Below are 288,358 nucleotides of genomic sequence, written 5' to 3'. Positions count from 1 at the left end.
TGCCGCACATACGAGTAACACCCCCCCCCCCGCGTCACACATACTTACCCGTCCATACGACCTCGATGTGGGCGGCAAACATCCACTTCCTGGAGTGGGAGGTACGTTCGACGTCATGCGGCAGCCGGCCGATAGAAGCGGATGGGCGAAGATGAGCGGGACGTAAACATCCCGCCCACCTCCTTCCTTCCGCATTGCCGGCGGGGGCCGCAGGACGTAGGTAAGATCTGTTCATCGTTCCCGGTGTGTCTCACACTGCGATGTCTGCTACCCCAGATACCATGAACAACCTGACGTTCAATTTTTAGGAAAGAACAACGTGCATGCAATGAACGTTTTACCGTTCAATCGCACGTAGCTGTTACACGCTACAATGTACCTTACGATGCCGGATGTGCGTCACTTACGACGTGACCCCGCAGACACATCGTAAGATATATTGTAGCATGTAAAGCGCCCTTTTCTCCCAGATATCTTACAATCATCGGGTAATAGTAATAAAATAATCGACTGTTCCTTCTGAAATCAGTGACTCTAATTTGCATGGGCATCTAGGCATATATCTGCTTCTGGAATGAGTTGTGTGGCTACTCCACCGGCTAAATAATCAGGAACTGGTGACCCAATGGGCCCTGTTCCTAGAAGCAGTAACTGATCACACCTGATTTATCTTTTTTTCTGTTAGAATCCTAGAACGCTTTCTGACAGCCAAGTATTTTTATAGTATATTGGCATCAGGACCATAACACATGTTATGTTAAGGTGAGCAAAGGCAGTATTTTGCCAGCTACAGAGCTTGTGCCAACTATGATTTATTTATTTTTCTTTCTTTCTCTCTCCAAAAAAGATCCAAACTTCTGTAAACTATAAGGCCACTTTCACGGTTTCTCTCCCCGTTCAATGGTCCTGTCGGGCCTTCTGTACGAACCCCCCTCAAAACAGGTTTCGGATGTATGTGCCAACGGGGCCACAGACTAGAATGGTGTAGACGAAGTCTCCGTATGCTCTGTTATGTACCATTTTTGGGAGTAAATGCCTATTGGGTGCTGACACCCAGACTTAAGCGGGCCTAACACGCTGCGACATCGCTAGCGATGTTGCGAGCGATAGCACCCGCCCCCGTCAGTTCTGAGTCACTGGCAAATCACTGCCCATGGCGCACAACATCACTAACACTCGTCACATATACTTACCTTCCTAGCGACATCAATGTGGCCAGCGAGCCGCCTCCTTTCTAAGTGGCCACCCAATAGAAGCGGAGGGGTGGAGATGAGCGGCCGGAATATCCCGCCCATCTCCTTCATTCCTCATTGCCGGCGGCCACAGGTACGATGTAGTTCCTCGTTCCTGCGGTGTCACACGTAGCGATGTGTGCTGCTGCAGGAACGACGAACAACCTGCGTCCTGCAACAGCAACGATATTCGGGAAAGGAACGACGTGTCAACGATTAGGTGAGTAAGTTTGATCATAACGGTCGTTCCTGTGTTTCACACGCAACGACATCGCTAACAAGGCCGGATGTGAGTCACGAATTCCGTGACCCCCAACGACATCTCGTTAGTGATGTCATTGCGTGTAAAGCCCCCTTTTAGACTGTCTGGGTATCCGCCTCCAGTAAGCGTATACTCCTGAAAATGGTGCACAATAGAGAACACTGTGACTCCGTCTGATCCATTATAGTCTGTGTCCCCCCGTTGGTGTATACATGCGAAACCTATTTTGCGGGAGGTTTGGATGGAAGCCCGATGGGACCACTGAAGAGGGAGAGGAACACAGTGTGACAGCGGCCTTAGAATAAAAGTATTCTCTGCCAATCCTCTTCCATTACTGCCCGATCCACAGTCGCCCTGCTGAATCGTGATAGTACAGTGTGCATACGCTTCCCCATGTGCGTGGATGGTGACATTACTGCACGTATGTGATTTGTATACTTGCGATCACATGCCAGCTAGACTTGTGCTTCTCTCAATTCTCTTCTATTAAGAGAAGTTGGGTGACACTGGTTGACACGTGACTGCCTTCTTGCATAGGGAATACAGGAAAACCATGTCGGTGTGCACATCTTTACAGAGAATTACTGCAGACATCTCTTCTGAGATCAGACAATACAGTTAATTATAAAAACAGAGTACAGTAGGTCGGCTTGCATTGCCGGTGCGGTCCTCTGAAGTTAAGAAATTAAAAGTAGTTACTTTGGCACTCAAAGAATTAAAGTCCACTTTAATAATGATCCGATTTCATACATGGAAAGACACCAAAAAAAAAAAAAAAAAGTTTCAGCTTAATTCAGCCTTTATCAAGGTTTGTCTCATAGATGTATGAATGTAGGTGAAGATAAGTTGAGTGGCGAAGAAATTTCTCTTGTATGTACATGTTCTGAGTCATGTGGATTCCCAAAGTCACTTAATTTTCGGGGGTGAATTTCGCAATGTGGCTGGTTATGTGGACTCACGGTGTTGAGTAGAGTCCTGTAATGAGGATAGATGGAGATATAGCTCACATGGATTGGGAGAAGGACTCCCCTGTGTTAACAGTTTAATAAAGAATCTCTTGGATTTGAGGGGTAAATTCCACACCTTGAAACGTTCTGTGAACTTATAACACTGAGGTGTGTGTGGAGGCAGGCAGGGCGGACTCCTTATGTGCGGTGTCTCTCGAAACTGAGACGCCACTTCTACACCGTCATAAGGAGTCACATAGTAAAATTCACCACTGAAATTTCAGGGACTTCTCTTTTGGGGGATCCACAATGCTAAGAACAGTACATGCAAGATAAATTTCTTCTCCACTCTGGTGATATTCACCTATAATCATACATCTGAGACAAACCTTTTATAAGGTTTATAAAGCAGGGCTGTGGAGTCTGTAAACCAAACCTTCGACTCCGACTCCTCAATTTCTCTTGCACCGACTCTGACTCCTACATATATTGCTTATAGTTAGGTGAAAAATTTATTGTAATACATGGACATGTGTATGTGAACATCAGACATTTTAATAATTTTTATGATACAATAATCAAGATATTTGGCTAGAACATAAAATATATTTATTGGAATACAACTATAGAACACAAAAAATAAATTGCAAATATGCAATACACTATGTAATATACAGTAGATTACATATATATCTTGTGTGTGTATGTATGTCTGTGTGTGTGTGTGTATGTGTATATATATATATAATATATATATATATATATATATATATATATAATTTTACAATTTATTAGTTTTTTTGTGTTCTAAAGTTGTATTCCAATAAATATATTTTATGCTCTATCTAAATATCTTGATTATTGTATCATAAAAATAAAATGTCTAATGTTCACATTGTACTACAATACATTTTTCACTTAAATATAAGCATTATACTAAATGTTATTATTTAGTAAAATATTCAGCACATTCTGCATTGCACTACTGTCCCCAATTTATTATATATTTTAGGAGTCAGTCGGTGCATTTTATACCGACTCCACCAAAATGAGCTCCGACTCCGACTCCACAGCCCTGTTATAAAGGCTGAATTAAGACGACACTTTTTTCTTTGTCGCTCCATTGGGAGACCCAGACAATTGGGTGTATAGCTTCTGCCTCCGGAGGCCACACAAAGTATTACACTTTAAAAAGTGTAACCCCTCCCCTCTGCCTATACACCCTCCCGTGCATCACGGGCCCATCAGTTTTTTGCTTTGTGTTGAAGGAGGCACACATGCACGCAAGCTCCACATTTTAGTCAGCAGCAGCTGCTGACTTTATCGGATGGAAGAAAAGAGGGCCCCTAACAGGGCTCCCGGCATGCTCCCTTCTCACCCCACTCTGGTCGGCGGTGCTGTTAAGGTTGAGGTACCCATTGCGGGTACAAAGGCTGGAGCCACATGCCGTTATCCTTCCCCATCCCTTAGGGGCTCTGGGAGAAGTGGGATCCTAACCGGTCACCATGCACTGGGAACGGGCTCCCTCCGCAGCCCCTGGGGGAATCTGACGGACAGGAGATCGGGTATCATCAGGGACAGGCCCTGCTTCTATGAGGTACTCTGTGTCCCCTTGGGGACGGCGCATAGAGCGCCTGTGTAACAGACGCTGCAGCGGCTGCTGTGTGTTTTGACACCTCCAGCTCCACCGCCGGGACTACCGCGCCGACCGCGCTTGTTTGCCGGCCGGGTTACTAACTTTAGTCCCCGGCTTCTGCGGCCTAGTACCGCATACTCCCGCCCCCGGGCCTGCCAGTCAGGGGTAAGGGCGGGACGCTAGACTGGACGTCAGCGATGAGGGCTGGAGCATACTAGGTATCCTCCTCCCCCCTCACTGAGCACTGTGGGGCACCAGATTCCCGCACTTTCTGAGGCACGCCCACGGCTCCCTCCTCCTTTGAGAACGCTGGCAGCCATTGCTATCTGCACTTCTGCCGGTGGAGAACTTCAGACCGAGCTCCACAGCTCTGGGAGGCCCAGGCAGGGAATCTGGTGGACACACAACCGCTGAGGACGGTCGGTAAGCCGCACCGGTTACCTGGTGCTGGCCCCCCCGGGTGCCGAAGAGTGTGTATATATATATATATATATATATATATATATATATATATATATATATATATATATATATATATATATATATATATATATATATATATATATATATATATATATATATATATATATATATCTCCATATACTGTATACATTTGCTCTGTTCGGCCGCATTATTTGCTTTTGGCTATATACCCTCACTGATTGCTCTAAGAGGAGACAACAGCATGTCGTCCGCAAAAAGCAAGGGTGCCAAGGCACAGGCTTATTTTGCAACCTGTACCTCTTGTGCGGCTATGTTACCTGCAGGTTCCACCTACCCTCATTGTGTGCAATGCTCGGCCCCTGTGACACTCACTCAGCCGGAGCCTCAGCCACGGGTGGGACCCCCGGCCCAGGTAGAACCACCGGCTACCACTGTCCAGGTGGCAGGGACAGAGTTTGCAGTGTTGGCTGACAAACTTTCTGAGTCACTTTCACAATCCATGGCTCAGTCTATGGATAGATGGTCTGCTAAGATACTAGAAGCTTTGCAGTCCAGACCTGTAACACAGGCCCCGGGCACTGTTGAATCATTGCCCCCAGGCCCCCCTCGGTCGGAGCAGCAAAGTGCTCCTGGGGTGACTTCTAGGTCCCACGGTGAGGACTCCGACACGGACCGCAGTCCCAGACCGGCTAAGCGGGCTCGCTGGGAGCTTCCCTCGACTTCTTCACACTGCTCAGGGTCTCAGCATGAGGACTCTCTGGAGGATGAAGCGGAGGTGGCAGATCAGGGCTCTGATCCTGACGCTGCTCTCAATCTTTATACACCTGAAGGGGACGCCATAGTAAATGACCTTATAGCGTCCATCAACCAGGTGCTAGAACTTTCTCCTCCACCTCCACCGATTGAGGAGTCAGCTTCTCAGCAGGAGAAATTCCAATTTAGGTTTCCCAAACGTATACGGAGTGCGTTTTTAGATCACTCCAACTTCAGAGATACAGTCCAGAAACACCGAGCATTTCCGGACAAGCGCTTTACTAAGCGCCTTAATGACACACGTTACCCCTTCCCCACTGACGTAGTTAAGGGTTGGGCTCAGTGTCCCAAGGTGGATCCTCCGGTCTCTAGACTGGCGGCTAGATCCATAGTAGCAGTGGCAGATGGTTCATCGCTCAAAGATGCCACTGACAGGCAAATAGAGCTCCTGATGAAATCCATCTATGAAGCCATAGGCGCGTCTTTTGCTCCGGCATTCGCAGCCGTATGGGCACTCCAATCTATCTCAGCTTGTCTGTCTGAGATTAATGCAGTCACACGTGCCTCTACTCCGCAGGTTGTGTCTTTAACCTCTCAGGCGTCGGCTTTTTCGTCCTACGCCATGAACGCCGTCCTGGACTCTGCGGGCCGTACAGCGGTAGCATCCGCCAATTCAGTGGCAGTTCGCAGGGCCATGTGGCTACGCGAATGGAAGGCAGACTCTGCTTCCAAGAAGTTCTTAACCGGTTTGCCATTTTCTGGCGACCGTCTGTTTGGCGAGCAATTGGATGAAATTATTAAACAATCCAAGGGAAAGGACTCCTCATTACCCCAGTCCAAACCAAACAGACCTCAGCAACGGAGGATACAACCGAGGTTTCGGTCCTTTTGGCCCTCAGCCACGTCTCAATTCTCCACGTCCAACAGGCCACAGAAGGGCCAGAGGAACTCTGCTTCATGGAGGTCTAAGTCACGTCCTAAAAAGACCGCCGGAGGAACCGCCCCCAAGGCGGCCTCCTCATGACTTTCGGCCTCCCCAGACCGCATCCTCGGTCGGTGGCAGGCTCTCCCGCTTTTGCGACGCCTGGTTGCCACATGTCCAAGACCGATGGGTGAGAGACATTCTGTCTCACGGTTACAGGATAGAGCTCAGCTCTCGTCCTCCGACTCGTTTCTTCAGAACATCTCCGCCCCCAGAGCGAGTCGATGCTCTTTTTCAGGCGGTGAACACTCTGAAGGCAGAAGGAGTGGTGATTCCTGTTCCCCTTCAAGAATGTGGTCGCGGTTTTTACTCCAACTTGTTTGTGGTGCCAAAAAAGGACGGATCATTCCGTCCCGTTCTGGACCTCAAACTGCTCAACAGACACGTGAAAACCAGACGGTTCCGGATGGAATCTCTCCGCTCCGTCATCGCCTCGATGTCCCAAGGAGACTTCCTAGCATCAATCGACATCAGGGATGCTTATCTCCACGTGCCGATTGCACCAGAGCATCAACGCTTCCTGCGTTTCGCCATCGGAGACGAACACCTTCAGTTCGTGGCACTGCCTTTCGGCCTGGCGACAGCCCCACAGGTCTTCACCAAGGTCATGGCAGCAGTGGTGGCAGTCCTGCACTCTCAGGGACACTCAGTGATCCCTTACTTAGACGATCTTCTAGTCAAAGCACCCTCCCGGGTGGCATGCCAACACAGCCTGAACACTGCTCTGGAGACTCTCCAGAGGTTCGGGTGGATCATCAATTTCCCAAAGTCAAATTTGACACCGACCCAATCGCTAACTTACCTCGGGATGGAGTTTCATACTCTCTCAGCGATAGTGAAGCTCCCGCTGGACAAACAGCGTTCACTACAGACAGGGGTGCAATCTCTCCTTCGAGCCCAGTCTCACCCCTTGAGGCGGCTCATGCACTTCCTAGGGAAGATGGTGGCAGCAATGGAGGCAGTTCCATTTGCGCAGTTTCATCTGCGTCCACTCCAATGGGACATTCTCCGCAAATGGGACAGGAGGTCGACGTCCCTCGACAGGAACGTCTCTCTTTCTCGGGCAACCAAAGCCTCTCTTCAGTGGTGGCTTCTTCCCACTTCCCTGTCGAAAGGGAAATCCTTCCTGCCCCCATCCTGGGCTGTGGTCACGACGGACGCGAGTCTGTCAGGGTGGGGAGCGGTCTTCCTCCACCACAGGGCTCAGGGAACCTGGACTCCGACAGAGTCCTCCCTTCAGATCAATGTTCTGGAGATAAGGGCAGTGTATCTAGCCTTAAAGGCGTTCCAGCTGTGGCTGGAAGGCAGGCAGATCCGAATTCAGTCGGACAACGCCACGGCGGTGGCGTACATCAACCACCAAGGCGGCACACGCAGTCGTCAAGCCTTCCAGGGAGTTCGGCGGATTCTGCTGTGGGTGGAAGCCACAGCCTCCACCATCTCCGCAGTTCACATCCCGGGCGTAGAAAACTGGGAAGCAGACTTTCTCAGTCGCCAGGGCATGGACGCAGGGGAATGGTCTCTTCACCCGGACGTGTTTCAAGAGATCTGTTGCCGCTGGGGAACGCCAGACGTCGACCTAATGGCATCCCGGCACAACAACAAGGTCCCGGCATTCATGGCACGGTCTCAAGATCACAGAGCTCTGGCGGCAGACGCATTAGTTCAGGATTGGTCGCAGTTTCGACTGCCCTATGTATTTCCCCCTCTGGCACTGCTGCCCAGAGTGTTACGCAAGATCAGGTCCGACTGCCGCCGCGCCATCCTCATCGCCCCAGACTGGCCGAGGAGGTCGTGGTACCCGGATCTGTGGCATCTCACGGTGGGTCAACCGTGGGCACTACCAGACCGACCAGACTTGCTGTCTCAAGGGCCTTTTTTCCATCTGAATTCTGCGGCCCTCAACCTGACTGTGTGGCCATTGAGTCCTGGATCCTAGCGTCTTCAGGGTTATCTCAAGAGGTCATTGCCACTATAAGACAGGCCAGGAAACCAACGTCCGCCAAGATCTACCACAGGACGTGGAGGATCTTCTTATCCTGGTGCTCTGATCAGGGTTTTACTCCCTGGCCGTTTGCATTGCCCACTTTTCTGTCTTTCCTTCAATCCGGATTAGACAAGGGTTTGTCTCTCGGCTCTCTCAAGGGACAGGTATCGGCGCTTTCCGTGTTTTTTCAAAAGCGTCTAGCCAGGCTTCCGCAGGTACGCACGTTCCTGCAGGGGGTTTGCCACATAGTACCACCTTACAAGCGTCCGCTAGAACCCTGGGATCTTAACAGGGTGCTAACGGCTCTTCAGAAACCACCTTTCGAGCCGATGAGGGATGTTTCTCTTTCACGCCTTTCGCAGAAGGTGGTCTTCCTAGTGGCAGTCACATCACTTCGGAGAGTGTCTGAGCTAGCAGCGCTGTCATGCAAAGCCCCCTTCCTGGTGTTTCACCAGGATAAGGTGGTTCTGCGTCCGGTCCCGGAGTTTCTCCCGAAGGTGGTATCCCCTTTTCATCTCAATCAGGATATCTCCTTACCTTCTTTTTGTCCCAATCCAGTTCACCAATGTGAAAAGGATTTGCACTTGTTAGATCTCGTGAGAGCTCTCCGACTCTACATTTCTCGTACGGCGCCCCTGCGCCGTTCTGATGCGCTCTTTGTCCTTGTCGCTGGCCAGCGTAAAGGGTCGCAGGCTTCCAAGTCAACCTTGGCTCGGTGGATCAAGGAACCGATTCTTGAGGCCTACCGTTCTTCTGGGCTTCCGGTTCCTTCAGGGCTGAAAGCCCATTCTACCAGAGCCGTGGGTGCGTCCTGGGCATTGCGGCACCAGGCTACGGCTCAGCAGGTGTGTCAGGCGGCTACCTGGTCGAGTCTGCACACTTTCACAAAACACTATCAGGTGCATGCCTATGCTTCGGCAGATGCCAGCCTAGGTAGGCGAGTCCTTCAGGCGGCAGTTGCCCACCTGTAGGAGGGGGCCGTTTTACGGCTCTTTTTATCGAGGTATTCTTTTACCCACCCAGGGACTGCTTTTGGACGTCCCAATTGTCTGGGTCTCCCAATGGAGCGATAAAGAAGGGAATTTTGTTTACTTACCGTAAATTCCTTTTCTTCTAGCTCCTATTGGGAGACCCAGCACCCGCCCCTGTTCCCGTCGGGCTGTTGTTCTTTTGTGTACACATGTTGTTCATGTTGAATTGTTCTTTGGTTCATGGTTCAGTTCTCCGAACATCCTTTGGATTGAGTTTACCTTAGACCAATTTATAAGTTTCCTCCTTCCTGCTTTGGCACCAAAACTGATGGGCCCGTGATGCACGGGAGGGTGTATAGGCAGAGGGGAGGGGTTACACTTTTTAAAGTGTAATACTTTGTGTGGCCTCCGGAGGCAGAAGCTATACACCCAATTGTCTGGGTCTCCCAATAGGAGCTAGAAGAAAAGGAATTTACAATAAGTAAACAAAATTCCCTTCTTTTTTTTTTTGTTTATTTGTTTTTATCAATGTATGAATCAAATCATTATTAAAGTGGCCTTTTCTTTGCAACCTTTGAGTGCTGAATTTACTACTTTTTAATCCATTTAATTATCCATGGACAAAACAAAATTGCTTGTTAAATAACAGGTTGGCTAACTACTGTCAGAGACAGAAGATTGAATAGGATGGAACAACATGTAGCAACAAACTGAAAAGCATCTAACAACGTAAATCTCATAATGACCGCCTAAAGAGAATGAGTTGTTGTTCTGTCTGGTTAGTTTTCTAAGAATTGTGTAACCAGGGTGGATCGTCATTCCACAGCTGTAATCTACACACCCTAGTCTTTAGGACACTGTTTCTATATATTATTTTCTTCACTTTTGATTTTGAGAACACTCCAGCTCAACTACTTTTTTGTGTTTTTTTTTTTATCTGTAGTCCGTTATGACCCTTGGGATTATTGTTGAAAATGAAAGTGACAAAAATAAACAAGATCTTTATGGATTTACATCTAATTCCTATTTGAGCCCTGGGGGGTTTCTAGGTTTGGAAATTTTAGGGATTTTTAGGTTTTGGGCCAATCTTCAAAAACGACTTGGCACTATGCAAAAAGTTACTACGTCATACTTTTATCCATGACTTATGTTTGTCTATGCTATTCTTATTTTACATATTTTTCTGTAATATTGCAGTTTTCAATCTGGAAGCTGGCACTAGTCTACAGAGACCTTTTTACGTAGTTCTCGTAACTAAGCCCTGGTGGACCTATCTAGGCTTGCACAAAATGGATATTCTTACAGAGTATTCATCCATCAAGTTACCATGGCTCGACATCGAGCTGAAGGACATTAAATGAAGGAAAACCAACTAGCCTTTCTAAACCCTTTTAATTCAAAACCATGAAACTGTTTAGGCTACGCAACGTAGGAACCACTTAAATCTACATTGTCAGGTAGAGCATCCATAGAAGTGTGGTTTGGAGATTGGAGCTAAGCAGGAACCGCTCCATGGAAAGATACCTTTATCAAGATGTCTGAACAACTTTTGCTTAGTGCATAGACACCAGTTATCTATTATTTCATTTCAAGGCTGCATAAGCAATGGGTTGAAAGTGACATAAGTTGAAGGAGCACAGTGCCCAGCTGAATACTTGTCCCATTTGTTCTGTAGGCCATCAGGAAGGGAGTTAGGTAACTTGGTACTCGGACCACCACTGATCAAAACTCCTTATACATACCGTATTTTTCGGACTATAAGACGCACCGGACTATAAGACGCACCCTGGTTTTAGAGGAGGAAAATGGGAAAATAAAAAACTTTAAGCAAAAAATGTGGTCATGACACACTGTTATAGGGCGAGGATCTGCTGCTGACACTGTTATGGGGGTAATGTCCCCAAATTCTCTACTAAGGTACCCCATCCTGGTAATGATCTTCCTGCCTTGTATATGATCCTGCTATAAACCCCCCCATCCATCCTGTTCACATACCCCCCCCCCCATCCAGCCTGTTCACATGCCCCCCCCATCCAGCCTGTTCACATGCCCCCCCCATCCAGCCTGTTCACATGCCCCCCCCATCCAGCCTGTTCACATGCCCCCCCCATCCAGCCTGTTCACATGCCCCCCCCATCCAGCCTGTTCACATGCCCCCCCCATCCAGCCTGTTCACATGCCCCCCCCATCCAGCCTGTTCACATGCCCCCCCCATCCAGCCTGTTCACATGCCCCCCCCCCCATCCAGCCTGTTCACATGCCCCCCCCCCATCCAGCCTGTTCACATGCCCCCCCCATCCAGCCTGTTCACATGCCCCCCCCCCATCCAGCCTGTTCACATGCCCCCCCCCCCATCCAGCCTGTTCACATGCCCCCCCCATCCAGCCTGTTCACATGCCCCCCCCATCCAGCCTGTTCACATGCCCCCCCCCCATCCAGCCTGTTCACATGCCCCCCCCCATCCAGCCTGTTCACATGCGCCCCCCCCCCATCCAGCCTGTTCACATGCCCCCCCCCCATCCAGCCTGTTCACATGCCCCCCCCCCATCCAGCCTGTTCACATGCCCCCCCCCCATCCAGCCTGTTCACATGCCCCCCCCCATCCAGCCTGTTCACATGCCCCCCCCCCATCCAGCCTGTTCACATGCCCCCCCCCCATCCAGCCTGTTCACATGCCCCCCCCCCATCCAGCCTGTTCACATGCCCCCCCCCCATCCAGCCTGTTCACATGCCCCCCCCCCATCCAGCCTGTTCACATGCCCCCCCCCCATCCAGCCTGTTCACATGCCCCCCCCCCATCCAGCCTGTTCACATGCCCCCCCCCATCCAGCCTGTTCACATGCCCCCCCCCATCCAGCCTGTTCATATACTCCCATCGTGCTCATATACCATCCTGGTATATGGCCTGTATCCTATAGCACAGAGAAAAAAATAAACGTTTATACTCACCTTTTCCTCACTCCCTGCAGCACCGATCACATCTTCCTCTCTGGCACGCTGATCTGTGTGTGTGGAGCCGTTCCCCTGCAACATCGCGATGTCTTCCTGTCTGTGCCGATCAGCTGACCAGCTCGGCACAGATCAGCTGACCGGCACAGATCGGCTGACCGGCACAGACAGGAAGTCATCGCGTGCAGCAGGGGGACGGCTCCACACACGGGGATGGGTGAGTGTACTGATTCACTGCACTCCGCGCTGATAATGACGCGCGGGGGGCAGGGAATACAGCCGCACATGATCACTCCAGGCTGTAATTGCCAGGGGTGATCATGCCGGCTCTTTACTATGCGCGCGTCCCCGCTCATCCTCCCGCCCACCTGTCAGTGCCGGCTTCTGCGCTGAGAGATGGGCGGGAGGATGGGCGTGCATATGTAATGAGCGGGCCCACGTGGTCACGAGCAGGCGCTGCTGCTGCCTGCTCATGCCCCCGATGACCCGCAGCACCCTCATTCCCAGCCGCAGCCCTATAGTCAGACCATAAGACGCACCCCCAACTTTCCCCCAACATTTGGGGGAAAAAAAGTGCGTCTTATGGTCCGAAAAATACGGTATTTAGGACAAGTTCAAAGTTTCCTGAAATTACACTTAAAAATAGAATACATATATTTTTAGAGTACGCTCACACGTATGTAGCATCTGATGATTTTCATACTAGAAAATTCAATGCTATATGCAAACGACACTGCTGGGAGCGTGAGCTGAGTGCCATTCCCTGTGATCAGATTCCCTTGAATGTAAGAATCGGAGGGCAGGTGCGGAGAAAATGGAGAGTTTATATGGATTGTCCCATAAAATTCAATTTAAATAGATCTTGGAATAATTGTTTCCACAATTGAATGAATGTGTTTTAAAAAAAAAAAAATCCCGAGCTGAGAAGCTTATAAATGTGCCTCTTCTATTTACTGTGTAATGGCTGTGTCTGACCATACATGGACTGATCATACCGCATCTCAGCATGTGATCGCAAGTAATTCTTTGTGAGATAAAACCTTTTTAAAAACAGGCAAATGCTTTACCACAGAAAAAGAATCATCTGTGATCCTGTGCTGTAATATCTGTATATTTTTTTTTTTTTTTTTTTGCCTTTCTTCCCTGCCCAGGAGATGTGGTATGATCAGACCATTGCCTTGTACAGTCAGACATGCCCATTACACAGTACATAGCAGGGATACATATATAATATTATCTCAGTACAGGAACCATTTTATTTATTTTCTTTTACACATCCAATTGTGGAAATTGTTATTCTTCCAGGATCTATTGATTTAAATTAATTTTAAAATGTTTTTGTTTGTGGGGAAAACCTATTTAATTTCTCCATTGTCTGTCTCTACATATAACTTACTGCACTCGGATGTCATTGGAGTGCAGTCCGCTGTTTTGCACACACCCATTTATATCAATGAGTGTGCATTGTCTGAAATACGCTGCCAATCGCAGCATTCTTTTAAAAAAAAAATTTTCTTCTCTCAGCGAATCGGCATGAGAAAAAAAAATAAAACCTTGGACAGCTCTCATCTGAGATATACACCCCAAATTATTTACATGCACATGTGACTTTGTCAAACACAAGTTCAGCAATACCTTTACATGGCCAGTCTGTTTTTCAGTTACTGAGAAATAAGCTGTTAAATTGATTTGCAAATAAAGTTGTAGATCTGAAGCCTCAGGCACTCCAGCTCTATTTTCCACCCTGCGCTGCCTCCTTCTGTTTGCTCCTTTGCCTGAATTCGCACAGGTGAGAAGCTGGTAGTCAAACAGGAGGTGGCACTGGGCAAGAAATAGATCTGGAGTGACAGATGCTTCAGGTATATGTTCTTCAGTCTCATTTGCATATCAATTGAAATGCTGATTTCTTAGTAACTGAGGCTATGTAAAGGTATTACTGGACTTGTATGTGAAATGGCTATATGCATGTATAACTAGTTTGGGAGGAGAAGTCCCTGCTCTATCCTTTTTAAGATGACCAGTACATGCCCTTTCTTTCGTTCGATTCCAATAATTAGCTCCAGTAACTTTTTACCCCTGTGTACATATAAATTACTTATTAAGTTTTGCAATAAAAATATATTCTATAAACTTATGTCTGTGTAACCCACACTTTGTTAAAAGGGGTTCTTCAGCGCTGTATATTTAGAAATAAATATATAATGCTCACCTACCTAATCCCTGTAGCTTCTCTCCTAACTCTAGGTGGATCACTAGATGAATTTTTAATTTTTACACCATTATTATTAGCCTTTTTGTATAGGGAGTACCAATAGTTTGGGCCCCATTTCTGTATTTAAAGAGAATCTGTTTTCCTCCCATTTTTTTTTTTTTTTTTTTTTTTTTTTTTTATGAGTTCATCTCTAAGATCTAAAGGCCCCGTTACACGCAACGACGGATCTAACGATCTATCGCCAGGGTCACAGATTCCGTGACGCACATCCTGCATCGTTAGCGACGTCGTTGCGTGGGACAGCAAGGAGCGACCGTTAACGATGGAAAATACTCACCTTATCGTCCATCGTTGACACGTCGTTCCTTTTCAAAAAATCGTTGATTGTAGAGGACGCAGGTTGTACTTCGTTCCCGAGGCAGCACACATCGCTACGTGTAACACCTCGGGAAAGACGACCTACAGCTTACCTGCGGCCACCGGCAATGCGGAAGGAAGGAGGTGGGCGGGATGTTACATCCTGCTAATCTCCGCCCCTCCGCTTCTATTGGGCGGCTGCTTAGTGACGCCACATGAACCGCCCCCTTAGAAAGGAGGCGGTTCGCCAGCAACAGCGACGTTGCTAGGCAGGTAGGTTCGTGTGACGGCTCCTAACGATTTTGTGCGCCACGGGCAGCAATTTGCCAGTGACTCACAAACGGTGGGGGCGGGTACTTACACCATCTATATCGCTAACGATATCGCTGCGTGTAAAGGGTGTTTAAGACTTTTTCTATGTATACAAAAGCCGCTTTTCTCTCAAATGTTCACAATTTGTCTAAATCTGTATTGAGCACTTTTTTACTGAGATGATCCATTCACCTCACAGGTGTGGTATATCAAGATGCTGATTGGACAACATGATTATTGTAACACATCTCCTTCGCATAGAGTTGATCAGGTTGTTGGTTGTGGCATGTGGTGTGTTAGTCCACTCCTCTTCAATGGCTGTGCGAAGTTGCTGGATATTGTCAGGAACTTGAACACGCTGTCACATACGCCATTCCAAAGCATCCTAAACATCCTCAGTGGGTGAGATGTCCAGTGAGTATGCGGCCATGCAAGAACTTTGATGCTTTCAGCTTCCAGGAATTGTGTACAGTTCCTTGCAACATGAGGCTGTGCATTACGCTTCAACATGAGGTGATGGTCGTGGATGAATGACACAACAATGGACCCCAGGATCTCATCACTGTATCTCTGTGCATTCAAAATGACATTAATAAAATGCACCTCTGTCCGTTGTCCATAACATATACCTGTCCATACCATAACCCCGCCACCACCAGCATGGGCCACCAGATTCACAACGTTTACAGACTATCTTTGAGGTGAACTATGCTGGATGTTGAGGTCCTGGGCCGGTGTGGTTACATGTGGTCTGCGGTTGTGAGGGTGGTTGCATGTACTGTAAAATTTTCTGAAATTCCTTTGGAGACGGCTTATGGTAGAGAAATGAACATTCAATTAATGGACAACAGCTCTGGTGGACATTCCTGCAGTCAGCATGGTATATGCACACTACCTGAAAACCTGCAACACATTGTGGAATTGTGTTGTGATAAAGCTGCACATTTTAGATTGACCTTTTATTGTAGCCAGCCTAAGGCGGGCTTTGCACATTACGACATTGGTAGCCGATGCTGCGATGTCGAGTGAGATAGTCCCCGCCCCCGTCGCAGGTACGATATCTTGTGATAGCTGGCGTACCGAACATTGTCGCTACGCCAGCTTCATATGCACTCACCTGCCCTGCGACCGTCGCTCTGGCCGGCGACCCGCCTCCTTCCTAAGGGGGCGGGTCGTGCGGCGTCATAGCGACGGGAGGGGCGGAGATGAGCAGGGCGTAAACATCCCGCCCACCTCCTTCCTTCTCATTGCAGCCGGGAGGCCGGTAGGAGATGTTCCTCGCTCCTGCGGCTTTACAGTGCCTACAAGTAGTATTCAACCCCCTGCAGATTTAGCAGGTTTACACATTCGGAATTAACTTGGCATTGTGACATTTGGACTGTAGATCAGCCTGAAAGTGTGAAATGCACTGCAGCAAAAAAGAATGTTATTTCATTTTTTTTTTTTTTTTTTAAAAATTGTGAAAAGTTTATTCAGAGGGTCATTTATTATTCAACCCCTCAAACCACCAGAATTCTGTTTGGTTCCCCTAAAGTATTAAGAAGTATTTCAGGCACAAAGAACAATGAGCTTCACATGTTTGGATTAATTATCTCTTTTTCCAGCCTTTTCTGACTAATTAAGACCCTCCCCAAACTTGTGAACAGCACTCATACTTGGTCAACATGGGAAAGACAAAGGAGCATTCCAAGGCCATCAGAGACAAGATCGTGGAGGGTCACAAGGCTGGCAAGGGGTACAAAACCCTTTCCAAGGAGTTGGGCCTACTTGTCTCCACTGTTGGGAGCATCATCCTGAAGTGGAAGGCTTATGGAACTACTGTTAGCCTAACACGGCCTGGACAGCCTTTGAAAGTTTCCACCCGTGCCAAGGCCAGGCTTGTCCGAAGAATGAAGGCTAACCCAAGGAAGGAGCTCCGGGAAGATCTCATGGCAGTGGGGACATTGGTTTCAGTCAATACCATAAGTAACGTACTCCACCGCAATGGTCTCCGTTCCAGACGAGCCCGTAAGGTACCTTTTACTTTCAAAGCGTCATGTCAAGGCTCGTCTACAGTTTGCTCATGATCACTTGGAGGACTCTGGGACAGACTGGTTCAAGGTCCTCTGATCTGATGAGACCAAGATCGAGATCTTTGGTGCCAACCACACACGTGAAGTTTGGAGACTGGATGGCACTGCATACGACCCCAAGAATACCATCCCTACAGTCAAACATGGTGGTGGCAGCATCATGCTGTGGGGCTGTTTTTCAGCCAAGGGGCCTGGCCATCTGGTCCGCATCCATGGGAAGATGGATAGCACGGCCTACCTGGAGATTTTGGCCAAGAACCTCCGCTCCTCCATTAACGATCTTAAGATGGGTCGTCATTTCATCTTCCAACAAGACAACGACCCAAAGCACACAGCCAAGAAAACCAAGGCCTGGTTCAAGAGGGAAAAAATCAAGGTGTTGCAGTGGCCTAGTCAGTCTCCTGACCTTAACCCAATTGAAAACTTGTGGAAGGAGCTCAAGATTAAAATCCACATGAGACACCCAAAGAACCTAGATAACTTGGAGAAGATCTGCATGGAGGAGTGGGCCAAGATAACTCCAGAGACCTGTGCCGGCCTGATCAGGTCTTATAAAAGACGATTATTAGCTGTAATTGCAAACAAGGGTTATTCCACAAAATATTAAACCTAGGGGTTGAATAATAATTGACCCACACTTTTATGTTGAAAATTTATTAAAATTTAACTGAGCAACATAACTTGTTGGTTTGTAAGATTTATGCATCTGTTAATAAATCCTGCTCTTGTTTGAAGTTTGCAGGCTCTAACTTATTTGCATCTTATCAAACCTGCTAAATCTGCAGGGGGTTGAATACTACTTGTAGGCACTGTACACACAGCGATGTGTGCTGCTGCAGGAACGAGGAACAACATCGGACCTGTCGCTGCACCGGCATTATGGAAATGTCGGAGAATACACTGATGATACGATAACGACGCTTTTGCGCTCGTTTATTGTATCAAAAAGGTTTTACACACTACGACATCGCAAGTGACGCCGGATTTGCGTCACTTTCAATTTGACCCCACCGACATCGCACCTGTGATGTCGTAGTGTGCAAAGCCGCCCTAAGGCACACCTGTGCAATCATCATGCTGCCTAATCAGCATCTTGATATGCCACACCTGTGAGGTGGCTGTATTATCTCTGTCAAAGAAGTGCTCACTTAGATTATGTGCGCACACACCGGGGTTTTTTTGTTTGTTTTTGATGCTGCGTGTTTTTGGCCGCAAAAAACTGCACCCGCGGCAAAAACGCATCGGTAAATGCATGCGTTTTTACCGCGTTTCGGTGTTTTTGGCTGCGTTTTGCTGCGTTTTTCCAATGCATTGCATGGGTGAAAAACGCAGGAAAGAATTGACATGTCCATTTTTTTATTTTTTTTTTTAAGCTCAAAAACGCAGCTAATAAAAAAAAGTTGTGTGCGGTCAGCAAAAATGAAAAGTCATAGACTTTGCTGGGGAAGCAAAGTCATGCAGTTTTGAGCCCAAAAAAGCACCCGAAAAACACGCAAAAACGCTCAGTGCGCACATAGCCTAATAGAGATAAACTAAACCAATGTTCGGAGTTCGTACTGAACACTGACATTTTAAAGAAAAAAACGATTTTGGGTTTGGACTTTGGGTGATTTACATGTGCAAACCACTCAAGTGAGCAGTGCTGTGCTCGTGTATGCTTAAGGCTGGAAACACATCTATGCGAGTAAAATCGGTCCGACTGGGCTGAAAAAAACTTGGCTGATTTTAGTTCACGTTAGGTCCGAGTGCAATGCAAGTGCGATGCTTTTTCTGAATAAATTAATGATTTTACTAGCGTGTGTAATGCGTGTGTAATGCGTATTTTTTTACTATGTCATCTGCCATTCAGCTCTGCTACATGGCCGCTGACAGCAAACACAGACAGCTATACAGCAGAGCTGAATGGCAGATGACAGCAAACACAGACAGCCGCACTGTCAGAATGAACTCTGGTGAACTTCACCCGACTTCATTGTCATGCTGCGGCTCTGTCTGTGCCGCGTCCTGATTAGCGGTCACCTGTGAAGGGCTCACCGGTGACCGCTAATCCCCTGAGTGACTGAAGTTAGCAGCCCTCTCTCATACTCACCGATCCCCGATCCCCGGCGCTGCACGGCATTCACACAGCTCCGGCGGCTTTTACTATTTTGAAAAAGCCGGCCGCTCATTAAACAATCTCGTATTCCCTGCTTTCCCCGCCCACAGGCGCCTATGATTGGTTGCAGTGAGACACGCCCCCACGCTGAGTGACAGGTGTCTCACTGCACCCAATCACAGTAGCCGGTGGGCGTGTCTATACTGTGCAGTGAAATAAATAATTAATTTAAAAAAAGGCGTGCGGTCCTCCAATTTTAATACCAGCCAGATAAAGCCATACAGCTGAAGGCTGGTATTCTCAGGATGGGGAGCTCCACGTTATGGGGAGCCCCCCAGCCTAACAATATCAGTCAGCAGCCGCCCAGAATTGCCGCATACATTAGATGCGACAGTTCTGGAACTGTACCCGGCTTTTCCCGATTTGCCCTGGTACGTTGGCAAATCGGGGTAATAAGGAGTTAATGTCAGCCCATAGCTGCCACTAAATCCTAGATTAATCATTGCAGGCGTCTCCCTGAGATACCTTCCATGATTAATCTGTAAGTTACAGTAAATAAACTCACACACACCTGAAAAATCATTTATTAGAAATAAAAAACACTAACAAATTCCCTGGTTCACCAATTTAATAAGCCCCAAATAGCCCTCCATGTCCGGCGTAATCCAGGATGGTCCAGCGTCGATTCCAGCTCTGCTGCATGAAGGTGACCGGAGCAGCAGAAGACACCGCCGCTCCTGATAGCTCCACGCAGCAACTGAGGTGAGTAGCGCGATCAGCTGAGCTTTCACTGAGGTTACCTGGATCCAGCGGTGGCCGCGGGTAACCTCAGTGAAAGCTCAGCTGATAGCGCGGCTGTCTTCAGTTGCTGCATGGAGCTGTCAGGAGCGGCGGTGTCTTCTGCTGCTCCGGTCACCTTCATGCAGCAGAGCTGGAAGCGACGTCACTAGGATGTCGTGAGTGCCGTCCCGTGACATCCGATTCTTTACACTCTCCCATTGGAGAGACTCGCAGTAGAAACTCGCAAAAAAGCAGCATGCTGCGATAATTTTTTTTTTTTTTTTTTTCTTCTCAGTCCAACTTGGACTGAGAAAAAAAATCGCAGATGAGGGCTGAATCATTCACTAACATGTGTCCGATTCCAATGCGAGATTTTCTCGCATTGCACTACTGCGAGAAACTCGCAAGTGAGAAGCAGCCCTAATGCTCAGCCGTGTGCTTGGAGAAAAACTAGCATGATCAGATGTAGTGTGCGCGCACACTACACACTACACACACACACACACACACACACACACACACACACATCATGAAAAAACCCTGACCACCCTCCCCCCAAAGTGATCGGTTTATGGCTGGCTGCATGTGGGCGAAGACCCAAACTTCCCCTCTGTGACTTCAAATGAAGTTCAGGCGAAGTCCTGGTCCACAGCAGAACTTTATAAAAGTTTGTCTGAACCCGAATTTCCATGGATCCGCTCATCTCTAATCACGAGCACAGATTTAGACAAACTTGTGAACACTATTTTTGAGAGAAAAAGGCCTTTGATGTACACAGTCTTAGATCTTTGAGTTAAAAAGGGAGCAAAAGCAAGTGTTTATATTTCAAGTGTATAAATATATATATTACATTTATTTAATAGTACAGCAATCTGTCAGCCAGTGCTGATCGGGACATGGAAAGTGCTGTCCTCACAAGCTATAGCTGAACTCATGTGACATAACTTGCGTTCATTCGGCAGGGAGGAGAAGAGAAAGCCGCTCCCTGGCACCTGACAGCGGTTTATATTCACTGGAAACATGAGGACCATCTGAAGAAATTCCAAAGGGCAGGAGGCCACTATACATATATGTTGGCTGGCTTGTCCTGCTAAATTCTGCTGGTTCAGAACACTTTCATCTAATATGTATAGAGGCCTTGTGTCTCTGGGGCAGCCAAGCAGAGTGCTAGGGGACTTGACAGATGAATAGTTTTTTGCTTTTTCTTTTCTGCCCACTTTCTTAACATTCCTGTAAAGTTTCTAGTCCTCTATGCCATTACCCTTCATTTCTATTATCTCAGTACTTCCTTACACAACACACTAATAAAAGAAGAGATAAGATTACATCTCTGTGTGTAAAATAAGGGCTAATGTCGCTAATCGCTTACACTAAATTTTCGATACTTTCTAAAAGATAAACAGAATTGCCTCCAGGTGGTATTAAGAATATCTTTATGATCTGTATCGGCATTGTTATATTGTTTTGTTTTTTTCTTTTCTTTTTTTTTTTTTTTTTTTTTTAAATCTTGCTTTATAGTGAATAGATAAATATGGACGCAGGTGAAAGTCAGACATTGCAAGATATGCACTTACTGTTGTAAATCTGTGAATGTTACAGAAAACGTCTGTTTCAAGAATTCCGCAACCACAAGCGGATTCCAGTGTATCCTGCTATTCAGATGCCTGGTGAACGGCTGCAATCATGTAGCAGGTATATTTTACCACTACAATTTATGGGACAAGTGTTGGTCTCCTGGCCCTTATTTACAGTATCATATGCCTGTAAGGGTGTTAGTTCAGGCCAGGAGATCCTGTGATCAGGATGGAAATTATGGCTGTTCCACCAATCATAAAATTCAGCCACTAAACGGTCATGTGGCAGGGCGGCACGGTGGCTCAGTGGTTAGCACTGCAGCCTTGCAGTGCTGGGGTCCTGGGTTCCAAGGATACCATCTGCAGGGAGTTTGTATGTTCTCCCCGTGTTTGCGTGGGTTTTCTCCAGGTACTCCGGTTTCCTCCCACACTCCAAAAACCTACAGATAGGGACCTTAGATTGTGAGCCCCTTCTTGAGTCCAGTGGAACCCTCGGTGTATTTCTGTTTCTAGATGCGGAAAAAGCGTTTGACAGGGTACACTGGGGCAATGTGGACGCCGTTTTGGACACATTTGGTTTCTCTGGTAATATAAAGAATGCTATTATGGCCTTATACAAAAAAAACAAATGCTTCGGTCTGTGCAGCAGGCTTCTATTCTCATAGATTTGACCTGACTAATGGGACCCGCCAGGGTTGCCCCCTTTCTCCTATAATTTTTGCTTTAGTCATGGAGCCCCTGGCGGAGTCCATTAAGGGCGCTTTACACGCTACAATATATCTTCCGATATGTCGTCGGGGTCACGTTGTAAGTGACGCACATCTGGCATCGTAAGTTACATTGTAGCATGTAACAGCTACGTGCGATTGCAATTGAACGGTAAAACGTTCATCGCATGCACGTCGTTCAATTCCTAAAAATTGAACGTCAGGTTGTTCATCGTACCCGGGGTAGCACACATCGCAGTGTATGACACCCCGTGAACGATGAACAGATCTTACCTACGTCCTGCGGCTCCCACCGGCAGTGCGGAAGGAAGGAGGTGGGCGGGATGTTTACGTCCCGCTCATCTCCGTACCTCCACTTCTATGGGCCGGCTGCCGCGTGACATCGATGTGACGTCGAACGTCCCTCCCACTCCAGGAAGTGGATGTTCGCCGCCCACATCGAGGTTGTATGGACGGGTAAGTACGTGTGACGTGGGGTTATTCGTTTGTGCGACACATTCAACAAACTGAACGTGCCGCAGATACAATGGCGGGTACGATCGCATATGATATCATATGCTGGATTGTATGGTGTAAAGCAGGCTTTAGGCTCAACCCGGAAGTCTCTGGAGTTAATATAGGCCTTGTAGAACATAAGATCGGTCTATATGCAGACGATGTAATACTCTCTTGCACTGATAGTGAAAGATCATTGATAGGGATCAAAAATGCTCTCAATGAATCTTCTAAGATTTCATATTACAAGCTAAACGAAGGAAAATCGGTTCTCTTCTCAGTTAATGTTCCACCATCTGTTTAGAAATAGAATCTCCTCACTTGTCCCATATATTTGGGCCCAGGACGGCTTTTCGTACCTAGGGCTAAGGATTTGTAAACTTTCCAATATTGTCAAACAGAATTTTAATACTCTGCTTCCATTTGAAATGACATAGATAATCAAATACATTTACCCCTTTCCTGGATTGCGCGCATTCAGATAGTTAAGATGATGTTCCTACCAAAAATTATTTATTTATTCCGCTGTCTTCCCTTGAGGTTCCCCAAGAGGGTTCTCTCTCTCTCCTGCAGGCAGTTGTGAGCAGATTTATTTGGGCATGAAAGAAACCTAGGGTTGGTATGTCTAACTTATTTTATAGTTATTCACATGGTGGTCTGGGGGTCCCGAATTTTTATTTGTACCATAAAGCAGCGGTTCTATTATGCTGATTCTAGTACTCACAAATGGGTGCTTGTGGAGAAATACTTGGCCCCGCGTGGGACTTTGAGATTTCTACTGGAGGCGCGAGTACTTAGTTCCTTTGCTCCCTCTCTTCCCCTGCAGACAATGAAAGTGGCATTTTCTTACTGGTCTGATCTGGTCTCTACTCGTCAGGTGATTAAATTTGAGTCTATCTCTATTAGAGCGTTGGAGCTTCCTGTGGATGGCCTCACGTTAGGCAATTGGGTGAGAAATAGTATTATGTTCATGAAAGATTTCCTCTTAATTCAGCAGTTGAAACCTTTCTCTGTCCTAATGGATGAATTTGGCCTTCACAGAAATAACTTCTACCAGTATCTGCAAATTCGGCATTTTTTAAATTCATGTGTATTTCCCTAATCCTGTCATAATGCTGTTTACTCGCCAATACAGCAGTTTTTTTAGTTCCTCCTCCTCTCAAAAACACGGCCTCTCGGTAGTATATAAAGTGTTTAATTCCCCCGGTAATGGTCCTAAAGAAGCGTATATGAGGCGCTGGGAAGGGGCTCTTCCTTTCTCCTCAACCCCAGACCAATGGTGGTCCGCTTCTGGCGACCTGCAGAAATATTCCTCCTGTATCAATCATCTTGAGCAGCTTAAGAAAGGTCACTTTGACTGGTACTACACCCCGCTGAAGATTTCCAAATTCCCTGGTTCCTATCCCCAATCCTGCTGAAAGGGCTGCCCGGGTGTTGGTTCCCTAGGGCACGTGTGGTGGGATTGCCCGCTCATCCGGCCTTTTTGGGAAGAAGTGTCTAACATTATTACCTCAGTTACAGGCCTGGCTGGAAGTTTGAGCGGTCCGCTAGCGGTTTTGGGGATCGGTTTACATATATTCCCTGGCGATTCTAGACCAATTGTATCACACATTCTATTAGCAGCACGTAGGTGTCTGGCAGACCACTGGAGAGAAATAACTATCCCCTCTAAATTGGAAATTATCCAAAAAATCAATAAACCTTACCAATACGAGTTCCTTCTGACCTCAGATCTGTTTACCAAAAATAAAATAAGGAATCGTTGGTCCCCCTGGGTGGTGTCCAAATTCTCGTCCTTCCAGTCCTGATTGGTGGACCTGTTATCTTATTACCTATCATCCCTACCCTTCTTCCTATGTTGCAATTTGTAAGCCCTAACCCTACTATGCAGAATTTTCAGCTGTTATCTGTTTCTACTTTGAATTTTATTGTCCTGCTGTTATAGGACAAATTTTTCAACTGTCCGCATGTTTGTTGCGGTGTATAACCTGTATTATGTAAAATCTTAAGAAAAATTTATTGAAATAAAAAAAAAAAGGATTGTGAGCCCCAATGGGGACAGTGTTGCCAATGTATGTAAAGTGCTATGGAATTAGTAGCGCTATATAAATGAATAAATATTATATTATATATTTAATGCCGAATTGGAGGCAATTGTTTGCTTTCTCTACGATGCGACTTCAGTTGAAGAGGTTACCTCCTCTTTCCCCAAGAACATAATTTATTACCCACGTATTAGATTGCTAGTGGTCACTGGTTCCACACCCAAGTGTGAATGAATGCATGACCATTGCTCCCACAGATGCTACTTATAGTGATGTAGAGTGAGCACCACTATTTACACCTTAAACACAGGACATTTTTGTGAGTCGGATTTCGAGAAATAATACACTACAGTTCAAAAGTTTAGGGTCACTTAGATATTTCCTTATTTTTTAAAGGAAAGCACTTTTTTTTTTCCCAATGAAGCTAACATTAAATTAAACAGATGCACTCTATAAATTGTTAATGTGGTAAATGACTATTCTTGCTTCAATTGTCTGTTTTTTTTAATGCAACATCTGCATAGGTGTATAAAGGCCCAGTTCCAAAAACCACCATTCCAGTGTTCTAATGGTACAGTGTGTTTGCTATCTGTGTTAGAAGGCCATTGAATGTTTAGAAATCCCTTAAACCCTTGTGCAAGTATGAGAGCACAGCTGAAAAAAGTTTTGCTAATTAGAGAAGCTATAAAACTGACCTTCCTTTTGAGCTAGTTGAGAATCTGGAGCATTACATTTGTTGGTTCCATTAAACTATCAATATGGCCAGAAAAAAAGAACTTTCATGTGAAACTCAACAGTCTATTCTTGTTCTTAGAAATTAAGGATATTGCATGCGAGAAATTGCCAAGAAACTGAAGATTTTTTTTTTTTTTTTACAACTGTGTGTACTACTCCCTTCAGAGAAGAGCACAAACAGGCTCTAACCAGAGTAGAAAGAGAAGTGGGAGGTCCCGCTGTACAACTGAGCAACAAGACAAGTGCATTAGAGTCTCTAGTTTGAAAAATCAACGCCGCATGGGTCCTCAACAGGCAGCTTCATTAAATAGTACCCGCAAAACGCCAGTGTCAACATCTACAGTGAAGAGGCGACTCCAGGATGCTGGTCTTCAGGGCAGAGTGGCAAAGAAAAAGTCATATCGGAGACTGGCTAATAAAAAAAAAAGATTAATATGGGCAAAAAAACAGACACTGGACAGAGGAAGATTGGAAAAAAGTGTTATGGACAGACGAATCGAAGTTTGAGGCGTTTGGATCACACAGAAGAATTTGTGAGATGCAGAACAACTGAAAAGATGCTGGAAGAGTGCCTGATGCCGTCTGTCAAGCATGGTGGAGGTAATGTGATGGTGTGGGGTTTCTTTGGTGCTGGTAAAGTGGGAGATTTGTACAATGTAGAAGGGATTTTGAATAAGGAAGGCTATCCCTTCATTTTGCAATGCCATGCCATTCCCTGTGGACAGCTCTTGATTGGAGCCAATTTCATTCTACAACAGGAGAATGACCCAAAGCACACCTCCAAATAATGCATGAACTATTTAGGGAAGAAGCAGGCAGCTGGTATTCTATGTGTAATGGAGTGGCCAGCCCAGTCACCAGATTTCAACCCTATTGAGCTGTTGTTGAAGCAGCTTGACCGTATGGTATGCAAAAAGTGCCCATCAAGCCAATCCAACTTGTGGGAGAGGCTTCTGGAAGCATGGGGTGAAATATCTCCAGATTACCTCATCAAATTAACAGCTAGAAAGCCAAAGGTCTGCAAAGCTGGAATTGCTGCAAAGGAGCATTCTGTGATGAAAGCAAAGTTTGAAGGAGAAAATTATTTCAAGTAAAAATCATTATTTCTAACATCGTCAATGTCTGGACGATATTTTCTGTTCATTATGCAACTGATTTGATAAATAAAAGTATGATTTTTCATGGAAAAAACAAAATTGTCTGGGTGACCCCAAACTTTTGAACGGTAGTGTACATTTATTAATATACTGCGCAGCAGATGCAGATTGTGGGGCAATGCCTCTTTCCATTCATAAAATCCTCCTGACATGTTTCCTTTTAAAAAATCATTGAAACACTGTAGACATACATTGCATTATTTCCTTCGTGTTTTATGAGGCTAGGAAAACCTGTTTAACCACGTTGAGTATTTGGCTGCAGAAATGTCTGCACCATTTCTTTTGGCAGGGAAAATACAAAGCAAAAAATGTGTGGGGGTTTTTTTAATGCGTTTTTCAAATTGAAGTCAGTAGGTGAAAAAAAAAACAAACAAAAAAGCTGAAAGAATTGACTTGCTGCCGATTTTCTGCACAAAATATGGAAGGAGAACATATTCATTGTGTACAAGATTTCAGGATTCTCATTGACTTTGCTGGCAAGGATTTGCTTACAGTTTTGAGACCAACCTGCACTCAAAAATGTGATTTAAAAAAAAAAAAACCTGCACTGTGTGCACACAGCCAAAGGGAACATGCCTGAGCCCTTTGGTGAGTCTCTAAATTTCAGTGATTATGTTTAGTGTTTGAGCGAGATAGTTAACTATTCATACTTGCTATGCTGTTAGTGAGTACTGTCCGCTACTCGCATATTCGTTACAAGTATTGGGCGCAATGTATGTCAATGGGAAATACTCGCTAAGTAGCGAATATTTCCCATTGACTTACATTGCGCCCGCTACTCAGAACGAATATGTGAGTAGCAGACAGTACTCACTAACAGCATAGCGAGTATGAATAGTTAACTACTCGCTCAACACTAAATATGTTCATATGACTGAACTACCATCATCTTGTGGATATGTAACAGAGATTTTCAGCCACAAATATCCAAGTCTGGGACTTGACCCCTAAATCTGCTTAATATTTTTATGATGATCCTGGCATTGTGAAGATGGGACACCCAAAATGGGCCATACATATGTCATGTGACTGTGGGCACCTTTTAGGTAATTAATATAAATTGTGAAGTCTAACTTTGTTGACTCATAAAACGGGTTGTCCCCCTACCCATTAGTGGCCAGTGATTGGCTGCAGGGCTCACGTGACAAAATTATGTTATAGGAAACCCGGTTGGAAACATGTCGGCTTCGGAGGGGGGTATCGTGCTGTTTTTGTTTTACACCGGGGAGTGTAGTAATTGAGCGGGGGTTGTCCGAGTAGTGGGCAACACCTTTTTAAATTACATAATGAGATAGGTTCCCTTTAAGCAACCTGTCAGGTCCAATATGCATCCAGAACCACGAGCAGTTCTGGGTGCATATTAGTAATCCCTGTCTAACTGTCCCTGTATACACTAGCATAGATAAGGGGATCTTTAGAAAAGTATTTCTAAAGATTGTTTCTTATATGCTAATGAGGCCTGCAAGGGCGTGAGTTCCCTTGGATAGTCGGCCCACATAGCATGTTAGTACGACCACAGGGGCATGCTAACATGCTAATGAATGCGCAGCTTTGCTGCACATACCTCACCCTTCGTGGCGGCCGGCGGAGGATGGATGCGCACTGCACATGATCCGGAGTCCCAGTTACTTCCGATCCTGCGCACTAAACTGATGTCGGGTGTAAGCTTCCCAGCTTCAGCGAGGTACAGTGCACATGACCGGAAGTGCTGAGGACTCCAGATCATGCCCAGTGCTCATCCATCCTCCGCCGGTCGCCATAAAGAGTGAGGTTTGTGCGGCGTCGCTGCGTATTCATTAGCATGTTAGTACGCCCCTGTGGGCGTACTATCATAAGGGGGCCGACTAGCCAAGGGAACTCACGCCCTTGCGATAAGTCGTGGACCTCATTAGCATATAAGAAACGATCTTTAGAAATACTTTTTCTAAAGATCTCTATCTATGTTAGTGTATACAGGGACGTTAGCCGGGAATTAGCAGTATGTACCCAGAACTGCTTGTGGTTCTGGGTGCATATTGCACCTGACAGGTTCCCTTTTTAAACAGAAATACTTTAATTAGTTACAACATGATTTAAATAATTATCCTTTTGGCTGTGGTTTGAAATTTTTTTAAATTTTATCAAAGGGACAGCCCATCAGCAATATTTATCATTTATTCATAGCACAGGTATTAAATATACGATTGACGGGGGTCCGACACCTGGGACCTTGGAGGTCTCATATTCTGCATTAAAGGATCTGTACGGTGCATGCCTCGCACATGCCCATTTTACTACTCCGATAGAATTGAATTAATTGGAGGCCACATGTGCATTAATGCTTTTTTCATATGTGGACAAGACGCAGGTTCTCATGAGCATATCCCAGTAATTTGGCCATGAAAACAGCTCGAAAACTCTTGACAGATAAAGTGATTGTTAAGCTTGCTTAAAAATCATTGTTCTCGGCAGCAGATCCTCCTGTAGAAGCAGAACAATCGGCGATAGATTTGGGCAGTGTGGGTCTCCAGTCACAACTACCGCCGGTCAATAACAATGTAGCCGATCTTTGGTCGTTTTAAATGGCTGTTATCAGCTAAAACGTTATTTTGTTGATAGGCTGCATGGTACCGTTATATCGTTGCCACCTTAGGGACCTGCCTACCTTGGCATACTCCTGATAATACTGCCACTGAACGGCAGCGTTAGACTAGCTTTAGTTTCTGTGTGAATTGAATATATTTTTATCTTTGCTTTCTTGTTTGCATGAACTGTGCCCCACCTCATTCTTGAGGCATCAGCAGATTTCCTGCGCTTGTTTTCCTGTAGCTCAATGATCCTACAGATTTGACATACAGAAAAGAGATGTCCTATACTTGGCTTTAAAACCCATGTGAGATGTATACCCACGGATTAGGCAGACGTGGCAATAATCCTTTAAATAGAAAGATTGCTGTCAGAACGTATTATGAAACAACCCTGCCTTGTTGTGTAAATCTTTTATGTGCTGAATTCCAGGAGTTGTGACCTTCGCGAACCTGCTCCACCCTCCTTGTTATCTCTAACGTAAGGTTATGAAAGATGAAGATTATATGGCTTCCTTTAAGGTTTCATAAGACATCAATCTGCCCTGAAGCTCCCATTACACGTCAGCTGAACGATCATTCGCTGCTTCACCTGAGCCCCCCGCACATGGGAACATTCGTGTTCTCTGAGAAAGCCGCCACCAGACTCTATAAAGAGCCTGGAGGTCCCTACACATATAAGGCTACTTTCACACATCCGGTTTTTGCTCTGCGGCACAATACGGCGCTCTGCAGAAAAACCACAACCGTTTTTTTTGCCGCCGGTTGCGTTTTTTTTTTTGCATAGACTTACATTAGTGCCGTATTGTGCCGCATGGGCTTGCGTTCAGTCCGGTTTTTGCCGCATGCGGCAGATTTAGCCGATGCCGCGGCCGGCTGGAACGTTGCCTGCAACGTTTTTTGCTCCGGCAAAAAAACCGCATCCGGCCGCTGCTGCACATTTTTCAATGCATGCCTATGGACGCCGGATGCGGCGCGATGCGGAAAAAAACGCATCCAGCCGCCGCATGCGGTTTCTTCCACTGCGCATGCTCAGTAGCGTGCCGCAACCGGAAAAAAAAACGGACGGGCCGCATGTAAAACCTTATGCAAAGGATGCGGTGTTTTCGCCGCATCCGTTGCATAGGTTTCACAGCCGGATTGAGCCGCACAGCTCAAACCGGATGTGTGAAAGTAGCCCTAGACTGTTGGCCAATTAAGCCGATGTTACCGGGTTTAGCTAACTTTAGTGTTTAATGTGTATGAGGGCATGTACATTAACACCAGTGACAGATGATGACTAGATCACTGGGTCAGAGCATCTTCAACAGGACAAGTCTTGTGTGGGGTGTTCCTGTTCTGCGGTGGTTACCACCCACCAAAACTGTCTATTTAAAGAAAAGTCAACCAGTATGCCAGCAACAGTCATGAATGCCTAAAGCGGGCTTTACACGCTGCGGCATCGCCCGAGCGATCTCGTTCGGGTCACGGAATTTGTGACGCACATCCGGTCGCTTTAGCGATGTCTTTGCGTGTGACACCTAAGAGCTATTTTGAATCGTCGCAAAAACGTTCAAAATTGCTCATCGGTGACACTGGGGTCCATTCTCAAATAGCGCTGCTGATCGGTGTGCGAAGTAGTTCGTCGCTCCTGCGGCAGCACACATCGCTATGTGTGACACCGCAGGAACGAGGAACCTCACCTTACATGCGGCCGCCGGCAATGAGGAAGGAAGGAGGTTGGCGGGATGTTACGTCCCGCTCATCTCCGCCCATCCGCTTCTATTGGGCAGCAGTTCAGTGACGCTGCTGTGACGCTGAACGAACCGCCCTCTTAGAAAGGAGGCAGTTCGCCGGTCACAGCGACGTCGGTAGGCAGGTAAGTAGTGTGACGGGTCCGCGCGATGTTGTGCGCCACGGGCAGCGATTTGCCCGTGTCGCACAACCGATGGGGGCGGGTACGCACGCTAGCGATATCGGTGACTATATCGCAGCATGTAAAGTGGCCTTAAGGCTCATTTATGTGCATTTGGAGAGAAGGCTAACTTGTCTGGTTGAATGCCACAGAAGAGCTGCCATAACACAAGTTGCTAAAGGAAAAGTTTGTTCTGTCTATGAAGGCCAGGTCTCTGACCACACAAGACATTGTCAGCCACTGATGCATTCTAGCCATGCTGGTGTGCACGTGGTTGTAAGTTATTAGATCAGAGTGCTGTTCATTGTAAACACAGAACATCAACAGAAAAAATATGGGAATCTGCATGTATGGACTCTGTCAAGATCAACCTTCCTAAGCCATCTATATGCGCATGTAGGTCACAGGAAGCTGAATAAAATGATAACCTGATATCTTGGGCTATATGTGCACTGTGCAGTTTTAACTACATCTTGTCACAGAGAGCCTGGAAATGTAAAAAAGAAACGCTTGTAATGATGGTGCGTTTTTGCCACATTTTTATTAATGAGTTTTTTTTGGGGTGTTTTTTGTTTTGTTTTTTTAAAGGAGAAACAAAATATGATAGGATAATTGATTAGAATATATAGAATAGGTAATAAGAAAGCAGATAAAAAGAAATATCAGAATGGCTTGAGATAGTGATAGCTATCTGGGCCAGCTGTGTTTTTGGTTTTTTTTTTTTGTTTTTTATCTACTTATTTTGGTTTTTATTTTACTTTTTTCTTTTGTAAAAAAAAAAAAAAATGGCGTGGGGTCCCCCGCACGTTTCATATCCAGCATAGGAACAGCAACAGCTGCAGACTGCAACCCTAAGCTGGCTGGTTATGAAAGAGGGGACCCCATGCTTCTTCTTTTTTTTTTTTTTTTTTTTTTTTTTTGACATGGTGTCTACACCCATTTTTCTTAAACCAGGCAAGGTACAGCAGACAACTAGGGGCTGATATTATTAGGGTGGAAAGGGCCATGGTTATTTTGCCCTTTCCAGCCTAACAATAACAGCCCACAGCCGCCCCAGAAGTGGCACATGAATAAGATGCACCAATTCTGGCACTGGACCCGGCTCTTCCCGTTGCCCCGGTACGGTGACAATCTGGGTGATAAGGAGTTAATAGCCCACATAAGATGCCCCTCATCATTAATCTGTAAGTGAAATGAAATAAACATAGACGCCCCAAAAATCCTTTATTTGAAATAAGACAAAGCATCCTCTTAAACCTCTTTATTAACCCCCAAAACACCCCTGCAGGTCCAGCGTAATCCACATGAGGTCCCACGACGCTTCCAGCACTGCAACATCTGACTCTCACAGCGAGAATCATAGAACATGACTGCCTGTCAGCTCCACGTAGCAACTGAGGTGAGCCGCGCAGTCAGCGGTAACGTTACTCAGGTTAGCTGTGATCACAGCTGGAGTCTTCCACCTGTGATCGCAAATTGGTCAGCAGCTGAAGTGAGCCGCAGGTGAAGGACTCTTCTGGGTGACACCACCAATGATTGTATCTCACAGCAGGCAGTCATATTCTATGGAAGCGTTGTGGGACATTGTGTGGAGTATGTCGGACCTGGTACGAGAGAGATTTATCCTGGGACAATGTGCGTAATCTGCGTTTTTGGTGACAAGGACAATGCATGCAAAAGGCACCAAATTGGTACCATACCTTTTTCATCCCCTCATTGATTTCAATAGGTGACAAAATGTGACAAAAAGGCAAGAAGAATGAACATGCTGCTTTTGTCAGCTGGTTTTGACAAATAAACTGCAGACAAAAAAACAGCAATGTGCGTACAGCAAACATGAATTCTCATACACTTTGCTAGGATGTCAGAACTTGCTGACAACAAAACTGCACCAAAAAAAAACAAAAAACGCATCGTGTGCATATAGCCTTAAGGGGGCTTTACACGCTGCGACATCGCTAACGATATATCGTCGGGGTTACGTCGTTAGTGACGCACATGCGGCGCAGTTAGCGACATCGCAGCGTGTGACACCAAGGAGCGACGATCAACAAGCGTAAAAACGTGAAAAATCATTGCTCGTTGACACGTCGCTCCTTTTCCAAATATTGTTGCTGCTGCAGGTACGATGTGGTGTTCGTCGTTCCTGCGGCAGCACACATCGCTATGTGTGACACCGCAGGAACGACTAACATCTCCTTACCTGCGTCCACCGGCAATGAGGAAGGAAGGAGGTGGGCAGGATGTTTCGGCCGTTCATCTCCGCCCCTCCTCTGCTATTGGATGGCTGCCATGTGACGTCTCTGTGACGCCGCAAGAACCGCCCCCTTAGAAAGGAGGCGGTCCACCGGCCAGAGCGACGTCGCAGGGAAGGTAAGTTCGTGTGACTGGTGTTAGCGATGTTGTGCGCCACGGGCAGCAATTTGCCCGTGACGCACAACCGACAGGGGCGGGTACGCTCGCTAGAGGTACCGGTACCGATATTGCAGTGTGTAAAGTACCCTTTAGACTGAAGTCTTATAAGAAAAGTGTTGATCCATCTGGAATATATGAAATAACTGTTCCAGGCTATGGACAGGACACTGATCTCCCTAAAAGACTCCAGAGCTTATTTTAAATAAAAAGGGCCGCTACCAGTGTGAGACATGTAACGACACAGTACAGGAGAACTTGTCTTCTTACAAAAAACGTTAGCAGCTACACCTCCCTGAGCACTTAAATATTGCAACAATGTTGAAGCCCTGGTTGCCTGTGAGATGGAGGCTGAAGCTGAGAGGAGCCTGCAGATGTCAGTCATAATCACACACAGCTCTGCAGTGAGATCCAGAGAGCGGTCATCACACTGTTAACATTGCCTTTTATTAAAAAAAAAAATCCTGGAGACAGATTCTCATGCAGACCATTCTCTGGCCTACAGCCTGGAAAGGCTCAATTGGATGTGGATTTATCCGAAATAAGACCACCTCTGATTTGAGATAGTAGTGGTTTTTTTTTTGTTTTTTTTTTTTTATTTCATATGTGTCGCTCATCACAAGAACTGTTATCATCCCGGTGCTGCGCTTAGTATTGCAGCTGATTCCTCTTTTTGTGATCAGTGGTGTTCACAACAGTTGAATGAATCGAACATTATTAGTATAGGAAAGCCCCATCGTTTGAACCTCCTGAAAGAAAGACAGTATAACGAGATCTAATTTTAGAAAACCCAATTTGTGTAAATCTCCTTGTATTAAATTGGTTATAGGCAATGAACGTCTTTCTTTGTTAGCTACATTAAGTATCTGTAATTTTGGTATGGATTCATACTGTTCTAATTGGTTAAAGATAATTTAATTCTGGATGAATCCATTGATTTCAGATGCTGCCTTTTATACTAGGCATCATTACAACATATGCGGAGATGCACCATTTCCCCTTGTCCACATGTTCCCACTTTATTTTCCTAAATATACAGGAGACATCAGGATAAATCCCTGACTTGCATAATGTTATTAGCCGATCAGCGCCGCTGTCTTACATCAGGTTCAGATGGTCACACAGAACTAAAACTTGGGCCAGTCACATCCGCAAATATGCAGCATAGAGGAGGAACGCAGGAGCTGACTATTATTAACAGACCAAACTGGTGCATTTATTTTTCCATATGAACAATTAGTCCATGTGAAATTCCTTAATGTGTATGAGCACAATGGTTATTATTGGGTCACTGTGGTCTATTGGGCACAAGGACATCACACAACCAAAAAATACAGCCATCTGAACCCAACCATAATTTGTAGAACACTGCCCCTTGTCCACTACTTTTTGCAGCACAGACTGCACCGTGCTCCTCTCCTAATTATATCCAAAAATTCTGGGATGTGTTTTTATAAATAAAGGCTGCTAACGGATATCTCGGATCACGTGCCCCACTGTTCACGGCTACGATGAGGACCGGGTGACCATGCAGTCTGCCGAGAAAACTGTGGGAACCGGCCACTGGGTTAGTGTTTTTAAAGCAAACTGTTCCCACCATGCTGCATGCTTTTAAAAAAAATCTCACTCAAAATCTTTTATTGCTCCACAGTATGGTATATAGGTAGAAAAATGTATTTTATTTTATTTTATTTTTTATTGGTCATGGCTCAACTCCGGGTGTGGTCGGTTTCCCTCTCTGTTTGAACCACGGCATGTTTTGTTTCTGTCGAACTGCTGCAAGTTCTCTTGTCTTTCTTTTGCCATGCCTTTCTGCTTTATTTCCACTCAGGTGTGTTCTCTTCCTTGATTTGTGTGCCCTATCCAATCTTGGGAGGGGCTATTTATACTCACCATGCACATGCCTGAGTGTTGGCTACATTCTAAGGTTGATGGATGTTGGGAGTGCCAGCTCAATTCAGGATAATCTTGCTGCGTTATTGCTTTTCCCTGCGGTTTGTGTGTGTTTCCCTTTCCAGCATTCTCCCACTCTTTCATTTGGAATTTGGAGGGATTACACTTAATGCATAATTCTTTTTGTGTTTCTTAAGTCATCTCTGTACGACTGTGTGAACGTGTCTTTAGCCCTTTGTCTCACTCTCAGACTGTGTGCATTTCTTTTATGTTTATTGGTGTTTTGTGTTACACTAGGTTTAGTTTAGGGCACAGTTAATGATACTCAGTGTCAGCCGCCATTGAGTGGGGGTGCCAATACATAGGTTTAGGGTGCCATCCTGAGGCAGGGACAAAACACGGTCAGGTTTAGGGTACTACTAATTTGTATAGGGACCTGGGGTTAACATCTCCCCATGATGTCCCCATGTTAGTGGGAAGGGTTCATCTGGAACAGTGTAACCTTTGTGCTTCATACCAATTGGCTCACAACAGTCCCCTGGGCATGTCCAGATTATGCAATCCACACTAAACCAGCCCCCTTCCTTTAAACTGATATTTGGACGACATATCCTACTTCATGCAGATGCGGGTCATAATCGTCTTGTCATAGGATGGTCTAATGAGCAGATTCTTTTTCCTTTGTTCAGGGCAGAGGATTTCACTTTTTCTTTGATTTAATTTGTGTCATCGGCTTGGATGCTCACCGTGCAAAATCTACGGGATGACGTTGATAACCAAGAAATTGTATCAGGATGGTCATATGCGCAAACAATTGATTCCTTTGTCTAGAACAGTGCAAAGCAAACTGCATGTGCTTTCCTATCCTGTACAGTGTGCAAGACAGATTCCAAGCAGTGCGATCTCGCTGTTTGCGGTGATTATTTACAAGCTGCAGTATTGACCGCTGCAATCAATCACTGGGCCTAACTGCATGTAGACGGCTCAAGCTGCAGAGCCCGTGTGCTGTTGTCTGCTTTCCAAAAGTAGTTATTAGTGATGAGCGAGTACGCTTGTCACTACTCGGTACTCGCACGAGTATCACTGTACTCGGGATACTCGGCGGGTACCGAGTAATCTCGCGATACTCGTGCTGTACTCGTGGTCTTCATCCCTGCATGTTGGCGCTCTTTTGAGAGCCAGCCCTCATGCAGGGATTGGCTGGCAGACCACTGCAATGCCACAGCCCTGTTAGTTGTGGAATTGCAGTGATTGGCCGGCCCGCACAACGTGACCGAGCCTTTATACCGGCGGGCGCGCTGTGCTCTGCACAGAGCCATCCAGACAGTCAGTGCAGGGAGAGTGTTGCTGCTTCAGGGAAAGGTTTGCGGCCCTTTATAGTTATTTCCGTAGCAGGGCTGCAAACAGTGTGACCAGAAGTCCTCCCCAGGACTATTGTAGTTGTATACAGGCAGGCAGGGTATAGCCAGGTCGGAGTACAGGAGAAGAGTCCTTCTCAGGACTATTGTTGCTGTATACAGGCAGGGCATAGCCAGGTCGGAATACAGGCTAGTGACCAGAAGAGTCCTTCTCAGGACTATTGTAGCTGTATACAGGCAGGCAGGGTATATAGCCATTCCTAGTGGTGACCGTATATCAGCGTTCATCATATCTGGGGCTGGTGTACACAGTCTAAAACAGTCCTGATAGTGTCAGACTTCTCATTAATTGTCGCTCCTAAAAAGCTGTTAGGTTCTTAGTGTGTCCGTGCGTGCATTTAAAAACCGCACGTGTGTGCCTGTCGGTGGCAGCGTACAGGTGCACTTGTGTGCGTTTTGCACAAACTAGTATATAACGCACAAGTCTAGTGAATAATACACGTCAGCAGTGTCTGATAGTGTCAAACTTCTCAGTAATTGTCGCTCCTAAAAACCTGTTAGGTTCTTAGTGCGTCCGTGCTTGCATTTAAAAACCGCACGTGTGTGGCAGTCGGTGGCAGCGTCAGGCTCCACATTGTCCCTGGATAGAGACGTGCATGATGGCCTGTAAACCTGAAGTGCCCATTGTAAGGAAGTGGGTCTTTTGTAGTATAGCCCTTAGGCAGGGCAGCCAAAAATTGGGAAGCTCCACATTGTCCCTGGATAGAGATGTGCATGAGGGCCTCAAAACATTGTTCCCATTGCAAAGGAGCGGGTCTCCTGTCGTTGTAATGCCCATTCTGAAAGAATGGGCGAAAAAATTTACCACTGGGGGTATACCTGAAACAACAGCCTAACTATTGTAACGGTCATCATGGTGGCACATGAGGAGAAGGAGGAGCAGTCCAGCGATTAGCCAAACTCCAGAAGTGTGTACCCATGGGTGAGTGGAGGTACATGACAAATTCCCGTTACAAACTTTAAATTCCGCTCTCATTTGCTGGTGGTGTGGTGAACTCTGGCCCAATCCAACCCTTGTTCATCTTGATCAGAGTCAGCCTGTCAGCATTTTCAGTTGACAGGCGGGTGCGTTTATCTGTAATGATTCCACCTGCGGCACTAAACACACGCTCTGACAAAACTCTAGCGGCAGGGCAGGCCAGGACTTCCAAGGCGTAGAGAGCCAATTCATGCCACGTGTCCAGCTTGGATACCCAATAATTGTAAGGCACAGAGGAATGTTGGAGCACAGTTGTTTGATCTGCAAGGTACTCCTTGAGCATCTGGGCAAACTTAGGATTTCTTGTGGCACTACCCCGCACCTCATGGGCTGTGGTACGTGAGGGGCCGAGAAAACTGTCCCACATCTTAAAGACTGTTCCCCTACCTCTGGCGGATTGGACTTGTGCCCCTCTCGGCTGTATGCCTTGGTTGTCCACTGATTCCTGACCTATGCCGCTAGCGTTTTGTGATGGGAATGCTTTTGCCTACTTCCGTGACTATGGCCTTGCGGACCTGCTGCATTTTGGCTGACCTCTCCGCCTCGGGAATAAGAGACATAAAGTTCTCCTTGTAGCGTGGGTCTAACAGTGTTACCAACCAGTAATGATTGTCGGCCAAGATGCTCTTAACGCGAGGGTCACGAGACAGGCAGCTTACCATAAAGTCAGCCATGTGCGCCAGACTCTTAACAGCCAGTACTTCAGTATCCTGACCAACACGATGACTGAACATGCTCTCCTCCGACTCCATGACTGGTGTGCATGTCATATCCTCAATTTGGCCGGAGAGTTGCTCCATGTCTTCATCCTCCTCCTCGTCATAGTCCTCCACTGCACGTTGTGATGAGACGAGGCTGGGCTGTGTTATCACCCACACCCACTACTGTTTCTTGCTCCAACTCATTGCGCTCTGCCTACAATGCATCATGTTTCTTTTTGAGCAGAGACCGTTTTAGAAGGCAGAGAAACGGTATGGTGACGCTAATAATGGCGTCATCGCCGCTCACCATCTTGGTGGAGTCCTCAAAGTTTTGGAGGATGGTACATAGGTCGGACATCCACCTCCACTCCTCAGGTGTTATGTTTTGGAGTTTGACCCATTTCCCGACGGCTTAGGTGATGCAGTTACTCAACAACTGCCCTCTTCTGCTCACATATCCTGACCAACATGTACAGAGTTGAATTCCAATGCGTGGGGACATCACACACCAGTCTGTGAGCCGGAAGATGCAAACTGCGCTGAAAGCCGGCAAGGCCGGCTGAAGCAGTAGGTGACTTTCGAAAATGTGCAGACAGGCGGCGAACTTTTACCAGCAGATCAGACAGCTCTGGGTATGACTTTAGAAACCGCTGAACCACGAGGTTGAGCACATGGGCCACGCATGGAACATTTGTCAGCTGGCCTCGCCTCAAAGCCGCCACCAGGTTCCGGCCATTGTCACACACGACCTTTCCTGGCTTTAGGTTCAGAGGTGTGAGCCAGTGATCTGCCTGCTGTTTCAGAGCTGTCCACACCTCTTCTGCATTGTGGGGTTTGTCACCTATGCAGATTAGCTTCAGCACAGCCTGTTGCCGCTTCGCCAAGGCAGTGCTGCAGTGCTTCCAGCTTGGGACTGGTGTGGAGGGTAAAGTGGATGAGGATGCGCAGGAGGAGGAGGAGGCTGAGGAGCATGACATTCCGGAGCTGTAGAGTGTGGGTGAAACCCTGACTGAGGTAGGGCCTGCAAACCTTGGTATGGGATGGACGTGTTCCGTCCCTCGCTCAGACTGGGTCCCAGCTTCCACAATATTAACCCAGTGTGCCGTCAACGAGATGTAGCGGCCTTGCCCACAAGCACTTGTCCACGTGTCTGTGGTTAGGTGGACTTTGGCTGAAACAGCGTTGTTCAGGGCACGTGTGATGTTTTGTGACACGTGATTATGCAATGCGGGGACGACACACCGGGAGAAATAGTGCCGACTGGAGACCGAGTAACGTGGGACAGCTGCCACCATCAGGTCGCGGAATGCTTCTGTCTCCACCAGCCTAAAAGGCAACATTTCCAGCGCAAGCAGTCGCGAAATGTTAGCATTTAGAACTATGGCATGTGGGGTGTTGGCAGTGTATTTGCGCCTGCGTTCAAAGGTTTGCTGAATGGATAACTGAACGCTGCGCTGGGACAAGGACGTGCTTGGTGTTATTTCTGCGTGGGCAACTGCAGGTGCAGGCCGAAGGAGGCTTGTTCGCGGGCAGCATGGACAGGGGATTGGCTCGCATGCACAACAAGCGAAGACGTAGCAGTGACATCAGCAAGCACTGCTCCTCGACTCTGTTGTACATCCCACAAAGTCGGGTGCTTGGCTGACATGTGCCTGATCATGCTGGTGGTGGTCAGGCTGCTAGTTTTTGTACCCCTGCTGATGCTGGCATGGCAGGTGTTGCAAATGGCCTTTTTAGAATCATCTGGAGCCAACTTAAAAAACTGTCAGACTCGGGAAGACCTAACATTTGTTCAGGCACCTTGTGTCGTGTTGTTGTTCCGGGGAACAGTTGCCTGAATTCTGCCTGGGGCCACCACCCTGCTTCTTACTGCCTGTTGGGATGCTACGCCTCCCTCCCCCTGTGCACTGCTGTCCTCGCTCTGCATATCCTCCTGCCAGGTTGGGTCAGTTACTGGATCATCCACCACGTCGTCTTTCTCTTCCGCACCCTGCTCCTCCTCCTGACTTCCTGACAATTGTGTCTCATCATCGTCCACCTCTTGTTGAGACACGTTGCCAACTTCGTGAGAACGTGGCTGCTCAAATATTTGGGCATCTGTACATACGATCTCGTCATGACCCACTTCAACAGGAACTGGCGAGAGGCCAGAATGTGCGAATGGAAACGTGAACAGCTCTTCCGAGTGTCCAAGTGTGGGATCAGTAATGTCCGTGGACGTGTACTCGGGCTGGTGGTAGGAAGGAGGATCAGGTTCTGAAATGTGCGGTGCAGTATCACGGCTACTGACACTTGACCGTGTGGAAGACAGAGTGTTTGTGGTGGTGCCAATATGACTGGAAGCATTATCCGCTATCCAACTAACAACCTGTTGACACTGGTCTTAGTTCAAGAGCGGTGTACTGCTGCGGTCCCCAAGAATTTGGGACAGGACGTGCGAGCGAGTAGATGTGGCCCTTTGTTGTGGCGAAATTAGAGCTTGCCCACGACCTCGGCCTCTGCCTGCACCACCATCACGTCCACTTCCTTGTTCGTTGCCAACGCCCTTGCGCATTTTGCAATGCTGTGCTGATGTGTATTCACTAGACTTGTGCGTTATATCCAAGTTTGTGCAAAACGCACACAAGTGCACCTGAACGCTGCCACCAACAGGCACACACGTGCGGTTTTTAAATGCAAGCACGGACGCACTAAGAACCTAACAGGTCTCTATCCAGGGACAATGTGGAGCCTCCCAATTTTTGGCTGCCCTGACTAAGGGCTATACTACAATAGACCCACTTCCTTACAATGGGCACTTCAGGCTTACAGGCCATCATGCACGTCTCTATCCAGGGACAATGTGGAGCCTCCCAATTTTTGGCTGCCCTGCCAAAGGGCTATACTACAATAGACCCACTTCCTTACAATGGGCACTTCAGGTTTACAGGCCCTCATGCACGTCTGTATGCAGGGGCATTGGTGAACCTCACAATTTTGGACTGCCCTGCCAAAGGAAAATACTACAAAGACTCACTTCCTCAAAATGGGCACATTAGACTCAAGAGGCCTTCATGTACGTCTCTTCTCAGGGACATCGGAGTGCCACACAATGTTTTCACGTAAAATCTTTCATGTAACATACACCAGCTCTATCTCACTATTGGGTATGTGCCCTTAATATTTCCGCCATGAAAATTCATTTTGGTGTCATTTTGGAAGGTTTTCTGGTGAGTCCGTAAAAATGGCGTAAAACTTGGACAAAATTGTTCACAGCTGTGACTTTTGAGTGATAAATGCTTCAAGGGGTCTTCCCCATGCTGTTGCCATGTCATTTGAGCACTCTTCTGAGACTTGTGTGACATTTTTAGGGTTTCTACATGCTGCCGGGGGGTCATTTCATTAAAATACTCGGGTCTCCCATAGGATAACATTGGGCTCGGTGCTCGGGCCGAGTACACGAGTATCTTGGGATGCTCGGCCCGAGCCTCGAGCACCCGAGCTTTTTGGTACTCGCTCATCACTAGTAGTTATACTATAGTAAATGTTGTAAGATAAAGTACTAGCGATCACTTACCTATTGAGTTTACTGTCGCTCTGTGGTCCCCGGCGGTACTGCAGTGATAAGATCACATACGTGAAGGCCTCAAATCTGAGGCCAGTGACTACACTGCTCCTGTGAATGATGCACATCATGTACTGCCAGACTGGTTGCAAAGACTGGAGTAGTGGGATATCCAACAGATAAGTATTGGTTGACTATTTAATAGTTTAATATTTTCAACTATTGGGCAACTTTTGTGAAATAACCCCTTTTTTATAGTAAAGGTATTTCATCTGTAGTTAACCTGCTTGTTGTCGGGCTGCAGCAGCAGATTCTTGTTCACTTCAGTGTTGGGGTGCAGTCAGACAACCGTATAAATTGGAGTGTGACCGCCCTCCCGACCCGAGTGTGACAGCTTTATATAATTTTTATGCACCCTAATGCAAACGGAGGTAAAACCACAAAAGATTGGAGCTCTTCATTGGCAATGACAGTGATGGGTAGATTACAATTTAAAGAAACACAAACTCCACAAAAAATGTACAATATTTTCTAGCAATTCTTCTATCATTTTTATCCCATCTTGTATGATATTAGTTACTGTGTGTGTCACGGTTGGCAGACAGTCCTGTGGTGTCCGGCCGTAGAAGGATGCAGGCTTTGGCTACACAAACTGCTCACTGACTTTCTATTCTTCCTGCTGTGGTGTAAATGGTATCCAATGTATGATCTCTGCTTAGGGCTAATCCCTTTCCTTTTAGGACTTTGGGGGATATCCTCACCTTTCAGCTGTTAATCATCATAATTTCTCCATGTGTCCTTAAAGGCAACCTGTCAGATGCAATATTCACCCAGAACCACGAACTGTTCTGGGTCCATATTGATAATCCCTGCCGCACCGTCCCTGTATCTAGTAGCATAGATAAAGAGATCTTTAGAAAAAGTATTCCTAAAGATCGTTTCTTATATGCTAATGAGAGCGGGAACTAGTCACCTGAGCTTTAGTTCCCTTGGCTAGTCGGCCCCATTAGCATGTTAGTACACCTCTGTGGGTGTGCTAACATGCTAATGAATGCGCAGTCTCGGAGGATGATCTCACTCACTTCTCCGCTGCCATCGCCGCCTGACACTTGATTTTGTCTCAGTGCGCTTGATCGCACTGAAGTCATGGGCACTTCTTCAGTTTGAAGACGGGACGCGTACCCCCGACTTCATACTGCACATGACCCAAACTCCGGGGTCATGCGCACTGAGCCAAAATCCAGAGTCTGGTGGCGATAGCAGCGGAGAGTTGAGTGAAATCCTCCTCTGACACTGCGCATTCATTTGCATGATAAAACACCCACAGGGGCGTACTAACATGCTAATGAGGCCGACTAGCAAGGAAAGCTCTTGGGACTAGTCCCCAAGCTCATTAGCATATGATAAAAGATCTTGTGTAATACTTTTTCTAAAGATCTCTTTATCTATGCTACCAGAAGCAGGGACTGCTATGCAGGAATTGGCAATATGCACCCAGAACTCCTCGTGGTACTGGGTGCATATTGGACCTGACAGGTTCCCTTTAAAGGGAACCTGTCGCCATATTTGGTGACTAAGCTGCGGCCAGCACCACTGGGCAATTATATGCAGCATTCTATCATGCTATATATAAGAGCCCAGGTCGCTGTGTAGAACATATAAATGACTTTATAATACTCACCTAAACAGTCGGTACTGTGCAGACGGGTCAGATGGGTGTCTCCGTTCTCTGGGTGCGGCACCTCCCTCTTTCGGCCATCTTTGTCCTCCTTCTTCTGAAGCCGGGGTGCATGACGCGTCTTACGTCATGCACACAGGCCAGCATTGAGGCACATGTGCACTACAATACTTTTGATTTTTTTATTTTTCTAAAAATCCCGTCCACTAGGCTTGTACTGTACAACACAGCATTTTGGACGCCGCAAAAACACATTGCATCCAAAACGCTGCAAACACTGATCGTGGGCACACACCCTACGAGTTGTTTTACAAGGTGGAAACGTATGATTTGAGAACTATGCACAGTGTACACAACGCTATTAATCGGTGGTGGGGCGAGGTTATACAGAGCTCCTGAATATTGAGGACTACATAGCAGCAGGTTTACTAGTCCTCTAGTGATATTTTCCTGCTGACTAAATTGAGATTTCATCAAAACTACAGCAAGCAATCCAGTAAGTGACCCATCGCTGAAATAAGTGTATCTGCCCCTACATTGTGCAGTGGGCAGATTAAGTGGCAAAGTATCTTTAAAAGATCATTAAGCTATGCCCTTTCGCTAGACCCCACCTCATTTTTGCCAGTGAAAGAGGGAAACAGATCAGCAAGCAAAACACCCTCTGTACTCTCCTTGGGATTTCTGCAATGAGGACTGTCTGGGTCACACAGAGAATGCTGCAGACTATGATGCAAAAAAGGACAAAAATATTCCTTATAACATTTATTTATTTCTAGGTTTGGAATTCCTTTAAAATGTAAAGATCACTTTTTGTTAAAAAGAAAATATTTTATGTATAAGCTAATATAAAACTGATATTTGAACTTTTTCTTACTATGTCCTCTTCCCTTTCAGGTTATCACTTGCTTTGGTATATCTATGCTCCTCCATTGCTACGTGGGATTTGCGGTGGTGGCTCTGCTAGTGGAAATTAACTCCATATTCCTGCATCTAAGGCAAGTTCTGCTCATGGCCAACCTAGTAAAAACCACAGTCTATCGGCTGAACAGCCTACTGAACTTGGGGACATATGTCATCTTCCGGATCAGCACGTTGGCTTGGATGACCAGGTGGTTGGTGATAAACCGAGAGAACATTCCTCTGCTCACCTATACCATCGGCAGTGTTGGGATGGCTATTATGACTGTGATGAATATAGTCCTTTTCTACCGTCTCTTAAGAAGTGATTTCCTTAAGTCAGCCCGTGACACACCAAGTGAGAAGGACAAATAAGAAGAGAGCTTTCTGAAGATTCAGGAAGACCTCGGGCCATAATATTGTGCACATTCTATGGCCTTCTATAATCTCTAAGCTGCTTGTGACTACACAAAAATCCAGCACTGGAGAACTATTGTTTTTCTGAATGTTTCAGGTAACATCATTGCACTACTGCTCTACAGACGAGACCAAAAGAAAGATTATCTGGTGCTTTTTACATTTACGGACAGCCTGGTCTGAAGAGGAGGCATTTTATGGTCTAGGTTCATCCTCCCTCTCAGTCCATGCCTCTAAATGCTCATGCAATTAGGTATCCGCTCTAGCTACAATTATCAGACTTCCTTATTTTTGCAAGACACTCATAAAAAATTAACGCAATTGATGGGAAACGTGACTTAGAAGCCTTTTGGTATACATATTTAAGTAGAAGGGAATGTAGATTTTAGCCGATTATATTTCTTCTGTAATGGAGACATGAAATGTACCAGAAAACAGCACTGGTGAATATATTCATAAGAATCCCAATAAGCTAACGGGTCAGGGGAAAATAACTGATTAAACTAGATAAAAACTAATGATATCTACCTATAGTATATAGGATAGAGACCCAAATGTCTCAGTATTGGAACTAGTATACATATAAAAGAGGACCAACCACCATAGGCAAGTAAAGTGTGTGGAATACGCTGTTACTTGATTGATAGGTGCTGCAGAATAAGGTGGGTGGGATTTTGCTAGTTATTCCTGCCCCTGTCTACCTTCCTAGCACGGGCGGGAATAACTGGCAAAACCCCACCCACCTATTAGATATTCTGTATCATCTATCAATCAAATAACAGTGCATTTCACAAACTTTACTGCCTATATTTCAGATAGTATACATCCGATCTAACAACTAAAGGTATGCTTAGAATCAGACTGATAGTGCCAGTATAGCAATGGCTTTAGTTTATATAGGAAAATGCTGGTGGTGGGTCGTCTTTAGGGGCTTGTCTGAAATTAGAAAAATAGGTACCTTTTTGGATTTGTGAAATGTCACTTTTGTTCACGGTTTAATTTCAATGTTGCCGTACCCATGTACAAAAGAGGCGCTGTTTCTGGAGATGGAACATCGGCCTATTATTCTAATCAAGGACATCAAGTTTAAAGGGCACATTCCCATCTCAATAAGTGATGGCATGTAAATAATATAGTATGACTAAATGTTTACTGGGGGTCAGACCCCTTGGATTACTAAGGATCCTTAAACTTAAGGAGGCAACTGCAGCTAGCCAAATCAATCTAAAAGCAGCAGCATTGCAGCAAGTGTTGATGTGTTGGCTAGAAGCTCAATATGTAATTGGGATTAGATAGATAAGATATCTGTATCTCTGGGCATATACTGTATATGCGCGCATATATTCAGCAGTGGCTCTGTCCACCCAAAGGTTGACCACCATCATTAGCTCTGTTGAAGAATGTATATTATTCTAGGTTTTCTGCATCTCCACTATACACAGTTGTGACTACACCGTACATAGAATCTACCTCTCATTGGTGCTATGGATTTAAACCTCCACCAGAAAGCAGAATCTTCCATAACGTAGATTTTAGAGATAGCAGTATTTGCACTTGTATGTGCCAAAGGTATGTTCTTCCCTCTCATACAGCTACCTCACTAGTTTTTCCTTGGCATCTGTTCTGCTTTTAGCTTCCTTTAAAAGATTTTCCAGTGACATGGAAAATAAGGCAGCCAAGACCTGCTGGCTTCATTTAGTAGATGCTTTCTTGTAGGCGAGGGGTTTTATGCCTGGAATAGAAGAAGCTGAAGTTCTAACTTTAGAATATCCTATACGGATACACTCCATTTTCATCTTTGCCTATTTTTGTAGAGGATAAGTTATTTATTTGCAGAATTGGTCAGATCATCATAAAAAAAGCAAACTGCTCTAAATAAGCCATGCAGTCACCAGAATAGGTAAGGTACATATGCTGAAGCCGCTTGGTGATATCAAAATCTATATTGGTGTCTGTAAACCCCACTGAGCTATAGGCATTGCTGGTAGGGGCTCTCCAGCTTCGCTATAATGTCCATATTCTCTAATTGGTATAGATCGAAAAAATTGGTCTGCACTCAGACAAGTGGGTGGTGGTGCAAGTGAAAAATGGGTCCAATCCAAGATAATAAATAAATTCACTGCACTCATAGATTGTGATGCAAAAAGTCTTTCAAATTTATTGAGGCGAGTATGAAGTCATTCCGACGTTTCGACCCCCGCCTGGGTTTTATACCATATCACCAGCCACAACGCTACTGCACTGGCTAAACCCAGGACCTTTATCCTCAAGGTATTCTCTACCAAACGCTATTAATCAACTCAAATTTCCATATCCCATATTCCATCTTGAAGCGACTCTTGACTAAGACCCAGGCGGGGTCAAAACGTCGGAATGACTTCAGTCGCCTCAATAAATTTGAAAAACTTTTGGCATCACAATCTGAGTGCAGTGAATTTATTTATTATCTCACATTCTCTAATTGGACATATGGACGGGGGGTGGGTGGTCTTTGTGGGATTGTGCCTTCAAAACACAAATAAAATTATTAAAAGCTTGAAGGGTTAAGAGAACCAGAAGTAACCATTTTCTCACACATACATAAACTTCCAGGAGGATTTGTCTCCTCATATGTATGTTTTAGTCATTTTCCTTCTGGATCATTTTTCTTATAACTTTGTATTGTGTATTCCCCCATTTTTCCCCCCTGAATACTTTAAAGGGTTATTCCCATCTCCAAAATCCTATCTCAATATGTAGTAGGTGTAATAACATTAGCAAATACATCCAATTAGAAATTTTGCATAGTTCTTCTGATCTAACCATGTCTCTTACCTCATGTGCAGGGCATTGCAGCTTGGGTATCCATGTTAACATCCACTCCTATGGTGACCATTAGTGTTGCTTGTGGTCATAACCATGCATGCCTGAGCTGCAATGCCCTGCACATGAGGTAAGAGATATAGCTATATTTCAGAAGATCCATACTACATTTCTAATTTGACATCATTATTATTATTATTACTACACCTACTATATGTTGGGATAGGATCTTGGAGATGGAATACCCCTTTAAGTATAAACTGACAACTGGGTGTTAAGGGGGCTTTACACGCTACGATATCGTTAATGTTTTATCGTCGGGGTCACGTCGTTAGTGACGCACATCTGGCGTCATTAACGGTATCGCAGCGTGTAACACTTACCAGCGATCTTAAACGTCCTCCAAAGTGGTGAAACTCGTTCACCATGGAGAGGTCATCCTAAAACCAAAAATTGTTAATGGTTGTTTATAGATGTAGTTCGTCACTCCTGCGGCAGCACACATCGCTGTGTGTGACACCGCAGGAACGAGGAACGTCTCCTTACCTGCGTCCCGCCCGCAATGAGGAAGGAAGGAGGTGGGCGGGATGATCGTCCCGCTCATCTCCGCCCCTCCGCTTTGATTGGCTTGCCGCTTAGTGACGTCGCTGTGATGCCGAACTCACCTCCCCCTTGAGGGAGGGATTGTTCGCCAGTCACAGCGACGACGCCGAGCAGGTAAGTGCGTGTGACGCTGTCGTAGCGATAATGTTCGCTGCGGCAGCGATCACACGATATCGCATGCACGACGGGGGGCGGGTGCTTTTGCGTACGATATCGCTAGCAATTGCTAGAAATATCGTAGCGTGTAAAGCCCGCTTTACTGTTAGACATTTCAAAGGGCTCTGCCACTACACCAGGGATCCCACAACTGTGTCTCAGGAGCCAAATGTGGCTCTCGGGCTCATTATGTGTGGCTTGCGACTGTCTGCCAGTTTGGTGCATAAGCACCAGGGCTAGAAAACTGCACTGAAGATGAGGTCTCCAGATGGTGACTTTTGTGAGTAGCCCCGCACAGAAGAGCAGTTCTGGATGAATATATATCGGTCTTGTGGGGTGGAGAGAGAAATTAAGTACTAATCTGTAGACCGGATGATACTACCAAATAGAGGAGGTGATTAAAGCTGCATGTGATAGTGTGGTAGTGGTACCTGATGCCAGAATACCCAATGGTGCTAAGATGGGAACCGCTGGATGAAAGTATACTGCCTCAGTGTGATTTTTGTGGGGATACGGTCTGTCATTTTACTGATAATGGGAACTTTGGATGACACAGCTATGAGGGGAAGCAGGAGCTGTATGTGGCTATTTTGGTGAGGGTGGTTTTGTATGTGGCTTGCAACCCTAACTCAGAGCTGGATGTGGCTCTCAAGCTATGAAAGTTTAGGGACAACTGCTCTGAGTGTAACTGTCAGCACTGATTGGTAATGTGAGACTGTAGGGACTTGCCTCCATATGGGAACACCCATAACATACTGCCATTCACAAAGTACACAGCTCCTTACTAAACTAGGCAAAAAAGTGGGCAGGTCGTCTATAGCAAGAGCCTGAATCTAGTATTCTAAAATGTAATATCTTGGCATTTGCTGTAGGCGCATACCACCAGTCAGTCATGTTGGTATTTGTTTTTTGCCCCTAGTACATTTCAAGATTGGCATTTTTCATCAATTACCGAAGTTTTTTGGTAGTCAGATCTGTAGGGGATAGTACTACATACACGTGCTATGCAGTTCTACATAGTTTAATCTCTTGACAATTACCTGCCTACTAACTGGTAGCAGAAGATAGATTACTGGTATATGCACTAGTTGGGTTTTTTTGTTTGTGTTTTGTTTGTTTTTTTATTTCTGGCAAAACATATTTCAGGGTGCAGAATAAGTATAAATTTATACAGTGAGTACCAACTATTTCCTACTTAGAACATTTTATATTAAGATGCAAAGAACATTGCCTCCTTTTTATGTACTGGGAATGCGTTGATCAGACTTTTTTGGCTTTCTAAGAAGCCGCACAAAACAGGGCCTCCGATGAGCTGTCCACTTATATCAATGGAAATGTCAGGTTAGGGTTAAGCGGGCTTTACACACTGCGATATCGCCCGAATTTTGTCGTTGGGGTCACGGTTTTGGTGACGCACTTCCGCAATCGTTAGCGATATAGCTTTGTGTAACAGCGTTCAGCGATGTAAAATCGTCGCAAAAGCGTGATTTATCGCTAATCGGCTACACGGGTCCTAATTCCCAAAAATCGTTACTTCAGCAGTAACGAGGTTGTTCCTCGTTCCTGCGGCATCACACATCGCTGCGTGTGACGCCGCAGGAGCGAGGAACGTCTCCCTACCTGCCTCCCGGCCGCTATGCGGAAGGAAGGAGGTGGGCGAGATGTTACGTCCCGCTCATCTCCGCCCCTCCGCTGCGATTGGGCGGCGGTTCAGTGACGTCGCTGTGACGCCGCACGGACCACCCCCTTAGAAAGGAGGCGGTTCGCCGGTCACAGCGACGTCGCCGGACAGGTAAGTATGTGTGACGGCTCTGGGCGATGTTGTGCGGCACGGGCAGCGATATGCCCATGTCGCGCAACAGATGGGGGCGGGTACGCACACTAGCGATATCGGGACCGATATCGCAGTGTGTAAAGTAGCCTTTAGGGTCCTCCAAAGGCAGAGTCCATCCATTCTGATAGAGAGGGTCACATAATTGAAGCCCCTTTTATATTACTTCAAAATTAGGTTGTCTAAGCAGACTATTACTTTTTTACATAGTATGTAGAGCAAATAAAGAAACTCTCTTCAAAATGCTTATTGAGGATCATGATTGCTTGTGGCAGGGTACAAAACTTTTGTCCATTGGACATTGTAAGGCTCTAAGAAACCAACAGTGGGTGTATGGATAAAGGTTTTGTTTTACCTTGATGGCATTTTGGGAAATTTTTGAATTTTTAGGGATACTGCAAAATAAAAAAATAAAATCATATGTTTACTGTTGTTGGTAAATTTATCTATAATCATGTTCCTAAATCACATTGAAGAATGGAAGTGTAATCGTCCTCCCCCTTAGATGTAACATGATTTCTGCATTGTTTAATGGCATGCAAAATCAGTATGAGATGAAAATATAGATGATGGGACTATTAAATAACACAAATATCTCTGATTGACCTAAGGAACAGCCTTTGTTTTAGCTCAGAGCTGAGCTCATTTTTAAATGAACCATTACACTCTTAAAGTGCCATTCCAGCACTTTCTTTTGTTACCGCTGGTGTGGTGCTGCTAATCGAAGGTCCTTTCCCCCAGTCTTATACTTACCTGCGGCCGTCTTCCCCTTCTATTGCCATCAGTCTCCAGCAGTTTGTGACCTGTCTGTCTCCAGTGGAGTGAACCGAAGATCACTTTTCCATTCAAGTCTATGAGAGCCTCTTTCTGGCTGTCCTGGACTTACATTGAGTGCCTGCAACCTTTTTACCTGTGACTTCCGGCAGTCAGAAGTTGCGGTCACAAAATTGCACCGTGGGACCTGCGCCAATAAAAGGTGAAGATGCTGGCAGGTGAGTATACACTACAATCAGGGACTTTAGTTTAGCAGCACCACTCCAGTGCTGAAAACCAAAACGCTGGAGTGGTGCTTTTAATAGATGTTGGGTTTGCAGTGAGTGCTGTGGTTTTAGCTCAGAATCTAAAATATGCTGTAAAGTTGTGAGTCTGGATCAGTTTAAAAAAATAGGACTTCATGCACACAGCCGCATTATTTTATCATTTCATATTAAGAGCCATTGCAGGGCTGTGGGAAGCTAATCCTCGGACTATGGTTCCTGTTAGATGCTGGGGTGGCAGGCCATACAGAAGGTAGGAGCAACTTTCTATAAGCTTTGATGAAGGGAAGCCATTGATCTCTGATCCTTTTGGAACCTTCTGACTCAAATAAGGGCGAGACTAATTGTGATGTGCACAAAATGTGCAGCACGCCAAGTGGTGGTTTGTTTTTGTTATTTTTAAATGTCCATGTCAATTATGAAGTCTAGATAAAGGATGTAGCTAGTGAAGGGCATAAAGGGAACCTGTCGCCACTTTTTTGGCCTATAAGCTGCGGCCACCACCACCACCACCGGGCTCTTATATACAGCATTCTAACATGCTGTATATAAGAGCCCAGGCCGCTGTGAGAAAATAAAAAACACTTTATAATACTTACCGAACGGTCGCGCGGTGGGCCTAATGGGCGTCTCCGTTGTCTGGCGACAGCGACGCCTCTTTCGGCCATCTTCGTCCTCCTTCTTCTCTAGTCGCATTGCATGATGGGTCCGACGTCATCCACACTCGCCGGCATTCAGGTCCTGAGCAGGGCAGATCAAAGTATTGTAGTGCACTTGCGCAGGATCGGTGAGTGTGTATGACGTAGACGCGTCATGCACACAGGCTTCAGAAGAAGGACGAAGATGGCCGAAAGAAGCGGCGCTGGCACCGGAGACGCCCATTAGGCCCACCGAGCGACCATTAGGTAAGCATTATAAAGTGTTTTTTATGTTCTCACAGCGGCCTGGGCTCTTATATACAGCATGTTAGAATGCTGTATATAAGAGCCCAGTGGTGGTGGCTGCAGCTTATAGGGCAAAAACGTTGTGACAGGTTCCCTTTATCCGTCATGAGGAGGACGTAGTTGCTTCTAGAGGAAAAATCTGCCTCCTTTGCAATTTCTGTTCTGATCCCTGTTCCGTGTTTTGGAAACACTCCTAGTTTTGGGAAATACTATTCAAAATTACTAATGTGTGAATGAGGTTTAAGGAGCCAGAAGTCACACACAGCTGTCCCAAACACATCCCCCCCTCTTTTAGGCCCCCTTCACACATCAGTGATTCCAGTACATATGACGTCTATTTTCATACGTACCGGAGACGCTGACATACGCAGACCCATTAAAATCAATGGGTCTGCGCGCACATCAGTGTTTTCACAAGGAACATGCATCCGTATGGAGCACACAAGTGTCTGTGTGTTCCGCACGGAGACAAGTCAATTTTTCTCCAGCAGCACACATGTTACACGGACCACACAGTAATGTGATTTGCGTGACACGTACCGGAGAAAACACGCGTCGTTGAAATACAATGAATTTCTATACTCTCCTGTCTCCAGCGCTGCTGTCTTCGGTGCTGCTATCTCTTGCATCAGGGCCTGCTCATTATGCTCATGCATATTCACTGCACCACGGACCCGGAAGTAGCAGTGCCAGAGACAGCAGCGCCGAAGACCGCATCCCCGGGCCCAGAAGAGTAAAAAGTTCCTGATCTCCGTGTACTATCACGGCTAGCACACGGAGAACACACGTGTACCAAAATCACAGCACATGGAGGGCCATACTCTCCTTCAACATATATATATATATATATATATATATATATATATATATAATATATATATACATACATACATACATATACATATATATATATATATATATATATATATATATATATATATATATATATATATATATATATATATATTATACACAGATTGAGGGAAGTGTATATATGTTGGTCTCCTTTTACTACATGAAGTTTTCCAGGAGGGTATAGGTCCTCTTTAAGACTATGCTTTGCCAATTTTAGTTTTGTTTTTAATATAATTACTATTTGCTTTGCTGATTGCACTATAGATTTGAGCTTATTTCTCGGCCTGCCAGTGTTTTAAATGAGATTTATTGGATTAGGCACACACAGGAGCCTGAGTGAGGCAAAAACAGCCCCGTGACTCCACGGTTTGGAGCTGTACAGGAGCCCGAAGGTTAGATTTGAACGCATTTAATTTTGTATTGTTTTTTCACTGCTGACACTATCAATTGTGGTTATGAACAGTAACTGCACAAACTCTTGCAGGCAGCTAACATTTGTTTCCTAATCTGACAGATGAGCAGTGTTCTGTATGTGGATTAAGAAAATATTAATTCTGCTGTAATTTTTTTTTAAATGTTGCAATTTTTATTTTCTTAAATGGCTTGTGTTTTATTTTTGCACTGTAATATATTAAAAATTTGATTTTAAAAATTGTATACTTTTTTTTTCTTTTATGCACAATATAGAAAAGTTTAATTAAATACAGGAAATGATATTCATTGTAAATATTACTTATTATATGTGGTCAGAACTGAGGTTCCTTCCGTTCTTTTAGAGAAAAGAAAAATTTTCCACTAGTTTTTCTGGAGTATAACGCCTTGAAATATCAGAAAGTGTTCATGCAACTTGGCTTTTACTCCAGCTCTAACCTCTTTTGTAAAGTTTGTGGAGCGTAGTGACGATGGACATTGCCTAGTGTGGTCCATCAGAATGTATGGAACAAAAGTGTAAGGCTGTGTGCGCACGTTGCGTAATTTCATGCGTTTACGCTGCGTATTGCACTACAACGTAATCGCATGCGTCCTGCGTCCCCAGCACAATCTATAAAGATTGTGCATAATCCATCTGTGACGCCCTGGTGCCGCCGGGTGGTCACAGAAAAACACACACCCCACACAACACAATCCCACATCAGGTTCCATCTGCCACAAAATCCTAGACACCCCCCTCAGGGTAAGAAGGACACACCAGTGGGTGGGACCAGGCGGATTGGGAGCGCCCACCTAGGGGTCTTGAGGATCCGGGGGAGGGAACCAGTTGGTTGAAGTTGGAGTTAAAGTGAAGTGAAGTGGAGTGGAGTCAAGCTTGAGCCTAGTGAAGGGTAGCCAGGGTAGTGGCCCTGGTCTACTGGCTAGGTGGCAAGCAGTGGACCGTGTCCAAAGGCGACGGGAGTCCGGTCGCGGGAGATCGAGTGGACCGGGACAGGGTTGGAGCCCGCTGGTACCGACAGCGGAGATCAAGTCCGGAAACCGTTCACAGGCGGGGTACCTGGACCCTAGTTAGAAGACGGTTGCAAGCCCCTTCTCTAATTAACCAGGCCGGGAGCAAGGTTCCAGACGTTCCAGTGTGTTAGAGTGAAACGGCAGCCCACCGCGGGGGATAGGGTATCCGCAACAACCCACTGAGCTACCAAGGGTCAGTTTTCGCGGGCGCATCTCCCAACCAAAACCAAACCGGGAGTGGACTTCCCCGTTCCATACGAGGTTGTCTAAAATAGAAGGAAAATGCAAAGTGCCAGAGGAAGGGACATTGGTACACCAGCTGGGTGTGGGAACCGTATACTCCCTGAAGCGGCAGCCGGCCATGGACACCTTGGTTTACCAACAGACTTGTGTTCCTTTATTCAATTGTGAGTATACTAACACCCTCTGGTCCGGCCCGGTGCATCACCACCAACAACCATCACCTCCCGTGTTCTGGACACTGAGCCCCGGGGCATCCACCCCTACCCACGGAGGGGTTAACATCCAGCTGCCACTCTATCGCCCCCAGGTGCTCCCCAACAGCAGCGGTGGTACTCCACCTTACCACACACCATGGGTGGTGTCACAAACTGTCTACAACAATCCCCTGTACATGTTACATCCCCTTTTTATTTGAGTGTCCGCATGACCCCCGGGTCCGGAGATCCCTCGAGACACTCTGGATCCGAGCAGCCCGGCTGCTGAACGTGGGGGCGGCACACACCCGCACGTTGCATTTGAGAGTGCAGTGACTTGAATGCTGAAATTTTGATCCAAATCGCTGCGCTCAAAAAAGCAACATGTCAATTATTTTGTGCGCTGTGGATACTGCTCCCACTCTGTCTATGGGAGAGGCAGCATCCAGAGCGCATGAAATCAGCATCTATTCTGCAGAAACAGTGCATCCATTACGCAGTGTTTCTGCAGCGATTTGAAGCGCACATGCACTGCCAAATCACTGCAGAATATTTGTCACGGCAATACGCAACGTGCGCACATAGCCTAATACATCTATTATGCTGGTGCACACCTCTTAAAGCACCATTACAGCATTTTGTTTTTTGTTTGTGTTTTTTTTTTTGTTTTGTTTTTTTAATTAATCATTAATGTAATGGCGTAGTAAACGTAAGCCCCTTCTTCGTGTCTTATACTCACCTTCCAGTGTTTTTTATACTTTACCGACGCCGCTCTGATCCCGTGGTGCCATTTTGTGGCCGTAGGTTCTTACTGGTCAGAAAGCAGAAGTTATGTCACAGACACTCAATGCAAGTCTATGAGAGCCAGAATGAGGCTCCCATAGAGATGCATTGAAGAGTTACCTCTGGCGCTCTCCATAAAACACTGAAGTTGCTGGCTAGTCCCTTTTTCAGTGGAGACCAAGCGAAGCAACCCTGGAAAAGCATGAAGATGGTGGAAGGCGTGTATAGGACAGGGCTAAGTGGATTTGGAATTAAAGCTCAACTGCAGCAATGCAATAACAAAAAACACTGTAGTGGTGTGTTAATGATTTTGGTGCATCTCACTCTAGTGCACCCTTTTAGCAAGACTGAAATGCAGAGTCAAGGGTGCTTTACACGCTGCAACATCGGTAACGATATATCGTCGGGGCCACGTAGTTAGTGACACACTTCCGGCGTTGTTACCGACATCGCAGCGTGTGACATCAGTGAGCGACGATCAACGAGCACAAAAACCTGAAAAATCGTTGCTTGTTGACACGTCTCTCATTTCCTTAATATCGTTGCTGCTGCCGGTACGATGTTGTTCGTCGTTCCTGCGGCAGCACACATCGCTGTGTGTGACACCGCAGGAGCGACGAACATCTCCTTACCTGCGTCCACCGGCAATGCGGAAGGAAGGAGGTGCGTGGGATGTTACGTCCCGCTCATCTCCGCCCCTCCTCTTCTATTGGCCGGCCGCTTAGTGACGCCGCAGTGTCATCGCTATGACGCCGAACGCACCTCCCCCTTGAAGGAGGGATTGTTCGGCGGTCATAGCGACGTTGCTGACAAGGTATGTGCGTGTGAGGCTGCCGTAGCGATCACCAAAATTCGCACATACGACGGGGGCAGGTGCTATCGCGCTCGACATCGTTAGCAATTGCTAGCGATGTCGCAGCGTGTAAAGCACCCTTTAGTCTTGATGAATCTTTACCTCTATTATAGAGATCTGAGTAGGGGTAAGGGAAGAGATGGAGAACAACATAAGCTTTGATGTCATCTTTGAGATGAAAGAACCCCAAAATATAGAGTGTGTCCACCGATATCCTGTCAACCGCCATTAACTTTAGAACGGCGGCAGCTATAGACATAGAAGTGGTGTCTAGGTATAGTAAAGTAGCCATACGCTACGCAATTAAACCACCTATTGCGCCACCTGGTGGAAAGCAACGGACTTAGCATTTTTATCTCAAACGGAACGAGATAGAGAAAAAAAGTGAATTACAAAGTTGTAGGGCATCATCAATTCAATACAAATCGACACCTTGCATATGGGTGGACACACTGTATAACCCTAGCACCAACTGACTGAAACAAGGCTGATATAAATTAATGTATTCAGACAAACCAACGGGCGCTGTGTGAGAGCCTGTGAACAAACTGAAACCAATAAAATACATTAAGCGGGTAATTCGTCACTAATAATGTTACAGCAGACAGGTAAATTAGAACACTAAACCAAATTGTATACACAATGTATAAATACTGGGTGGATAACACTGGGACAAAAGCATCACTAGAATAAATATAGATATAACTGTAGTGCCAAAACGATATAAGCTCAGATGATGAATCTACAACATAAAGCCAATAAAAAACAAACTTGGCTTGTTTCAGGTAGGATATGCCAAAGGACAACCGTAATAATAATATCAGTAAATGGATGCTGTCTCATTCCCTTGCAACATAATGAAGGTCCTATGCGCAACGATGCGCAGCGCTTCTGAGGTTTTTGCAAAATATATGAGAATCCCCAAGGTCAAGTGCACTGTGTATGAGCAGATAGTGAAGCTCCTCCAATGTCACGATATTGGCGTATGTCATGCACGCGGGTGCAGAGATCAGGCTTCTCTAGTGGGGTATGACTTAGTGCCTACTGGGATTTCACCAGCGCCTGTGATGATGAGGATGGACTTGACTGCCGGTAGACACCAGGTACCATTCCAGGGCAGTCCCAAGGGTCAGGGATTTGGGTATGAGACTCCGAATTACAGGCAGGACGGGTTCCGGATCACATGACTGGTTCTGGAGTGAAAGGTATAGAGACCCAGGTTCAGGTACAAGGTCACGGAACGGGTTGAGAAACAGGATCCTGACACTTCTATCAGGAAATGAACTGACTAGGTTCTAAAGTTACTCAGGCACCTACCTACAGGGGTTGAATGCCTTAAATATCTAGTGCCTCCCGGCCATAGGCTGGGGACATTTCCAGAGTGTGCATGCTACCTCTTTAAGGGGCAGGGAGCGTGCGTGGTCTAAGGCCATGTGCTCATGGGCGTTCGTACCTGTGGATATATTCGCAGGTACGGCCGCATGTTTCCCGCAGCTGCCCGCCAGCATCCGCAGCTATTTTTAGCTGCCAGTTTCCAGAGGAATAGCTGCGGGAAACATGCAGACTTTCACGCGATTTACCTGCGGACGTCCCGGCCTCTATCTCCATAGCGGAGGGCCGGGATCTCCGCAAGTAAATCCGCATGAATAATTGACATGCAGTTAGGTGCGGCTGAGGGATCTCCGCAGGAGATTCCGCAGACGCACTTTCCGCAGCGTGGACACACACTCCCCATGTCCCATAGGGTAACATGGGGAGTGCCTGTACATGCTAGAACCTGCGGATTTATCTGGAAAATCCAGAAAAATCCGCAGGTTTTCCGCGGCAAACTCCGCAGCAAAAAGCTCCCGTGGGAACATGGCCCAAGTGTGTTGCCAGGAGATTTGTATAACATGTGCAGGCCCTGGGAGCCGGAACAGAAGGAACCCGTGGATGGCCACCATGGTGAGTGCCTTGGCACCTCTGCCAGGAAAACAGAGCAGTGCAGTGCAGGGATGCTGGCATTACAGCATTGGTGATGAAGACTGGGTAACCTCTCCGATAACCACATGACATGACAACGGCTGATCATTACGGAGTCCAGAGAACGTCAAAACCTACGTGTTTAAAGAAATCCCAGTTCCTCATTGTCAAGGTCTGACTGCAAGTGCTCACAGACTCCTTTATTAAGCCCAAAGCACACCCCCATATATTACAATAGAGGAAAAAGGGCAAAGAATGAATTCCCTACCTGGGGATAGCTATCGCAATAAAGTACAATAACAACGTGGTATAAGTAAATTATCTTATTCTGTGATAAAAGTACTACATCCTAATTATTGTATTTTAGTGATGTCATGTTTTCCTGCAAAAAGTAAGATCTTTGTTCACACCTCGTAAAGGGAATCTGTCACCAGGATTTTGCTGCATTATTGGAGAGCAGTATAATGTAGAGACAGAGACCCTGATTTCAGCAATGTGTCACTTACTGGGCTGTTTGCTGTCATTTTGATAAAATCAATGTTTTCTCAGTTGCAAATTTGGCAGTTATACAGAGCTCATGAATATGTTGTACTACATGGCAGCACGCAAACTAGTCCTCTAGTGATAATCTACTGCTGATTAATCTGTGTTTTTATCAAAGCTACACTAAGCAGCCTAGTAAGTGACACATCGCTGGAATCAGGGTCTCTGCAACCACATTATGCTGCGGTTAGATTAGGTGGCAAAACATGATGACAGATTCCCTTTAAATAATTTAGCACAATGGCACATCTATGAGCTGTCAGTGCTCCAAAATCTGTAATCTGCATCAGTTATGAGCTGGTGAAATGTATGTTTCTAATTTACACCACTTTCTGACATAAACATAGTGAATCAGGTGGGTGGCAATTGGTCACACTCTTAGTTTTCTGGTGTAAAATTATTCATTCCCCCAAAGGATTAAAAAAAAAATAAATGTTATATACAATATATTATACACTGCTTAAAGGACACTTAAACAACACAATGTACCTTCAAGTCAAATCATGCTTCTGTGAAATCATTGTGTCCAGTTATGAAGCACTGATTGTGAATCGATTTCTCCTGCAGTTGCGCCAATGGAACAGACCACAGATAGAAATGATAGGCAATTAGCAGGACACCCCTATAAAGGAGCGGTTCTGCAGGTGGTGACCACAGACTATTTCTCACTTCTCATCCTTTTTGGCTGTAGTTTTGGTCACTTTTGCATTTTGTCATTGCTTTCACCCCTAGAGGTAGCATGAGGCCATGTCTAATACCCACAGACGTTGCTCAAGCAGTGCAGTTCATCCAGGATGACACAGGGTCCAGACCATGGAGCAGATGCCAGGAAACAGGCCAAAGCGAGGAGGGTGATGCAGCAACAATGTCCGGATGGTAAGTACAAAAATTTTTTGAACTTTTATATCCTACTAAAAATGCATTAAAAAATCACTCCAGATTATCTAATAGGGACGCATTTCGGGTTTCGGACACTATGTCCTTATTTCATGGAATAAGGACCTAGTCACCAAAATGTGTCCCAGTTAGAGAATCTGGAGTGATTTTTAATGCATTTTTTTTAGTGTGATACAATCATTTTTTGAACTTTTATACTTACCATCCGGACCTTGTTGCTGGATCCCCTTCCTCCATGTTTTCTCCATGTGATGTTTGGTTGACTATCTTGTGTCTGTGCACCGTCCAGTTAAAGTGGTCTCCTGCAGGATCGGGTGAGCTGGATTTTTTCATTGTATTTGGCTTACACAGGAAACAGGTGACGTGGAGGGGGCCGTAGGAGGACAACAACCCAGCAGCAGGACCGTTACCTTCTCCTTTGGGCAAGAAGGAGCTGTGACAGAGCACTTCAAAATGATCTCTAGCAGGCCACAAATATCTATGTGTTTGCTCAAATGGTCAGAAACAGACTCCATGAGAGACTGAGGTCCAGAAGTGGATGTTGTGCTTACTACCCACCACTGTGCAGGGCGCTTTGAATTTGCCAAAGAACACCAAGTTTGACAGATTTGACACTGGCACCCTGTGCTCTTCACGGATAAGGATTATTGCAGGTTGTAGGCTTGTTGGAAGAGGTGGGTTTTCAGATTCGTTTTAAAGGTTTCCATGGTAGGTGAGAGTCAGATATGATGGAGTAGAGAGTTCCAGAGTATAGGGGAGGCGTGGGTGAAATCTTGAATGCGATGGTGGGAAGAGGAGATGAGAGGGGAGCAGAGAAGGAGATCTTGTGAAGATCAGAGGTTGTGTGCAGGTAAGTACCAGGAGACTAGATCACAGATGTAGGGGGGAGACAGGTTGCGGATGGCTTTGTATGTCATGGATAGGGTTCTGAACTGGAGTCTTTGGGTAATGGGAAGCCAGTGACGGGATTGGCAGAGAGGAGAGGTCGGGGAATAGCGAGGAGACAGGTTGATTAATCGGGCAGCAGAGTTTAGGATACATTGGAAGGGTGCAAGAGTGTTAAGTGGGCTTTACACACTACAATATAACTAACGATGTGTCGGCAGGGTCATGTCGTAAGTGACGCACATCCGGCATCGTTAGTCACATTGTAGCGTGTGAAACCTCCGTGCGATTGCGATTGAACGTTAAAACGTTGATCACATGCACGTTGTTCAATTACTAAAAATTGAACGTCAGGTTGTTCAATGTTCCCGAGGTAGCACACATCGCAGTGTGTGACACCCCGGGAACAATGAACACAGCTTACCTGCATCCCGCGGCTCCCGCCGGCAATGCGGAAGGAAGGTGGGCGGGATGTTTACGTCCCGCTCATCTCCGCCCCTCCGCTTCTATTGACTGGCTGCCGCGTGACGTCGCGGTGACACCGAACGTCCCTCCCACTCCAGGAAGTGGATGTTCGCCGCCCACATCGAGGTCGTATGGGAGGTAAGTACGTGTGACGGGAAATAATCATTTGTGCGACACGGTCAACAAATTGAACGTGCCACACATACGATGGGGCGGGTCACATCGCATATGATATCGTACGCGAAATTGTAAGGTGTAAAGCAGGCTTTAGAGGGGAGGCTACAGAGCAGGGGGTTATCTGTGTGTGTATGTATATATATATATATATATATATATATATATATATATATATAATATATATATAATATATATCCATCCCTTCTGCCTGAGTGGGACACCACCACCCATTTACTCCTAAAATAACATTATTTTGGTAAAATGACAACCATGAGAAAACCCACTTATAAGTAAGTGAAGACCATCTGGGACCGTTGTTATCCATCATGTGATGGATCTAACACTGTCCGTTTTGTTGTTTTGCTCCTAATGACAGGGCAGGAAATGTGAACAGAGCGTTACTGTAACCGATTCCCAATACATTCACATCCTGCACTACACTTTAGAGACAGTAGACACTAAAGATCTTCTGTTCAGAGCAAGATCTTGGAGCGTCATTACCATTAGCACAATGGCCTTGTATTCTGATACCATTTTCATCCTTGCACAGCCTTCCTTCAGTTAGACTCTCTGACAATAGATGTTTTTTGAGTATTCACGTGGTCCCTCCTCTGCCCTGTCATTAAATAGCTGACATGTCTACTAGGCTTGATGACACTATAAATTCCACTAGAGTGTTCTGCATAGTTGTGTGGGCTCTGATCTATGGAGAAATGAAAGCAACAAAAATAAATGCGGTACCAATAAAAAGAACAAAGGAAACAATTACATTAAGGAAACATTAACCTCTCAATGAAAATCAGAATTGCTAATACAGCTATTCTGTAATTTGGGAGGTGTGTGTCTCATCTTATGTAATTAATCTCGCATGTCGCATATTTATAGAGCATGTGGTTTTCATTCCTTGTGGCTGACAGTTGGGTGTAGTCTAATTTGTTACAAATGTGTCCTGTCGTCTTAATATAATTTATGTTTTGTTCCAATATTTGTACTATTGAGGGTGACTGGGGATTGTGCTGTTTCAGTAATTGATTAATAAAGAATTATCTGCAATTGTACTTAGTAACAAACTCCCAGCTGAGGGAACTGTTCTAGTTCTCAGAGTTATTTTCACTCCCTGAATGTAATTTTGCAAGATTTTATTTTTCCATTTCTGGCTCTAGAAATGGTGAGGATCTTAAAGACGAAGACCGGCATGAATTTTCTTTGTGAATCTTAAAGAGAACCTGTCATGTGAAAAAATGCTATTATCCTGCAGATATGGGGTTAATCTGCAGGTTAATAGTGTTCTGACACTGTGCATCCGCTACACTGAGAGCCCCGCTGGCGGGAGGAAATTATCTGTATTTTTCCCGGCAGCCTCGGGCTTTCAGTCATAAAGGCGCAGCCAATGTGGCTACAGTCACCGCTCTGTGCATAGTTAGTGGAGTCTGTAACGATGCCCCTGGCACTGACTGACAGCCGGCTACTTTGTGCATCAGTGTAGAGCCAGCTGTCAGTCATTGCCATGGTGTAGTCACAGCCAATGCTCACTATGTACTGAACCTGCGCCGGCCACACCCCCATGACTGAATGCCCAGGGCTGCAGGGAGGAATAAAATTAATTTCCTCCCAGCAGCAAAGCTTTCATTGTGGAGGCTGCACGGCGTCAGAATGCTATTAACCTGCAGATTAACCCCATGCAGGTTAATAGCGTTTTGACATGACAGGTTCTCTTTAAAAAAAAGTCCAATTTATTTTACACATGATGATTATACAATGCGCGTTGGGTGCGTTTTTGACGCTGCGTAAATAATGCAGCATCTTACAGTTCCAGCAAATGAAATGGGATTAAGAGAAATCTCCTGCCCAGTGTGCTTTTTTTTTCTTTTCTTTATGCAGCGTAAACTGACCTGCGGTGCGTTTTTGAAGACCGCAACATTTTAATTACTCTTGCAGTACATATGCATTTCCTTTGCGGATTTTCCCTATAGACTTAAATGAGATGAGGAAATCCTCAGGTATAGAGAGGATATGCGGTTAGTCCATTTCCACAGCAGAGATGCACTAAGAACGCATGTGATCCGCACATACAACTTTATAAATAAAGTTAATACCCCAAACAGTTTTATTAAAGACAAGTAACAGGAAGTAACAAACAACAAGCAGTTTTCAATAAAACCTGATCTACAAAAAATCACGATAAAAAGACGTGAAAAAACACTCAAAAAAGCAATTAGACACCAATTTAGCTAACTGGTGCAGAAATGCAGCTGAAAACATTAAAAACGCACCAAATATTAATTGTGTGAACTGAGCCTTAGGGCTCTATTTGACAGATGGCACTCTTCCCTATGTTATTTTATGGGGTCGTGCACATGTCCAATTTTATTCCTTGGGAGGAAAAACAAACTGCAGCATGCCCAATTTGCCTCGGATTCTCGGCTCACACTCCGCCATTCAGGTCTATGGGTCCGTGGAAAACATCCGTTTGCACTTGGATGACTTCCGCATGGGGTCTGATTTTCATGGACTAAGAAGACGGGGAAGATGAAGAATATTTTTTTTTCTTTTTATTCTCCACATGTGAGAAAATCGGATCCCACTCGGGTGACTTTGATCATAGTGTATGAAACTGGTAACACAAAATTCTGCATCTTTGCTTGCCAGAGAATAGGTATACAACCCATGATAAATCTCCCCTAAAGTCACAACATCTTATCCTACAAGGCTTACTTTTCACTTGCATACATCCAGACAACTTCACCATTTCATGTTCATTATTTTGTAATTGTATGTTCGGAATTGACTCGGATACTGTTATCTCCTTGCTCTAGTTACATGTGCCCAGGAACAGAAAACTAAAAAAAACATCTACGACATTTCCACTGTTGGTCATTCCCATAAGGTTGGGTTCCTTGCAGATGTGAAATATACATAATGGCTAAATGTAGAATTCTAATTTATATGATTTTAAGCAGGATGTACAAAATAGAAAAAGTCATTTAAATCCACCTATTTCCACTATTTGTTAATGATCTTATGTATATGAGACCTTCCAACTGCTCCTCAATGGCAGATCTTGGAGAAAAAAGGGATCAGGCATGTTGGATTTTGATATGTTTGATCGTTAGTTATTGCTGTAGAAAACCTCTGTCGGTGTCTTATTCCCATAATGGTTGACATGTGAAAAGAAGCTACCGAACGAGAAAAGCCTTTGCATCTTATGTGCATTAGACTAAAGCGGGCTTTACACGCTACGATATATATAATGAGATGTTGGCGGGGTCAAGTCGTAAGTGACGCACATCCGGCATCGTTAGTGATATGGTAGCGTGTGACAGCTATGAACGAGCAGAAATACTCACCTTCTCGTTCATCGTTGACACGTCGCTCATTTTCAAAAAATCGAACGTCCGGTTGTTCATTGTTCCCGAGGCAGCACACATCGCTCCGTGTGACACCCCGGGAACGATGAACTGCAGCTTACCTGCGGCCGCCGGCAATGCGGAAGGAAGGAGGTGGGCGGGATGTTTACGTCCCGCTCATCTCCGCCCCTCCGCTTCTATTGGCCGGCCGCTGTGTGACGTCGCTGTGATGCCGAACGTCCCTCCCCCTTCAGGAAGTGGATGTTCGCTGCCCACAGCGAGGTCGTTTGGAAGGTAAGTACGTGTGACGGGGGGTTACTACATTGTGCGACACGGGCAAGAAATTCCTCGTGCCACACAAACGATGGGGGCGGGTGCAATCGCAAATGCGATCGCACGAGAAATCGACACATGTAAAGCAGCCTTTACAATTAAAAGTAGATATATAGAAATGCATGTATGTCAATTTAACTAAACACCCTTTGTGTGCGTTTCCTCTATGATTTTCCGGTGTTATTGTATAGTGAAGCGATTTACTGTTGGCGCTTATTTTTGGGGTATTATCTGAAGTTCATTATACATGGACTGTATAGGCCGAGAAAGGCCAAAGCTCTAAATTCGGCAATGTAACATCAAACTTGTGAAATGCATAAGGTTGTATATTTACCACTAGGTGTCACTAGTTTACTATAGTGTGTGGTCATCACCCAAAGATTCCTAAAAAATACATCAGGTCATGTCTGCTGCCACTTTTAAAAAAAAAATATTTGCATTGACGACTAGAAAACAATTATATACACCTCAATGTTCTTCATGGTAGTATATGCGAGGAACAAACTTTTACCTACCAATATCTGCCAAGGTTATGGCATTGACTGCTTGGACATACGGTTGAAACACAAGTTTCCATCCACTAGCTATAAAGACACATCTGCAGGTTTTTCTCACTATAGCGACATGAAATCAGAATAAACCTTTCCCATTTTAGGTGAATTAGGATTACCATATTGTTTAAAGGCATAGTACTCTTAGTATAGATAAACTTTTAACTTTACAGAAAGTAATAAAAATGCCTTAACACATTCTCTCTTTCTCTCATTATTCTGGCATTTTGTAAATATACATAATTTTGGTTCCTAATTGACCTAAAATGGGAAAGGTTTATTCTGATTTCATGACAGATAGTGAGAAAAACATGCAGATGTGTCTTCATAGATAGTGTATGTAAACTTCTAGTTTCAACTGTATATATAAAAAATATAATCAATGTATATATTTTGTTACATGGTCACTCTCACATCATACATTTTGGTCCACTCACACACAGTCATGCATTGTCATTTACACACACAATTGCACTCACACATTCACACCCCACACACATACACATTGCTATTTACACATTCACACCTAACACATTTTTTAACATCATTTTTAATAATTTATGGAACTTTTTTTTACCCTATATTAGTTTACATACTATCACTTGGGTCATTCTTTATCAGTCAACTTAATCATTTACTCTTTGTGGCAATATGGGCACAACATTCCTTCACGTTATATACAGTATATTACAGTACAACACCTTTTTATATTCTGTTTTACCTGTTTTTAACACACATCCTAGTAGAACTCCTAGCATGCTGCTATTCTTTTATGTTAACTATATATTACACCCCTGTGAGTTCCCGATGGAACGCATGCGCTTGCAGCGCTCCGGGCTTGAATCACTGTGTGAACAGCCTCGCGGCAAGGACCTTTGTAACGTGGCGGGTCATGTGACGCGGGTGCTGGTGGGCGGCAGGGATGGCTCACTTGCACATGTGTCATTACACATCGGGACACAGACGTACAAGCCAGTGCCATTATTTAAACTCCCTCCTCATATAGTATGGCACACCACCTAAAGAAGGCAGGCCGAAACGCACGTCAAGGTGGGCGATGGGCACCTTCTGTGGACCACCACCAGGTAGTTGACCTTTTCTTAACCCTCATTTAACATTCATGTTTGTTGACTTTTCCAGCTTTGTATGCTGCTATATCTGTCACACATTGATGTACATTAACTATTATATATAACTGATAATTTTCTATGTCTACTAATTATATAATTTGGTGCTGCTAAGCATCAGTCACTTTTTATTATGACATAGTTACATTAGCTTAATTATTTTCTTTCTGCTATGCTACCACTCTTTACTAGTTTTATTATCAATTTTGTAACATTTGCACATATTACATTATACTGCTGCAAGCATGTGTGGTGCAGTCTTCAGCGTTGCACTTGTTGGGTGTCATGGCAGTGGCAGACTTTATTCACACTGCAGAATCTCACAAACAGCCTGGGATCACTTAGTTGCACAGCCTGTGATGGGCGTCGGTTGGTTCTGGCTACACTGCTCTCCTGTTCAACAGGAGTTAATTGCTGCTGGCTTGTGATCATTTGCTGGGAGCTCAAGCGGCTGATCAGCTGTCTTCACCCTTTATAAGGCTCTAGATACTGGGGCTGAGTGCCGGACATAGCTTTACTTCCTCAGTTCCTGTGGTTATCCTGTCCTATGGTGATCTACAAGCTGCGGTTTCATGTGATGTGTAAGTCCTCCAGTTGTGCCTTTATTTCCTACCCTTTTTTGCTTTACTCCCCAGTTCACATACTGTCAATCCTTCATGTTTAAGTGCAGTGTATGTGAGTTTTCTTTTACCCTTGTCTGTGCTTATTTTTGGGGTTTTGGTTACTGGGCTAACAGCCCGCTCGTAGTAGTATCAGTGCTCTAACAGGAGACAGGGTTATGCTGGGGGCTCAAACCTGGCTACCATCAAGTCTACCTTCAAGATAAGGGACATCGCGGGGCACCAGTCTTAGGATCAGCATATGAACCCCTCCTCTATCTGAACATACCTTGTGACAGAATGTGTCACTTTTTCATGATCTATTGACTGTAGTCATCACAAACTTTCCAATTACTTTCCCAGTTCTATGTTACATGATGGACATTGGATGCATTAGATATTATTTCTCATATGATATGTATAACTACTGCCCTCTAGTGCCTACATTGCATATTTCTAGTTTGATATTATTACATGTTCTGTTTATCACTCTGTCTACATAATGGTTACAATTACCGCCATCATCTTATGATACATATTTCTTTGAGGCTATTATATTACCTGGTGTTTTGTTTTGGGTCCATTGTTTTATCTTTTTCATATTAATTGTACATTTGCCCTCATTGTTATTGAATCATGTGAATGTATTTTTGTCATCCTCTAATTTTACCTTAAATCATAATAAAATATTGTTTTTTATGTTCATCACCTCAATTCAGTTTGGTAGTAAATCTTTCCTAACAATCTGATCTGTATGGGAGCTTGATGTCAAGGGAGGGATGGATCTGGTATGTTGAAATTCCAATGGTTGATCCTTTCGATCACTATGAAGTCAAAGAGAATCTGTCACCAGGTATTCTGAGAGCAGCATATTGTAGAGACAGAGACCCTGATTCCAGCGCTGTTTCACTCTCTGGGCTGCTTAGTGTAGTTTTGATAAAATCACTGATTAATCAGCAGTAGATTATCATTACAGGACTACTTGGTGTGCTGCCAGGTAGTCCAGCATAATTATGATCTCTGTATAACTGCTAGATCTGCAGCAGAGAAAACATTGATTTTATAAAAATGACAGCAAACAGCTCAGTAAGTGACACATCGCTGGAATCAGGGGTCTCTGTCTCTACATTATACTGCTCTCAGATAAGGTAGCAAAGACCTGATGACCGATTCCTTTTAAGAAGCGACCAGAGGAGTCTGAGATCTGATCTCTAAGAGAGAACACAAGAATATTGGGCCAAGCATTCCTGTATGTCATAGTCAAAAGATAGCTGTCAACCAAATGATTGTAGGGATTGGGTGTTTGAGTCTTAAAGAGATTGTGAAAATAAGTTATCACCCATTCATGGGATAGGTGATAAATGGCTGATCAATATGTGTCCGACCTCTGGGACCTGCATTGATTGGGAAAGAAGGGAATTTTGTTTACTTACCGTAAATTCCTTTTCTTCTAGCTCCAATTGGGAGACCCAGACAATTGGGTGTATAGCTTCTGCCTCCGGAGGCCACACAAAGTATTACACTTAAAAGTGTAAAGCCCCTCCCCTTCTGCCTATACACCCCCCGTGCCTCACGGGCTCCTCAGTTTTGGTGCAAAAGCAAGAAGGAGGAAAGTTATAAATTGGTTTAAAGTAAATTCAGTCCGAAGAAATTTCGGAGAACTGAAACCATTGAACATGAACAACATGTGTACACAAAGAACAACAGCCCGAAGGGAACAGGGGCGGGTGCTGGGTCTCCCAATTGGAGCTAGAAGAAAAGGAATTTACGGTAAGTAAACAAAATTCCCTTCTTCTTTGTCGCTCCATTGGGAGACCCAGACAATTGGGACGTCCAAAAGCAGTCCCTGGGTGGGTAAAGTAAAACCTCGAAATAGAGCCGTAAAACGGCCCCTTCCTACAGGTGGGCAACCGCCGCCTGAAGGACCTGCCTTCCTAGGCTGGCATCTGCCGAAGCATAGTTATGCACCTGATAGTGTTTCGTGAAAGTGTGCAGGCTCGACCAGGTAGCTGCCTGACACACCTGCTGAGCCGTAGCCTGGTGCCGCAAAGCCCAGGACGCACCCACGGCTCTGGTAGAATGGGCCCTTAGCCCTGAGGGAACCGGAAGCCCAGAAGATCGGTAAGCTTCGAGAGATGAAAGGGGGATACCACCTTAGGGAGAAATTCCGGAACCGGACGCAGAACCACCTTGTCCTGGTGAAACACCAGGAAAGGGGCTTTGCATGACAGCGCTGCTAGCTCAGACACTCTCCGAAGTGATGTGACTGCTACTAGGAAGGCCACTTTCTGCGAAAGGCGTGAGAGAGGAATATCCCTCATTGGCTCGAAAGGTGGTTTCTGAAGAGCCATCAGCACCCTGTTCAGATCCCAGGGTTCTAACGGCCGCTTGTAAGGAGGGACTATGTGACAAACCCCCTGCAGGAACGTGTGTACCTGTGGAAGTCTGGCTAGGCGCTTCTGAAAGAACACAGAGAGCGCTGAGACTTGTCCCTTAAGGGAGCCGAGCGACAAACCTTTTTCCAATCCGGATTGAAGGAAGGAAAGAAAAGTGGGCAAGGCAAATGGCCAGGGAGAAAAACCCTGATCAGTGCACCAAGATAAGAATATCCTCCACGTCCTGTAGTAGATCTTGGCGGATCTTGGTTTCCTAGCCTGTCTCATAGTGGCAATGACCTCTTGAGATAACCCTGAAGACGCTAGGATCCAGGACTCAATGGCCACACAGTCAGGTTGAGGGCCGCAGAATTCAGATGGAAAAACGGTCCTTGAGACAGCAAGTCTGGTCGGTCTGGTAGTGCCCACGGTTGGCCCACCGTGAGATGCCACAGATGCGGGTACCACGACCTCCTCGGCCAGTCTGGAGCGACGAGGATGGCGCGGCGGCAGTCGGACCTGATCTTGCGTAACACTCTGGCCAACAGTGCCAGAGGAGGAAACACATAAGGGAGTTGAAACTGCGACCAATCCTGAACTAAAGCGTCTGCCGCCAGAGCTCTGTGATCTTGAGACCGTGCCATGAATGTCGGGACCTTGTAGTTGTGCCGGGACGCCATTAGGTCGACGTCCGGCATCCCCCAGCGGCAACAGATCTCCTGAAACACGTCCGGGTGAAGGGACCATTCCCCTGCGTCCATGCCCTGGCGACTGAGAAAGTCTGCTTCCCAGTTTTCTACGCCCGGGATGTGAACTGCGGATATGGTGGAGGCTGTGGCTTCCACCCATAGCAGAATCCGCCGGACTTCCTGGAAGGCTTGCCGACTGCGTGTTCCGCCTTGGTGGTTGATGTATGCCACCGCTGTGGAGTTGTCCGACTGAATTCGGATCTGCTTGCCTTCCAGCCACGGCTGGAACGCCTTTAGGGCAAGATACACTGCCCTTATCTCCAGAACATTGATCTGAAGGGAGGACTCTGGCTGAGTCCAAGTACCCTGAGCCCTGTGGTGGAGAAAAACCGCTCCCCACCCTGACAGGCTCGCGTCCGTCGTGACCACAGCCCAGGATGGGGGCAGGAAGGATTTCCCCTTCGACAGAGAAGTGGGAAGAAGCCACCACTGAAGGGAAGCCTTGGCTGCCCGAGAAAGGGAGACGTTCCTGTCGAGGGACGTCGACTTCCTGTCCCATTTGCGGAGAATGTCCCATTGAAGTGGACGCAGATGAAACTGCGCAAAAGGAACTGCCTCCATTGCTGCTACCATCTTCCCTAGGAAGTGCATGAGGCGCCGCAAGGGGTGTGACTGGCCTTGAAGGAGAGATTGCACCCCTGTCTGTAGTGAATGCTGTTTGTCCAGCGGAAGCTTCACTATCGCTGAGAGAGTATGAAACTCCATGCCAAGATATGTCAGTGACTGGGCCGGTGTCAGATTTGACTTTGGAAAATTGATGATCCACCCGAAACTCTGGAGAGTCTCTAGAGCAATGCTCAGGCTGTGTTGGCATGCCACTTGAGAGGGTGCCTTGACAAGCAGATCGTCTAAGTAAGGGATCACCGAGTGTCCCTGAGACTGCTACTACTGTTGCCATGACCTTGGTGAAGACCCGTGGGGCTGTCGCCAAGCCGAAAGGCAGTGCCACGAACTGAAGGTGTTCGTCCCCTATGGCGAAACGCAGGAAGCGCTGATGCTCTGGAGCAATCGGTACGTGGAGATAAGCATCTTTGATGTCGATTGATGCTAGGAAATCTCCTTGGGACATTGAGGCGATGACGGAGCGGATCGATTCCATCCAGAACCGCCTGGTTTTTACATGTTTGTTGAGCAGTTTTAGGTCCAGAACAGGACGGAAGGATCCGTCCTTTTTCGGCACCACGAACAAGTTGGAGTAAAAACCGTGACCCTGTTGCTGAAAAGGAACAGGGATCACCACTCCTTCTGCCTTCAGAGTGCACACTGCCTGAAGAAGAGCATCGGCTCGCTCGGGGGGCGGAGATGTTCTGAAGAACCGAGTCGGAGGACGAGAGTTGAACTCTATCCTGTAACCGTGAGACAGAATGTCTCTCACCCAACGGTCTTTTACCTGTGGCAGCCAGGCGTCGCAAAAGCGGGAAAGCCTGCCCCCGACCGAGGATGCGGTGTGAGGAGGCCGAAAGTCATGAGGAGGCCGCTTTGGGAGCGGTTCCCCCGGCGGTCTTTTTAGGACATGACTTAGACCGCCATGAATCGGAGTTCCTCTGATCCTTCTGAGGCCTTTTGGACGAGGAGAATTGAGACCTGCCCGCGGACCGAAAGGACCGAAACCTCGATTGTACCTTCCGTGGTTGAGGTCTGTTTGGTTTGGACTGGGGTAAGGATGAGTCCTTTCCCTTGGATTGTTTAATGATTTCATCCAATCGCTCACCAAACAGACGGTCGCCAGAAAATGGCAAACCGGTTAAGAACTTTTTGGAAGCAGAGTCTGCCTTCCATTCACGTAGCCACATGGCCCTGCGGACTGCCACCGAATTGGCGGATGCTACCGCCGTACGGCTCGCAGAGTCCAGGACAGCATTAATGGCGTAGGACGCAAACGCCGACGCCTGAGAGGTTAAGGACACCACTTGCGGAGCAGACGTACGTGTGACTGCATTAATCTGCGCATGACAAGCTGAGATAGCTTGGAGTGCCCATACGGCTGCGAATGCTGGAGCAAAAGACGCGCCGATAGCTTCATAGATGGATTTCAACCAGAGCTCCATCTGTCTGTCAGTGGCATCTTTGAGTGAAGCCCCATCTTCCACTGCAACTATGGATCTAGCCGCCAGTCTGGAGACTGGAGGATCCACCTTGGGACACTGAGCCCAGCCCTTGACAACGTCAGGGGGGAAGGGATAACGTGTATCCTTAAGGCGCTTGGAAAAACGCTTATCTGGACAAGCTCGGTGTTTCTGGACTGCCTCTCTGAAGTCAGAGTGATCCAGAAACGTACTCAATGTACGCTTGGGAAACCTGAAACGGAATTTCTCCTGCTGAGAAGCTGACTCCTCAATTGGAGGAGCTGGGGGAGAAATATCCAACACCTGATTGATGGTCGCTATAAGGTCATTCACTATGGCGTCACCTTCAGGTGTATCTAGGTTGAGAGCGGCCTCAGGATCAGAATCCTGATCTGCTACCTCCGCTTCATCATCCAGAGAGTCCTCATGCTGAGACCCTGAACACTGTGATGAAGTCGAGGGAATTTCCCAGCGAGCCCGCTTAGGCGGCCTGGGACTGCGGTCCGTGTCAGAGACCTCACCCTGGGACCTATGGGTCACCCCAGGAGCACTTTGCTGCTCCAACTGAGGGGGGCCTGGGGTCAATGATTCAACAGTGCCCGTGGCCTGAGTCACCGGTCTGGACTGTAAGGCTTCTAGTATCTTAGCAGACCATTTATCCATACTCTCAGACAGTTTGTGAGCAAATACTGCAAACTCCGTCCCTGTCACCTGGACAGTGGTAGCAGGTGGTTCCACCTGGGCCACCAGTAGCAGAGGCTCCGGCTGAGTAAGTGCCACAGGGGCCGAGCATTGCACACAATGAGGATCGGTGGAACCTGCCGGTAGTATAGCCGCACATGAGGTACAGGTTGCAAAGTAAGCCTGTGCTTTGGCACCCTTGCTTTTTGCGGACGACATGCTGTTGTCTCCTCTGAGTACAATCCAGGAGAGTATATAGCCAAAAATCAACAGTGCGACCGTACAGTGTAAATGTATAGCATATAAGCATATATATATGTACACTTCGGCACTCAGTGGGGCCAGCACCCAGGTGCTGCTTACCGACCGCTGAAAGCGGTTGTGTGATCACCAGATTCCCTGCCTGGGCCTCCCAGAGCCGTGTTGTCTCTCCTCTCCAGCGTCAGAAGTGCTGACAGGAATGACTGCCGGCGTTCTGTGGGGAGGAGGGGGCCGTGGGCGTGCCCTAGAAAGTGCGGGAATCTGATGCCCCACTGTGCTGAGTGAGGGAGGAGGAGGATACAAAGTATGCTCCAGCCCTCAGCGCTGACGTCCTGTGCAGCGTCCCGCCCTTCCCCTGACTGGCAGGCCTGGGGGGGGGAATATGCGATACTAGGCCGCAAAAGCCGGGGACTAAAGTTATAAGCGCGGCCGGCAAATAAGCGCGGCCGGCGCGGTAGTCCCCGGCGCACTAACACACCCAGCAGTGCTGCAGTGTGTATGGCACAAGCGCTCCATGCGCGGTCCCCCAGGGGGACACAGAGTACCTCACAGTAGCAGGGCCTTGTCCCTGACGATACCCGGCTCCTGTCCAGCAGATTCCCCAGGGGCTGCGGAGGGAGCACGGTCCCAGTGCCTGGAGACCGATTAGGATCCCACTTCACCCAGAGCCCATTAAGGGATGGGGAAGGAAAACAGCATGTGGCTCCTGCCTATGTACCCGCAATGGGTACCTCAACCTTAACAGCACCGCCGACCAGAGTGGGGTGAGAAGGGAGCATGCTGGGGGCCCTGTTATGGGCCCTCTTTTCTTCCATCCGACATAGTCAGCAGCTGCTGCTGACTAAGATGTGGAGCTATGTGTGGATGTCAGCCTCCTTCGCACAAAGCATAAAAACTGAGGAGCCCGTGAGGCACGGGGGGTGTATAGGCAGAAGGGGAGGGGCTTTACACTTTTAAGTGTAATACTTTGTGTGGCCTCCGGAGGCAGAAGCTATACACCCAATTGTCTGGGTCTCCCAATGGAGCGACAAAGAAATGGTCAACATCTACCATATCTATTAGAAAATGAAGTAGCAAATTGGATGCTTGACCACTGTTCCACTCATTCTCAATGTGGCTGCCAGAAAAGACAGCCCTCCAGTGCAAGAATGGAACTCAGACTGAGCATGTGCACTGCTGCACAATTCCAAAAGAGATAAAAGTGCCGCTTTCTACCAGATAGGATAGATGATAAAGGGACTGTCCAGGGCAAACAGGTTTTCTCTACTCATGCTTGGAAGCAGTGTTTAAATTACAGTTTCCCCTCATAAATAGTGAGTTCTTAGTAATGTGTATACCTACAATCTCAATAAATTAGAATATCATCAAAAAGTTAATTTATTTCAGTAATTCAATACGAAAAGGGAAACACATATATTATATAGAGTCATTACAAACAGAGTGACCTATTTCAAGTGTTTATTTCTGTTAATGTTGATGATTATGGCTTACAGCCAATGAAAACCCAAAAGTAATTATCTCAGAAAATTAGAATCATTAACACAAAATACCTGCAAAGGCTTCATAAGCGTTTAAAATGGTCCCTTAGTCTGGTTTAGTAGGCTACACAATCATGGGGAAGACTGCTGACTTGCCAGATGTCCATCAGAAGTCATTGACACACTCCACAAGGAGGGTAAGCCACAAAAGGTCATTGCTAAAGAAGCTGGATGTTCATAGAGTGCTGTATCCATGCATATTAATGGAAAGTTGAGTGGAAGGAAAACGTGTGGTTGAAAAAGCTGCACAAGCAACTGGGATAACAAGCCTATCAAGGCTGTGGTTAAGAAAAGGCTATTCAAAATATTGGGGGAGATTCACTGCTGCTGGAGTCAGTGCTTCAAGAGCCAACACACACAGATCTATCCAGGACATGGGCTACAAGTGTCACATTCCTTGTGTCAAGTCACTCATGACCAATAGACAACACCAGAAGCGACTTACCTGGGCCAAGGAGAAAAAGAACTGGACTGTTGCTAAGTGGTGCAAGGTGTTGTTTTCAGATGAAAGTAAATTTTACATTTCATTGGGAAACCAAGGTCCCAGAGTCTGGAAGAAGAGTGGAGAGACCACAATCCAAACTGCTTGAGGGGTAGTGAGGCCAGCAAACTCACCTGACCTAAACCCGATAGAGAATCTATGGGGAATTGTCGAGGAAGATGAGAGTACACCAGACCCAACAATGTAGACAAGCTTAAAGCTGCTATAAAAGCAACCTGGGCTTCCATAACACCTCAGCAGTGCCACAGGCTGATCCTCCATGCCACACCGCATTGATGCAGTAATTCATGCAAAACAAGCCCCGACCAAGTATTGAGATATTTACTGTACAGACTTTTCAGTAGTAGCCAACATTTCTGAGTTTATAATCATTTTTTCAGTTGATCTTATATAATATTCTAATTTTCTGAGATAATGACTTTTGGGTTTTAATTGGCTGTAAGCCATAATCATCAACATTAACAGAAATAAACACTTGGAATAGATCACTCTGTGTGTAATGACTCTATATAATATATGCGTTTCCCTTTTTGTATTGAATTACTGAAATAAATTAACTTTTTGATGATATTCTAATTTATTGAGATGCTCTTGTATCTATGTACTACAGGTTTCAGCAGCTACAAGCTGCAGATAGTTTACCCAACAAATCGCAATGTGTGAACACATCCTGATACAGATACAACTGGCAGTTACAGGACTTTTCACTAATGGCACATCAAACTTAAAATTCAACCCACAGTTGTCAAACAGTTTTATAAAAAAAATATATAAATAATTCTAACAAATAGGAAAAAGAATATATAAATATAGTTATACATACAAATGTATAACATTGAACTTTACAAATCAATACAAAGTTGGAGATGAGTGACAATGAAAGCAGAAACCTTTTGTACACAATCCGCTGCGCTTTAGTTGTAAAAATTGTCAAAAAGAAAAAATTGGATTTCCGAATTTAAAATTCCTTTCTCGTTGAATACATTGGTGGACACAAGAGCGTAGGTGGGTATATGCCCTGCAAGAAGAAGGCATTTGATCTTGTAGCCACGAGATATGTCACTGTTATGGAGGTGGTGTCCATATGAGCCATACAAATCTCCCTGAAGGAGAGATCTCCCCCCCAACTAAAAAGTTTACATGACCAGTGCCACAAGAGGCAAGATAACACAGTGTCTGGAAGTAATTAACGTAGGCTCCGAAGGGCATCTACTACTGAACAGGAAGGGTGCAGGATCTGTGAAACCACGATACTGTGTCCCCAAATGGCAATGGTGACAGAAGGCATGTGATGATCTGTCCTCTACAGTGACCTCACATGGATTGTGGGGATACCAGACTCCAGTTAATATAGAGATGACTAGTGATGAAACTGCATCCACAGGTGTGTACTACTGGTGAGTGCACGGGATCCTGAAAAAAGCAGGTTTGTGCCTAGAGAGCGCTGCCGTCTGCTCTGTAGTGTTGTGTCCTTTGCGGCCATCTTGGATCCTGGATATGTGTGGGCAAAGGTTTCAGACCCAAGGTGCAGGAGAAGCACATGAACCTGATCTGTGTGAACACGTCCTCAGTGATTTACTTTTATTACATTTTTTATGGGTTTTATAGAGAAAAATAATCAATTACACCATTTACCGATCCCCATAATGTGATCGCTGTTGTTTGGGTCAATACAATTACAGAGACATATACCGTATTTTTTGGATTATTAGACGCACTTTTCCACCCAAAAATTTGGGAGGAAAATGATGGGTGCGTCTTAAAAAACGAATATAGCTTACCGGGCGGTGGAGAATTGGCGGGGGGCTGTCTGTGCAGGCGACCAGGTGCCTGTCGATGTGTGCAGCTGGCTGCCTCTCTTTGCCAGTGGCCGACTACCACTCTGTGCGAACGGCCGGCTGGCTGTGAGGAGTACAGTAGCTGTGTGACTGGTGGCCCAGATGGTCTGTCCGCAGTCCAGGCTTAAAATTATGGTGCCCGGAGTCAGCGCGTGCGCAGATGGAGCTGTTGGATGAGAGCTCCATCTGCACACGTGCTGCTCCGGGCACCATTTCTTTGAAGCCTGAACTGCCGACAAAGCATCTGGGACACTCGCCGCATCGGCCTGCTCCACCACAAAATAACCGCCGCCAGCACTGACCTGCCACCGCTGCCATGACTGACCCGCTGCGAGCACTAACCCGCTGCCAGCACAGCCTCTGCCTCCGGTGACACCGCTCCACCACCGCTGCCATCCCCCTCTGGTAAGACAATACCGGAGTATAAGACGGACCTTTTTTTTTAACCTCTAAATTTGGGGTGCATCTTATAATCCGGTGCGTCTTAAAAAACGAAAAATATGGTGTCTGTGTTATTTGCTATGTGATGTTTATTATTTTTTTAAAAAAAGTGAACTAAAAATTACATTGTTCTAATTTTTTTATTATTTTTTTTTAGTAATTTCATTAGTAGAAATAAAATCTTTCCCTCTCCTAGAAAACAAGACACAGAGATACTGCTCTGTACAATGGAGCTCTATGTCCTGTGTAATCAGAGGCTGCATCGCAGGTGCATCTATGTAAAATCCTTACCCTGACATCACCAAAGCTGGTGGCTCAACAGCTAGGACAGCTAGGGAACTGTTAAGAATCTGACTTCTTACCACATCCATGCCTCTCAATACAGGCAGTGGCTCAATGGTGGAGCTGCTGTCTATAGACAAAGAGCTCACAAGTTGATGAGTTCAAATCTGGTCATGGGAAATCCAGAATGAGAATTTAATTTATGCGCTGCTCTTCTTGTGTTAATCTATTCACTGTACTGAGGGGAGGAGCCATTACCAGCAGAACTGTGGGAGGGAGCGCTCAAATTGGGACGGTTGGGAGGTATGCAATATGGGGCAGAATGAGTGATGTTATTCAAAAGTACATCCTGAACCCCCAAAAAAGAAGCGAAGCCCTCATATGGCAATACTGACAGAAAAATAAAAAAGTTATGGCTGGGGATGAAAAAATACAGAATCACCCGGGGTTGAAGGGGTTAATATATATACCAAACAGGAGCCCATACATTCTGATGTCTTCAATGATAAATACCCTCCAGGGGCCCATACATTCTAGTGTCTATGCTAGTTAACAGGCTGGAATGTATGGGCTGCAGGCAATACCTAACCGGAGACTATACAGTCTGATATCTTCACTAATGTATACCACCAGGAGCCCAGTCTAATCTCACTAATACCGTATATACCACCAAGAGCCCACAGTCTAATCTCACTAATACCGTATATACCACCAAGAGCCCACAGTCTAATCTCACTAATACCGTATATACCACCAAGACCCCACAGTCTAATCTCACTAATACCGTATATACCACCAGGAGCCCACAGTCTAATCTCACTAATACCGTATATACCACCAGGAGCCCACAGTCTAATCTCACTAATACCGTATATACCACCAGGAGCCCACAGTCTAATCTCACTAATACCGTATATACCACCAGGAGCCCACAGTCTAATCTCACTAATACCGTATATACCACCAGGAGCCCACAGTCTAATCTCACTAATACCGTATATACCACCAAGAGCCCACAGTCTAATCTCACTAATACCGTATATACCACCAGGAGCCCACAGTCTAATCTCACTAATACGGTTTATCTCTACCAGGAGCCCATACATTTTAGCGTCTTCACTAGTGAACGGCAGGCCTGTACGGGCTGCAGGCAGGATCTGGAAGGAGACCGTACATTCTAGCCTCACGCAATCTAATTGCTCTCACACACACATCCGCCTCTTCCGATGATGTCACTTCCGGGTACGGAGGCGCACTGTGATGCTATTGGTGCAGAGCTCTGCGTGCCGACGTTGTGTGCAGCGTTCCACATCCGGGTCACGGGCGAATCGTGTGCGCTGCGTTTCTCCGCCATCGTAGTTGTTCGGGTGGCGGATCTGACCGACGGAGGAGAGAAGGCGGGAAGCAGGTTGGTGCCCGGAGAGCGCTGCCGGCTGCGCCGTAGTGTTGTGTCTTTTGCGGCCATGTTGGATCCTGGACATGTGTGGGCAGAGGCTTCAGGCCTAAGGTGCAGGTCATCAGAGTCCTGGGCTCTCCGCCTGCCTCCTGTTAGCAGTGAGCTCTGCCCCGCGTCCTGTGTCTATAGCCCGGGGGTGGGGAATCCCTTATTTCCATAGCTCTTGCTCTGCTGGGATCTGCCATAGCTGCTGCCTGTCTCTCTGGGACTATTCCCTGCTCTTTGCTGCTCTCATCCATCTGCTGCACAGAAACCTGCATTACAGCTTCAGGAAAGGGGCAGAAGGAAGGAGTAATGGAGAACATAACCAGCACTGCTTCATCTATTGTATGGAAGGTGCTGGAGACACCACTGCCTCTAGGAGACAGGACGCATCACATGTGAGGGGGGTGTGTGACTGCAGGGACCCTGCCCAGAGCCACATCTGACCGGCTGCATCCCTTCACAGAGGACCCTTCACCATTAAAGGGGTGGTTCACCCATATTTTTTGTTTAGTTCGATATTATATTGAGAAACAAGGTTTCTCTCTAATACCTTGTGTTGGCAATAGTGCCTGTGAGAGGCGCTATTGCAGACCGCTGTTCCCTGCTCTGGTGACGTCGCGTCAAGTGCCGCACACGTCACATCAGTACGTCCGGCTGCAATCCACTGAGCTGTGCACTGTGTTTCACCGCTGTCACAGCCCATCTGCTCCCTCACAGGAGAGCGCTGCAAGCAGGAGATGTGCTGCGCTGTGATGAGCGATGAAACACCGCCCACAGCTCAGTGAGTCTGGAAGATTGCAGCCGGCCGCAGGGATGTGACGTGTGCGGAGCTTGACGTGACGTCACCGGAGCGGGAACAGTGGTCTGCAATAGCGCATCTCACAGGCACTATTGCCAACACAAGGTATTTGAGAGAAACATTGTTTCTCAATATAATATTGAACTAGACAATACAATTATGTGTGAACCACCCTTTTAAGTGTCCAGTTCGCTCTTATTTTATTCTTGCAGCTCCCGGAGTATTCTGTTTTTGTGCAGCCCCCAAACAGTTCTCTCTCTTTATTTGGAGCCAAGTGTGCGGTGCTTATGGATAATAATACAGAGCCACCTAAAGATGCCCCAGAGACCCCTTTGTAAAGACCATAAAAATGAGCACTAAATAAAAAGGCCCATATCTTTGGGACTCTATTAGATGGTAAAAAAAACAACAACCCCCAATGACCGGCTGGGTCACCTGTACTGGATATAATTGCAGCAAGTGTCGGCTGTGAGATGTTTTGGATTCATGAAGGCTTTCGGCCTCTTGATGTAAATCAGTTCTATCGTACCCTTACAAGAAGTCCAAATCTCCATTTTGAAGAGTTTTATAATCTTTATTCATTTATATAGCGCTATTAATTCCACAGCGCTTTACATACATTGACATCACTGTCCCCATTGGGGCTCACAATCTAAATTCCATATCAGTATGTCTTTGGAGTGTGGGAAGAAACCCACACAAACACGGGGAGAACACACAGACTCCTTGCAGATGTGTCCTTGGTGGGGATTGAACCCAGGACCGCAGCGCTGCAAGACTGCAGTGCTAACCACTGAGCCACCATGCTGCCCATGAGTTTCCTCCCAATGTATGGTACAACTGACACAGGGATAACGGTTCAGCGTGACCTGTCGTCTGAGACATGCTTTTATATAAGGAACAGAGTGCTGCTGATCGGTGGGCTCTAAGGGGGTCAAAATCCTAAGATGCTCCCCATCACCCAGAACACTACCCTTGTCTGAGTGCACGCACAGAGGGGTGTACTGACCATGGAGCCCTAGTCATTGTGCATTAGTGCCTAATCTTTGTCTAGTTTTTTACATTGAAAGGCTTTTTTTCTGCAATTTTTATATGTCCCTTTGCCCTTCCACCTCCCACCCCCCATGTGTGTTTTTTTTTTTTATCAGAATTTTTTGCACAAAGGATAGTTTATACAACATTTTGGCTAGTCCAACAATTTTTTTTGTTTTAAAAAGTTACATAAAAAAAGTAAATGTATTTTATGCAAAAGTCATGAACCCTTGTCCATCAGTTTTAACAAACTTAATTTTAAAGGCGTATATCCATCTCAAAGGTTCTATCCTAATATGTAGTAGGTGTAATAATATTAACAAGTACCTCCAATTAAAAATTAGTATAGTTCTCCTGATATAGCCATGTCTCTTTCCTCATGTGCAGGGCATTGCAGCTTAGGTATCCATGGTTACAACCACTCATATAGTGACAGTTATTTGCTAGTGCTTGTAACCATGGATAAGTGACTTCATGACATTTTTCCAATTAGAGCATTTTATATTATCCCGTTCTGTGGTTTCTGAAGGGTTTTTGCCACAATTCCTGGTACTGTCAATTTGCAATGACTTCTTTCCACCGATCATTTTTTTTTTCTTCCTGTTGTTTCAGGGAGCAACACCAGCAACAATGTTAATGTGTGGACTCTATCTTTTTGTATTGAAGTGGCTAATGAGCGTGTACAAAGGGTAGTGTAGAGAGAGAGGGGTCCGGGCCAGGAGTGACATCGCCTCTTGTTATTGGGGGACCCTTTTGTTGTTATCAGATGTGTATAGAGGTGTTACCTGTCATTGTAATCCTGCCTCTGGTGATAAGGAACCTGCTGTAAGCGCTTCCTCAAAGGACAGATCTAAAAAAAGCCCCAGTGAAAATTGCAAAATTGTTTTTTTTTTTCTATTTAATTAATGATCGTAATCACCAAATTAAAAAAAAATGTACTACAAAAATCTGGCTTAAATAATAGGTAATTTTTTTTTATTCCCTTTAAGTCCCCTTAAAGGGAATCTGTCACCAGGTTTTTGCTCCCCATCTGAGAGCAGCATAACGTAGGGGCAGAGACCCTGATTCCAGCGACATGTCACTTACTGAGCAGTTTACTGTCATTTTGATAAAATTAATGTTTTTTTCTGCTGCAGATCTAGCAGTAATACAAAGCTCATGAATATGCTGGCACACCAAGTAGTCATCTAATGATAATCTACTGCTGATTAAATTAAACTACACTAAGCAGCCCAATAAGTGAGACATCACTGGAATCAGGATCTCTGCCCCTATCTCATACTGCTCTCAGATTAGGTGGCAAAACCCTGGTGCCAGATTACCATTAAGTGTTTGCTTATGGGCATTTCCAGCAATTTGCTGCAGTTTTTCTCTTCAAGGAAAATGAGCCAAGTGCAGTTCTCTGCACATCTTGTTGACGCCATTAAGAGGATGCAATGATAAATTAGTGCTGTGGCTTCTCCATACTCCAGGTTGATGGGGTTTCAGATTTTGGATCCTCAGCCTTCATAGTAGGTGATGTTTTTTGTTAGAATGTGTCATCAGTTTACTTTTTGTGCACCATTTTCCTTTATTTTTTGTTTTGACCTATGTCAATTTTACCTTTTTGTATTTCAGCTTGAAACACCATGGCTGGGGTGTTTCCGTATAGGCCGGGGTTACCCCCAATGCCTGGACCCCCACCTCTAGCACCCGATTACATGTCCGAGGAGAAGTTGCAGGAGAAAGGTGAGCAGTAATGGGTTGGCATTGAACCAGATGTTTGGTCTATTGGTTTAAGAGGTTTTTTTTTGGTTTTTTTTTCCTTCCTAAATCACTTTTATTACTTTACTAGCCCGGAAATGGCAGCAGCTACAGGCCAAGCGTTACGCAGAGAAAAGGAAATTTGGCTTTGTGGATGCTCAGAAGGAGGACATGCCTCCAGAACACGTCCGTAAGATCATCCGCGATCATGGAGACATGACCAACAGAAAGTTCCGGCATGATAAGAGAGTCTATCTCGGGTAAGCATCCGGAGAAGGGTTAATGCACATAAGAATATTTGGATGAATATACAATTCTGTGACTTTACAAGAAAATACTGTCTGTATTTCCAGAGCATTGAAGTACATGCCTCATGCCGTGCTGAAGCTGCTGGAAAACATGCCCATGCCGTGGGAGCAGATCAGAGATGTGCCAGTGCTGTATCACATCACAGGAGCCATTTCATTTGTCAATGAGATTCCCTGGGTCATTGAGCCGGTCTACATCGCACAATGGGGGTAAGACGCTGTGGACAAAGTTTATGTGTGTTTATTGACGTGTAGTGAATAGTATGAATGTGTCTCACATTAAAATTACAGCGTTTCCCTAAAAATAAGACATTGTCTTATATATTTTTTTGCCTTGAAAAATGCGCTAGGGATTATTTTCGGTGTAGGGCTTATTCTTGGGGAAACACGATTTGGGGAAACTCCCCCCCCCCCCCCCCCCCCCCCACCTCCCACAAAAAAAAAAATGCAGATTTACCCTTCCCCAGTCATACTTACCAGACCCCGAGCGTCTGTGTCGCTCCCAGGTCCTCTTGTGATCTTTGGCGGGCGCTCCTAGCAGGTACTCTCTAAGCGGTCCTCCCCTGCTTCTGGCCGACTCTCACACACATCAGATCACACACCGCATCTGGCGATACCGACAGAGGATCCTGGGACGCAGTGCAGTGGCACGCGTGGACCTACGGTAGAACGCATCGATGTTTCCACCGCCATGTCCTCCATCCGTTACACCGCAGGTCCTTGCGCTCCACTGTACTGCCTCCAAGATCCTCTGCCAGCCGGAAGCAATCGGTATTGCTGTGTGCGTGTGTGCAATCTTTTGTGTGTAAATGTCTGTGTGCGCAATCTGATATGGTAGTGTGTGTGATCTGATGTGTGCCTTCCGCTGAAGGTCCTTCCGTTCGGCGTCTGGCTATTATGATTGCGGGATCTTCTGTCTTTTTTTCTTTTGGGGGTGTCTGCTTTCTATAATGAAGTGTCCTGCAGTATTCTTTCACTTTTTTAGCTGCATGGACACTTCATAATTGAACCGTGACTAGGACTTATTTTCAGGGTAGAGCTTCTATTTAAGCTTTACGCCGAAAATGCTGAAAATTCTTCCTACGGCTTATTTTCAGGGTAGGTCTTATTTTCGGGAAACATGGTAGATCATTTAGGCTCTTTCTCTTATGCTTTCATCAACTTTTAAATGGTTGTTCCCATAACACTTTATTTTACCAATATGGAATAAATGTGATCAAGAACCTGTTGGCCCTGAATAAGCCATAACTTGCTGACATATTTAGGCTTCTTCATAGGATTGTGTATTTTTTCTTACCTTGTTTGCCGATGGTGGCATATACCTGAAGTTTTATGGGATCATCTCTGTATTGCTGGTCTCTTTCTAAGTCTGGAGTTGAGGTGTTTGCGGATCCAGGCAGATGTCCGTGCAATTTGCGGGTCCTCAACACACTGGCTGTGAGCTGACTTTTGGTGAATTTTCACAAAATTTAAAGGAGTTGTGCCGAAATGTCTGCAGTCACTCATGTGCCGACTTCTCTCAATAGAAGAGAATTTAGAGTAATGCAGAGTCTAGTCAGCACCTGACAGCAAGTTTGCAAATAAATATGCACATGGTCACTTGGCTGCCAACCGACCCGGGTAATACAGAAGAATAGTGATAGCGTGTGCACTGCAGACGTTTCTTCTGTGACCAGATAACCCCTTTAAGTTGAAATACATGTCAGGAGATGATGATGATCGTCGTCCATGAGCTTATCCCCACCTAACGCTAGAAGGAAAGCACTGATGTTTTATACCTTTGTTGTCTTGTTACATTTTTCTTTCTTGTTTTCGCTCAGGTCAATGTGGATTATGATGAGAAGAGAAAAGCGTGATCGACGGCACTTTAAGAGGATGAGGTTCCCTCCTTTTGATGATGAGGAGCCCCCATTGGATTACGCTGATAACATTCTTGATGTTGAGCCCCTGGAAGCCATTCAACTAGAGCTGGACAATGAGGAGGACGCTCCGGTCATGGACTGGTTCTATGATCACCAGCCGCTAAGAGACAACAGAAAGTAAGACTTATTATTAAATGTCTTATTTTTTAGAACATAGACGTCTACTCCGAGGCCTAGTGTTTAACCATCTTTTCTTGTGTTTTCCTTACAGATATGTAAATGGTACAACATACCAGCGCTGGCAGTTCACTCTTCCGATGATGTCTACATTGTACCGTCTGGCCAATCAGCTGCTCACGGATCTAGTGGACGATAATTACTTTTATTTGTTTGACTTGAAAGCCTTTTTCACATCTAAGGCATTGAATATGGCGATTCCTGGCGGTCCCAAATTCGAGCCTTGGTTCGAGACATTAACTTACAGTAAGTGAAAGCTTGTTTACCATTGTGGTTTTGTGACTTAATATGCTGCTTTTTAGATAATTGATCTTATTTACATCTTCAGGGATGAAGATTGGAATGAATTCAATGACATCAATAAGATCATTATTCGCCAGCCGATCCGCACCGAGTACAAGATTGCATTCCCCTATCTGTACAACAATCTGCCTCATCATGTGCACCTGACATGGTAAGACACAACCACATCCTATGTGCTGCTGACACACCACTTGCAAGAAATATGCTGCTGACCTTGTTCTTTGACATTTTACAGGTACCACACGCCAAATGTGGTGTTCATTAAAACAGAGGATCCTGACCTTCCAGCGTTTTACTTCGATCCCCTCATTAATCCCATATCACATAGGCACTCTGTAAAGGTACGCAACCTCCAATGTTGTAGAATGTTATTTCTGTAAACTTTTCTTCTCCATTAGTTACTATGCCGCCATTTTTTTCTCCACTTTTTAAATCTGTTTTCTTCCCTGTTGACTTAAGGGTGCTTTACACGCTGCGACATCGCTAGCAATCTCATTAGCGATGTGACACTCTAGATCGCAGATGCGATCTGCCGAGATCGCACATAGGTCGTTTTTATAGCGCCGGTCACATGTGCGATCTGGCGTGTCACATCGCTAACGAGATCGGCTAGCAATGTTTGCAGCGTGTAAAGCACCCTTTACACTACCGCACCCATGTATTATACATCAATTTGTCTAGTTTTCCTTGTTCTTATTTAATTTGAAGAGAACTTTTTGCTAGGTTTAGTGGGTACCAAGTAATTGCCTCTGCCCCACTGATTCTGGAAAAGTTTTACCTTTCTATTCCCTCCATTCCAAAGTTATACGCCCCGTTAATGAAGATGCATGTCTTCAATTCAACAATCTGGCTGTATCCCATAGAACTGTGGGTGTGGCTGAGTTTTGATTGGCTAACGTCATAGAGGAGAAAAAGTAACCGCCCACAGGTTCTGTACCATACTTCCAGGGAAAGCTTTGCACCATTATAACCGGGGGAATAACCTTAGAATTGAGGAGCAACACGAGAAAAAGAAAACTTTCCAGAATCAATGGAGGAGGGCACAGTTTTATTAAAAAGAAAATGCAGAGAAATGGTTTTCTTTAAATGGGCAAATATGACTTTTGCTTGTATTATATTTCTCTTAGATTTCCATCACCATTTTTAGCTGAGCTATTTCTTATTTTTTGTTTTCTTTGTCGCTCCATTGGGAGACCCAGACAATTGGGTGTATAGCTTCTGCCTCCGGAGGCCACACAAAGTATTACACTTTAAAAGTGTAACCCCTCCCCTCTGCCTATACACCCTCCCGTGCATCACGGGCTCCTCAGTTTTATGCTTTGTGTGGAAGGAAGCACACATCCACTCATGCATTCTCATTTTAGTTATATCGGTTGGAAGAAAAGCGGGCCCCCACGGGGCCCCCAGCATGTTCCCTTCTCACCCCACTACGTCGGCGGTGCTGTTAAGGTTGAGGTACCCATTGCGGGTACAAAGGCCGGAGCCTCATGCCGTTTTTCCTTCACCATCCCTTAGCGGCTCTGGGAGAAGTGGGATCCTGACCGGTCATCCATTTACTGGGACCGGGCTCCCTCCGCAGCCCCTGTGGGAATCTGCCGGACAGGAGTCTATTCATCCTCAGGGACCGGGCCCTGCATCTATAAGGTACTCTGTGTTCCCATGGGGACTGTGCATGGAGCGCCTTTTTCCCGGACGCTGCAGCAGCTGCTGATTTGTGAAGACCGGCGGACTTCCGCGCCGACCGCGCCTGCTTGTCGGCCACGGTCTTAAATTTAGTCCCCGGCTTCATCGCGGCCTAGTAGCAAAACTCCCGCCCCCGGGCCTGTCTGTCAGGGGTAAGGGCGGGACGGCCGACCTGACGTCGGATTGAGGGCCGGAGCATCCTGTATGTTTCCTCCCCCCTCACTGATCACTGTGGGGACCCCAGATTCCCGCACTTTCCTAGCGCCGCCCACGGCTCCACTCCTCCCCTGAGAGCTCCGGCAGCCATTTTTCTGCCATTCTGCCGGTGGAGGATTATCAGGGAAGAGCTCTGCAGCTCTGGGAGACCTAAGGCAGGGAATCTGGAGGACACACACTCCGCTTTTTAGCGGTCGGTTAAGCCACACCGGTCACCGGTGCTGGTCCCCCTAGGGTGCCGGAATAGATACGTATTCTGTATATATATTTCTGTTCGGCCGGGCTGTATACCCTTTCCATATACCCTCAGTGATCACTCTCCTAGAGACAACAGCATGTCGTCACAAGGAGCAAGGGCGCTAAGGCACAGGGTTTTTTTGCGTCCTGTACCTCTTGTGCGGCTATGTTACCTGCGGGTTCCACCTACCCTCACTGTGAGCAATACTCGACCCCTGTTTCGCTTGCTCAGCCGGAGCCTCGGTCACTAGTGGGCCCCTCGGCTCAGGTAGACCCCCCTGCTCCCCCTGTCCAGGGGGCAGGGACAGACTTTGCAGTTTTTGCTGAGAAACTCTCTGAGTCACTTTCACAATCCATGGCTCAGTCTATGGACAAATGGTCTGCCAAGCTGCTAGAAGCCTTGCAGTCCAGACCGGTCCTTACACAGGCCCTGGGCCCTGTTGGTTCGTCGCTCCAGGTACCTCTCGGTCCGCGTCGCAGCGCGCTCCCGGGGGGGACCCTAGGTCTCACGTGGAGGACTCCTGCACGGACCACAGTCCCAGACCGGCTAAGTGGGATCGCTGGGAATCTTCCCCGACTTCTTCACGCTGCTCGGGGTCCCACCTTGATGACTCTCTGGAGGACGAGCGGACGGCGCAGCTCAGGGCTCTGACCCTGACGTCGCCCTCAACCTTGATACACTTGAAGGGGACGCCTTAGTAAATGATCTTATCTCGTCCATCAACCAGGCGTTAGATCTATCTCCCCCGCCTCCACCTATAGAGGAGTCGGCTTCTCAGCAGGAGAAACACCGGTTCCCCCAAACGTACACGTAGTGCGTTTTTCGATCACTCTAACTTCAGAGATGCTGTCCAGAAGCCCAGAGCGGTTCCGGACAAGCGCTTTACTAAGCGCCTTACTGAGACACGTTACCCCTTCCCCTCTGACGTTGTTAAGGGTTGGGCTCAATGTCCCAAGGTGGATCCTCCAGTCTCTAGATTGGCGGCTAGATCTGTGGTATCGGTTGCAGATGGCTCATCGCTAAAAGATGCCACTGACAGGCAGATAGAGCTCCTGGTGAAATCCATCTATGAAGCCACGGGCGCGTCTTTTGCCCCGGCTTTTGCAGCCGTGTGGGCACTCCAAGCTATCTCAGCTTGTCTGGCTGAGATTAATGTCTGTCACACGTACTTTTGCTCCGCAGGTTGCGTCTTTGACTTCTCAGGCGTCGCATTTTCTTCTACGCCATGAACGCAGTCCTAGACTCTGCTAGCCGTACAGCGGTGGCATCCGCTAATTCAGTGGCAGTCCGCAGGGCCATGTGGCTGCGAGAATGGAAGGCCGACTCGGCTTCCAAGAGGTTCTTAACCGGTTTGCCGTTTTCTGGCGACCGATTGTTTGGCGAACGATTGGATGAGATTATTAAGGAATCCAAGGGAAAGGACTCCTCCTTACCCCAGTCCAAACCGAAGAGACCTCAGCAACGGAAAATACAATCGAGGTTTCGGTCCTTTCGTCCCTCCGCCAAGTCCCAATCCTCTTCGTCCAACAGGCCGGAGAAAGGCCAGAGGAACTCCTATGCGTGGCGGTCCAAGTCACGCCCCCAAAAGGCCGCAGGAGGCACTGCCTCCAAGGCGGCCTCCTCATGACTCTCGGCATCCCCGAACCGCATCCTCGGTCAGTGGCAGGCTCTCCCGCTTTTGCGACGCCTGGTGGCCAGGGCTGTGGAGTCGGTAAGCCAAACCTTCGACTCCGACTCCGACTCCTCAAATTCTCTTGCACCGACTCGGCTCCGACTCCGACTCCGGCTCCGACTCCGACTCCTACATATATTGCTTATAGTTAGGTGAAAAATTTATTGTAGTACATGAATATGTGTAAGTGAACATCAGACATTTAATAATTTTTATGATACAATAATCAAGATATTTGGATAGAACATAAAATATATTTATTGGAATACAACTTTAGAACACAAAAAACTGTAATAAATTGTAAATATGTAATACACTATGTAATATACAGTAGATTACATATATATCTTGTGTGTGTATATACACTGTGTATGTATGTATATATATATATATATATATATATATATATATATATATATATATATATATATATATACTATATATATATTACATATTTACAAGTTTATTAGTTTTTTGTGTTCTAAAGTTGTATTCCAATAAATATTTTATGTTCTATCCAATTATCTTGATTATTGTATCATAAAAACAATTAAATGTCTGATGTTCACATTGTACTACAATAAATTTTTCACTTAAATATAAGCATTATACTAAATGTTATTATTTAGTAAATATTCAGCACATTCTGCATTGCACTCCTGTCCCCAATTTATTATATATTTTAGGAGTCGGAGTCGGTGCATTTTATACCGACTCCGACTCCACCAAAATGAGCTCCGACTCCGACTCCACGACTCCGACTCCGACTCCACAGCCCTGCTGGTGGCCACATGTTCAAGACCGATGGGTGAGAGACATTCTGTCTCACGGTTACAGGATAGAGTTCAGCTCTCGTCCTCCGACTCGTTTCTTCAGAACCTCTCCGCCCCCCCGCTCGGGCCGACGCACTTTTTCAGGCAGTGGACGCTCTGAAGGCAGAAGGAGTTGTGATTCCCGTTCCCCCTCAGGAACTTGGTCGCGGCTTTTACTCCAACTTGTTCGTGGTGCCAAAGAAGGACGGATCATTCCGTTCCGTTCTGGACCTCAAACTACTCAACAGACATGTGAGCACCAGACGGTTTCGGATGGAATCTCTCCGCTCGGTCATCGCATCGATGTCACAAGGAGACTTCCTAGCATCGATCGACATCAAGGATGCTTATCTCCACGTGCCGATCGCACCCGAACATCAACGCTTCTTGCGTTTCGCCATCGGGGACGAACACCTTCAGTTCGTGGCATTGCCTTTCGGCCTGGCGACAGCCCCACGGGTTTTCACCAAAGTCATGGCATCCGTCGTGGCGGTCCTACACTCTCAGGGCCACTCGGTGATTCCCTACTTAGACGATCTCCTAGTCAGGGCACCTTCTCGGGTGGCGTGTCAACACAGCCTTACCATCGCTCTGGAGACTCTCCAGCAGTTCGGGTGGATCATCAACTTCCCAAAATCCAAGTTGACACCGACCCAGTCACTGACTTACCTCGGGATGGAGTTTCATACACAATCAGCGGTAGTCAAGCTACCGCTGGACAAACAGCTGTCTCTGCAGGCAGGGGTGCAATCTCTTCTTCGGGGTCAGTCACACCCCTTGAGGCGCCTCATGCACTTCCTGGGGAAGATGGTGGCAGCGATGGAGGCAGTGCCCTTCGCGCAATTCCATCTGCGCCCACTCCAATGGGACATTCTCCGCAAATGGGACAGGAGGTCGACTTCCCTCGACAGGAACGTCTCTCTTTCCCTTGCAACCAAGACGTCTCTTCAGTGGTGGCTTCTTCCAATTCTCTATCGCAGGGAAAATCCTTCCTGCCCCCAACCTGGGCTGTGGTCACCACGGACGCGAGCCTGTCAGGGTGGGGAGCGGTTTTCCTCCACCACAGGGCTCAGGGAACCTGGACTCCGATAGAGTCTTCCCTTCAGATCAATGTTTTGGAGATAAGGGCAGTGTATCTAGCCCTATTGGCCTTCCAGCGGTGGCTGGAGGGCAGACAGATCCGTATACAGTCGGACAACGCCACTGCCGTCGCATACATCAACCACCAGGGCGGCACGCGCAGTCGTCATGCCTTCCAGGAAGTCCGGCGGATTCTGCAGTGGGTGGAAGCCACAGCCTCCACGATCTCCGCAGTTCACATCCCGGGCGTAGAAAATTGGGAATCAGATTTTCTCAGTCGTCAGGGCATGGACGCGGGGGAATGGTCTCTTCACCCAGACGTGTTTCGAGAGATGTGTCGCCGCTGGGAACGCCGGACGTCGATCTCATGGCGTCACGGCACAACAACAAAGTCCCGGCATTCATGGCACGGTCTCAAGATCACAGAGCTCTGGCGGCGGACGCATTAGTTCAGGATTGGTCGCAGTTTCGACTGCCTTATGTATTTCCTCCCCTGGCGATGCTGCCCTGAGTGTTACGCAAGATCAGGTCCGACTGTCGTCGCGCCATTCTCGTCGCTCCAGATTGGCCGAGGCGGTCGTGGTACCCGGATCTGTGGCATCTCACGGTGTGGGTCAGCCGTGGGCGCTTCCAGACCGCCCAGACTTGCTGTCACAAGGGCCGTTTTTCCATCTGAATTCTGCGGCCCTCAACCTGACTGTGTGGCCATTGAGTCCTGGCTCCTAGCGTCTTCAGGGTTATCTCAGGATGTCATTGCCACTATGAGACAGGCCAGGAAACCAACGTCCGCCAAGATCTATTACAGGTCTTGGCGGATCTTCTTGTCCTGGTGCTCTGATAATGGTTTTGCTCCCTGGCCTTTTGCCTTACCCATTTTTCTTTCATTCCTTCAATCCGGAATGGACAAGGGTTTGTCACTCGGCTCTCTCAAGGGACAAGTATCGGCGCTCTCAGTATTTTTTCAAAAGCGTCTGGCCAGGCTTCCGCAGGTCCGCACGTTCCTGCAGGGAGTTTGCCACATAGTCCCACCTTACAAGCGCCCGCTGGAACCCTGGGACCTTAACAGGGTGCTAACGGCTCTTCAGAAACCACCTTTCGAGCCGCTGCGGGATGTCTCTTTATCACGTCTTTCGCAAAAGGTGGCATTTCTAGTGGCAGTTACATCACTCCGAAGAGTGTCGGAGCTTGCAGCGCTGTCATGCAAAGCCCCCTTCCTGGTTTTTCACCAGGATAAGGTGGTTCTGCGTCCTGTCCCGGAATTTCTCCCTAAGGTGGTATCTCCTTTTCATCTCAATCAGGATATCTCCTTACCTTCATTTTGCCCTAATCCAATTCACCAATGTGAAAAGGATTTGCACTCATTAGATCTAGTGAGAGCACTCCGGTTCTACGTGTCTCGCACGGTCCTTGTCGCTGGCCGGCGTAAGGGATCGCAGGCTTCCAAATCAACCTTGGCTCGGTGGATCAAGGAACCGATTCTTGAAGCTTACCGTTCTGCGGGGCTTCCGCTTCCTTCGGGGCTGAAAGCCCATTCTACCAGAGCCGTGGGTGCGTCCTGGGCATTGCGGCACCGGGCTACGGCTCAGCAGGTGTGTCAGGCAGCTACCTGGTCTAGCCTGCACACTTTCACGAAACACTATGAGGTGCATACCTATGCTTCGGCAGACGCCAGTCTAGGTAGGCGAGTCCTTCAGGCGGCGGTTGCCCACCTGTAAGAGGGAGTCGTGTCGGCTCTTTTTATCGAGGTATTCTTTTACCCACCCAGGGACTGCTTTTGGACGTCCCAATTGTCTGGGTCTCCCAATGGAGCGACAAAGAAGAAGGGAATTTCTTCGGCGCTCCATTGGGAGACCCAGACGATTGGGTGTATAGCTACTGCCTCCGGAGGCCACACAAAGCATTACACTAAAAAGTGTAAGGCCCCTCCCCTTCTGGCTATACACCCCCCGTGGGATCACGGGATGCTCAGTTTTCAAGCTTTGTGCGAAGGAGGTCAGACATCCACGCATAGCTCCACTGTTTAGTCAGCAGTAGCTGCTGACTATATCGGATGGAAGAAAAGAGGACCCATATAGGGTCCCCAGCATGCTCCCTTCTCACCCCACTTGCGGTTTGTTAAGGTTGAGGTACCCATTGCGGGTACGGAGGCTGGAGCCCACATGCTGCTTTCCTTCCCCATCCCCCTAAGGGGCTCTGTGGAAGTGGGATCTTACCGGCCCCCAAACCCTGAGGCCGGGCTCCATCCACAGACCCAGAGAACCTGCTGGAGGAGCTGAGTACCGTCAGGGACAAGGCCCTGCAACATTCAGGTACTCTGTGTCCCCGCACAGGACAGGCCACGCACACTCCAGACTTGCTGGGTGTGCTAGTGCGCCGGGGGCAGTAGCGCTGCGCGCTCGGGTTAGTCACTGCAGCTTAGCTGAGTGACTTTATGTGTTGGGAACTACCGCGCCGGCCGCTCCGGGAGCGGCGGCGCGGCTGGGACTTGTAGTGCGCCGGGGACTCGCGCTGACCGCGCTTTTACGGCGGCAGCGCTCATAAATCTAGTCCCCGGCTTTTGCGGCCTAGCTCCGCTTCGTTCCCGCCCCCTCCCTGTCAATCAGGGAAAGGGAGAGACGCTGTTCTATAGTCAGCGCCGAGGGCTGGAGTCTTATTTACATACTCCAGCCCTCTCACTGAGCACAGTGAGGACGCAAGTTTCCCGCTCTTGGTCTAAACACGCCCAGGGCCCGCCCCTCTCCACAGGACGCCGGCAGCCATTCCTGCATGCAGTCTGGCTGGAGAACGGACACAGGCTCTGGGGGACTCAGACAAGGGACTCTGGCGACCACACACCCGCGTTTATGCGGGCGGTAAGCTGCACATAAGTGCTGGCCCCACTAGTGCCTCAGTGTTATTTGGTGCACTTTTTCCCTGTACCATATATATTTATATTGCACTGTACGGTCGCTTCTTGGCTTATACCCTATATTGCTCTGAGGAGACAACAACATGTCATCCGCAAAACGCAAGGGTGCCAAGGCACAGGCGGTATGCACTGCTTGTGTCGCATGTGGGGCTAATCTACCGGCAGGTTCCAATGACCCCCATTGTGTGCAATGTTCAATCCCTGTGCCACTTCGGCAGCCAGAGTCTATGGTAGTAGTGGCCCAGGCAGAGACGCCTGTGAACCCTGCCCCGGTGACGGGGACAGAATTTGCAATTTTTGCTGATAAGATGTCTGTGACTATGACAAAAATCCTGGAGACCTTGCAGTCCAGGCCAGTTTCTCAGACCATGGACACGGCTGTGTCTATGCTCCCCGGTCCCCCTCAGTTGGAACTAATCCGTACTTCAAGGGGGTCCCAGGCTTCACAGGCTGAAGACTCTGACTCGGATGACAGTCCCAGGCAACCTAAGCGAGCTCGCTGGGAAAGACCCTCGACGTCATCACACTAGTCAGGGTCTCAACGAGAAGAGTCTCTGTATGAGGAGACAGAGGTGGGTGATCAGGAGTCTAATCCTGACACCGCTCTCAATCTAGATACCCCTGATGGTGACGCAATGGTAAATGACCTTATAGCGGCCATCAATAGACTGTTGGATATTTCTCCCCCAGCCCCTTCAGCAGAGGAGGCAGCTGCACAGCAGGAGAAGTTCCATTTTCGGTATCCCAAGCGTAAATTGAGTACTTTTCTGGACCACTCTGACTTCAGAGAATCAGTCCAGAAACATCATGCTTATCCAGACAAGCGTTTCTCCAAACGTCTTAAGGATACCCGTTATCCCTTTCCCCCTGACGTGGTCAAACGCTGGACCCAGTGTCCAAAGGTGGATCCCCCAATATCCAGGCTTGCGGCTAGATCCATAGTTGCAGTGGAGGATGGGGCTTCACTTAAAGATGCCAATGACAGACAGATGGACCTGTGGTTGAAATCTGTCTATGAAGCTATCGGCGCGTCGTTTGCTCCAGCATTCGCGGCCGTGTGGGCACTCCAAGCTATTTCCGCTGGTCTGGCACAGGTGGACTCTATCATACGTCCAGCAGTGCCGCAGGTGGCGTCCTTAACTACGCAAATGTCTGCGTTTGCGACATACGCTATCAATGCAGTACTGGACTCTACGAGCCGTACCTCAATGGCGTCCGCCAACTCTGTGGTATTGCGCAGAGCCTTGTGGTTAAAGGAATGGAAAGCAGATTCTGCTTCCAAGAAATGTTTAACCAGCTTGCCGCTATCTAACCAGCTTGCCGCTATCTGGAGACAGACTGTTTGGTGAGCAATTGGCTGAAATCATTAAACAGTCCAAGGGTAAGGACTCCTCCTTACCCCAGCCCAGATCAAGCAAACCTCAACAGAGGAAGTGGCAGTCGAGGTTTCGGTCCTTTCGAGGCTCGGGCAAGCCCCAATTCTCCTCGTCCAAAGGGACTCAGAAGGAGCAAAGGAGCTCAGATGCCTGGCGGGCTCACTCACGCCCCAAGAAAGCAACCGGAGGACCCGCTTCCAAGCCGGCTGCCTCATGACTTTCGGCCTCCTCTCTCCGCATCCTCGGTCGGTGGCAGGCTCTCCCGCTTTTGCGACATTTGGCTGCCACAGGTCAAGGACCGGTGGGTAACAGACATTTTGTCTCACGGGTACAGGATAGAGTTCAGTTCTCGTCCTCCGCCTCGGTTCTTCAGAACTTCCCCACATCCCGACCGAGCAGATGCCCTTCTGCAGGCGGTGGGCTCTCTAAGAGCAGAAGGAGTGGTGATCCCTGTCCCTCTTCAGGAACAAGGGCAAGGTTTTTACTCCAATCTCTTTGTGGTGCCAACAAAGGACTGCTCATTCCGTCCTGTTCTGGACCTAAAACTGCTCAACAAGCATGTGAACGCCAGGCGGTTCCGGATGGAATCCCTCCTCTCCGTCATTGCCTCAATGTCTCAAGGAGATTTCCTTGCATCAATAGACATCAAAGATGCTTATCTCCACGTGCCGATTGCTACAGAGCACCAACGCTTTCTACGTTTCGTGATAGGAGACGACCATCTACAATTCGTAGCTCTGCCATTTGGTCTGGCGACAGCCCCACGGGTTTTCACCAAGGTCATGGCGGCAGTGGTAGCAATCTTGCACTCTCAGGGACACTCGGTGATCCCTTACTTAGACGATCTGCTTGTCAAAGCACCCTCTCAAGAGGCATGCCAACTCAGCCTGAATGTTGCGCTGGAGACTCTCCAGACTTTCGGGTGGATCATCAACTTTTCAAAGTCCAATCTGTCACCGACCCAATCACTAACGTATCTTGGCATGGAGTTTCATACTCTCTCAGCGATAGTGAAGCTTCCGCTGGACAAGCAGCGGTCACTGCAGACAGGGGTGCAGTCTCTCCTTCAAGGTCAGTCGCACCCCTTAAGGCGCCTCATGCACTTCCTAGGGAAGATGGTGGCAGCAATGGAGGCAGTCCCGTTTGCGCAGTTTCATCTGCGCCCACTTCAGTGGGACATTCTCCGCCAATGGGACGGAAGTCAACATCCCTGGACAGGGAAGTCTCCCTTTCCCAGACGACCAAGGACTCTTTGCAGTGGTGGCTTCTTCCCACCTCTGTATCACAGGGAAGATCCTTCCTACCCCCATCCTGGGCAGTAGTCACGACGGACGCGAGTCTGTCAGGGTGGGGAGCAGTTTTTCTCCACCACAGGGCTCAGGGTACGTGGACTCAGCAGGAGTCCACCCTTCAGATCAATGTTCTGGAAATCAGGGCAGTGTATCTGGCCCTACTAGCCTTCCAGCAGTGGCTGGAAGGAAAGCAGATCCGAATTCAGTCGGACAACTCCACAGCGGTGGCATACATCAACCACCAAGGAGGGACACGCAGTCGGCAAGCCTTCCAGGAAGTCCGGCGGATTCTGATGTGGGTGGAGGACAGAGCATCCACCATATCCGCGGTTCACATCCCGGGCGTGGAAAACTGGGAAGCAGACTTCCTAAGTCGCCAGGGTATGGACGCAGGGGAGTGGTCCCTTCACCCAGACGTGTTTCAGGAAATCTGTCACCGCTGGGGGGTGCCGGATGTCGACCCTAATGGCGTCTCGGCACAACAACAAGGTCCCGACCTTCATGGCGCGGTCTCGCGATCAAAGAGCTCTGGCGGTAGACGCCTTGGTGCAAGATTGGTCGCAGTTCCGGCTCCCTTATGTGTTTCCACCTCTGGCACTCTTGCCCAGAGTGCTACGCAAGATCAGATCCGATTGCAGCCGCGTCATACTCGTCGCCCCAGACTGGCCGAGGAGGTCGTGGTACCCGGATCTGTGGCATCTCACGGTCGGCCAACCGTGGGCACTACCAGACCGACCAGACTTACTGTCCCAAGGGCCGTTTTTCCATCGGAATTCTGCGGCCCTGAACCTGACTGTGTGGCCATTGAGTCCTGGATCCTAGCGTCTTCAGGATTATCCCAAGGGGTCGTTGCCACCATGAGACAGGCTAGGAAGCCCACGTCTGCTAAGATATACCACAGAACGTGGAAGATATTCTTATCCTGGTGCTCGGCTCAGGGAGTGTCTCCCTGGCCATTTGCATTGCCTACTTTTCTTTCTTTCCTGCAATCTGGGTTAGAAAAAGGTTTGTCGCTCGGCTCCCTTAAAGGGCAAGTCTCGGCGCTATCCCGTCTTTTTTCAGAAGCGTCTAGCACGACTTTCTAAGGTGCGCACGTTCCTGCAGGGGGTTTGTCATATCGTACCCCCGTACAAGCGGCCGTTAGATCCATGGGATCTGAACAGGGTACTAGTTGCCCTCCAGAAGCCGCCCTTCGAGCCTCTGAGGGATGTTTCACTTTCTCGACTATCACAGAAAGTGGCTTTTTCTGGTAGCGATCACATCTCTTCGGAGAGTGTCTGAGCTAGCAGCGCTGTCATCCAAGGCTCCTTTCCTGGTCTTCCACCAGGACAAGTAGTGCTGCGCCCCATTCAGGAGTTTCTCCCTAAGGTGGTATCCTCTTTTCATCTAAATCAGGATATCTCATTGCCTTCCTTTTGTCCTCATGCAGTTCATCGGTATGAGAAGGATTTACATTTGTTAGATCTGGTGAGAGCACTCAGAATCTACATTTCCCGCACGGCGCCCCTGCGCCGCTCGGATGCACTCTTTGTCCTTGTCGCTGGTAAGCGCAAAGGGTCGCAGGCTTCCAAAGCCACCCTGGCTCGATGGATCAAAGAACCAATTCTTGAAGCCTACCGTTCTGCTGGGCTTCCGGTTCCTTCAGGCTAAAGGCCCACTCAACCAGAGCCGTGGGTGCGTCCTGGGCATTACGACACCAGGCTACGGCTCAACAGGTGTGCCAGGCAGCTACCTGGTCGAGTCTGCACACTTTCACCAAACATTATCAGGTGCATACCTATGCTTCGGCGGACGCCAGCCTAGGTAGAAGAGTCCTGCAGGCGGCAGTTGTCTCCCCGTAGGGGAGGGCTGTCTTTGCAGCTCTAACATGAGGTATTTCTTTACCCACCCAGGGACTGCTTTTGGACGTCCCAATCGTCTGGGTCTCCCAATGGAGCGCCGAAGAAGAAGGGAATTTTGTTACTTACCGTAAATTCCTTTTCTTCTAGCTCCTATTGGGAGACCCAGCACCCGCCCTGTTGTCCTTCGGGATTTTTGGTTTTTTCGGGTACACATGTTGTTCATGTTGAACGGTTTTCAGTTCTCCGATGTTACTCGGAGTGAATTTGTTTAAACCAGTTATTGGCTTTCCTCCTTCTTGCTTTAGCACTAAAACTGAGCATCCCGTGATCCCACGGGGGGTGTATAGCCAGAAGGGGAGGGGCCTTACACTTTTTAGTGTAATGCTTTGTGTGGCCTCCGGAGGCAGTAGCTATACACCCAATCGTCTGGGTCTCCCAATAGGAGCTAGAAGAAAAGGAATTTACGGTAAGTAACAAAATTCCCTTCTTTGTTTACTTACCGTAAATTCCTTTTCTTCTAGCTCCTATTGGGAGACCCAGCACCCCGCCCCTGTTCCCTTCGGGCTGGTTGTTCTTTTGTGTACACATGTTGTTCATGTTGAATTGTTCTTTTGGTTCATGGTTTTCAGTTCTCCGAACATCCTTCGGATTGAATTTACCTTAGACCAATTTATAAGTTTCCCTCCTTCCTGCTTTTGCACCAAAACTGAGGAGCCAGTGATGCACGGGAGGGTGTATAGGCAGAGGGGAGGGGTTACACTTTTAAAGTGTAATACTTTGTGTGGCCTCCGGAGGCAGAAGCTATACACCCAATTATCTGGGTCTCCCAATAGGAGCTAGAAGAAAAGGAATTTACGGTAAGTAAACAAAATTCCCTTCTTTTTCAGAGCCAAGAGCCCTTACCAGATGATGACGAAGAGTTTGAGTTGCCAGAATATGTTGAGCCATTCCTCAAAGAAACCCCGCTATATTCAGACAATACAGCCAATGGCATTGCGTTACTTTGGGCTCCTCGTCCATTCAATCTCCGGTCTGGTCGCACTCGGCGGGCTGTTGACATACCACTTGTAAAGAATTGGTAAGTGCTGTGACCTCTCTAGGGGGAAAAAAAGGTCGAGCTCTATACATATAATATAATAATATATTTATCCTCAGGTATCGTGAGCATTGTCCTGCTGGTCAGCCAGTTAAGGTTAGAGTGTCTTACCAAAAACTTCTGAAGTATTATGTTCTCAACGCTCTGAAGCACAGACCACCACGAAAGCGCAGAAGAAGAGGTAAGCAAATCAGTGTCATTTACTGGAGTTTTATTGTTAAATTGCATTATTCATATTTCAATTTTGTTTGTTTTTTTCTCTTCTCAGATATCTCTTCCGCTCATTCAAAGCCACAAAGTTCTTCCAGTCCACAAAGCTAGACTGGGTGGAAGTCGGTCTACAGGTGTGCCGGCAGGGCTACAACATGTTAAACCTGTTGATCCACAGAAAGAACCTGAACTATCTTCATTTGGACTATAACTTCAATCTTAAACCTGTGAAGACACTGACCACAAAGGTAGGGTCTGCATACGCATCATCTGATAAAGTTACTGATTCTGGAAGCCTAAACTGTGGGCAACATAAAGTGTGTGCAAATTATTTCTATTATGGTTACTTGTCCTTTGTCTGGAAATGTTAGATCTGCTGAATCTTAACTATGTATGGCTTACAAAGTGACTTCTTGAAAGCCCTTTTTTTATTTCTAGAAAATAACTTATTATAGATATTTTGATTGAATGAAAAGGCATTATAGTCTTAGAATTATTGAAATGGGAGCAGTACTTTTCAACAAACTGTATAAATCAATAGAACAGGCGGATCTAGGAAACAGTAATATATTGGAGAAGTCTGCTTAATGTCTTATTCATGAACCTCTTCTCTCTTCCCTTCTTCTTTAGTATAGGCCAGGGGTGGGGAACCTCCGGCCCGCGGGCCGCATGCGGCCCGCCATGACCTTTTATGTGGCCCCCGGGCAGATTCCCGGGGGAGGCAGTGCTCGTGCTGTCACCGCGGTCTTGCTGCTGCCGGCCCTTTAAATCCACACATTGCTGTTTGTGCTGCAATATGTTCTCCCGTCGGCCAGTGCCAATTGTGGGCGGGTCCACAGCAGCCTCACAGCTTCCAGCCTTGTGTGTCCGCCCCCTGGCCTCCGGAGATCAGTGCCTGCCTTCTCCTTCTGATGCAGTGTGTCCGGCTCCTGCACTCCGGTGATGTGAATGCAATGCTGCTGTGAGTCCAGCGCCGACCCTCTGCTGCTATGTGCCCTGCCCAGTGCTTTGTGCCTCCCCACACCAGTTCTGTCAACCTTCTCCCCCCAGAGTTGCATGAAACTCTCAGCGCAGTGTGCCCCCCAATGTCCTGTGTGCACCCCTCCCCCAGTCCTGTGTGCAGCCCCCCAATGTCCTGTGTGCTGCCCATCACCCAGTAGTCCTGTTTGCACCCCCCAATCCTGTGTGCACCCCTCCCTCAGTCCTGTGTGCACCCCCACACAATCCTATGTGCAGCCCATCACCCAGTCCTGTGTGCACCCCCCCAGTCCTGTGTGCACCCCCCCAGTCCTGTGTGCACCCCCCCAGTCCTGTGTGCACCCCCCCAGTCCTGTGTGCACCCCCCCAGTCCTGTGTGCACCCCCCCAGTCCTGTGTGCACCCCCCCAGTCCTGTGTGCACCCCCCCAGTCCTGTGTGCGCCCCCCCAGTCCTGTGTGCGCCCCCCCAGTCCTGTGTGCGCCCCCCCAGTCCTGTGTGCGCCCCCCCAGTCCTGTGTGCGCCCCCCCAGTCCTGTGTGCGCCCCCCCAGTCCTGTGTGCGCCCCCCCAGTCCTGTGTGCGCCCCCCCAGTCCTGTGTGCGCCCCCCCAGTCCTGTGTGCGCCCCCCCAGTCCTGTGTGCAGCCCCCCCAGTGATGTCTGTGCCCCCAGCCCCTCCAGTGATGTCTGTGCCCCCAGCCCCTCCAGTGATGTCTGTGCCCCCAGCCCCTCCAGTGATGTCTGTGCCCCCAGCCCCTCCAGTGATGTCTGTGCCCCCAGCCCCTCCAGTGATGTCTGTGCCCCCAGCCCCTCCAGTGATGTCTGTGCCCCCAGCCCCTCCAGTGATGTCTGTGCCCCCAGCCCCGCGTGTGGTGTTTGTACCCCCAGCCCCATGCCCCCAGTTAATTAATTGCTTCACCCAATATAGCAGGGTCATTTAAACATTGATAATTTTGTGCGGCCCCCGAAGGTTGGTAGAAATTTCCAAATGGCCCCCGACAGAAAAAAGGTTCACCACCCCTGGTATAGGCCATCAATATCTGATGTGGGGGACGGGGTAGAAACCCTGCACCCCTGCTGATGAGCTTCTCCCACTGCCAGACGGAAGTTGCCAGAGCACAGCCGCTCTTCCATTTCTATAGTGGCCATGGCTGGGTACTGGAGATCCACTCTTATTCAAATGAAAAGGGGTTGACCTGCCAGACCTCGCTAGGGGCACTATAGTTCTTATGGAGGTGCTATGTTCTGGTAGCATCCAAGAATTTCCGCCGATGTTGGTAACAGCTAGCCGGTGGGGATGCCAGGTTTTACACCCCCATTGATAGGGTATTTGGGGCCTATTCTATGGATAATCCATCAATTAAAAAAGGAGTGGCCAATGCCTGTAAATTGTCATCCACTATAACTATTCAATCCCTCATGCTTAGACAACAGACCATTATTCTCTATGGAGAACAGAGGAGGTGATTGAGAAAATGGGCAAGGTGAGACATAGGTGATGCTGAGCTTTCTCACAAGTCTTTTAACTCACATTGGAGCTGGAGTCACATCTAGACAGCTCAATACCTCTGTATTATGTCCTCTATGCCGGCTGCTTTACTGTGTGCTAATAAAGGATGAATCCTCCTTCATGTCTGTATGCTGTGCATGGTAGAAAACATAAGTCTACTTCCATCTGCTCAGAGTTGATTTCAAATTAAGTGATTGAGCCTGCAGAGAAAATGTAAGTGAAAAAACTGGTAAATGCAGGATACATGTCATATAATGACCAGAAATGGGGTTATTCTCATTTATACACATGATGGCTTATTCTGGAAAGTACACTTTTAAATTAAAACAATTAATGATTGTTTGCATTTGTCCATCTAGGAACGTAAAAAATCTCGGTTTGGCAATGCTTTCCACTTGTGCCGAGAAGTTCTGCGTCTGACCAAACTGGTTGTAGACAGCCATGTGCAGTACAGGTTGGGAAATGTGGACGCTTTCCAGGTAATTATTAGTAGAGCACTCTGTCTAGCAAAGGTTTCACGTCTAAAATATGATAAATGTGTGTAATAGAAATATACTAACTATATATATTGCATTACCAGCTAGCGGACGGTTTGCAGTACATCTTTGCCCATGTCGGGCAGCTGACTGGAATGTACAGATACAAGTACAAACTCATGAGACAAATCCGAATGTGCAAAGACTTGAAACATCTCATCTACTACAGATTCAATACAGTGAGTCCTGCACATTAAGAACAATTCTAATAGTTTATTAGCTATGTCACAATGTAAAACCCTTTTCTTTGTCTTGTTTAGGGCCCGGTTGGAAAAGGACCAGGTTGCGGCTTCTGGGCAGCAGGCTGGAGAGTCTGGCTGTTCTTCATGCGTGGCATCACCCCTTTGCTGGAAAGGTGGCTTGGAAATCTGCTGGCCAGACAATTTGAGGGCAAGTCATTAGGCTACATTGTATTTGTGAATATTATTTTTATTAAATATTCTTAAGTCTATGTAGGCAAATCTAACTGCAAGATTTCAGGAAAATAGTAAATTTATATATTTATGGAAACGAGCATATAGATTGTTGTCATGCATATACTAAAGGGATTGGGTGACGAGTCAATAGATATAATAACTTAAAGGGGTTATCCGGCTTATTTTACTTATTTTTGTTATTTCACTATTAGGCTACATTGGGGCAAGTAAGTAGATAGCATCTACCTACCTGCCCCGCTGTCAGCCCCTCGCCCCATGCTCCGAGTGGTCATGTGACCACTCCTGCTGGAATTTTGCGGATTTCTGTGATGTCAAGTCGACAGGGGCAGGAGCTTATGCTTGCCTTGTAGATGGGCATCACAGTCAACGTCATGTAGCCGCCCTGCTGGGCAGGAACAGTGCGATGAGCCACCGCACCTCTCATCCTTCCCTGCCCCTCCGTACTCTTCCCATTCCCTGTGCGCTATCTGTACCCTGTACGTGTCGGGGTCCTGGACAAACAGGGTTGCCCTCTCTGTCTAGGACACAGTATGGTGCCCGAGTAACTGTGTGTCCCCCACCCCACTCCCCTGTGCGCGGTCTCTGTGATAAATGCAGCCTCCCGCGCTCCTTGCTTCTAAATACAGTTAGGAGCAGAGAGCAGGTATGTCACCTGACACCAGGTCAGCAGCACTGAACTCTGCATCGCTCTGCTGTAAGGACGCTGCATCACAGCATGGAGGAGGAGAGACAAAGCGAAGAAAAGAGAGTGCATGGGTGACAGTGGGGGGGGGGGGGGGGGGGCGGGCAGAGAAGGGAGTGCATCGGTGAGAGACAGAGTGGGGGGGGGCAGAGAAGAGTTCACAGGTGACAGAGTGGGGGGAGAGCATGTACGGGTAAGAGCGGGGGCAGAGAGGAGAGTGTACGGGCAAGAGAGGGTGGGGGGGCAGAGAAGAGTGCATGGGTGACAGAACAAGGGGTCAGAGAAGAGAGTGCATCGGTGAGAGACAGAACGGGAGGGGGTAGAGAAGAGTGCTTGGGTGACAGAGCGGGGTGGGGCAGAGTAGAGCGTGCATGGGTGAGAGACAGAGCGGGGGGGCAGATAAGAGAGATGGGGAGGTGCTGGGGGGCAGAGGAGATAGTGCAGGGGGGAGAGCCTTCATTACATAGTATTCAATAATCTATCAGGTGCTGGGGCAGATTACTGACAGGGAATGTGAGTGCAAAGGGGGAGCTGGACACTGAGGCCAGGCGGTGGCTGTCTGGCATGTCATGTTTGCTTGAGCTATGGTAAATAAAGGGCTGCAGAGAATAAAGTGGTAATTGAAGAGGAACAAAAGTTAGAAAACAAAAAAAAAAACGTAGCAGTGTTTTATATAACAATACAGCACAGATTAGCGTAAAACTTTTTTTTTTTTTTTAGTTTATGTTGGACAACTCCTTTAAAGGGAACCTATCAGGTCCAGTATGCACCCAGAGCAACAGGCAATTCTGGTTGCATATTGCTAATCCCTGCCTAACCATCCCTGTATCTAGTAGCATAAATAAAGAGACCTTTAGAAAAAGTATTTCTTTATCGTTCCTTTGGGAGACCCAGACCATGGGTGTTTAGCTTCTGCCTCCGGAGGACACACAAAGTACTACACTAAAAAGTGTAGCTCCTCCCTCTGAGCTTATACACCCCCTGGTGAGCAGACCCAGCCAGTTTATCGCTTTGTGTTCAGGAGGCATACATCCACACATGCATTCTCATATGATTTTTCCCTTTTGGAATGAGTTTGAAGAACTGTGGGTCCACGTCTGGACCCCCGGCATGTCCCTTCTCACCCCACTGTGTCGGCGGTGTTGTAAGGTTGATTTCCTAGGCTGGAGCCTTACATGCCGTACTCCTTCACCATCCCTCCTGGGCTCTGGCTTGAAGTGGGAGCCAGCACGGTCTCCATGCCTGGCAGGAGACCGGTCTCCATCCGCAGCCCTTCAGGACCCTGCTGGACCGGAGCACTCATCCCCAGGGACATGGCCCTGCGTCTCAGCAGCTAAGTACCTGAGACGTTTATATTTGGGGGTCCCTGTGCTTTATTGTTGGGGGAGAGTGTGCTTATTTTATTTTCTGACATTTCCGGCGGGTTCTCTAGCTGTCGCCTGAGAACCGCGCCGATGGTGCCTGCGCCGATGGTGCCTGCGCGTCTGCCTCGCCGCTCAAATTTAGGCCCCGGCTTCGCCGGAGGCCTAGTTTCGTTTCACTGCCCTAGCATGTCACTCATGCAGAGGAACAGCGCGGGTCCTCCCGGTGGCCGTTCTGCACAGGGGAGGGACACTCCCCACTGCTGTGCGTGTCTCCTCCCCTGTAGGTCTCTATGGCTCTCCAGATCCCGCTCTTTATGCAAGTCCTGCCCCCTCTCTTCGCTCCGGCGGCCATTTTCTCAGAGTTCTCTCAGCGTTGGTCTGCGTTCTGCATCCCTGCTGAGGTGCTGTGTTTGGGGGTCCGGGCTTCGGGATCTGGAGGGCACACAAAACCGCTCTGCACAGCACAGCGGTCTGGTAAGCCACAACCGGCTCTGGTTGTGGACCTCTGATATACTCTCTGGGGTTCATTCTCTGGCAGAGCCCCCACTCCAGCAGCATGTCTCACACGAGGAGCAAGGCTCCAAAGCTTTACTCTGTATGAGCTGCATGTAAGCTCCTGCTGCCTGAACTGAGCACCTATCCACATTGTGATGCCTGCTCTACCTTGGCGGTGCCACAGCCTGGAGTCTCACCCCCAGTGGTCTCTCAGGCTGCTCCTGCTCCTGTGGCTGAACCCCCGGCCTGGGTAGAATCCTTTTCTAGGTCTATCTCCCAGTCTTTTGCTGAGTCCATGGGACTTCTGTTCAGGACCTTGCTGAATATGCATCAGCCCCCCTCACAGGGTGCCTCTGCTGCTAGGGCTCTCTCAGGACCGGAGCTCACAGAGAACTCATCATCAGGCCCCAGACCCCGTCCTCCTAAGAAGAGACGTAGGGATCCCTCTCCCACCTCCTCCCGCGGCTCTGATTCAAGAGCGGACTCGCAGGATGAGGAGGATGCCTTTACAGGGGGCTCGGAGGCTAACTCCATGTACCCCTTTGATCTGTCCGAAAGTGACTCAGATCTTAGTGACTTGATTGCTTCCATTAATTCTGTTCTGGATCTTAATCCGCCAGTATCAGAGGAGCAACCCTCTCTGGCAGAAAAGCACCAGTTTACCTCGCCTAAGAGGGCAAAGAGTGTGTTCTTTAACCACTCCAGTTTTCAGGCCGCTGTGTCCAAGCCCAGGGCCTGTCCTGACAAACGCTTCCCGAAGCGTGGTTCTGATGACCGTTTTCCCTTTCCACCTGAGGTGGTCAAGGAGTGGGCTCAGTCCCCAAAGGTAGACCCCCCGGTGTCTAGGCTCTCAGCCCGGACTGTTGTGTCGGTTGCTGATGGCACCTCCCTTAAGGATTCCACTGACCGCCAGATTGACCTTCTGGCCAAATCCGTATATGAAGCGGTGGGGGCCTCGTTTTCCCCGACTTTTGCAGCAGTGTGGGCTCTCAAAGCCATATCTGCTTCTCTAGAGGAGATGCATTCCCTCTCCAGGGAATCTATGCCCGAAATGGTTGCCTTGTCTTCCCAAGCTTCAGCTTTTTCATCCTATGCCATGTCTGCCATGCTGGAGGCTTCTCACCGCACTGTGGTGGCTTCGGCTAATTCCCTCGCTATCCGCAGGATCTTATGGCTTCGAGAGTGGAAGGCAGATGCTTCTTCAAAGAAGTACCTTGCTGGGCTCCCTTTTGCTGGGTCCCGGCTGTTCGGAGAACAGCTGGATAAAATTATTAAGGAAGCTACTGGCGGGAAGAGTACTTCCATGCCACAAACCAAAGCCAGGAAACCTGCCCAGGGTAGGAATCAGTCAAGGTTTCGCTCCCTTCATTCCTCCAACTGGTCGTCCTCTAAGCCTTCGGCATCGTCCACTAACTCAGCCAAGGACCAGAAATCCAACTGGCGCCCAAAAGCGCATCCACAGAAGACTGCAGGAGGTGCTGCCACTAAGGCAGCCTCCTCGTGACTATCTGCCCCCTCCAGCAACGTCCTTGGTCGGTGGCAGGCTCTCCCACTGTGGCGACGCTTGGTTTCAACACGTCTCCGATCAGTGGGTGAGAGATATCATCTCCCACGGCTACAGGATAGAATTTTCTTCCAGTCCGCCAAACAGATTTTTTCTCTCAACCCCCCCCCCCCCCTGCTCCAAGGCCGCCGCCTTCTCACAGGCCGTGGCATTCTTGCAGGCCAACGGAGTAGTTGTACCGGTGCCCGGACGGGAACGGTTCAGAGGTTCCTACTCAAATCTCTTCCTAGTCCCCAAAAAGGACGGTACTTTCCGGCCCATCCTGGATCTCAAGCTTCTCAACAAGCATGTTCAGGTGCGGCACTTTCGCATGGAGTCTCTGCGATCAGTCATTGCCTCAATGACCCAAGGGGATTTCCTGGCGTCCATCGACATCAGAGACGCCTATCTGCATGTGCCAATTGCAGTCTCACACCAGCGTTGGTTATGTTTTGCATTCGGAGAAGATCATTTCCAATTTGTGGCTCTCCCCTTCGGGTTAGCCACAGCCCCTCGGGTATTCACCAAGGTCATGGCTGCAGTGATTGCGGTTCTGCACCTACAGGGGTTGGCAGTGATCCCTTACCTGGACGACCTTCTAGTCAAGGCTTCATCCAGCGCAGACTGTCAGCGGAGTGTCTCGCTCACTCTCGCCACTCTAGCCCAATTCGGGTGGCTGGTCAATCTTCCCAAATCCACCCTGACTCCGACCCAGAGTCTCACGTACCTAGGGATGCAGTTCGAGACTTTGCCGGCACTTGTGAAGTTGCCCTTAATCAAACAGCAGTCTCTCCAACTGGCAGTGCTGAGGCCCCGCCGTTATACCCTCAGGCGTCTGATGCAGGTGCTGGGTCAAATGGTGGCGTCAATGGAGGCTGTTCCCTTTGCCCAGTTCCATCTGCGCCCCCTGCAGCTGGACATTCTCCGCTGTTGGGACAAGCGGCCTTCCTCCTTACACAGGCTAGTGGCTCTGTCGCCACAGACCAGGAGCTCTCTTCAGTGGTGGCTTCGGCCCCTCTCTCTGTCCCAGGGGCGCTCCTTCCTGGCCCCGTCCTGGGTGATCCTCACCACGGATGCCAGTCTATCCGGCTGGGGAGCGGTATGTCTCCACCACAGAGCGCAGGGCACTTGGACTCCGTCCGAGTCAGCCCTCTCGATCAATGTGCTGGAAACCAGAGCCGTGCTTCTAGCTCTTCTAGCTTTTCACCACCTGTTGGCGGGCAAGCACATTCGAGTCCAGTCAGACAACGCGACAGCGGTTGCCTACATCAATCACCAAGGCGAGACACGCAGCCGCCTGGCAATGTTGGAGGTACAACGCATCCTTCAATGGGCGGAGGACTCCAAGTCCACATCCCAGGCGTGGAAAACTGGGAGGCAGATTATCTCAGCCGTCAAACCGTGGACGGCGGCGAGTGGTCCCTGCACCCGGCAGTGTTTCAGTCAATCTGACGCAAATGGGGCACTCCGGATGTGGACCTAATGGCATCCCGTCACAACAACAAGGTTCCTGTTTGCGTGGCTCGCTCCCACGATCCTCAGGCATTCGCCACGGACGCTCTGGTTCAAGACTGGTCCCAGTTTCGTCTGTCCTACGTGTTTCCCCCTCTAGCTCTCTTGCCCAGAGTCCTGCGCAAGATCAGAATGGAGGGCCGTCGAGTCATCCTCATTGCACCGGTCTGGCCCAGGCGAGCTTGGTATCCAGACCTGCTCCATCTGTCCGTAGAGATGCCGTGGCGTCTCCCGGACCGTCCAGACCTTCTCTCGCAAGGTCCGATTTTCCGCCAGAATTCTGCGGCCCTCAAATTGACTGCGTGGCTCTTGAGTCCTGGATTTTGACGGCTTCTGGTATTCCTCCTGAAGTCATCTCCACTATGACTCGGGCCCGTAAGTCTTCCTCTGCCAAGATCTATCACAGGACTTGGAGAATTTTCCTATCCTGGTGTCGCTCTACCGACCATCCTCCTTGGCCTTTCTCCTTGCCGACCCTTCTGTCTTTTCTACAGTCCGGTCTGCAGCTAGCATTAAGGAATAACGTTTGGAACTCCATTCTATGTCTGAACTGGGTGCAAAAAACCTAAAAAACATCACTATGGGGAGATAAGGTATGCACACCAGTGACTATGGAAGGGGAATACATGGAATAGCAGAAACTGCTGTGTGAATACTGACATGAAAAATTCAATAGCTATTTGTTAGAATGAAATGTGAAAAATGGAACCTGCATTACTGCCATGAATATATGAATAAAGAGAAATTTAGCTACTGAATTGATCAATGCAGAAGAGCCCCAACACTACGCCAAAGTATTTCTCTACGTTGGGGTCCCTAGCTTGTGTGTGTCCTCTCATGCAGTTTTTTAACTGCATGAGAGGACACACACAAGCTAGGGACCCCAACGTAGAGAAATACTTTGGCGTAGTGTTGGGGCTCTTCTGCATTGATCAATTCAGTAGCTAAATTTCTCTTTATTCATATATTCATGGCAGTAATGCAGGTTCCATTTTTCACATTTCATTCTAACAAATAGCTATTGAATTTTTCATGTCAGTATTCACACAGCAGTTTCTGCTATTCCATGTATTCCCCTTCCATAGTCACTGGTGTGCATACCTTATCTCCCCACGGTCTGCAGCTAGGTCTGTCCCTCAACTCTCTCAAGGGACAAGTCTCAGCTCTGTCTGTTCTGTTCCAGCGGCGTCTCGCTCGGCTGACTCAGGTCCGCACCTTCATGCAGGGCGCGTCTCACATCATTCCGCCTTACCGGCGGCCCTTGGATCCCTGGGACCTTAATTTGGTCCTCACGGTTTTGCAGAAACCCCCCTTTGAGCCTCTTAGGGAAGTTTCCTTGTATCGTCTTTCACAGAAAGTGGCCTTTCTGGTGGCCATTACTTCCCTCAGGAGAGCCTCTGATTTGGCTGCGCTCTCTTCGGAGTCACCTTTTTTGGTTTTTCATCAGGACAAGGTGGTTCTCCGTCCGACTCCGGACTTTCTTCCTAACGTGGGCTCTCCTTTCCCCCTTAACCAGGACATTACCCTACCTTCCTTTTGTCCGGCTCCTGTTCATCGCTTTGAAAAAGCGCTGCATACTCTGGATCTGGTGCGTGCTCTCCGGATCTATGTGTCTCGCACCGCTGCACTTAGGCGGTGCACTTCTCTTTTTGTGCTAACCACAGGTCGGCGCAAGGGTCTCTCTGCTTCTAAGCCGACCTTAGCCCGTTGGATTAGATCGACCATTTCAGACGCCTACCAGAGTACTCAGGTGCCTCCCCCGCCGGGGATCAAGGCACATTCGACCAGAGCTGTCGGTGCCTCTTGGGCTTTTAGGCACCAGGCTACGGCTCAACAAGTCTGTCAAGCTGCCACTTGGACTAGCGTGCATACCTTTTCGAAGCACTACCAAGTGCATGCTCATGCTTCGGCAGATGCGAGCTTGGGCAGACGCATCCTTCAGGCGGCTGTCGCCCATTTGTGAAGTTAGGTTCTGCCTACTTCTTAGTTTATTCTGTTTTTCTTTGTCGCTCCATTGGGAGACCCAGACAATTGGGTGTATAGCTTCTGCCTCCGGAGGCCACACAAAGTATTACACTTTTAAAAAAGTGTAACCCCTCCCCTCTGCCTATACACCCTCCCGTGGATCACGGGCTCCTCAGTTTTATGCTTTGTGTGGAAGGAGGCACACATCCACTCATAGAAAAAAAAAAATGATCTTATTTCGTCCATCAACCAGGTTTTGGATCTCTCTCCCCCGCCTCCACCGGTAGAGGAGTCGGCTTCTCAGCAGGAGAAACGCCAATTTCGATTCCCCAAACGTACGCGCAATACGTTTTTTGATCACTCTAACTTCAGGGACGCTGTCCAGAAGCCCAGAGCGGTCCCGGACAAGCGTTTTGCTAAAAGGCACTCTGACACGCGTTATCCCTTTTCACCTGAGGTCGTTAAGGGCTGGGCGCACTCACCCAAGGTGGATCCGCCAGTCTCTAGATTGGCTGCTAGGTCCGTTGTGTCTGTTGCAGATGGCTCATCCCTGAAGGATGCCACTGACAGACAGAGCTCTTGGTGAAGTCTATTTATGAGGCCACGGGAGCGTCTTTTGCCCCGGCCTTTGCGGCTGTGTGGGCTCTCCAAGCAATGTCGGCATGTCTGACTGAGATTAATGCTGTCACGCGGAATTCTGCTCCGCATGTGTCTTCCTTGACCTCTCAGGCATCAGCATTTTCGTCCTACGCCATGAACGCTGTCCTGGACTCTGCTAGCCGTACGGCTGTAGCATCCGCTAACTCCGTGGCAGTCCGCAGAACTATGTGGCTGCGCGAATGGAAAGCAGACTCTGCTTCCAAAAGGTTCTTAACTGGTTTGCCTTTTTCTGGCGAACGTTTGTTTGGCGAACGGTTGGATGAGTTTATTAAAGAATCCTCGGGAAAGGACTCCTCCTTACCCACGTCCAAACCTAAGAGACCTCAGCAGAGAAAAATCCAATCGAGGTTTCGGGCCTTTCGTCCCTCCGCCAAGCCCCAATCCTCTTCGTCCAACCGGCCGGAGAAAGGCCAGAAGAACTCCTATGGGTGGCGGTCCAAGTCACGCCCCCAAAAGGCCGCAGGAGGCACTGCCTCCAAGACGGCCTCCTCATGACTCTCGGCCTCATCTAGCCACATCCTCGGTCGGTGGCAGGCTCTCCCGCTTTGGCGACGCCTGGTGGCCACACGTTCAAGACCGATGGGTGAGAGACATTCTGTCTCATGGTTACAGGATAGAGTTCAGCTCTCGACCTACGGCTCGTTTTTTCAGAACCTCCCCACCCCCCGCACAGGCAGACGCACTGTTTCAGGCGGTGGACGCTCTAAAGATGGAAGGAGTTGTGATTCCCGTTCCCCTTCAGGAACGTGGTCGCGGATTTTACTCCAACTTGTTCGTGGTGCCAAAAAAGGACGGGTCTTTCCGTCCCATTCTGGACCTCAAGCTGCTCAACAGACATGTGAGAACCAGACGGTTTCGGATGGAATCTCTCCGCTCGGTCATCGCCTCGATGTCACAAGGAGACTTCCTAGCATCGATCGACATCAAGGATGCTTATCTCCATGTGCCGATCGCACCCGAACACCAACGTTTCCTGCGTTTCGCCATCGGGGACGAACACCTCCAGTTCGTCGCATTGCCCTTCGGCCTGGCGACAGCCCCACGGGTCTTCACCAAAGTCATGGCATCTGTCGTGGCGGTCCTGCACTCTCAGGGCCATTCGGTAATCCCATACTTGGACGATCTCCTAGTCAGGGCCCCTTCTCGGGTGGCGTGTCAACGAAGTCTTACCGTCACTCTGGCGACTCTCCAGCAGTTCGGGTGGATCATCAATTTCCCGAAATCCAAGTTGACGCCGACCCAATCACTGACTTACCTCGGGATGGAGTTTCATACCCTTCCAGCGTTAGTCAAGCTACCGCGGGACAAACAGCTTTCTCTGCAGGCGGGGGTGCAGTCACTTCTTCGGAGTCAGTCACACCCCTTAAGGCGCCTCATGCACTTCCTGGGGAAGATGGTGGCAGCTATGGAGGCAGTGCCGTTCGCGCAATTCCATCTACGGCCACTCCAATGGGACATTCTTCGCAAATGGGACAAGAGTTCGGCTTCCCTCGACAAGAACAGCTCTCTTTCACTTGCAACCAAAACATCACTTCAGTGGTGGCTCCTACCCACATCTCTGTCTCGGGGAAAATCCTTCCTCCCCCCCCAACCTGGGCCGTGGTCACCATGGACGCGAGCCTGTCAGGTTGGGGAGCGGTTTTTCTCCACCACAGGGCTCAAGGAACCTGGACTCCAATAGAATCGTCCCTTCAGATCAATGTTCTGGAGATAAGGGCAGTATATCTAGCCCTATTGACTTTCCATCGGTGGCTGGAGGGCAGGCAGATCCGAATCCAGTCGGACAATGCCACTGCCGTCGCCTACATCAACCACCAAGGCGGCACTCGCAGTCGTCAAGCCTTCCAGGAAGTCGAGCGGATTCTGCAGTGGGTGGAAGTCACAGGCTCCACCATTTCCGCAGTTCACATCCCGGGCGTGGAAAACTGGGAAGCAGATTTTCTCAGTCGTCAGGGCATGGACGCGGGGGAATGGTCTCTTCACCCAGACGTGTTTCGAGAGATCTGTCGCCGCTGGGGAACGCCGGACGTCGATCTCATGGCATCGAGACACAACAACAAGGTCCCGGCCTTCATGGCACGGTCTCAGGATCACAGAGCTCTGGCAGCGGACGCTCTGGTCCAGGATTGGTCGCAGTTTCGACTGCCATATGTGTTTCCCCCTCTGGCAATGCTGCCCAGAGTACTACCCAAGATCCGGTCCGACTGCCGTCGCGCCATTCTCGTCGCTCCAGACTGGCCGAGGCGGTCGTGGTATCCGGATCTGTGGCATCTCACGGTGGGTCAACCGTGGGCGCTTCCAGACCGTCCAGACTTGCTGTCACAAGGACCGTTTTTCCATCTGAATTCTGTGGCCCTCAACCTGACTGTGTGGCCATTGAGTCCTGGCTCCTAGCGTCTTCAGGGTTATCTCAGGATGTCATTGCCACCATGAGACAAGCCAGGAAGCCAACGTCCGCCAAGATCTATTACAGGTCTTGGCAAATCTTCCTATCCTGGTGCGGTGATAACGGTTTTCCTCCATGGCCGTTTGCCTTACCCACATTCCTTTCATTCCTACAATCTGGAATGGACAAGGGTTTGTCCCTCGGCTCTCTCAAGGGCCAAGTGTCGGCGCTCTCCGTGTTTTTTCAAAAGCGTCTAGCCAGGCTTCCGCAGGTCCGCACGTTCCTGCAGGGGGTTTGCCACATGGTCCCACCTTACAAACATCCGTTGGATCCTTGGGATCTTAACAGGGTCCTGACGGCTCTTCAAAAGCCGCCTTTTGAGCCGCTGCGGGATGTTTCTCTTTCCTGTCTTTCTCAGAAGGTGGCCTTCCTGGTGGCGGTCACATCTCTTCGGAGAGTGTCTGAGCTTGCAGCGCTGTCATGCAAAGCCCCCTTCCAGGTTTTTCACCAGGATAAGGTGGTTCTGCGTCCTGTTCCGGAATTTCTTCCTAAGGTGGTATCCCCCTTTCATCTAAATCAGGATATCTCCTTGCCTTCCTTTTGCCCTAATCCAATTCACCAGTGTGAAAAGGATTTGCACTCTTTGGATCTAGTGAGAGCACTCCGGTTCTACGTGTCTCGCACGGCGCCCCTGCGCCGTTCAGACGCGCTCTTTGTCCTTGTCGCTGGCCAGCGTAAGGGCTCTCAGGCCTCCAAGTCAACCTTGGCTCGGTGGATCAAGGAACCGATTCTCGAGGCCTACCGTTCTTCTGGGCTTCCACTTCCTTCAGGGTTGAAAGCCCATTCTACCAGAGCCGTAGGTGCGTCCTGGGCTTTGCGGCACCGGGCGACTGCTCAGCAGGTGTGTCAGGCAGCTACGTGGTCTAGTCTGCACACTTTCACGAAGCACTATCAAGTGCATGCCTATGCTTCGGCAGACGCCAGTCTAGGTAGGCGAGTCCTCCAGGCGGCGGTTGCCCACCTGTAAGAGGGGGCCGTTTTCGGCTCCTTTTTATTGAGGTATTCTTTTACCCACCCAGGGACTGCTCTTGGACGTCCCAATTGTCTGGGTCTCCCAATGGAGCGACAAAGAAAAAGGGAATTTTGTTTACTTACCGTAAATTCCTTTTCTTCTAGCTCCTATTGGGAGACCCAGCACCCGCCCCTGTGCCCTTCGGGCTGGTTGTTCTTTTGTGTACACATGTTGTTGATGTTGATTTGTTCTTATGGTTCATGGTCTTCAGTTCTCCGAACATCCTTCGGATTGAATTTACCCTAGACCAATTTATAAGTTTTCTCCTTCCTGCTTTTGCACCAAAACTGAGGAGCCCGTGATCCACGGGAGGGTGTATAGGCAGAGGCGAGGGGTTACACTTTTTTAAAAGTGTAATACTTTGTGTGGCCTCTGGAGGCAGAAGCTATACACCCAATTGTCTGGGTCTCCCAATAGGAGCTAGAAGAAAAGGAATTTACGGTAAGTAAAAAAAATTCCCTTTATTTCCCACCCAGGGACTGCTTTGGAACATCCCATGGTCTGGGCCTCCCAAAGGAACGATAAAGAAAAAGAGAATTTTGTTTACTTACCGTAAATTCTTTTTCTTATAGTTCCGTATTGGGAGACCCAGCTCCCTCCCTGTTGCCTGTTGGCAATTTTTTCTTGTTCCGCATGTTCTCACCGGCTGTTGTCGTGGACAGAGTCTCCGGTTGTTCCGGCTCTTGCTCTGTTCTACTTGTGGGTGGCTATTCTCCTTCAGCTTCTGCACTAAACTGGCTGGGTCTGCTCACCAGGGGGTGTATAGGCTCAGAGGGAGGAGCTACACTTTTTAGTGTAGTACTTTGTGTGTCCTCCGGAGGCAGAAGCTAAACACCCATGGTCTGGGTCTCCCAATACGGAACTATAAGAAAAAGAATTTACGATAAGTAAACAAAATTCTCTCTTTCTAAAGATCTTTTATCATATGCTAATGAGCGTGAGGAATAGTCGCAAGAGTGTTAGTTTCTGCGCTCATTCCGCCCTTTTAGCATGTTAGTACACCCCTGTGGGCGTGCTAACATGCTATTCAATGCCCAGCGTCATCGGGGGTGACAGGCATACCTGTGACTGCTGATCAGAAGTCTCAGCACTTATGGTCATGAAGTATGACACCGGGTGTACGCGTCCCGGCTTCAGCAAGATCTAGTGCGCATGATCGGAAGTGCCAGGGCCTTCAGATGAGCGGTCACAGCAGAAACAGGTACGTGCGTCACCGCTGGTGCAGCTGCATTCAATAGCATGTTAGCGCGTCCCTGTGGGCATACTAACATGGTAAGAGGGCGAATTAAGCGCAGGAACTAACGCCCTTGCTAAAAGTCCCTGCGCTCATTAGCATATCATAAAAGATCTTCAGAAATACTTTTTCTAAAGATCTCTTTATCCATACTAGTGTATACAGGGACGGTTAGGCAGGGATTAGCAATATACACCCAAAACTGCTCATGGTTCTTTGTGCATATTGCACCTTACAGGTTCCCTTTAAGAGTCTAAGGATCTGGAGTTAGTATATGACCCTGCCATCTGAAGTCCAGTCCAGTCAGTGTCCAGTCAGTGTTATATATGCTGGTGATTATGTTAATGAATTGAAACAATCAACTTGATTATTTTTTTTTTTTTTTTTTATTGTAATTCTCTTCTTTCAGGTCGTCATTCTAAGGGGGTAGCAAAAACTGTAACAAAACAAAGAGTAGAGTCTCATTTTGACCTTGAGCTCCGAGCTGCTGTCATGCATGACATCTTGGACATGATGCCAGAAGGCATTAAGCAGAACAAAGCTAGAACCATTTTGCAGCACTTGAGTGAAGCCTGGAGATGCTGGAAGGCAAATATTCCTTGGAAAGTAAGTGCACAAATTTTTTTATTTTATTTTTTTACAAAAAAAATAACATTAAATTTCCTGTAAATATTTCTGTATTTGTGTTTTGTTTGTTTTCTCATTAACTACTGAATTAATGTATGTTGGCATATTTTGTTTTTCTAGGTGCCAGGTCTTCCTACACCCATTGAGAATATGATTCTGCGTTATGTGAAGGCCAAAGCGGACTGGTGGACAAACACTGCTCATTACAACCGAGAGCGCATCCGCCGCGGTGCGACTGTGGACAAGACAGTTTGTAAAAAGAATCTGGGCCGATTGACACGACTTTATCTTAAAGCAGAGCAAGAGAGACAGCACAACTACCTAAAGGTGAGCACCTGCCCTAATATATCTTGAATTTATCACTTGTCATGTATTTGCTAATCTGTGCCCTGGCTCACAGGATGGTCCGTACATCACCGCAGAAGAGGCTGTAGCTGTGTACACCACCACAGTCCACTGGCTGGAGAGCAGGAGGTTTTCACCTATTCCATTCCCTCCTCTCTCATATAAGCATGACACCAAACTCCTCATCCTTGCCTTGGAGAGACTGAAGGAGGCATACAGGTAAGTGGCCGTACATAAGACTTACCTTTAAAATTAACCTTTTTTTTGTCTGGAATAGCTTTTGCTTGAGTTAAAATGTTATTATTTCCTTGCTAGTGTGAAGTCCCGTCTAAATCAGTCCCAGAGAGAAGAGCTGGGTTTAATTGAACAAGCTTATGACAATCCTCATGAAGCCTTGTCCAGGATCAAACGTCACTTGCTCACTCAAAGAGCCTTCAAGGAGGTAAAATTCCGTTGTAGATCACTGGACAATTAAATAAATACTTGTGTGAAGACTTTACATTTGCATTGCCACTTTATTTTTTTGATTTATTTACATAGAGTGGTTTAAAAAAAAAAACCAGGTCCATCAAATTAAGCCTTTCTCGATCACAGATTATTTATAACCCACAGTGCTGTTTGTTGTGAGGAAATCATCCAGCCATCTGCCATTCCACCGATACTGTAGAGAATCCTTTCTTATTTAGCTGCTGGAATAGTCTTTCCTCCACTTTTAGAAGGAATGTAACATTCCAGTCTGTTTTATTGGCCACACATGTATTTATACATATGAATAAAATCTCCTCTAAGGTGTCTTTTATTTTTTTTCTAAGCTAAACAAGCCCGCCTTTTTCTAATCTCTCGTTACAAGAGGGGCTCCCGTCCCAATCTCGTTGCTGCCTTTGAACTGACTTTGACTTCTCAGTTACTTTTTTTAAAAAAAATAGAGTCTTAAGCTGGATCCCACAGCTACTAAATATCACTTTAACACTTTATCCTTTTCATAACAGTAAAGACTTTGCCCTAACCTCTTCTGTGTCTTTGTAGGTGGGGATCGAATTCATGGATCTTTACAGTCACTTGGTCCCTGTTTATGATGTGGAGCCCCTTGAGAAGATCACAGACGCTTACCTGGATCAGTACCTTTGGTATGAAGCTGACAAAAGACGTCTTTTCCCTCCTTGGATCAAACCTGCAGACACCGAGCCACCTCCATTGCTTGTGTACAAATGGTGCCAAGGTATGAAAAACGCTATTATACTTAACGGAGTTCTAAGGTTTGTATTTATTTTAATCTATACAGTTTATTAATCCATAATCGTGCTAATAAGATGTTTTGTGTGTGTAGGTATCAACAACCTGCAGGATGTATGGGACACCACTGAAGGCGAGTGCAATGTGATGCTGGAGTCGCGGTTTGAGAAGATGTATGAGAAGATTGACTTGACGCTGCTGAATCGTCTCCTGCGTCTCATTGTGGATCACAATATTGCTGATTACATGACAGCAAAAAATAACGTGGTGATCAATTACAAAGTAAGTATTGGCCTCCCCTTCATGTAGTGATACAAATCCCTGCGACTTTGTGACCCTATTTCTGTAACTTTTTATGATACTGACGCATGATCTTAGATTTTGAAGTGCTCTCACCACGAGTGTTTGTTTTGTGCAGGACATGAATCACACAAACTCGTACGGCATAATCCGCGGCTTGCAATTTGCTTCCTTCATTGTGCAATACTACGGGTTGGTGATGGACCTGTTAGTTCTCGGTTTGCACAGAGCCAGTGAGATGGCTGGCCCACCTCAGATGCCAAACGACTTCCTAAGCTTCCAAGATGTGGCCACAGAAGCCGCTCATCCTATTCGCTTGTATTGCAGATACATTGATCGCATTCATATATTTTTCCGGTAAGAGTGAACGAAGGCCAATGTTTTGAAAAAGATCTAGATCATGTTGTTAAAGGGAACCTGTCAGATCCCACATGCGTTCTATCCTACAAGCAGGGTGATGTGTGGCCTAGAAACCCCTTCCTACCCATCCCTGTGTTTTAATATTGTGTAATATGAATGTATAAAAATGTTTAACTTGCGTGTTCCCTATGTAAATGATCAGACGGTCTAGTCCCCTGGACGTCGCATCGCCTCTTGGGCGTTTGTATACTTTCTCTGTAATCACGCTTCTGTGGGCGTGATACCATGGATTTACATGAGCGACGTCACCGTCCGCTCCTTGAGATCTCGCGCGTGTGCGCTTGCCATTCCCGCAGCCTTGTTATCCGGGTGTTTGCTTGCTGGCTTCAGACGCGCACTGCGCATGCTCAGAAGACTCCTGTGTTCTGACCATGCGGAGAGCGCGTCTGAAGCCGAGAAGCAAGCACCCAGATAACAAGGCTGTGAGAATGGCAAGTGTGCACACGCAGGATCTCAGGGAGCGGACGGTGACATCGCTCATGTAAATCCATGCTATCGCGCCCACAGGGCGATGCGACGCCCATAGACTAGACCCTCTAGTCATTTCCATAGGGAACACGTAAGTTATAAATAGTTTTTGTTTTTTTATACATTCATATTACACAATATTACAACACAGGGATGGATAGGAAGGGGATTTCTAGGCCACCCATCACCATGCTTATAGGTTAGAATGCATAAGGGACCTAACAGGTTCCCTTTAAGACGCTAAAGCATATTTTCCCTGTAGGTTTTCTGCTGACGAGGCCAGAGATCTCATCCAGAGATACCTTACTGAGCATCCAGATCCAAACAATGAAAATATTGTGGGCTACAATAATAAGAAATGTTGGCCACGAGATGCCAGAATGCGGCTCATGAAGCATGATGTCAATCTGTAAGTTTTGTGTAGTTAACCCAACTCTTAATTTTTTTTTTATTTTTTTTTCCCTTCTCCACTGCATCGTATTTATCAAACTTTGCTTTTCTTCTAGTGGTCGTGCTGTTTTCTGGGACATTAAAAACCGCCTGCCTCGTTCTGTGACAACTGTACAGTGGGAAAACAGTTTTGTGTCTGTGTACAGCAAAGACAATCCCAATCTTCTGTTCAACATGTGCGGCTTTGAATGCAGAATTCTGCCCAAGTGTCGTACAAGTTATGAAGAATTCACTCATAAGGATGGTGTCTGGAATTTACAGAACGAGGTATGAAAAGCAATTTATTTTTAAAGAAAGAAATATAAAGATATTTTTTTTTCTATGAACAAGGTTACATTGAACTTTGTCTTTGTAGGTGACCAAAGAGCGGACTGCCCAGTGTTTCTTGCGGGTTGATGACGAATCCATGCAGAGATTCCACAACAGAGTGCGGCAGATTCTCATGGCTTCAGGTTCAACAACATTTACCAAGGTGAGTTTCTACAAAATGTATAGTTTAGATAAATAGTTTAGACTTCAGCTATATGGGAAAAGCGAGATAAAACTTTAGCTTTATTTATACTAAATAGGAGTGTCTAGCCTGAAAATCTGCAGCAAGATATTACCATTGTTTAAGCTTTAAAATCTGCAGCACAGGTAAAATTTGCTGCAGATTTTGTTGTTGTTTTTTTTTTGTTATATATAAATGGTCTTTGAGAAACCTTAAAGTGCTATTTCTTTGTCGCTCCATTGGGAGACCCAGACAATTGGGTGTACAGCTTCTGCCTCTGGAGGCCACACAAGTATTACACATTAAAAAGTGTAACCCCTCCCCTCTGCCTATACACCCTCCTGTGGATCACGGGCTCCTCAGTTTTATGCTTTGTGTGGAAGGAGGCACACATCCACTCATGCATTCTCAGACTTAGTTATGTCGGTTGGAAGAAAAGAGGACCCCCACGGGGCCCCCGGCATGTTCCCTTCTCACCCCACTATGTCGGCGGTGTTGTTAAGGTTGAGGTACCCATTGCGGGTACAGAGGCTGGAGCCACATGCCGTCTCCTTCACCATCCCTTATGCGGCTCTGGGAGAAGTGGGATCCTGAGCGGTCTTCCATTTGCTGGGACCGTGCTCCATCCGCAGCCCCTGAGGGAACCTGCCGGACCGGAGCCTCTTCAACCCCAGGGACCGGGCCCTGCAACTTAAAGGTACTCTGTGTCCCCGTAGGGGATCGTACAGAGAGCGCACCTTCTTCCCGGAAGCCGCGGTAGTTGTAAAACTGAGGAGGCCGGTGGACTTCCGCGCCGACCGTGCCTGCTTCTCGGGCGCGGCCTCAAATTTAGTCCCCGGCTTCACCGCGGCCTAGTCGCAAAAATCCCGCCCCCGGGCCTGCCTGTCAGGTGTAAGGGCGGGATTTCCGACATGATGTCGGATGTGAGGGCTGGAGCATCCTGCATGTCTTCCTCCCCCCTCACTGACCACTGTGGGGACCCCAGATTCCCGCTCTTTGCTGGCGCCGCCCTCGGCCCCACTCCTCCCCTGAGAGCTCCGGCGGCCATTTTCTGGCATTCTGCCGGTGGATGCTTCTCAGTGAACACAGCTCAGCAGCTCCGGGGAATCCAAGACAGGGAATCTGGAGGACACACTCCGCTCGTTAGCGGTCGGTAAGCCACACCGGTCACCCGGTGCTGGCCCCCCTGGGGTGCCGGAATATATATATATATATATATATATATATATATATATATATATATATATATATATATATATATATATATATATATATATATATATATATATATATATATATATATATATATATATATCTCTAATATATATATATATATATATATATATATATATATATATATATATATATATATCTCTAATATATATATATATATATATATATATATATATATATATATATATAATCTGTTCGGTCAGTCCGTATACCTTTTTCCCCATATACCCTCAGTGGTCACTCTCCTAGGAGACAACAGCATGTCGTCCACAAGGAGCAAAGCTACTAAGGCACAGGTTTTTCCATCCACTCATGCATTCTCATATTAGTTATGTCGGTTGGAAGAAAAGAGGGCCCCCGGCATGTTCCCTTCTCACCCCACTATGTCGGCGGTGTTGTTAAGGTTGAGGTACCCATTGCGGGTACAGAGGCTGGAGCCACATGCCGTCTCCTTCACCATCCCTTATGCGGCTCTGGGAGAAGTGGGATCCTGAGCGGTCTTCCATTTGCTGGGACCGTGCTCCATCCGCTGCCCCTGTGGGAATCTGCCGGACCGGAGTCTATTCAACTTCAGGGACCGGGCCCTGCAACTCTAAGGTACTCTGTGTCCCCATTGGGGACTGTGCAGGGAGCGCACCTTCTTCCTGGACGCTGCGGCAGCTGCTGAATTGAGAAGGCCGGCGGACTTCCGCGCCGACCGTGCCTGCTTGTCGGGCGCGGTCTCAAATTTAGTCCCCGGCTTCATCGCGGCCTAGTCGCAAAAATCCCGTCCCCGGGCCTGCCTGTCAGGGGTAAGGGCGGGACTGCCGACCTGACGTCGGATGTGAGGGCCGGACCATCCTGCATGTTTCCTCCCCCCTCACTGATCACTGTGCGGACCCCAGATTCCCTCACTTTCCTGGCGCCGCCCACGGCTCCACTCCTCCCCTGAGAGCTCCGGCAGCCATTTTTTGGCATTCTGCCGGTGGAGGATTCTCAGTGAAGAGCTCTGCAGCTCCGGGGGACCTAAGGCAGGGAATCTGGAGGACACACACTCCGCTTTTTAGCGGACGGTAAGCCACACCGGTCACCCGGTGCTGGTCCCCCTAGGGTGCCGGAATAGATACGTATTTATATATATTTCTTTGTCGCTCCATTGGGAGACCCAGACAATTGGGTGTATAGCTTCTGCCTCCGGAGGCCACACAAAGTATTACACTTTAAAAAGTGTAACCCCTCCCCTCTGCCTATACACCCCCCCCGTGCATCACGGGCTCCTCAGTTTTATGCTTTGTGTTGAAGGAGGCACACATGCACTCATGCTCCCATTTTAGTCAGCAGCAGCTGCTGATTGTATCGGATGGAAGAAAAGAGGGCCTCTAACAGGGCTCCCGGCATGCTCCCTTCTCACCCCACTAAGTCGGCGGTGTTGTTAAGGTTGAGGTACCCATTGCGGGTACACAGGCCGGAGCCACATGCCGTTTTCCTTCCCCATCCCTTAGGGGCTCTGGGAGAAGTGGGATCCTATCCGGTCATCCAGGCACTGGGACCGGGCTCCCTCCGCAGCCCCTGTGGGATTCTGACGGACAGGAGACTGAGTATCATCAGGGACAGGGCCCTGCATCTACAGGTACTCTGTGTCCCCTTGGGGACGGTGCATGGAGCACCTTGGCCTCAGACGCTGCAGCGACTGCGGTGTTGGTATGAGACCGGGACTACCGCGCCGACCGCGCCTGCTTGCCGGCCGCGGTTTTAACTTTAGTCCCCGGCTTTTGCGGCCTAGTGCCTTAAACTCCCGCCCCCGGGCCTGCCAGTCAGGGGGAAGGGCGGGACGGTCGGTCTGACGCCGACAGTGAGGGCTGGAGCACACTTGGCTGTCCTCCGCCCCCCTCACTAATCACTCTGGGGCCAGATTCCCGCACTTTTGTAGTTACGCCCACGGCTCCCTCCTCCCCTGTGAACGCCGACAGCCATGTTTTAAGCACATTCTGCCGGTGGAGGACTTCTGGCAGCACCTCTGGGAGACCCGAGGCAGGGAATCTGGTGGCCACACACCGCTTGAGCGGTCGGTAAGCCACACCGGTCACCCGGTGCTGGACCCCCTAGAGTGCCGAACTGTATATATATATATATATTATATTTGTATACATTTTCTCGGTTCGGCTGTACTGGTAGCTTGTGGCTATATATCCCTCAGTGATCACTCTCCTGGGAGACTACAGCATGTCGTTCACAAGGAGCAAGGGTGCCAAGACACAGGGTTATTTTGCAACCTGTACCTCTTGTGCGGCTATGCTACCTGCAGGTTCCACCTACCCTCACTGTGAGCAATGCTCGGGCCCTGTGGCACTCGCTCAGCCGGAGCCTGGGGCACTGGTGGGACCCTCGGCCCAGGTAGAACCGCCGGCTTCCCCTGTCCAGGCGGCAGGGACAGAGTTTGCAGCTTTTGCTGAGAAACTCTGAGTCACTTTCACAATCCATGGCTCAGTCTATGGACAAATGGTCTGCTAAGATACTAGAAGCTTTGCAGTCCAGACCGGCCCTTACACAGGCCCCGGGCACTGCGGGATCGCCCCCAGGCCCCTCTCGGTCTGCGACGAAGCGTGCTCCTGGGGTGGCCTCTAGTTATTACGTGGAGGACTCCGGCACGGACCGCAGTCCCAGACCGGCTAAGCGGGCTCGCTTAGAATCTTCCCCGACTTCATCACGCTGTTCGGGGTCTCAGCTTGAGGACTCTCTAGAGGATGAGGCGGAGGTCGCAGCCCAGGACTCTGACCCTGACGTTGCTCTCAATCTTGATACACCTGAAGGGGACGCCATAGTAAATGACCTTATAGCGTCCATCAACCAGGTGCTAGATCTTTCTCCCCCAACTCTACCTATAGAGGAGTCGGCCGCACAGCAGGAGAAGCACCAGTTTAGGTTTCCCAAACGTACTCGGAGTGCTTTCTTCGATCACTCGAACTTCAGAGATGCTGTCCAGAAGCACAGGGCTTTCCCGGACAAGCGCTTTACTAAACGCCTTAATGACACACGTTACCCCTTCCCCTCTGACGTAGTTAAGGGTTGGGCTCAATGTCCCAAGGTGGATCCTCCAGTCTCTAGACTGGCGGCTAGATCCGTAGTAGCAGTGGCTGACTGTTCAACGCTCAAGGATGCCACGGACAGGCAGATAGAGCTCCTAATGAAATCCATCTATGAAGCCATAGGCGCGTCCTTTGCCCCAGCCTTTGCAGCAGTGTGGGCACTCCAGGCTATCTCAGCTTGTCTGTCTGAGATTAATGCGGTCACCCGTACCTCTGCTCCGCAAGTGGCGTCTTTGACTTCTCAGGCGTCGGTATTTTCATCCTACGCCATGAATGCTGTCCTGGACTCGGCTAGCCGTACAGCGGTAGCATCCGCCAATTCGGTGGCAGTCCGCAGGGCCATGTGGCTACGTGAATGGAAGGCAGACTCTGCTTCCAAGAAGTTCTTGACCGGTTTGCCTTTTTCTGGCGACCGATTGTTTGGCGAACAATTGGATGAAATTATTAAGCAATCCAAGGGAAAGGACTCGTCCTTACCCCAGCCCAAACCAAAGAGACCTCAGCAGCGAAAAATTCAAGCGAGGTTTCGGTCCTTTCGGCCCTCAGCCAGGTCCGAATCCTCCTCGTCCAACAGGCCACAGAAGAGCCAGAGAAACTCTTCTGCATGGCGGTCTAAGTCACGCCCTCCAAAGACCGCCGGAGGCACCGTCTCCAAGGCGGCCTCCTCATGACTTTCGGCCTCCCCAAACCGCATCCTCGGTCGGTGGCAGGCTCTCCCGCTTTTGCGACGCCTGGTGGCCACATGTCCAAGACCGATGGGTGAGAGACATTCTGTCTCACGGTTACAGGATAGAGCTCAGTTCTCGTCCTCCGACTCGTTTCTTCAGAACATCTCCGCCCCCCGAGCGAGCCGATGCACTTTTTCAGGCGGTGAACACTCTGAAGGCAGAAGGAGTGGTGATTCCCATTCCCCCTCAGGAACGTGGTCGCGGTTTTTACTCAAACCTGTTCGTGGTACCAAAAAAGGACGGTTCATTCCGTCCCGTTTTGGACCTCAAATTGCTCAACAGACATGTGAGAACCAGGCGGTTTCGCATGGAATCCCTCCGCTCTGTCATCGCTTCGATGTCCCAAGGAGACTTCCTAGCATCAATCGACATCAGAGATGCCTATCTCCATGTGCCGATCGCTCCAGAGCATCAACGCTTCCTGCGTTTCGCCATTGGGGACGAACACCTTCAGTTTGTGGCACTGCCTTTCGGCCTGGCGACAGCCCCACGGGTCTTCACCAAGGTCATGGCATCCGTTGTGGCAGTCCTACACTCTCAGGGCCACTCGGTGATCCCGTACTTAGACGATCTCCTAGTCAAGGCACCCTCCCAGGTGGCATGTCAACACAGTCTGACCGTGGCTCTGGAGACTCTCCAGAGGTTCGGGTGGATCATCAATTTCCCAAAGTCAAAATTGACTCCGACCCAATCACTGACTTACCTCGGGATGGAGTTTCATACTCTCTCAGCGATAGTCAAGCTACCGCTGGACAAACAGCGTTCGCTGCAAACAGGGGTGCAATCTCTCCTTCGGGCCCAGTCACACCCCTTGAGGCGCCTCATGCACTTCCTGGGGAAGATGGTGGCAGCAATGGAGGCAGTTCCCTTTGCGCAGTTTCATCTGCGCCCACTCCAATGGGACATTCTCCGCAAATGGGACAAGAGGTCGACGTCCTTAGACAGGAACGTCTCTCTTTCTCTGGCAGCCAAGACCTCTCTTCAGTGGTGGCTTCTTCCCACTTCCCTGTCGAAGGGAAAATCTTTCCTGCCCCCATCCTGGGCTGTGGTCACGACGGACGCGAGTCTGTCAGGGTGGGGAGCGGTTTTTCTCCACCACAAGGCTCAGGGAACCTGGACTCCGACAGAGTCCTCCCTTCAGATCAATGTTCTGGAGATAAGGGCAGTGTATCTAGCCCTAAAAGCGTTCCATCGGTGGCTGGAGGGCAGGCAGATCCGCATACAGTCGGACAACGCCACGGCGGTCGCGTACATCAACCACCAGGGCGGCACTCGCAGTCGTCAAGCCTTCCAAGAAGTTTGGCGGATTCTGCTGTGGGCGGAGGCCACAGCCTCCACCATCTCCGCGGTTCACATCCCGGGCGTAGAAAACTGGGAAGCAGACTTTCTCAGTCGCCAGGGCATGGACGCAGGGGAATGGTCTCTTCACCCGGACGTGTTTCAAGAGATCTGTTGCCGCTGGGGAACGCCGGACGTCGATCTCATGGCGTCTCGGCACAACAACAAAGTCCCGGCATTCATGGCACGGTCTCAGGATCACAGAGCTCTGGCGGCGGACGCCTTAGTTCAGGATTGGTCGCAATTTCGACTGCCTTATGTATTCCCTCCTCTGGCAATGCTGCCCAGAGTGTTGCGCAAGATCAGGTCCGACTGCCGCCGCGCCATCCTCGTCGCTCCAGACTGGCCGAGGAGGTCGTGGTACCCGGACCTGTGGCACCTCACGGTGGGTCAACCGTGGGCGCTCCCAGACCGACCAGACTTGCTGTCTCAAGGGCCATTTTTCCATCTGAATTCTGCGGCCCTCAACCTGACTGTGTGGCCATTGAGTCCTGGCTCCTAGCGTCCTCAGGGTTATCTCAAGAGGTCATTGCCACTATGAGACAGGCCAGGAAACCAACGTCAGCCAAGATCTATCACAGGGCTTGGAGGATCTTCTTAGCCTGGTGCTCTGATAAGGGGTTTACCCCCTGGCCGTTTGCCTTACCCACGTTTCTTTCCTTCCTTCAATCCGGAATGGACAAGGGTTTGTCTCTCGGCTCTCTCAAGGGACAAGTATCGGCGCTTTCCGTGTTTTTTCAAAAGCGTCTAGCCAGGCTTCCGCAGGTCCACACGTTCCTGCAGGGAGTTTGCCACATAGTTCCACCTTACAAGCGGCCGCTGGAACCCTGGGATCTCAACAGGGTTCTACGGGCTCTTCAGAAACCACCTTTTGAGCCGCTGCGGGATGTCTCTCTATCACGTCTTTCGCAGAAGGTGGCATTTCTTCAGCGCTCTATTGGGAGACCCAGACGATTGGGGTATAGCTACTGCCCTCCGGAGGCCACACAAAGCACTACACTAAAAAGTGCAAGGCCCCTCCCCTTCTGGCTATACCCCCCCGTGGTATCACGGGTACTCCAGTTTTCAAGCTTTGTGCGAAGGAGGTCAGACATTCCATGCATAGCTCCACAGATTTTAGTCAGCAGTAGCTGCTGACTATTTCGGATGGAAGAAAAGAGGGCCCATATAGGGTTCCCAGCATGCTCCCTTCTCACCCGTTGATGGTGTTGTAAGGTTGAGGTACCTATTGCTGGTACAGGGGCTGGAGCCCCACATGCTGTTTTCCTTCCACATCCCCTTGTAGGGCTCTGTGGAAGTGGGATCCTGCCGGCCTCAACGCTCTGACGCCGGGCTCCATCCACAGACCCATAGCACCTGGTGGATGCCGAGCAGGAGTACCATCAGGGACAAGGCCCTGCATCATACAGGTACTCTGTGTCCCCGGCAGGCACAGACACACTCCGGGCTGGCTGGGTGTTGTAGTGCGCCGGGGACCGTAACGCTAGAGCTAGTGTTCCTACAGTTTAACTGGGGGACTTTTTTCTGTGTTGTGGGAACGCAGCGCCGACCCCCGCTGGACCGGCGGCGCTGCTGTGACTTTTAGTTCGCCGGGGACACGCCGACCGCGCTTTTACGGCGGTGGCGTTTATAAATCTAGTCCCCGGCTTTTGCGGCCTAGGACGCCGGCAGCTCCGATTCGTTCCCGCCCCCACCCTGTCAATCAGGGTAGGGGAGAGACGCTGTTTCACGGCAGCGACGAGGGCTGGAGCCTGATTTACATGCTCCAGCCCTCTCACTAGGCACAGAGGGAAGCAGGCTTCCCGCTCTTAGTCAGGAACGCCCAGGGCCCGCCCCCCCTCCTCTCTCAGGACGCCGGCAGCCATTACATGCATGTCTGGCTGGAGGAAGGACGCAAGGCTCTGGGAGACCTGGACTAGGGGGCTTTGGAGATCACACACCCGCTCTTAAGCGGGCGGTAAGCGGCTTTTCAGCTGGCCCCTCTAGTGCCTCAGTGTGTATTAGTGTACTGTGTCACTGGACATATATATATTTCCTTATTGCTTGCACTGTGAGGTCGCTTCCTGGCTGTATACCCAGATCGCTCTGAGGAGGCAGCAACATGTCATCCACAAAACGCAAGGCTGCCAAGGCTAGGGCTGTGTACACTGCGTGTGCTGCATGTGGGGCTGCTCTACCAGCAGGCTCCAAGGACCCCCATTGTGTGCAATGCTCAGACCCGGTGCTGCTTCGCCAGCCGGAGTCAGGAGAGATAGTGACCCAGGCTGAGACGCCTGTAAGTCCTGCCCCGGTGTCAGGGACAGACTTTGCAGTTTTTGCTGATAATATGTCTGTGACTATGGCAAAAATCCTTGAAACTTTGCAATCCATGCCTGGGGCTCAGTCTATGGACACGGCGAGGTCTCTGTCCTCTAATCCCCCTCAGTTGGATTTAATCCAGACTGCAAGGGGGTCCCCGGCTTCACAGGCTGAGTATTATGACTCAGATGATAGCCCCAGCCACCCTAAGCGAGCTCGCTGTGAAAGACCCTCAACGTCATCACACTGCTCAGGGTCTCAGCGCAATCAGTCGCTCTGTGATGCGTCTGATGAGAGTGATCAGGAGTCTTATCCTGGAACCCCTCTCAATCTGGATACCCCGGATGGGGACGCCATGGTAAACGATCTTATCTCAGCCATCAATAGACTGTTAGATATTTCTCCCCCAGCTCCTTCAGCAGAGGAGGCAGCTGCAGAGCAGGAGAAGTTTCGTTTTCTCTATCCCAAGCGTAAATTAAGTGCTTTCTTGGATCACTCTGACTTCAGAGAGTCAATCCAGAAACACGACGCTCATCCAGAAAGGCGTTTCTCTAAACGTTCTAAGGATACACGTTTTCCTTTCCCCCCTGATGTGGTCAAGTGCTGGACCCAGTGTCCAAAAGTTGACCCCCCGATTTCCAAACTTGCAGCTAGATCCATAGTTGCAGTGGAGGATGGCGCTTCACTTAAGGATGCCAATGACAGACAGATGGACCTCTGGTTAAAATCTGTCTATGAAGCTATCGGCGCGTCGTTTGCTCCAGCATTCGCAGCCGTATGGGCACTCCAAGCTATTTCAGCAGGGTTAGCAAAAGTGGATGCTATCTTACATCCAGCGGTGCCGCAAGTGGCGTCCCTTACCTCGCAGATGTCCGCGTTTGCGTCTTACGCTATCAATGCGGTCCTAGAATCTACCAGCCGCACCTCAATGGCGTCCGCCAATTCGGTAGTTTTGCGCAGAGCCTTGTGGTTAAAGGACTGGAAAGCAGATGCTGGTTCCAAAAAATGTTTAACCAGCCTGCCTTTATCTAGAGATAGACTGTTTGGCGAGCCATTGGCTGACATCATTAAACAGTCCAAGGGTAAAGACTCTTCTTTGCCCCAGCCCAGGTCAAGCAAACCTCAGCAGAAAAGATGGCAGCAGAAGTTTCAGTCCTTTCGAGGTTCGGGCAAGACACAATTCTCCTCGTCCAAAGGGACTCAGAGGACGCAAAGAAGCTCAGATTCCTGGCGGGCTCACGCGCGCCCCAAGAAAGCAAATGGAGGAACCGCTTCCAAAGCGGCTACCTCATGACTTCCAGCTCCCCCCCTCCGCATCTCCGGTCGGGGGCAGGCTCTCCCGCTTTTCCGTCATTTGGATGTCACAGGTCAAAGACCGGTGGGTGACAGACATTTTGTCTCGCGGGTACAGAATCGAGTTCAGTTCTCGTCCTCCAGCTCGGTTCTTCAGAACCTCCCCACATCCAGACAGAGCAGATGCCCTGCTGCAGGCGGTGGACTCCCTAAGAGCGGAAGGAGTAGTGGTTCCTGTACCGCCTCAGGAACAAGGGAGAGGGTTTTACTCCAATCTCTTTGTGGTTCCAAAAAAGGACGGCTCGTTCCGTCCTGTTCTGGATCTAAAGCTGCTCAACAAACATGTGCACGCCAGGCGGTTCCGGATGGAAACCCTCCGCTCTGTCGTGGCCTCAATGTCTCAAGGAGACTTCCTTGCCTCAATAGACATCAAAGATGCTTATCTCCACGTGCCAATTGCTACAGAACATCAACGTTTTCTACGTTTTGTGATAGGAAACGAACATCTTCAGTTCGTAGCTCTGCCATTCGGTCTGGCGACAGCCCCACGGGTTTTCACCAAGGTCATGGCGGCAGTGGTAGCGGTCTTGCACTCTCAGGGACACTCGGTGATCCCTTACCTAGACGATCTACTTGTCAAGGCACCCTCTCAAGAGGCATGCCAACTCAGTCTACATGCTACACTGGAGACTCTACAGACGTTCGGATGGATCATCAACTTTCCAAAGTCGAATCTGTCTCCGACACAGTCACTAACGTATCTTGGCATGGAGTTCCATACTCGAGCAGCGAGAGTGAAGCTTCCGCTGAACAAGCAGCGGTCACTACAGACAGGGGTGCAATCCCTCCTTCAGGGCCAGTCGCACCCCTTACGGCGCCTCATGCACTTCCTCGGGAAGATGGTGGCAGCCATGGAAGCAGTTCCCTTTGCGCAGTTTCATCTGCGTCCACTTCAATGGGACATTCTCCGCCAATGGGACGGGAAGTCAACGTCCCTGGACAGGAAAGTCTCTCTTTCCCAGACGGCCAAGGACTCTCTACAATGGTGGCTCCTTCCCACCTCATTGTCTCAGGGAAGATCCTTCCTGCCCCCATCCTGGGCAGTGGTCACGACAGATGCGAGTCTGTCAGGGTGGGGAGCAGTGTTTCTCCACCACAGGGCTCAGGGGACGTGGACTCCGCAGGAGTCCACCCTTCAGATCAGTGTTCTGGAAATCAGAGCAGTGTATCTTGCCCTACTAGCCTTCCAGCAGTGGCTGGAAGGAAGGCAGATCCGAATTCAGTCGGACAACTCCACAGCGGTGGCATACATCAACCACCAAGGGGGGACACGCAGTCGGCAAGCCTTCCAGGAAGTCCGGCGGATTCTGATGTGGGTGGAAGCCACGGCCTCCACCATATCCGCAGTTCACATCCCCGGCGTAGAAAACTGGGAAGCAGACTTCCTCAGTCGCCAGGGCATGGACGCAGGGGAATGGTCCCTTCACCCGGACGTGTTTCAGGAAATCTGTCGCCGATGGGGAGTGCCGGACGTCGACCTAATGGCGTCCCGGCACAACAACAAGGTCCCGGCATTCATGGCGAGGTCGCGCGATCAAAGAGCTCTGGCGGCAGACGCATTGGTTCAAGATTGGTCGCAGTTCCGGCTCCCATACGTCTTTCCACCTCTGGCACTCTTGCCCAGAGTGTTACGCAAGATCAGATCCGATTGCAGCCGCGTCATACTCGTCGCCCCAGACTGGCCGAGGAGATCGTGGTATCCGGATCTGTGGCATCTCACGGACGGTCGACCGTGGTCACTGCCAGACCGACCAGACTTACTGTCCCAAGGGCCGTTTTTCCATCAGAATTCTGCGGCCCTGAACCTCACTGTGTGGCCATTGAGTCCTGGATCCTAGCGTCTGCAGGATTATCTCAAGGAGTCGTAGCCACAATGAGACAAGCTAGGAAGTCAACGTCTGCTAAGATCTACCACAGAACGTGGAAGATTTTCTTATCTTGGTGCTCTGCACAGAGAGTATCCCCTTGGCCATTTGCATTGCCCACCTTTCTTTCCTTCCTGCAATCGGGGTTGGAAAAGGGCTTGTCGCTCAGCTCCCTTAAAGGGCAAGTCTCGGCACTGTCGGTGTTTTTTCAGAAGCGTCTAGCACGTCTTCCTAAGGTGCGCACGTTCCTACAGGGGGTCTGTCATATTGTGCCCCCGTACAAGCGGCCGTTAGATCCATGGGATCTGAACAGAGTACTTGTTGCTCTGCAAAAGCCGCCCTTCGAGCCTCTAAAGGACGTTTCCTTTTCTCGCCTGTCACAGAAAGTGGCGTTTCTTGTCGCGATCACATCGCTTCGGCGAGTGTCTGAGCTGGCAGCTTTGTCATCCAAGGCTCCTTTCCTGGTGTTCCACCAGGACAAGGTAGTGCTGCGCCCCATTCCGGAGTTTCTCCCTAAGGTCGTATCCTCGTTTCATCTTAATCAGGATATATCCTTGCCTTCCTTTTACCCTCATCCGGTTCACCGGTATGAAAAGGACTTACGTTTGCTAGATCTGGTGAGAGCACTCAGAATCTACATTTCCCGAACGGCGCCCATGCGCCGTTCCGATGCTCTTTTTGTCCTTGTCGCTGGTCCGCGCAAGGGATTGCAGGCTTCTAAAGCCACCCTGGCTCGATGGATCAAAGAACCAATTCTAGAGGCCTACCGCTCTGCGGGGCTTCCGGTTCCTTCAGGGCTAAAAGCCCACTCAACCAGAGCCGTGGGTGCGTCCTGGGCATTACGACACCAGGCTTCGGCTCAACAGGTGTGCCAGGCAGCAACCTGGTCCAGTCTGCACACTTTCACCAAGCATTATCAGGTGCATACCTATGCTTCGGCGGATGCCAGCTTAGGTAGAAGAGTCCTGCAGGCGGCAGTGACATCCCCGTAGGGGAGGGCTGTTTTTTTGCAGCTCTAACATGAGGTATTTCTTTACCCACCCAGGGACAGCTTTTGGACGTCCCAATCGTCTGGGTCTCCCAATAGAGCGCTGAAGAAGAAGGGAATTTTGTTACTTACCGTAAATTCCTTTTCTTCTAGCTCTTATTGGGAGACCCAGCACCCGCCCTGTTGTCCTTCGGGATTTTTTTGTTGTTTGCGGGTACACATGATGTTCATGTTGAACGGTTTTTTCGGTTCTCCGATGTTTCTCGGAGTTAATTTGTTTAAACCAGTTATTGGCTTCCTCCTTCTTGCTTTGGCACTAAAACTGGAGTACCCGTGATACCACGGGGGGGTATAGCCAGAAGGGGAGGGGCCTTGCACTTTTTAGTGTAGTGCTTTGTGTGGCCTCCGGAGGGCAGTAGCTATACCCCAATCGTCTGGGTCTCCCAATAAGAGCTAGAAGAAAAGGAATTTACGGTAAGTAACAAAATTCCCTTCTTCTAGTGGCAGTTACATCACTCCGAAGAGTGTCAGAGCTTGCAGCGCTGTCATGCAAAGCCCCCTTCCTGGTATTTCACCAGGATAAGGTGGTTCTGCGTCCGGTCCCGGACTTTCTCCCCAAAGTGGTGTCCCCTTTTCATCTCAATCAGGATATCTCCTTACCTTCATTTTGCCCTCATCCAATTCACCAATGTGAAAAGGATTTGCATTTGTTAGATCTAGTGAGAGCACTCCGGATCTACGTGTCTCGTACGGCGCCACTGCGCCGTTCTGATGCGCTCTTTGTCCTTGTCGCTGGCCAGCGTAAGGGGTCGCAGGCTTCCAAGTCAACCTTGGCTCGGTGGATCAAGGAACCGATTTTTGAAGCCTACCGTTCTTCTGGGCTTCCGATTCCTTCAGGGCTGAAAGCCCATTCTACCAGAGCCGTGGGTGCGTCCTGGGCATTGCGGCACCGGGCGACGGCTCAGCAGGTGTGTCAGGCGGCTACCTGGTCGAGTCTGCACACTTTCACTGCACACTTTCACGAAACACTATCAGGTGCATACCTATGCTTCGGCGGATGCCAGTCTAGGTAGGCGAGTCCTTCAGGCGGCGGTTGCCCACCTGTAAGAGGAGGGCCGTTGTCGGCTCTTTTTATCGGGGTATTCTTTTACCCACCCAGGGACTGCTTTTGGACGTCCCAATTGTCTGGGTCTCCCAATGGAGCGACAAAGAAGAAGGGAATTTTGTTTACTTACCGTAAATTCCTTTTCTTCTAGCTCCTATTGGGAGACCCAGCACCCGCCCCTGTTCCCTTCGGGCTGGTTGTTCTTTTGTGTACACATGTTGTTCATGTTGAGTTGTTCTTTTGGTTCATGGTTTTCAGTTCTCCGAACATCCTTCGGATTGAATTTACCTTAGACCAATTTATAAGTTTCCTCCTTCCTGCTTTTGCACCAAAACTGAGGAGCCCGTGATGCACGGGGGGGTGTATAGGCAGAGGGGAGGGGTTACACTTTTTAAAGTGTAATACTTTGTGTGGCCTCCGGAGGCAGAAGCTATACACCCAATTGTCTGGGTCTCCCAATAGGAGCTAGAAGAAAAGGAATTTACGGTAAGTAAACAAAATTCCCTTCATTTCTGTTCGGTCGGGCTGTATACCCTTTTTTGCCCATATACCCTCAGTGATCATTCTCCTAGGAGACAACAGCATGTCGTCCACAAGGAGCAAAGCTGTTAATGCACAGGGTTTTTTTGCGGCCTGTACCTCTTGTGGGGCTATGTTACCTGCGGGTTCCACCTACCCTCACTGTGACCAATGCTCGACCCCTGTTTCGCTTGCTCAGCCGGAGCCTCGGTCACTAGTGGGCCCCTCGGCTCACGTAGACCCCCCCCTGCTCCCCCTGTCCAGGCGGCAGGGACAGAGTTCGCCTCTTTTGCTGAGAAACTCTGAGTCACTTTCACAATCCATGGCTCAGTCTATGGACAAATGATCTGCCAAGCTGCTAGAAGCTTTGCAGTCCAGACCGGTCCTTACACAGGCCCCGGCCCCTGTTGGATCGTCGCCTCCAGGCCCCTCTCGGTCCGCGCCGCAGCGCGCTCCCAGGTTGGGCCCTAGGTCTCACGTGGAGGACTCCTGCCCGGACCACAGTCCTAGACAGGCTAAGCGGGCTCGCTGGGAATCTTCCCCGACTTCTTCACGCTGCTCGGGTTCCCAGCTTGAGGACTCTCTGGAGGACGAGGCGGACGTCGCAGCTCAGGGCTCTGACCCTGACGTCGCCCTTAACCTTGATACACCTGAAGGGGACGCCTTAGTGAATGATCTTATCTCGTCCATCAACCAGGTGTTGGATCTCTCTCCCCCGCCTCCTACTGTAGAGGAGTCGGCGTCTCAGCAGGAGAAACACCAGTTTCGGTTCCCCAAACGTACACGTAGTGCGTTTTTCGATCACTCTAACTTCAGAGATGCTGTCCAGAAGCCCAGAGCGGTTCCGGACAAGCGCTTTACTAAGCGCCTCACTGACACGCGTTACCCCTTCCCCTCTGAAGTCGTTAAGGGTTGGGCTCAATGTCCCAAGCTGGATCCTCCAGTCTTTAGATTGGCGGCTAGATCTGTGGTATCGGTTGCAGATGGCTCATCGCTAAAGGATGCCACTGACAGGCAGATAGAGCTCCTGGTGAAGTCCATCTATGAGGCCACGGGCGCGTCTTTTGCCCCGGCCTTTGCAGCCGTGTGGGCATTCCAAGCTATCTCAGCTTGTCTGGCTGAGATTAATGCTGTCACACGTAATTCTGCTCCGCAAGTTGCGTCTTTGACTTCTCAAGCGTCAGCTTTTTCTTCCTACGCCATGAACGCAGTCCTAGACTCTGCTAGCCGTACAGCTGTGGCATCCGCTAACTCTGTGGCAGTCCGCAGGGCCATGTGGCTGCGCGAATGGAAGGCAGACTCTGCCTCCAAGAGGTTCTTAACCGGTTTGCCGTTTTCTGGCGACCGCTTGTTTGGCGAACGATTGGATGAGATTATTAAGGAATGCAAGGGAAAGGACTCCTCCTTACCCCAGTCCAAACCTAAGAGACCTCAGCAACGGAAAATACAATCGAGGTTTCGGTCCTTTCGTCCCTCCGCCAAGCCCCAATCCTCTTCGTCCAGCAGGCCGGAGAAAGGCCAGAGGAACTCCTATGCGTGGCGGTCCAAGTCACGCCCCCAAAAGGCCGCAGGAGGCACTGCCTCCAAGGCGGCCTCCTCATGACTCTCGGCATCCCCTAGCCGCATCCTCGGTCGGTGGCAGGCTCTCCCGCTTTGGCGACGCCTGGTGGCCACATGTTCAAGACCGATGGGTGAGAGACATTCTGTCTCACGGTTACAGGATAGAGTTCAGCTCTCGTCCTGCGGCTCGTTTCTTCAGAACCTCTCCGCCCCCCGCTCAGGCCGACGCACTTTTTCAGGCAGTGGACGCTCTGAAGACAGAAGGAGTTGTGATCCCCTTTCCCCTTCAGGAACGTGGTCGCGGCTTTTACTCCAACTTGTTCGTGGTGCCAAAAAAGGACGGATCATTCCGTCCCGTTCTGGACCTCAAACTACTCAACAGACATGTGAGAACCAGACGGTTTCGGATGGAATCTCTCCGCTCGGTCATCGCCTCGATGTCACAAGGAGACTTCCTAGCATCGATCGACATCAAGGATGCTTATCTCCACGTGCCGATCGCACCCGAACATCAACGCTTCTTGCGTTTCGCCATCGGGGACGAACACCTTCAGTTCGTGGCATTGCCTTTCGGCCTGGCGACAGCCCCACGGGTTTTCACCAAAGTCATGGCATCCGTTGTGGCGGTCCTACACTCTCAGGGCCACTCGGTGATTCCCTACTTAGACGATCTCCTAGTCAGGGCCCCTTCTCGGGTGGCGTGTCAACACAGCCTTACCGTCGCTCTGGCGACTCTCCAGCAGTTCGGGTGGATCATCAACTTCCCGAAATCCAAGTTGACACCGACCCAATCACTGACTTACCTCGGGATGGAGTTTCATACTCAGTCAGCGGTAGTCATGCTACCGCGGGACAAACAGCTTTCTCTGCAGGCAGGGGTGCAATCTCTTCTTCGGGGTCAGTCACACCCCTTAAGGCGCCTCATGCACTTCCTGGGGAAGATGGTGGCAGCGATGGAGGCAGTGCCGTTCGCGCAATTCCATCTGCGGCCACTCCAATGGGACATTCTCCGCAAATGGGACAGGAGGTCGGCTTCCCTCAACAGGAAAGTCTCTCTTTCCCTTGCAACCAAGACGTCTCTTCAGTGGTGGCTCCTTCCCAATTCTCTATCGCAGGGAAAATCCTTCCTACCCCCAACCTGGGCTGTGGTCACCACGGACGCGAGCCTGTCAGCGTGGGGAGCGGTTTTTCTCCACCACAGGGCTCAGGGAACCTGGACTCCGATAGTCTTCCCTTCAGATCAATGTTCTGGAGATAAGGGCAGTGTATCTATCCTATTGGCTTTCCATCGGTGGCTGGAGGGCAGGCAGATCCGTATCCAGTCGGACAACGCCACTGCCGTCGCTTACATCAACCACCAAGGCGGCACTCGCAGTCGTCAAGCCTTCCAGGAAGTCCGGCGGATTCTGCAGTTGGTGGAAGCCACAGCCTCCACCATCTCCGCAGTTCACATCCCGGGGGTAGAAAACTGGGAAGCAGATTTTCTCAGTCGTCAGGGCATGGATGCGGGGGAATGGTCTCTACACCCAGAAGTGTTCCGAGAGATGTGTCGCCGCTGGGGAACGCCGGACGTCGATCTCATGGCGTCACGGCACAACAACAAAGTCCCGGCATTCATGGCACGGTCTCAGGATCACAGAGCTCTGGCGGCGGACGCGTTAGTTCAGGATTGGTCGCAGTTTCGACTGCCTTATGTGTTTCCTCCTCTGGCGATGCTGCCCAGAGTGTTACGCAAGATCAGGTCCGACTGCCGTCGCGCCATTCTCGTCGCTTCAGACTGGCCGAGGCGGTCGTGGTACCCGGATCTGTGGCATCTCACGGTGGGTCAACCGTGGGCGCTTCCAGACCGCCCAGACTTGCTGTCACAAGGCCCGTTTTTCCATCTGAATTCTGTGGCCCTCAACCTGACTGTGTGGCCATTGAGTCCTGGCTCCTAGCGTCTTCAGGGTTATCTCAGGATGTCATTGCCACCATGAGACAGGCCAGGAAGCCAACGTCCGCCAAGATCTATTACAGGTCTTGGCAAATCTTCTTATCCTGGTGCTCTGATAACGGTTTTCATCCATGGCCGTTTGCCTTACCCACTTTTCTTTCATTCCTTCAATCCGGAATGGACAAGGGTTTGTCACTCGGCTCTCTCAAGGGCCAAGTATCGGCGCTCTCCGTATTTTTTCAAAAGCGCTTAGCCAGGCTTCCGCAGGTCCGCACGTTCCTGCAGGGAGTTTGCCACATAGTCCCACCTTACAAGCGTCCGCTGGAACCCTGGGATCTTAACAGGGTGCTAACGGCTCTTCAGAAACCACCTTTCGAGCCGCTGCGGGATGTCTCTTTATCACGTCTTTCGCAGAAGGTGGCATTTCTAGTGGCAGTTACATCACTCCGGAGAGTGTCTGAGCTTGCAGCGCTGTCATGCAAAGCCCCCTTCCTGGTGTTTCACCAGGATAAGGTGGTTCTGCGTCTGGTCCCGGATTTTCTCCCTAAGGTGGTATCTCCTTTTCATCTAAATCAGGATATCTCCTTGCCTTCATTTTGCCCTAATCCAATTCACCAATGTGAAAAGGATTTGCACTCTTTGGATCTGGTGAGAGCACTCCGACTCTACGTGTCTCGCACGGCGCCCCTGCGTCGTTCAGATGCGCTCTTTGTCCTTGTCGCTGGCCAGCGTAAGGGTTCGCAGGCTTCCAAGTCCACCTTGGCTCGGTGGATCAAGGAACCGATTCTCGAAGCCTACCGTTCTTCTGGGCTTCCGCTTCCTTCAGGGCTGAAAGCCCATTCTACCAGAGCCGTGGGTGCGTCCTGGGCATTGCGGCACCGGGCTACGGCTCAGCAGGTGTGTCAGGCAGCTACGTGGTCTAGTCTGCACACTTTCACGAAACACTATCAAGTGCATACCTATGCTTCGGCAGTCTAGGTAGGCGAGTCCTTCAGGCGGCGGTTGCCCACCTGTAAGAGGGGGCCGTTTCGGCTCTTTTTATTGAGGTATTCTTTTACCCACCCAGGGACTGCTCTTGGACGTCCCAATTGTCTGGGTCTCCCAATGGAGCGACAAAGAAGAAGGGAATTTTGTTTACTTACCATAAATTCCTTTTCTTCTGGCTCCTATTGAGAGACCCAGCACCCGCCCCTGTTCCCTTCGGGCTGGTTGTTCTTTTGTGTACACGTGTTGTTCATGTTGAATTGTTCTTTTGGTTCATGGTTTTCAGTTCTCCGAACATCCTTCGGATTGAATTTACCCTAGACCAATTTATAAGTTTTCTCCTTCCTGCTTTTGCACCAAAACTGAGGAGCCCGTGATCCACGGGAGGGTGTATAGGCAGAGGGGAGGGGTTACACTTTTTAATGTGCAATACTTTGTGTGGCCTCCAGAGGCAGAAGCTATACACCCAATTGTCTGGGTCTCCCAATAGGAGCTAGAAGAAAAGGAATTTACGGCAAGCAAACAAAATTCCCCTTTTTCCAATCTCATTATGTCACACAGAACAGTCAAGGCATACTTATTGTTAACATACAAACCAAGCCCAACATAAATTCTTTCTTATACGTTTGTGTCTTTTTCATCTCCATCTGACGATTAGTGAATCCAGATTCACCAAGCTGAATGGGCGATCCTCTTTTTGCACTGCTAAAACTAATTTCCCAGCAACACCCTGCTTCTCCTCAATGTTGCAGGTCCCTCCCTCTCCTCTGTTCCCCTGCCTACCTCCACCTCTCTGAGTTGATGACTCAAAGTTGTACTAGAAGTCACTGATGTATGTGTGAAACATCACAGGCTTACAGTACAGCTTTGCTATGAAGTGCGCAGCTCTGCTTTTCCTCCACGAGAGATTTTTGCCACATTGTCAACCTAATCTGTATGCACTCTATCCCTCTATGCATGGTATGGTCCCGTACACTAGATTGTCACATACATCACAATAGCTGCTTGTATGATTTTTTCTTTATCGTTCCTATGGGAGACCCAGACATTGGGTGTATAGCTTCTGCCTCCGGAGGACACACAAAGTACTACACTCAAAAGTGTAGCTCCTCCCTCTGAGCTTATACACCCCCTGGAGAACCAGATCTAGCCAGTTTATCGCTTTGTGTTCAGGAGGCATACATCCACACATGCATTCTCATCTGATTTTTCATTTTTGGAAAGAGTTTGAAGAAAAGCGGGTCCAAGCCTGGACCCCCGGCATGTCCCTTCTCACCCCACTGTGTCGGTGGTGCTGTTAAGGTTGATTCCAAGGCTGGAGCCTTACATGCCGTGCTCCTTCACCATCCCTCCGGGGCTCTGGCTTGAAGTGGGAGCCAGCACGGTTCTCCATGCTTGGCATGAGACCGGTCTCCATCCGCAGCCCTTCAGGATCCTGCTGGACCGGAGCACTCATCCCCAGGGACTTGGAACCCTGTGTCTCAGCAAGCTAAGTACCTGAGACGTTTATATATGGGGGTCCCTTGTACTTTATTGTTGTGGGAGAGTGTGCTGAGTGATTTTTATGACATTTCCGGCGGGTTCTCTGGCTGTCGCCTGAGAACCGCGCCGATGGTGCCTGCGCGCCGGCCGCACCGCTCAAAATTAGGCCCCGCCTTCGCCCGGAGGCCTACTTTCGGTTTCACTGCCCTCGCATGTCATTCATGCAGAGGGACAGTGCGGCTCCGCCCAGCGGCCGTTCTACAAAGGGGAGAGACACTCCTCACTGAGTACATGTCTCCTCCCCTGTAAGTCTCTTTGGCCCTCCACATCCCGCTCTCAGAGTGAGTCCCGCCCCCTCTCTTCGCTCCGGCGGCCATTTTCTCAGCGGTTTTCCCTGCGATCACCACTGGTCTGCAGCATCCCTGCTGAGGTGATTGGGGGTCCGGGCTTCGGGATCTGGAGGGCACACAAACCGCTCCAGCGGTCTGGTAAGCCACAACCTCCGGTTGTGGACCTTCTGTATATACTCTCTGGGGGTCATTCTGGCAGAGCCCCCATTCCAGCAGCATGTCTCACACGAGGAGCAAGGCTGTATTCAGTATGCACTGCATGTAAGCTCCTACTGCCTGAACCGAGCACCTATCCACATTATCCACACCTATCCTATCCTGCTCTAACCTGACGATGCCTCAGCCTGGAATCGTACCCCCAGGGGTCTCTCCGGCTGCTCCGGCTCCTGTGGCTGAACCCCCGGCTTGGGTAGAATCCTTATCTAGGTCTATCTCCCAGTCTTTTGCCGACTCCATGGGACAGCTGTCCAGGACTTTGCTGAACATGCATCAGCCCCCTTCACAGGGTGCCTCTGCTGCTAGGGCTCTCTCAGCGGAGCTCACAGAGGATTCATCATCTGGTCCCAGACCCTGTCCTCCTAAAAGGAGACGCAGAGCTCCATCTCCTTCCTCGTCCCGCGGCTGTTTCAGAAGCTGACTCGCGGGATGAGGAGGATGCCTTTACAGGGGGCTCGGAGGCTAACTCCATGTGCCCCATTGATCTGTCCGAAACCGACTCAGATGTTAGTGATTTGATTGCGTCCATTAATTCTGTACTGGATCTCAATCCGCCAGTATCAGAGGAGCAACCCTCTCTGGCAGAAAAGCACCAGTTTACCTCGCCTAAGAGGACAAAGAGTGTGTTCTTTAACCACTCCAGTTTTCAGGCCGCTGTGACCAAGCCTAGGGCCTGTCCTGACAAACGCTTCCCAAAGCGCCGTTCTGATGACCGTTTTCCCTTTCCACCTGAGGTGGTCAAGGAGTGGGCTCATTAACCAAAGGTAGACCCCCCGGTGTCTAGACTCTCAGCCTGGACCGTTGTATCAGTGGCTGATGGCACCTCTCTTAAGGATTCCACTGACAGCCAGGTCGACCTTCTAGCCAAATCTGTATATGAGGCGGCAGGGGCCTCGTTCTCCCCAACTTTTGCAGCAGTGTGGGCTCTCAAAGCCATCTCTGCTTCTCTGGAGGAGATGCATTCCCTCGCCAGGGAATCTATGCCCGAAATGGTTGCCTTAACCTCCCAAGCTTCAGCTTTTTCATCCTATGCCATGTCTGCCATGCTGGAGGCTTCTCACCGCACTGCGGTGGCTTCGGCTAATTCCCTCGCTATCCGCAGGATCCTGTGACTTCGAGAGTGGAAGGCAGATGCTTCCTCAAAGAAGTTCCTTGCTGGACTCCCTTTTGCTGGGTCCAGGCTGTTCGGTGAACAACTGGATGAAATTATTAAGGAGGCTACTGGCGGGAAGAGTACTTCCATGCCACAAACCAAAACCAGGAAACCTGTCCAGGGCAGGAAGCAGTCGAGGTTTCGTTCCTTTCGTTCCTCCAACTGGTCGTCCTCTAAGCCCTCGGCCTCGTCCTCTAGCTCAGCCAAGGACCAAAAACCCAACTGGCGCACGAAGCCGCGTCCTAGACCGCAGGAGCTGCTGCCATTAAGGCAGCCTCCTCTTGACTATCTGGCCCCGCCAGCAACGTCCTTGGTCGGTGAAAGGCTCTCCCACTTTGGCGACGTGTGGTTTCAACACGTCTCTGATCAGTGGGTGCGGGATATCATCTCCCACGGCTACAGGATAGAATTCTATCCAGCCCGCCAAACAGATTTTTTTCTGTCAACTTCCCCCCTGCTCCAAGGCCGCCGCCTTCTCACAGGCCGTGGCATCCTTGCAGGCCAACGGAGTAATGTTACCGGTTCCCGCCTGGGAACGGTTCAGAGGTTTCTACTCAAATCTCTTCCTAGTCCCCGAAAAGGACGGTTCCTTCCGGCCCATCCTGGATCTCAAGCTTCTCAACAAGCATGTTCAGGTGCGGCATTTTCGCATGGAGTCTCTGCGATCACTCATTGCCTCAATGACCCAAGGAGATTCCTAGCATCCATCGACATCAGAGATGCCTATCTGCATGTACCAATTGCAGTTTCACACCAGCGTTGGCTACGTTTTGCAATCGGAGAGGAACATTTCCAATTCGTGGCTTTTCCCTTCGGGTTAGCCACGGCCCCTCGAGTATTCACCAAGGTCATGGCAGCAGTGGTTGCGGTTCTGCACCTCCAGGGGTTGGCAGTGATCCCTTTTCCTGGTCGGCCTTCTAGTCAAGGCTTCATCCAGTGCAGACTGTCAGCGGAGTGCCTCGCTCACTCTCGCCACTCTAGTCCAATTCGGGTGGCTTGTCATTCTGCCCAAGTCCACTCTCACTCCGACCCAGAAGCTCACGTACCTAGGGATGCAATTCGAGACTCTGCCGGCACTTGTGAAGCTGCCCTTAGTCAAACAGCAGTCCCTCCACTGGCGGTGCGCTCTCTGCTGAGGCCCCGCCGTCATTCCATCAGGCACCTAATGCAGGTGCTGGGTCAGATGGTGGTGTCAATGGAAGCGGTTCTCTTTGCCCAGTTCCATCTGCGTCCTCTGCAGCTGGACATTCTCCGCTGTTGGGACAAGCGGACTTCCTCCTTGCACAGATTAGTGGCTCTGTCGCCACAGACCAGGGGCTCCCTTCAGTGGTGGCTTCGGCCCCTCTCTCTTCAGGGACGCTCCTTCCTGGCCCCGTCCTGGGTGATCCTCACCACGGATGCCAGTCTATCCGGCTGGGGAGCAGTATATCTCCACCACAGAGCGCAGGGCACTTGGACTCCGTCCGAATCAGCCCTCTCGATCAATGTGCTGGAAACCAGAGCTGTCCTTCTAGCTCTCTTAGCCTTTCACCACCTGTTGGCGGGCAAGCACATTCGAGTCCAGTCAGACAACGCGACAGCGGTTGCCTACATCAACCACCAGGGCGGGACACTCACCGCCTGGCAATGTTGGAGGTTCAACGCATCCTTCAGTGGACGGAGGACTCCAAGTCCACCATATCCGCAGTCCACAGCCCAGGCGTGGAAAGCTGGGAGGCAGATTATCTCAGCCGTCAAACCGTGGACAGCGGCAAGTGGACTCTGCATTCGGCAGTGTTTTGGCACTCTGCCGCAAGTGGGGCACTCCGGAAGTGGATCTTTGCTCCCACGATCCTCAGGCCTTTGCAGCGGACGCGCTGGTTCAAGATTGGTCCCAGTTTCTTCTGTCTTACGTGTTTCCCCCTCTAGTTCTTGCCCAGAGTCCTGCGCAAGATCAGAATGGAGGGCCGTCGGGTCATTCTCATTGCTCCAGACTGGCCCAGGCGAGCTTGGTACCCAGACCTGCTCCATCTGTCCGTAGAGGCGCCGTGGCATCTCCCGGACCGTCTAGACCTTCTCTCACAAGGTCCGTTTTTCCGCCAGAATTCTGCGGCTCTTAGATTGACGGCGTGGTTCTTGAGTCCTGGATCTTGACGACTTCTGGTATCCCTCCTGAAGTCATCTCCACTATGACTCGGGCTCGGAAGTATTCCTTGGCCAAGATCTATCACAGGACCTGGAGAATTTTCCTGTCCTGGTGTCGCTCTTCCGGCCATGCTTCTTGGCCTTTTTCCTTGCCGACCCGCCTGTCCTTTCTACAGTCCGGTCTACAGCTAGGACTATCCCTCAAGGGATAGGTCTCTGCTCTGTCAGTGTTGTTCCAGCGGCATATCGCCCGGCTGGCTCAGGTGCCCTCCTTCATGCAGGGCGCATTCCACATCATTCCGCCTTACCGGCGGCCTTTGGATCCCTGGGACCTTAATCTGGTCCTCACGGCTTTCCAGAAACCCCCCTTTGAGCCTCTTAGGGAGGTTTCTTTGTCTCGTCTTTCACAGAAAGTGGTCTTTCTAGTGGCCATAGCTTCTCTCAGGAGAGTCTGATTTGGCTGCGCTCTCTTCGGAGTCACCTTTTTTGGTTTTTCATCAGGACAAGGTGGTTCTCCGTCCGACTCCGGACTTTTAAGGTGGTTTCTCCTTTCCACCTTAACCAGGACATTTCCCTGCCTTCCTTTTGTCCGGCTCCTGTTCATCGCTTTGAAAAAGCGTTGCATACGCTGGATCTGGTGCGGGTGCTCCGGATCTATGTGTCTCGCACCGCTGTTCTTAGGCGGCGCACCTCTCTTTTTGTGCTGACCACAGGTCGGCGTAAGGGCCCCTCGGTTTCTAAGCCGACCCTAGCTCGTTGGATTAGGTCGGCCATTTCTGACGCCTACCAGTGTACTCAGGTGCCTCCCCCGCCGGGGATCAAGGCACACTCGACCAGAGCTGTCGGTGCCTCTTGGCCTTTCAGGCACCAGGCTACGGCTCAGCAGGTCGGTCAGGCTGCCACTTGGACTAGTCTGCATACCTTTTCGAAGCACTACCAAGTGCATGCTCATGCTTCGGCAGATGCGAGCTTGGGCAGACGCACCCTTCAGGCGGCTGTCGCCCATTTGTGAAGTTAGATTTCGCCTACTTCTCAGTTTTCTGTTTATTCCCACCCATGGACTGCTTTGAGACGTCCCATGGTCTGGGTCTCCCATAGGAACGATGAAGAAAAAGAGAATTTTGTTTACTTACCGTAAATTCTTTTTCTTATAGTTCCGTAATGGGAGACCCAGCACCCTCCCTGTTGCCTGTTGGCAGTTTCTTGTTCCGCGTGTTATCACCGGCTGTTGTTGTAGACAGAGGCTCCGGCTGTTCCGGTTCTTGCTCTATCTCTACTTGTGGGTGGCTACTCTCCTTCAGCTTTTGCACTAAACTGGGTATATTTGGTTATCCAGGGGGTGTATATGCTCGGAGGGAGGAGCTACACTTTTTAGTGTAGTACTTTGTGTGTCCTCCGGAGGCAGAAGCTATACACCCATGGTCTGGGTCTCCCAATACGGAACTATAAGAAAAAGAATTTATGGTAAGTAAACAAAATTCTCTTTATTTATTGTAAATGTAGAATACATTCTATGTCAGTGGCTGAGAGCTGTGAGAGACATGCTGGGAGCGACTTTGACAAGGGGCAGAGGAACTACAGCAGGATTATTTCAATGCCAACTGGAGGGGATCATTAGGGCGTACTATGTGCAAATTGGAACAAATTTAAACATGTTATATTTGCACAAAAAGCACTGTACATTCTTATAAACTATATTGTAATGTGAGAAATAACCCTTTAATTTATTTGCTTATACTCCACTTTGGATTGAAACCGATATCTACACCAAAATTCATCTTCATTTTTTTTCTGTAGGGTGTTCACAGAGCATAATCCTTTTTTGTGTGTGTACCATGTGTTTTGCCGATTTAATTGCAATCTCGTTTTTCTCCAGATTGTGAACAAATGGAACACTGCATTGATCGGGCTCATGACTTACTTCCGCGAGGCTGTGGTAAATACGCAGGAGTTGCTTGATCTGTTGGTGAAATGTGAGAACAAAATTCAAACCAGAATTAAGATCGGTCTGAACTCCAAAATGCCAAGTCGTTTCCCACCAGTGGTTTTCTACACTCCCAAAGAACTTGGTGGTTTGGGGATGTTGTCTATGGGGCACGTGCTTATCCCACAATCTGATCTCAGGTAAAAATTGCTTATAAGTCATTATACATCACTTTTTATATACTTATGCTCCAATACGTGTAATGATTTCCCTTCCTTTTCTTTCTTTACAGGTGGTCTAAACAGACAGATGTTGGAATCACCCATTTCCGCTCCGGTATGAGCCATGAAGAGGACCAGCTCATTCCAAACTTGTATCGCTACATCCAGCCATGGGAGAGCGAGTTTATCGATTCTCAGAGAGTTTGGGCTGAATATGCTCTGAAGAGGCAGGAAGCCATTGCTCAGAACAGGTACTCGCACTTTTCCATTATCCTGCAGACAAAGGTTTGTAGTTGCAGTTCAGGGAGTTGAAAAATGTTTCTTTATTACAGACGTCTTACACTTGAAGATTTGGAGGATTCATGGGATAGAGGTATCCCACGTATCAACACACTCTTCCAGAAGGACAGGCACACTTTGGCCTATGACAAAGGATGGAGAGTCCGTACAGATTTCAAACAATACCAGGTAATGTGGCATCATGTAGTTATCGATAGTCTGTCCTTTGTTTGTGCTGCTTATAATATTTAACCATACTTTTTTCCTTAGGTATTGAAACAAAACCCATTCTGGTGGACACATCAGAGACACGACGGGAAACTTTGGAATTTGAATAATTACCGTACAGACATGATCCAGGCCCTTGGAGGAGTGGAAGGCATCTTGGAGCATACACTGTTTAAAGGCACTTACTTTCCAACATGGGAGGGTCTCTTCTGGTAGGGAACGATCATTTAATTACAGAATAGTTTTATTATAGACCTCTTTGATTTAAACTTTTAAGGCTATGCGGACACGTTGCTTTTTCTTTGTCGCTCCATTGGGAGACCCAGACAATTGGGTGTATAGCTTCTGCCTCCGGAGGCCACACGAAGTATTACCCTTTTAAAAAAGTGTAACCCCTCCCCTCTGCCTATACACCCTCCCGTGGATCACGGGCTCCTCAGTTTTATGCTTTGTGTGGAAGGAGGCACACATCCACTCATAGATAATCTTTTTTTTTTTTTTCTTTTTTTTTTTTTTATCATACATAGTATCACAGAAGAAAAGAGGTCCCCTATGGGGTCCCCGGCATGCTCCCTTCTCACCCCACTATGTCGGCGGTGTTGTTAAGGTTGAGGTACCCATTGCGGGTACAAAGGCTGGAGCCACATGCCGTCTCCTTCACCATCCCTTATGCGGCTCTGGGAGAAGTGGGAGCTTCATCGGTCATTCACCTGCTGAGACCGTGCTCCATCCGCAGCCCCTGGTGGAACCTGCTGGACCGGAGCATTTTCATCCTCAGGGACCGGGCCCTGCACCTTCAAGGTACTCTGTGTCCCCATGGGGGGACGGTACGGGGAGAGAGGTTGCCTCTCTCCCCAGTAGCGCCGTCCGTTCTTTTTTTCATCGGACTTCCGCGCCGGCCGTGCCTGCTTGTCGGGCACGGCCTTAAATTTAGTCCCCGGCTTCATCGCGGCCTAGTCGCGAAAAATCCCGCCCCCGGGCCTGCTTGTCAGGGGGAAGGGCGGTATTACCGACAGAGGGCTGGAGCATCTTGGCATGCCTCCCCTCCCCTCTCATGGACCACTATGGGGCCTCCAGATTCCCGCCTTTTCCCGGCGCCGCCCATGGCTCCACTCCCCCCTTGAGAGCTCCGGCGGCCATGTTTGACATTCTGCCGGTTTATGCTGCTGCTGCACATCTCTACAGCTTTGGGGGACCCACGACAGAGAATCAGGAGAACACCAGCGGTTGGTAAGCCACACCGGTCACCCGGTGCTGGTTCCCCTAGGGTGCCGTGATATATATATCTACATATATTATATATATTCGGAACGGCTGTTTAACCCTTTCCCATATACCCTCAGTGGTCGCTCTCCTAAGGGACAATTATTGCTTGCAGCATGTCGTCCACAAGGAGCAAAGCCCTTAAGACACAGGGTTTTTTTCGCAGCCTGTACCTCTTGTGGGGCTATGTTGCCTGCGGGATCCACCTACCCTCACTGTGATCAATGCTCGACTCCTGCCACGCTTGCTCAGCTGGAGCCCGGGGCACTTGTGGGCCCCTCGGCTCATGTAGATCCCCCTGCTCCTCCTGAGCAGGCTGCAGGGACAGAGTCACAGTCATTGGCCTCTTTCGCTGAGAAACTCTCTGTCACTTTCTCAATCCATTGCACAGTCTATGGACAAATGGTCATCTAAGCTCCTTGAGGCTTTGCAGTCCAGACCGGGCTCTTCACAGGCCCCCGCCCTTGTTAGTTTGTCTCCTCCAGGGCCTTCTCGTTCCGCGCCGCAGCGCGCTCCCAGGATAGCCCCTAGGTCCCAGGCGGAGGACTCCTGCCCGGATCGCAGTCCCAGACCGGCTAAGCGGCCTCGCTGGGACTCTTCCCCGGCCTCCTCACGCTGCTCTGGATCTCAGCTGGAGGACTCTCAGGATGACGAGGCGGACGTGGGAGCTCAGGGCTCTGACCCTGACTTCGCCCTCAACCTTGATACCCCTGAGGGGGACGCCTTAGTAAATGATCTTATTTCGTCCATCAACCAGGTGTTGGATCTCTCTCCCCCGCCTCCACCGGTAGAGGAGTCGGCTTCTCAGCAGGAGAAACACCAATTTCGATTCCCCAAACGTACGCGCAATACGTTTTTTGATCACTCTAACTTCAGGGACGCTGTCCAGAAGCCCAGAGCGGTCCCGGACAAGCGTTTTGCTAAAAGGCACTCTGACACGCGTTATCCCTTTTCACCTGAGGTCGTTAAGGGCTGGGCGCACTCACCCAAGGTGGATCCGCCAGTCTCTAGATTGGCTGCTAGGTCCGTTGTGTCTGTTGCCGATGGCTCATCCCTGAAGGATGCCACTGACAGACAGAGCTCTTGGTGAAGTCTATTTATGAGGCCACGGGCGCGTCTTTTGCCCCGGCCTTTGCGGCTGTGTGGGCTCTCCAAGCAATCTCGGCATGTCTGACTGAGATTAATGCTGTCACGCGGAATTCTGCTCCGCATGTGTCTTCCTTGACCTCTCAGGCATCAGCCTTTTCGTCCTACGCCATGGACGCCGTCCTGGACTCTGCTAGCCGTACGGCTGTAGCATCCGCTAACTCCGTGGCAGTCCGCAGGGCCATGTGGCTGCGCGAATGGAAAGTAGACTCTGCTTCCAAAAGGTTCTTAACTGGTTTGCCTTTTTCGGGCGAACGTTTGTTTGGCGAACGGTTGGATGAGATTATTAAGGAATCCTCGGGAAAGGACTCCTCCTTACCCCAGTCCAAACCTAAGAGACCTCAGCAGAGAAAAATCCAATCGAGGTTTCGGTCCTTTCGTCCCTCCGCCAAGCCCCAATCCTCTTCGTCCAACCGGCCGGAGAAAGGCCAGAGGAACTCCTATGGGTGGCGGTCCAAGCCACGCCCCCAAAAGGCCGCAGGAGGCACTGCCTCCAAGAAGGCCTCCTCATGACTCTCGGCCTCATCTAGCCACATCCTCGGTCGGTGGCAGGCTCTCCCGCTTTGGCGACGCCTGGTGGCCACACGTTCAAGACCGATGGGTGAGAGACATTCTGTCTCATGGTTACAGGATAGAGTTCAGCTCTCGATCTACGGCTCGTTTCTTCAGAACCTCCCCACCCCCGCACAGGCAGACGCACTGTCTCAGGCGGTGGACGCTCTAAAGATGGAAGGAGTTGTGATTCCCGTTCCCCTGCAGGAACGTGGTCGCGGATTTTACTCCAACTTGTTCGTGGTGCCAAAAAAGGACGGGTCTTTCCGTCCCGTTCTGGACCTCAAGCTGCTCAACAGACATGTGAGAACCAGACTGTTTCGGATGGAATCTCTCCGCTCGGTCATCGCCTCGATGTCACAAGGAGACTTCCTAGCATCGATCGACATCAAGGATGCTTATCTCCATGTGTCGATCGCACCTGAACACCAACGTTTCCTGCGTTTCGCCATCGGGGACGAACAACTCCAGTTCGTCGCATTGCCCTTCGGCCTGGCGACAGCCCCACGGGTCTTAACCAAAGTCATGGCATCCGTCGTGGCGGTCCTGCACTCTCAGGGCCACTCGGTAATCCCATACTTGGACAATCTCCTAGTCAGGGCCCCTTCTCGGGTGGCGTGTCAACGAAGTCTTACCGTCACTCTGGCGACTCTCCAGCAGTTCGGGTGGATCATCAATTTCCCGAAATCCAAGTTGACGCCGACCCAATCACCGACTTACCTCGGGATGGAGTTTCATACCCTTCCAGCGTTAGTCAAGCTACCGCGGGACAAACAGCTTTCTCTGCAGGCGGGGGTGCAGTCACTTCTTCGGAGTCAGTCACACCCCTTAAGGCGCCTCATGCACTTCCTGGGGAAGATGGTTGAAGCTATGGAGGCAGTGCCATTCGCGCAATTCCATCTACGGCCACTCCAATGGGACATTCTTCGCAAATGGGACAAGAGTTCGGCTTCCCTCGACAAGAACATCTCTCTTTCACTTGCAACCAAAACATCACTTCAGTGGTGGCTTCTACCCACATCTCTGTCTCGGGGAAAATCCTTCCTCCCCCCAACCTGGGCCGTGGTCACCACGGACGCGAGCCTGTCAGGTTGGGGAGCGGTTTTTCTCCACCACAGGGCTCAAGGAACCTGGACTCCCAATAGAATCGTCCCTTCAGATCAATATTCTGGAGATAAGGGCAGTATATCTAGCCCTATTGGCTTTCCATCGGTGGCTGGAGGGCAGGCAGATCCGAATCCAGTCGGACAACGCCACTGCCGTCGCCTACATCAACCACCAAGGCGGCACTCGCAGTCGTCAAGCCTTCCAGGAAGTCGAGCGGATTCTGCAGTGGGTGGAAGTCACAGGCTCCACCATCTCCACAGTTCACATCCCGGGCGTGGAAAACTGGGAAGCAGATTTTCTCAGTCGTCAGGGCATGGACGCGGGGGAATGGTCTCTTCACCCAGACGTGTTTCGAGAGCTCTGTCGCCGCTGGGGAACGCCGGACGTCGATCTCATGGCATCGAGACACAACAACAAGGTCCCGGCCTTCATGGCACGGGCTCAGGATCACAGAGCTCTGGCAGCGGACGCTCTGGTCCAGGATTGGTCGCAGTTTCGACTGCCATATGTGTTTCCCCCTCTGGCAATGCTGCCCAGAGTACTACGCAAGATCCGGTCCGACTGCCGTCGCGCCATTCTCGTCGCTCCAGACTTGCCGAGGCGGTCGTGGTATCCGGATCTGTGGCATCTCACGGTGGGTCAACCGTGGGCGCTTCCAGACCGCCCAGACTTGCTGTCACAAGGCCCGTTTTTCCATCTGAATTCTGTGGCCCTCAACCTGACTGTGTGGCCATTGAGTCCTGGCTCCTAGCGTCTTCAGGGTTATCTCAGGATGTCATTGCCACCATGAGACAAGCCAGGAAGCCAACGTCCGCCAAAATCTATTACAGGTCTTGGCAACTTTTCTTATCCTGGTGCTCTGATAACGGTTTGTCTCCATGGCCGTTTGCTTTACCCACATTTCTTTCATTCCTACAATCTGGAATGGACAAGGGTTTGTCCCTCGGCTCTCTCAAGGGCCAAGTGTCGGCGCTCTCCGTGTTTTTTCAAAAGCGTCTAGCCAGGCTTCCGCAGGTCCGCACGTTCCTGCAGGGGGTTTGCCACATGGTCCCACCTTACAAACGTCCGTTGGATCCTTGGGATCTTAACAGGGTTCTGACGGCTCTTCAAAAGCCGCCTTTTGAGCCGCTGCGGGATGTTTCTCTCTCCCGTCTTTCTCAGAAGGTGGCCTTCCTGGTGGCGGTCACATCACTTCGGAGAGTGTCTGAGCTTGCAGCGCTGTCATGCAAAGCCCCCTTCCTGGTCTTTCACCAGGATAAGGTGGTTCTGCGTCCTGTCCCGGAATTTCTTCCTAAGGTGGTATCCCCCTTTCATCTAAATCAGGATATCTCCTTGCCTTCCTTTTGCCCTAATCCAATTCACCAGTGTGAAAAGGATTTGCACTCTTTGGATCTAGTGAGAGCACTCCGGTTCTACGTGTCTCGCACGGCGCCCCTGCGTAAGGGCTCTCAGGCTTCCAAGTCAACCTTGGCTCGGTGCATCAAGGAACCGATTCTCGAGGCCTACCGTTCTTCTGGGCTTCCACTTCCTTCAGGGTTGAAAGCCCATTCTACCAGAGCCGTGGGTGCGTCCTGGGCTTTGCGGCACCGGGCGACGGCTCAGCAGGTGTGTCAGGCAGCTACGTGGTCTAGTCTGCACACTTTCACGAAGCACTATCAAGTGCATGCCTATGCTTCGGCAGACGCCAGTCTAGGTAGGCGAGTCCTCCAGGCGGCGGTTGCCCACCTGTAAGAGGGGGCCGTTTTCGGCTCCTTTTATTGAGGTATTCTTTTACCCACCCAGGGACTGCTCTTGGACGTCCCAATTGTCTGGGTCTCCCAATGGAGCGACAAAGAAAAAGGGAATTTTGTTTACTTACCATAAATTCCTTTTCTTCTAGCTCCTATTGGGAAACCCAGCACCCACCCCTGTGCCCTTCGGGCTGTTTGTTCTTTTGTGTACACATGTTGTTGATGTTGATTTGTTCTTTTGGTTCATGGTCTTCAGTTCTCCGAACATCCTTCGGATTGAATTTACCCTAGACCAATTTATATGTTTTCTCCTTCCTGCTTTTGCACCAAAACTGAGGAGCCCGTGATCCACGGGAGGGTGTATAGGCAGAGGGGAGGGGTTACACTTTTTTAAAAGTGTAATACTTTGTGTGGCCTCCAGAGGCAGAAGCTATACACCCAATTGTCTGGGTCTCCCAATAGGAGCTATAAGAAAAGGAATTTACGGTAAGTAAACAAAATTCCCTTTTTTGCTGCTTTCTTTTTCTTGCAGATTTTAATAAATACTGAATGGAAGAATACATGCCAGAAAAGTCTATGAGAATCCTGTTCCATGTCGCATTTTTACTTATAGATTTTGTTGCCGAAAAAAGAAGCAGCATGTCAATTCTCTTTGCGGTTTTTTTACTGCGTTTATATAATCCACTTCAGAGCTCGATCACTGCAGTGGGTTATATCTATCAGTGCTGCAATAGCAGCACTGACCGTTCACCTCACCCACCATGCATACCGCATGGTCTGTGAGGCGCTCCGTAGCTCAGTATCCCGTCATCGTCATTGGGATGACCCAAGGTTGCCATGGCAGCAATCAGGTGCCTTTTGATAGGATTACAGGGACCTGATCACCAGGGAGAGGTAAGAAATTAGGCTGTGTGCGTATTGCATGCATTTACGCTGAGTCTAGCACTGCAGCGTAAATGCATGCATCCTGCGTCCCCAGCACAATCTGAATCGTTCCGCACGTTGCATTTGAGAGCGCAGCGATTTGGATGCTGAAATTTTGATCCAAATCAGTGCGTTCAAAAATGCAGCATGTCACGTCTTTCATGCGCTTTGGATGCAGCTCCCACTCTGTCTATGGGAGAGGCAGCATCCGAGCGCATGAAATCGGCATCTATTCTGCAGACACACTGCATCCATTACAGTGTTTCTGCAGCGATTTTGAATCGCACATGAGCTGTCAAATCACTGCAGAATTTTCTGCAGTGACACGACGCAACGCAACAAATCCGAACTCTCTCTACCTCCTGAATGCTTTGATCACAGCATTCAGGGGGTTAAACTACCGGGTGCGGCATGGGCACTGCTCCGGGCAGTGACTGCTGGGTCCCGGCTGTAACATCAGCTAGAGACCCAGCGGCGATTGTGGGGTTGTACAAGAAACCCCCACGATCGCTGTAACTTACGCATAAAAAATGCACAAGCATGAGTAAAAAAAAAAAAAATTACGTTTTTGTGCTGCATTTTTCATGCTAAAACATGCAGTTTTGTATGCAGGAAATACGCACACAAATCTGCTATGTGTGCACATTCCCGTATAATGACTGTGGTCACAGGTGAATTTGAACATTGTATTTAACAGTCTTCTATGTTCAATATGGTGTATACACTAAATATTTCAGTACCTGATTCTGTTTTCTTGCTTTTGTCATCAGGGAAAAAGCCAGTGGATTTGAAGAATCTATGAAGTGGAAGAAGCTGACCAATGCTCAGAGATCTGGTCTCAATCAGATCCCTAACAGAAGATTTACTCTTTGGTGGTCACCCACAATAAACAGAGCCAATGTACGTACTTGCTTTTAAAGGAACTTGTAAGTTATTTCATGTTCCCCATACTACGAGCAGCGTGAATCGGAGCCTGGCTGCAGGCGTTTCAGAGAGAACATGGCCGGGGATTATAGGAATAGACAGCTTCTCCCTGTGTCGCTCTAGTTGAATGACCGATCTCTCCTTATGTACCATCATGGGTGAGACTTGTCAATTACTGAGCGGCACGTGGTGAAGCCATCTGGGAGTGGTGCCAGACTAGTCTAGTCTGTTCCTACAGATCCTAGCCGGCTCTTCAAACATTTTTATCTGAAATGCCAGAGCCCATCAGAGGACACGTACCTGGCTGGAAGTCTTGCTGCCCTTGATTTTGGCAGCGTGATCTGATAGGTTCACTTTAAATTTTAATACTCCTTTCTTTGTCGCTCCTAATTGGGAGACCCAGACAATTGGGGTGTATAGCTACTGCCTCCGGAGGCCACACAAAGTATTACACTTAAAAGTGTAAGGCCCCTCCCCTTCTGGCTATACACCCTCCCGTGGGATCACGGGCTCCTCAGTTTTCATGCTTTGTGCGAAGGAGGCACACATACATGCATAGCTCCACTGTTTAGTCAGCAGCAGCAGCTGCTGACTATGTCGGATGGAAGAAAAGAGGGCCATACTAGGGCCCCCAGCATGCTCCCTTCTCACCCCACTCTTTGTCGGCGGTGTTTGTTAAGGTTGAGGTACCCATTGCGGGTACGGAGGCTGGAGCCCACATGCTGCATCCTTCCCCATCCCCCTTCGGGCTCTGGGTGAAGTGGGATTTTACCGGTCTCCAGGCACTGAGACCGAGCTCCATCCACAGCCCCTGGAGACTCTGCTGGATATGGAGCTGAGTATCGTCGGGGACAGGCCCTGCTACGTCAAGGTACTCTGTGTCCCCGTATATATCGCGCCCACACCGCAGCATTGCTGGGTGTGTTAGTGCGCCGGGGACAACAGCGCTGCGCGCTGGTGCCATTCCTATCTACAGCTCTGCTGAGAGGGGACATGTCTTTGAAACTGCCGCGCCGGCCGCTGTTGTCAGTTTTTTCGCTGCGGCGCGGCTGGGATTTGTGGTGCGCCGGGGACTTCCGCGCTGGCCGTGCATATATGACGGCCGCACTTATTACTCGAGTCCCCGGCTTTTTGCGGCCTAGTTTCGTTTCGTTCCCGCCCCCAGGCCTGCCAGTCAGGGGAAGGGTGGGACGCTGTACAGAACGTCAGCGCAGAGGGCTGGAGTCTGCTTTGCATACTCCAGCCCTCACACTGGGCACAGTGGGACGCCAGTTTCCCGCACTTTGTTTGAGGCACGCCCACAGTCCGCCCCTCTTCACAGGACGCCGGCAGCCATTCCTGTGTGCAGTCTGAGCTGGAGAGAGGAGACTGGGAGACCCAGACACGGGATTCTGGTGCCCACACACCCGCTTTTTAGCGGGCGGTAAGCTGCCCTCAAGGGCTGACCCCCACTGGTGCCGAAGTGTATATTTGTATTTTATGCTTGCAGCTATACATTGCACTGTACGGTCGCGGTGATTCTCTCCTATATACCCTCCTAGATTACTCAGAGGATACAACAGCATGTCGACCGCAAAAAGCAAAGGTGCCAAGGCACAGGCTTTCTATGCTGCTTGTACCGCATGTGGGGCTGTTCTACCGGCAGGTTCCACTGATCCCCACTGTGTGCAGTGCTCGGCCCCTGTGGCACTTGCTCGGCCGGGGCCTCTGCTGGAGGTGACCCAGGCAGAACCTCCTGTGAATACTGTCCAGGTGACAGGGACGGAGTTTGCAGTTTTTGCTGACAGATTGTCTGTGACTATGACTAAAATTCTTGAAACATTGCAGTCTAGACCAGTAACTCAGGCCATGGGCACTGTTAACTCATTGCTCCCTGGTCCCCCTCAGTTGGAACAGCTCCGGGATCCGGGGGTGTCACTTACATCCCAGGGTGATGGCTCTGACACAGACGACAGTCCCAGACAGCCTAAACGAGCTCGCTATGAGCGGCCCTCGACTTCATCTCACTGGTCAGGGTCCCAGCAGGACTCTCTGTATGATGAGGCGGAGGTAGCTGATCAGGATTCTGATCCTGAGACCGCTCTCAATTTGGATACACCTGACGGTGACGCCATAGTGAATGATCTTATAGCGTCCATCAATAAAATGTTGGACATTTCTCCCCCTGATCCTCTTGTGGAGGAGACAGCTTCACAGCAGGAGAAATTCCATTTCAGGTATCCCAAGCGTAAATTAAGTGTATTTCTGGACCACTCTGACTTTAGAGAAGCAATCCAGAAGCACCACGCTTATCCGGATAAGCGTTTTTCCAAACGGCTTAAGGATACACGTTATCCTTTTCCCCCTGACGTGGTCAAGGGCTGGACCCAGTGTCCCAAGGTGGATCCTCCAATCTCCAGGCTTGCAGCCAGATCCTTAGTTGCAGTGGAAGATGGGGCGGCACTTAAGGATGCCACTGACAGGCAGATGGAGCTCTGGTTGAAGTCCATCTATGAGGCTATCGGCGCGTCGTTTGCTCCAGCATTCGCAGCCGTATGGGCACTCCAAGCTATTTCAGCTGGTCTTACACAGATTGACACGGTCACACGTACATCTGCTCCGCAGGTGGCACCCTTAACCTCTCAAATGTCTGCATTTCTTTATCGCTTCATTGGGGGACACAGAGACCATGGGTTGTATGCTGCTGCCACTAGGAGGCGACACTAAGCAAAATAAGGAAAACTCCTCCTATGCAGTATACACCCACCAACTGGCAATTGTACCTCAGTTTAAGCTTAGTGTCCATAGGAGGTGGACACACTTGGGGCTGCTCCAGCCCCTCAGGTTTGTATTTTTAATCTTTTCCCCTTTTTCTTTTCAGACACAGCTCGTCGGGCGACAGGGTGTAATTGCTCACCCTGCTCTCCCCCCTAGAGGCCGGTCGCACTGAAGTGGGGTCCGTCCGCCACTTCCGTTGACTTCCGTGCCTGTCTGGCAGGACCCTACCCCCCTAACACTCTCCAGACTGTTTGGGGGGCATCCGCACAGAGGGACAGGCGGATGGTCCTTGCCCCCCTCCCCCTGCACGCCCGCTCTCCACAGCCGGCCTGATCAGGGAGGGGAGACGAAAAAATCCTTGGAAGAACCCCGTCTCCTTATGCCCTTCCCAGGGATCAAGCCAAGGAGGACAGGATCAAGCAAGGAGGACTATCAGCCACCGGGACAGGTACCCATCCCTTGTCCCGGGTCATGGGGGGCTCCGTTCCAAAAAAAAAAAAAAAAAAAAAAAAAAAAAGTCTCTTTAAATCATTATCTATAAAGCTTCGTTTCTTACCTGGGTCAGCTTCCCCCAGGCAGTACGCCCCGTCCTCAGCGCCGTCCTCGGCTCCCCCTGCGGTCTCACCTAAAAATCTAGTTCCCGGCTTCTCTCCGGCCTAGCTCCTGTTAGGCCACGCCCCCTCCCGGCCGGCCTATCGCGTCTGCCCTTACTTCTAGCAGGCCTGCCCGCTCCAGCAGCCAGTCAGGGGAGGCCTCTGCGCGCCCTTTCTCAGCCAACCACGGGCCTCCTCTCTCTCTCTATCCCGGCCGATACCTGCAGTCTGCGCGCCGTTTTTTCGCGCTCTTTTTTCGGCTCCTCCTCCGGCCTGGGCCCTCAGCAGCATTCACTGCCCTGCGATCTCCTGTGCGGCAGACACGCTCCACGTGCAGCCACCGGCCTCACGTCCCTGCAGCTCCTCGGAGCCCCCACCTCTGCTCCCTCAGCCTGCATAGCTGAACAGGAAGCGCCTGCACACAGAGACAGCTCAAACACAGATCGACAGAATCTGGGTAAGCTCTGCCACTGGGAGGCAGCTCCTTCCCCAGTACCTCACCCACCTGGCATCCTCCTGTCTCTCTTCCCTTGCCTCACTCCCTCTCTTCTGTCCTATGTCCAGCACAAGAGCGACCCGCTCTCAGACACAGGCCATAGTGCTTCACTTCGCCTGCTCCTCTTGCCTAAAGAAATTTTCCTCAGGGCAGTCCTCCCCCATCTGCGTAGCCTGTAGCACCCCTAACATGACTACCACGGAGCCCCCCACCGCCCGTAACGAGGACTCGGCCCCCATGCCTGGGTGGGCTTCAGCACTCTCCCAGTCTGTGGACAAGCTAACTGACATGTCTCAGTCCTTAGCATCGGCCATAGACCGGCTGTCTGCCTCCTCCTCTGGAGTCCCTCCGGTAACCCAGAGCGAGTCTGAGCCCGCAGCGCCTCCAGCCCGGCAAGGCAGAACCCACAGGAGGTCTAGGAAGCGGTCCCTCTCTGGGTCATCCTCCAGCTCCCCTAGCCCTGCTATGGCCGCCAGAGCATCACGCTCGCCGTCTCCTGCCTCTTCTGCGACAGCTCCAGATTCGGACCAGGACTCTGCTTCTGACTCCGATCTGGACTCTGAACATATATCCAAGCTGACCGGTATGATGGACAGTCTGGTCATTGCTGTCAATCAGACCCTAGAGGTACAGGATATTGACCCGGCGCCTACCTGTCAATCAGTCCCTTTCAAGAGAGCCAAGAAGCTGCCAAGAAGCTTTGGCAACCACAGGGAGTTTGAGGATATTTTTTCCAAACAGTGGGAACATCCCGACAAGCGTTTCCAGAAGCGCAAGCGCGCTCAGGTCCTTTATCCCTTCCCACCGGAACTGCTTCAGAAGTGGTCAGTGGCCCCTTCGGTGGACCCTCCGATCTCCCGACTCTCGTCCAGCACCACCCTGCCGCTGTCCGATGGAGCCTCCCTGAAGGATCCCTCGGACAGGACCATAGAATCCTTAGCCAGGTCGGCCTTCGAAGCCTCCGGCTCTGCCATCACTCCAGCCTTCGCAACCACCTGGGTTTCCAAGGCTGTCTCCGCCTGGGCAAAGCTCCTTCGGCGTGGTATCCTGGCTGACGCTCCCAGACCAGAGCTGGCAGATCTGGCAGATCAGATCACTCACGCCGGAAAGTATCTAGTCGCTGCGTCCCTTGACTCTGCTGCTTCTGCTGCCCTGGCAGCCGGCAACATTACTGCAATCCGCAGAGCCCTGTGGCTTAAAGCGTGGAACGCGGACTCGGCATCCAAAAAGTCTCTCACCAGTCTTCCCTTTGTCGGTGCCAGACTCTTCGGAGAAAAGCTGGACAAGATCATCTCTGAGGCTACGGGAGGCAAGAGTACCTTCCTCCCCCAACAGAGGACCCCTCGTGCCCCTCCAAGGCGGCGACCTTTTCCTTTTCGCCCCTTTCGTCAATTCTCCACCAACAACAACTCACGTCGGGAGCGGTCCCCAGCGCGTCAGGAGAGACGGAAGCCCTCCTTCAAGGCAACACCCCACTGGCGTTCCTGGCGTTCCCGTGGCCAGCAGTCCAAGTCCTCCAGGTCCAGATCCCACAGATTTTCCTCTGCATGACTGGGCTCCCGTCACCGGGTCCCAATCCAGGGTCGGCGGTCGTCTCCGCATGTTCAGAAGCACGTGGCTTTCCGTGATAGACGACGCCTGGGTTCGAGACGTCGTCTCTCACGGCTACAAAATAGAGTTTTCTTCGCTCCCACGCTCACGCTTCGTCCAGTCCAAACCCCCCAAGGACCCCTCCCTCACAGAGGGCTTCTTCGCAGCCATTCAGGCCATGCGAGACTCTGGGGTCATCATCTCCGTACCTCCTCAAGACAGATTCCGGGGTTTTTATTCAAACCTTTTCGTGGTACCGAAGAAGAACGGCACAGTCCGCCCCATCCTGGATCTCAAGCGCCTCAACAGGCGAGTCCGTCTCCGGCGATTCCGCATGGAGTCTCTGCGCTCAGTGATAGCGTCCATGGAACCAGGGGAGTTCCTTTGCTCGGTGGACATCCAGGACGCCTATCTCCACATACCGATCTTTCCAGCTCATCAGAGATTCCTACGCTTCATGGTTCAGGGACAACACTTCCAGTTCACTGCCCTCCCCTTCGGGCTCTCGACAGCTCCCAGAGTCTTCACCAAGGTAATGGCTACTGTCATGGCTATTCTTCGGACCCGGGGGATTCTAGCCATCCCGTATCTGGACGACATTTTGATCAAGGCTCCCTCGGCGGCGGAGTGCCGCGACAGTCTCAACATCACTCTGGATACTCTATCCCGTCTCGGCTGGTTGATCAACAGACCAAAGTCATCTCTGATCCCGTCTCAACGCATCTCGTTCCTCGGCATGATCTTCGATACCACGCAAGCGAAGGTTCTTCTGCCCAAGGACAAACTCACAGCCATCCTCAGGGGGATTTGGAAGCTCCAACGCGCACCTCGCTGCTCCCTTCGATACTGCATGAGCATTCTCGGGAAGATGGTGGCGTCAATGGAGGCGGTGCCCTACAGTCAATTCCACACTCGCCCCCTTCAAGGTCTCCTTCTCGCAGCATGGGACAAGTCTCCTCACTCTCTGGATCGACTAATTGCGATCCCTCCTCGAGTCAGGGAGTCATTGGAATGGTGGAGATGCTCTCCCCTCACCCTCCAAGGGAGATCATTTCTTCCCCTTCGATGGAGGGTCGTCACGACAGACGCCAGCCTACTAGGTTGGGGGACCACCTTCCAGGACCTCACAGTTCAGGGTCGCTGGACCGAGCCGGAAACCAAGCTCCCCATCAACATCTTGGAACTCAGATCAGTTCGCCTAGCTCTCTTCCAGTGGAAGGCTCTGCTTCGCGGACACCCAGTTCGGGTGCAGTCCGACAATGCAACCACGGTAGCCTACATAAACCATCAAGGCGGAACACGCAGCCGAGCGGCAATGAGAGAGGTATCCCAAATCCTCGACTGGGCCGAACAAAACGTCCCAGCGATTTCGGCGGTCCACATCCCGGGCGTGGACAATTGGGCCGCCGACTTCCTCAGCCGAGAGGGTCTCGACGCGGGAGAGTGGTCCCTCAATTCCAGAATCTTCCAGCAGATCTGTTCCAGGTGGGGGACCCCCGACGTGGATCTCCTGGCCTCCAGGTGGAATCACAAAATCCCCCAGTTCGTCTCCAGGGCAAGAGACCCACTAGCGCTTGCGACGGACGCCCTAGCGATCCCCTGGTCGCAGTTCTCTCTGCCGTACCTCTTCCCTCCACTTCCGCTTATACCCAAGCTAGTCAAGAAGATCAAGGCGGAGGGAGTTCCGGTGATCCTCGTGGCCCCAGATTGGCCTCGTCGCCCGTGGTACGCAGAGCTCGTGCACCTTCTCGCCGACGCTCCGTGGAGACTTCCAGACGTCCAGGACCTTCTCACCCAAGGGCCTTTTCTTCACCAGAATTCACAGTCGCTCAATTTAACGGCATGGTTGTTGAAGCCGCAGTACTAACTTCCGCGGGATTCTCAGGTAGAGTCGTCCAGACGATGATCAAAGCTCGGAAGCCTTCTTCTTCCCGCATTTACCACCGGACGTGGAAGGCCTATTTCCGCTGGTGTGAAGCTAACCAGGTCACAGCCATGACTTTCTCCTTGCCAGTTCTGTTGTCATTCCTACAGTCTGGTCTGGATGCGGGATTAGCACTAAGCTCCCTCAAGGGGCAAGTGTCTGCTCTTTCCATTCTCTTTCAAAGGAAGATTGCTTCTCGTTCACAGGTTCGTACATTCATTCAGGGGGTCGCGCATGCGGCGCCCCCCGTTCAACCTCCAGTGGAGCCCTGGGACCTCAACCTGGTTCTGTCCGTTCTCCAGCATTCTCCCTTCGAACCTATGCATGAGATGTCCCTCACGTTCCTCTCTTGGAAGGTCGCCTTCTTAGTTGCCATCACGTCAATCAGGCGGGTATCTGAACTAGCGGCGCTTTCCTGCCGCTCTCCATACCTTGTCTTCCACCAGGATAAGGTAGTCCTCCGTCCGGTTCCGTCCTTTCTGCCCAAGGTGGTTTCCTCTTTCCATCTTAACGAGGACATTGTTCTCCCCTCCTTTTGTCCGAATCCTTCACACCCTCGTGAGATTCTTCTCCACAGGCTGGACTTGGTCAGAGCTCTCCGTTGGTACATTTCCAGGACCTCTCAATTCAGACGGTCGGATTCCCTTTTTGTACTTCCGTCTGGCCCGCGCAGAGGCCTATCTGCCTCCAAGTCCTCCATTGCGCGATGGATTCGCTCTGCCGTACTGGAAGCCTACCGGGTAAGAGGGAGAACGCGCCCACTCAGGATTACGGCCCATTCCACCAGGGCGGTGGGAGCCTCGTGGGCGGTCCGTCACCACGCTACAGCGTCGCAGCTTTGCAAAGCGGCCACCTGGTCTTCGCTCCACACTTTCACAAAGTTCTACAGGGTTCACACTTTCGCATCCGCCGATGCGAGCCTCGGTAGACTAGTTCTGCAGGCTGCAGTGGACCGAGGTCAGCCCTGAGAGTAATACTAGACCCACCCGTGGGACTGCTTTAGGACGTCCCATGGTCTCTGTGTCCCCCAATGAAGCGATAAAGAAAAGTAGATTTTGGGTACTCACCGTAAAATCTCTTTCTTGGAGCCTTCATTGGGGGACACAGCACCCGCCCTTGTGTTGGACATATGTTACTGTTCAATGTTTCTGTTGAATGTTCAGTTTAATGTCCACTTCTGTACGATTGTTCGTTTTTTCTACTGTTGTCTCCTATTGCTTTCTCACTAACTGAGGTACAATTGCCAGTTGGTGGGTGTATACTGCATAGGAGGAGTTTTCCTTATTTTGCTTAGTGTCGCCTCCTAGTGGCAGCAGCATACAACCCATGGTCTCTGTGTCCCCCAATGAAGGCTCCAAGAAAGAGATTTTACGGTGAGTACCCAAAATCTACTTTTGCGTCTTACGCGATTAATGCTGTCCTAGACTCTACGAGCCGTACGGCAGTGGCGTCCGCCAACTCCGTGGTTTTACGCAGAGCCTTGTGGTTAAGAGAATGGAAGGCAGATTCTGCTTCCAAAAAGTGTTTAACCAGTTTGCCTTTTTTCTCGTGACCGACTGTTTGGTGAGCGCTTGGATGAAATCATTAAACAGTCCAAGGGTAAAGATTCATCCTTACCTCAGCCCAGACAAAACAAACCCCAACAGAGGAGAGGACAGTCGGGGTTTCGGTCCTTTCGAGGCTCAGGCAGGTCCCAATTCTCCTCGTCCAAAAGGACTCAAAAGGATCAGAGGAGCTCAGATTCTTGGCGGACTCAGTCACGCCCAAAAAAGACAGCCGGAAGACCCGCTACCAAGGCGGCTTCCTCATGACTTTCGGCCTCCTCTCTCCGCATCCTCGGTCGGTGGCAGGCTCTCCCGCTTTGGCGACATTTGGCTGCCACAGGTCACAGACCGTTGGGTGAGAGACATTCTGTCTCACGGGTACAGGATAGAGTTCAGCTCTCGTCCTCCAACTCGCTTCTTCAGAACTTCTCCACCTCCCGACCGAGCCGATGCTCTGCTGCTAGCGGTGTCCACTCTAAAAGCGGAAGGAGTGGTGACCCCCGTCCCTCTTCAGGAACAGGGTCACGGTTTTTACTCCAACTTGTTTGTGGTGCCAAAAAAGGACGGGTCATTCCGTCCCGTTCTGGATCTAAAACTGCTCAACAAGCACGTAAAAACCAGGAGGTTCCGAATGGAATCCCTTCGCTCCGTCATCGCCTCAATGTCTCAAGGAGATTTCCTAGCATCTATAGACATCAAGGATGCTTATCTCCACGTGCCGATTGCTCCAGAGCACCAGCGTTTTCTACGCTTCGTTATAGGAGACGAACACCTTCAGTTCGTAGCTCTGCCTTTCGGGCTGGCGACAGCCCCACGTGTCTTCACCAAGGTCATGGCAGCAGTAGTAGCAGTCCTGCACTCTCAAGGTCACTCTGTGATCCCGTATTTGGACGATCTACTTGTCAAGGCACCCTCTCAAGAGGCATGCCAACACAGCCTGAACGTTGCGCTGGAGACTCTCCAGAGTTTCGGGTGGATCATCAACTTTTCAAAGTCAAATCTAACCCCGACCCAATCGCTAACATATCTTGGCATGGAGTTTCATACTCTCTCAGCAATAGTGAAGCTTCCGCTGGACAAACAGCGTTCACTACAGACAGGGGTGCAATCTCTCCTTCAAGGCCAGTCACACCCCTTGAGACGCCTCATGCACTTCCTAGGGAAGATGGTAGCAGCAATGGAAGCAGTCCCTTTCGCGCAGTTTCATCTCCGTCCACTACAATGGGACATTCTCCGCCAATGGGACGGGAAGTCGACGTCCCTCGACAGAGACGTCTCCCTTTCTCAGGCGGCCAAGGAATCTCTTCGGTGGTGGCTTCTTCCCACCGCTTTGTCGAAAGGAAAGTCATTTCTACCACCATCCTGGGAGGTAGTCACGACAGACGCGAGTCTATCGGGGTGGGGAGCAGTGTTTCTCCACCACAGGGCTCAAGGGACGTGGACTCAGGAAGAGTCCACCCTTCAGATCAATGTTCTGGAAATCAGGGCAGTGTATCTTGCCCTACAAGCCTTCCAGCAGTGGCTGGAAGGCAAGCAGATCCGAATTCAGTCGGACAACTCCACAGCGGTAGCGTACATCAACCACCAAGGTGGAACACGCAGTCGGCAAGCCTTCCAGGAAGTCCGGCGGATTCTGACGTGGGTGGAAGACGCAGCATCCACCATATCCGCAGTTCACATCCCAGGCGTGGAAAACTGGGAAGCAGACTTCCTCAGTCGCCAGGGTATGGACCCAGGGGAATGGTCCCTTCACCCGGACGTGTTTCAGGAGATCTGTTGCCGCTGGGGGATGCCGGACGTCGACCTGATGGCGTCACGGCACAACAACAAGGTCCCGGCTTTCATGGCACGCTCTCACGATCACCGAGCTCTGGCGGCAGACGCCTTAGTTCAAGATTGGTCACAGTTCCGGCTACCTTATGTGTTCCCACCTCTGGCATTGTTACCCAGAGTGCTGCGCAAGATCAGGGCCGACTGCCGCCGCGCCATCCTCGTCGCTCCAGACTGGCCGAGGAGATCGTGGTACCCAGATCTGTGGCACCTCACGGTGGGCCAACCATGGGCACTACCAGAACGACCAGACTTGCTGTCTCAAGGGCCGTTTTTCCATCTGAATTCTGCGGCCCTGAACCTGACTGTGTGGCCATTGAGTCCTGGATCCTAGCGTCTTCAGGATTATCTCGAAAGGTTATTGCCACCATGAGACAGGCTAGAAAACCATCCTCCGCCAAGATCTACCACAGGACGTGGAAGACATTCTTATCTTGGTGCGCTGCTCAGGGAGTTTCTCCCTGGCCTTTTGCATTGCCTACTTTTCTTTCCTTCCTGCAATCCGGGTTGGAAAAAGGTTTGTCGCTCAGCTCCCTTAAAGGACAAGTCTCAGCGCTATCTGTATTTTTTCAGAAACGCCTAGCACGACTTCCTCAGGTACGCACGTTCCTGCAAGGGGTTTGTCATATCGTCCCTCCTTACAAGCGGCCGTTAGAGCCCTGGGATCTGAACAAGGTTCTAATTGCTCTCCAGAAGCCGCCTTTCGAGCCTATGAAGGATGTTTCCCTTTCTCGTCTTTCACAGAAAGTGGCCTTTCTAGTTGCGGTCACGTCTCTTCGGAGAGTGTCCGAGCTAGCGGCGCTGTCATGCAAATCTCCCTTCCTGGTGTTTCACCAGGACAAGGTGGTTCTACGTCCGATTCCTGAGTTTCTCCCTAAGGTGGTATCCCCCTTTCATCTCAATCAGGATGTCACATTACCTTCCTTGTGTCCTCATCCAGTCCATCAATTTGAGAAAAGTTTGCATTTGTTGGATCTGGTCAGAGCACTCAGGATCTACATCTCCCGCACGGCGCCCTTTCGCCGCTCGGATGCACTCTTTGTCCTTGTCGCTGGTCAGCGTAAAGGGTCGCAAGCTTCCAAATCCACCCTGGCTCGGTGGATCAAGGAACCAATTCTTGAAACCTACCGTTCTGCGGGGCTTCCGGTTCCTTCAGGGCTGAAGGCCCATTCTACCAGAGCCGTGGGTGCGTCCTGGGCATTACGGCACCAGGCTACGGCTCAGCAGGTGTGCCAGGCGGCTACCTGGTCGAGTCTGCACACCTTTACCAAGCATTATCAGGTGCATACCTACGCTTCGGCGGACGCCAGCCTAGGTAAACAAGTCCTTCAGGCGGCGGTTGCCCACCTGTAGGACAGGGCTGTTTGACGGCCCTATCACGAGGTATTCTTTTACCCACCCAGGGACTGCTTTTGGACGTCCCAATTGTCTGGGTCTCCCAATTAGGAGCGACAAAGAAGGGAATTTTGTTTACTTACCGTAAATTCCTTTTCTTCTAGCTCCAATTGGGAGACCCAGCACCCGCCCTGTTTTCTTAGGGATTTTTGTTTTTTTCGGGTACACATGTTGTTCATGTTGAATGGTTTCAGTTCTCCGAGGTTTCTTCGGATTGAATTTGTCTTTAAACCTGTTATTGGCTTTCCTCCTTCTTGCTTTGGCACTAAAACTGAGGAGCCCGTGATCCCACGGGAGGGTGTATAGCCAGAAGGGGAGGGGCCGTACACTTTTAAGTGTAATACTTTGTGTGGCCTCCGGAGGCAGTAGCTATACACCCCAATTGTCTGGGTCTCCCAATTGGAGCTAGAAGAAAAGGAATTTACGGTAAGTAAACAAAATTCCCTTCTTACTTACTGTATTTTGATAATTTTTTACTGACTTGTGTTTTTCATATTCCAGGTGTATGTTGGATTCCAGGTCCAACTGGACTTGACTGGCATTTTCATGCATGGCAAAATTCCAACATTGAAGATCTCATTGATTCAGATATTCAGGGCCCATTTGTGGCAGAAGATCCATGAAAGCATTGTCATGGATCTGTGTCAAGTAAGTCCGACACACTCTTGGAGCTGCTTTTAACATTTTTCACAATATATTCAATCTTATAGGGTTTCCACATTTTGTAGATATCGCCATAGGACAGACCCAACACACAACATCCACTCCCCTCCCCCAAAAAAAACCTGTGCGTGCAGCAGTTTAAAGTCTATACACGTTAACTCTGGCTTTGTTTTTGACACTCAAAAAAAAGTTTTAAATGAAATCTGTCAGTAAGATCACCAACCCACCTTAAGGCTTCTTTCACACGTTTGTGAAAAACGTTGGTGTTTTGCACGGCTGTGTTGAAGGTGCGTATAACCCACCCATGTGCCGTGATTTTGGCACACTAGTGTTCACAGTGTGCTATCTGTAATAACACACGGAAAGCAGGAAATTTTTACTCACCTGTCCCCGATGCTGTTGTCCCCGGTGTTGATGTCTCCAGCACTACTGCTTCCAGGTCCGCGGCTCAGTGAATATTCGTGAGCATAATGAGTGGGCCTGGACGCAAATGACAGCAGCACCGAAGACAGCAGCACTGGAGACAGGAGAGTATAGAAAGTAATTTTATTTCAAAGACACGTGTTTTCTCTGGTACTTGTTACATGCATCACATCAGTGTGTGCTCCATGTGATGACAGTGCTGCCGAAGAAAAACGGACTTGTCTCCATGCGGAACACACGGACCTTGTGAAAACACTGATGTGTGCGCAGACCCATTGATTTTAATGTGTCTGCGTATGTCCGTGTCTTCGGTACGTATGAAAACGGACGTCACGTGTACCGGAAAAGCTGACATGTGAAGGAGGCCTAATGTTGCATTTGCATGAAAATGGTAATTACTTGGAAATGCAGCAACAGTTAGAAGATATAAAGGTGTTAATAGACATTTCAGGGATCTTGCCCATATATATTTAGTTTGAGGATGAAGGGGATGTTGCTGGCAGATTTACTTTAAAGACATATCAGAATATTGTGAATTCATTCTTAAAATGTTTTCTACCACTTCCATCAGGGCCTTGAGAGGCCATTATATGAACTAATGCTGTTTCCTATCATTGTTGTGTTTCAGGTGTTTGATCAGGAACTTGATGCTTTGGAAATTGAAACTGTTCAGAAAGAAACCATCCATCCTAGGAAGTCCTATAAGATGAACTCCTCTTGTGCAGATATCCTGCTTTTTGCCTCCTACAAGTGGAATGTGTCCAGACCGTCTCTGCTTGCTGACTCAAAGTATGTTTTTTTTTCTTTTTTTCTTTCCATAAACCATGCCACACCTGTCCACATGTTTATTTCTGCTCAACCCTATTCACCTGAATAAAGAGGATCTGCAATACCAGACACAAAATATGGACGGCTATGTGACTTGTTTTATTGATTCTGTACAACCCATTATTTACGTTTTCTGCAACACTTGAATGAGAAAATTATTTCTAGCAATTTTGTATTGAACGTATGTTTCATCTTGCAGGGATGTAATGGACAGCACCACGACACAGAAGTACTGGATTGATATCCAGCTGAGATGGGGAGACTATGATTCTCATGACATTGAGCGATATGCTCGTGCAAAGTTCCTGGACTACACCACTGATAACATGAGTATTTACCCATCACCCACCGGTGTCCTGATAGCCATTGACCTGGCATACAACCTGCACAGGTAAAAATCCCTGACCATTAGTCATTTTCGATATGTTGATGTATTTGGATGTAACAGAGAAGTTCTTTGTATGTCTAGTGCCTATGGGAACTGGTTCCCTGGAGGAAAACCACTGATACAGCAAGCGATGGCCAAGATCATGAAAGCCAACCCTGCCTTGTATGTGCTGCGCGAGCGCATTCGTAAAGGATTGCAATTGTATTCTTCTGAGCCGACTGAGCCATACTTATCCTCCCAGAACTATGGCGAGCTCTTCTCCAATCAGATCATCTGGTTCGTGGATGACACGAATGTGTACAGAGTAACCATTCACAAGGTACGGCATGTGATAGCAATTTTGTAGCCTCGGAGTAAAAGGCAAGGAATAATGTTACATGTCTGATTTTCTTTATATTCTTCTCTCTTAGACCTTTGAAGGCAACTTGACAACAAAACCGATCAATGGAGCAATTTTCATCTTTAACCCAAGGACAGGGCAGCTTTTCCTGAAAATTATTCACACATCCGTATGGGCAGGACAGAAACGTTTGGGTCAGGTATGTTTTAAAGTAAAGTGTAAAAAATTAGTATTCTCATCCCTCAAAAAATAAATGAATGTTTGTGTAAATGTATGGCTCTTTAATATCTCTAAAATTGCCGTAACGCTTTTCCTTTGCAGCTGGCCAAGTGGAAAACTGCTGAAGAAGTTGCTGCTTTGATCCGTTCCTTGCCAGTAGAGGAGCAGCCCAAACAAATTATTGTTACCAGAAAGGGAATGTTGGATCCTCTTGAGGTAAGAATAGTAATTAGAAGGATAGCTAATAAGATGATTTTCGTATTCACCGTAAAATCTTTCTTGGAGCCTTCATTCGGCGACACAGGAAACCATGGGTGTATGATAATGCCACTAGGCAATAAAAAACCTAGCTCCTCCTAAGTAGGATACACTCACCAACCGGAGCCAAGCCGATCAGATATAGTGAAAGCAGTAGGAGAAGCAACGCGAGACAAAAATACAGACTCTCCCAACAAAGGTATTTACAAAGGGCGAGTGCCGTGTCCCTAAAGAAGAGATTTTACAGTGATTACCCAAAATATTCTTTAGTCTATCGCTTCATTGGGGGACACACAAAACCATGGGACATCCCAAAATAGTCTCCAAGGGTGAGAAGAGAAAAGACTAGAAAAAGGAAGAACATAGGCGAAATTCACAGGTTGAAACCGGCCACTGTTTGCAAAACCTTTCTGCACAGGTTTGAAACTGCTAAGGGAAAAAGTGAAAAGGAGTGTACCCTGTAGGCCTTAGAAAAGGTAAGAACAGGTAACGAAGAAGCAGCATGGAGAGCTACTAAGTAAAGACTGACATTGAATGATCCAGGCAGCCTCAGAGAACGGGGAGGAGAGCAGATTCCCCAGAGAGGGCACTCTGTCCTATTCCAAATATGCGTCCAGAATGGCAGAGCAGCTCCAGACCAAAAGACCAATATCATGACTCCCTGGATCATGAACAAGGAATCTGAATGTCTGTGTAATATGTCCTAGGCAAATAGGGTTGCTAAGACACACTCTGACAATGTACAATATATCTTAGCCTTAGCTCTGTTCTTCTCCTTCGCGTCGTCCTTGCCGGTTGTTTTCTTGCACAAGGAAGAAGAAGAAACCGAATGCAAGACCACACTGTCAAAGGTGAAAGACAGGAAGGAAGGATGACCCATGGTGTGATCTACAAAAGGTGAATGCTATAGAGCTTCAAATGCCAGGTGAGGTCCCAGAGATCCACGGGAGACTCATCGAGAAGTGTACGCACCTCACAGGAGGCTCGAATTCGGGTAACTTGGATAAGAAATATAGAAGTTTTCACAAGGAGTCTAGGTGAAGGTAAACTACCTCCACCTAGCGATAGACTACCTCCTTAGGCGGGCTTTGCACACTACGACATGGCAGGTGCGATGTCGGTGGAGTCAAATTGAAAATGACGTACTTCCGGCATCGCATGCGACATCGTAGTGTGTAAAGGCTCGATGATACGATTAACGAGCGCAAAAGCGTCGTAATCGTATCATCGGTGAAGCGTCGGCGTAATCCATGATTACGCTGACGCGACGGTCCGATGTTGTTCCTCACTCCTGCGGCTGCACACATCGCTGTGTGTGAAGCCGCAGGAGCGAGGAACATCTCCTACCGGCGTCACTGCGGCTTCCGTAGGATATGCGGAAGGAAGGAGGTGGGCGGGATATTTACATCCCGCTCATCTCCGCCCCTCCGCTCCTATTGGCCGCCTGCAGTGTGACGTCGCAGTGACGCCGCACGACCCGCCCCCTTAATAAGGCAGGTCGCCGGCCAAAGCGACGGTCGCAGGACGGGTGAGTCCATGTGAAGCTGCCGTAGCGATAATGTTCGCTACGGCAGCTATCAGAAGGATATCGCAGTTGCGACGGGGGCGGGGACTATCGCGCTCGGCATCGCAGCATCGGCTTGCGATGTCTTAGTGTGCAAAGTGCCCCTTAGACTTGAAGTTGGAAGAAAGATGAGGGATGGGGAGCTCAGTGGACCAAAAAAGTGTCGGAAGACAATCTCTGAGAGTCGCAGGATCTGTATGATGACTGAGGGACCCCATAGCTCACCCAGGATAATCTCTGATCGAAGTCTATGTTCTGACACAAAATGACTATCAAAGAGAACTTTCTTATGAGGAGACCATTCTCCTGTGGAAGGGCTTTTGCAGGGTTGGAAGTTGGCGATCTGGGAGTGGTTGTTCTGACATTTTTCTGGTCTGGATCTTACTCTGGACATGTGAACTGCTGAAAACACTAGCAATTCTCATACAGTCCATGACCAGATGTCTTTATTGAGAACGATCTGGATAGGGTAGATGCTGTGTGAGGCTTGACGAAAATTCTGCTAAAGGAGGCGAGGTTCTGAGTTCCAGATGAAGAGTGGAGAGGTTACCTAGCCTACATGCACTCCTGAACTGTGCGACACTGTACTGAAATTCCCTAACTGGATAAAATGAGGTCTGTCATCACAATCTTCTAACTTTTTTGTTTGTCTTGAACGAAAAAGCATGCTCCAGACGACTTGACACCGGGATGAGATGAGACCACTTCCACCTTCAGTTTTAACCTGAACAACAAATATTCTCTGAGAGATAAGAAAATTCTTGCAGTGAGCAGAATTTAAGAGCCTTAAATCATATGATCATGATAACAAGGCTAACAGATCATTGGTGCCTAAAATGGAACAGCCACTGATAAGTTCCTTGAAAAGGCCAGAAGGTGTGAAGTCAAATGGTAACGTAGAGAGCTGACAGTGGGATTTTAGCACTTTTTGGTAGCCTAGAAGTAAGTGAGCATAGACCTCTTCTAGGGCCACTAAGCGGAAGAAGCTCAAAGATTCCAGGAGTTATCCCTGGAATCTAGGATTCCAACCTGGAGGGCACAGAGGGCCGGGTTAGTATGGAATCTAGGTATCCAGAATGGGAAGAGTCGTACTGTCCTACCTCAAGACCAGAATGGGGTCAATCAAACACCTGAGAGCCTGGAAAAAACCAAGCACACCTGGTTAGACAGACTTCTATGTAGTCTCCATATGAAGCTAGTATCAGAACCCAGGTGCAGAGAAACAGGGCTAAGTCATGAGCTATCGCCACCATGTTGTTTATGCTATGAGGAGGAAGACGCACAAGCGCCTGTACTTGGCTTGAACAGTTATTCTGTGCTGATAGTCCTTTTAAAGGGAACCTGTCACCACATTTGGCGACTATAAGCTGCAGCAACTACCAGTGGGCGCTTATATACAGCATTCTGACATGCTGTAGTGGGTGCTTATATACAGTATTCTAACATGCTGTATATAAGAGCCCGGGCCGCTGTGTAGAATGTAATCATCACTTCATAATACTCACCCAAGGTGCGGTGCAGACTGGTCAGATGGGTGTTTCCGTTTTCTGATACCAGTGCCTCCTCTTTCGGCCATCTTTGTCCTCCTTCTTCTGAAACCTGGGTGCATGACGCGTACTATGTCATCCACACTAGTCAGCATTGAGGTCCTGCGCAGGCGCACTATGATCTGTCTTCAGCAGGGCAGATCAAAGTATTGTAGTGCGCATGAGGAGAGCCCAGAGAAAGAGATGCTGGAGAGAGATATGTGCTTCCCCCAGGAGACAGAGCTTACCCCATTCTGAAGCCTGTGTGATGAAACTAGAAGGGTGTAAGATATATTGGTGCTGTGGTGTCTGCAGGGTTAATGGAAGTTCTTGGGTGTAGAAAAAAGAAGAGTATGAGGAGGTGATAGCCCGAGGGAAGCGATGTAGCCCATGCATTTGATTGGGGAAAGGCGGGGTCTAAATTTCTTTTTCTTTGTCGCTCCATTGGGAGACCCAGACAATTGGGTGTATAGCTTCTGCCTCCGGAGGCCACACAAAGTATTACACTCAAAAGTGTAACCCCTCCCCTCTGCCTATACACCCTCCCGTGCCTGACGGGCTCCTCAGTTTTATGCTTTGTGTGGAAGGAGGCACACATCCACTCATGCATTCCCATTTTAGTCAGCAGCAGCTGCTGATGTTATCGGTTGGAAGAAAAGAGGGCTCCCACGGGGCCCCCGGCATGCTCCCTTCTCACCCCACTACGTCGGCGGTGCTGTTAAGGTTGAGGTACCCATTGCGGGTACGACGGCCGGAGCCTCATGCCGTATTTCCTTCACCATCCCTTGAGGGCTCTGGGAGAAGTGGGATCCTGAGCGGTCATCCAGGTACTGGGACCGTGCTCCCTCCGCAGCCCCTGTGTGGAATCTGCCGGACCGGAGTATTTTCTTTATCAGGGACCGGGCCCTGCATCTGTCAGGTACTCTGTGTCCCCATGGGGACGGTTCATGGAGCGCCTGGCACCCGGACGCTGCAAGGGCTGCTAGGCCGTGAAAGCCGGGGGACTTCCGCGCCGACCGCGCCTGTTTGTCGGCCGCGGTCATAAATTTAGTCCCCGGCTTCAGTTGCGGCCTACTTGCAAAATCTCGCCCCCGGACCTGTCTGTCAGGGTAGGGGCGGGACAGCCGACCGGACGCTGCCTGGGACACACAGCGGCTGCTGATCCGTGACAGCCGGGGGACTTCCGCGCCTGCTCGTCGGCCGCGGTCATAAATTTAGTCCCCGGCTTCAGTTGCGGCCTACTGGCAAGACTCCCGCCCCCGGACCTGTCTGTCAGGGTAGGGGCGGGACAGCCGTCCTGACGTCGGCAGTAAGGGCCGGAGCATCCTGTATGCTTCCTCCCCCCTCTTTGATCACAATAGGGACCCCAGATTCCCGCACTTTTTCCTGGTGCCGCCCACCGCTTCACTCCCCCTCTGAGAGCTCCAGCAGCCATTTTTTTCAGACATTCTGCGCTGGAGAATCATCAGGAAAGAGCTCTTCACCGCTGGGAGACCTGGAGCAGGGAATCTGGAGGACACACACGCCGCTTTTTAGCGGTCGGTAAGCCACACGGGTCATCCGGTGCTGGTCCCCCTGGGTTGCCTGAATAGATACGTATTATATATCTTTATATATATATATATATATCTCTGTTCGGCCGGGCTGTATACTCTTCCCTTATACCCTCTGTGATCACTCTCCTGGGACACAACAGCATGTCGTCCACAAGGAGCAAGAACGCTAAGGCACAGGGTTTCTTTGCGACCTGTACCTCTTGTGGGGCTATGTTGCCTGCGGGTTCCACCTACCCTCACTGTGAGCAATGCTCGACCCCTGTTACACTGACTCAGCCGGAGCCGCGACCACTTGTGGGCCCCTCGGCTCAGGTAGACCCCCATGCTACCACTGTCCAGGCGGCAGGGACAGAGTTTGCAGTGTTTGCTGAGAAGCTCTTTGAGTCACTTTCACAATCCATGGCTAAGTCTATGGACAAATGGTCTGCCAAGCTGCTAGAAGCCTTGCAGTCCAGACCGGTCCTTACACAGACCCAGGACACTGTTGGATCGGCGCCTCCAGGTCCCTCTCGGTCCACGCCGCAGCGCGCTCCCGGGGTGGGCTCTAGGTTTCACGTGGAGGACTCCTCCACGGACCACAGCCCCAGACCAGCTAAGCGGGCCCGCTTGGAATCATCAGCTTCATCACGCTGCTCAGGTTCCCGGCTGGAGGACTCGCTGGAGGACGAGGCGGAGGTCGCAGCTCAGGGCTCTGACCATGACGTTGCCCTCAACCTTGATACACCTGAAGGGGACGCCTTAGTAAATGATCTTATCTCGTCCATCAACAAGGTGTTAGATCTATCTCCCCCGCCTCCACCTATAGAGGAGTCGGCTTCTCAGCAGGAGAAACACCAGTTTCGGTTCCCCAAACGTACACGGAGTGCGTTTTTCGACCACTCTAACTTCAAGGATGCTGTCCAGAAACCCAGAGCGGTTCCGGACAAGCGCTTTACTAAGCGCCTTGCTGACACACGTTACCCCTTCCCCTCTGACGTAGTTAAGGGTTGGGCTCAGTGTCCCAAGGTGGATCCTCCAGTCTCTAGATTGGCGGCTAGATCTGTGGTATCGGTTGCAGATGGCTCATCGCTAAAAGATGCCACTGACAGGCAGATAGAGCTCCTGGTGAAATCCATCTATGAAGCCACGGGCGCGTCCTTTGCCCCGGCTTTTGCAGCCGTGTGGGCACTCCAAGCTATCTCGGCTTGTCTAACCGAGATTAATGCGGTCACACGTACTTCTGCTCCGCAGGTTGCGTCTTTGACTTCTCAGGCGTCGGCGTTTTCTTCATACGCCATGAATGCAGTCCTAGACTCTGCTAGCCGTACAGCGGTCGCATCCGCTAATTCTGTGGCAGTCCGCAGAGCCATGTGGCTGCGCGAATGGAAGGCAGACTCGGCTTCCAAGAGATTCCTAACCGGTTTGCCGTTTTCTGGCGACCGATTGTTTGGAGAACGATTGGATGAGAGGGAAAGGACTCCTCCTTACCCCAGTCCAGACCGAAGCGACCTCAGCAACGTAAGATACAATCGAGGTTTCGGTCCTTTCGCCCCTCCGCCAAGTCCCAATCCTCTTCGTCCAATAGGCTGGAGAAAGGTCAGAGGAACTCCTACGCGTGGCGGTCTAAGTCACGCCCCCAAAAGGCCGCAGGAGGCACTGCCTCCAAGGCGGCCTCCTCATGACTCTTGGCATCCCCGAACCGCATCCTCGGTCGGTGGCAGGCTCTCCCGCTTTTGCGACACCTGGTGGCCACATATTCAAGACCGATGGGTGAGAGACATTCTGTCTCACGGTTACAGGATAAGTTCATCTCTCGTCCTCCAACTCGTTTCTTCACAACCTCCCCCCCCCCTGCTCGGGCCGACGCACTTCTTCAGGCAGTGGCCGCTCTGAAGACAGAAGGAGTTGTGATTCCCGTCCCCCCTCAAGGGGACGAACACCTTCAGCTCGTGGCACTGCCTTTCGGCTTGGCGACAGCCCCACGGGTTTTCACCAAAGTCATGGCATCCGTTGTGGCGGTCCTACACTCCCAAGGCCACTCGGTGATTCCCTACTTAGACGATCTCCTAGTCAGGGCACCGTCTCGGGAGGCGTGTCAACACAGCCTTACCGTCGCTCTGGAGACTCTCCAGCAGTTCGGGTGGATCATCAACTTTCCAAAATCCAAGTTGACACCAACCCAGTCATTGACCTACCTCGGGATGGAGTTTCATACTCAGTCAGCGGTAGTCAAGCTACCACTGGACAAACAGCTTTCTCTGCAAGCAGGGGTGCAATCTCTTCTTCAGAGTCAGTCACACCCATTGAGGCGCCTCATGCACTTCCTAGGGAAGATGGTGGCAGCGAGGGAGGCAATGCCCTTCGCGCAATTTCATCTACGCCCACTCCAATGGGACATTCTCCACAAGTGGGACAAGAGATCGACTTCCCTCGACAAGAATGTCTCTTTGCCTGGCAACCAAGACGTCTCTTCAGTGGTGGCTTCTTCCCACTTCTCTATCGCAGGGAAAATCCTTCCTGCCCCCAGCCTGGGCTGTGGTCACCAAGGACGCGAGCCTGTCAGGGTGGGGAGCAGTGTTTCTCCACCACAGGGCTCAGGGGACCTGGACTCCGAGGGAGTCTTCCCTTCATATCAATGTTCTGGAGATAAGGGCAGTGTATCTAGCCCTATTGGCGTTCCATCAGTGGCTGGAGGGCAGGCAGATCCGTATCCAGTCGGACAACGCCACTGCAGTCGCCTACATTAATCACCAGGGCGGCACTCGCAGTCGTCAAGCCTTCCAGGAAGTACAGCGAATTCTGCAGTGGGTGGAAGCCACAGCATCCACCATCTCCACAGTTCACAGAGCTCTGGCGGCGGATGCATTAGTACAGGATTGGTCGCAGTTTCAACTGCCTTATGTGTTTCCTCCTCTGGCGATGCTACCCAGAGTATTACGCAAGATCAGGTCCGACTGCCGCCGCGCCATTCTCGTCGCTCCAGACTGGCCAAGGCGGTCGTGGTACCCGGATCTGTGGCATCTCACGGTGGGTCAACCGTGGGCCCTTCCAGACCGCACAGACTTGCTGTCACAAGGGCCATTTTTCCATCTGAATTCTGCGGCCCTCAACCTGACTGTGTGGCCATTGAGTCCTGGCTCCTAGCATCGTCAGGGTTATCTCAGGATGTCATTGCCACTATGAGACAAGCCAGGAAACCGACGTCCGCCAAGATCTATTACAGGACTTGGCGGATATTCTTGTCCTGGTTCTCTGTGAATGGGTTTACTCCCTGGCCTTTTGCCTTACCCATTTTTCTTTCCTTCCTTCAATCTGGAATGGACAAAGGTTTGTCACTAAGCTCTCTCAAGGGACAAGTATCGGCGCTCTCAGTATTTTTTCAAGGGCGCCTGGCCAGGCTCCCGCAGGTCCGCACGTTCCTGCAAGGAGTATGCCACATAGTCCCACCTTACAAGCGCCCACTAGGGCCCTGGGACCTTTACAGGGTGCTAACGGCTCTTCAGAAACCACCTTTCGAGCCGCTGCGAGATGTCTCCTTATCACGTCTTTCGCAGAAGGTGGCATTTCTAGTGGCAGTTACATCACTCCGAAGAGTGTCGAATCTTGCAGCGCTGTCATGCAAAGTCCCCTTCCTGGTTTTTCACCAGGATAAGGTGGTTCTGCGTCCTGTTTCGGAATTTCTCCCTAAGGTGGTATCTCATTTTAATCCAATCAGGATATCACCTTACCTTCTTTTTGCCCTAATCCAATTCACCGATGTGAAAAGGATTTGCACTCATTAGATCTAGTGAGAGCACTCCGGTACTACGTGTCTCGCACGGCGCCCCTGCGCCGTTCAGATGCACTCTTTGTACTTGTCGCCGGTCAGCGTAAGGGTTCGCAGGCTTCCAAGTCAACCTTGGCTCGGTGGATCAAGGAACCGATTCTTGAAGCTTACCGTTCTTCGGGGCTTCCGCTTCCTTCGGGGCTGAAAGCCCATTCTACCAGAGCCGTGGGTGCGTCCTGGGCATTGCGGCACCGGGCGACGGCTCAGCAGGTGTGTCAGGCAGCTACCTGGTCTAGCCTGCACACTTTCACGAAACACTATCAGGTGCATACCTATGCTTTAACAGATGCCAGTCTAGGTAGGTGAGTCCTTCAGGCGCCGGTTGCCCACCTGTAAGAGGGATCCGTGTCGGCTCTATTTATCGAGGTATTCTTTTACCCACCCAGGGACTGCTTTTGGACGTCCCAATTGTCTGGGTCTCCCAATGGAGCGACAAAGAAGAAGGGAATTTTGTTTACTTACCGTAAATTCCTTTTCTTCTAGCTCCAATTGGGAGACCCAGCACCCGCCCCTGTTCCCTTCGGGCTTGTTGTTCAATTGTTTCTTTGGTTTCAGTTCTCCGAACATCCTTCGGATTGAATTTACCTTAGACCAATTTATAAGTTTCCTCCTTCCTGCTCTTGCACCAAAACTGAGGAGCCCGTGAGGCACGGGAGGTTGTATAGGCAGAGGGGAGGGGTTACACTTTTGAGTGTAATACTTTGTGTGGCCTCCGGAGGCAGAAGCTATACACCCAATTGTCTGGGTCTCCCAATTGGAGCTAGAAGAAAAGGAATTTACGGTAAGTAAACAAAATTCCCTTCATCGTTCCTATGGGAGACCCAGACATTTGGTGTATAGCTTCTGCCTCCGGAGGACACACAAAGTACTACACTAAAAAGTGTAGCTCCTCCCTCTGAGCATATACACCCCCTGGATAACAAGATCTAGCCAGTTCATTGCTTTGTGTTCAGGAGGCACACATCCACACATGCATTCTCATCTGATTTTTCATTTTTGGAAAGTTTTTTGAAGAAAAGCGGGTCCAAGCCTGGACTCCCGGCATGTCCCTTCTCACCCCACTGTGTCGGCGGTGCTGTTAAGGTTGATTTACAAGGCTGGAGCCTTACATGCCGCACTCCTTCACCATCCCTCGGGCTCTGGCTTGAAGTGGGAGCCAGCACGGTCCTCCTTGCTTTGCAGGAGACCGGTCTCCATCCGCAGCCCTTCAGGATCCTGCTGGACGGAGCACTCATCCCCAGGGACTTGGAACCCTGCGTCTCAACAAGCTAAGTACCTGAGACGTTTATATTCGGGGGGTCCCGGTACTTTATTATGGTGGGAGAGTGTGCTGTGTAACTTTTGTGACATTTCCGGCCGGTTCTCTGGCTGTCGCCTGAGAACCGCGCCGATGGTGCCTGCGCGCCGGCCGCATCGCTTAAATTTAGGCCCCGGCTTCGCCGGAGGCCTACTTTCGATTTCACTGCCCTCGCATGTCAATCATGCAGAGGGACAGTGCGGCTCCGCCCAGCGGCCGTTCGGCACAGGGGAGGGACACTCCTCTCTGAGTACATGTCCCCTCCCCTGTAAATCTCCTTGGCCCTCCAGATCCCGCTCTCAGAGCAGGTCCCGCCCCCTCTCCTCGCTCCGGCGCCATTTTCTCAACGTTTTTTCTCTGGATCAGCGCTGGCTGCAGCATCCCTGCTAAGCTGCTTGGGGGTCCGGGCTATTGGATCTGGAGGGCACACAAACGGGCTGGTAAGCCACAACCTCCGGTTGTGGACCTTCTTATATACTCTCTGGGGGTCATTCTGGCTCAGAGCCCTCACTTCAGCAGCATGTCTCACACGAGGAGCAAGGCTGTACTCAATATGCACTGCATGTAAGCTCATACTGCCTGAACCGAACACATATCCACATTGTGATGCCTGCTCTAACCTGACAATGCCTCAGCCTGGAATCGCACCCACAGTGGTCCTTCCGGCTGCTCCTGCTCCTGTGGCTGAACCCCCGGCTTGGGTAGAATCCTTCTCTAGGTCTATCTCCCACTCTTTTGCCGACTCCATGAGACAGCTGTCCCGGACTTTGCTGAGAATGCATCAGCCCCCTTCTCAGGGCGCCTCTGCTGCTAGAACCCTCTCAGCGGAGCTCACAGAGGATTCCTCATCTGGTCCCAGACCCCGTCCTCCTAAAAGGAGACGCAGGGTTCCCTCTCCTTCCTCGTCCCGCGGCTCTGATTCACGAGCTGACTCGCAGGACGAGGAGGATGCCTTTACTGGGGGCTCGGACGCTACCTCCATGTGCCCCATTGATCTGTCCGAAAGTGACGCAGATGTTAGTGATTTGATTGCGTCCATTAATTCTGTACTGGACCTCAATCCGCCAGTATCAGAGGAGCAACCCTCTCTGGCAGAAAAGCACCAGTTTACCTTGCCTAAGAGGACAAGGAGTGTGTTCTTTAACCACTCCAGTTTTCAGGCCACTGTGACCAAGCCTAGGGCCTGTCCTGACAAACGCTTCCCAAAGCGTGGTTCTGATGACCGTTTTCCCTTTCCACCTGAGGTGGTCAAGGAGTGGGCTCATTCACCAAAGGTAGACCCCCCGGTGTCTAGACTCTCAGCCCGGACCGTTGTATCAGTGGCTGATGGCACCTCTCTTAAGGATTCCACTGACCGCCAGGTTGACCTTCTGGCCAAATCTGTATATGAGGCGGCAGGGGCCTCGTTCTCCCCATCTTTTGCAGCAGTGTGGGCTCTCAAAGCCATCTCTGCTTCTCTAGAGGAGATGCATTCCCTCACCAGGGAATCTATGCCCGAAATGGTTGCCTTAACTTCCCAAGCTTCAGCTTTTTCATCCTATGCCATGTCTGCCATGCTGGAGGCTTCTCACCGCACTGCGGTGGCTTCGGCTAATTCCCTCGCTATCCGCAGGATCTTGTGGCTTCGAGAGTGGAAGGCAGATGCTTCTTCAAAGAAGTACCTTGCTGGGCTCCCTTTTGCTGGATCCAGGCTATTCGGTGAACAACTGGATGAAATTATTAAGGAGGCTACTGGCGGGAAGAGTACTTCCATGCCACAAACTAAAACCAGTAAACCTGCCCAGGGTAGGAACCAGTCGAGGTTTCGTTCCTTTCGTTCCTCCAACTGGTCATCCTCTAAGCCCTCGGCCTCGTCCACTAACTCAGCCAAGGACCAAAAATCCAACTGGCACACAAAGGCGCGTCCACAGAAGACCGCAGGAGCTGCTGCCACTAAGGCAGCCTCCTCTTGACTATCTGGCCGCGCCAGCAACGTCCTTAGTCGGTGGCAGGCTCTCCCACTTTGGCGACGTGTGGTTTCAACACGTCTCCGATCAGTGGGTGCGGGATATCATCTCCCACGGCTACAGGATAGAATTCTCTTCCAGCCCGCCAAACAGATTTTTTCTGTCAACTCCCCCCTGCTCCAAGGCCGCCGCCTTCTCTCAGGCCGTGGCATCCTTGCAGGCCAACGGAGTAATTGTACCGGTTCCCGCCCGGGAACAGTTCAGAGGTTTCTACTCAAATCTCTTCCTAGTCCCCAAAAAGGACGGTTCCTTCCGGCCCATCCTGGATCTCAAGCTTCTCAACAAGCATGTTCAGGTGCGGCATTTTCGCATGGAGTCTCTGCGATCAGTCATTGCCTCAATGACCCAAGGAGATTTCCTGGCATCCATCGACATCAGAGATGCCTATCTGCATGTGCCAATTGCAGTTTCACACCAGCGTTGGCTACGTTTTGCAATCTGAGAGGAACATTTCCAATTCGTGGCTCTCCCCTTCGGGTTAGCCACAGCCCCTCGAGTATTCACCAAGGTCATGGCAGCAGTGGTTGCGGTTCTGCACCTCCAGGGGTTGGCAGTGATTCCTTACATGGACGACCTTCTAGTCAAGGCTTCATCCAGCGTGGACTGTCAGCGGAGTGTCTCGCTCACTCTCGCCACTCTAGCCCAATTCAGGTGGCTTGTCAATCTGCCCAAATCTACTCTGACTCCGACCCAGAGGCTCACGTACCTGGGGATGCAGTTCGAGACTCTGCCGGCACTTGTGAAGCTGCCCTTAGTCAGACAGCAGTCCCTCCATCTGGCGGTGCGCTCTCTGCTGAGGCCCCGCCGTCATTCCATCAGGCACCTGATGCAGGTGCTGGGTCAGATGGTGGCGTCAATGGAGGCTGTTCCCTTTGCCCAGTTCCATCTGCGTCCTCTGCAGCTGGACATTCTCCGCTGTTGGGACAAGCGGACTTCCTCCTTGCACAGGCTAGTGGCTCTGTCGCCACAGACCAGGAGCTCCCTTCAGTGGTGGCTTCGGCCCCTCTCTCTGTCTCAGGGACTTTCCTTCCTGGCCCCGTCCTGGGTTATCCTCGCCATGGATGCCAGTCTATCCGGCTGGGGAGTGGTATGTCTACACCACCGAGCTCAGGGCACTTGGACTCCGTCCGAGTCAGCCCTATCGATCAATGTACTGGAAACCAGAGCTGTGCTTCTGGCTCTCCTAGCCTTTCACCACCTTTTGGCGGGCAAGCACATCCGAGTCCAGTCAGACAACGCGACAGCGGTTGCCTACATCAATCACCAAGGCGGGACACGCAGTCGCCTGGCAATGTTGATTCAACGCATTCTTCAATGGACGGAGGACTCCAAGTCCACCATATCCGCAGTCCACATCCCAGGCGTGGAAAACTGGGAAGCAGATTATCTCAGCCGTCAAACCGTGGACAGTGGCGAGTGGTCCCTGCATCCGGCAGTGTTTCAGTCAATCTGCCGCAAGTGGGGCACTCCGGAAGTGGATCTAGTGGCATCCCGGCACAACAACAAGGTTCCGGTTTTCGTGGCTCGCGCCCACGATCCTCAGGCCCTTGCAGCGGACGCGCTGGTTCTAGATTGGTCCCAGTTTCGTCTGTCCTACGTGTTTCCCCCTCTAGCTCTCTTGCCCAGAGTTCTGCGCAAGATCAGAATGGAGGGTCGGCGGGTCATCCTCATTGCACCGGACTGGCCCAGGCGAGCTTGGTACCCAGACCTGCTCCATCTGTCCGTAGAGGTGCCGTGGCATCTTCCGGACCGTCCAGACCTTCTCTCACAAGGTCCGTTTTTCCGCCAGAATTCTGCGGCTCTCAGATTGTTGGCGTGGCTCTTGAGTCCTGGATCTTGACGGCTTCTGGTATTCCTCCTGAAGTCATCTCCACTATGACTCGGGCCCGTAAGTCTTCCTCGGCAAAAATCTATCACAGGACCTGGAGAAATTTCCTGTCCTGATGTCTCTCTTCCGGCCATACTCCTTGGCCTTTTTCCTTGCCGACCCTTCTGTCTTTTCTACAGTTCGGTCTACAGCTAGGACTATCCCTCAATTCCCTCAAGGGACAAGTCTCGGCTCTGTCAGTGCTGTTCCAGCGGCGTATCGCCCGGCTGGCTCAGGTGCGCACCTTCATGCAGGGCGCGTCTCACATCATTCCGCCTTACCGGGGGCCCTTGGATCCCTGGGACCTCAATCTGGTCCTCACGGCCTTGCGGAAACCCCCCTTTGAGCCTCTTAGGGACGTTTTTTTGTCTCGACTTTCACAGAAAGTGGTCTTTCTAGTGGCCATAACTACCCTCAGGAGAGTCTCTGATTTGGCTGCGCTCTCTTCGGAGTCACCTTTTTTGGTTTTTCATCAAGACAAGGTGGTTCTCCGTCCGATTCCGGACTTTCTCCCTAAGGTGGTTTCTCCTTTCCACCTTAACCAGGACGTTTCCCTGCCTTCCTTTTGTCCGGCTCCTATTCATCGCTTTGAAAAAGCGTTGCATACTCTGGATCTGGTGCGGGCGATCCGGATCTATGTGTCTCGCACCGCTGTTCTTAGGCGGTGCACCTCTCTTTTTGTGCTAACCACAGGTCGGCGTAAGGGCCTCTCGGCTTCTAAGCCGACCTTAGCTCGTTGGATTAGGTCGGCCATATCCGATGCCTACCAGTGTACTCAGGTGCCTCCCCCGCCGGGGATCAAGGCACACTCGACCAGAGCTGTCGGTGCCTCTTGGGCTTTCAGGCACCAGGCTACGGCTCAGCAGGTCTGTCAGGCTGCCACTTGGTCTAGCCCGCATACCTTTTCAAAGCACTACCAAGTGCATGCTCATGCTTCGGCAGATGCGAGCTTGGGCAGACGCATCCTTCAGGCGGCTGTCGCCCATTTGTGAAGTTAGGCTCCGCCTACTTCTCAGTTTTCTGTTTATTCCCACCCATGGACTGCTTTGAGACGTCCCAATGTCTGGGTCTCCCATAGGAACGATAAAGGAAAAGAGAATTTTGTTTACTTACCGTAAATTCTTTTTCTTATAGTTCCGTATTGGGAGACCCAGCACCCTCCCTGTTGCCTGTTGGCAGTTTCTTGTTCCGCGTGTTATCACCGGCTGTTGTTGTAGACAGAGGCTCCGGTTGTTCCGGCTCTTGCTCTCTTTACTTGTGGGTGGCTATTCTCCTTCAGCTTTTGCACTAAACTGGCTAGATCTTGTTATCCAGGGGGTGTATATGCTCAGAGGGAGGAGCTACACTTTTTAGTGTAGTACTTTGTGTGTCTTCCGGAGGCAGAAGCTATACACCAAATGTCTGGGTCTCCCAATACGGAACTATAAGAAAAAGAATTTACGGTAAGTAAACAAAATTCTCTTTTTTTAAGCGTGATTACTGGGAAGATCAGGAGACGCTGGAAAGTTACATTGACAGGAAGAAGGGCAGGCTCGGGAAAAGCATGCTTGATGAAGCTAGTGTGGCAAAACTGCACTATAAGCCGCAAAGAAGCCGAGGGCCTAAATTTTTAGATGAGGCATAGAGGGAACCGGAGCGGCATGGTGACGACGGCGGGCATGAAAAAAAAACACACGCCGGCATGTGTATGAGGGTTTCCACTGCATGGAGGAGAGTGATAAAACTTTGGGAAGAGATGTGGCTTCCTTGAGAGCTAAGAGAAAGTCACTGCGATCTGCAGCTAGCTGTCCCTAACCTGTTGTGAGAATGCAGAAGTGTACGGGGATCCCTGAAGTTGATTGGGTGGCTGTCTTCACACACATTGAAGACAGCCAACGAAAACCTCTGGAAAGACTTCCTGGAATTGTGAACAGTCTGCTGCAGGCACCATCTCACTATGGTGGACGATCGGGCCAAAGGGGTAAGGCAAGGAAAGTCCACCTGGTCACCTAAATGCTCTTCCTGTGCTAGAGCTTAGGGTCCTGCTGTACAAACCAGGGAATGTATTTTGTGGCAGGGGGGGCACATTGTTCTCTTGGTCTCTAGGTGGTATAACAGAGTGAGCGATTACACTCAGTTTCCTTTACAATCTGAATCTGAAAGAAAAGGGGAAAAGATTAATAATAAATAAGATTATAGGTAGCATTGGGGCTGGTACAGCCCTGTATCTGCCTCCTTCGGACACTAAGCTAAAACATATATGCTTAGCTTCGGTTGGTACGAGTATCCTACCAAGGAGGACCTACACTTTTTTTTTTTTGTCTCGTGGCAGCAGCATACACCGGTGGTTTTTCCCAATGTAGTGATAGAAAACTATTTTAAGCCTTTTCTCATTTTCTGAAAGGTTTTAACCATTTGTTTGCTTGTGCTCTTGCGTAATGTTTTCTCCATTAAACCTTAGGTACATTTACTGGACTTCCCTAATATTGTAATCAAAGGATCTGAGCTGCAGTTGCCTTTCCAAGCCTGTCTGAAGGTGGAGAAGTTTGGAGACCTGATCTTGAAGGCCACAGAGCCACAAATGGTTCTCTTCAATCTCTATGATGATTGGCTGAAGACTATCTCTTCATACACGGTACTTGGGAGTACTTTTCTGGGCATATATTGACTAAGGACTAAATGTAATTCTGCCATCTGAAGCCATGTGAATTTGTGGCAGAGCGGTTTTTGCTATAAAAGATTTTTAATGGTCTGATTCTTGTCTTTTCCAGGCTTTCTCTCGACTGATTTTGATCTTGAGAGCACTGCATGTGAATAATGACCGTGCAAAGGTGATCCTAAAGCCAGACAAGACGACCATTACTGAGCCTCATCATATCTGGCCCACACTAACAGATGAGGAATGGATTAAGGTGGAGGTTCAGCTCAAGGATCTCATCTTGGCGGACTACGGCAAGAAGAACAAGTTAGAATATTACTTTTCTATTAAATTTCCAGGATAGGTTATTATAGATTAGATGAATGATGGGTGAACCCATTTATTTTGAGCAGACTAGCCAACTATCTAAAAGAGATTGCTATCCTCAGTTGGTAGAGCCCTAGCAAAAAGAAGTAATGATTAGGCATGTTGTATTTCAACATATTCATTCCTTTTTTTTTTTTTTTCTTTTTGTTTTACCTGAGAAGTTGCTTGCAGACACCTTTTTCCATCACGGGCACGATCAGTCACATGTGCATGTGATTAGGGTGTGGCGTAATAAATGCATAGCTGCACATTTAGCCTACCGCTATATATAATGTGTGTGGGCTCTTTAACAACCCTTCAGCATCGCTCTGTTGCTTCCAGAAACCTGGAATTTGAATCTTCAATATAAGGCATCTGCAAATGATGGAGCCCGTCTATAGAATTTTATCAACCTATTTTTAACCCTTTTTTGTTTTCAGTGTGAATGTAGCCTCATTAACGCAATCTGAAATTCGAGATATCATATTGGGCATGGAAATATCTGCCCCATCTCAGCAGAGGCAGCAGATTGCGGAGATCGAGAAGCAGACAAAAGAACAATCTCAGCTCACGGCCACCCAGACCCGCACAGTCAACAAACATGGGGATGAAATCATCACCTCTACCACCAGCAACTATGAGACCCAGACCTTCTCATCCAAGACGGAATGGCGAGTCAGGTAATAAATTATTTTAGTTATTTTTCCATTATGGTTGATTTCCTTGTTACCAGTATTTTTATACTATTACAGCTCTTTTCTGACAGTTGTTCATGTAATACCGACTTCTCTGGTCAGTTAACTAATTTGGCCGTGAGGCAGGACCCTTGTATAATTACATTATGCGTGTCTAGCTGTTTGCTTGTGGGTCACATGGTATTGTTAGCATAATTTGTTTTTGGATCCGGATCTGATTTTTACTTTCATGAATGCCAGGAGTCCTTCTGTGCATAGATCAGCAGCTCTGTATATGTGCATGTGCATGTGATTTATTTTTTTTTTTTTTATCAAGTAAATTAACTACAATTTTTATTGACGTGGTTATTTCTTTGGGCACAATTTTGTTTTCTGAAATTCATTGCGTATAGGCTTAAAAATATTTTTTGCAGCTTACTTTCATTACAAGTGTTGTAGAGTTTTACTTTTACTGGACATGTTTTTTTTCAGCACATTTAGTCTGTGGCCATAGGTCAACAGAGAGGAGCTCACGACTGGTCACTTGCTCCTCCACCAACAGCCGTTGTATGGTCAGAAGAGCTGGTCAGTGTGTGAGGAAAGTGGCAGTAACGACAAAGTGTCCCACCGCTATACCTGAGAATCCATCCTGACCGTCTAACAAGGACGTCTGTAACTCTGTGTCCTCTTGAGCTACTCTCAGTTGACTTATGGCCACAGGCTACTTTAAAGTTGATTGTGCTGGGAAGTGGCCTGTAAAAGCAAAAACGTTCAAATTATTTAACCCCTTAACGACCGCAGGAAGTAATATTACGTCCTAGCAGTCATAGTGTTACTGCCCGCGGTCTGCCACCGGCAGCATGCCGCGATCGGCGCACATCTCAGCTGATTTTCACAGTTGAGATGTGTGCCTGCTAGACACCAGCAGAATTGTTATCTGCTCATGCCGTTTAACCCCTTTAAATGGCGCTGTCAATATGTGACAGTGCCATTATAACTGCATCGGCGGTAAACATTTACTTATCGGCCGATACGGGAAGTCATGTGATGACTCCTGTAGCTCACATGAATTACTTTCAGTTTCACTCAGCCCGCAGCTGAGTGAAGCAGAAAATGAGCATATCTGCTGTTAACATATTTATTTTTTATTTTATTTTTTTGCAGAGCGATTTCTGCTGCTAACCTTCACCTCCGGACCAACCACATCTATGTGTCATCTGATGACATCAAGGAGACTGGTTACACCTACATCTTGCCCAAGAATGTGTTGAAGAAATTCATCTGCATTTCTGACCTGCGAGCTCAGGTAAGTGCTGTACCAGAGGAAGCATAAATCGGAGCCTGGCTGTGCCATTGTAGCCAGGTTATGTCTTTCTCTGAAACACTTCTCCCCACCCCCACTGTAGGTCATTGATAGGTCTCTGGTTGTGTACTTACATGGGAAAGACTTGTAAATCAACTGGTGAGAAGCAGGCAGAAGCCGTCTGGGGACACAGTGGACTAGCCAAGTCTCTACCGATTGGCTTTTCAAACAGTTTTCTTTGAATTGCTGCAGCTTTTTAGATAAAACCATATCTGGTTGCAATCTCCCAGCCACACTCCGATTCATGCTGCCAGTGGTTCCTAATGTATCGGGGTGCATCTCGGAAGTGACGTGTGCCTCACCACAAATCTTACTATAGTCAGCGACTGGAGTGAGATTTCTGGTATACGGAACGCCACGGCTCGTCATGCTGCCCATTTTAGCAGAAATGAGTGAAAATGTATGAAAAACACATAAAATCGTATCATATTTGCGCAACTTAATGTTGCACAATAATTGTGCATTTTTGCAAAGCGATATACGCCAGAATAATGGCTTTGTTGAGTCGAGGCCATAGTCTTTGGTAATATTTTAGAGACCCATTTTATGTGGTAGTTTTATACAATTGATACTATCCTTGGTTAGACAAGTTACAGAATTAAGAGTACTGGGCTTATTTGCTTAGAACAGATGGTCATTTACTACACTTGCTTGTCGACTTGGATATATTCAGGTTTTTTATTTAGTGTTTTATTCAGTGTGTTGTTTTTTTGGGTTTTTTTTTTATAGATGGCATTAGATATTTAAGCTATCTTTTAGTCTTTTAGTAGCTTAACTGTCATACTAAATTTGTCTGTTTGTGATAATTTTTAAAGATTACTGGCTATCTATATGGCGTGAGCCCACCCGACAACCCTCAAGTGAAGGAAATCCGATGCATTGTAATGGTGCCACAGTGGGGAACTCACCAGACTGTTCACTTGCCAAGTCAACTGCCTCAACATGAGTACCTAAAGGTAAATTTACAGACGAGATGTTTTGTGTTTTAATTTTATTCTTTTTCTAAAGGCTGCTTAGAGAAATAATTTTCAATTTTTCAGGAAATGGAGCCACTGGGATGGGTTCACACACAGCCAAATGAGTCTCCACAGCTGTCACCACAAGATGTCACCACTCATGCTAAAGTCATGGCTGACAATCCAGCTTGGGATGGAGAGAAGACAATAATTATAACATGCAGGTGTGTAGTCAGGAATTTTTCTTTTTGCTTTTTCGTCTCATCTTATGCCAAAACCAATTGAATTTGTTCCCCCCCCCCCTTCCCCCCATGAAACTGTCTATATTAAAGGCAACTTGTCACCAGATTTGGCCCCTATAAGCTGCGGCCACCACCACCAGTAAGCTCTTATATATAGCATCTGGAATGTTGTGTATAAGAGCTCAGACCGCTGTGTAGAACATAAACACTTTTATAGTACTCACCTTGGGGGCGGTCCAGTCTGGTGGGTGTCGCTGCTCTCCGGTCCGGGCCGGCCCTCCTCTCTGCTGCGATCTCCGTCCTCCTCCTATCCCGCCCAGTGTGGATGACGTGATCTACATTTTCTACACCGGCCGGCATTGCAATCCTGGACAGGTGCACTGTGATCTGCCCTGCTCAAGGCAGATCAACGTGTTGTAGTGCGCATGCGCTGGCGGTCCTTAACCTTTCCTCGTGCCTGCGCATTACAGTACTTTGATCTGCCCACTGCAGGGCAGATCAAAGTTCGACTGCGCTGGACCGCAATGCCGGCCTGGATAGGAGGAGGGTGGCAATCGCTGCAGAGAGGAAGCGCCAGACCGGAGAGCAGCAACACCCATCGGAGAGTATAAGTGTTTTCTTTGTCGCTCCATTGGGAGACCCAGACAATTGGGTGTATAGCTTCTGCCTCCGGAGGCCACACAAAGTATTACACTTTAAAAAGTGTAACCCCTCCCCTCTGCCTATACACCCTCCCGTGCATCACGGGCTCCTCAGTCTTATGCTTTGTGTGGAAGGAGGCACACATCCACTCATGCATTCTCATTTTAGTTATATCGGTTGGAAGAAAAGTGGGCCCCCACGGGGCCCCCGGCATGTTCCCTTCTCACCCCACTACGTCGGCGGTGCTGTTAAGGTTGAGGTACCCATTGCGGGTACAAAGGCCGGAGCCTCATGCCGTTTTTCCTTCACCATCCCTTAGCGGCTCTGGGAGAAGTGGGATCCTGACCGGTCATCCAGTTACTGGGACCGTGCTCCCTCCGCAGCCCCTGTGGGAATCTGCCGGACAGGAGTCTATTTATCCTCAGGGACCGGGCCCTGCATCTCTAAGGTACTCTGTGTCCCCATGGGGGCTGTGCATGGAGCGCCTTCATCCCGGACGCTGCAGCAGCTGCTGATTTGTGAAGACCGGCGGACTTCCGCGCCGACCGCGCCTGCTTGTCGGCCGCGGTCTTAAATTTAGTCCCCGGCTTCATTGCGGCCTAGTAGCAAAACTCCCGCCCCCGGGCCTGTTTGTCAGGGGTAAGGGCGGGACTGCCGACCTGACGTCGGATGTGAGGGCCGGAGCATCCTGTATGTTTCCTCCCCCCTCACTGATCACTGTGGGGACCCCAGATTCCCGCACTTTTCTTGCGCCGCCCACGGCTCCACTCCTCCCCAGAGAGCTCCGGCAGCCATTTTTTTTTTTTTTTTTAACTTCGTTTTATTAACAGTTTCAAACATGGTATAGCTGACATTTACAATGTGAGAAATAGCTTAGTACATGGATAGTGCTATACGTTCACAACACTGAAGAATCATATAGAGTCCATAGTATCTGTTGTACTCAAGATAAAATAGTATTATCCATTCTTCTTATCATTTGCATATATATACAGTTTTATATTAAGCATAAGAACAGCTCTAATGATCAGCATGACCATATTTTAAGAAACAGGGTAGAAAAGGGAATAAAAAGGTGAAAAAGAAAGAACAACAACAGCTACATTGCATCACCTTACCGCAAGATACCGTAGGATAGCTTCCATCTCCCAACATCTAGTGGGAACCACCTCTATTCGCATAGATTCCTCTAAGCCTCTGTAAGTGTGTCTGGAGAAGAGTTCCATAGACCCCAAATTTTGTTAAATTTTTCCGGGCACCCCCTATTGTAGTATACCACCCGCTCATAGACTATAGTTGCATTGACTAATTTAACCCAGGACCTCACAGTTGGACTCGAATCCCCCATCCACCGCAAGGCTATTACTTTTTTAGCCAAAAATAATGCCCCTCTGAGGAATGTTATCATATAATGATCCCAGGACTCTTCCTCCATTACCCCAAATAGGCATATCAATGGGTCGCATGAAACAGGAATTGACACAATCAATGATAGCAGAGATGTCACTCCCCTCCAATACGAGGATATATTAGGACAGCTCCAGATCATATGTATGAAATTTGCCCCTGAGAGATGACACCTCGGGCACTCCGATGTACGAGAACGGCCCATACTAAATAATCGAGTTGGAGTAAGGTATGCCTGGTGAACAATGTAACATTGAATCAACTTATTATTAACCGATGGGGATACCGCAGTCGGAGATTCCAATATCTCTTCCCATTCCTCTCCCTGTAGAGAGGGAATTAGAGATCTCCATCTATCCTGGGCTGGCAAGGGGTCCGACTCCACCCCCACCGACAACAGGTAAGTATATATGGCTGAGATTAAACCCCGAGGTCCCTGTGATTTTAGGATACCTATCATCGGGAGTGTTGATATCAGTTTCCCCGTTCCAATTTTCTGCATATGGGACTGAATCGCTGTACGAATCTGCAGGTATCTAAAAAATTGCGACCTTGGGATATTACATTCAGTTTGGATCTGGTCAAAGGATTTGAAGGTTGTGGTTCCCGGGGCATATAGATCACCCAGTGTAATGACATTGTGAGTGATCCAAAATTGTGCTGAGGGGTGATCTCTCAGAGTATGGAAGTGGCTATTCCCCCATAGTGGGAGTTCCGCCACCACTCCCTCAAAATGTGCCACTCTCTTAGCTTGTCGCCAGACCAATCTTGCCAGCTTGAGGAGGGGTAGTTGCCGTGATATTCTCAGTCCATCTGATTCCAAAAAACCCACCAAACAGTCAGTCCCGGCCGCGTGTGCCAAGTGACTCTCGGAGTTCGGCAGTTGACAACCAGGCATCCAGGCCACTAGTGCTTTAAGCTGCCCCGCCAGATAGTACAGGAAGAACTCCGGTAAAGCCATCCCTCCCAGTCTCTTGGATCTCTGTAAAATGGATAACCGGAGTTTGGGTCTGGATCTCCCCCATATGAAAGAAGTAGTAAGCGAGTTCAGCGTAGAGAAGAAGGATTTGGGTACTGATACTGCACTATGTTGTAGTGTGTAACTGAGTTTTGGAAGTAATATCATTTTGATTAAGTTGATTCTGCCAACTACCGACAGGGGTAACTTGCTCCACGAGTTATATTTAAGTTTGACGTGTTCCAGGAGTGGTGTTATACACGTCTGATAGTCTAGTGTATGGTCCTTCTGTATGTGTATTCCCAGGTACTTGAAGCTAGTCACCACTTGCAGAGGTGACCTACCCTCCATTGAAGTTCTAGACCCCTGTGTTAATGGCATCAGAGCCGACTTATCCCAATTGATGTGCAGTCCCGAAAACTCCCCAAATTTATCTATAGTATCTATAACCACAGGCAAGGTCTCTTGTACTCTGTCCAAAAAAACAACCATGTCATCCGCATACAATCCTATTTGATCTGTGCGGTCGGCTATAGTGATTCCAGTGATCTGTGGATGAGAGCGAATTCTAATTGCCAAAGCTTCAATAACTAGTGCAAACAATGCTGGAGACAGAGGGCATCCCTGTCTCGTGCCCCGTCTCAGTGAGAAAGGTTCAGATATAATGCCATTGACCAGTACCCTGGCCGTCGGGGACCTATACAATATATGAATCCAATTGCTGAATCTAGGCCCAAAGGCGAATCTCTGGAGGCAGGCAAACAAAAATGGCCATTCTACCGAGTCAAATGCCTTGGCCGCATCCAGCGAGGCCAAGGCCCACTCATTTTCCTGGAACAATGTACTATATTGTACTATGGACTGGACCCGTCTTATATTTATCGAGGTGTTTTTTCCAGGCATAAATCCTGTTTGATCTGGGTGAACTATACTCAATATAACTGAATTGAGCCTGGACGCCAATATTTTGGTAAAGATCTTATAATCCACATTGACTAAGGATATAGGGCGGTATGAGCCGCATTCGAATGGGTCTTTACCCTCCTTCCTCAGCACAACTATGTGCGCTTCGTACAAGGAGGCAGGTAGAGAGTCACCGATTGAGAAATGAGAGAAAACATCTAATAAAATCGGGGCCAATACATCACAATATTTACTATAGAATTCTATGGGGAGACCGTCTGGACCCGGAGATTTCCCCCTAGCCATATCTGAGATGGCTGTAATCACTTCGTCCAGTGTGATGTCCGCCTCCAGAGACTCCCGTTGCGATCTGCTCAAAGTGGGAAACTCCAAATCCGATAGATATTCCCCACAGCTTTGAACTCCATGAGGGCTTCCAGAAGTATATAGGGTTTTATAATATTCATGGAAGCACTCCAAGATATCTTCAGGGGATGTGGCTGTGGAGCCGTCCGCCCTCCGTATACCTAGTACTGTATTTGAGGTGTTATGTTGCCGAACCATATATGCCAGTAATTTACTGGACTGGTTTCCAAGCTCAAAGTAAGATTGTCGAGTGAAGAACAGTTTGCGTTTGGACTTGGTCTCACAGTGTTGCATATACAGCCTGTATGAATGCATCCAGGCTGCTCTGTTCCCATCGGTTGGGGCTGTAATATATTCTGCCTCTAAGTCCTTAAGTCTCCCCTCCACCATGTCATCCTCATTTCTAGTCGCTCTTTTAAGATATGTTATGGTTGAAGAAAGACACCCCCGAAGGTAAGCCTTGAGAGTATCCCACACCAAGTTAATATTCCAGGGTTTAGGGTGGATTTTTAGAAAATCTTCTATTTGGGTCCGGGTCCTATCGCTTTGATCAATTAATTTCAACCAAAAGGGGTTTAACCTCCAAAAGGGTTTGCTAACATTTTGATTAGTCTTAAGAGTGAGGATCACTGGGCTATGATCTGATATGCCCCTGACCCCGTGTACCACTTCATCCACCGAGGTCGCGATGTTGCTTGACCCAAAAATATAATCCAGTCTGGACAGCGTACGTCTAGTGGAGGAATGACATGTGTATTCTCGAGTGTTAGGATGTCGGAGTCGCCAAAGTTCTATCCACCCTCCTCCCTCCACGCATTGTTGTAAGTCAGTCGAATCCGGGGTCGATTGTTGTCTCCCCCCATCTACCCGAAACCTGTCCTGCTCCTCATTCATCACAAGGTTAAAATCCCCCATGCATAACACATATGCATCTGGGTAGCTGAGGGCAAAGCTCAGTGCCTGTTTAAGAACGGAAACGCGAGCCGGTGGGGGGTTATAAATGCATAGTAGCACATAATCTCTAGAATCTATAGACGCATATATAAACACAAACCGCCCCTCCGGGTCACGCCTTACCACCTTTGCTTCCCATCGTATGTTTTTATGGACCAATATAGAGACTCCTCTGGAGTAGGTGGTGTGGAACGCATGCGTCGACCATTGTGTCTCGTGTGAGGTGAGTTTCTACTAGTGCCACCAGCTGAGCTCTGATTTGCTTAATTTGGGAAAATACCTTGATACGTTTTTTGGGAGACTTAAGGCCTCTGACATTCCAGGTCATAACTATCATCTCTGACCCCATATCATATAAATCTGTTTATAGAACCAGGATCCCAAGTATAAGGCGCGTTTCACCCCGCAACTAGATGCGGTTAACCCACCAATAGTTTTAAGCCTATCTCTGCAAAGAAATAAAGTTAATGCAATAGCAGCTGTAAACATAGAAAAACAATATCGAACTTCAGGACCTTTCCGATAAGTCCTGTAAAACATTTCAAACATCAATGGGGATACCACCACTGAATGCAGTGTCCTGGTATAGGTGGTATTAGAGTGCACAAAATAGGGCTCCCATCTCACAGGAACCAACTCCTGGCCAATTCCTCCATCACTCAAGGCACGGAGAAGTCTTGTCTTTCTCCAAAGGGGGCTTCAAGCTTTAATGGGAGATGAAGGGCACCAGGGGGCTCAGCAAATGTCACTTAGTAGACGTAGCCTCATTGCTTCTGCCCCTTAGGTCTCGGGTGTAACTGTAACCAGTCCTCAGCCTCAGCAGGTGTAGTGAAAAACAGAGACGACCCTTCATGCACTATGCGGAGCCGGGCAGGGTATAGCATAGAATAGATGATGTTTCGCTCCCTTAATTTTTTCTTCACATCCATGAAGTGGGCCCTCTGTTTCTGGAGGTCCACCGAAAAGTCTGGGAAGATTGAGAGTGTAACGTTGTTAAACTTAAGTGGGCTCTTTTGTCGGGCTAGGCGGAGTGCTGTGTCTCTATCTCTGCAGTTGAGCATCCTTGCTAAGAAGGGACGCGGCGGTGCACCTGGAATAGGAGGTCTCATTGGAACTCTGTGCGCCCTCTCCACCGCAAACGTCGAGGAGAACTCGTTCCCAAGATTAGATTTCAGCCACTCCTCCAGGAACCGTTCCGGATGCTGACCCTCTGAGTGTTCTGGCAGTCCTATGATCCGTATATTGTTTCGACGCATGCGATTCTCTAGATCATCTGCTTTCTGGCGCCATGCGTTTGTTGATCCGGCCATTGTAGTCATTTTAGTTTTAAGTGGTTTTATTTGATCTTCCAGTTCTGACACTCGTGTCTCAACTTCTGTTGTTCGGGCCCTCAGGGATTGCATGTCTTGACGCAAGCGGCCCACCTCTGAGTGTACCTCCTCAATCTTCCCTGTGAGGGAGCTATTGCTTGTAGAAATTGCTTGTAGAAGCTGTTCATACACCTGCCTCAGGGTTAAATCATCTTGATCTTCTGACCCGTCAGGCAATGGTGCTTGAGTGGTAGTTCTCCTGGCTTTAGGGGTATCTGCCTGACCACCCCTTGCGTACTCTTTAAGCTTATCAATAGCTCCACTTTGTTTAGGGGGACTCATGTTGATTCACTGGGGGTTTGCCACTTCTGCACCCCTCTCTTATCGTGCCCCTGTGCGTCCAAATCCGTGCCTCTGCAATGTATATTTAATAATATGTCCGTCTCCACTTGCCCACCTCTTCCAGAGAGCCAGAAAACTGCAACTTTTATATTGTAAAATAACAATGAAGGGAGTCCCAGGGCAGCACAGCACTCAGGGTATATTTATCAGGGTGATGCAGGCCTGCACAGCGTGGGGACTTCAATATATGTCTCTCCTATGTTTTCATGTGTCAGAGAGTCTGCAGGGCCTGTCTTTCAAGGCTCACACTCCAAACCCTCCAGCACCCTAGGGGTTAATGTCTCCTGCACAGCCGCCGGCTCTAAGTGTGCTGCTCACTGATTGCCAGATACACAGCTAAGGGGGAGATAACTCCCTGTGCTCACCGCTCCCGGGTCTTCCTCTGTGGGTATATGCCTGTTGCTCCTCTCCGCTCCTGGAGTCACACGCCGTCGCTCACCATGCAGCTGCAGGTCGCAGAGAAGATGGCCACTGCGTCCCACGCTCCAGCCCCAGGGGATTCAGTGATGTTGTGCAGGGCTCAGGGAGCAGCTCCAGTGGAACAGCCAGCCCCCAGACAATGCCTCTGCTCCTGGATCGTCCCTCAGGGTATGTTTCCTGCACTCCTCCTTGCTCTCTGGAGTCACACAGCGCCGCTCCCTGAAGGTGCCGGCAGCGGGGAAGATGGCTGCCGCTCCACGTGCTGCAGCCTCAGGAGATTAGTCTGCGCCTGCAGGATTAAAAGATAAATAGCACCGATGGGGACCGACAGTCTCCAGGTGACGTCCCTTGTCACAGCAGCTGGTGGGCAGGTTGTCGGATCAGGTACCGGGTGTTAAACGGCCAGGATGAAGTCAGGATTAGAGGAGCTCCTTCTCTGTGCGTCCTCTCTGGTAAGCTACATCGCTCCGCCCCCCCGGCAGCCATTTTTTTGACATTCTGCCGGTGGAGGATTTCCAGGAAAGAGCTCTGCAACTCTGGGAGACCTAAGGCAGGGAATCTGGAGGACACACGCTCCGCTTTTTAGCGGTCGGTAAGCCACACCGGTCACCCGGTGCTGGTCCCCTTAGGGTGCCGGAATAGATTATATATAATATATTTCTGTTCGGTCGGGTTATTTTGCGACCTGTACCTCTTGTGCGGCTATGTTACCTGCGGGTTCCACCTACCCTCACTGTGAGCAATGCTCGACCCCTGTTTTGCTTGCTCAGCCGGAGCCTCGGTCACTAGTGGGCCCCCCGGCTCAGGTAGACCCCCCTGCTCCCCCTGTCCAGGCGGCAGGGACAGAGTTTGCCGTTTTTGCTGAGAAACTCTGAGTCACTTTCACAATCCATGGCTCAGTCTATGGACAAATGGTCTGCCAAGCTGCTTGAAGCTTTGCAGTCCAGACCGGTCCTTACACAGGCCCTAGGTCTCACGTGGAGGACTCCTGCCCGGACCACAGTCCCAGACCGGCTAAGTGGGCTCGCTGGGAATCTTCCCCGACTTCTTCACGCTGCTCGGGTTCCCAGCTTGAGGACTCTCTGGAGGACGAGGCGGACGTCGCAGCTTAGGGCTCTGACCCTGACGCTGCTCTCAATCTTGATACACCTGAAGGGGACGCCATAGTAAATGACCTTATCTCGTCCATCAACCAGGTGTTAGATATATCTCCCCCGCCGCCACCTGTAGAGGAGTCGACTTCTCAGCAGGAGAAACACCAGTTTCGGTTCCCTAAACGTACACGGAGTGCGTTTTTCGATCACTCTAACTTCAGAGATGCTGTCCAGAAGCCCAGAGCGGTTCCGGACAAGCGCTTTACTAAGCGTCTTACTGACACACGTTACCCCTTCCCCTCTGACGTTGTTAAGGGTTGGGCTCAATGTCCAAAGGTGGATCCTCCAGTCTCTAGATTGGCGGCTAGATCTGTGGTATCGGTTGCAGATGGCTCATCGCTAAAAGATGCCACTGACAGGCAGATAGAGCTCCTGGTGAAATCCATCTATGAAGCCACGGGCGCGTCTTTTGCGCCGGCTTTTGCAGCCGTGTGGGCACTCCAAGCTATCTCAGCTTGTCTGGCTGAGATTAATGCGGTCACACGTAATTCTGCTCCGCAGGTTGCGTCTTTGACTTTTCAGGCGTCAGCTTTTTCTTCCTACGCCATGAACGCAGTTCTAGACTCTGCTAGCCGTACAGCGGTGGCATCCGCTAATTCTGTGGCAGTCCGCAGGGCCATGTGGCTGCGCGAATGGAAGGCAGACTCGGCTTCCAAGAGGTTCTTAACCGGTTTGCCGTTTTCTGGCGACCGATTGTTTGGCGAACGATTGGATGAGATTATTAAGGAATCCAGGGGAAAGGACTGCTCCTTACCCCAGTCCAAACCGAAGAGACCTCAGCAACGGAAAATACAATCGAGGTTTCGGTCCTTTCGTCCCTCCGCCAAGCCCCAATCCTCTTCGTCCAACAGGCCGGAGAAAGGCCAGAGGAACTCCTATGCGTGGCGGGCTAAGCCACGCCCCCAAAAACCCGCCGGAGGCAATGCCTCCAAGGCGGCCTCTTCATGACTCTCGGCATCCCCGAACCGCATCCTCGGTCGGTGGCAGGCTCTCCCGCTTTTGCGACGCCTGGTGGCCACATGTTCAAGACCGATGGGTGAGAGAGGTGTTCACCAAGGTCATGGCATCTGTTGTGGCGGTCCTACACTCTCAGGGCCACTCGGTGATTCCCTACTTAGACGATCTTCTGGTCAGGACACCCTCTCAGATGGCGTGTCAAAACAGCCTTACCGTCGCCCTGGCGACTCTCCAGCAGTTCGGGTGGATCATCAACTTCCCAAAATCCAAGTTGACACCGACCCAATCACTGACTTACCTCGGGATGGAGTTTCATACTCAGTCAGCGGTAGTCATGCTACCGCTGGACAAACAGCTTTCTCTGCAGGCAGGGGTGCAATCTCTTCTTCGGGGTCAGTCACACCCCTTGAGGCGTCTCATGCACTTCCTGGGGAAGATGGTGGCAGCGATGGAGGCAGTGCCCTTCGCGCAATTCCATCTGCGGCCACTCCAGTGGGACATTCTCCGCAAATGGGACAGGAGGTCGACTTCCCTCGACAGGAACGTCTCTTTCCCTTGCAACCAAGACGTCACTTCAGTGGTGGCTCCTTCCCAACTCTCTGTCGCAGGGAAAATCCTTCCTACCCCCAACCTGGGCTGTGGTCACCACGGACGCGAGCCTGTCAGGATGGGGGGGGGCGGTTTTTCTCCACCACAGGGCTCAGGGAACCTGGACTCCGATAGAGTCTTCCCTTCAGATCAATATTCTGGAGATAAGGGCAGTGTATCTAGCCCTATTGGCTTTTCATCGGTGGCTGGAGGGCAGGCAGATCCGTATCCAGTCGGACAACGCCACTGCCGTCGCATACATCAACCACCAAGGAGGCACTCGCAGTCGTCAAGCCTTCCAGGAAGTCCGACTGATTCTGCAGTGGGTGGAAGCCACAGCCTCCACCATCTCCGCAGTTCACATCCCGGGCGTAGAAAACTGGGAAGCAGATTTTCTCAGTCGTCAGGGCATGGACGCGGGGGAATGGTCTCTTCACCCAGACGTGTTTCGAGAGATCTGTCGCCGCTGGGGAACGCCGGACGTCGATCTTATGGCGTCACGGCACAACAACAAAGTCCCGGCATTCATGGCCCGGTCTCAAGATCACAGAGCTCTGGCGGCGGACGCTTTAGTTCAGGATTGGTCGCAGTTTCGACTGCCTTATGTATTTCCTCCTCTGGCGATGCTGCCCAGAGTGCTGCGCAAAATCAGGTCCGACTGTCGTCGCGCCATTCTCGTCGCTCCAGATTGGCCGAGGCGGTCGTGGTACCCGGATCTCTGGCATCTCACGGTGGGTCAACCGTGGGCGCTCCCAGACCGCCCAGACTTGCTGTTACAAGGGCCGTTTTTCCATCTGAATTCTGTGGCCCTCAACCTGACTGTGTGGCCATTGAGTCCTGGCTCCTAGCGTCCTCAGGGTTATCTCAAGATGTCATTGCCACCATGAGACAGGCCAGGAAACCAACGTCCGTCAAGATCTATCACAGGTCTTGGAGGATCTTCTTATCCTGGTGCTCTGATAATGGTTTTACTCCCTGGCCCTTTGCCTTACCCACTTTTCTTTCATTCCTCCAATCCGGAATGGACAAGGGTTTGTCTCTCGGCTCTCTCAAGGGACAAGTATCGGCGCTATCCGTATTTTTTCAAAAGCGTCTAGCCAGGCTTCCGCAGGTCCGCACGTTCCTGCAGGGAGTTTGCCACATATTCCCACCTTATAAGCGTCCGCTGGAACCCTGGGACCTTAACAGGGTGCTAACGGCTCTTCAGAAACCACCTTTCGAGCCGCTGCGGGATGTCTCTTTATCACGTCTTTCGCAGAAGGTGGCATTTCTAGTGGCAGTTACATCGCTCCGTAGAGTGTCGGAGCTGGCAGCGCTGTCATGCAAAGCCCCCTTCCTGGTTTTTCACCAGGATAAGGTGGTTCTGCGTCCTGTTCCGGAATTTCTCCCTAAGGTGGTATCTCCTTTTCATCTCAATCAGGATATCTCCTTACCTTCATTTTGCCCTAATCCAATTCACCAATGTGAAAAGGATTTGCACTCATTAGATCTGGTGAGACCACTCCGGCTCTACGTGTCTCGCACGGCGCCCCTGCGCCGTTCAGATGCGCTCTTTGTCCTTGTCGCTGGCCAGCGTAAGGGTTCGCAGGCTTCCAAGTCAACCTTGGCTCGGTGGATCAAGGAACCGATTCTTGAAGCCTACCGTTCTTCTGGGCTTCCGCTTCCTTTGGGGCTGAAAGCCCATTCTACCAGAGCCGTGGGTGCGTCCTGGGCATTGCGGCACCGGGCTACGGCTCAACAGGTGTGTCAGGCAGCTACCTGGTCTAGTCTGCACACTTTCACGAAACACTATCAGGTGCATACCTATGCTTCGGCAGACGCCAGTCTAGGTAGGCGAGTCCTTCAGGCGGCGGTTGCCCACCTGTAAGAGGGGGTCGTTTTCGGCTCTTTTTTATCGAGGTATTCTTTTATCCACCCAGGGACTGCTTTTGGACGTCCCAATTGTCTGGGTCTCCCAATGGAGCGACAAAGAAGGGAATTTTTTTTACTTACCATAAATTCCTTTTCTTTGGCGCTCCATTGGGAGACCCAGACAATTGGTGTATAGCTACTGCCTCTGGAGGCCACACAAAGCATTACACTTAAAAGTGTAAGGCCCCTCCCCTTCTGCCTATACACCCCCCGTGGGATCACGGTTCCTCAGTTTTCAAGCTTTGTGCGAAGGAGGTCAGACATCCACGCATAGCTCCACTGTTTAGTCAGCAGCAGCTGCTGACTATGTCGGATGGAAGAAAAGAGGGCCCATACTTGGGCCCCCAGCATGCTCCCTTCTCACCCCACTTTGTGTCGGCGGTGTTTGTTAAGGTTGAGGTACCCATTGCGGGTACAGAGGCTGGAGCCCACATGCTGTATCATTCCCCATCCCCCTTCGGGCTCTGGGTGAAGTGGGATTTTCCGGTCTCCAGGCACAGAGACCGTGCTCCGTCCACAGCCCCTGGGGAATCTGCTGGATATGGAGCGGAGTATCGTCAGGGACAGGGCCCTGCTACACCAAGGTACTCTGTGTCCCCGCACAGACCGCGCACACACTGCAGCATTGCTGGGTGTGTTAGTGCGCCGGGGACAATAGCGCTGCTGCGCTTGTGCCACACTTCCACAGCTTGCTAAGGGAGTTTATGTGTGGGGAACTGCCGTGCCGGCCCCTGCTGGCAGTTTTTACTGCGACGCGGCTGGGACTTGTGGTGCGCCGGGGACTTCCGCGCTGGCAGTGCATATTTGTCGGCCGCGCTTTTTACTAGAGTCCCCGGCTTTTGCGGCCTAGTTCCGTTTCGTTCCCGCCCCCAGGCCTGCCAGTCAGGGGAAGGGCGGGACGCTATGCAGAACGTCAGCGCTGAGGGCTGGAATCTGCTTTACATACTCCAGCCCTCACATTGAACACAGTGGGAAGCCAGTTTCCCGCACTTTGTCTGAGGCACGCCCACGGTCCGCCCCTCTTCACAGAACGCCGGCAGCCATTCCTGAGGTGCAGGCTGAGCTGGAAAGGGGAGACAAGTTCTGGGAGACCCAGGCACGGGATTCTGGCGACTACAACCCGCTTTTAGCGGGCGGTAAGCGGCACCTCCGGTGCTGACCCCACTAGTGACGAAGTGTTCAACTGTATTTTTATGCTTGCATATTATACATTGCAGTAGAGACCACCTGAGACAAACCTCTAAAACATAAGTCTTTATTGATATTAAATATTAAAATGAGACACCATGTGTCTGACAAACATAAAGGACAAAAGACAATGTGCTCGTGAAGGGCCAGATAGAGGTAGGTAGAAAAAAAGCGTGCAGGAATATACTGATAATGGATAGCTAGATGAATTCTAAGCAATCTAGGAGGGACTAGTTAGATCCTTCACTTATCCTTCCTACCTGCGGAGAGTGTTATAATGTACAGAACACCCCCCGCTCCGGGTGGCTATCCCTGGCTGTCCCTGCTCTTCCCTGGCCTATGCCCACCACCAACCAGGTGAATTGTGTACAAAACAGAAACAAACAGAAACAATTAGATTTGTTGGTTCCTGAGCTGGACTGAATCCAATGTTCCAGTCAAATACTGTATCAGCAGCAGTTAGGATCAAGCCCCTGGGTCCACCAAGCAGGCCGGTACCCTGGGCTTCTCCCGACGCGTTTCCCCCTCTCCTAACTAAGTGGTCGGGGGTTCATCAGGGGTAAATTGCCAACAACACCTGAAAGAATGAGAAAGACAAATGGTGTAATTCAATATAGAAATTACTTTGATATCAATCTCCAAAAAAAGCCTTTACATGTGTAAGACTTACTTGGAAAAACTCCCAAGATAGTGATGTAGCAGCAGCAGAATATGCTTGCCTAATATGTCTTACTGAGGTCTCCAAAAAGCATATGTGGCTTCCTAAAACAGATAACGGCAAAGGGTCTACATAAGTTATTTATCCCCACTACTTGTTCGTCCCTCCTAATGTAAAAAAATAAATAAAAAATAAAAAGGTGGGCCAAGTCAATACACACTGAGCCTCTACCTTATTTCCTCAAAGAATGATGTCTCAGCATCAATAGTGCTATTTATGATACATAGATGCAGTATATTACACCTGAAAGAAAAGAAGGGGAGGGTCATGACAGAATAACTCTCAATACGTCTGTCTCCTCCCAGTTTCCAGAGCATAAAGGCTTATAATGTCTAGAGATCGCATACCTTATTAGATCATATAGGTAACCAAGTTCCCCAGGAACTCTCAATAAATCAAAACAGCCTCTTAGCTCCTGTAAATAAATAGGAAGGGGAGACAAATCAGCAGCATAAATAGAGACAGTGTCCAAGTCTAGACACTATATGCTGCACATCCATGAGTGCATATTAACATGCGTGGTAGAAATATACCTATATTTGTGTTGATAAGCCTTTTATTGATACAAGATACACAGCTTGAATCGGGGGGTTAGTCGGCCCTCTCCTGTATTATACAAGTTGCTGTTCTGTGATCCAAGTAGCAATCCTGTGAAACAACACATATTACATCACCTATGTGTGGGGCGAACACATGTGACCTTACATCACCATTTAACCCCTAAATACCTGCAATATACTGATTCCTACATGGAAACGCTGGGTCTCTGCTTTAAAATGTACAGGGCCGTGTGTGCACCTGTGAAAAGAGTATATACATAGAGCTAGCACAGGATTTCTAAGTGTCTGGCAAATATCACTGGTCAATAAAGGAGTATGCAAACAAGGGAGCAATTACCTACCAGAGGTATAGCACACAACACACTCAATCTGCAAGGACAAATGTCCCGAGCACTGTTTGCACTCTAATCACGCAGAGAGTGGAGTGGAGGAACGGCTGCCAGGGCTAGAGGTGGTACATCCTGAGGTATCTCCGCATGCTGTCTCGTCTGCCATTACCACAGACATCTTTAAAGAGCCCGCGCCCGGAAGTGAAGGTGGGCAGTCCCATCCTTGCAGGACTGACAGATGAAGGGACCTATCCCCTCATTGTTCCGTGAAACCGGAAGTGCGGTATCGCTTTTTGATTGACACATCCAGCAGCGTATTGTAGCCTCTACTACTACAGGAAATGACAGAACGGAACCAGCACCCAGTCACTATCTTAGCAAGATTGACACATGAGGGAGCCTATCCCATCAAGGTTCCAAAAAACCAGGAAGTGAGATATCATTGTAAGATTGACATGGCCAGCAGCCTATGGTATTCACCACTGCTAACACTATTCCACTGGCTAGTCCCAGATCTCCTGTACTCTTTTAATAATAAGCCCACAAGCTTCCAGTTGCTGCTCTGGCTGCCCAGATTATCCTATCACCATCCGTGAATATTCCTGCATAATATACCGCAGATATAAAGACTGGACCTATAATAAATAGTGTAGCCTATAGAATAATGAATATATTTGTCCATAACTGGCTATAATCGCCCCAGAAAGCATATTCATCAACCAGGGACATACATACCCTATCTATACACGGATCAGATTATCATGGTGAAGGACAAAAATGGACCCCTCTATCAAAACTGGCCTGCCAGACCATAGAACCGCACATATGATATATATAGTTTAAAGACCTAATTACACGAAAACAGCGTCAGTCCATCGGTAGTACCCAGCATCATCTCCAGTGCACTATTCTAAATGGTGCACTCAGGTCAAGGCAATTAAGCCCCAACGCTGCATGACTATCCCCAGGTATCTCAGATTACCTGGAGATTTTAGAGGTATCCGTGCCCAATAGCTCACGCAGACATGGACATTGCCCTTTGTGAAATGCTATCGGGAATATGCTAATGAAGAACCAGGCTAAGGAGATTAGTCAATGACTAGAGTCAGGTATGAATGACCTGGCAAAGGCAAAAGATATATAACTTTCTATCTTATATGATATACAACCAACATTTCAGATGAAACTGACAAAGCTCAAAGTTTCGTTAAGCCCACCAGGGTTAACGGAGTCTAGCAAAAAGGTCCATCTAGCCTCTCGTTGAAGAATTTTGTTATTCCAATCACCCCCCCGGAGAGGTTTGTTGACCACCTCAATCACTTGAAAAGATATTGTATTGATGTCTCCATTGTGGCAGGAGTTGACATGTCTGGCGATGGCCGTATCTCTTTTATGGCCAATATCTCCCAGATGTTCCCCAATTCTGACCCGCAGCTCCCTCTTTGTCTTACCCACATATCCCATAGGGCAGCTGCAGGTACAGAGGTAGACTACCCCCTCCGTCCTACAGTTTGCAAAGTCCTTAATTTTGAAGATTCTACCTGTTACATTATTGCGAAATTCCTTAGTTTGATTGATGCGTGGGCAATATATGCACCTACCACATCTGAATGTACCTTGGGGTTTCCGATCCAGCCATGTCCCTTGTCCCTTTGGGGCTGAGAAATGGCTGTGCGTTAGGTGATCTCTAATTGATCTACCCCTCCTAAAAGTGACACTTGCATGTGGCGAGACAAATTTTCCTATATCCGGATCAGATTTGAGAATAGGCCAGTAGCGTCTTAGCACCTCCATAATCCTGGGATTTTGGTCATCATACGTGCCTATCAATCGGGTAATCTGGTCTTCCTCCCGCTTTTTTATCGATTTCAGGAGATCTCCTCTGGTGGTAGATCTTGCATGTCTATATGCTGGTTCCAGCACATGTAGAGGATATCCTCTCTGTCGAAAACGGTTCCCCATGTCTAGCGCTTGAGATTCAAAGTCAGACAGGGACGAGCAGTTCCGTCTTAGTCGCAGGAACTGTCCCTTTGGGATGCCTTTCCTCAGGGGTACTGGATGGTAACTTTCCCACCTGAGGAGACTGTTTGTTGCTGTAGGTTTTCTATATATACTTGTAGCCAATTTACCTCCAATGTCTTTAGATATTTTTAGATCAAGAAAGGCCAGGCAATCCCCACTCACTTCAAAAGTGAATCTAAGTCCAACATCGTTAATATTCAATCTCTCCACAAACTGAACAAACAGGGCTTTCTCCCCCGTCCACAGGACGAGGATGTCATATATATAGCGCCCCCAAAATTGAATATGGGGCGTAAAGATGACATCCTCGTCCTTGAATACGTAGGTGTCCTCCCACCAGCCCAGGAACATGTTGGCATATGTGGGAGCACAAGGGCTCCCCATCGCCGTGCCCCTGAGCTGGTGGTACACCTTACCGTCAAATAGAAAATAGTTGTGAGACAGAACAAAGAGCAATAGATCACCTACAAAGCTGCTATGTTCACGGCATTGATTGCCTCGTGTGGAGAGAAAGTGGTGGACTGCTTCTAGACCCCTATCATGTGGGATGCTACTGTATAATTGCTCCACATCTATTGATGCGAGCATTGTGCCAGGATCCAGGATGATGCCATCAAGTTTAGAGATAAGATCGTTTGTATCTCTGATATAGGAGGGCAGGCTGGTGACAAATGGGCGTAAGACTGTATCGATATAGATGCCCGGATTTTGTCCAATCGCATCAATCCCTGAGACGATGGGACGTCCTTTTAAAGGATGCAATCCCTTGTGTATCTTTGGGGTGGCATAAAAAGTGGCTGTCACTGGGGACCTCTGGTACAGAAAGTCGTATTCTTTATCTGAAATCAATTTAGACTCAAGTGCTTTCCTAAGGAGCGCCTCCAGCTCCCCTAGGTACTCTCTTGTTGGATCCCTAGGGAGTATTTGGTAGGTTGCCCTGTCTGCCAAAATACGTTTACACATTATTGGATAGTCTTTGGTGTCCATCACTACCGTATTTCCCCCCTTATCAGAAGGTTTAATTGTAATTTGGGCATTCCTCTCTGTCACGAACCACCGGGGGGGGTCACTCAGAAATCCCCCGCGCTGGCTACCAGTACGTCACAATCGGGGGGTAACAAGTGGGGGTCACCCCTCCTTTATACCTCCCGACCGACAGACAGAGCACGTGACGCGCTCTCTAGCGCCCCTCTTATAGTCAGGCCAATTATGGAATTGCCCGACGATAAGCAAGGAGGCCGCTATACTACTTATGCCGATTATTGAAGGGTCCCCGGTGAGAGTAGGGTATATATTCCCCCGACCTCCGCGGGCGGAATATATAAAAACCTCCCCGAATCTCACTGGCCTCCCCACAATAATCCTTGGCACAACTCGCTGCCACCAACCGCTTCACGGTAACTATTAGCCGAACACACAGACGTGGGATTCAAGATCGAGATAACAGAACAGCCCAAGATTAATTATATAATTTAATCAGCCTAAAGCACACTAGAAACTACAATATATACAATAGGGAATCTACAGAATATACATAGGTCAGAGTACAGTTACAGATAAAGCATGGTTTACAAACAGGCATACACAGTTCCAGCAGTTACCTTGTGCGTCTGGCCACAGGGGGGCGCTGTAGACCAGGTTTCTAGGATCCTTCCCACAGATGTTTCCTACACGTGACCCCCGGCGAAAGAACACTGGAAAATGGCCGAAGTAGGGTTATCAACCTGGGCAAATCCAGGTCCCCTCCTACCTTAGTGACCTCAGAGGGAGCACTGCTCCACCCCTGGCTGGAGTTATGGACAATATCCACAACAGGGGATATGGCCATAACTTGGCCTGGGAGCGTCGTAGGCAGACGCCAACGCTCTCATTGTGACAGTTATGAATTTAGCTACAGAACGAGAGGACTCATGACTTGTCTACTAGTTCCCCGTTGGCTGATATCACGCCTGGGGTATTTCCCCAGGTCCTGCTCCCATAAAAAGGGTGTGCCAGCATCGTCCGCATGCGGAGACACCATTTTCTTTTTCGCTCCTAATTGGGAGACCCAGACAATTGGGTGTATAGCTATTGCCTCTGGAGGCCACACAAAGTATTACACTTAAAAGTGTAAGGCCCCTCCCCTTCTGGCTATACACCCCCAGTGGGATCACTGGCTCACCAGTTTTGTGCTTTGTGCGAAGGAGGCAACACATCCACGCATAGCTCCACTTTTTAGTCAGCAGCAGCTGCTGACTATGTCGGATGGAAGAAAAGAGGACACATATAGTGTCCCCAGCATGCTCCCTTCTCACCCCACTGTATGTCGGAGGTGTTTGTAAGGTTGAGGTACCCATTGCGGGTACGGCGGCAGGAGCCCACATGCTGATTCCTTCCCCATCCCTTTTTACAGGGCTCTGGGTGAAGTGGGATTTGCCGGTCTCCAGGCACTGAGACCGTGCTCCATCTACAGCCCCTGGAGAAGATGCTGGATGGAGCGGAGTACATCAGGGACATGGCCCTGCTTCCTCAAGGTACTCTGTGTCCCCGTGCATTTGGCGCTCACACCGCAGCATGCTGGGTGTTGTAGTGCGCCGGGGGACATCAGCGCTGCGGCGCCTGTGCCATGGCCTCATTCAGCTTCGCTGAAGCAGGCTCACTTATGGGAATTGGTCGCGCCGGCCGCTGGGACTGCGGCGCGGCTGGCACTTGTAGTGCGCCGGGGACTTCAGCGCGGCCTGCGCTTTTACGGCGGCCGCGCTGATAACTAGAGTCCCCGGCTTTTTGCGGCCTGCTTCCGTTCGTTCCCGCCCCCAGACCTGCCAGTCAGGAGAGGGGCGGGACGCTGGCCACTTCTAGGAATCGGTCGCGCCGGCCGCTGGGACTGCGGCGCGGCTGGCACTTGTGGTGCGCCGGGGACTTCAGCGCGGCCGCGCTTTTACGGCGGCCGCGCTGATAACTAGAGTCCCCGGCTTTTGCGGCCTGCTTCCGTTCGTTCCCGCCCCCAGACCTGCCAGTCAGGAGAGGGGCGGGACGCTGGCCACTTCTAGGAATCGGTCGCGCCGGCCGCTGGGACTGCGGCGCGGCTGGCACTTGTGGTGCGCCGGGGACTTCAGCGCGGCCCGCGCTTTTACGGCGGCCGCGCTGTTAACTCGAGTCCCCGGCTTCTGGGCCTAGTCTCCCTTCGTTACCGCCCACAGCCCTGACAGTCAGGGTAGGGGCGTGACGCTGCATAGCATAGCAGCGCTGAGAGCTGGAGTATGTTTTGCATTCTCCACCCCTCTCACTGTGTGCACTGTGAATCCGGATTCCCGCACTTTCTCAGGCACGCCCACGGCTTCCTTCTCTACAAGGACGCCGGCAGCCATTAGTGTCAGTTTCTGTACGATACAGAGACAAGTGTGGAAGACCCTGGCATTCTGATAGTCACACAATCGCTGCAACAGGCGTTAAGCAGCACCTGTGGTGCTAACCCCACTAGTGCAGAAGTGCACTTATAGATATGCTTGTACTATATACATTGCACTGTTTGGTCGCACGTTGTATATACCCTCCTGGATTATGCGGAGGAGTTATCAGCATATTCTCTGTGTAAAACAAAGGTGCAGAACCACATGTTTTTCTATACAGCTGGTACAGCATGTACGGCTATACGGCCGGCAGGTTACATAGACTCCCATTGTATGCACTAATGGCCAGGGGATGAGGACGGTGTCTGCAGTATTTACTGACAGTTTTTCTGAGACTATGGCTATGATACTAGAAGCCTAGCAGTCCGGACATGTCTCTCACAATATGGGCACTGTTGAATCATGGATCCATGGCCCCCCTCAGTGTGAACAACTAACAGCTCCGGGAATGTCACACGCATCCCAGAGTCACGGCTCTGCACGGACGTCAGTCCCAGACAGGCCTCGGTTTCATCAGGGTCCTAGCAGAAGGACTCGCTGTGTAATGAGGCGGAAGTAGCGGCTCAGGATTCTGATCCTGAGACCGCTCTCAATCTGGATACACCTGATCGTGACGCCATAGTAAATAATCTTATAGCGTCCATCTATAGAATGTGGGTTATTTCTCACAGCTCCTCCAGTGGAGGAGTCAGCTTCACGTATTTTTCTGGACCACTCTGCCTTCAGAGAGGCAGTCCAGGAACACCACGCTTATCCAGATATGCGCTTCTCCAAACGGCTTAGGATACACGTTATCCCTGTCCCCTGACTTGGTCAGGGACTGGACCCAGTGTCTCAAGCGGCATCCTCCAATCTCCAGGCTTGTAGCTAGATCCATAGTTGCAGTGGGAGATGGAACTGCTGTTGGCTCCGGCATTCTCTCCCTTGGGGCACTCCAAGCTATTTCAGCTTGTCTTACACAGATTGACACGGTTACACGTACATCTGTGCCGCAGGTGGCATCCTTAACCTCTCAAATGTCTGCATTTGCTTCTTACGCGATTCAGATTGTCCTGGACTCTGCGAACCGTGCGGCGGTAGCCTCCGCTACTCCGTGTTTTTAAGCAGAGCCTGGTCTGCTCGTTAAGTGAATGGAAGGCAGATTCTGCTTCCAAAAAAGGTTGCCTACCAGTTGCCTTTTTCTGCTGACCGACTGTTTGGTGAATGTAACCATTAAACAGTCCAGGGGTAAGGATTCATCCTTTCCTCAGCCCGGACACAACAAACCCCAACAGAGCAAGAGGCAGTCGGGGTTTTCGGCCTTTTCGAGGCTCGGGCAGGTCCCTTTTTTCCTCGTCCAATGTGGACTCAAAAGGATCAGAGGAGCTCAGATTCTTAGCGGGCTCAGTCACGCCCAAAAAATCGACAGTCTGAAAACCCGCTTCCAAGGCGGCTTCCTCATGACTTGCGGCCTCGGTCGGTAGCAGGCTCTCCCGCCTTGGCGATATTTAGCTGCCATAGGTCAATGACCATTGAGTGTGAGACATTCTGTCTCACGGGTACAGGATAGAGCTCACTTCTCGTCCTCCAACTCGATTCTTCAGAATTTCTCCACCTCCCGGCCGAGCCGCTGCTCTTCTGCAAACAGGGTGCACTCTATAGGCAGAAAGAGTGATGACCCCCGTTTCTCTTCAGGAACAAGGTCACGGTTTTTACCCCAAATTCTTTGCGGTACCTATAACAACGGGCCGTTCCATCCCGTTCTGGATCTAAAAATGCTCAGCAAGCTCGTGGACACCAGGCGGTTCCGGATGGAATCACTCCGCCTCAAGGTCCCAAGGATATTTCCTAGCATCATTAGGCATCAAGGATGCTTATCCACACGTGCCGATTGATCCAGAGCACTAGCGTTTCTACGCTTCGTTATAGGAGACGAACACCTTCTGTTCGTAGCTCTACCTTCCGGCTAGCGACAGTCCCACTGGTCTTCGCCAAGGTCAGGGCAGCAGTAGTCACAGTCCTGCACTCTCAGAGTCACTCTGTGATCCCGTATTTAGACGATCTACTTGTCAAGGCACTCTCTTAGCGCGAGTCTATCAGGGTGGGGAGCAGTTTCTCTCCACTACAGCGCTCAGGGTACGTGGACTCAGCAAGAGTCCACCCTTCAGATCAATGTTCTTGAACACAGAGCAGTGTATCTTGCCCTACAAACCTTCCAACAGCGGCTGGAAAGCAAGCATATCCGACTTCAGTCGGACAGCTCCACAGCGGTGGCATACATCAACCACCAAGGAAGAACGCGCAACCGGCAAGCCTTCCAGGAAGTCCGGCAGGTTCTGATGTGGGTGGAAGACACGGCATCCACCATATCCACAATTCACATCCCAAGTGTGGAAACTAGGAAGCTGACTTCCTAAGTCGCTGAGGTGTGGCCGAAAGAGTATGGTCTCCTCACCCGGACGGGTTTCAGGAGATCTGGCGCCGCTGACAGAGGCCGGACGTCGATCTAATGGCGTCACGGCACAACAACAATGTGCCAGCTTCATGGCACGGTTTCACAATCATCGAGCTCTGGCGGCAAACGCCTTAGTTCAGCATTGGTCGCAGTTCCAGCTACCTTAGGTGCCACCTCTGGCATTGTTGCCCAGAGTACTGCGCTAGATCAAGACCGACTGCGGCCGCGCCATCCTCGTCGCTACAGATTGGCCGAGGATGTTGTGGTACTCGGTTCTGTGGTGCCTCACGGTAGGCTAACCGGGGGCACTACCAGACCAATCAGACTGGCTGTCTCAAGGGCCATTCTTCCATTTGAACAGGACGTGGAAGATATTCTTATCTCGGTGCTCAGCGCAGGGTGTTTCTCCCTGGCCGGTTGCATCGTCTATGTTTCCTTCCTTCCTGCAATCTAGGTAGGAAAATGGGTTGTCGCTCAGTTCCCTTTAGGGACAAGTCTCAGCGCTATCTGTATTTTGCAGAAACGACGACTTCCTCAGGTACACACGTTCCTACGGGGAGTTTGTCTTCTCAGCACTCCGTACAAGCGGCCGTTAGAGCCCTGAGATCTGAACAAGGTTCTAATTGCTCTCCAGATGCCGCCTTTCGAGCCTTTGAAAGATGTCTCCCTTCCCGCTTTTCACGGGAAGTGGCCTTCTGGTAACGGTCTCGTCTCTTAGGACAGTGTCCGAGCTAGCAACGCTCTCATACAAACTCCCTTCCTGGTCCTTCACCAGGACAGGGTAGTTCTGCGTCCGGTTCCGGAATTTCTCCCTAAGGTGGTATCCCACTTTCATATCAATCAGGATATCACCTCACCTTCTTGTGTCCTCGTCCAGTCCACCAATTTCAGAAAGATTTGCATCTGTTGGTTCTGGTGAGAGCACTCAGGTTCTACTTCCCGCATGGCGCTCCTGCGCCACCCGGATGCACTCTTTGTCCTTGTCGCTGGTCGGCGTAAACAGTCGCAAGCTTCCAAATCCACCCTTGCTCGGGGGATCGAGGAACCAATTCTTGAAACCTACAGTTCTACTGGGCTTCTGGTTCTCTCAAGGCCGAAGGCCCATTCTATCAGAGCCGTCGGTGCATCCTGGACATTACGGCACCAGGCTACGGCTCAGCAGGTGTGTCAGGCACCTACCTGATTGGGTCTGCATACTTTTACCAAGCATTTTCAGGTGCATACCTACGCTTCGGCAGACGCCAGCCTAGGTAGATAAGTCCTTCAGGCGGCAATTGCCCACCTGTAGGAAAGGGCTGTTTGACGGCCCTATCACGAGGTATTCTTTTACCCACCCAGGGACTGCTTTTGGACGTCCCAATTGTCTGGGTCTCCCAATTAGGAGCGAAAAAGAAGAAGGGAATTTTGTTTACTTACCGTAAATTCCTTTTCTTCTAGCTCCAATTGGGAGACCCAGCACCCGCCCTGTTTTCTCTGGGTTTTTCTGTTTTTTCGGGTACACATGTTGTTCATGTGGTATGGTTCAGTTCTCCGATGTTTCCTCGGATTAAATTGGTCTTTAAACCAGTTATTGGCTTTCCTCCTTCTTGCTTTGGCACTAAAACTGGTGAGCCAGTGATCCCACTGGGGGTGTATAGCCAGAAGGGGAGGGGCCTTACACTTTTAAGTGTAATACTTTGTGTGGCCTCCAGAGGCAATAGCTATACACCCAATTGTCTGGGTCTCCCAATTGGAGCTAGAAGAAAAGGAATTTACGGTAAGTAAACAAAATTCCCTTCTTTATGGTTGCCATATTTATCGGAAATATGGCTTGCGAGATATGAACCATTTTTTACTGGAGTCGTCCTGTCTGGATACTTCCATAGCCTTGCTAATTAGATAGCAGCCCCTACCACAGGGTCACGGCAGGGAGTCATCCTGTGTCCATTGTTCCCACATCATCTAATCTCCATATCACAGGAGATGGCCATGGGATGTGTTGCTGGGATGTGACACCTTCCCAGATGGTGGACATTGAGAACAAGAAGGGAGGGGGCACTGCCAGGGAGTGATGAGAGCGATTATGACTGGCAATCATAATTCCTCTTCATATCCCAGGATTTGCCTCACACTCTCCAAATTGGTTAAAGCCTCCCATTCCTCCCTGTTCAGATTCGACTTAACTGACCGTAGTTTAGGTTGAATATTCTTGAGATCCCTGATCACCAATTTAGAAAAGATATCTAAGCCACTATAATCCAGTGGGGGTGGTGTCTTCTTACTTTTGGGTCTCAAGCAGGTAAAGGGCCCTATGCCCATACATTCCCCTCTTACATCATCCAAATCAGATAATAGCCTGACATCATCTAACATGTCCCCTGGAATTCCCAACCTGATACATTCAGCCTCATCGTTGTGTACAAAAAATTTTTTCCATTTGAGTTTCCTCAAAAAGAGTTCCAGATCCTTTACCCAGGTAAAAGGATCGAACCTGGTTGTAGGAACAAATGAGAGCCCAAAACCAAGCACCCGCATCTCCACCTCCGAAAGATGGTAACTAGATAGGTTGATGACTTGGTGATCCAAAGAGCTAGAAGAATCTATTTTTTCGATGTTCTGTATCCATGGTTTCTTAAATTGTATGCATCCCGCTCCCCTAAAAAAGAATTGGGGGCCATAGAATGGGATCCCATATGGTGGGTACCCTGGGAGGAAGGGGGAGGGGGGGAGGAGGAAGTGGGTATGGGAGGCACTGTGTTGTCCATAGATCTCGATTGCCCCATACCTTGATAAGGTACTCCAGAAGAGGATGGCGAGCCATATCTTCCATTGACCCGGTCCCATTGCCAGTTTCTCTTTCCCTGCCTTCCCCAGTTATAATGCCTACCCTGTTGGTTCCTTCTCTCTCTGTTTCTGTTCCACACAGGCCTTCCTTGAGGCTCAGAGTCTGAACAGTCTGAAGATGAAATGTCTATTGGGGGTCCCGTTGTTCTTAAGGAGACTTCTTTATGACCCGTAAAATCTGCCAGGTCCCTCAAAAAATGCTTGTGTTTTCTGGTCTTCAAATTTTGTTGGTATTTATCAACAGATAACTGTAGTGCTGTCTCCTTAGTCACAAAATCAGGTTCCCCCTTGAACTTTACTGCTTCTTCCCTCAGATTTTGTAGGGTTTTAGAGCTGTTTTCCAATGTAACCTTCTCCTCCTCGAGAAGAATCGTCATCAATCTTATTGAGGAATTAGTAAGCTCTTCCTCCCACCTCCCAATCAATCTGTCAGTTCTGGACCTTTCGGCCGGTACAAGGTTGATTCTTAGACCACGAGGGACAATCCTCTGTTTGATGTACCGTTCAAGCGATTGCACCTCCCACCATGATTTCACATTAAGCTTGTACGCATCCAATAGTTCTGAAAACACATTCCTAATGGTAGTCTTTCCTGATCCCTGGCCGCTAGTAACTTTGTCTGAAAACACCTCATCAGCATCATCCAACCATCTGGTCGTATTAATTGGTCCAGATAGAAAGCCCGCCATTAATCAAAATAAACCACATCCAAATATAAGCTATCGAGGTAAGATTCAGTAGAGACCACCTGAGACAAACCTCTAAAACATAAGTCTTTATTGATATTAAATATTAAAATGAGACACCATGTGTCTGACAAACATAAAGGACAAAAGACAATGTGCTCGTGAAGGGCCAGATAGAGGTAGGTAGAAAAAAAGCGTGCAGGAATATACTGATAATGGATAGCTAGATGAATTCTAAGCAATCTAGGAGGGACTAGTTAGATCCTTCACTTATCCTTCATACCTGCGGAGAGTGTTATAATGTACAGAACACCCCCCGCTCCGGGTGGCTATCCCTGGCTGTCCCTGCTCTTCCCTGGCCTATGCCCACCACCAACCAGGTGAATTGTGTACAAAACAGAAACAAACAGAAACAATTAGATTTGTTGGTTCCTGAGCTGGACTGAATCCAATGTTCCAGTCAAATACTGTATCAGCAGCAGTTAGGATCAAGCCCCTGGGTCCACCAAGCAGGCCGGTACCTTGGGCTTCTCCCGACGCGTTTCCCCCTCTCCTAACTAAGTGGTCGGGGGTTCATCAGGGGTAAATTGCCAACAACACCTGAAAGAATGAGAAAGACAAATGGTGTAATTCAATATAGAAATTACTTTGATATCAATCTCCAAAAAAAGCCTTTACATGTGTAAGACTTTCTCTCCACACGAGGCAATCAATGCCGTGAACATAGCAGCTTTGTAGGTGATCTATTGCTCTTTGTTCTGTCTCACAACTATTTTCTATTTGACGGTAAGGTGTACCACCAGCTCAGGGGCACGGCGATGGGGAGCCCTTGTGCTCCCACATATGCCAACATGTTCCTGGGCTGGTGGGAGGACACCTACGTATTCAAGGACGAGGATGTCATCTTTACGCCCCATATTCAATTTTGGGGGCGCTATATATATGACATCCTCGTCCTGTGGACGGGGGAGAAAGCCCTGTTTGTTCAGTTTGTGGAGAGATTGAATATTAACGATGTTGGACTTAGATTCACTTTTGAAGTGAGTGGGGATTGCCTGGCCTTTCTTGATCTAAAAATATCTAAAGACATTGGAGGTAAATTGGCTACAAGTATATATAGAAAACCTACAGCAACAAACAGTCTCCTCAGGTGGGAAAGTTACCATCCAGTACCCCTGAGGAAAGGCATCCCAAAGGGACAGTTCCTGCGACTAAGACGGAACTGCTCGTCCCTGTCTGACTTTGAATCTCAAGCGCTAGACATGGGGAACCGTTTTCGACAGAGAGGATATCCTCTACATGTGCTGGAACCAGCATATAGACATGCAAGATCTACCACCAGAGGAGATCTCCTGAAATCGATAAAAAAGCGGGAGGAAGACCAGATTACCCGATTGATAGGCACGTATGATGACCAAAATCCCAGGATTATGGAGGTGCTAAGACGCTACTGGCCTATTCTCAAATCTGATCCGGATATAGGAAAATTTGTCTCGCCACATGCAAGTGTCACTTTTAGGAGGGGTAGATCAATTAGAGATCACCTAACGCACAGCCATTTCTCAGCCCCAAAGGGACAAGGGACATGGCTGGATCGGAAACCCCAAGGTACATTCAGATGTGGTAGGTGCATATATTGCCCACGCATCAATCAAACTAAGAAATTTCGCAATAATGTAACAGGTAGAATCTTCAAAATTAAGGACTTTGCAAACTGTAGGACGGAGGGGGTAGTCTACCTCTGTACCTGCAGCTGCCCTATGGGATATGTGGGTAAGACAAAGAGGGAGCTGCGGGTCAGAATTGGGGAACATCTGGGAGATATTGGCCATAAAAGAGATACGGCCATCGCCAGACATGTCAACTCCTGCCACAATGGAGACATCAATACAATATCTTTTCAAGTGATTGAGGTGGTCAACAAACCTCTCCGGGGGGGTGATTGGAATAACAAAATTCTTCAACGAGAGGCTAGATGGACCTTTTTGCTAGACTCCGTTAACCCTGGTGGGCTTAACGAAACTTTGAGCTTTGTCAGTTTCATCTGAAATGTTGGTTGTATATCATATAAGATAGAAAGTTATATATCTTTTGCCTTTGCCAGGTCATTCATACCTGACTCTAGTCATTGACTAATCTCCTTAGCCTGGTTCTTCATTAGCATATTCCCGATAGCATTTCACAAAGGGCAATGTCCATGTCTGCGTGAGCTATTGGGCACGGATACCTCTAAAATCTCCAGGTAATCTGAGATACCTGGGGATAGTCATGCAGCGTTGGGGCTTAATTGCCTTGACCTGAGTGCACCATTTAGAATAGTGCACTGGAGATGATGCTGGGTACTACCGATGGACTGACGCTGTTTTCGTGTAATTAGGTCTTTAAACTATATATATCATATGTGCGGTTCTATGGTCTGGCAGGCCAGTTTTGATAGAGGGGTCCATTTTTGTCCTTCACCATGATAATCTGATCCGTGTATAGATAGGGTATGTATGTCCCTGGTTGATGAATATGCTTTCTGGGGCGATTATAGCCAGTTATGGACAAATATATTCATTATTCTATAGGCTACACTATTTATTATAGGTCCAGTCTTTATATCTGCGGTATATTATGCAGGAATATTCACGGATGGTGATAGGATAATCTGGGCAGCCAGAGCAGCAACTGGAAGCTTGTGGGCTTATTATTAAAAGAGTACAGGAGATCTGGGACTAGCCAGTGGAATAGTGTTAGCAGTGGTGAATACCATAGGCTGCTGGCCATGTCAATCTTACAATGATATCTCACTTCCTGGTTTTTTGGAACCTTGATGGGATAGGCTCCCTCATGTGTCAATCTTGCTAAGATAGTGACTGGGTGCTGGTTCCGTTCTGTCATTTCCTGTAGTAGTAGAGGCTACAATACGCTGCTGGATGTGTCAATCAAAAAGCGATACCGCACTTCCGGTTTCACGGAACAATGAGGGGATAGGTCCCTTCATCTGTCAGTCCTGCAAGGATGGGACTGCCCACCTTCACTTCCAGGCGCGGGCTCTTTAAAGATGTCTGTGGTAATGGCAGACGAGACAGCATGCGGAGATACCTCAGGATGTACCACCTCTAGCCCTGGCAGCCGTTCCTCCACTCCACTCTCTGCGTGATTAGAGTGCAAACAGTGCTCGGGACATTTGTCCTTGCAGATTGAGTGTGTTGTGTGCTATACCTCTGGTAGGTAATTGCTCCCTTGTTTGCATACTCCTTTATTGACCAGTGATATTTGCCAGACACTTAGAAATCCTGTGCTAGCTCTATGTATATACTCTTTTCACAGGTGCACACACGGCCCTGTACATTTTAAAGCAGAGACCCAGCGTTTCCATGTAGGAATCAGTATATTGCAGGTATTTAGGGGTTAAATGGTGATGTAAGGTCACATGTGTTCGCCCCACACATAGGTGATGTAATATGTGTTGTTTCACAGGATTGCTACTTGGATCACAGAACAGCAACTTGTATAATACAGGAGAGGGCCGACTAACCCCCCGATTCAAGCTGTGTATCTTGTATCAATAAAAGGCTTATCAACACAAATATAGGTATATTTCTACCACGCATGTTAATATGCACTCATGGATGTGCAGCATATAGTGTCTAGACTTGGACACTGTCTCTATTTATGCTGCTGATTTGTCTCCCCTTCCTATTTATTTACAGGAGCTAAGAGGCTGTTTTGATTTATTGAGAGTTCCTGGGGAACTTGGTTACCTATATGATCTAATAAGGTATGCGATCTCTAGACATTATAAGCCTTTATGCTCTGGAAACTGGGAGGAGACAGACGTATTGAGAGTTATTCTGTCATGACCCTCCCCTTCTTTTCTTTCAGGTGTAATATACTGCATCTATGTATCATAAATAGCACTATTGATGCTGAGACATCATTCTTTGAGGAAATAAGGTAGAGGCTCAGTGTGTATTGACTTGGCCCACCTTTTTATTTTTTATTTATTTTTTTACATTAGGAGGGACGAACAAGTAGTGGGGATAAATAACTTATGTAGACCCTTTGCCGTTATCTGTTTTAGGAAGCCACATATGCTTTTTGGAGACCTCAGTAAGACATATTAGGCAAGCATATTCTGCTGCTGCTACATCACTATCTTGGGAGTTTTTCCAAGTAAGTCTTACACATGTAAAGGCTTTTTTTGGAGATTGATATCAAAGTAATTTCTATATTGAATTACACCATTTGTCTTTCTCATTCTTTCAGGTGTTGTTGGCAATTTACCCCTGATGAACCCCCGACCACTTAGTTAGGAGGGGGGGAAACGCGTCGGGAGAAGCCCAGGGTACCGGCCTGCTTGGTGGACCCAGGGGCTTGATCCTAACTGCTGCTGATACAGTATTTGACTGGAACATTGGATTCAGTCCAGCTCAGGAACCAACAAATCTAATTGTTTCTGTTTGTTTCTGTTTTGTACACAATTCACCTGGTTGGTGGTGGGCATAGGCCAGGGAAGAGCAGGGACAGCCAGGGATAGCCACCCGGAGCGGGGGGTGTTCTGTACATTATAACACTCTCCGCAGGTAGGAAGGATAAGTGAAGGATCTAACTAGTCCCTCCTAGATTGCTTAGAATTCATCTAGCTATCCATTATCAATATATTCCTGCACGCTTTTTTTCTACCTACCTCTATCTGGCCCTTCACGAGCACATTGTCTTTTGTCCTTTATGTTTGTCAGACACATGGTGTCTCATTTTAATATTTAATATCAATAAAGACTTATGTTTTAGAGGTTTGTCTCAGGTGGTCTCTACTGAATCTTACCTCGATAGCTTATATTTGGATGTGGTTTATTATGTTATACATTGCACTAAACGGTCGCTGGTGATTCTTGGCTATATACCCTCCTGGATTACTCTGTGGAGAATACAGCATGTCGTCCGCAAAAAACAAGGGTGCCAAGGCACAGGCTTTTTATGCTGCTTGCACCGCTTGTGAGGCTGTTCTACCGGCAGGTTCCACTGACCCCCATTGTGTGCAGTGTTCGGTCCCTGTGCCCCCTGCTCGGCCGGGGCCTCTGCTGGAGGTGTCCCAGAGAGATCCACCTGTGAATACTGTCCAGGTGACGGGGACAGAGTTTGCAATTTTTGCGGATAGATTATCTGTGACTATGTCTCAGATTCTAGAGACTTTGCAGTCTAGACCAGTAACTCAGACCATGGGCACTGTTGATTCATTGCTCCCTGGCCCCCCTCAGTTGGAACAGCTCCGGGCTCCGGGGGTGTTCCACGCATCCCAGGGTGATGGCTCTGACACGGACGACAGTCCCAGACAGCCTAAGCGAGCTCGCTATGAGCGGCCCTCTACTTCATCACACTGGTCAGGGTCCCAGCAGGAGGACTCTCTGTGTGATGAGGTAGCTGATCAGGATTCTGATCCTGAGACCGCTCTCAATCTGGATACTCCTGATGGTGACGCCATAGTGAATGATCTTATCGCGTCCATCAATAAAATGTTGGATATTTCTCCCCCAGCTCCTCAAGTGGAGGAGTCAGCTTCACAGCAGGAGAAATTCCATTTCAGGTATCCCAAGCGTAAATTAAGTACTTTTCTGGACCATTCTGACTTTAGAGAGTCAGTCCAGAAACACCACGCTTATCCAGATAAGCGTTTCTCCAAACGGCTTAAGGATACACGTTATCCCTTTCCTCCTGACGTGGTCAAGAGCTGGACCCAGTGTCCCAAGGTGGATCCCCCTATCTCCAGACTTGCGGCTAGATCCATAGTTGCAGTGGAGGATGGGGCTGCACTTAAAGATGCCACTGACAGACAGATGGAGCTCTGGTTGAAATCCATCTATGAAGCTATCGGCGCGTCGTTTGCTCCTGCATTCGCAGCCGTATGGGCACTCCAAGCTATTTCAGCGGGTCTTGCACAGATTGACACGGTCACACGTACATCTGTTTCGCAGGTGGCATCCTTAACCTCTCAAATGTCTGCATTTGCGTCTTACGCGATTAATGCTGTCCTGGACTCTACGAGCCGTACGGCAGTGGCATCTGCCAACTCCGTGGTTTTACGCAGAGCCTTGTGGTTAAGGGAATGGAAAGCAGATTCTGCTTCCAAGAAATGTTTAACCAGTTTGCCATTTTCTGGTGACCGGCTGTTTGGTGAGCGCTTGGATGAAATCATTAAACAGTCCAAGGGTAAGGATTCATCCTTACCTCAGCCCAGACAAAACAAACCCCAACAGAGGAGGGGACAGTCGGGGTTTCGGTCCTTTCGAGGCTCGGGCAGGTCCCAATTCTCCTCGTCCAAAAGGACTCAAAAAGATCAGAGGAGTTCAGATTCTTGGCGGGCTCAGTCACGCCCAAAAAAGACAGCCGGAAGACCCGCTACCAAGGCGGCTTCCTCATCACTTCCGGCCTCCTCCCTCCGCATCCTCGGTCGGTGGCAGGCTCTCCCGCTTTGGCGACATTTGGCTGCCACAGGTCCAAGACCGTTGGGTGCGAGACATTCTGTCTCACGGGTACAGGATAGAGTTCAGTTCTCGTCCTCCAACTCGATTCTTCAGAACGTCTCCGCCTCCAGACCGAGCCGATGCTCTCCTGCAGGCGGTGTGCTCTCTAAAGGCGGAAGGAGTGGTGATCCCTGTTCCTCTTCAAGAGCAAGGTCACGGTTTTTACTCCAATTTGTTTGTGGTTCCGAAAAAGGACGGATCCTTCCGTCCCGTTCTGGACCTAAAACTTCTCAACAACCACGTGAGAACCAGACGGTTCCGGATGGAATCCCTCCGATCCGTCATCGCCGCAATGTCTCAAGGAGATTTCCTAGCATCAATAGACATCAAGGATGCTTATCTCCACGTACCGATTGCACCAGAGCATCAGCGTTTTCTACGCTTCGTTATAGGAGACGAACACCTTCAGTTCGTAGCCCTGCCCTTTGGTCTGGCGACAGCCCCACGGGTCTTCACCAAAGTCATGGCAGCTGTAGTTGCAGTCCTACACTCTCAGGGACACTCTGTGATCCCTTACTTAGACGATCTGCTGGTCAAGGCGCCTTCTCAAGAGGCATGCCAACACAGCCTGAACGTGGCGCTGGAGACCCTCCAGGGTTTCGGGTGGATTATCAACTTTTCCAAGTCAAATCTAACCCCGACCCAGTCGATAACATATCTTGGCATGGAGTTTCATACTCTCTCAGCGATAGTGAAGCTTCCGCTGGACAAACAGCGTTCACTGCAGACAGGGGTGCAATCTCTCCTTCAGGGTCAGTCGCACCCCTTGAGACGCCTCATGCACTTCCTAGGGAAGATGGTGGCAGCAATAGAGGCGGTCCCTTTCGCGCAGTTTCATCTGCGTCCACTACAATGGGACATTCTCCGCCAATGGGACGGGAGGTCGAAGTCCCTCGACAGCAACGTCTCTCTCTCTCAGGCGGCCAAGGATTCTCTTCGATGGTGGCTACTTCCCACCTCATTGTCGAAAGGGAAATCCTTCCTACCCCCATCTTGGGCGGTAGTGACGACAGATGCGAGTCTGTCAGGGTGGGGAGCAGTCTTTCTCCACCACAGGGCTCAAGGTACGTGGACTCAGCAAGAGTCCACTCTTCAGATCAACGTTCTGGAGATCAGAGCAGTGTATCTTGCCCTACAAGCCTTTCAGCAGTGGCTGGAAGGCCAACAGATCCGTATTCAGTCGGACAACTCCACAGCGGTGGCATACATCAACCACCAAGGAGGAACTCGCAGTCGGCAAGCCTTCCAGGAAGTCCGGCGGATTCTGACGTGGGTGGAAGACACGGCTTCCACCATATCCGCAGTTCACATCCCAGGCGTGGACAACTGGGAAGCAGACTTCCTCAGTCGCCAGGGTATGGACGCAGGGGAATGGTCTCTTCACCCGGACGTGTTTCAGGAGATCTGTCGCCGCTGGGGGATGCCGGACGTCGACCTAATGGCGTCTCGGCACAACAACAAGGTCCCAGTTTTCATGGCACGGTCTCACGATCACCGAGCTCTGGCGGCAGACGCCTTAGTTCAAGATTGGTCGCAGTTCCAGCTTCCTTATGTGTTTCCACCTCTGGCTCTGTTGCCCAGAGTGCTGCGCAAGATCAGGTCCGACTGCCGCCGCGCCATCCTCGTCGCTCCAGACTGGCCAAGGAGGTCGTGGTACCCGGATCTGTGGCACCTCGCGGTAGGCCAACCGTGGGCACTACCAGACCGATCAGACTTGCTGTCTCAAGGGCCGTTTTTCCATCAGAATTCTGCGGCCCTGAACCTGACTGTGTGGCCATTGAGTCCTGGATCCTAGCGGGTTCAGGATTGTCTCAAGAGGTCATTGCCACCATGAGACAGGCCAGAAAACCTACTTCCGCCAAGATATACCACAGGACGTGGAAAATATTCTTGTCTTGGTGCTCTGCTCAGGGAGTCTCTCCCTGGCCATTTAGATTGCCTACCTTTCTTTCCTTCCTGCAATCCGGGTTGGAAAAAGGTTTGGCGCTCAGCTCCCTCAAGGGGCAAGTCTCAGCGCTATCGGTATTTTTTCAGAAGCGCCTAGCACGACTTCCTCAGGTACGCACGTTCCTGCAAGGGGTCTGTCATATCGTCCCTCCTTACAAGCGGCCGTTAGAGCCCTGGGATCTGAACAGGGTTCTAATTGCTCTCCAGAAGCCGCCTTTCGAGCCTTTGAGGGATGTTTCCCTTTCTCGCCTTTCACAGAAAGTGGCCTTTCTAGTAGCGGTCACGTCTCTTCGACGAGTGTCCGAGCTAGCAGCGCTGTCATGCAAATCTCCCTTCCTGGTGATTCACCAGGACAAGGTGGTTTTGCGCCCTATTCCGGAGTTTCTCCCTAAGGTGGTATCCCCGTTTCATCTCAATCAGGATATCTCCTTGCCTTCCTTGTGCCCTCGTCCAGTTCATCAATGTGAAAAGGATTTGCATTTGTTGGATCTCTTGAGAGCGCTCAGGATCTACATTTCCCGCACGGCGCCCCTGCGCCGCTCGGATGCACTCTTTGTCCTTGTCGCTGGCCAGCGTAAAGGGTCGCAGGCTTCCAAGTCAACCTTGGCTCGGTGGATCAAGGAACCAATTCTTGAAGCCTACCGTTCTGCTGGGCTTCCGGTTCCCTCAGGGCTGAAGGCCCATTCTACCAGAGCCGTGGGTGCGTCCTGGGCATTACGACACCAGGCTACGGCTCAGCAGGTGTGCCAGGCGGCTACATGGTCGAGTCTGCACACTTTTACCAAACACTATCAAGTGCATACCTACGCTTCGGCGGACGCCAGCCTAGGTAGACAAGTCCTTCAGGCGGCGACTGCCCACCTGTAGGGTAGGGCTGTTTTTACGGTCCTATCACGAGGGGTTATTATACCCACCCAGGGACTGCTTTTGGACGTCCCAATTGTCTGGGTCTCCCAATGGAGCGCCAAAGAAGAAGGGAATTTTGTTTACTTACCGTAAATTCCTTTTCTTCTAGCTCCAATTGGGAGACCCAGCACCCGCCCTGTTTGCTTAGGGATTTTTGTTTTTTCGGGTACACATGTTGTTCATGTTGAATGGTTTCGGTTCTCCGATGTTCCTTCGGATTGAATTTGTTCTTAAACCAGTTATTGGCTTTCCTCCTTCTTGCTTTGGCACTAAAACTGAGGAACCGTGATCCCACGGGGGGTGTATAGGCAGAAGGGGAGGGGCCTTACACTTTTAAGTGTAATGCTTTGTGTGGCCTCCGGAGGCAGTAGCTATACACCAATTGTCTGGGTCTCCCAATTGGAGCTAGAAGAAAAGGAATTTACGGTAAGTAAACAAAATTCCCTTCTTCTTCTAGCTCCTATTGGGAGACCCAGCACCCGCCCCTGTTCCCTTCGGGCTGTTTGTTCTTTTGTGTACACATGTTGTTCATGTTGAATTGTTCTTTTGGTTCATGGTTTTCAGTTCTCCGAACATCCTTCGGATTGAATTTACCTTAGAACAATTTATAAGTTTCCTCCTTCCTGTTTTTGCACCAAAACTGAGGAGCCCGTGATGCACGGGAGGGTGTATAGGCAGAGGGGAGGGGTTACACTTTTTAAAGTGTAATACTTTGTGTGGCCTCCGGAGGCAGAAGCTGTACACCCAATTGTCTGGGTCTCCCAATAGGAGCTAGAAGAAAAGGAATTTACGGTAAGTAAACAAAATTCCCTTCTTTTATGTTATACACTGGTGCCTGGGTTCTTATATACAGCATTCTAATATGCTGTATATAAGAGCTCATTGATGTTGGCTGCAGATTATAGTCCCCAAATCTGATGACCGGTTCCCTTTTAAGACAAAAAAAATGTGGGCAATCAATTCTAACATGACTGTGTTGTGCATCCTCAGCTTCACTCCTGGATCCTGCACCCTGACCGCTTACAAACTGACACCCAGTGGTTATGAGTGGGGAAGACAAAATACTGATAAAGGGAACAATCCTAAAGGCTACCTGCCTTCTCATTATGAAAGGGTGCAGATGCTGCTTTCTGATCGTTTCCTCGGCTTCTTCATGGTACCAGCTCAGGGATCGTGGAACTACAACTTCATGGGTGAGTTTTTGTATTTGTGCTTTCTTGGTACTGAGTGAAGATGCTGGTTATTGAAGTAGGATAAGTGCATGATATGACTTTCAACTTTGCCTCCTAATACCTAGGTGTCAGACATGATCCCAACATGAAGTACGAACTCCAGCTCGCTAACCCCAAGGAATTTTACCATGAAGTTCATCGCCCATCACACTTTTTGAACTTCGCCTTGTTGCAGGAAGGAGAGGTGTACTCGGCTGACCGTGAAGACCTGTACGCATAGTCTATCAGACACATCAGAACTTCTGTTGATATTCAACATGGGACTTTTTTATGCATGTGCTCAGAACTCTACCCCTCCAGTTTCTGTCTTGCAGCCCTCATCTGTTTGCTTCTATAAATGAGTCTTTGTTATGTAGTTTGACTGCAGCTGTGTAGAAATTGTATGGACCTCTGAATTGTCAATATCTTTGCAAAGTATTGTGAAATGTAGATGACAATATTGATTTAATAAAGTTTTTTTTATAAATGTTTTAAATTATTTTTTTTAACTTTTTGTGAACTTTTTTTTTATTTTTTTCCTTTCAATTTAGATAGCTAAACTCTCAAATGTATATTTCTTTGTCGCTCTATTGGGAGACCCAGACAATTGGGTGTATAGGCTATGCCTCCGGAGGCCGCACAAAGTACTACACTTAAAAGTGTTAAGCCCCTCCCCTTCTGCCTATACACTCCCCGTGCTCCCACGGGCTCCTCAGTTTTTTGCTTTGTGCGAAGGAGGCAGACATGCACAGCACAGCTCCACAGATTAGTCAGCAGCAGCTGCTGACTATGTCGGATGGAAGAAAAGTGGGCCCATATAGGGCCCCCAGCATGCTCCCTTCTCACCTCACTCTTGTCGGCGGTGTTGTTAAGGTTGAGGTATCCATTGCGGGTACGGAGGCTGGAGCCCACATGCTGCTTTCCTTCCCCATCCCCCTCTGGGCTCTGGGTGAAGTGGGATCTTATCGGTCTCCAGGCACTGAGACCGTGCTTCATCCACAACTCCTGTGGAGCCTGATGGATAGGAGCCGGGTACCGTTCAGGGACATGGCCCTGCATCTTGGAGGTATTCTGTATCCCTGTGGGGACCGCACACGGCATCACCTCAGCTTTGCTGGGTGTGCTAGTGCACCGGGGACGCGGCGCTGACCGGGTCTATATGTGCCATTACACACTCAGCGTCGCTGAGTGTGTTTATATGTAGGGGCTACCGCACTAACCGCCGCTGCCATGGGAGACTGCGGCGCGGCTGGGACTTGTAGTTCGCCGGGGACTTTCACGCCGGCCGCGCTTTTACGGCGGCCGCGTTTATTACTAGAGTCCCCGGCTTGATTGCGGCCTAGTTTCCTTTTCTCCCGCCCTCAGCCCTGACAGGCAGGGGAAGGGCGGGACGCTGCAGAGCGAGCAGCACTGAGGGCTGGAGTGTGATTTACATACTCCACCCCCCTCACTGTGCGCAGTGTGAGCACCAGTTCCCGCACTTTCTCGGCCACGCCCCCAACTCCCTCCTCTCGTCAGGACGCCGCAGCCATTCCTGTCAGCTCCTCGGACGCTGCAGAGGGGGACAAATCCTGGGAGACCCAGACACGGTCTCTGGTGGCCTCACAACCGCTTTAGGCGGCTGGTAAGCAGCACCTGTTGGTGCTAGCCCCATGGTGCTGTAGTATATATGGTACATTATTTGTGTATTGTATATACTTTACATTGTATGAGCACAGTTCACTCTGGCTATATACCCTATTGTGTTACTCAGGGAAAACTATAGCATGGCGCCCACAAAAGGCAGGGGTGCCAAAACACAGGCTTATTATGCTACCTGCGCCGCTTGTAAGACCCCACTACCGGCAGGTTCCACTGACCCTCATTGTGTGCAGTGTTCGGCCCCTGTGACACTTCTTCAGCCGGAGCCTCTGCTAAGAGGGGCCCAGGGGGAGCCACCTGTTGACACTGTCCAGGTGACGGGGACTGAGTTTGCAAAACTCTCTGAGACTATGGCTAAGATACTAGAAGCCTTGCAGTCCAGGCCGGTATCTCAGCAAAGGGACTCTGGTGAATCATTGTTCCCTGGCCCCCCTCAGTTGGACCTTCTTTGTCCTTCCGGGGTATCTCATACATCCCAGACTGAGGGTTCTGACTTAGACCCCAGCCCCAGATCGACTAAGCGGGCTCGCTTAGAATTTCCCTCGACATCATATTGTTTAGGGTCTCAGCGGGGGGAATCCTTGGTTGATGATGCGGAGCCAGCGGATCAGGATTCGGATCCTGAGAGCGCTCTCAATCTTAATACTCCAGACGGGGACGCCATAGTGAACGATCTTATTGCGTCCATCCATCAGTTGCTGGATATTTCTCCCTCAGCCCCTCCGGCGGAGGAGTCAGCTTCGCAGCAGGAGAAATTTCGTTTCAGGTTCCCCAAGCGTACACAGAGTATGTTTTTAGACCACTCTGATTTCAGAGAGGCAATCCAGAATCACCATGCTTGTCCAGATAAGCGTTTTTCTAAGCGCCTTAAGGATACACGTTACCCTTTCCCCCCGGACGTGGTTAAAGGTTGGACTCAATGTCCCAAAGTGGATCCTCCAATCTCCAGACTGGCGGCTAGATCCATACTTGCAGTGGAAGATGGGGCCTCGCTCAAAGATGTCACTGACAGGCAGATGGAGCTCTGGTTGAAATCCATCTATGAAGCGATCGGCGCTTCTTTTGCCCCAGCATTCGCAGCCGTATGGGCGCTGCAAGCTATCTCAGCAGGTCAAGCGCAAATTGAAGCAGCCACATGCACAGCCGCGCCACAAGTGGCATCCATTACCACCCAGACCTCGGCAATTGCGTCTTACGCTATTAATGCTGTCCTGGACTCTGTGAGCCGTACGGCGGTTGCGGCCGCCAATTCGGTGGTACTCCGCAGGGCCTTGTGGTTATGGGAATGGAAGGCAGATTCTGCTTCCAAAAAGCGCTTAACCAGTTTGCCAATTTCTGGCGACAGGCTGTTTGGCGAGCGCCTGGATGAAATCATCAAACAATCCAAGGGAAAGGACACATCCTTACCCCAGCCCAAACAGAACATCCCCCAACAGAGGAGAGGGCAGTCGAGGTTTCGGTCCTTTCGGGGCGCGGGCAAGGGCCAATTCTCCTCGTACAAAAGGTCTCAGAAAGATCAAAGGAACTCTGATGCATGGCGGTCTAAGTCACGTCCTAAAAAGACCATTGGAGGCACCGCTAACAAAGCGGCTTCCTCATGACTTTCGACCTCCTCTAGTAGCATCCTCGGTCGGTGGCAGGCTCTCCCGCTTTTGCGACACCTGGCTGCCACAAATAAAAGACCGCTGGGTGAGAGACATTCTGTCTCACGGTTACAAGATCGAGTTCACCTCTCGCCCCCCGACTCGATTCCTCAGGTCCTCTCCGCCTCCCGAGCGAGCCGAGGCTCTTCTGCAGGCGCTGGGCACTCTGAAGGCAGAAGGAGTGGTGGTCCCTGTTCCTCTTCAGCAACAGGGCCACGGTTTTTACTCCAACTTGTTTGTGGTCCCAAAGAAGGACGGGTCCTTCCGTCCAGTCCTGGACCTGAAACTTCTCAACAAACACGTAAAGACCAGGCGGTTCCGGATGGAATCCCTCCGCTCCGTCATCGCCTCAATGTCTCAAGGAGATTTCCTTGCATCGATCGATATCAAAGATGCTTATCTCCACGTTCCGATTGCCCCAGAGCACCAGCGCTTCTTGCGCTTCGCCATAGAAAACGAACACCTACAGTTCGTGGCACTGCCATTCGGCCTGGCAACAGCCCCACGGGTTTTCACCAAGGTTATGGCTACTGTAGTTGCGGTCCTCCATTCTCAGGGTCACTCGGTGATCCCGTACTTGGACGATCTGTTGATCAAGGCACCCTCTCAAGAGGCATGCCAACACAGCCTCGACGCTACCCTGGAGACTCTCCAGAGTTTCGGGTGGATCATCAATTTTCCAAAGTCAAATCTGACACCGGCCCAATCGCTGACATACCTTGGCATGGAGTTCCATACCCTCTCAGCGATAGTGAAGCTTCCGCTGATCAAGCAGCAGTCACTACAGAAAGGGGTACAATCTCTCCTTCAGGGCCAGTCATTCCCCTTGAGGCGCCTCATGCACTTCCTGGGGAAGATGGTGGCAGCAATGGAAGCAGTCCCTTTCGCGCAGTTTCACCTGCGTCCCCTTCAATGGGACATCCTACGCAAATGGGACAGGAAGCCGACGTCCCTCGACAGGACCGTCTCCCTCTCTCAGGCGACCAAAGCCTCCCTTCGGTGGTGGCTTCTTCCCACTTCATTATCGAAGGGGAAATCCTTCCTACCCCCATCCTGGGAAGTAGTCACGACGGACGCGAGTCTGTCAGGGTGGGGAGCGGTTTTTCTCCACCACAGGGCTCAGGGTACGTGGACCCGGCAAGAGTCCTCGCTTCAGATCAATGTTCTGGAAATACGGGCAGTGTATCTTGCCCTGAAAGCGTTCCAGCAGTGGCTGGAAGGCAAGCAGATCCGAATTCAGTCGGACAATTCCACAGCGGTGGCATACATCAACCACCAAGGCGGCACACGCAGTCGACAAGCCTTCCAGGAAGTCCGGCGGATTTTGATGTGGGTGGAAGCCACGGCCTCCACCATATCCGCAGTTCACATCCCAGGCGTAGAAAACTGGGAAGCGGATTATCTCAGTCGCCAGGGCATGGACGCAGGGGAATGGTCCCTTCACCCGGACGTGTTTCAGGAGATCTGTTGCCGCTGGGGGGTGCCGGACGTCGACCTCATGGCGTCCCGGCACAACAACAAGTTACCATTGTTCATGGCACGGTCTCAAGATCCCAGAGCTCTGGCGGCAGACGCCTTAGTTCAGGATTGGTCGCAGTTTCAGCTCCCTTATGTGTTTCCTCCGCTGGCACTGTTGCCCAGAGTGTTACGCAAGATCAGGGCCGACTGCCGCCGCGTCATCCTCGTCGCTCCAGACTGGCCGAGGCGGTCGTGGTACCCGGATCTGTGGCATCTCACGGTCGGCCGACCGTGGGCACTACCAGACCGACCAGACTTGCTGTCTCAAGGGCCGTTTTTCCATCTGAATTCTGCGGCCCTCAACCTGACTGTGTGGCCATTGAGTCCTGGATCCTAGCGTCTTCAGGGTTATCTCAAGAGGTCATTGCCACTATGAGACAGGCTAGAAAACCAACGTCCGCCAAGATCTATCACAGGACGTGAAAAATGTTTCTGTCATGGTGCTCTGCTCAGGGTTTTTCACCCTGGCCATTTGCATTACCTACTTTTCTGTCCTTCCTTCAATCTGGACTGGAAAAGGGTTTGTCGCTGGGCTCCCTTAAGGGACAAGTTTCGGCGCTCTCTGTGTTTTTCCAGAAGCGCCTAGCTAGACTTCCACAGGTACGCACGTTCCTGCAGGGAGTTTGTCACATCGTTCCACCTTACAAGCGGCCGTTAGAACCCTGGGATCTAAACAGGGTGCTGATGGTTCTTCAGAAACCACCTTTCGAGCCAATAAGAGATATCTCCCTCTCACGACTTTCGCAGAAAGTGGTTTTTCTAGTAGCAGTCACTTCACTTCGGAGAGTGTCTGAGCTAGCAGCGTTGTCGTGCAAAGCCCCTTTTCTGGTGTTTCATCAGGACAAGGTGGTTCTACGTCCGGTTCCGGAATTTCTTCCTAAAGTGGTATCCCCCTTTCATCTCAATCAGGATATTTCCTTACCTTCTTTTTATCCTCATCCAGTTCACCAATGTGAAAAGGATTTGCACTTGTTGGATCTGGTGAGAGCTCTCAGACTCTACATTTCTCGTACGGCGCCCCTGCGCCGCTCGGATGCACTCTTTGTCCTTGTCGCTGGCCAGCGTAAAGGATCACAGGCTTCCAAATCAACCCTGGCTCGGTGGATAAAGGAGCCAATTATCGAAGCTTACCGTTCGGCTGGGCTTCCGGTTCCCTCAGGGCTGAAGGCCCATTCTACCAGAGCCGTGGGAGCGTCCTGGGCTTTGAGGCACCAGGCTACGGCTCAACAGGTGTGTCAGGCGGCTACCTGGTTGAGCCTGCACACTTTCACGAAGCACTATCAGGTGCATACCTATGCTGCGGCGGATGCCAGCCTAGGTAGACGAGTCCTTCAGGCGGCGGTTGCCCACCTGTAGGAAAAGGGCCGTTTTACGGCTCTACTACGAGGTATTATTTTACCCACCCAGGGACTGCTTTTGGACGTCCCAATTGTCTGGGTCTCCCAATAGAGCGACAAAGAAGAAGGGAATTTTGTTTACTTACCGTAAATTCCTTTTCTTCTAGCTCTAATTGGGAGACCCAGCACCCGCCCCTGTTTTTTTGTGTACACATGTTGTTCATGTTGAATGGTTTTAGTTCTCCGATATTTCTTCGGATTGAAGTTACTTTAAACCAGTTGATAATTCTTTTTCCTCCTTCTTGCTTTTGCACCAAAACTGAGGAGCCCGTGGGAGCACGGGGAGTGTATAGGCAGAAGGGGAGGGGCTTAACACTTTTAAGTGTAGTACTTTGTGCGGCCTCCGGAGGCATAGCCTATACACCCAATTGTCTGGGTCTCCCAATTAGAGCTAGAAGAAAAGGAATTTACGGTAAGTAAACAAAATTCCCTTCTTTATGATAGAGCCTGGAATGTAGTCACTATATAATGTTACATTAAAGAGTAACTCGTTTTATTTCGTAAATCATTAGTACACATGAAAAAAAGCAACTTTGTAATATATCTTATCAGAGAAATAAGGTGTTTCTTTGACGCCTCATTGGGGTACACAGGACCATGGGTGTTATGCTCCCTATCCATAGGAGGACACTAAGTAGATGCAAAAGACATTAGCTCCTCCTCTGCAGTATACACCCCTGGCCGGGCCAGGCAACCTCAGTTTTAGCCTAGTGTCTGTAGGAGGCACATCCTTTCAAGTTTTTGTTATTTTTTCAGGGCGACGGTTTCCCCTAGGGACCGATCTCCCAATATCATCAACGGGCGGGAACGCGGAGTGTCGCCTCCACGTACCCCCTCCTCTGACGCTGGATCCTGGGCTGCCTTTTAGTGGACAACGGGTCCCACAGACACCGATTTTCCAGAGCCCAGGGCAGAGGCACAATTCCTCAGCTCCTTTTTGCAGGCTCTGAGTTGATACATTGCACCTGTGTGGCCGGACACAGCAAGCTGACTCTGCTATTTCCACTGCCTGGACTGAGGCAGTGTTAAGGTGAGATCCCCCCCTGACTGGTTTCCCAGGCAAAGGGAAAAAGACTTTACAGGGAAGGCTCCCAGGACTACTGAATTTACAGTCTTAATTCCCACCATAGCTGCGTGCTGGCTGGAGGAGGGGAAAGTCCCTTGCTGATTGCAGGGAATCCTGCAGAGATAATCTACCGGTGGCGAGGGGAGGGCTCCCAGGGCTCATGAACTCCCAGTGTTTATTCCCTCTAGCTGCGTGCTGGCTGGAGGAGGTGGAGTCCCTTGCTGCTGATTGCAGGGAATCCTGCAGAGATAATATACCGGTGGCGAGCTGTGTGCTGACTGGAGGGAGGGGGAGAAAAACTGTCACAGAAGCTCCCTTCCCGCCGTTTTTACTACCGACAGCAGGGGGGCACACTGACTTCTTCTTGGCGCTCTTTTAGCGCTAAGCCCCCCCCACCGGAAAGCGCGCGAACATCTCCACAGAGCGGGCTTACTCCTTCCTGAGGACGCAGGGCCATCGGCTGATTCTGGTGAGGTACACCAAAGCAAATACAATCCTTGCTTCCCACTGCTTCACTTGTAGCTCTGCAGATCATTGCTCCCCCTCCTGGCATACTCCTATTAGGAACATGCAGAACTCTAAGGGTACTAAGAGTGCTAAGGCTCACATAGTCTATTATTCAGCCTGCACTGCCTGCCACGCTGAGCTACCACGTAAACGCACCTCTTCTCTCTGTGAGTCCTGTGCCCCTATAGCCCCCCAAGACCCCCCCCCCGCCACCACCGCCGCAACCGTCAGCCCAGAGCCTAGGGCTCCCAGCCCACCGGAATGGGCACAGTTTCTGTCCCAATCCATGGAAAAACTGTCACAGAACCTGGTGCTGGCTATGCAGTGTCGTCCTCCACACCCTTCTGGGCCCCTGGACGGAATGCAGCCTGAATTTACCCCTATGCAGGGTCCTTCTGAGGTAATCCGGGCCCATGCTTCACCGGTTGCAGGGATCAGAAAAAGAGCACACGGCCGGGTGTCTCCAGCACTCTCTCATGGCCCCTATGGCTCTCCCTCGGGAGCACACAGGGCAGGCTCTCCCACACGCTCCACGGCTTCTGAAGAGCCGGAGGAGGGAGAATACTGTTTGTACCAGGATGATTCCTTGGTTTCACCCTCCCCAGATGATCAAACTGCAATAGACTCCCTTATAGCAGCAATCCACCAAACTCTGCATGTGGAGGATCCCCCATCCACTACCACTGACCATGCGGTCTCCTTTAAGAGGGCAAGGAAACCCCAAAAGGTTTTCGCTGATCACCCAGAGTTTCAGGATATCTTCACAAAGCAAAGGGAGAAGCCTGACAGGCGCTTCGGTAACCGTAAACTCATGGAGTCCCAGTACCCTTTTGCCTCACCTGCCCCTAAGGGCTGGGCCGATCCGCCCTCGGTCGACCCCCCCCCCCCCGGTTTCCCGCCTTGCCACAAAGACGCTCCTGTCTTTACCCGATGGTTCCTCCATCAAGGACCCGACAGACAGACAGCTGGAGCACCTCGCCCGCTCTGCCTTTTGAGGCTGCGGGTTCCTCCCTCTTGCCCTTCTTTGCCTCTGTGTGGGTCGCAAAGGCGATCTCGGTCTGGGCAGAATCCCTTAACACTTCGCTTGAGGAATCCCAGTTCCCTCATACCTTCACAGAGGTAACAGCTCAAATTGGCGCTGCGGCGGAGTACCTCATGCAGGCCTCCATTGACGCTGCTACCTGCGCAGCTTTTGCCGCCTCAAATACCATACCCATCCGTAGAGCTCTCTGGCTCCGTCAATGGCGAGCGGACTCTGCCTCCAAGAAGTCTCTCACAGGCCTTCCCTTTTTTCCAGACCGATTGGCGAACGTCTGGACAAGCTCATTTCTGACACCACGGGAGGAAAGAGTACCTCCCTCCCCCAGCTGAAGTCCAGGACGACCTTCACCAGACGTCCACAGTTCTCGTTCCGCTCCTTTCGGAACTCATTTCTCATTTGGTTGGTCGACATCCCGTGCTGTCCCCGCCGCCAGCTGCGGACTACGCAGGGACCGACCTTCTCAGCTCTCCCTGAAACCCACTTCGTCATGGCAGCCTAGACCGAAACAGTCCAGGACTAGGGAGACTCGTCCACAACATTTTCCTCCCTCATGACTCCTTCGGCGCCCCGGAAGACACACTCATTGTAGGAGGTCGACTGCGGCTCTTTCAACACATCTGCCGCCTCAGACGACAAATGGGTGCGAGACCTTGTGTCTTCCGGTTACCACATAGAATTTCGGACCCCACCCACGAGTCGGTTCTTTCTCTCAAACCCCCCAAAGACTCAAACGACGCGAGGATTTTTTCTCAGCAATCCACTCACTCCAAACAGCAGGAGTGATAATACCTGTCCCGGACGACAAGGAGTTCAGGGGTTTTTATTCCAACCTCTTTGTGGTCCCCAAAAAGGATGGGTCAGTTCGACCCATCCTGGACCTCAAACACCTGAACAAACATGTGCACGTACGGAGATTCAGAATGGAGTCCCTAAGGTCCATTATTGCATCCATGGTCGAAGGGGAATTCCTCGCCTTCATAGATATCAAGGACGCGTACCTGCACATACCCATCGCCCTAGATCACCAAAAGTTCCTCCGCTTCGCAGTTCAGGATTCCCATTTTTAATTCGTAGCCTTACCCTTCGGCCTTGCCACTGCACCAAGGGTCTTCACCAAAGTCATGGCGGCCGCCATGAGCGTCCTTCACACCAGGAAAGTAGTCGTTCTCCCTTACTTGGACGACCTCCTCATCAAGGCCCCCTCCTTCCGCGACTGCTCAACCAGCGTACAGATCACCGTGGACACCCTATCCCGCTTAGGGTGGCTACTGAATCTAGACAAATCATCCCCGTTCTCATCACGCTCCATCACCTTCCTGGGCATGTCTCTGGACACCTGTCGGGGCTTGATCTATCTCCCTCAGGACAAGGCGATCGCTCTTCGACAAGCGGTACGCTGCCTTCTACGTCCTCCATCTCGCTCCACTCCATTCAGCATGAAGGTGCTCGGCAGGATGGTGGCGGCTATGGAGGCGGTACCCTTTGCTCAACTGCACCTCCGCCCACTGCAGCTAGCCCTTCTAGCTGCCTGGGACAAGAGCCCCTTCTGCCTGGACAAACATCTTCACCTGACGCCTTCAGTCAGGTATGCACTCCGCTGGTGGCTTCGGTCCTCATCCCTATCGAAGGGGAGATCTTTTCTCCCAGTGAACTGGCTGGTCCTGACCACGGACGCCAGCCTCCTAGGCTAGGGAGCAGTGTACCGGCACCACACTGCTCAAGGACGTTGGACGCCCCAGGAGTCTTCCCTACCCATAAACATCCTGGAAATCCGTGCGATCTTACTAGCGCTCAGGGCGTTCTGCCCTCTGCTAGCGGGTCGTCAGATTCGAGTCCAATCGGACAATGCGACAGCTGTAGCCTATATCAATCGGCAGGGGGGCACCCGCAGCAGCAGCTTATCTCGAGGCCCACAAGATCCTCAGCTGGGCCGAATCGACGGGGTCAGTGATATCAGCGGTACACATACCGGGGGTAGAGAACTGGGCAGCAGACTTTCTAAGTCGCCAAGGCCTGGCCGCCGGAGAGTGGTCTCTCCACCCAGAAGTGTTCCTACACATCTGCACTCGCTGGCGTACACCAGACGTGGATCTAATGGCCTCAAGGTTGAACGCAAAGGTACCCGCGTTCATAGCCAGGTCACGCGACCCACAGTCCATCGGCGCGGATGCTCTAGTCTGCTCCTGGCACCACTTCCGCCTGCCTTACATATTTCCACCTCTACCCCTGCTGCCACGGGTAATCAGGAAGATCAAGGCAGAGGAAATCCCGGTGATACTGATAGCACCGGACTGGTCCAGGCGCGCCTGGTACGCCGAATTAGTACAAATGCTCGCAGACGTACCGTGGCGCCTTCCAGACATCCCAGACTTGCTGATCCAGGGGTCCATTTCCCATAAGAACTCCAGAGCCCTGAAGCTGACGGCATGGCCATTGAGACCTGGGTATTAACAAGAGTGGGATTCTCCCCTGCGGTTATCTCCACCATGATCAGCGCCCGAAAGCGTGCTTCATCCCGCATTTACCACCGTACGTGGAAAATCTTCCTTTCATGGTGCAGGGAAACTAAAGTCCAACCTGTGCCTCTGGCCATCCCCAGAATTCTCGACTTTCTGCAGTCTGGCTTGCAAGCGGGGTTGGCTCTCAGTTCCCTTAAAGGGCAGGTCTCAGCGCTCTCAATCTTCTACCAATGCCGCCTGGCTCAAAAACCGCAAGTCAAGACCTTCCTCCAGGGCGTTTCCCATCTAGTTCCCCCGTACAAATGGCCGCTGGACCCATGGGACCTCAATCTCGTTCTGGACGGTCTCCAGAGGTCCCCCTTTGAACCTCTCAAGGAATCCTCCCTTGCTTTTCTGTCCTGGAAGGTAACATTCCTGGTGCCAATTACGTCCATCAGACGCGTTTCGGAGCTGGCAGCACTCTCTTGCCGCGAGCCTTTTCTGATCTTTCACCAGGACAAGGTGGTTCTGCGCCCCCTTCTGGATTTTCTTCCAAAGGTTCCTACCCCGTTTCATTTGAACGAGGACATTTGTTCTGCCTTCCTTTTGTCCACACCCAGTTCATAGGGTGGAAAGGTCTCTGCATTCGTTAGACCTTGTCAGAGCTCTCAGATATTACATATCCAGGACAGCCCTCTTTAGGAAAACAGACTCTTTGTTCGTCATTCCTGAGGGGCCTAAGAAGGGACAGGCAGCTTCAAAGGCAACTCTGGCTCGCTGGATCGCTCTGCGATCGAGGAAGTCTACCGCTTGCAACTCAAGCCCATTCCTAGTGGGCTGCGGGCTCATTCCACGCGAGCAGTTGGCGCTTCGTGGGCCATTCGGCATCAGGCTTCAGTGGAACAGGTGTGTAAGGCTGCGACCTAGTCTAGCCTACATACTTTTTCAAAGCATTACAGAGTCCATACCCAGGTTTCAGTTGAGGCAAATCTGGGTAGGAAAATTCTGCAAACGGCAGTAGAGCACCTCTCTCGGCGCTCCAGGCTGTCTGGGACTGGTTCCTCGTCCTTGGGTTGTGTTGTCTTTCTTTTATTTTTCCCACCCATGGACTGCTTTAGGATGTCCCATGGTCCTGTGTCCCCCAATGAGGCGTCAGAGAAAAACGGATTTTTGTGTACTCACCGTAAAATTGTTTTCTCTTAGCCATCATTGGGGGACACAGCACCCACCCTGTTGCCCTGTTGGGCCTTGGTTCTCTCAGTACCTTATTTGGTTATGACTCTTTTTTTTCTCATGTTCCTCCGTTGAGATAAGTTCTTACTATTTTTTTTTTGTTTTACTGCTTGTGTACTAAAACTGAGGTTGCCTGGCCCGGCCAGGGGGTGTATACTGCAGAGGAGAAGCTAATGTCTTTTGCATCTACTTAGTGTCCTCCTATGCATAGGCAGCATAACACCCATGGTCCTGTGTCCCCCAATGATGGCTAAGAGAAAACGATTTTACGGTGAGTACACAAAAATCCGTTTTTTCTCATTACTGGGATAGATGGCAGTTGGTGCTTTTAAAACTCTATGGAGGGAGGCAATGAGAGAGGAACTAGAGACACATTCTACTGCAAATTATGAAGCAACAGGTACAGTTCTCCGTAGAACTTTATGAGCACCAACTGTCATCTCTCAGTAGTTGGAAAATCTTCACTGAATACACATTTTACAGATGAATTGAAAATTTTGAGATTGAAAGATCAGTCTAGGAGAAATTAGTGGATTTTTCAAATACTATATTTGTTTTATAAGACGCACCGGATTATAAGTTGCAGCCCAAATTTACACAGACAGGCAGCCGACTGGCTGCCCGCTCGCACAGAGAGGCGGCCAGCCGCCTGCACAGCCCTCCCGACAATTCACCTCCCGGTAAGCTATATTTGGATTTTAAGACTTGCCCCTCATTTTCCTCCCAAATTTTTATGACGAAAGTGCGTCTTATAATCCGAAAAATACAGTACGTAATATTTATATATTACAAAGTTTATTTTCACTTTGGTGGGAGAATGAAATAGTGGTTACTCGTTACCCACAAGTCACCCACTAAATTGGCATATATCCAGTACAATTGTAAAAAAGTTTTTTGCAATATGGCAAAATAAATTTGACAAAAAGGGCTTGTTAGTAAGAATATTAACAAAGCAATTAGTATATGGTAGCAGTCTGGGACCTAGGCAACCTGTGAGGTTGCCTTAACCCCTTCACGACTGCGGGCAGTAAAGTTACGTCCTATTTTAACGTGACTTAACGACCAGGGACGTAACTTTACTGCCTAAAGTTCATTTGATTGCCGTGGCCATAGCAACGGCTTTCAAATGATGTCCCCTGCTGTTTCTTACAGCAGGGGACCTTTGTTTGACCCCAGGGGGGGGTGGCATCGCCACCCCCCATAGACGATCGATGTGACTGGCTGTTCAAATCTGAACCGCCAACCACATCGTTCGCACCAATTTCGGCAAAAATAATGCCTGAATTAGTGCGATACTGTGAGATCATGCTATGAGGTGCTGTAGCAGCTGCAGCACATCATAGCTGGACCTCAAACATGTCGCCCCCAGCACCTGCAGCACTGATTGGAGCGATCGTGCTATGACACGCAATCGCTCCAGTGTGCAGTGGGGCGGTCTGATCTGCAGGTAGCCGCCCTCCCCAGGCCTGTGCTGGTCTGGGAAGCCCTCCCCCAACATGTCTGCAGCGTGCACTGGCTGGTACTTGTGGTACCACGCCACTGCTGCTGCCGCCGCCACCGCTGATGTCACCGCTACTGCTCCTGCTTCACGTGAGTATTCCGCTCCCCTTGCAGCCTGTGCGTGCTCCCACGATGGCCCCTGCACGATCCTGTGATGGCCCCTACCCCTCGCGATCTGCCCCTCCCACGACCCGATCTGCCCCCAACATCCCGATCTGCTCCCCCTGCGATCTGCCTGCCTCCTCTGTGATCTCTATTCTCCTTCCTTCCTTCTGCCTTTGCTTCTCCACCCCCTCTGCTCTCCCCCTCCCCTCTGCCCCCCCTTCCACCTCTGCTCCCCCTTCCTCCTCTGGCCCCCCCCCTCGACATCCACCTGCCTTCACCGGCTCGTCCGAGGTCTTCACTGGCCCGATCACATCTGCCTCCATCGCTGGGTCCTTCTTCCTGGGTCTTCTGCTGATCTGTCCAACGTCCTTCCTGCTGCTCCTGTACAGCTATCTCGCTTGCCTTCTGTTCCTTCTGCAGTTCTTCTGGTCAGTGATTCTTCTGCTAATCCTCTGGGTACTGTGAGTATTACTTTTCTTTGTCGCTCCTAATTGGGAGACCCAGACAATTGGGGTGTATAGCTACTGCCTCCGGAGGCCACACAAAGTATTACACTTAAAAGTGTAAGGCCCCTCCCCTTCTGGCTATACACCCTCCCGTGGGATCACGGGCTCCTCAGTTTTCATGCTTTGTGCGAAGGAGGCACACATACACGCATAGCTCCACTGTTTAGTCAGCAGCAGCTGCTGACTATGTCGGATGGAAGAAAAGAGGGCCCATACTAGGGCCCCCAGCATGCTCCCTTCTCACCCCACTTTTTGTCGGCGGTGTTTGTTAAGGTTGAGGTACCCATTGCGGGTACGGAGGCTGGAGCCCACATGCTGCTTCCTTCCCCATCCCCCTTCGGGCTCTGGGTGAAGTGGGATTTTACCGGTCTCCAGGCACTGAGACCGTGCTCCATCCACAGCCCCTGGAGAATCTGCTGGAATGGAGCTGAGTATCGTCAGGGAAAGGCCCTGCTACGTCAAGGTACTCTGTGTCCCTGTACATATCGCGCGCACACCGCAGCATTGCTGGGTGTGTTAGTGCGCCGGGGACAACAGCGCTGCGCGCTGGTGCCATTCCTATCTACAGCTCTGCTGAGAGGGGACATGTATTGAAACTGCCGTGCCGGCCGCTGTTGTCAGTTTTTTCGCTGCGGCGCGGCTGGGACTTGTGGTGCGCCGGGGACTTCCGCGCTGGCCGTGCATATATGACGGCCGCGCTTATTACTCGAGTCCCCGGCTTTTTGCGGCCTAGTTTCGGTTCGTTCCCGCCCCCAGGCCTGCCAGTCAGGGGAAGGGCGGGACGCTGTACAGAACGTCAGCGCAGAGGGCTGGAGTCTGCTTTGCATACTCCAGCCCTCACACTGGGCACAGTGGGACGCCAGTTTCCCGCACTTTGTTTGAGGCACGCCCACGGTCCGCCCCTCTTCACAGGACGCCGGCAGCCATTCCTGTGTGCAGTCTGAGCTGGAGAGAGGAGACTGGGAGACCCAGACACTGGATTCTGGTGCCCACACACCCGCTTTTGAGCGGGCGGTAAGCTGCCCTCAAGGGCTGACCCCCACTGGTGCCGAAGTGTATATTTGTATTTTATGCTTGCAGCTATACATTGCACTGTACGGTCGCTGGTGATTCTCTGCTATATACCCTCCTAGATTACTCAGAGGACACAACAGCATGTCGACCGCAAAAAGCAAAGGTGCCAAGGCACAGGCTTTCTATGCTGCTTGTACCGCATGTGGGGCTGTTCTACCGGCAGGTTCCACTGACCCCCACTGTGTGCAGTGCTCGGCCCCTGTGGCACTTGCTCGGCCGGGGCCTCTGCTGGAGGTGACCCAGGCAGAACCTCCTGTGAATACTGTCCAGGTGACAGGGACGGAGTTTGCAGTTTTTGCTGACAGATTGTCTGTGACTATGACTAAAATTCTTGAAACATTGCAGTCTAGACCAGTAACTCAGGCCATGGGCACTGTTAACTCATTGCTCCCTGGTCCCCCTCAGTTGGAACAGCTCCGGGATCCGGGGGTGTCACTTGCATCCCAGGGTGATGGCTCTGACACGGACGATAGTCCCAGACAGCCTAAACGAGCTCGCTATGAGCGGCCCTCGACTTCATCACACTGGTCAGGGTCCCAGCAGGATTCTCTGTATGATGAGGCGGAGGTAGCTGATCAGGATTCTGATCCTGAGACCGCTCTCAATTTGGATACACCTGATGGTGACGCCATAGTGAATGATCTTATAGCGTCCATCAATAAAATGTTGGACATTTCTCCCCCTGCTCCTCCTGTGGAGGAGACAGCTTCACAGCAGGAGAAATTCCATTTCAGGTATCCCAAGCGTAAATTAAGTTTATTTCTGGACCACTCTGACTTTAGAGAAGCAATCCAGAAGCACCACGCTTATCCGGATAAGCGTTTTTCCAAACGGCTTAAGGATACACGTTATCCTTTTCCCCCTGACGTGGTCAAGGGCTGGACCCAGTGTCCCAAGGTGGATCCTCCAATCTCCAGGCTTGCAGCTAGATCCTTAGTTGCAGTGGAAGATGGGGCGGCACTTAAGGATGCCACTGACAGACAGATGGAGCTCTGGTTGAAATCCATCTATGAGGCTATTGGCGCGTCATTGGCTCCGGCATTCGCAGCCGTATGGGCACTCCAAGCTATTTCAGCTGGTCTTACACAGATTGACACGGTCACACGTACATCTGCTCCGCAGGTGGCACCCTTAACCTCTCAAATGTCTGCATTTGCGTCTTACGCGATTAATGCTGTCCTAGACTCTACGAGCCGTACGGCAGTGGCGTCCGCCAACTCCGTGGTTTTACGCAGAGCCTTGTGGTTAAGAGAATGGAAGGCAGATTCTGCTTCCAAAAAGTGTTTAACCAGTTTGCCATTTTCTCGTGACCGACTGTTTGGTGAGCGCTTGGATGAAATCATTAAACACTCCAAGGGTAAAGATTCATCCTTACCTCAGCCCAGACAAAACAAACCCCAACAGAGGAGAGGACAGTCGGGGTTTCGGTCCTTTCGAGGCTCAGGCAGGTCCCAATTCTCCTCGTCCAAAAGGACTCAAAAGGATCAGAGGAGCTCAGATTCTTGGCGGACTCAGTCACGCCCAAAAAAGACAGCCGGAAGACCCGCTACCAAGGCGGCTTCCTCATGACTTTCGGCCTCCTCTCTCCGCATCCTCGGTCGGTGGCAGGCTCTCCCGCTTTGGCGACATTTGGCTGCCACAGGTCACAGACCGTTGGGTGAGAGACATTCTGTCTCAAAGATACAGGATAGAGTTCAGCTCTCGTCCTCCAACTCGCTTCTTCAGAACTTCTCCACCTCCCGACCGAGCCGATGCTCTGCTGCTAGCGGTGTCCACTCTAAAAGCGGAAGGAGTGGTGACCCCCGTTCCTCTTCAGGAACAAGGTCACGGTTTTTACTCCAACTTGTTTGTGGTGCCAAAAAAGGACGGGTCATTCCGTCCCGTTCTGGATCTAAAACTGCTCAACAAGCACGTAAAAACCAGGCGGTTCCGAATGGAATCCCTTCGCTCCGTCATCGCCTCAATGTCTCAAGGAGATTTCCTAGCATCTATAGACATCAAGGATGCTTATCTCCACGTGCCGATTGCTCCAGAGCACCAGCGTTTTCTACGCTTCGTTATAGGAGACGAACACCTTCAGTTCGTAGCTCTGCCTTTCGGGCTGGCGACAGCCCCACGTGTCTTCACCAAGGTCATGGCAGCAGTAGTAGCAGTCCTGCACTCTCAAGGTCACTCTGTGATCCCGTATTTGAACGATCTACTTGTCAAGGCACCCTCTCAAGAGGCATGCCAACACAGCCTGAACGTTGCGCTGGAGACTCTCCAGAGTTTCGGGTGGATCATCAACTTTTCAAAGTCAAATCTAACCCCGACCCAATCGCTAACATATCTTGGCATGGAGTTTCATACTCTCTCAGCGATAGTGAAGCTTCCGCTGGACAAACAGCGTTCACTACAGACAGGGGTGCAATCTCTCCTTCAAGGCCAGTCACACCCCTTGAGACGCCTCATGCACTTCCTAGGGAAGATGGTAGCAGCAATGGAAGCAGTCCCTTTCGCGCAGTTTCATCTCCGTCCACTACAATGGGACATTCTCCGCCAATGGGACGGGAAGTCGACGTCCCTCGACAGAGACGTCTCCCTTTCTCAGGCGGCCAAGGAATCTCTTCGGTGGTGGCTTCTTCCCACCGCATTGTCGAAAGGAAAGTCCTTTCTACCCCCATCCTGGGAGGTAGTCACGACAGACGCGAGTCTATCGGGGTGGGGAGCAGTGTTTCTCCACCACAGGGCTCAAGGGACGTGGACTCAGGAAGAGTCCACCCTTCAGATCAATGTTCTGGAAATCAGAGCAGTGTATCTTGCCCTACAAGCCTTCCAGCAGTGGCTGGAAGGCAAGCAGATCCGAATTCAGTCGGACAACTCCACAGCGGTAGCGTACATCAACCACCAAGGTGGAACACGCAGTCGGCAAGCCTTCCAAGAAGTCCGACGGATTCTGACGTGGGTGGAAGACACGGCATCCACCATATCCGCAGTTCACATCCCAGGCGTGGAAAACTGGGAAGCAGACTTCCTCAGTCGCCAGGGTATGGACGCAGGGGAATGGTCCCTTCACCCGGACGTGTTTCAGGAGATCTGTCGCCGCTGGGGGATGCCGGACGTCGACCTGATGGCGTCACGGCACAACAACAAGGTCCCTGCTTTCATGGCACGGTCTCACGATCACCGAGCTCTGGCGGCAGACGCCTTAGTTCAAGATTGGTCGCAGTTCCGGCTACCTTATGTGTTCCCACCTCTGGCATTGTTACCCAGAGTGCTGCGCAAGATCAGGGCCGACTGCCGCCGCGCCATCCTCGTCGCTCCAGACTGGCCGAGGAGATCGTGGTACCCAGATCTGTGGCACCTCACGGTAGGCCAACCATGGGCACTACCAGAACGACCAGACTTGCTGTCTCAAGGGCCGTTTTTCCATCTGAATTCTGCGGCCCTGAACCTGACTGTGTGGCCATTGAGTCCTGGATCCTAGCGTCTTCAGGATTATCTCGAAAGGTTATTGCCACCATGAGACAGGCTAGAAAACCATCCTCCGCCAAGATCTACCACAGGACGTGGAAGATATTCTTATCTTGGTGCGCTGCTCAGGGAGTTTCTCCCTGGCCTTTTGCATTGCCTACTTTTCTTTCCTTCCTGCAATCCGGGTTGGAAAAAGGTTTGTCGCTCAGCTCCCTTAAAGGACAAGTCTCAGCGCTATCTGTATTTTTTCAGAAACGCCTAGCACGACTTCCTCAGGTACGCACGTTCCTGCAAGGAGTTTGTCATATCGTCCCTCCTTACAAGCGGCCGTTAGAGCCCTGGGATCTGAACAAGGTTCTAATTGCTCTCCAGAAGCCGCCTTTCGAGCCTATGAAGGATGTTTCCCTTTCTCGTCTTTCACAGAAAGTGGCCTTTCTAGTAGCGGTCACGTCTCTTCGGAGAGTGTCCGAGCTAGCAGCGCTGTCATGCAAATCTCCCTTCCTGGTGTTTCACCAGGACAAGGTGGTTCTACGTCCGATTCCTGAGTTTCTCCCTAAGGTGGTATCCCCCTTTCACCTCAATCAGGATGTCACATTACCTTCCTTGTGTCCTCATCCAGTTCATCAATTTGAGAAAGATTTGCATTTGTTGGATCTGGTCAGAGCACTCAGGATCTACATTTCCCGCACGGCGCCCTTACGCCGCTCGGATGCACTCTTTGTCCTTGTCGCTGGTCAGCGTAAAGGGTCGCAAGCTTCCAAATCCACCCTGGCTCGGTGGATCAAGGAACCAATTCTTGAAACCTACCGTTCTGCGGGGCTTCCGGTTCCTTCAGGGCTGAAGGCCCATTCTACCAGAGCCGTGGGTGCGTCCTGGGCATTACGGCACCAGGCTACGGCTCAGCAGGTGTGCCAGGCGGCTACCTGGTCGAGTCTGCACACCTTTACCAAGCATTATCAGGTGCATACCTACGCTTCGGCGGACGCCAGCCTAGGTAGACAAGTCCTTCAGGCGGCGGTTGCCCACCTGTAGGACAGGGCTGTTTGACGGCCCTATCACGAGGTATTATTTTACCCACCCAGGGACTGCTTTTGGACGTCCCAATTGTCTGGGTCTCCCAATTAGGAGCGACAAAGAAGAAGGGAATTTTGTTTACTTACCGTAAATTCCTTTTCTTCTAGCTCCAATTGGGAGACCCAGCACCCGCCCTGTTTTCTTAGGGATTTTTGTTTTTTTCGGGTACACATGTTGTTCATGTTGAATGGTTTCAGTTCTCCGATGTTTCTTCGGATTGAATTTGTCTTTAAACCTGTTATTGGCTTTCCTCCTTCTTGCTTTTGCACTAAAACTGAGGAGCCCGTGATCCCACGGGAGGGTGTATAGCCAGAAGGGGAGGGGCCTTACACTTTTAAGTGTAATACTTTGTGTGGCCTCCGGAGGCAGTAGCTATACACCCCAATTGTCTGGGTCTCCCAATTGGAGCTAGAAGAAAAGGAATTTACGGTAAGTAAACAAAATTCCCTTCTTTTCTTTATCGTTCCTATGGGAGACCCAGACCATGGGTGTATAGCTTCTGCCTCCTTAGGACACACAAAGTACTACACTAAAAAGTGTAGCTCCTCCCTCTGAGCATATACACCCCCTGGATAACCAAATATAGCCAGTTCAATGCTTTGTGTTCAGGAGGCACACATCCACACATGCATTCTCATCTGATTTTTGATTTTTGGAAAGAGTTTGAAGAAAAGCGGGTCCAAGCCTGGACTCCCGGCATGTCCCTTCTCACCCCACTGTGTCGGCGGTGTTGTTAAGGTTGATTTCAGGGCTGGAGCCTTACATGCCGCGCTCCTTCACCATCCCTCGGGCTCTGGCTTGAAGTGGGAGCCAGCACGGTTCTCCTTGCCTTGCAGGAGACCGGTCTCCATCCGCAGCCCTTCAGGATCCTGACGGACGGAGCACTCATCCCTCAGGGACCTGGCCCTGCGTCTCACAAGCTAAGTATCTGAGACGTTATTGTTGGGGGGTCCCTTGTACTTTATTGTTGGGGAGAGTGGGCTGTGTATCTATTCTGACATTTCCGGCCGGTTCTCTGGTTTTCACCTGAGAACCGCGCCGATGGTGCCTGCGCGCCGGCCGCATCGTTAAATTTAGGCCCCGGCTTCGCCTGAGGCCTAGTTTCGATTTCACTGCCCCTGCATGTCAATCATGCAGAGGGACAGTGCGGCTCCGCCCAGCGGCCGTTCGGCACAGGGGAGGGACACTCCTCTCTGAGGAAATATTCCCTCCCCTGTATATCTCCTTGGCCCTCCGGATCCCGCTCTTAGAGTAGGCCCCGCCCCCTCTCCTTGCTCCGGCGCCATTTTATCAGCGTTCTCACAGCGATCGGCGCTGGCTGCAGCATCTCTCTGGGGGTCCGGGCTGTGGGATCTGGAGGGCACACAAACTGTCTGGTAAGCCACAACCTCCGGTTGTGGACCTGCTTATATACTCTCTGGGGGTCATTCTGGCTCAGAGCCCCCACTTCAGCAGCATGTCTCACACGAGGAGCAAGGCTGCAAGGCTGTACTCAATATGCACTGCATGTAAGCTCGTACTGCCTGAACCGAGCACATATCCACATTGTGATGCCTGCTCTAACATTGTGGTGCCTCAGCCTGGAGTCTCATCCCCAGTGGTCCCTCCGGCTGCTTCGGCTCCGGTGGCTGAACCCCCGGCTTGGGTAGAATCCTTCTCTAAGCCTCGTTCTCCCCATCTTTTGCAGCAGTGTGGGCTCTCAAAGCCATCTCTGCTTCTCTAGAGGAGATGCATTCCCTCACCAGGGACTCTATGCCCGAAATGGTTGCCTTAACTTCTCAGGCTTCAGCCTTTTCATCCTATGCCATGTCTGCCATGCTGGAGGCTTCTCACCGCACTGCGGTGGCTTCGGCTAATTCCCTCGCTATCCGCAGGATCTTGTGGCTTCGAGAGTGGAAGGCAGACGCTTCTTCAAAGAAGTACCTTGCTGGGCTCCCATTTGCTGGGTCCAGGCTGTTCGGTGAACAACTGGATGAAATTATTAAGGAAGCTACTGGCGGGAAGAGTACTTCCTTGCCACAAACTGAAACCAGGAAACCTGTCCAGGGCAGGAACCAGTCGAGGTTTCGTTCCTTTCGTTCCTCCAACTGGTCGTCCTCTAAGCCCTCGGCTTCGTCCACTAACTCAGCCAAGGACCAAAAACCCAACTGGCGCACGAAGCCACGTCCTCAGAAGACCGCAGGAGCTGCTGCCACTAAGGCAGCCTCCTCTTGACTATCTGGCCGCGCCAGCAACGTCCTTGGTCGGTGGCAGGCTCTCCCACTTTGGCGACGTGTGGTTTCAACACGTTTCCGATCAGTGGGTGCGGGATATCATCTCCCACGGCTACAGGATAGAATTCTCTTCCAGCCCGCCAAACAGATTTTTTCTGTCAACTCCCCCCTGCTCCAAGGCCGCCGCCTTCTCTCAGGTCGTGGCATCCTTGCAGGCCAACGGAGTAATTGTACCGGTTCCCGCCCGGGAACGGTTCAGAGGTTTCTACTCAAATCTCTTCCTAGTCCCGAAAAAGGACGGTTCCTTCCGGCCCATCCTGGATCTCAAGCTTCTCAACAAGCATGTTCAGGTGCGGCATTTTCGCATGGAGTCTCTGCGATCAGTCATTGCCTCAATGACCCAAGGAGATTTCCTAGCATCCATCGACATCAGAGATGCCTATCTGCATGTGCCAATTGCAGTTTCACACCAGCGTTGGCTACGTTTTGCAATCGGAGAGGAACATTTCCAATTCGTGGCTCTCCCCTTCGGGTTAGCCACGGCCCCTCGAGTATTCACCAAGGTCATGGCAGCAGTGGTTGCGGTTCTGCACCTCCAAGGGTTGGCAGTGATTCCTTACCTGGACGACCTTCTAGTCAAGGCTTCATCCAGTGCAGACTGTCAGCGGAGTGTCTCGCTCACTCTCGCCACTCTAGTCCAATTCGGGTGGCTTGTCAATCTGCCCAAGTCCACTCTGACTCCGACCCAGAAGCTCACGTACCTAGGGATGCAATTCGAGACTCTGCCGGCACTTGTGAAGCTGCCTTTAGTCAAACAGCAGTCCCTCCATCTGGCGGTGCGCTCTTTGCGGAGGCCCCGCCGTCATTCCATCAGGCACCTAATGCAGGTGCTGGGTCAGATGGTGGCGTCAATGGAAGCGGTTCCCTTTGCCCAGTTCCATCTGCGTCCTCTGCAGCTGGACATTCTCCGCTGTTGGGACAAGCGGACTTCCTCCTTGCACAGGTTAGTGGCTCTGTCGCCACAGACCAGGGGCTCCCTTCAGTGGTGGCTTCGGCCCCTCTCTCTGTCTCAGGGACGCTCCTTCCTGGCCCCGTCCTGGGTGATCCTCACCTCGGATGCCAGTCTATCCGGCTGGGGAGCAGTATATCTCCACCACAGAGCGCAGGGCACTTGGACTCCGTCCGAATCAGCCCTCTTGATCAATGTGCTGGAAACCAGAGCTGTGCTTCTAGCTCTCTTAGCCTTTCACCACCTGTTGGCGGGCAAGCACATTCGAGTCCAGTCAGACAACGCGACAGCGGTTGCCTACATCAATCACCAGGGCGGGACACGCAGCCGCCTGGCAATGTTGGAGGTTCAACGCATCCTTCAGTGGACGGAGGACTCCAAGTCCACCATATCCGCAGTCCACATCCCAGGCGTGGAAAACTGGGAGGCAGATTATCTCAGCCGTCAAACCGTGGACAGCGGCGAGTGGGCTCTGCATCCGGCAGTGTTTCGGTCAATCTGCCGCAAGTGGGGCACTCCGGAAGTGGATCTAATGGCATCCCGGCACAACAACAAGGTTCCGGTTTACGTGGCTCGCTCCCACGATCCTCAGGCCTTTGCAGCGGACGCGCTGGTTCAAGATTGGTCCCAGTTTCGTCTGTCTTACGTGTTTCCCCCTCTAGCTCTCTTGCCCAGAGTCCTGCGCAAGATCAGAATGGAGGGCCGTCGGGTCATCCTCATTGCTCCAGACTGGCCCAGGCGAGCTTGGTACCCAGACCTGCTCCATCTGTCCGTAGAGGTGCCGTGGCATCTCCCGGACCGTCCAGACCTTCTCTCACAAGGTCCGTTTTTCCGCCTGAATTCTGCGGCTCTCAGATTGTTGGCGTGGCTCTTGAGTCCTGGATCTTGACGACTTCTGGTATCCCTCCTGAAGTCATCTCCACTATGACTCGGGCTCGGAAGTCTTCCTCGGCCCAAATATATCACAGGACCTGGAGAATTTTCCTGTCCTGGTGTCGCTCTTCCGGCCATGCTCCTTGGCCTTTTTCCTTGCCGACCCTCCTGTCCTTTCTACAGTCCGGTCTGCAGCTAGGACTATCCCTCAATTCCCTCAAGGGACAGGTCTCGGCTCTGTCAGTGTTGTTCCAGCGGCGTATCGCCCGGCTGGCTCAGGTGCGCACCTTCATGCAGGGCGCATCTCACATCATTCCGCCTTACCGGTGGCCTTTGGATCCCTGGGACCTTAATCTGGTCCTCACGGCTTTGCAGAAACCCCCCTTTGAGCCTCTTAGGGAGGTTTTTGTCTCGTCTTTCACAGAAAGTGGTCTTTCTAGTGGCCATAACTTCCCTCAGGAGAGTCTCTGATTTGGCTGCGCTCTCTTCGGAGTCACCTTTTTTGGTTTTTCATCAAGACAAGGTGGTTCTCCGTCCGACTCCGGACTTTCTCCCTAAGGTGGTTTCTCCTTTCCACCTTAACCAGGACATTTCCCTGCCTTCCTTTTGTCCGGCTCCTGTTCATCGCTTTGAAAAAGCGTTGCATACTCTGGATCTGGTGCGGGCGCTCCGGATCTATGTGTCTCGCACCGCTGTTCTTAGGCGGTGCACCTCTCTTTTTGTGCTGACCACAGGTCGGCGTAAGGGCCTCTCGGCTTCTAAGCCGACCCTAGCTCGTTGGATTAGGTCGGCCATTTCCGATGCCTACCAGTGTACTCAAGTGCCTCCCCCGCCGGGGATCAAGGCACACTCGACCAGAGCTGTCGGTGCCTCTTGGGCTTTCAGGCACCAGGCTACGGCTCAGCAGGTCTGTCAGGCTGCCACTTGGACTAGTCTGCATACCTTTTCGAAGCACTACCAAGTGCATGCTCATGCTTCGGCAGATGCGAGCTTGGGCAGGCGCATCCTTCAGGCGGCTGTCGCCCATTTGTGAAGTTAGGTTTCGCCTACTTCTCAGTTTTCTGTTTATTTCCCACCCATGGACTGCTTTGAGACGTCCCATGGTCTGGGTCTCCCATAGGAACGATAAAGAAAAAGAGAATTTTGTTTACTTACCGTAAATTCTTTTTCTTATAGTTCCATATTGGGAGACCCAGCACCCTCCCTGTTGCCTGTTGGCAGTTTCTTGTTCCGCGTGTTATCACCGGCTGTTGTTGTAGACAGAGGCTTCGGTTGTTCCGGTTCTTGCTCTATCTCTACTTGTGGGTGGCTGTTCTCCTTCAGCTTTTGCACTAAACTGGCTATATTTGGTTATCCAGGGGGTGTATATGCTCAGAGGGAGGAGCTACACTTTTTAGTGTAGTACTTTGTGTGTCCTCCGGAGGCAGAAGCTATACACCCATGGTCTGGGTCTCCCAATACGGAACTATAAGAAAAAGAATTTACGGTAAGTAAACAAAATTCTCTTTTTTTTTTTTTCCCTGTATCCCCTGTCCATTTTTACGCCTCATCCGTCCGTGCGCTGATCAGGGATGCAGATAATGGATCTGCATCCATGGTCAATTTTTTGTCGTGACTTTTTTTTCCCGTATCCCCGATGCTTTTTGTATCGCATCCGTCCGTGCATCCCGCCGAGCGTTGATCAGGGACACACATAACGGATCGGCATCCCTGCTCAATTTTTGGCGTAATTTTTTTTTCTTTTTTCCGTATCCTCGACGCTTTTTATATCTCATCCGACCGTGCGTCCTGCAGCGGCCCATCAGTGCACCGGGTCTGTGTGTTTGAAAAGTCAAATGGCCTTCCTTCTCTTCTGAGCCCCGCCATGCGCTCAAACAATTTATTTCCACCACATATGAGGTACTCAGGAAAAATTGCACAATACGTTTTATGGTGCATTTTTTCCTGATACCGTTGTAAAAAAAAAAAAAGCTACCTGGTTGATGCAAAAATTTTGTGGTAAAAAAAAATAAATAAATAATTTTCACGGTTTAACGTTATCAACTTCTGTGGAGCCCCTGAGGGTACAAGGGGCTCACCAAACTTCTAAATTCCTTGGAGGGTCTAGTGCCAAAATGGGGTCACTTGTAGGGGAGCTCCACTGTTTAGGCACCATAGGGGGTCTCCAAACGTGACATGGCATCCGCTAATGATTCCAACCAATTTTGCTGTCAAATGGTGCGCCTTCTCTTCTGAGCCCCGCCATGCGCCCAAACAATTACTTTCCACTACATATGAGGTATCTCCGTACTCAGGAGAAATTGCACAATACGTTTTATGGTACATTTTTGCCTGATACCCTTGTGAAAAAAGCTACCTGGTTCAAGTAACAGTTTTGTAGTGAAAAAAAAAAAATTGTATTCATGGCTCAACATTATCAACTTCTGTGGAGCCCCTTGGGGCTCGTTAAACATCTAGATAATTCCTTGAGGGGTCTAGTTTCCAAAATGGGGTCACTTGTGGGGGGAGCTCCATTGTTTAGGCACCTCAGGAGGTCTCCAAATGCAACATTACGTCAGCTAATGATTCCAACCAATTTTGCTGTCAAATGGCGCTCCTTCTCTTCTGAGCCCCGCCATGCGCCCAAACAATTACTTTCCACCACATATGGGGTATCTGCGTACTCAAGAGAAAATGCACAATACATTTTATGGTGCATTTTTTCCTGATACCCTTGTGGAAAAAAAAGCTACCTAGTTGAAGCAACAGTTTTGTGGTAAAAAAAAAAAGTTTTTCTTTTCACGGCTTAACGTTATAAACTTCTGTGAAGCCCCCAGGGGTTCAAAGTGCTCACCAAACATCTAGAAAAAATATTTGAGGGCTCTAGTTCCCAAAATGGGGTCACTTGTGGGGGAGCTCAATTGTTTAGGCACCTCAGGGGGTCTTCAAACCCGACATGGCGTCCGCTAATGAGTGCAGCTAATTTTGCGTTCAAAAATTCAAATGGTGCTCCTACCCTTCCGACCTCTGCCGTGCGCCCAAACAATTGATTTTTACCACATATGGGGTATCAGCGTACTCAGGAGAAAATGCACAATGAATTGTATGGTGCACTTTCTCTTTTCTCCCTTGTGAAAATGAAAATTTTATGGCTAAAGTAACATTTTTGTGTTAAAAAGTAAAATTTTCATTTTTTCCTTCCACATTGCTTTGGTTGCTGTGAAGCACCTAAAGGGTTAATAAACTTCTTGGATGTGGTTTTGAGCAGTGTGCGGGGTGCAGTTTTTAGAATAGGGTCACTTTTGGGTATTTTCTGTCACCTAGGCCTCTCAAAGTCACTTCAAATGTGATGTGGTCCCTAAAAAAAATTATTTTGTAAATTTTGTTGGAAAAATGAGAAATTGCTGATGAACTTTGACCCCTTCTAACTTCCTAACGAAAAAAAATTTTGTTTCGAAAATTGCGCTGATGTAAAGTAGACAAGTGGGAATTGTTATTTAGTAACTATATTGTGTGACATATCTCTCAGATTTATGGGCATAAATTTTCTAAGTTTGAAAATTACAAAATTTTCGCAAAATTTCCTAAATTTTCACAAATAAGCGCAAAAAATATCGGCATAAATTTACCACTGACATGAAGTACAATATGTCACGAAAAAACAATCTCAGAATCACCAGGATCCGTTGAAGCTTTCTAGAGTTTTAACCTCATAAAGTGACACTGGTCAGAAATGCAAAAAATGGCCCGGTCATTAGGGTGTTTTAGTGGCCAGGGGTGAAGGGGTTAAATGTTAATGTTCTTATCACATCTCAAAAAGAATATTTTGTTATTGCAAATCTATCCAGATTACACCCAATCAATTTTGCTTCCAATATCGTGTTTACAGAGGTCACATAAGACCTGTTGCATGTTAAAACAAATACCGAACACTGGAGACGGCTTCACATATCACTGAGCTTGCAGTATTTACATGGGAAATTAAAGAAGATCTCCAGTGTCTTTCTGTTACAGTGGAACCTTGCTTAACGAGAACAATCCGTTCTGGGACTGTGCTTGTTAACCAAGTTACTCGTTCAGCAAAGCTAAATTTCCCATAGGAAATCATTGCCATGCAGACGATTCTCACGTGTTAAATGTCCTATCCTGGTCCCCTATGCTGTCATTCCACACACGTACAAACACACACACACACACAAACACACACAAGCACACACGCACATATTATATGCTCACCTTACCTTCCGTTCCATCGCCAGTCTCCTGGGACTTGCTGTTCTCTGGTACGGGGCCGGGCTGTGTATCAGGTTACCATAACGACGAGGGAGGAACTTCCTGGCCAGAGCGCTGACGTCAAAGGCAGAGCTGCTTGCTTCTGATTGGCCAGCGCGCTGCCTTTTAGTAGAGGTGACAGGAAGTTCCTCCCTCGTCGCTATGGATGCCGATACACAGCCTGGAGTGGAGCGCAGCGGCGAACCACAGGACCCAGGAGGCCGACAATGAAACGAAAGGTACACATATTATGCTCACCTCACCTTCTGTTCCATCGCCGGCCTCCTCCATGAGCCCGGCGGTGGAACGGAAGGTAAGGTGAGCATAATACTGTATGTGCGTGCGTGCATGCGCGTGTGTGTGTGTGTGTGTGTGTGTGTGTGTGTGTGTGTTTGTACATACATGTGTGTGTTTGTAATATAGTTACATTTCAATATCCACTCCACCATAATAATAGTAATTTAATACCACAATTCATATAAATAACCTGGTGTGTGGTCATAAGGACTATGGAAAAATCGCCAGAGCAGACAACCCGAAACCAAAAAAAGAAAAGAATGCGATCAGACTTCCTATGTGAATAAAGAAGTTTATTGATGCATAGGTGCAGGGTACAGATTACAGACATACAAAAAGGGTGCACAATCCAGTGCGGACCACAGGTGTACATATATGTGGAGAGAATATATGGATCTTGATCACTCAGACGGAAAAATCATAAGCAATAACCATGTCATTAATTACAAGGCATAATCCTTATATAAATTATTAGAAATCAATCTCATTAAGATCCATAGAAGCCCTCCGTGGGAGACAGCAAAGCAATTCAATGTTAAAGCATAAGTGTACTATATTATACTGCTTACCGATCGAATGTCTCACCGCACACACCGGATGGCACCCCACCCGACGGACGTGCGTTTCGGCGGATGCCTACGTCAGGGGTTGCTTCAGGTAGGCATCCGCCGAAACGCACGTCCGTCGGGTGGGGTGCCATCCGGTGTGTGCGGTGAGAGTCAATTGCCGCAAATGGGGCACTCCGGACGTGGACCTAATGGCGTCCCGTCACAACAACAAAGTTCCCGTTTACGTGGCTCGCTCCCACGATCCTCAGGCATTCGCCGCGGACGCTCTGGTCCAAGACTGGTCCCAGTTTCGTCTGTCCTACGTGTTTCCCCCTCTAGCTCTCTTGCCCAGAGTCCTGCGCAAGATCAGAATGGAGGGCCGTCGAGTCATTCTCATTGCTCCGGATTGGCCCAGGCGAGCTTGGTACCCAGACCTGCTCCTTCTGTCCGTAGAGGTGCCGTGGCATCTTCCGGACCGTCCAGACCTTCTCTCACAAGGTCCGTTTTTCCGCCTGAATTCTGCGGCTCTCAAATTGATGGCGTGGATCTTGAGTCCTGGATCTTGACGGCTTCTGGTATCCCTCCTGAAGTCATCTCCACTATGACTCGGGCCCGTAAGTCTTCCTCCGCCAAGATCTATCACAGGACTTGGAAAATTTTCCTGTCCTGGTGTCGCTCTTCCGGCCATCCTCCTTGGCCATTTTCCTTGCCGACCCTTCTGTCCTTTCTACAGTCCGGTCTGCAGCTGGGACTGTCCCTCAACTCTCTCAAGGGACAAATCTCAGCTCTGTCAGTGCTGTTCCAGCGGCGTCTCGCCCGGCTGGCTCAGGTCCGCACCTTCATGCAGGGCGCGTCTCACATCATTCCGCCTTACCGGCGGCCCTTGGATCCCTGGGACCTCAATTTGGTTCTCACGGTTTTGCAGAAACCCCCCTTTGAGCCTCTTAGGGAGGTTTCTTTGTTTCGTCTTTCACAGAAAGTGGTCTTTCTAGTGGCCATAACTTCCCTCAGGAGAGTCTCCGATTTGGTTGCGCTCTCTTCGGAGTCACCTTTTTTGGTTTTTCATCAAGACAAGGTGGTTCTCCGTCTGACTCCGGACTTTCTTCCTAAGGTGGTCTCTCCTTTCCACCTTAACCAGGACATTACCCTACCTTCCTTTTGTCCGGCTCCTGTTCATCGCTTTGAAAAAGCGCTGCATACTCTGGATCTGGTGCGTGCTCTCCGGATCTATCTGTCTCACACCGCTGCTCTTAGGCGGTGCACCTCTCTTTTTGTGCTAACCACAGGTCGGCGCAAGGGCCTCTCTGCTTCTAAGCCGACCTTAGCCCGTTGGATTAGGTCGACCATTTCGGACGCCTACCAGTGTTCTCAGGTGCCTCCCCCGCCGGGGATCAAGGCACACTCGACCAGAGCTGTCGGTGCCTCTTGGGCTTTCAGGCACCAGGCTACGGCTCAACAAGTCTGTCAGGCTGCCACTTGGACTAGCCTGCATACCTTTTCAAAGCACTACCAAGTGCATGCTCATGCTTCGGCAGATGCGAGCTTGGGCAGATGCATCTTTCAGGCGGCTGTTGCCCATTTGTGAAGTTAGGTTCTGCCTACTTCTTAGTTTTTCTGTTTATTTCCCACCCATGTACTGCTTTGAGACGTCCCATGGTCTGGGTCTCCCATAGGAACGATAAAGAAAAAGAGAATTTTGTTTACTTACCGTAAATTCTTTTTCTTATAGTTCCGTATTGTGAGACCCAGCTCCCTCCCTGTTGCCTGTTGGCAATTTCTTGTTTCGCGTGTTTTCACCGGCTGTTGTTGTTGACGGAGTCTCCGGTTGTTCTGGTTTTTGCTCTGTTTTTACTTGTGGGTGGCTATTCTCCTTCAGCTTTTGCACTAAACTGGCTAGATCTGGGTCTCCAGGGGGTGTATAAGCTCAGAGGGAGGAGCTACACTTTTAAGTGTAGTACTTTGTGTGTCATCCGGAGGCAGAAGCTAAACACCCATGGTCTGGGTCTCCCAATACGGAACTATAAGAAAAAGAATTTACGGTAAGTAAACAAAATTCTCTTTTTTTCGTTCATTGAAGATGGCCTTTATCATTGTGAATCTGGAGAGCCTGCAAATTGGCAGTTCTCTCCCAAAGCTCGACCTTCCTTTTTGAAGATGGTATACACCTATTTGAACAAAGACAACATTCTGTCGTACTTCTGTACTACACTTGCCACCTAAAAGAGCAGTACCTCCACAAGTTGGATGTGGTCAAGGCCAATCATACAGTATGTACCTGTTGGCCACTTTCTCCTCAGATGATCTGACTTTATCCTCAAAGCTATAGGCATGGACCTCTTGGCTTTCAAGATTCCGTTTTCTGCTTGGCCACTTAGCTATTCATGTCTTACTCTGGCTGTGCGGTTGGTGCCTCTCGGGCAGTGATTCTCAGATTTTAAGGTTGCAGCATGGTCTCCCACCTTTACACCTTTTCCACAGATGTAAGCCTTTGCTAGAATGTTTCCATTGCAGCATTACTTAATTCAGGTGTCCTATTGCTCATTAGCATATCTTCTATTTTGTTCTGCAGTCGTCTACTGGGAGTCGCAAACTGATTAGTGCCTGTAGGTGCATATAGGCTTGATAGTGAAAGCTAGCTTTGTGTTCTAAATGTATGTCTGCAGCTTATATCCATTGTACTTGTTCCCCTTATAACGACTACAAGGATGATTTTATGACTAGTATTAAAAAGAAAAAAAAAAGTTTGTTTTTTTTTTCCCTTCAACCTTTTAGGCTTCAGATTTGTTTTGGTTCCCTTAAAATGAGCTAGGGAGTGAGGGTTGATACCCTAAGAGTTTGAACCATTCATCATTAATCCATTGCACAGATCCTGAGAACGAGTCGCTTGTACCCTATTTGAACCTAGAAATGGTCACAGATTGGCACCACTGCACTATACTTTGTGTATGGGACTGACTGAGATAGAGGAGCAGAAGAGCACTAATAACTGAATGCTGTATTCATTTATTTGTCAGTCCAACGAACAATGAGTAGAACAATTGTACCAAATGCATGACATGGGGTCCTAGCAATTATCCACAGATAGGGTCATAAATGATTGTGATAAGTGCCAGTTTCCTTAAGTCAGGCAAGAATCTTTAGGTTATAAACAACATGTACATGGCTTAATTCAATAATCACTGGGGGAAACACAACCTGGAGTTCCCACAGGGGGGGTGCCTGCTTCAAAGAGCATTTTGAACAAAGAGGAGGGAAGGAAAAACGGCACCAAAATTGTATGCAAAAAGTATTAAATTTTATTCACATAAAATATATGAGGATGCAACATTAGTCATAAGAATAAATAGTACAATATCAAATAGAAATAGAAAAAATGAGGAAACCCGAGGATGAGGAATGCAGGTGTGGGTAGAACACAAAAAAGGGGGGGGAGATGTAAAGTCCTACCCGTTGCCGTAACGGAGCCCTGGGGGGGTGGTGTATCACTGAAGTATATGAGTCCAAAAAATGGACCCCAGCCCCCCAAGGTAGTAAATAACCCAGATGACCCTCCACAGAGGATGTGTAGTCAAAGATTGAAGTACATGACCAAAAAACAGGTAGACAAAGTACTTAGAAGAAGTATAAAGAGATAGTATCCACCAGAGTAGTCGTGAGGCAATAGAGAGGAGGCTGAAGCGTTGTGTGTAATGTATGATTATAGTCGTGAAGCCGAGAGGTGCCCAATAGCACATAAACGGCTAATAAAAAATACACACACACAATCAGGTCCTGTATGCCCGGACTAGTCGTGGAGCTGGAGAGGAAAGAAAATACACACGCACAATCAAGTCCTTTGTGCCCGGACTAGTCGTGGAGTTGGAGAGGAAGAAAAGAAAAAAGGTCCCGTTAAGGGACACAAGAAAGAGGGCAAATGTAAACAGTTAGAAGGGTGTGCAGCCCAGCTCAAGAAGTGGACTAGTCGTGTGGCAGAGAGAGGAAGCAAGTAGGTACAAGAAAGGGAGTAGTCGTGAAGCCGAGAGGTGCAGTACAGCACAATGACGGCCAAAGTAAAACAAGGGGTGAGAGGAAAAGCAAGTCTCTGGACCCACAGTAGTTATGTGAGTCAAAGGGGAGTAAAAGCAAAGGAAAAGTGAGAAGAACAAAGACTACCTGTACAAGTGGAGGGAGGTGGCGGCAGGAGGACGGTCCCACCGTCCTCCTGCCGCCACCTCCCTCCACTTGTACAGGTAGTCTTTGTTCTTCTCACTTTTCCTTTGCTTTTACTCCCCTTTGACTCACATAACTACTGTGGGTCCAGAGACTTGCTTTTCCTCTCACCCCTTGTTTTACTTTGGCCGTCATTGTGCTGTACTGCACCTCTCGGCTTCACGACTACTCCCTTTCTTGTACCTACTTGCTTCCTCTCTCTGCCACACGACTAGTCCACTTCTTGAGCTGGGCTGCACACCCTTCTAACTGTTTACATTTGCCCTCTTTCTTGTGTCCCTTAACGGGACCTTTTTTCTTTTCTTCCTCTCCAACTCCACGACTAGTCCGGGCACAAAGGACTTGATTGTGCGTGTGTATTTTCTTTCCTCTCCAGCTCCACGACTAGTCCGGGCATACAGGACCTGATTGTGTGTGTGTATTTTTTATTAGCCGTTTATGTGCTATTGGGCACCTCTCGGCTTCACGACTATAATCATACATTACACACAACGCTTCAGCCTCCTCTCTATTGCCTCACGACTACTCTGGTGGATACTATCTCTTTATACTTCTTCTAAGTACTTTGTCTACCTGTTTTTTGGTCATGTACTTCAATCTTTGACTACACATCCTCTGTGGAGGGTCATCTGGGTTATTTACTACCTTGGGGGGCTGGGGTCCATTTTTTGGACTCATATACTTCAGTGATACACCACCCCCCCAGGGCTCCGTTACGGCAACGGGTAGGACTTTACATCTCCCCCCCCTTTTTTGTGTTCTACCCACACCTGCATTCCTCATCCTCGGGTTTCCTCATTTTTTCTATTTCTATTTGATATTGTACTATTTATTCTTATGACTAATGTTGCATCCTCATATATTTTATGTGAATAAAATTTAATACTTTTTGCATACAATTTTGGTGCCGTTTTTCCTTCCCTCCTCTTTGTTCAAAAAGAATCTTTAGGTGTTAACAGCAGTGAAGGCCTCCTCCCCAATACATTAGTTAAGTCGGCTGAAATTACTGATTTCAACTATAATGAACAGTCATATATACTTGTGCCACTTGGCATATAATTGCTTTCTTGGGACACAGTTACCCTAGCCTCTGTTCATCCGTTATCACAACAATAAGGTAATATACACACGTGGTCAAAATTGTTGGTACCCCTCATTTAATGAAAGAAAAACCCACACTGGTCACAGAAATAACTTGAATCTGACAAAAGTAATAAATAAAAAAAAATCTATGAAAAGGACCAAATGAAAGTCCGACATTACTTTTCAACCATTGTTCCACAGAAATTTTTTAAAAATGAAACTCATGAAACAGGCCTGGACAGAAATGATGGTACCCCTGAAAATGTGATAAAAGTGACATGTTAAATCAAGGTGTGTCTACTAATTAGCATTACAGGTGACAACAATCTTGTAATCAGTCAGTGGGCCTGTAGATACAGATACTCACAGTGCTGTTTGGTGACATGGTGTGTACCACACTCAACATGGACCAGAGGAAGCGAAGGAAAGAGTTGTCTCATGAGATTAGAAAGAAAATTATAGACAAGCATGTTAAAGGTAAAAGTTATAAGACCATCTCCAATCAGCTTGATGTTCCTGTGATTACAGTTGCACATATTATTCAAAAATTTAAGATCCATGGGATGGTAGCCAATCTCCCTGGACGTGACCGCAGGAGGAAAATTGATGACAAATCAAAGAGACGAATAATACTAATGGTAACAAAAGAGCCCAGAAAAACTTCTAAAGAGATTAAAGGTGAAGTTCAAGCTCAGGGAACATCAGTGTCAGATTGCACCATCCTTTGTTGTTTGAGCCAAAGTGGACTTCATGTGAGACGACAAAGGAAGACATCGTTGAAAAAGAAAAAAAAAAAATCATAAAAAAAGCCAGACTGGAATTTGCCAAACTACATGTTGACAAGTCACAAAGCTTCTGGGAGAATGTCCTATGGCCAGATGAGACACAAATAGAACTTTTTTGCACGGCACATCAGCTCTATGTTCACAGACAGAAAAATTAAGCATAGAATAGAACCCTGTCCCTAGTGTGAAACATGGAGGAGGCTTGGTTATGTTCTGAGGCTGCTTTTGCTGCATCTGGCACAGAGTGTCTGAATCTGTGCAGGGTACAATGAAATCTCAAGACTCAAGTGATTAATGTGCTGCCCAGTGTCAGAAAGCTTGGTCTAAGTCGCAGGTCAACAGGAGAATGACTTAAAACACCCAAGAATGGCTAAGGGCCGTTTCACATCTCTGGTATTTTGTTGGAAGCTGGATCCGGCACACATGCACTACAGTTCATTTACAGTGGATGCGCGACACCATGTGGACATAGTAAAGGGCAAAAAATGTTCTTGGTGGAAGCGTATCGCCCACCTGTAACGGTCGCCTCAGGGACGTCACTCCACCTGGGACGCCACAGGGGCTCCACTTGATTACCGCTGGCAACAGGTATGTCAGGTTTATTTACATGGGAGTCGTGACGTCACTCACGGTTTGCAGTCAGGGTTATGGGTGACAGCCACTGCAGGTTTAACGAGCATCTGGGGCTGATGGGGGTCTGCAGTCTGTTGGTGTGGCCTGCCGTGAGTGAGGCTGGCCCCAGGGGCTCGGGTGTGTGTGTGTGTGTGTGTGTGTGTGTGTGTGTGTGTGTGTGTGTGTGTGTGTGTGTGTGTGTGTGTGTGTGTGTGTGTGTGTGTGTGGAACAACAGGTACCAGAATAACTCAGGCACAGTCCAAGATGTCTTTCAACTTGTTTACTCACGTTCAGGGTTTTTTGTGAGATAACCCGGGCGATGCTCAGATAAACCAGGTGGGACCAGTTATCCTTCAGGCTGGTCTAAGGGTAACCGTTAACTCGCATTCCTAGTACTTCTTGTTTCGGATAACCCCTCACTTGAAGTACCGTGGGATTAATCCAGGGAAGTCGTTACTGCCTTTTCTCCCCTTTTTGGCCCGTTTGCTGGCAGCGTGGACCAAGAAAGATAGCTCCGGGCTCGATCCTCCTTATGGGCTCCCTCGTTGCTGCTGATGCTTGGACTCTAGTTGGTTAGTGTGGGACTTGTGGTCCCCCCCACCAGCAGGTTTAGCAGATCAGTAAATGGACGTCCACTCTAGGGACCTGTTCCCCATGCATGCCTAGCTACCAGGAGTCTCCGTACACGACCAGACGATTTCTTCAGTGTCTTCCTGACCAACTGACTTCCTCAGTGTCTTTCTGTCCAACTACTGGTAACCGTTCTCCCCCGCTAACGTGCAGTGTCTGACTAGCGTGTCTGCATGCCCGCTCTCCATTTCAGACTGGCTCTACTACCCCTTCTTTCCTGACAGCCACCTTAGCTTCCAGCCCCTCCTCTCACCACTAGCCGAGATGTGGAGGCCATGCCCCCTCTTGGGTCCGCCCAAGGGTCCACTCTAAGGTGTGGGGAGACCTGGTTGCTACGTGTCTCTGTGTACACACCCTATTTCAGCCTTTGGAATTACCTGGAAGTACTGACCCAGCATGGGTACAGTACCCAGTGGCGCCTGACAAGGTCAGGGGTGCCACAGAAGTATTACCAAATTTGTAGATAATTGGTATGTAGCAAAGCTGGAAATGCAAAAAAGTGCAATAGGATCATATCTATATGAATATATTGAAGAAAAAGAGCAAATGCTCTTTCCGTGAAGGGTTATATAGGCGCAATTCCTTTAAAACTTAAAAATTGGGCAATCTCCTGGTACTATATGTATTTCCAAGATGCCAAATTCAAGGCGGAGATCTGCAAACTTAGGGATAAATGGCAGAGGGATGTGGGGAATATCACCACAGAAGTATGGAAAGAAGTAGTGCAAAATATTCCACTACTGTCTGCAAGTGAGTCACAGAGGCTGTCGCAATTATTCTTCATACACAGGGTATATAGAACCCCATCATTCTTATTCAAAATAGCAGCTAGTCCTGATTCATGCTGCTGGAAATGTGGAGTCAAGGATGCTGCTCTGATCCACCTTATGTGGAACTGTTCGCGTCTGAGAATATATTGGATGGGAGTGCTTGACCTTATTGACTCAGTATATGACTGTCAGACAGATCGTGGACCTTTGACATATGTTCTTGGGTATACTGCAGAGCTTACCATCCCAGACAGCCATAAGATTGCCATCGCCCATATTTTATACCAAGCACGAAAAGTCATAGCGCTGCATTGGAAAAATAGTAAAGCCCCAGATTCAAAGAGCTAATCGAGAAGATAAATCATACCCTCAGACTTGAGAAATAAGTCTACCACAAAAGGACAGCGTATAAGAAATTTGAAGATTTTTGGGCTCCGCGGCTTGATACTCCTAATTTTGCCATGGCGACACTGACATGGGCTAGAGCCCTGCTGGCGGGCCTGTTTTAATCTGTCTTTCTGGGAATGAGTTGAGGTACTGGGTCGGAATTCATGTCTTAATCAACGAATGTATGTTGTGAGTGGTTTTCAGTGGTTGTTGTCAGTGGTTGATGATCTATGTCTTTCTATGTATATGACAACTGTATTGTTAAATATATTGTATGTTGAGTCGGTAAGGGAACGAGTTTGGATGGGGGGAAGGGGAATACTTGGCATACTTGTAGGTATTGCGGTTTGTTTCTTGGTACCAAAATTGTTTAATAAAAATTTAATAAAAATGTATTTGATTTAAAAAAAAAAAAACGACAAAAACAAACTTCAAAATTGCTGTTGAGGGCCATGCAGTGTAAGTCAAAAGATTTCAGGAGAAAAAGGACATGTTCCGCCCTGCTGATAAGCCAAAATGAGTATCATACCAGGCAAGAAGTGGATGATATGCGTCTTATTTGTGTATACACGTTTCAAAATCCTATGGTTTCTTCATCAGGACAAAACCACATTAAGTTAGACAGAGTACAAGCATTAAATAAATGACAGGTTCAAAATACTGCGCCAGAATGGTATATGAAGGAATCGGGTAACTCCGTTTGTCCATTGGAAACGCATATTATTATAATAGAAGAAAAATTATCAAAAAGACATCTATTTAAATAGGGATATATTTCTGACTGATAAAATGTGAATATATTTTATACTAGCTGTACTACCCGGCTTCGCCCGGGTTAATAACTGCTGTTAACAAAATAGAATGTACAGTGGAACCTTGCTTAACGAGAACAATCCGTTCTGGGACTGTGCTTGTTAATCAAGGTACTCGTTCCCATAGGAAATCATTGCAATGCTGACGATCCGTTCCACAACTTCTAAAATGTCCCATCCTGGTCGACTATTCTATCATTCCACACACGCACAAACACGTACAAACACACACAAACACACACAAACACACATGCACGCACGCATGCACACGCACATATTATATGCTCACCTTACCTCCCGTTCCATCGCCGGTCTGCTGGGACTTGCTGTTCTCTGGTGTAACGCGTTACCATAACGAGGCAGGAAGTTCCCGGCCAGAGCGCTGACGTCAAAGGCAGAGCCGCTTGCCTCTGATTGGCCAGCGCTCTGCCTTTCATTAGCGATGACAGGAAGTTCCTCCTTCGTCGCTATGGCTGCAGATACACAGCGTGGACTGGAGCGGAGCGGCGCACTACAGCACCCAGGAGGCCGGCGATGAAATGAAGGTAAACATATTATGTTATATTATATGCTCACCTTACCTTCCGTTCCATCACCAGCCTCCTGGGTCTTGTAGTTTGCCGCGAGGACGTCACGATGTACCCGGGAACTACAAGAACCATGAGACCGGCGATGGAACGGAAGGTAAGGTGAGCATAATACTGTATGTGTGTGCGTGCGTGTGTGTTTGTGTGTGTTTGTGCGTACATGTGTGTGTTTGTGTGGACTGCAAGTGCGGGTCAGAGTGTGGTGGATGGACGAAACCGGAAGTGTGAGCGGTGAGAATTTCGCTCGTACAGCAACGTTTTCTCGTAAAGCGGGTTACAAATTTACAGAAAGCTTTGCTTGTTAAGCGAAATTCTCGTTAAGAGGGTTACTCGTTATGCGAGGTATCACTGTATTAACAAAAATGTATTCTGCACACAAAAACCACAAAACAAATATATATAAATGTAATTATTAAAAGTCAAAAACTAAGCTAATAGAAGCATTTCACAACATATATTTCAACACCACAGATATTACACATAGATTTAACTAAATTGGCCAAGTAATGTGCTCCGTTTGTCTCTTTCCAGGTCTGTCTCTGTCTGTCTCTTTCCCCGTCTGTCTCTGTCTGTCTCTTTCACCGTTTGTCTCTGTCTGTCTCTTTCCCTGTCTGTCTCTCTCTGTCTCTTTCCAGGTCTGTCTCTATCTGTCTGTCTCTCTTTCCGTCTCCCCACCGACATCTTATTACCTCACATATAAGCTTCTTATACTATGAATGTCTTTTTTTCCTATAGCAACCACTCACAGCTCCTACTAATAACCTGTAGTTCCAGGCTCCATTTACTTTAATGGAGGCATGTTTTTTGGAGAGTAACTGTAAAGCGCGGGGTTAAATTTTCCTGTCAAAACATAGTCTACGACGTTCCCTGGGTCACATGAGGTGTCTGTGCAAAATTTTGAGATTGTAAATGCGACGGTGCGGATACACTTTTCGTTTCACTTTTTCTCCATTATGTAGATAGGGGCAAAATTGGAACACGCGAGGTTAAAATTTCGCCTCACAACATAGCCTATGATGCTCTCGGGGTCCAGACGTGTGAGTGTGCAAAATTTTGTGATTGTAAATGCGACGGTGCGGATACACTTTTCGTTTCACTTTTTCCCCATTATGTAGATAGGGGCAAAACTGATTGGTAAATTAGAACGCGTGGGGTTAAAATTTCGCCTCACAACATAGCTCATGATGCTCTCGGGGTCCAGATGTGTGAGTGTGCAAAATTTTGTGGCTGTAGCTACGACGGTGCAGATGTCAATCCCGGACATACATACACACATACATACACACATACAGTACATACACACATTCAGCTTTATAAATTAGATTGTATTTGAAAATAAATGAAATGATGTGAAAATCTGTAATAAAATCATCATTATTCATGTACATAAAAAAACAAATCTGATTAGTGTAGTTGCTATATGAATATATATGAATATGAATAAATTAACAAGGTTTCTATGATGAACCTCATAGAAAAGATTGGAGTATTAAAATAAATGTATTAATGCTGAAAGGGAATAAATGTATATCTTAAAAATATTAATTTTGGATCATCAGCAGCTTGGAGCATGTCCTTTTTCTCCTGACATATTTCAGCTTGAAGATAAACAAAGGAAATCCAACAGAAAGTTACCTAAAGAATCCAAGAACCCTAAAAATGTAACCTCCTGCACGGCAAATACACATTTTTCAAGTTTGCAATATAGTTTATTGTTATGTATAACAAAGAATTTGTCCGGCTCACCTGCTCACCAAGGAAAATGCTCATCCAGGACCGTGCAAGGAAAGGAAGGTGGCAAGGCTTGGTATAACAAAATAAAAAATCTAGTAGTCCAGTCCACGGAAAATTTCTTTCTACAAAATAAAAAATCCAGCAGTCCAGTCCACGGAAAATTTCTTTCTAAAAAAAAAAAGAAAGAAATTTTCCGTGGACTGGACTGCTAGATTTTTTATTTTTTTAGTAGTATCTGTAAAACCTGCCTGACACGTACCTGATGTGTTTCCCCACCAGGCGACGAAAAATGTCATTGACAAAATCTTGGAAAGTGGCGGGAGCATTAGTCAAACCAAAAGGCATGACCATGTTTTCCTAATGCCCTTCCTGCGTGTTAAAGGCCGTTTTCCACTCATCCTCTTCTCTGATCCAAATCAGATTATCAGCCCTCCTGAGATCCAACTTGGAGAACCATTTGGGCCCAACAATTTGATTAAATAAATCAGGGAACAGTGGAAGAGGATAAGGATCACAGATGGTGATTTGATTTAACTCGCGAATGTCGAAACAAGGACATAAACGTCCGTCATTTTATTTTTTTTACAAAGAAAAAAACAGCTGCCAAACAAGAGGAGGGTCGGATATGTCCTTTAGCAAGACTTTCCGCAATATAATCTTTCATGGCTTGTCTTTATGGACCAGAAAGATTATACAGCCTAGTCTTGGGAAGCTTTGCCCCAGGGATCAGGTTAATCGGGCAGTCATACGAACAATGGGGAGGCAGATCCTGGCACCCCTTTTCTGGGAATACATACTCAAAATCAGACAAAAAGGAGGGCACTACTTTAATGGAGAAAAAAAGAGATAATAGTATTCAGACAGTTATATTTGCATTAATCACTCCATCTGACTATCTCTCCAGACTGCCAGTCCACCACCGAATTATGCATAACTAACCAGGGAAGGCCCAATACGATGGGGGTGGGGAGACCTTCCAATACATAACATATAAGAAGCTCCTTGTGAAGAGCCCCTATATGTAGGTCTTCATTATGCACCACTTGCGTAAAACTTGCGCCCAGAGGCGCCGAGTCAATGGCAAATATGGGTATGGACTTAGCCAGAGTATTACTGGAGAGGCCATGAGTCCAAGTAAACACTCATACCTCTGGCATGTGAGGGCACTTGTTCTACTGGATATTTGCCTTTGTTTACAATGAAGCAGTCTGATGAAAACTTTCCTCGCTCTAGGGAATAATGGCTGTTACCCATATTATCTGATAATATCGTGGATCGTAGATGAGTACAATCTTCCTCACATGTCAGTCTGTTGGCCTGAGGAATTTTCTTGAGATAGTGGGATCAGACTTGTGTCTGAACTGTATCCTGTTGTAGAATTTTCTCCGAAACTTAGATGTTTTGGCTTGGGAGCAAATGGGTGAAAAACGTGTTGGATTAGGGAAAAGATGTACGTTTCCCTTCACTAATAGACGAGAATTTCTCCAGCTGAAGACCAAACAGGATTTAGGGTTGAATAGGCAAGGCACAGAAATTTTTTTTTTTTCAAAGGGATGTCTCCAGACTGCTGTGTAATCCATACCAATTACCCGCTGCCTTAAGCGGGCTTTACACGCTACGATATATCTAACGAGATGTCGGTGGGGTCACGTCGTAAGTGACGCACATCCGGCATCGTTAGTGATATTGTAGCGTGTGACAGCTATGAACAAGCAGAAATACAGTTAGGTCCAGAAATATTTGGACAGTGACACAATTTTCGCGAGTTGGGCTCTGCATGCCACCACATTGGATTTGAAATGAAATCTCTACAACAGAATTCAAGTGCAGATTGTAACGTTTAATTTGAAGGTTTGAACAAAAATATCTGATAGAAATTGTAGGAATTGTACACATTTCTTTACAAACACTGCACATTTTAGGAGGTCAAAAGTAATTGGACAAATAAACCAAACCCAAACAAAATATTTTTATTTTCAATATTTTGTTGCGAATCCTTTGGAGGCAATCACTGCCTTAAGTCTGGAACCCATGGACATCACCAAACGCTGGGTTTCCTCCTTCTTAATGCTTTGCCAGGCCTTTACAGCCGCAGCCTTCATGTCTTGCTTGTTTGTGGGTCTTTCCGTCTTAAGTCTGGATTTGAGCAAGTGAAATGCATGCTCAATTGGGTTAAGATCTGGTGATTGACTTGGCCATTGCAGAATGTTCCACTTTTTTGCACTCATGAACTCCTGGGTAGCTTTGGCTGTATGCTTGGGGTCATTGTCCATCTGTACTATGAAGCGCCGTCCGATCAACTTTGCGGCATTTGGCTGAATCTGGGCTGAAAGTATATCCCGGTACACTTCAGAATTCATCCGGCTACTCTTGTCTGCTGTTATGTCATCAATAAACACAAGTGACCCAGTGCCATTGAAAGCCATGCATGCCCATGCCATCACGTTGCCTCCACCATGTTTTACAGAGGATGTGGTGTGCCTTGGATCATGTGCCGTTCCCTTTCTTCTCCAACCTTTTTTCTTCCCATCATTCTGGTACAGGTTGATCTTTGTCTCATCTGTCCATAGAATACTTTTCCAGAACTGAGCTGGCTTCATGAGGTGTTTTTCAGCAAATTTAACTCTGGCCTGTCTATTTTTGGAATTGATGAATGGTTTGCTTCTAGATGTGAACCCTTTGTATTTACTTTCATGGAGTCTTCTCTTTACTGTTGACTTAGAGACAGATACACCTACTTCACTGAGATTGTTCTGGCCTCAGTTGATGTTGTGAACGGGTTCTTCTTCACCAAAAAAGTATGCGGCGATCATCCACCACTGTTGTCATCCGTGGACTCCCAGGCCTTTTTGAGTTCCCAAGCTCACCAGTCAATTCCTTTTTTCTCAGAATGTACCCGACTGTTGATTTTGCTACTCCAAGCATGTCTGCTATCTCTCTGATGTATTTTTTCTTTTTTTTCAGCCTCAGGATGTTCTGCTTCACCTCAATTGAGAGTTCCTTAGACCGCATGTTGTCTGGTCACAGCAATAGCTTCCAAATGCAAAACCACACACCTGTAATCAACCCCAGACCTTTTAACTACTTCATTAATTACAGGTTAACGAGGGAGACACCTTCAGAGTTAATTGCAGCCCTTAGAGTCCCTTGTCCAATTACTTTTGGTCCCTTGAAAAAGAGGAGGCTATGCATTACAGAGCTATGATTCCTAAACCCTTTCTCCGATTTGGATGTGAAAACTCTCATATTGCACCTGGGAGTGTGCACTTTCAGCCCATATAATATATATAATTGTATTTCTGAACATGTTTTTGTAAACAGCTAAAATAACAAAACTTGTGTCACTGTCCAAATATTTCTGGACCTAACTGTACTCACCTTCTCGTTCATCGCTGACACGTCGCTCATTTTCTAAAAATCGAACGTCCTGTTGTTCATCGTACCCGGGGCAGCACACATCGCTCCGTGTGACACCCCGGGAATGATGAACTGCAGCTTACCTGCGGCCGCCGGCAATGCTGAAGGGAGGAGGTGGTCGGGATGTTTATGTCCCATTCATCTCCGCCCCTCCGCTTCTATTGGCTGGCCGCTGTGTGACGTCGCTGTGACGCCGAACGTCCCTCCCACTTCAGGAAGTGGATGTTCGCCGCCCACAGCGAGGTCATTTGGAAGGTAAGTACGTGTGACGGGGGGTTACAGCATTGTTCGACACGGGCAACAAATTGCCCATGCCGCACAAACGATGGGGGCGGGTGCGATCGCAAATGCGATTGCACAATTAATTGCAACATGTAAAGCAGCCTTTAGACAATTCAAGATTCTTGAAAGCGAATTTAGGTATATCAATAGGAATATTGCAAAGAAAGTCAGCTGCAGATTACATTAGCAAATATTCATGGATCTCCTCCCTAAAGACACTTTCCTGAAAATCAGAAGTCACCTGGCTTAGCCAGTTTCTAAGTGCTCTGAGAACAGGTACTGCATTTAAAGCAAACTTGGTAGTGGCAGCAGAATTAATTGTTTCAGTAAAGAGTCATCTTTACTTTTCATAGGCTCCTTTAATACAGTTGTGCTCAAAAGTTTACATACCCCAGCAAATGTTTTGCTTTCTTGGCCTTTTTGCAGAGAATATGAATGATAACACAACATCTTTTTTTAAAATCCATCAATATAAAAATACCAAAAATATATTAGAAATATAATAAATATTGTTATTATTTAGTAATATTATCACATATAATAACATATTATAACCTTATAGTATATAAATTTCACACAAGTAATAGTCTAAATCCACCAGACTCATCAAGAATGAAGGATCAAATATTGTCTGTTGTTTCACCCACAGGGTTGACGTGTTTCCAAGGAGAAGATTGCCTTTATGGTCAATACTGAAGTATTTAGAGGCTGTTGAAGATGAAAAATATACCAGTTGGTGAAATAATAATGAATGAAAATCTAAAACTTAAAATTATCTTCGATAATAAAATTCGCTTTGTGGCTCATGCAGCCCCTACTTTAGGAAATCTCTTGTCACCCAGTCTCTTTACAAATAATAAATTGGATATTTTTAAACCGACATGGTTGTGTACCAAAGGTTTTTACAACTGCAGAGCAAACCACTGCAAAGTGTGTGAACATGTACAGAATACCAAAACATTTAAATCTTCATATAATAATGGTGAATATACCATACGTGATTTGATCAATTGTAACACAGAATTTGTAGTATATTTAATTACTTGTAAAGATTGTATCATTCAATATGTTGGTTGCACTATGGGACCGTTAAAAACGAGGATACGCAGGCATCTTTCTGATGCTGTTAATCCAGCAGCGCTTTCATCTTCAGCAGCCTCTAAACACTTCAGTATTGTCCATAAAGGTAATCTAAAGGGTTTTCAGTTGATAGGCATAGAGAAGGCTAATAAACCTTTACGAGGTGGAGATCATAGAAGAAAACTCCTTAATAGGCCTCCTTCACACGTCCGTGTCTCCGGTACGTGTTTAGTCCGTTTCCTCACGTGGTAGATCCATTAAAATCAATGGGTCTGCGCTCACGTGCGTGTTTTGCCATGGACCATGTGTCCGTGTGCAGTATACGTGTGCCCGTGTGCTCCACACGTAGACATGTCCATTTTTCACCGGCATCACGGGTGTCACACGGACCGCACGGATGTGATCCATGTGACACGCACTGGAGAAAACACACGTGCCTGTGAAATAAAAAGAATTTCTATAATCGCCTTCTCCAGCGCTGCTGTCTCTGACGCTGCTGTCACTTGCTTCCAACCCTCGCTCATTATGCTCATGAATATTCACTCCACTGCGGGCCGGAAGCAGCAGCAGCGGGGATTTGGCTGGGTGGGAGACTGTAGATCAGAACCACGGACAGCAATGCCAGGGACAGGTGAGCAGAAAATTCCCGTTCTCCGTGTGTTATCACGGATAGCACATGGAGATCACACATGTGCCATAAACACGGCACACAGAGGGCAATACGCACCTTTGACACGTCCGTGAAAAACGTATGTGTAGAGAAAACTTCTGGATATTCACCTTGGAAACATGTCAACCATGTGGGTTAAACAACAGACAGGATTTGATCCTTCATTATTGATGAGTCTAGTGGATTTAGTATATTACTTGTGTGAACTTTATATACTATAAGGACGTTATAATATGTTATTATATATGATAATATTACTAAATAATAATATTTATTATATTCCTAATATTTTGAGGTATTTTATATTGATGGATTAATAAATATAATAAGAATAATAATAATAATTAGTATATATTTCCATGTCTTCATATACATGCTATGTCTCATTTATTCTTTGTGTTTTTAATGGTGTTTTTTATCCTAACCCAGCCCTGTTAGTATACACAGGTGGGATAATTAACACTGGGTTAGCACCTCCTTATTAGGAGGGTGGTTTGGTCTGAAGTCAGAACATGGGTAAGGGCTCATGCGCACTTTGCGTACTCACATGCATTTATGCTGCGTATTGCACTGCAGTGTAAATGCATGCGCCCTGCGTCCCCTGCACAATCTATATAGATTGTGCATGATACGTGCGCACAATGCTTTTATGAACGCAGCGATTTGGATGCTAAAATTTTGACCCAAATCCGTGCGTTCATAAAAGCAGCATGTCAATTATTTCTATGTTCTCGATGCAGCGGGAGGTCTATGGTGGGGGCAGCAGCCAGAGCGCATGAAATCAGCTTTTTTAAACAAAAGTACTGCATTCATTATGCAGTTTTTCTGCAGCGATCTGACGCGCAAATGTGCTGTCAAGTCGCTGCAGAATATTCTGCAGGTTACGTGCGCATGAGCCCTAAGACATGCTGTCGAAACGCATTGTTCTGAGACGCAGAATAAGTCTATAAGTCTAAGCTGTATGTCTCCTGATTTTAAATAAAGAAAGAAAGAATTTGTCATCATACCTTGGAGGACCGTGCTGGATTTTTCCATATTATTATCATTGCTTTCATGTGATATCGGCTGCCTCAGCCTTACCGTGCACAGTGCAACGAACGAGGAGGAAACATTACAGCAGTCAGTGAGCTGAAGTTTTTAATTCTTATTGTGGATTGGATACTTATCCATCATCCAATACCAACAGGGAGGCTCCACATTAATTCTGCGGGAGGACAATGACCCCAAACATACAGACAGTGTTATTAAGCACTCTCTTCAGCATAAAGAACAAGAAGTCCTGGAAGTGATGACACAGCCCCCAGACAACCCTGATCTCAACATCATTGGGTCTGTGGGATTACATGGAGAGAAAGAAGGATTTGCTAAAACCAACATCCACACATCCACAGAAGCTCTGTAGTTATTGGTTAGTCCTCCAAGATGTTTGGAACAATCTCTCTGTCGAGTTCCTTAAATAACTGTGTGCGAGTGTAAGCATGAGTGTAAGTGTGCACCTGATGCTGTGCTGTAGTTGTCAAGGCAAAATGTGCTCATAACAATTATTGATTTTATTTAGATTTCTCTTCTGTTCATTCACTTTGTATTTTGTGAATTGATTAAAATAAACTATTAGATCTTCTATTTTTGAAAGCATTCTTACTTTGCCGCATTTGTTTCCACACCTGTTGAATACTTTTGCACATTACTGTATATACCCATATGAATGGCTGGTTATAGCAGTATGGAACATGTGCCCCATTTTGTTGCTCTACACCATTTGCATGGTACAGTCATCTATTCTCTTATTAACATAGCATGCTGCAGAAAATCAAGTTGACTTCTGCTACATCTGTATATGGTGTGTTAATGCAAGTCTTTTTTATAATGCAATCAGTGAATAAAAATCATTAATTTTACTATTATTTATTACCTTACACTCATAAGATGCTGTGTAGTAACAGAGTAAATTGGAGACTTAGTGCAGTTCTACTGTTATTAGTGAATTTGGCACCTTGCATTTCACAGAATACCTGAATATTTAATCTCAACTATAGTATATTTATATCTTAAATATGATTGGCCAGATGCTGATCACATGACCAGTGGTTTTGCCATGCGGCCAGGATTCCATACCTGTAGTGAGTGACAGTTGGAAGTGACATTTGGAATTGACCAATAACGGTGGAGAAGATGTCTGCTGAGCCAAAGCAGAGCGATATGGATATAAAACAAGAGGAGATTGAGGTGAGGAGAGAAGGAGCGAAGAGACGAAGACCTACCTATGACACATCAGATGATGAGAGGCAGTCTTCAGTCAAGAGGACCAAACAACCAGTCCAGGAGAAAGAAGAAGTGGAAGAAAAGGAAGAGGTAGAAAGTCAGAAGATGCGAGCCAAGAAGAGAGGAGCCATCTTCATGTCATCGGGGGACAAAGCGGAGAAGAAAAGAAAAAGAATTACACCAGGACAGAAAGCCATGGATCTAAAGCAGGAAGAGGACACGTCCATCCAGAAAGCTGAAGAAGCTGAAGACTTGCAGGAGGACCAGAGAGGCTCAGGTAGATAATCTGTATGTGGGAAATTATACAATTGTAAATAGTGCAAACATACCGTATTTTTCGGATTATAAGACGCAGTTTTCCTCCCAAAAATGTGGGAGGAAAATGAGGGGTGCGTCTAACAATCCAAATGTAGCTTACTGGGAGGTGGAGAATGGGCGCTGTGCTGGCTGCGGTGGGTGCTTTGTGGAGCAGAGCGGTGCAGTGGATGAGATGCTCTGTCAGCGGTGCGGGGCTGAGCTGGCTGCGGTGGGCACTGTGTGGAGCAGGGCGGTGCGGCGGGTAATATGCTCTTAGATATATGCAAATAAGTACAATCTGTGCCTCAAAAAGACGGGGAAATAGAAAGTGCTAGGGTGGTTAGAACACTTCTGTCAGGAGTGTACAACAAGTCACATAATATAAGAAAGAACCTCCTGCGCTAAACACCATAAAAATATTGTTTCAAACTAAAGAAGAAGATGGCAGGAAGGTTGATAGCTGATTGTGATAGTCAGCCCTCAAACATATGAGCAATGAGAAGAGCGCTATACAGACGTCTGCACACAGAGGTCCCACAATGATACTATTACAGAAGAGCAGTGTCATAAATGGTTACAAATAAGTATAAAAAGCTGCAAAAAGTTACATAAAAAGGACCCAGGCAGTATACATTACAATTAAAGCATACCATACACCCTCCTAAATGATTAGCTGTAGTAAATAGCTGCACAGAGATCCTCACAACCAATTAGCTGGAGTAAATGTCCATGTGAATAAAATCTCCAGATAAAAGTCCAAAAATAGAGTCCAAAAATAAAAATATGAGGTGGGTACAGTTAAATACCACGTCGCTCCTGTAGAGTATTTGTTCTAGAAAGTCCAGGCAGCTGGAGAGGGCTGTGAGGATAAGAGCTGTCAGACCTACTAACCCACGCTGTGGGATTGCAATGCTACCGCTGTAGATGCCCCGGCCGGTGGCTATCCCAGAAGTGAAGCAGAGCGGCTCTGTTATCAGAACGGCATGTGACGTCACACAGGCAGAGTAGAGAGGCCAAAAAGGCTTGTACTAATCCTTACGTTACCCTATGTGGGAAAAAACTAGGTAAAGATTTGACAAAGAGCTTGCTAAATATACATCAAATAATATATTAGGTGACAAAATGAAATTGGTTCTCAACATAGAGACTCTAGAAAAAATGTGTATGTATGTGTCAACGTTTAAAAAAAAATAAAATAAATATATATATATATATATATATATACACAGTACAGACCAAAGTTTGGACACACCTTCTCATTCAAAGAGTTTTCTTTATTTTCATGACTGAAAATTGTAGATTCACATTGAAGGCATCAAAACTATGAATTAACACATGTGGAATGAACTACTTAACAAAAAAAGTGTGAAACAACTGAAAGTATGTCTTATATTCTAGGTTCTTCAAAGTAGCCACCTTTTGCTTTCATTACTACTTTGCACAATCTTGGCATTCTCTTGATGAGCTTCAAGAGGTAGTCACCGGAAATGGTTTTCCAACAGTTGTGAAGGAGTTCCCAGAGATGCTTAGCACTTGTTGGCCCGTTTGCCTTCACTCTGCGGTCCAGCTCACCCCAAACCATCTCGATTGGGTTCAGGTCTGGTGACTGTGGAGACCAGGTCATCTGGCGTAGCACCCCATCACTCTCCTCCCTAGTCAAATAGCCCTTACACAGCCTGGAGGTGTGTTTGGGGTCATTGTCCTGTTGAAAAATAAATGGTCCAACGAAACACAAACCAAATGGAATAGCATGCCGCTGCAAGATGCTGTGGTAGCCATGCTGGTTCAGTATGCTTTCAATTTTCAATAAATCCCCAACAGTGTCACCAGCAAAGCACCCCCACACCATCACACCTCCTCCTCCATGCTTCACGGTGGGAGCCAGGCATGTAGAGTCCATCCGTTCACTGTTCCTGCGTCACACAAAGACACAGTGGTTGGATCCAAAGATTTCAAATTTGGACTCATCAGACCAAAGGACAGATTTCCACAAGTCTAATGTCCATTCTTTGTATTCTTTAGCCCAAACAAGTCTCTTCTGCTTGTTGCCTGTCCTTAGCAGTGGTTTCCTAGCAGCCATGCTGGCCTGCTGCACAAAGTCTCCTCTTAACAGTTGTTCTAGAGATGTGTCTGCTGCTAGAACTCTGTGTGGCATTGACCTGGTTGCTAATCTGAGATGCTGTTAACCTGCGATTTCTGAGGCTGGTGACTCGGATAAACTTATCCTCCGCAGCAGAGGTGACTCTTGGTCTTCCTTTCCTGGGGCGGTCTTCATGTGAGCCAGTTTCTTTGTACGTTTGATGGTTTTTGCCACTGCACTTGGGGACACTTTCAAAGTTTTCCCAATTTTTTGGACTGACTGACCTTCATTTCTTAAAGTAATGATGGCCACTCGTTTTTCTTTACTTAGCTGCTTTTTTCTTGCCATAATACAAATTCTAATCGTCTATTAAGTAGGACTATCAGCTGTGTATCCACCAGACTTCTGCACAACACAACTGATGGTCCCAACCCCATTTATAAGGCAAGAAATCCCACTTATTAAACCTGACAGGACACACTTGTGAAGTGAAAACCATTTCCGGTGACTACCTCTTGAAGCTCATCAAAAGAATGCCAAGAGTGTGCAAAGTAGTAATCAAAGCAAAAGGTGGCTACTTTGAAGAATCTAGAATATAAGACATATTTTCATTTTTTTCACACTTTTTTGTTAAGTATTTAATTTCACTTGTGTTAATGCATAGTTTTGATGCCTTCAATGTGAATCTACAATTTTCATAGTCATGAAAATAAAGAAAACTCTTTGAATGAGAAGGTGTGTCCAAACATTTGGACACAAGATAATTTTGCTATAAAATCCCCTCCCCTCTAGTCAGGTGGAATAAGCTCCAAACCCACAAAGTAGGTTCCCTCAAGAGAGCTACGGTGTTTGAGGGAATAATGGATAGGGGATGACCCTTGAAATTGTTCCTGATATTGTAAAAATGTTCCCGTACGTGTAGCTATATTGCGCTTAGTCTGCCCCACATAGATTTTTTTGCAGGGACAGACTATATAGCATAAATGACCACATTACTATAACAAGTGAAACATTGTTTAATCAAAAAAGTATCGCAATTAGTAGAGTTGTTTATACAGGTGTAAGTTTTTGTAGTAGCGATGGTTTTTTTGCAACAAAAACATCTGCCGCACCTAAAAAATCCCATCAGAGTCTGATCAGAATGTTTGTCAGTGCCCCTAGTGAAAGGTAAGATGGATAGTTGTTTAGGTTCAGAAGTTCTAAATGAAACTTGAACCGTTGGAGCAATAAAATTCCCCAAATTTGTCAGATCTTTCCCTAGTTTTTTCCCACATAGGATTAAATATGTGGTTGTGTATGTGTGGGGGACAAGAAGGAGTGAGGTATGGCGTAACAGACATTTCCTCTGAAGAAGAAACCAGCCAGGTTTTGAAACATAAGGATTAGCACAAGCCTTTTCGGACTCTGTACTTTGGCTGTGTGACGTCACACGCCGTTCTGATAACGGAGCCGCTCTGCTTCACAACTGGGATAGTCACCGGCCGGGGCATCCACAGCAGTAGCATTGCAATCCCACAGCGTGGGTTAGTAGGTCTGACCAGAGGTGTATCTAGGCTTTCAAGTACCCAGGGCCAGAATTCAGTTTAGCGCCCCCCCCCCCCCCCCCCCCCGGGCAGTTTCGGTAGTCGTCACACTACAATCAGTCATGTGTGATTTGCACACTTACAGTCACGTGATGACGAGCTTCTCTTAATAATTCTCTCAATGTTCCATGAGAAACGTGCAAGTATGAAAATCACATATGAGTGGATCACCATTTGGTGACTGCTGGACCCAGCAAGCAGAGCTGAATCCCGACACTAAGTAGATTACATGCTGTTAGAACTGAGGATGCTACACGGCTTAATTTTATAATTAATGGGGTTGTCCAGTGACTCTGTTCGTGACTTTAGGCTTCTGAAATCTTACAACACATGCTCTGCACATTTTTAGGATTCTCCGGTGCCAGTGGAGAGAGTGGACGATCATGTGAGCACAAATATGAGATTTGTACACTTCTGGCCACATTTTGATTTGACATGTCCGACCTCAGTCAATTCATTTTCATTGAGCGAGGCCATGGATGTCTGTTCAACACGTGATCACACCTATGTAAATTGCATACTTGCAGCTTTGTAGCCTCCCACTCTCACCACCGACACCAGAGAATCCTGACAGCATGCAGTGTGCGCACTGTGGGAATTCAGAAGTCTGCAGTCACATAGAGTGACACATAGAGTGACTGCAGGCTCATCACAAACTTGGACAACCCCTTTAATGGTCCTAACAACATAAATAAAAATATAGTAACCCTTAACTTCTCAAACGGCACAAGGCTTTATTAAAGAGATTGTCCACTTCCATAGTATAGCCATAATAGGAAAAAGGGCTTTGCTGGGCAAATGGCTCGAAGGCAAGGTTCCGTCAGAAGACGAGGTAATGAGGCAGATTAAAATGCTACTTAGAATTGAACAGAGGACAGCAGAAAAAAACAAAGACGGTTTGACCGACACATTCTTTAAAAAATGGAGAAAATTCATTGAAAAACAATGTGAAGCTACAGAAATACAAACAATAGTTACCCCCTTCACGTACACAGAGTGGTATCTACTAGAAGACATTAAGGGAACATTAGGGAAATTAAAACAGCCATAATGTGAAGGTGTGATAAGAAGGCAAATTATTCATCTAGAGGCATGGGGTGGGAAAAAAAAAAAATGACAAAATGTGGATTGGTTGGGTATTCTTCGTGTGGGCTAGACAGGAGGAAAAAAGCGTGCTAAGTTGTTGGGGGGGTTATTTAAGAATAGAAGGGGGGTAAAACAAGGGAAACAGGAGGAATAGTTAATTGCCAATAACCTGTTAATGGACATGGTGAATCCATACTTGCTATATTGTTTAACAAAATGTAATGCATATGAAAATTTGGAATAAAATTTGGTGTTTAAAAAAAAAAAAGAGATTGTCCACTACTTTAACATTGATGGCCTTTCCTTAGGATAGGTCACCAATGTCTGATAGCTCGGGGTCCGGCACCTGGCACCCCAGCCAGTCACCTGTTCTAGGTGCCATGTCGATGGTGGCAGGTGGCCGGAAGTGCTCAGTTCTGGATCTGCTCCATCTTCTGATAGTGGCATCAGGCTCCTATTAAAATCAATGAGTCGGATGTGCAGAGGATGGAGTAGATTCAGAAATAAGCATTTCCGGCCACCTGAACCAAGAACAGCTGATCAGTGGGGGTCCCATTGCGCTCACATCAGAAGCAATGCACAAGTGGGACCAAGGCCTAATGATGGTACATAGCAAGTATGACAGAGAAATATTTACATTCAGGTACCTTATAGATGATGTTGTCTCTCAGTCGTTTCTTTCTATTCTTCATCTTGTCCTGAGCCATGATGACTTTTCATATTTACATTTAGTCTCTGCAGATTTCCATCTCCTCTGGTCTTCCGAAGCACATCCCGACTTGGTGCCCCTAAAAATAGCAGAATCATTATAATACTCCTATTTAAAAAAATATCTGCTCTACACTGTGCCCAAGAATAATGGCCCCTCACTGTGTTCTCTGCACAAAATATGATCCACACAGTGTCCATCTTATGATACAAGTCCCACACACTACTCTCTCCTTTCTATACTGAGCCCACTCTTCACACTCTTCTTTATACTGCCCAGTCTTTATACTGTGCTCTCTCATCACACACCCATTCTCACTATGGCCTCATACTGTACCCAGAAGCTATTCCCTTTCTATACCGACCCACCCACCACTACCCAGTCTCTATTCAGTGCCCTCTTACATTTTTCTCATCCCTTACTGTCTTCTCACTACCTCCTTTGGGTCCATATACTTTTCCCCCTCACTCCCCATACCAGGTCGCTCTTTATTCTGTGTCCTCAAAATTTCTATCCCGTTTGCTCTACATTCCCCCAATCGCTCCACATACGATGTCTGCATACATTCCCCCCTCACCCTCGCTCCCTCAACTATGTCTGTATACATCACCTCTCAGTCTCTCTCCCCCATACATCACTCCTCACCCTAACTCCCTATACTATGTCTGTATACATTACCCCTCCCCTCTCTCCCTATACTATGTCTATATACATCACCCCTCACCCTCTCCCCCTATACTGTCTGTATACATCACCCCTCACCCTCTCTCCCTATACTATGTCTAAAGATATTTCCCCATCCTCAGTTCCCACCATACTGTGTCCACACATAGTTCCCTTTCCCCACCCTGTCTTCCCCATGTTGTGTCTATAGATACTGGCCTATCCCCACCCTCTGTCCCCCCATAGTATGTTCACAGATAGTTCCCTTTCCCCACCAACTCTCACCCATGCTGTCTATAGATACTGCCCCCTCCCTCCCTGTCCCCTCATAGTGTGTCCACAGATACTTCTCTCTCTCCTTCATGCTGTATCTATAGATACTGCCCCCTTCCCGCTGTCCCCTCATAGTATGTTCACAGATAGTTCCCTTTCTCCACCCTCTCTCCCCCATACTGTGTATATAGATACTGCCTTCCCCCACCCTCTGTACCTCCATAGTGTATTCACAGATAGTTCCTTCACCCCACCCTCTCTCCCCATGCTGTGTCTATAGATACTGCCCCCTACCCACCCTCTGTGCCCCCCTCGTTGTATGTTCACAGATAGTTCCCACTCCCCAACCTCTCTCACCCATACTGTCTACAAATACTGCCCCCTGCCCACCCTCTGTCCCCCCATAGTATTTCCACAGATAGTTCCCTCTCCCCACCCTCTGTCTCTCCATCCTGTGTCTATAGATGCCTCCCTCCTCACCCCATAATGTTCCTCTTCGGTGGTGTCTTGAGCTCAACACTGGAGCACTTATCAGCAGCGCTCTCTGCTGCCCCTGCGATGCGACCTTGACTTCCGGGTCAGCAGTGTGATCAGCTGACCTGATCACATTACAGACATCTCTCTGACCTGGAAGTCAGTGCTGGTGAGCACCGCTTCAATTGTCCTCGCGTCTGACAGATACAAGGACAATTGATCAGTGGGAGCCGCGCTCTGCACTTCCTCTGAGTCTCGGCTGTTAGCTTGACAGCTGGGACTCAGAATAGTGTGTGCCCACTACAGGGGGAGACAACACAGAGCCGCTAAGGAAACTCAGACCGCTGCATAAGGCGGTTCAACAGCACCCCCCTGACAGCTGAGCCCAGGGTAGATGCCCCGCCAGCCCCCCCTAGATACGCCTTTGGGTCTGACAGCTCTTATCCTCACAGCACTTTCCAGCTCCCTGAACTTCCTGGAACAAATACTCTACAGGAGCGACGTGGTATTTAACTGCACCCACCTCATATTTTTATTTTTGGACTTTTATCTGGAGATTTTAATCACATGGACATTTACTCCAGCTAATTGGTTGTGAGGATCTCTATGCAGATATTTACTACAGCTAATCATTTACATACCAGGAGAACTAAGGGGTAACGTAGTCATGGTCCTATACGTGACCAAATAGTCAAAAACAGATCAGGACAACTTCTTGCAAAAATATTAAAAGTGTTTATTACATAAATCAATAACAAGAAGTGACATACAACAACAAGAGTCAAAAAATTGTATGACAATTAATCAGATTTTTAAGGAGTGTCACTGATGATAAATCACATAGGGCCCACACACCACATGAGGCAAGAGTATATATAAGTGAACAGTGTTCGATAATTACATGGGTAAACCCAGTATAGATAGATTCAATTGCTGAGATATAACAGCTCTAGACATGTCTATACAACATTGTTACCATACATTACAAAACAGCCATAGGCTAAAAGTAAAGACTCTATAGAGTAAAGGCTATAGACATGTCTATGGAATATTATTACCATACTTTGGAAAGCGGCCATAGGCTAGAGTGAGGACTCCATAAAGGGACTCACAAATAGTAATTACTCGAGATTACCGACATACTAGTAACCTAAACATATGAGCCAAACCATAATGATCATTCACTCAGCCATAGTGGCTAGTGGTGCCCAAGGAAAACGTGCCCTGACGCGCACGTTTTGATTGTTTCTTCGGGGGGCCATTAGAGGGTGAGTGTTATGCTTTAATTTTAATGTATACTACATGGGTCCTTTTTATGTAACTTTTTGCAACTTTTTATACTTATTTGTAACAATTTATAACCCTGCTTTTCTGTAATAGTATCATTGTGGGACCTCTGTGTGTAGACCTCTGTATAGCACTTTTCACACTGCTCATATGTTTGAGGGCTGAGGGCTCACTATCACAATTAGCTATCAACCCTTCTGCCATTTTCTTGTTTAGTTTGAAACAATAATATTTTTATGGTGTTTAGCGCAGGGGGTTCTTTCTTATATTATATGGATAATATGCTCTGTCAGCGGTGCGGGGCTGTGCTGGCTGCGGTGGGTATTGTGTGGAGCAGGGTGGTGTGGAAGGTGAGATGCTCTGTCGGCGGTGCGACTGTCAAATAATTTCGCCCGGAGGTGGCATGTGCGCAGATGGAGTTCTTGGATTGCCATTGAGTCGAGAGCTCAATCTGCACATGCGCCGATTTCGGGCAGCATTATTTGAAGATGGCATCACCGACAGAGCATCTCACCCACCACACCGCTCTCTTCCACATAGCCCGCACCTCCAACAGAGCATCTCATCCAAAAAACCGCCCTGCTCCACATGGCCAACACAGCCGCCCCCACCGCAGCCAGCAGAGCCAGCCACACAGCAGCCAGCGCAGCCGGCCACACAGCAGCCAGCACAGCCAGTCACACAGAAGGCCACACAGCAGTCAGTGTAGTCGGCCACACAGCAGCTGCCCCCACCGCAGCCAGCCACACAACAGCCAGCACAGAAGCCAGCGAAGCCACCCCTAGCGCAGCCGCCCCCACTGCACCAGCACAGCCGGCCACACAGTAGCCAGCACAGCCAGCCACACAGCAGCCAGCATTACCCTACTCCAGCACCCCCCGCCTCCTGTGACCCCTGTTTCATTACTGCTGTTGCCCCTCTACGGTAAGACTCCACTGGTAAGACTGACTCCATTTTTTTATTTTTTTTTTAACCTTTTTTTCTCCAAATTTGGGGTGCGTCTTATAATCCGGTGCGTCCTATAAAACGAAAACTACGGTACTTCATATCTTCTAATGCTGCTCTGACCCTTATATGTTACAATTGAGCAATAATTCTCCCAAGTTTACATTGTATCATGTATCAATTTATCTTCTTTTCCTTGATGTTGCAATTAACCCTACAAATGAATATAATAACACCCTAATTAATATTAGGGAATTGGTAAAATGTCAACCCAGATCTTCACCCCGCAAAATTTCCTGGTCATTGTGAAAGATGTGCAGTAAATTTAGGCCTAAAACACACTTCCGCAAAAAAAAGTACGTGTCTCACGGTCCGTTTTTCGGGTCCGTGTTCCGTTTTTTAGGGGCGTTTCACTGGTACGTATGGCATCCGTGTGATGGCGTAGCGAGCCATTTGTGCATGTGGAATGTCCGTATTGACATAAAATACGTACGTGTGCTGTCCGTGTGCTGTCCGTTTTTAAAGGCCAGCATTCTTACCCAATTAACGTTGTTAATCATTCATCATGAGATCCTGGTGTTTTTGTTTGCCATCAATTGACCTGATAGATTGGTAACAAGTGTTTCAGATTTCGTGATGAAAAACGGACACGGACGATACGTGCTGAACACGGACATACTCCGTGTGCGGTCCGTGCAGGCACGGACCCATAGACTAAAGCGGGTCCGTGCCTGCGTGCTGCCGGCCAAAAACGGACATGTCGTCCGTGTAGAAAAGCGCACACGCACTTACCACCCGGACACACGTTCCGTGTGATTTTACGTGTGTGTGCCATCTACCATTGAATAACATGGGTCTCCGTGTCTCCGGTACGTGCAAATACGTACCGCACACGTACAAAAAAAACGGATGTGTGTTGCGGGTCTTAAACATATTGTAATTTGCCTATTTTTTGCCTCCTAGGAAGCAGCGGTGTTCGGCCAACCGGCTCCAAAAGCACAGTCTCTGATACTGATACCATCAAGAGGAGATTATTATTCCATCATGTGCTCGGCCGGGGAAGTTTTGGAACAGTCCTGCTAGCGGAAGATCCATCTACCCGCAAACATTTTGCTGTTAAGATCCTCAGGAAAAGAGCCCTGCTTGCTGAAGGTGAAGAGCGTGTGATGGTGGAGCGACGAGTCTTACAGCTGGCATCTGGGAGCCCCTTCCTTGTCCACGCTGACTTTGCATTCCAGACCAAGGTACATTATGGAATATTAGGCAATGTCACACATACCACACACTTCTCTGCTTTCATCTTCCCAAGTCCAGAGGTTACAGCAGGCTATGTGCCCACGGGGAAAGTGCCCTGCGGATATATCCGCAGGACATTCCGCAGGAGCTCCCAGAAATCCGCAGCACAACTTTGTCTGTTTTAATACTGCGGTTGTATTGCGGAATGTCCTGCGGATATGCTGCAATCATTCTGCATTGAGGATACAGTACCATGGCTTCGGCACTGCATCCTCAATGCAGAACAAGTGCTGGAGTGATGGGGGAGTTCATACTTACCTCCATCACGCAGCACTTCACTTTCCGGCCCTTTCTGTCTGCACTTCGCAGGAGAAGGTGGGCGGGCCTGAACTAGCTCTGGCTGTCACATGACCGGAGCTCCTGCAGGCCCCGCCCACCACCTCCTGCTTTCTGCTCCTGGCTCCACCACGCTCCTCTGCAGCGGAGGAAGTGACTCCGGTGTCTTCTATCAAGGCAGGTACGTATGGGATCGTGCGGAAGAATCCGCACAAATAATTGACATGCTGCCGATTTTTCTGCAGGGAAATACGCATTATTTCCGCTGCAGAAAAAAACGCAGCATGGGCACAGCAGTTCCAAAATGCCATAGAAATGGCTGGGGACTCGCTGTACTGCGGATTTTTGAGAAATCCGAGGAATTTCCGCGAAAAAAATCGCAGCAAATTTTCTGCAACGTGGGCACATAGCCTTATAGCTGGGGTTGGTACATTGAGCCTCATTTATTAAATCAACCTTGTTTCTTATACTAACCAATCATAGAACAACTTTTACTTTTTCGGGCAGTTGAATGAACTGTAGCTGAGCTCTAAGGCGGGCTTTGCACACTACGACATCGCAGCCCGATGCTGCGATGCCGAGTGCGATAGTGCCCGCCCCCGTCGCAGCAGCGATATGTGGTGATAGCTGGCGTAGCGAAAGTTATCGCTACGCCAGCTTCACACACACACTCACCTGCCGTGCGACGTCCCTGTGGCCGGCGACCCGCCTCCTTGTTAAGGGGGCGGGTCGTGCGGCGTCACTGCGACGTCACACGGCAGGCGGCCAATCAGAGCGGAGGGGCGGAGATGAGCAGGATGTCAACATCCTGCCCACCTCCTTCCTTCCGCATATCCTACGGAAGCCGCAGTGAGGCCGGTAGGAGACGTTCCTCGCTCCTGCGACTTCACACACAGCGATGTGTGCAGCCGCAGGAGCGAGGAACAACATCGGACCGTCGCGTCAGCGTAATCATGGATTACGCCGACG

At 49.0% G+C, this 288,358-nt stretch overlaps 2 protein-coding genes across 2 annotated transcripts in view; both read left to right on the top strand.

Annotated features, from left to right (window-relative positions):
• The window catches only part of TLCD2 (TLC domain containing 2), a 74,045-nt gene extending 21,903 nt beyond the window's left edge, over nucleotides 1-52,142 (top strand). The window contains exon 4 of the mRNA XM_075335332.1: nucleotides 44,703-52,142. Coding sequence (XP_075191447.1) covers nucleotides 44,703-45,080 — 378 coding nt within the window. The 3' untranslated portion in view covers nucleotides 45,081-52,142. The remainder of the gene's footprint in view (nucleotides 1-44,702) is intronic.
• A 27,643-nt stretch (nucleotides 52,143-79,785) lies between these two features.
• On the top strand, nucleotides 79,786-228,198 carry PRPF8 (pre-mRNA processing factor 8). Its single transcript, XM_075335330.1, is given in 45 exon segments — nucleotides 79,786-79,893; nucleotides 83,375-83,485; nucleotides 83,592-83,760; nucleotides 83,854-84,018; nucleotides 85,629-85,847; nucleotides 85,942-86,129; nucleotides 86,132-86,153; nucleotides 86,236-86,361; nucleotides 86,446-86,551; nucleotides 100,216-100,406; nucleotides 100,484-100,586; nucleotides 100,589-100,605; nucleotides 100,693-100,882; nucleotides 103,479-103,598; nucleotides 103,700-103,834; nucleotides 103,916-104,045; nucleotides 117,415-117,611; nucleotides 117,753-117,959; nucleotides 118,033-118,196; nucleotides 118,293-118,419; nucleotides 119,004-119,196; nucleotides 119,305-119,492; nucleotides 119,629-119,867; nucleotides 120,661-120,807; nucleotides 120,905-121,115; nucleotides 121,204-121,320; nucleotides 147,509-147,756; nucleotides 147,849-148,028; nucleotides 148,110-148,245; nucleotides 148,327-148,496; nucleotides 155,777-155,906; nucleotides 168,561-168,707; nucleotides 169,774-169,934; nucleotides 170,173-170,364; nucleotides 170,443-170,680; nucleotides 170,772-170,900; nucleotides 171,023-171,136; nucleotides 187,240-187,413; nucleotides 187,550-187,743; nucleotides 188,223-188,462; nucleotides 189,621-189,762; nucleotides 190,635-190,775; nucleotides 190,860-190,999; nucleotides 227,491-227,693; nucleotides 227,798-228,198. Coding segments are annotated over 44 exon segments (7,005 nt in total). The 5' UTR covers nucleotides 79,786-79,893; nucleotides 83,375-83,385; the 3' UTR covers nucleotides 227,953-228,198.
• Nucleotides 228,199-288,358: the final 60,160 nt, after the last annotated feature.

The sequence above is a fragment of the Anomaloglossus baeobatrachus genome, chromosome 2 (assembly GCF_048569485.1).
Source record: "Anomaloglossus baeobatrachus isolate aAnoBae1 chromosome 2, aAnoBae1.hap1, whole genome shotgun sequence".
NCBI lineage: Eukaryota > Metazoa > Chordata > Amphibia > Anura > Aromobatidae > Anomaloglossus > Anomaloglossus baeobatrachus.
Note: the sequence above shows the minus strand (reverse complement) of the source record. Positions and strands in the feature narration are given on the sequence as shown.